Here is a 205346-nt window from a genome sequence, read left to right as displayed (position 1 = left end):
TAGGCTTGTTGATACACCTCCAAAAGAGGATAGCAAAAATAAACGTCAGCAAAAAACAGAGGTACTCACATTCATGATTATATGGATTTGGACAGATGTCAAATTTCTGGGTGAGCAATACACAGTGATTTGTCAACTGAGACTCGGGGATCCATGTCATAAACACCAAGCCATAGCAAGCCCAGTTACAACACCATCCTGTGGTCCTCGGTGATAAATGTTTCTGCTATCAGGTTTGTTTCAGTGTGGAAAATAAGTCACCAAATGGTGCTCTTCCTGCTGCTAAGCAATGAAATCACTAGAAATTGAGCAACTGTCTAAAACTTTGTGCCTACTGAAACATGAATGGGTGATGGGTGTTGCATTTTAGATACCATTTATATTTTGTGAGGGAATACCTGACGATAATGTATAAAAAGCCAGTGGAAATGGGCATGGTAGAGGCTAGTTCAAGTGACTCATGGTGTTCTGGTCAAGCTTAAGAACAAGTTTCATCCTTTTCCATTTGACATAACCACAACACATCTTTCTCTCCTCCATATTTCAGTACCTGATTATGACAAGGAATGGGAAATTTATCAAATTCGTACCTCTCTATTCAATTCTTAACAAAGATCAGCTAATTGCATCATTTCTTCTCCCTGCCAAAGGGAGACTATCATTTTATTTGGCCCAATCCAACTTGTTTTCTGTAAGTCGCGATATTTCTGGATGTTTCTGTCTCATTTGAGAAAATAAACTTTGAAAAAACAGCATAAAATTTCCACAAACAGAAGCTCATTTGAACCTTTAAAATGCTGTGTTCAGATGAGGACATTTCTCTTCTCAATTATTACTCAGTGTTTACCAGTAGCATAAGAAAACAGATTCAAATTCTGCCTAAATCACCTCAGATTCTATTAAAAATGGACTTCAGTGTAGCATTTCAAATCCTCAGTGAAGAAACTGAGCAAAGCAAATAATGTTTGCTGATTCGGGATGTTTTACTTTGCAGTTGATGCTATCACTGTCATATGTTAGAACAGAACATCCGAACACTTCTCAAACTATACAGTGTTTAGTTCCTCTACATAAAGTACACAGGAAATATTTCGTGTTATCACTACTACTTTTATGCTTCCAACTAGAATAAAGTTGTTTTCTTTTATGCATCTCAAGTTTTTTGGAGCAATCAAGATTTCTCTAGAAGATCATTTGGTTTTAGAGGTTGTGTTTGCCCTGTATACAGCCATATAGAAATATTCTACCTTCCTTGGATCCCTTCTTGCAGCTTTTTGGAGGCTGCAGTGTGGATATACACCGGTTGCTTCATGGGTAATAACACAGCTAATGCAATATAATTATTTCTCACCAGACTTTCAAGTCTCAGTGCACATTTGTATTTGATGAGTATTTATTCTGGGAGGCTTTCCCACGTCTGAAGCCTTCTGCAGCTTCTATGTGGAAAGGCAAGACACAAAATGGTGGCTGTACCTCCCCTGCAAGGCGCCAAGCTTCTTTATTCAATTACACACAACTACTTTGAATAATGTGGTCTTGCTTTTTCCTTCGGGAAAGTCTGCTCTGCCCATATCCAAACAGGAACTCTTTGATGCTCATGGGCTGCAATGACATTGAGGCTGCCAAAGCCAACTGTCAAAGTGCAAACAAGAATAGACTCATTTGTCCCACCACAGTACACTGTTTGCAGACACTGCCCTCAAAGACATTTTCCTTGGGTTCTTCTCTTCCATCAGTTACACAGCCTGGAAGAGAAGCTGGGTTACTCACACTGTGGCTAGGTGGCAGAGGATGGCATCCTCTCCCTCTGCTACTATAGAGCCAGCAGCAGACCAACACAAGTCCCTTTGTAATAACATGGGCAGCTGCTGAGATAATGGTAGCAGGCCATACATACATCAGCGAATATTTCTGATAGTTGCTCCTACCATCTCTCACAAGTACTCTCCTCAGCAACAACCATTTGCCATCACGAAAAACAATTGCTGTACAGTCACAGCTTGAACTTTGCATGGCTTGCTTAGAAGAAATAATAATACAGCTTGCCCAAACTTTCATGTTTTCTGGAAAGATCTTGATTTTCAAACTGGTTGAGTATCTTCAAACAAACAAACAAAAATGCTTGACAAAGAAGAGCTGCTTTTTGAAAGCACCACTGTTTCATATTTCAAAGAGAGAACAGAGAACACTTATGAAGGGTGTAGCTATTTACTAGGCAAGAGTGTTCTTATAAACAAAATAATATAAAACATATCCTCTTTGCTGGTTTGTTGGTGCTTTTTTTTAATATCTTCCAGTGTATGACCATACAGGGAGCAGAACAGAAGAGAAAATAGAGTTCCAAGAACTCTACTCCAAGAAGCATGACATTAGATAAAGAAGCATTGGGTAAAGGAAAAAGTGTATCTTAATTTTATACTCATGACACTAGTCATTGGTTTCAGTATCAGTCTCAAGACTTCCATGTGCAATCCAGCTGGGCATGCCGAAAGAAACATGAAGGCCAAGATAGGAGTTGAGTCCATTCAATGGACAAATGCACACAAGAAATCAACTCCAAGGAGTCTGTACCAATTTACACCACTGCTCATACAGATAAAGAGGGTTTACTGCGCCTTGAAAAACTAAGTGCCCTATTCAAACACTAAACAAGTCATTTACATTTTTCAGTCTCACAGCTTATGGGCAAGAACACAGTGCTGAAAAACCCAAAGCAGAATACCAGTTTTCTTTCATGAAGTTTTTGGGTTTTTTTCAACTGAAACTGTCCTTTAAGATTCTCAGTAATTTGTCAAAGAAGTTGAACCAAGATTCCAACTGTATTTCCGAGACACCAAAGCTCCCTGATGACTTGTACTTCTCTGCCTAATGTACTACAAGCTTTCCTATCCATTGACCAAAAATCCAGCCTTCTGTCCCAGCCAAAGTGGAGCAAAATACTGACTAAAGATATAAGTGAGTGCAGCCAACTGTCATAGCCACTGCACTCATATCCTGTCCTGTGTAGGCCTCGATTGCATATTTGGATTATTAAATGCATTTCCAAACCCTATACCTCTTATTCCTGCCATAAAACACTAAAAGCCCATGCTTTGTGATGGGGTTGAAGCACAAGGCATGACAACACCCCATTACCCTCTGACTCACTTGCATGGGGGTTGGCATCTAAGCCACTGCACTGTCAGCTAAAAGGAGTGACTGCATTCAGGCAGAGGTACTTCCATGCCCTGAGGGTACCATCTGTTCAAGACACTCCATTCAGAGACCAAATGACTCAGTGCCCCAACCTTGCTCCACAGCAGCCCACCAACACTCTGCAGTTATATTAACAATAAGTCTAAAGCAGAAAGCAATAAAATAAATGAGGAAATGATTAGCAAGACAGTTTCAGTTTACTAAGAGGATGTTGTAAAATTGTGCATCATGTCTACGTGAATCAGGGGCTGTGCAATTTTCAGACCAGTACTTCCTATGGCACCTGATGATCTTTCTCTTTACATGCAATATCCCATAACAAATTATGAGGACCACTCATGAACCTTTAATTAGGGAACCTTACGATGAGCCCATGGAACAGATCCCTCTCCACAGCTCTGCAGATACCCATAGGAGACACTGCTCATACCTTTTGCTCAGTGCCGTCTTTAACTGCACAACCACCATATGCATGAGATTTGATGTCATTTTCCGTCCTGCTTTGTCTATAGTAGGCAGCATTTGTCCTGTAAAGAAATCCTCATCAGGGTGACACTGCTCCAGGAATTCTGCATTTTCCTAGAAAGAAAAAAATCAAGGCTTGACTTACAGGGCTGCTAATTCAGATCATGAATGCAAGACTGAATGCAAGGTTGCATGCAAGACTGCAATTTGCTCAGCCTTGTTGCATTTACTTTTTTGGCTGCAGAGAGAAATAATAATAATAATAACATTTTGTGCCTGTGTTTCCCCACAACCACTTATCACCACTGGGTTCACATGCCAGAGATGAGCAACTAAACCTGGGCAGAAACGTAATAACTTGCCCAGACTCTGACTTAATTGTCTCATAAATGATATCCTGACAGTATTTTGTGAGTCCTTCTTTTCTTTGTACTCTGTACAGTGCTGGCTTCCTTTCCCAATCAAAATAGGTGTGGAAATCTGCATTAATTTTCAGTAGACTCATTAAAAGGAAATTGGTGATTCATTTTTACTTCCCGTTCTTGCAGTTTTCCTCCCACCTTGCTCTCCACAAATATATTTCTCCAACTGTTAACATGGTGCACCCCCAGAGCACAGCTTGTGCCTGAAAACTGGTAAACCTGATCTGCCTGCCCCTCTCTGCCACCTTGGGGAGCCAAAAAGAGGGAGGACTGCCAAATGAAGGAGCATATGCAAGACCCAAGGGTATGCAGTAGGGGCAGAGGACTGTTTGCTCATCAGCAATCAAGAATAAAACTAAGGAAACTGCCACTGAAATAACAGCAGAAACTGGGTTATTGTCCAGACCTGTAATCCATGGCAGTTTTCCAGGTTGTTCATGTCTCGGTGCTATTTGATCAGCTGAGCTGTTCCACTTCATTTTCTCTGAGGAAGGCCCAGCGGGAAGCCCTCAGTATGAAGCAGTAGAAACAATGACTATGTTGATTGCCCACCCGTTGAGCTGGAAAGCTGCGCATTAATTTCCAGAAGCCTAAATGGTCCCTCAGGAAGAGCTGGACTGCTCATGGTTCTTTTTATCTCACGAGATATTCCCCTCACTTTGCAGTTGGTTGAAGCAGAATATTGCTGTCTGGTACCTCACAGAAGATGACAGAACAAATGCTGACACTCTTCCACATGAAGCATAGAATCAAGGAATCATTCAGGTTGGAAAAGACCACCAAGCCCTATCCCAGCTCATCCCCACCATCCCCACTAACCATGTCACTCAGTGTGACATCTACTCTTCTTGAATATCCCCATGGATGATGGACCCCACCAACTCCCTGTGCAGCCTGTGCCAGTGCATCACCACTTTCAGAGAATAATTTTTTCCTAACATCCAATCTGAACCTCCCTTGGTGCAACTTGAGGCCATTTCTCCTCATTCTATTGCCAGTTAACTGGGAGAAAATGCTGTCATGGGAAGGATGAAATGTATTATTTTGCTTACAGTTTCAGCACCAGAAACTCACCTGTGAGATTTTTTCAGTATTAACTGTCTGGAGCAGGTGTGGAAGACACATTTATTTCCTAATCCCCTGGCAGCCCCAGGCTAAAAGGGAAGATAAAACTGTCTCAACGGGTCTTTACTGGCTTCTCAGTGCCAATGCTGCTCTTAGCTCAGTAATGAATAGCTACCATTGAGCAACAATGTGCCCTTTCTCTTCACACAGGAACAAATATAGGCTCAAAAGCAAAATCTGAGGAGGAACCTCCATTCTCCATCCCAGAAAGGGACCTCCACCTGCACTGCCGCATGGGACCAGGAAGCTCTAGCCAAGAGCTGCAGATGGAAGAGCTTATAATGTGTGCACCAACTGCTCAGAGCAAGAAGTTCCCACAGTGAGTCCTCACAAAGCTGGAGGCTGGTTGAAAGAAGCTAAAGAGCAAGAAATAAGATGGGACTGGGGACCACCTAAGCAGCGGCAGGCTCCCTACCGCCATGCTAGGCCAACACTGCTACACCCAGACAATGACTGAGCCTTTCATAACTAGCAGAATAAAATACTTTGCTTCTGGGAGGAAGAGGAAAATGTGTTTGTGGTGGTTCAAAGCAGTGGGATCACCTCACATCCTGATTTCTGCTCACCTCTCTGGTTTTTGGGGACTGGCTTGCATTCAATGTCTGTCGCCAAACTGCCCTCAGCTTTGACAAAAATGAGGTCTTAGACTCCAGTCTAAGCCTACGTCACAGCCCTCCCACTCTGCTCCTCCAAATTTCTTTCTCCTTGACAGCTCTGCTCTGGGATTGCTCAATTTTGACAGAAAAATTGCTCCCTCTACACCCAGACAACACCTCAGACTCCACCATGAGCCAGCAAATGCCAACTACGTACCATGGCTAATTAAAAAAAGAAACATATGAAATTTTCCATCGGTGCTTTTCTGTGCCAATGAACCCTTAAGAATCCACACTTTCAAACACAGGAAAGAAAAAACAAAGTCTGAAAGGGCTGTCATCTATCTGCAATTTGCAAGTATGGAGCCTCACGGTGCTCAGCCATCAAACTGCTTTGCTGACCCAAGGACTCCGGAACCGCTCCAAGGCTGAATCTCAGATGTGAAAGGTTGGCTCACGCAAAGCAATAAATAAATAAGCAAAATAAATAAACAAAAATAAAGAAAAAGAGGAACATTTACCCGGTTCTATAATACCGCATGTAAAAAAGGCCTGTGTCACAGATACCTGCTAATATTTCTATCCCCAGTGTATGAATTATTAATATTTAGTACCTGTGACTCACTAACATTTACTTTAAGGAGTATTTTTGTCAAGTTTGGCCAGTTTTCTCGATATAGGAGCTAATGGAGACTCCTGTTGTTAACAGCCAGGGAGCCCTCCCTGAACAAACTTTGCTGGTTGCTGTTCAAACTGGGCTGCGGGGCTCTTTTACAGCCCTAAACCTCTGACACTGAGTACTGAGGCTGCCAGCATCTCCACCAATGGCTCTGCTGAGATGCAGCTAATTTTAAATCTGGATTCTCAAGGCAAAGGCAAAACCTCTCTTTTACTGGCAAAACAGTCAGTCGAATGCTGTGTTGAGATTACGGGAACACGCTGGAAGAAAGCACACACAATCCCTTTTTTGGGTACTTGGCATTCATTTTATCTGAAGTCACAGATTATATAAGAGGAGAGCAGAGACCTCACACAAGCTCCTTCTCCATCAGCATCAGGGGGAAGCAGGGTTCCCCTTGTGCAGAGGACTCATAGTCAGGCCACACTGTGCAATTGCAACCCCCATCTGTAAAAGGGAACAGAGCATGATCCGGTCTAGCAGTTATCCTGAAGAAAAAGGAGCATATGAGTTTTCTGGAGCTGTATCCTGAGCTGTCCACACTATTAACTAGAGCTGACTTTTAAACGCCTTGTCTTCGTCTAGACCAGAGGTTTGACCTTATAAAAATTCAAGTGCTTTCGTAATTTTATTGCTCTTGCTAAAATGGTTGGCACCCAAACCAAACCAAACCTTGGTTGAGGGTTTGGGATCTCAGAAAAAATCATCTTTTTCTGATAAAGAAGCTGTTCCCCAGAAAATCTCTCGACTAGCAGCAGGCTCCTCAGCTCCGCGTGTCTGCTTTGCTGTAATGATTTAAGGCAGCTTGATTTCATTCGTGTCTTTGGAAAGGCAAACACAGCCTGCTGAGCTGGCCAGCTGCCCTCAGACGCTTGGGATTGTTTCATGACTCTGAAGATGGGAAAATATCCATGTTCTTCATCTTCCCATCAAAACCTTGTCCTCAGATGGTGCTACATGTCTGGGACAGGACAGGATCCCTCCACCATTTTAGCAGTTCATCTTCTTCAACAACCAACATGTGGTTTTATTTGTCCTGTCAGTGACATGCCAGTGACATGCCATAACCCAATGCTTGCCAGCACTTCAAATCGCCTTTCTAGGTTTTTCACCTGCACTTCACTTATGAATTAGCAGGTGGAGGCCCAACAGTCCATCAGGGTATCCATCTTAGGATCCCATCACTCACTTGTCTACCAAAAGATCAATAGGGAAAAAAAAACAAACCTAAATAACAGCAACAAGTGCTTTTTGACATCTCAGAACTTGCTGGCAAGATGCTGTGTCCACCTATCCAGGGCACTTCAGGAAGGTCTCCATCTGTATCCATGACTGTACACCACACTAGTTCAAATATCCCTTTTCATACATTGCCATGACTTGAAATGGTAGAAATCACAAGTGGGAGGGCCATCAAGACATCGTGTGGTCCATATGCTGCTCAAAACAGATTCAGCAGTAGCTATCTCGGTTTTAGGACTTGTTGCCCACACTCTTAGTCCTTCTCAGCACCATGCTATCCAGCCCAGTAGAAATTTAATAACCAATCATCTCTATTATACTACAAAGATTATCAATGAAAACACTGTTCAAAATCAGGCTGAAATTGCACCTGCAGAGGATCACTCTCAATAGTCATGAACAGATTAAATGAAAAAGATTTAAACTCTGAGCCACAAAGAATTACTCTTCAGACATACCATTAGTGATGCACTTTTGGATCTCCCTTGCATTCGCCAGGACCGTATTTTGATTAGAAACATGTCAGGTGAGATGGTTTCCTTCGCCCAGTCGATCTGTGTTAGACATTATCCCTACTGTCCTACTTGCAAGGCTGCTAAGCTGGTTGAAAAGGAAATTAGGCTGCTTTTATGATTTGTTTCTGGCAACAGGCACATCAAACACCTGCCCACAGCTCTGCCATCTGCCCGGCACTCTAGGTTTTTCCCTTTTATAGGCTCATCTCTCATTTCTCAGCCTGAGTCCATCAGTTCACACCATCCTGCAGTGTGTGTTTTCCCCAGTTGCCGAGGAGCAGTGATTGCTGTGCTCAGCACAGAGGCCCATCAGGCTCAAGGATGGCTCCTGGGGAATTCCTGGCAGGCACTCCCAGCTTAAAGAAGTTTCACTTTCAGAATTGCCCCAGAAGGCAGCTTTTAGGGATAAAATAATAATAATAATGAAATAAACAAAAGAAGAAGAAAGAAAAAACCCTGATCCTTTTGCTCATTAGCATGGCTAGAAATGGTGTTTTCTTAGCTCGCTCTGTTTCACATTTGCAGAAGATGGACATGCCTTGAAAGAGCAGCCTCTGAAATAAAAACCCCGAGGTTCTGCCAGGCATTTCTCCATGCTGTGTGCATTGGCATATCCCCTCCTGGGGTCACGGTCACCCACAGCCCTTAAACCAGAGGAGACCTGAGCCTATGAGAAGCAACACTCATATGAATAATGCAATCTTAAGCACTAAATTTATGTTACGAGCTTGTGCTCCCATCATCTCCTTCACTTTTTGGCTCTAATATTCGACCTGAGCCTCCTGACTTTTAGCTCTCTATAAATAGCTTGCATTCAGTTTGACACTTAATAGCATGATGAAGTGCTTGGCTAAGCAGTGGATGAGGGGGGAACTACATATAGCCCTGGCCTGCTCCCATGGCACTGATGGTGAGGAGCAAACACTGCAGAGAAGAGTGCTGCATAAGGGAGACCTTGTCTGTTGATTTAACTCCATAACCTTATTTTAACCACTGTCAACAAGATATAAGGGTGGTTTCTGTTTACACTGAGGCTCCTTTACGTTGCTCTATCCACACCCTCAAGTGGCATAAATGTCTTCTAAGTGCCTTAAAGTAGGTCCTTAGTATAAATGAGAACCAACCCTGTCGTTTGCAAAATGGCTGTGAAAACATTGCCTGCATCCATCCTATAAATGTCTGCGGGTTTTTGGAAGAACACCCATCCCAAGGCATGCCCATGCTATACATAGACTCTGACGAGCTCTGCATCATGAGGGGCAGGCAGAAAGACAGACAGGCAATAAGATCTTTCTCCCAGAGTGGTGAGCAAAGAGAACCTCTGCACCACCTGCATCCAACTGCACTTTGGAATAAACTTTGAGGCAGCATTTAGCCCTAAACCAGAAGTATAAGATGAGAAGCCAGGAGTGCCATGTCTCCTTATTTCATCCTCTACCTTTTCTTGGACCCACATGGTTCTTCTCTCCCTTCTCTACCACTTATGTTCAGCCTTCTGTCTTTTACAACTTCTTCATTAAACCATAGACCCGAACCCTACCACCAACTGAATGAAAACACATGTTTTTCCCTCCTACCTCTTCTGTTCCAAGTGCTCACTTACCTGGTTTGCACACCTGATGTTTGGCATGAAAATACAGCTGTCTGCGCTGTCATTCCCACTCCCAGTCACACTGTTGGGTTGATGAGCATAGGATGAAGCTCAAACAGGAGACAAGAGTTAGCAAAACCAGAAAGAGAATCACAGTGTCAGGAGCCAATACACAATAAATACCATCCTTCAGCCTTAATACGTTGTTTTCCTCCAGAGGACAAAGAGAACCTAAATTCTGACCAAAAAAACCAAAACATTATGGGGTTTCCTGTAGCATTAGCAAATGGGAAATGGAATAACTGTCATCATCAGCAGAACGTTCTCTGCAATCCAAGCATTGTCTTGAGTTTTAATACAGGTTTCTGCCCGCTATTAATCTTCCCCAGCATTTCCAGTAATAAGAGATTTTTGCCACAGAGACAGTGGAGAAAGCAGGCAGAAACTGAGCATGAGCAAGGCCAAATCGGACTTTCCTTCTGCAGAAATCACTGGCCCAGCAGTGCTGACCATGTCGATCACTGGTTCAGCTCTACCTGTAGCTGGCCAGCCCTGGACTAATGCAAACACTGCTGTATTTTATGCTGATTTTATTTCACATGTAACAGAAAGTATTTGCCTTCATGGCCCTCTTGTCAATCAGAACTCCCTCCCGTGGCTCAGCCTGCCTTTGTGGTCAGAAGCCATCTGGTGCTCATTGCTTGGAATCAGAGTTATAAACCTCCCTGTCATCTTACTCTTTTAACCAAGCTGGTATTGAATGGGTATGAAACAACTTGGTTTGATTTGTGGGACTGCGGGCACAGCTGAGCTCAGAGAAAATTTCAAACTATATATTTTTCCCTTAAAAAAACCAAAACACATTTATTAACAGCCTGATCAGAAAGAAGAGAGTTCATCTCGTTCTTATTTTACAGCATGACTTCATTAACAGCTCTTATTCAACACTTTCACCTACTTCAGGTCTTATATTACAGGGACTCAATAGATAGACACGCATTTTCCTTTCCTCCTAGGATGTGAAGGAAGGATATGTCTTATTCCTGATAGAGTAAAGACTGACTTTTAATGTCTTGGCACCAGAAAGGTTTATTTATTTGCCTGCAGAACAACTCAATCCAACGTGGGCTCTCTGGGTATTCTAACACTGGTTCCCAGGAGCAAACCCAAATAGCTCCAGCTCCCTCTTCTCAATACAACCATTGATGACAAGGGTGCCATTCATTTTGGGGGAGGTTTTATTTCACAAATAATTCAGAAATAAAAAGAAAATGGGGGGGGGGGAAGGGAGAGGGAACAGATATTTTACAATTCCGTATTTAGAAAAAAATATATATATAGTTTATAAACAAACACACAGCCCCTCGAAAAACATGCAAAGGCACACCAAAATTTACAAGAAACTTTTATACATAGGAAGTAGTAAAATACATCATTTTTCATAGAAAAAAAAAAAAAAAAGAAAGCAACTCTATGAACTGGCCCTAAATACGTAGACTGCACAACTGACCCAAGTACGCGATTAGAGGCTCTTCAACCATCTGTTGGCTGAATGACTGCTGATGACTTAAAATGAAGAAGTTAATGGAGCTAGCAGACCTGAGTGCACCCTGGCATCTGGGTTAGCTAGAACAACCACACAGCATCAGCTTTGCCATGGGTTTAACCAGATGCTTCAGAACAGCTGCACCCAGGTGCTTCAAGTTGGCATGTGCTTACTAATCTGCTGAGCAAGGGTCTAAGGAGGAACGTGTCTGGAGAAGTAAAGACCTGCTGTGTCTTTAAGCTGCATAGAAATATATTAGGCTAAGAAACATTTTGGTATTAGAAGTAAAATCGGTAAATATTTGGCTAAAAACTGGTACTGTCCCACCTATAGGTGAATAGTTAGCACACGTGATTACGAGTGATATATCATTACTGTCTTGGAGGACCTGATCGCACCTAATTCTGGTGGAGGTATGTTTAAATTAATAGCACCCAGGACCTCAAATAATATTTGCGTAGTAAAGTCACAATTTCTCTTTTGTACAACAAATACAAAAATAAACAGACAGACTTAAATTAAGACCAGTTTCTAAAAACCCAAACCAGTTGGCTGAAGATAAAAATATGCAACTTTAACTTGAATTAAGCATTTTAGGATATTTCTGTTGGAATGATAATTCCTACCTTTCTCCTTTTCCATCAGGTAGATGCATCCCAAGCTATCTGGATTTGTATGTGCTCTACATTAATCCTCTAGGCTTTTCTCCAACAGCCCTCACATTTATTTCCACCATTTTACAGCATACACAATTGTCACGGACAACATATTAGAGGCGGGATCCTATGTTGGTTTTGAGGCATTTTATGTGCTCTTGCAATCTGCATGAAGTCAGTGGGAAGGAGGCCCCTGGACACCTAATGTCATCTCTTACAACTTCCACTTCAGTCAATAGCACAGTGGCTGCCATTTGGCCTTTGCTGGTTGTAGATTCATGCTGCAGCATTTAATGGGCTTGAGCTAGACTGCATACAGCACAATTAGTCACAGTGGGCATGAACAGGGAAGCCTTATCTCACTGCCAAGATCTCAAATGCTTCCAATCAGCAGTTTTTCTATGATATGTTCCAGCTGTTTTTAACACCATTTTACCTACTGAGAAAATACAGGTGTTACTTTTTCCCATCTAAAGCTGTACACCTTGGAAGACAACACCATAGAAACAGAGACGAAACAGTCATTTCTCCGTATCTCCCCAAAGGTAGGTTTGCTGTGCAGCATGTTTGGAGACAACACAAGGCAGTTCCAACTTCATATTTTATGAGAGGTCAGATTTCACAGAGAAAGAAACCCCAACAGAGAGACAAATTGAGTGATAAATGTAATTTCTTTGCCGATTTCACGGCGTTTGCTCAATTTAAGAAGCGCTTAATTTTTGGCCTGTGTTTTGAAACAGCTTGAAGACATGGCTTTTAGATCTTTCTAGATTAAACTGAACACAGCCTGAGCCTAAGAATGACTAGGAGACATCTGCCAAGTAGCGTGAAGTACTTCCCAATTTGTTATGCAATACTACAGTCAAGTTAGCAAGCAGAGAGACTCTCTGTTTACAACCACTGAAGACCTAAAGTTTATGTTGCCTTCTTACGAGCAACGAGTTTACTGGATTTTGTGCATCAAAAGACAACCAGCCTTGTGTTTACTCCAAGCCTAAAATAAATTTCCTATCTGAAGCAAAGAATACTCTCTAGCCTTAAAGATTAGCTCAAGACAGGCTGCTTTCTTGGCTCTGAAATGCATTTGGATGCGTGTTCAGACATCAGTAATAAAACATTAAATAATGTCATGAAAATATCTATGGGTTTTGCAAGACAGCATCATGGATGTTAAATGCTCAAGGGTACAGCATTAACACTGAACGGTGGGATCTATCATTGTCAAAAACAGTGTAAAAAAAACCTCATCCATCCCAACTTCTGTCATACCTTTAAAGTCTCAGAACTGCACACAGAACAACAAAGAGCTTCACAAAGGTAAAGTGAACATGCTTCCTACGGATGCAACCATTCCTAGCAAAAATAATATTAACTTATTATCCCTACTCTACTACTACAGATAAAACAACCAGCACTGCTGTATAAATACGCTGCATTTAACTGAAATTTTATTGTAAATGGCATGTTATATAATATGAGATGTGCCAGCACAGGAGCCCCAGTTCACTGACTTCTCATGGGTTACCAGACTTGCAAAGTACCTGCAAATGTTTGACCAGCAAACATTAAACCTGCTGTTGCAATTATGGGGTGGCCTCATTTACTGCAGCAAGGGTCTCTGCCACCATCTCATGCCCCACTCCAGTGCCCAGAAATCCCCGAAGTCTGGTCGACAGAAACATCCTCTCCCCCTCCATACAACTTGGCCAAGTGCAACACCGCAGCAGCCAACGTGGCGGCACCGATGCATCTCACCTCATTAGGAAAATACCAAATGCTCTCTTCTTCTGCACACGAATCACCAAACATACACAAATCTCAATCTACTCAGTCGCAGCCCAATCTCTCCCCAGAAGATGCAGCTTTTAAGACAGTTTCTCATCTCAGAAGGCCCAGCGCTTGGACAGTCTCTCACTTCTGAGTCCCTATATTATCATGTCCATCAGAGAAGATGCTTCGCACTCCATAAAAGGCATCCAGGGCCAGGTCGAGATCCCTATGGCTGCTGTACATTGAGCCACTGCAGTTCTGTGCAGCACACCTCGCTCTTAAATTGAAAGTAAGAACAGTTTATCATTGCTGAATGCCCCTAGAGGAAAAAAAAAAAACAACGCAAAACAAAAAGATACAACGCTGAATGGTGCGATGAGATGCAAACAGCTGAGTCAGAACCCGGTGTCTATTTCTTTTTTTTTTTTTCTTCCTTTTTCTTTTTTTTTTTTTTTTCCTTTAATTTTCTAATTCCCTGAAAGAGATTGGCAAGGAGGGTATGTTCGGAGCTGATGCCATCAGAGGAGCCTTCCTGTCTCTGGAGATCAGCGGAGCGCTCTCCTGAAGAAACTTGCACCTTCCCTAGGGATCTACTGCTTCACAGCAAAAATTCGGAAAGCATTTCCATCTGCAGGACTCCTCAAGCTGAAAATTAAAATAAAATAAAATGTATAAAATGCAGGCGTGGTAATACAGGACCTGTGGCGCAAAAGACCTGCAGTCACCTCTGAATTTCTTTGTGGTACACTGATTCAGTCCCAGCAGGAGCTGCTGCAGGGACACCCTTCTAGACAAAGGGTGAGAAAGAAGAGGCAGAAATCTATCTGCTCACAACTGCTTCAGGCTTTCAGCAAAAAAAACGACATTCAAATGCCCACACATATATCACATATAGACACATATCTTTACCAAAGCTTATGTCCAACATCCTGAAGTACCAAGTTCTCACCTTGATCTTTGAAATGATTCCAATACCCTGTGGGTTTCACAGCATGGAGGTGCTCCTTACTGCTGACTGGAAATAACACTTTCTATATCTTCATACTCATCCCTACTGCTAGAGCATCTTTGGTTTCCCTCACCTCCCAAATCAGCACCCGGTGCTCACATGATGCGTCACTGCTAGAGGGAGAGTCTATTCTTAGCTTTGCCAGAGCTTTTCATGCAAGCAAGAAGTTCTCTGTTAGTAGAAAAGATAAGCAAAAGAAGAACAAAGGTAGAAAAAGACTCGTCATAACAGTAGGTTTTGTGATGTAAATGCAAGCTGAAAGCAAATCTGCCAGACTGCAGATCTGATGATCAAAACGCTGATCCTGGTAGCTAAACTCTTATTTCATGTCTAACACTTTCCTGTCTTTGCTTTTCCGTTTTGTTCTTTCCTGAGATGCTCCATAGCATTTGAAGATATTCATTGCTGGAATAAAAATATCAAACTTGTTTGGATTACTTATGGTTAATAAAAGAGGAACCACACAGAGCAGACAGAGTGACCAAAACCCACAGCAGTAATGGTCATGCTTACAAAGACAGGGAAATCACACCAATATGTGAAAAAGTACATCACAAACTGAGCCAGAAACAGGAAACTATAAAGGACTGAAAGAGTTAAAGTGGCATCGCTGTGATCTCTCTGGAGGTGCAGTTTTAGAGGCACTGATCTGCCATTTTTCACCCAAACACTAGAATAAGCCATGAAAAATTACAAGGGTGGAAAATCCATCTTCTAAACCTGCCTGATCATCTTTGTAGAGGTTAATTTACTCATTGTTCTCATGGTGATAATTAAGGAAAATAATTAACAAGTAGAAACACATCCCATAAACCAGAGTTTAATGGAAATCTTAGTCAGTCTTAAAGCATTACCCAGACTGCAGAAACACCTGTGTTTATCTTTAAGATAAACAAGTTTGGGTACTTTCTTCTTTAGAATTTACCTCCTACGCATTGTCCAATACTAACTGCTGGACTAATTACAAGAGCGAATCTTAATGATATACACATACAACAAGATGCATTAACAGTGTTTCACCCCTAAATAAATTGCTTATTGTATATAATTTTGCAGTATTTCACACCCTTCACACTGATCTGAGAGCAGTCTTTCACTTGTGGAAGGTGAGAGCAGGACAACACGCTCTATTTGCTTGAAATATCTTGATATTCACAGTGATGCTGTTAAGTCGTGTTTCCACCCCGCCAGCCTTGCTAGCCATTACCTGCTGACTTTGACATAAAATTGAACGTACAATCAAATACACAATTGAGACTAAGGGAAAAGAGCAAAGAAAAATGTCCCACCTCTCCGACTGGACTCCATTCTTGAAGGAGCCGACGTAACTTTTCTTCTTTTCTACAGGCATCACGTCCACAAAACCACCTTCTTCATCTGCAATGACTCCAGCGTGCACCGCACTTTTGCAGATACTGGAGCTCTGAAAAACATGCCAGCATTTTCACTTACAAAACATCCTTGTTTTACATCTGGAGTTACACCTTCCTCATCAGCATCACGAATAAGAGGAGAACAAAAAAGAGTGGAGCCAAAAAGCCATGAAACGATTCTGTCATTCTTAGGGATGGTCATGGACCAGATGTTGTGGGCACATTGTAAGCCCAGGTCTCAAACGCAGAAGTAAAATGGCTGCAAGAAAATCCAGCACTGCTGCAGAGGACAAACAGCTGTTCCTGCAGCAGAGCTGTGCCTGGGACACTGTCCAGGGCCAAAGCTGACTCAAGGGCAGATTTCCAGCCAGTGACTTTTTTTGTCTGCATCAGAGAAACCACAGTGGTGAGACCTCTTTGCTATTGACCAGCTACCTTGGCAGAGCTTATTCACCAGGTCTCTTGAAAAGCAGACACTCATCCTTCAATAAGCTAAATGACCTCAAATTATCCAAGAGAGTTCATATCCTTCTTTCTAGGAAAGACAGAATGGCTGTACCTACAGAGTGGTGTAGGCCCTGGGTAGCTGGATAGCCCCATTAGTTGAGTAGCCCATTGCCCCACAAGGCTACACTGAGCTCAGGGGGATGTTAATACTTCTGAAAAGATTAAGATTTCCCCATTGCTCTGTTCTCCTCAATGTGCAGAGTCAGAAGAGTAGGAGGAACACCAAACATGAAAAAAAGATGACTAAGTTCCCAAAGCATCCAGGAAACAGAGCAAAAGCAGAGGAGGTTTAGGCATAGTTTAAACTTGGCCATCAGCTCTCTAAAGGATTTACATACAGCAAGCTGGAGACACAACAAACAAAAATCAGCTTTGCAAAGGGAACTGCAACAGGTGAAAATCCCAACCCCATAAACTCCCTGATGGCTAAAAACCAAACTACCACAAAACCAGTGCCAAGGAGAAACGTTCCCATCACTTACGTACAATACAGATCGTTCCTTCTTGCAGCCATATATGGCAGGTTTGCCTTGTCCCCTATATATTTATCACTTTGGATCGCCTATCTCCTGGCTGCTCCCCGAGTTTTGAGTGCCAATTTGGTATTTTACTTCTATAAATGGGCAAGGGAGCAAGAGAACACTCTGTTTAGAAGATATGCTGCAAATTCGCCCAAGTATGCAGTGGGAAATCTGCAAATCTAAAATTGGCTCATAAAATTAAGCTGTCCTGAATCAATTTGCAACACTGTCCACTGGGAGACATCCTAAACGATGTACTTCTGTTTTTTTCCAGGACTTGCTGTTCTGCTGCTTGCTCAAAGCTTTGACCAGAAGGGCTTTTTACTGCCTTCCCAAATCCTCCTCTTATCACTCTGTTGGATCACTGCCCTTTTCCATCCCTGTCCAAGCTTTGCTTTGATGCACTGCACACAGAGCTTTTGGAAGATGAGTCATTACGAGGATAAAGGCCTTTCCTCTCAAACCAGAAGTACGACAACGCACAGACAACGCAATGACTTTCCATGGTGTGGCCCCTTTACGTCTGCACCAGCACCGTGCAGGTCCCTTGGGATGCTCTGAGAGCTTTTCCTGCTGAAGTGGACTCTGAAGCATACACCATAAAATGACAATACTTCTTTATAGTGGGTCATGAGACTGAGCCTGGGACTTCACTCATAATTTCCTCATTAGTGGGACAGGTTTAATCATTAAGTTCCTATCTCTAGAGGGTTGAGCCTCCCAACTTGGTTTGTATGGATGATAAATGTCTCCCTTTGTTATGTAAGTGATCGATTCTCCAGCTAATTGCCACAGAGTTGTGGATAAAGGGCCTTATCACAAGAGCAGAGAGATGTTTTCCCTCCCAGATCCATAAGGCTCCTGGGTAGAGACTGAGGAGATGCTGCACTCCAGAGTCAGGTGGAATGACAAGTGACAGTGTCTTCCAGAAAGTGAAAGCTCTTATACAGCCCTGATAAAGCTCCCACCCAGCTCACCATCTGCTTTAATTACATCTCAGTCAGGGCTGGGGTTAATTCACAGCATCCCCTCCTGAAGAGCATCCTGCACTGTCTGTGCTCAGTGGCAAAAGGCCTTGCCCAAATTCTTTCTCTAGACAGCTTTCCATCCTGAGCATTTATCAGCATCCATCCCTCCCCCTTTTTGCAATATACCTTTCAAACCACTCTCAAATTCCTCTCCTTTCTCCTATTTCTCCTACACCCACAACACACTACGAGCACAGGAGCCCAGAAAAAGGTTAACCTTAAAGGAGTGACCAAATAGTTTTTCTTTTCCTTTTTTTCTTTTTAATCCTTTCCCAAATCATGGTCCATGACCCAGTTTATGAATCCCCAAGGGGATGGTAGGAAATGGAGCTTGGGCTTCATTGAAGGCCTCTAATCCTTTTGCGTCAGTACAGATCAGGATGAAATGCCTGGATGCTGGTCCTCACCTAAAACCCTGTCATTGTGGGCCCTGTTCAGGGGTAATCTGAGGTAGTGAAAGAAAGAGAAAACTATTTCCCATTTCCTGCAGGCCAAAGCACGTAAGGAGGGGTAGGGGCAGCAGCTGTACAATGGATTTCCATGTGAGCAAAACAGGTTGTGCAGCTTGAGTAAAATTTAAAAAACACATGTAAAAATCACCTTCTCAACAGATTTCCCCTAATTTACTGTATGATTTCCATAGGAAATACTTCTCAGGAGTGTGCACAGCTCCACGCTGGCCCCACATAAGGAGTGTAGGAGCTCATTGGGACCCCAAAGCACAAACTCCAAAGGCCAGACACCAGCCTGGGAGAGCTGGCGTTTCCAAAGGCAATCTTCAACAGGAAAAAAAAAGGAGGCACCCGCAGATGGAAAAATGTTGAAACCCAGTTTTTAGAGGCCTAATATTAAGAGATTTCAAGAAAATGACTCTCTGCCTCGTTTTAGCATCAAGTCTCTGCTCATCCCCATGATCAGAGTTTAGAAAAACAAACCAATAAAACCAACTTGCATGCTTTCTTTCCACTGTTCCGTGCTGCGTTCTGACTACTCAAAAACACTGTTCAGCTCCCAGAAAGAGGACAGGAGGGGGAAGATGGGCTATTTTTGCCAACAACACAGCGTGGCTGTGTATGTAGGGTATATAATACAAGCCCTATGGTATTTATCTGTAGGTCTCTAAACACTTCAATAAGACAAGACAAACACTACCACCAATTCACATCCATCACTCCCCAGTGGTTAAATGACTCATCAAATCCCAGAACAAGTCATCGACAAACATTGGAAGGGATCCCCAAGCTTTTCTGGTGCCATTTCATCCTTCATGCACATTGACCTTATGCCCACACCGTGATAACCACCATGACAAGTTTCATTGCAGAGCGACCCCTCCTCAGACATCGCATTACACAGGGCCATCAAGGAAAGAAGCATACTCACATCTGCATAAATGTTTGTGCCAAACACCGGTGCCCAGTAGGATGGCTCGTCTTTACAGTGGGCTGGACAATAAATCCTAGAAAACAATTTATTCAGATTTATTCCCCACGTCAAGGCTCAACAGGAAAGAAAGCTGCATTCTTAGGAGATTTCAAGTGCCTGCATCTGGTCTGCAGGTGGCAACAGTGAATCTAATTATTGGCTCCCCTCAGATGACTTCTGGTAGATAGTGCATAGCTTCAAATAGAAGCAGTGAAAGAGGGATTCATCTTCCATGGCATTTTATTATAGCTCGCAGACCCTTCCCGACTCATCTGGCCAGAAAACCTCTATTGCTGTTGGGTCTCAGATTGGGGATCTCAGCAGCCCTGCTCCCCCAACCACCAATCCTTCTCCCAAGCAGGGTGGGTTGCAATGGAACACAGACTTGCTCACAGCACACACTTACCTCGGGCAATGGGTAGTAGGCTTTTTGAACTGGCACAGCTCGGCTACTGTGGTGTAGCAATCCAATGTCTGTGCTGTGGGAATAAAAACAGAGAGGTAAAATCACTAGGCCTAGTAGCTGAATCAAAATTATGATTCTTTAAAGGAGGAAGATTTGCTCAAAAAAGCAACAAACTTGACAAACTTCATACTTACTTGTGACTTTGGAAACCATGAATGCATTGGAAGGTTTATTTTTCCTGCAAAACAAGCAGGGAAAAGAAAAGAAAGCGTATTTAGAAATACACAAAATAAATTTACTTAAATCACTGTGAATATAAACAAGTAACAAAGACAACTGAATATTTGCTCGTATTGAAAGCAAATACAAAAACTTGTTCCCAAAGTTGATACCTGAAAGACTCCACACCGTTCCTGGTAGACTTCACAAAGGCTGGCGTCCTCCCTTTCCTTGTAATATCAACCAGTCCTCCCTTGTTGTCCAGGATGCCATAGTGAATTGCAGCCCGACATATGCTTGATGACTGAGAGGAACACAGCAAATAAGATATGAAATAAATCTCATTCACAGAGCAGCACTGATGAACCACTGTGCAAAACATGAAGAAACAAAACCACCAAAGAGCCAAATGGAAAATAACCTGATACAACACTTTGGAATCTGGTTGTTAAATCTTACTCTCCTGACACAACCTTATTCTTTTCTTATTATTACTATTATTTAAGCACAGTTTGGTTGAATGACAAAACATTTTTAAGTAAAAAAAAAACATACACTGAGATATAATTTAGAAGAAAAGCATCACTGGAAATTCTCTACCAGCACGAAATCTTTCCAGTTCTCAACAGAACATTCAAACTCAAGATATTTCTGCTAAAACCAATTGCAGGAGGAGGATATCTGCAATCACAGAAGCTTCAGGGCAAAAATATATCATGTAGTCATACACCAATGGCAAGAATGGGGAAAGCAACCATGCTATGCACAAATAGCTTTATCTGCAACCTTCCTTCACTCCAAAAGTAGTTTTGATGGGAAGGAAGTGCTAGCTCACGATCCAGATCATCCCAATGTATTTCATTGTTTTGGTGTTTGTAGTGTGAAGATTCTGTTCAGACTGACCATACTAAAGAGGAGACCCTTGTAAGAGCTGCCTACTGATCCCTATCCATCACTTCCCATGGGTTTTATTGTACATTGAGGGCATTTATGACAGAATCAAGATGGGAATCACTTCGCCTTTCCATGCTGCTTCTTTTTTTCCATCACTAAGATGAGGAAAATGCAGATAGTCTTTATTAACACCCAATTATAGCACCACAACTGGAGAGTACGAAAAGCCAAATTACACTAAAATCATTGGCGTTTCACATGTCTGTTATTACCACCGACTTCCCACAAATTACATCTATAATCTTTTAAAAAGTACTTACACTCTCATAATAAAATGTTCCAAAGACCTTTCCCTTACTGTACAAGCAGCCAGCTGGGCACAGATACCTAGTGAAGATATATATCTTTGAGGATGGCGAGAAAACAATTCAAGAAAAACAGACTTTGACTCTACTTCATTTAATAGTCATTCCATTCATTTCACGTAACTCTTCCATTTAAAAAACAAGATTGCAAAATAACTACTTTTTAGAACAGTTTTCTCCACCCTCCTTAAAAAACCCGACCAATATTTAGATTCTGTGGATTTGGTTTTTCTCCAAGTGATAAACTGTCCCGTTCTTTGCAGAAACCTTAACCAGAAGTTCTTGACTGCCTGGGAGGGGACGAGCCATGAATTATTGGTCTGGCTTGGACAGCAGCGGAGCGCACAAGAAAGGTTTAGAAGTGACTCTGCCAACATTTATTAAGTGATTTTGGACACCTGGAACTGTGTGGGTCGTGATGGCTGCATAAAAAACTGAGTCACTTTGCAGCTAGGCTTGGCTGAGGGCTTTATATTAATGAAAAATAAAGGCTTTTTTCAAAGAGATGTATTTAGTTACAAGGATAAACACAGTATAGACTGTGTCTTTTTTGCAAGGACCTCAACATTTTTAGCCCATTTTTTCCTGCGCTGCTCCAAAAGGTATCAGTAAAAACACTACCTGTTGCACGTTGAACCTCTGCATTTGTCTCTCATCTTGGTCTCACAGGTAATGACTTGTGCTGAGGAAGAAAAAAAAAAAACAAAAATTCAAATTAAAAACAAATAACAACAACAAAAACCCCCACAAACACAGTACAAATTACAAATAGCGTGTTGTAAGAGGAAAGAGACCACCACATCCCTGCTTTGGGCACCAGGCACCTTTCCCAAAGGTCTTTGGTGCAGTGAGGTTAAATCTTAGTGCAGACCAAGCAGCCTGGAGCTGTTGGTGCCTCTTGATCTATTCGCTCCAGACAAGTGTTTTGGGGAGTATTAACAGCAAAGAAACATTTGACAGCCAAAGGCTCTGATTTACAGCCTGAAGTCTGCAGACAGTACTTCTCCATTTAATTACAGGCTCATGAGATGCTGATGGGTAAACTTGAAAAGGAAGCATTTGCTTGCCTCACCTTGTTTTCTAAGTACTAAGTACTACCAACAGCACATATCACTGCAGAAATCATAGAATGGCTTGGGTTAAAAGGCACCTCAAAGATCATCTGGTTCCAACCCCTGCCACAAAAGGTCTTTACATGCAAGAAATAGAAAGGAACCAAACTAAAATCCCCCAGAAAACTGCAAAAAGGGTAAATGCTGAATATAAATAATTTTAAATGGAGAATGATATCAGTGCCTCCTATATTGACTGCTGATACGAAGACTTTTGCTTCATCGATACTTGCTTTAGATGCTCCATCCCTGAAGGTGTGCAGGGCTGGGTTGGATGGGGTTATGTGCAATCTGAGGTGTCTGATTTAGTGGTTGGCAATCCAGCCCATGTCAGGGATCAGAGCTGGATGGTCTCTGAGGTCCCTTAGAACCCAATCATTCTGTGGTTCAGGGATCCTTCAAGAACAGATGGGTATTGCACATAGATGTGCAGGTGGCTTTACAAAGTTTTGCTGCCTACTCCTGAAAGAACAAAAGCAAGAAGCCGCCTTACTCATGTAGGAGTTGGAGGTGGTTTTCTTGGGCTTGATGGTTTTGCTGGGCTCATTCTCTGGAGGATGGAGCCACACAGGCTTGTGCTCTGAGAGCTGTGGGGTCTCCACTTCGTTGGTCTCATCTGTCTCGGTGATGTAGGGGTCTTCATAACGATAATCTTGTAAGAAAGGAGAAAATATTAAAAATCATTGCAGTGTTCACATCAAGTGGGAAATCAGATTTCTCTATCAAAATGGTGCTTCAGCCAGTTCTCCAGTGAAGCATAGCTCCTGCTCCTGTGTGGCTCTTGTCAAGTCCCAGTTCAGTTGTCCATGGTGCCTCTATCGCTCTGAGCCCCCATCCCCCATAGTGTCCCCATCCTTCACAGCCTCCCACTGCATAACCAACCACCAGTTGCTGCAGCCCAGCAGAAGGATTTGAGAAATAAAGCCAGAAGAATTCATTTCGCTTGGCCACTCCTCTGCAAAACTTTATACTGTTTTCATCCTCATTTTCATCCAATGAGGAAGAGGACGATGCAAAGGAATGGATGACGAGAAGCTCCCAACACAGCACTGACACGACCCATTGCAGTTCCCATCTGAACCCCAAGGACTTCCCTCATCCCCAGGTAGAAAGAGATCAATGCAGTAAAATAACTCTCTGCTTTGGGTAAGCCTCCAGGGAGCTGCCAGCTTCTAAAATCCCAGCTCCTTGTGAAGCAAAACACATGGCAAGGGAAAAAAAAAAAAGCCCTTGATGCATGACCCCAGAAAATCCCGTATGCTCTGAGAGCAGCGCTGCTTAACTGGAGATTTCCCAGCAGCAATAATATTTGTCACTCCGTGTCTATCGACCACTATTCCGACAGAGCTCCTCCTCTCCTCCCAGAGACACGAATTGCTGTGTTTGATTTGCAGCCGTGAAAACCAAAGTGAGGAAAAAAAAAAAGTAGAAAAAAGAAAGAAGGAGGAATCGCTCGTCCCTGGCCAGGATCTGCCCACCCACATCGCCTCCAGTAAGCGCTGGAGGAACATTCCCTTCCCAAACAAACCCTGTGAGGATGGGAGCGCTTCTACCCACAGCCTGCCAGCCCCAAGCCCTGCCCCAGCTCCCAGCCAAACCCACGCAGCTCCTCCATGCTGCGATCACTCACATTTTCACATTGAGTCTGGACAAATCAGAGCCTTTCAGCTGGTAATTTACCACTACACCATGATGCCTTGTTATTGAGGGGGGGTAATTAAAAGCCATGACTGCTCCTAATGAAATGCTTCCAGGTGAAAGCTGGCTCCTGCACAGCACCCCGACCCCCAGCCCCACATACCTTTGTAACAGAGGTTGTTCTGGCAGCTGCCCCCATAGCTGGGGGGGCACTCAGAGCAGGGGCGGCCGTTCTTGTACGGGGCTTCTCCAATCCAGTTGCCTCTGCAAGCAAAGGAGCAATGCATGTCCATCAGATAAGCCCCCCAAGCCCCACATTCCTCAGCCACTGGCACTAAGGTTGTGGGGAAAATGGATGTTTCTGTTCTTCACGCACAGGTAAGTGTGGAAAAGACAGATTGTCCTCTTTTCCATCCAACACTTGCTTTCAGCAATCCTGTCCATCCAAGATCCCAATCTCCCATCATCATCTGCAGCCCCCATGCAGCAGCACAGGCCAGGTAGGTGCACAGCTCCTGCCACTGAGGAGCAGTCTTCCTCATTTCACCTTCAAGACGATGATTTTAGGGGTTTCCTTAAATGAGCAGTGTGAAATATCACCTTTACATTAAACTTCACTGTGAATACTGTGATTCAGTAAGCAGATGCAGCTCAGTGGATTACTGCATTTTCTCAAGGAAGAACCCAATAACTGAAGCCCTCCTTGGCCCTCTCTGTTGCAAGCATTATGGGGTTGAGGAGGTTAATGGAGCCAGAGCTCAGCCCGTGGCTCCGAACCCTTTGGTTATTGCTCTTTCAGTCGTCTCCACCTATAAGGCTAGACGAGGACAATGAACACAGATGCCAGAGAGAAGAGATTAAGCAGAAACGGCAGAAAGAGAGTATTTTTCCATCCAGCAGGATGGTGTGCAGAGGAGCCCAGCTTGCAATGGGAATTCTGCAGGAGACAGTGGGATTCCATGTGAGGAGCAGGTTGCTAGATCCCACCAAACTGCCCAGCAGCGTCAGTAGCCAACCTGGGGAGGGGGTTTCAGCAGCACACCCACAGGCACTGCTTGGCTTGTGCTGCGAGCTCTGGCTGCCAGCCCTATACTCACACACCTTTTATCTCAGCATCATTCTGCCCTATGACTTCCTGTGGCTCTGAGCCACACAAAGCAATTTCCCTATTTCTTTTTCTTTCTTTTATTTTTTGCTGAGTTTTAAACTGTAAGCAATCCTACTGTTCCTTCTGTAGCTGGGGCACAGAGGCTGCTGCTGGAAGGGCGGGCAGCAGCATTAATCAGCCCCATCCCTTCCAGCTGCTGAGCCTCGCCTGGCAGCACGCTCCACTCCAACCTCGCCATCTCCTGCTCTCCTTGCCATGGCAGCAACATCAAAGCTCCAGCCTGGCCCCGGCCCCTCCTTCACTTTTCCAGGCATCGCTCAGCAGTGTTGAACCAGCTCCGTGCTGCAGTCTAAAGTAAAAATTTAAAGCCACAACCACCAGTCTAGACTGCCTGAAATCTCTTCCCCAGATCCTGGGCTAGTTAAGTAACCTGCCAGCACAGGGTCTGGGAAAGCAGCAGAGCCCAGCCCATCCGCCTTACTTGGGTGAGTAGTTGCAGACCAGGTAGACGGCATTCTCCCAGATCTCTCCCCAGACATTCATCTGCTTGCAGACGTTCACGGCACAGCCAATCTTGTTTGTGGTAGCCCAGACTATCTGCAAGGACAACGTGCTTACTGAGAATGAGCAAGCCATGGGCACGTGTTGCAGTGATACAGGATGCAGAGGGGATGCGGGGTATGGATACAAACACGTCTCTTTTACCTGGGTGTAATGCGTGCACATGGGGCCTGTGCATTTATCTGGGCACCACGGGTTGCACTCATGTGGGTACGGGTATGAGTAATCCTTGACTTCATCATACCAGGATTGGACATGGAAAGCAGGAGAGCGATACCTGGAGGAGCAAAACACAGGCATGGCTGAGAACACCCACCCCTCAAGTTATCACCAACCCCTCTGTCATCCAACAGCATTTGTGCGCTCCTGGCTTATTGCAGTGCAGCTTCTCAGTTTTTAACACAAGCTTTCTTAAGGCAAGTTTGTCTCAGTTAGAAGGTGTTGCTTAAAAAACTCCGTAACATGGCCGAAGGGTCAGAAAAAAAATCTCACTGAAAACGTTAAAGATGATTTCTTCCCCAAAATTCACAGCTCGGTCTGACTTTCTGTATTATTTATAGGCTTGACATGTCCCTCAAACACCGCTGACCTGAGATGTCCCCCTGCCTTTTCCACCCAACTACATAAAACTTCTCGTTTGGCAGAAATCTGTGTTTTGAAAGTAAACAGAAGGGAAGGTTTGCCAAACAGCTTCACCCATACCCACCATGTACCTACTTCACCACCAGGCCACTTGCTAAATCTGGATGTCCATTAGCAGTCCCTACTGTAAGACCTTTGACAGGAAGCAAGCTTTTCCTACTCCCATCACACCAAGGGGTAGTGCAATGCACCTGGGGCTCCCCACCTTATTGCAGCTATTTCTCTATGCAGCAAACTCCTGTAAGTGCTGCACGTACTCGGTGCAAACTCTGCACAAAGCTTTGCAATCTGAGGCAGCGCTGGAGTCGCTTGTGCTGCTCAGGAGAACGTGAATGGTGTTAAAACTATCTGGAGAAATGCGTTGGCATTTTGCATGCTATGTACACAATGAGCAAGCAGAGCAATCTGCAAATTCTGTCTCAAAGGAGAAGAGCATTTCAAACACTTTTTATTGCTTTCATCAGCTCACACGAAGCAGCAGGCGGCCAGCAATACAAATGATATCATTACCAACTGTAGTTTGCTCTTCCAGCCAACTCTTCATTAAAAATCATTCATTAGAAGTATTTTAAAAACATGAACCTCGTGATGTCATTCAGCGAATACTTTCCGAATTCTATTTTACAGAAGAGGAAATCGAGGCAATCAAGTTATGGCCCGTTCCTGAAAGCACTGAGATAAATCTGATTTCTTTTTCCTCACAGTGATTGCAGTGGGAGCAAGATTGGATCTACCACCATCAATAACCCATGGCCATCTCGAGTGTTTGTAGGACAGCCAAGAACAGCCTGATCTTTTGATTTTGTTTCCAGTGGATTAACCACTCAACTTTCCAATCATTATTTAATTCTGCCAACACAAACGAGCCTGATTTTTTTTTGTATCAGGCCTATTTCACACCAGCAAATTTCCATTACTTTCAATCAAGTTGTACCTGATCTACAATAGCATAACCTGTTGATCCAGTAAAGTTTCCATGCACATATGAGATGTTTGCTTTACAAAGTAGGCTTAGCTTATAAAGACTTAATGACAGGGGCATAACAATAAGCAAATTTCACAATAGGATGAAGAAGCAAATCCCTTTGGAAGTCTTAACTTCATCTTTCCCAGCTGGATTAGCGAGTCTAGATTGAAAACCTTCCACAGGAAGATGAAAAAAAAAAATAAAGGTGCAAAGTGGTTTCAATAAGGACAAATTAAGAGCTGAGCAAATATTTATGGGAAATATGGCACGAGAAAAAAGATTTAGATGAGTTCTCAAGCAGCAGCAGTGGCTACTAGTGGGGAGCTTCTCAGCTCTTACCTGCCCCAGTGAACTGCCAGGTTCTGTCCAATGGATCTGATGAGGGCACTGGGCCCATGGTCCCAGATGCACTGCTGAGCCCAGGCATGGGCTGATCTTTCTAGCTCATCGTCCCAGGTCTACAGGAAGAGGGGAAGGAAAAGAACAGGTCAGTTCATCCTCTTAAGCTCTTTAGATTGAGAGAGTCAACCAGCAGCAATGAGTGGAGAAAGCGAGACTGAAGTACAGCTCATCCCTGGTGCACAGCCTTGTGATGTCAGGACGTTTCAATGATGTACTCATACCTAAGAACACGTTTCTAAAGACATCTCCCTGCCACAGAAGCAGGGGGCTCTACAGGACCTGTTACTTTTCCTGCTCGATGACATGCTCCTTAGGAAGTACTCTGCATAAGTCAACGTAACAAATAGCTCTGTCAAGACCTCAAGAACTCATCTAGACAATCCACCCTAAAATACAGCAAGACATTCTTGGCGCATTGTTTTCTAGCCCAGTCAAAAAATATAGAAATAAATAACCAGACATTATAGTGTTTTCCTTGTGGCACTTATATTTGACATCGGCAAGACTTACAACACAAGGAAGTGCCTCAGTGTATGATTTTTTCACCTGTTGTCCATAACATCAGGACATTTCCTTACTCTCTCACCCCCTGGGACTCCAAACAGTGAATGTGTTCCTGCTCCCCGCTACGGACACACCTCTAAGCAAAGGATAAGCACATAACTGCTGTGCAAGCACAGGGCTGAGCCTCTTGCTTCTATCTCCTCCTCCCCAAGTAACTGCTGAGCCAACTGATGGACACAGCCAAACTCAGAGGTGGCAAAATCCCAACACTTCTAAGCCAGGATTACCCTCATTAAAACCAGCATCAGGTTTGAAGTGACTCAGACGTCACAGAGTATCACCCAGTTACATGCCAAATGAGAGCTCAGATGCTATCCAACAGCAAACACGAAAGCAGACTTCACTATCCAGGAGTGCATTTGTTTTAAAGGCCAGACTTGATGGATCCAGTAGACAATGCTCTGAATTCATTGTGTGATCTCTGACAGCTGCTCTATTCAAAGCGGTCCTAGGAGGATAATTTGTCGGGATTAAAACATTATTGCACATTCCTACAAATAAAACCAAAATGAAGAGAGACCATTCAGCTCCAGGGCCAGATTGCAGCCCCTTCAGATGCTGCAACCAGCTGATCCTTCCCAGTTCTACCTTCTGCATGAGAAAAGCAACTTCTTATCACAGCCATATTAAGGGAGATAACAGAAACCACTTGGAAGGCATTTAGACTAACATTTGAAGAATATTGAGTGTTTATATCAAGCAAGTATTGAACATAGTCTTGAGCAGCTCCAGCTGGGATGGGGAGTGATAGGAAACTGCATGTCATCTGGAGCTTGGTGTGTCTACACCAACTGCAGAAGGTAAAGATGAGCTCAGTGAACCAAGCTAACAGCCCACACCTCTGAGAAGAGCTTATCTTTAAGCCTCCTCAGCAAACTGAATTCCAGCAACATCCAGAGCTGCTCTGAGCTCAGCAGCTTGGCTTTGAACTGAGCAGCGGCCAAGCAAATTCTGCAAAACCCCATATGGACGTAGCTCCAACAGCAGGAATGAAACCATTTTCCATCTCAGCCCTCCAACTCCTTGAAGGTGTATGGGATCTGACCCACCGCATCCACATTTCCAAGCCTCTGTTCAGAGCAGACTATTGCAATTGTGCCCAGACACACAGCCTTTTGTGGTCTCCCACTTTGTGCAACAGGCAATGGCCGGCCACAGTCCGCCTTCCCATCCAACACACAAGCCACAGAAACTCTCCCAAGACGTTACGCGCTGCTGGGACTTCAGACTTTCTAGCAGAGCACTGTTCCCTGCAGCCTCAAAGGCAGAGGCATTCCAAGTCTCCTAATTTAATGCAGAGACGTTATGAGCAATAGACTATTAAATGGAAATTGATGTGAACACATGTTACATCTTCCTTTGATGCCTATGGATGGAATAAACGAGGTTGGACAAAAGACACTCAACAGGCAATCGGGAGCAAGCTACGTTTTTGCATGGCTTTGTGCTTGGTGAGTAGAGAAGCTCATTTCTGCAGGCGTCAGATTACAAAGCCATCCCATTTAAATTAGAGCTGTTATTTGCCTATTTCTTCTCAGACGTGAATGCGGTCAGAAGTCTGGAATAATTTCAGAGCAATAAACATTAAAAAAAAAGAAGAGGGAGATTTCAGACTTTCCCAGCTACTCTTGCAAGAATTCTTTATGCTGATATTCAAAGCAGTATCTGTAAGACTGCATTCAAATTCTCCCCTTTTCTGTTGAGGCTTTTTGCTATTAGACCACTCAGATCACAAGCAGCTCCCTTGTTTGGAAGACGCCCACCCAGCCCATTGCGCTGACTTCTCAAGCAGGGGTTTCCAAGAGCCTGTTGGTACACAAGATTCCGAGTGATTTAGCACATGGACTCTCCTACTTACTCCTGCAGATCTGAAGCTGACTTCAACATCTGGTATGCACTCTACATGTAAAAATATATATACACTGCATTCACATCTTATAATGCAATAATCCTGTAATGCAATTAAAAGCCTCTACCCTACTGTTAAGAGGAAGAATGGATACCTTATACACAAAGAACTCCTTTTCTTTCAGCAGTCTGTACTGAGAACAATTTTGTTTTAACCATCGGTCTTTGGGCATCCACAAGAGGAAAGATTTCTGCCTTTCATCACTGCTAAAAGCCATCTGAAAAGGTCAGGGTGTCTTAGGAACTGTTGTGTTCTTTCTACTCTGGGTTCATTAACAAGGAGTTTGCTGCGGTCCTGGCTCCTGCTCACCACTCTTACATGCTCCAAAGCCACAATGGAAGTGTTGCTCATAGAGCTGCTGTAGGGTTTGAGCAACTACACTGGGAAGATAAACACTGCTCACGCCTGGCCTATGACAAAGTCTGTATTTCAGTTTCCACCAATGCTGAATGTATGTGTTGGCTTCTAATTAATTATACAAACCCAGCAGCAAAACTGTTTCTTTCTCCACTCCTTCCCTCCACTTTACCTTTATCCCATATGCATATGCAGTAACTCTTTTGATCCTTGGGTAAGTCACGGGACTTATACTGTACACTGCTTTCTTACTAACAGCCTCCTCTGACTGAAGCTCGCACAGTAGCAGATAAATATGTCTTGTTCCTGGCTTATATTAGCTCCCTTTGTCACTTAAATGCATCAGATACAGAACTGGGATGTTCACAAAGCAGTGTTTGAAGGCTGACAGCCAGGAACACGTTCTACTTCGTTATCCACAAATTAGCACAGCATGTTGCCTGTGATGCTCCACGCCGGCTCCAAAGGGTAAGAGAAAAGTTTATATACAGTGCTAAAGACAGACCATCCTCTTAAACAAGTCCAAATGAGAAATGTCCTATGCAGAACAAAGGATTAAAGTGAAATTCACGTTCAGAATGCGCGCTGCATTTCCAAGTAACGTTGGGTAAACACGACAACATGAAAGACTGATTATAGCCTTTCCAAGGAGCACCGTCGTATACTCAGCTTCTTTCTTCGCAGCATATAGGGCCCTTTCATTTGCCCTCAATCGGCCATAAAGCCACTAGAAAAGCACACTGAGCAAAGACAAACATAAAAGCGCGACCGCGCTGTGAGCGTAAATAGCAGTCGGCCAGTGGGCTGTCCGCAACTGCAAACCTCTCAGATCCTCCGAGCCAACCAAAACACGCTTGGCTTTCTCATGCCTCGTGTTTACTCTCTGGAAATTAATCAAATCACCTCTTCTCTGGCAGCATCCTTCAAGGCTGCCTGCTGGAGGATGGGCGCCCGCTGAGGAGGAGAGGCACAAGGCAGCGGTTCTTAGAAAGACATGTGATTTCTGACATGGGATGGAGCACCAGCGGTGCGACCACTCAGGGGAAGCCACTGAAGAACAATCATCCTTCCCTACTGCCCTCTGCTCGCTCTTCTCTTCTCCTTCCCCCTACAGTCACTGCAGGGAGAATTTTCCATTTGCAGTATTCATTTCAGCACAGCTGGCAAGCGACTTCACATTACGAGTGCTATTCCTTCTACCCTTTTAAACGCGGTCTTAACAAATCATTACTCATCCAATCTGTCAGCAGGAGCACATGGCTGAAGTCAGGCTAGCTTCGGTCATAACTATATTTGCACAAAAAAAATTATTTGCCTACATCATTTTCTGGCCCCACAACATTTGGAGGGCTTGTCTAAAATAGCTCAAAGTAGGGTCCCTGGCATCAGGTGAGAACAAACTATTCATCTGAATTGTTGACGGTAAAGGCATGTTTCATACCAATTACTTCTAAGTTCTCCCTCTGAAGTGGGAGAATCCACTGACCAAACTTTTATTTTGGTTTCTTGAGCTACAGAAAGCCAATAGTGCTGACCCATCCACCTCTGAGCTCCCTAGAACCATGCCAAGCAACTTCCAGGGACCGAGCTCTGCAGATGGAGCCACATAGGAATCACAGAAAGGAACAATCAGAGGGATTGGGTTGGAAGGGACCTCTAAGATCATATCCCTTCAGCACTGCTGGCCCAAGGGCTGAGCAAATCCCCAGCAGTGTCATGGACATGCCATCCCAGAACACCAGTCACAACGATATGAAAGCTTTAACAGGGAAAACACGGGTTAAATAGTAGGGAAAAATTCATGCTTTTATGACATTAAGGTAATGGAAGAACCTGCTGAGGCAAGCTGTGGAATTGCCATCACTGGAGATGTGTCCAGGGCTGGGCCAGACGTTAGTTTATGAATAATGGAACCAGTCCTGAAACTATGCAGTGGATGGACAAGATGACCCTATTGCTGCCTGTTCCAAGCAAAACAACCCAATGATCTAAAGCATCACTCACTCTGGAATGAAGCAGCTCCAGGAAACCTCTTGAGAAAAGCTAACTTCAGAGGAAATCCTGCACCTCTTGCACTAAGACCAAAATAAGGCTAGGCATGAGAAGCTGTACTCACCATGTATTCCATATTGGATGCTGATGGATACACTTGACCTCTTAATTTATTGTGGAGCATCAATATCTCCTGTCGGTCTGAAAACAAAATGGCTCTCTTGGATCTGGAATGAGCTTCCCCATCCTGATATTTGCTCAAAATGCTCTCCAGGTGACTCGAGTTGGGCAAGATAAAGCAGTGGGCTGCATTTGCCAGGAGCAGAACACATCCAAGAGGCAGGATCCAAGGCAGGGCAGGATCCATGGTTCCTTTACAGCAGGCAAGATTAGAATGAAGGCAGCAGAAGAGTTTTCTTTCAGGGTCTCCAGTGGCTCAGCACAGATCTGGATGTAGGGGAGAAACAGGCAGTGAGAACAGAAGATCTTGGTACGATCCCCAATGAGGAAAGCCACGCAACACTGTTGTTTGAAGAAGATGCATAAAGTGTTACTGCTCTGCTCAAGGGCCAGTAGAACTGAGCACCACCACAAGTGATGGGAATTCAGTTTATTTCCCCAACGATGCTGGGTTGGTAGCATTGCTTGGGAAGCATGTGGGCACAGTGCTGGGTGCTTATCCATCAAAGGCACTCGGGTACACCCAGCAAAGCCCAGAACAACCCCATCTGTGACCCTCTGCAGATGCAAAAAGGAGATGACTGAAGCTATTTCCCCCGAGAGCAGTTGTTAGAGAGGAGAACAGATCTGAATAAAAGGGAAAGCATAATTCCCAGCGAGGCAGATCGCCGAGGTCAGAGAGCAGCGGGAGCTATTTGGAGGCCCCGCTCTGCCAAGAGACCGCAGCCAAGCAGCTGCCAGACTCCATGCAAGTGGCTGTTTATGTGAAATGTCATCGTAACGCCGAATGCTCACAGTTCCTGCTAGCAAATGACGCACCGGGGTGCTCGCTGATGCTGCCACAGTGTATTACGGCAGGTGGGAGCATGGCCAGTGGGTGAGTTTATGATGAGGAGGAAAGCAGATGGAGCACCCAGCCTCTCCTGAGCAGGAGATTAGGCATTTCTAGGGCTGACCTGCACAGTTGGAAGGCTGTGTTTCATTCCCATCACCTTCTGGCAAGATGCTGGATCTGTGAGCCTCCACCTGCTATTTCCCAAGAATTCCTCCCTTCCTTTCCCTCCCCAAACTCTGTCTAATGAACCTTGCGCAGCTCGGCTGGCTTTATTCAGATCACAGGCAGTTCAGGGAAGGGAACATAGGCTACTGTATGGCTCTGCGGCCTCCTTAGGAGGGGATGTAGGAGCCTCCAGAATAGAGTTAGAATCATGAAATCATTAGGCTGGAAAAGACCTCTAAGATCATGTAATCCAACCCCAACCCACCCCCACCATGCCCATTAACCATGTCTTTCAGTGCCACATCTCCACACTGAATGCCTCCCGGGGTGATGATGCACCACTTCTCTAGGCAGCCTATGCCAATCCTCACCGCTCTGAGAATAAACTTCTCCAAATATCCAAACCTTATTGCCTCTTATGGACAGTAAGTACCTGTGCAGACAGTGAGAGCACAGTGTCCCTCTCCTTTAGCCTAAACTTTAGAAGAAAGCTTCTCCATCTCCACCCTTTACATCAGGATTTGGCTTTGATAGCACTGTTACAAGCAAGTTGAGAGCGTACCCAGATAATCAGGAGCAATCGGAAAAGCTTCAGTCTGGTGCCACAGGGTTGAACACAGTTCCAAATCCCCTCTTCCTCAGAACCTACAGCATCCACAAAGCAGAACAGCCAACACAACGGTGCTTTGCTCAGGTGGAAAAACTCTATAGCCATCGAGAAGACTTGAAAATATGCAGGACAACTACACAAAAGAGCAGAAGTCCCTGTTCAGGGCTTTTGACTGTAATAAGGCAGAATGAAAACCAGCTGCTGTCAGCTTGCCTGCAGGCAGAGCATTAAGCCCTTGCCACGGTAGAACAACATAGGAATACATTTACTAAGTTTAGGTAACAGCTGCTCACTGTTTCCTGCAGAGCGAGCCCAACACACGCTCCTTGTCCCCAGGCACATTTAAAGGCTGGGATGTTCGGTGGCCTGGGGGCAACCCCAGCTTTAAACTCATTTCTATCCCAGCCTTGAGTGCTCCTTCCCCTGACTTTCTAACAGCGGGGCAGAGGAGCCGTCGCTTTGCTAGACTGTCTGACCCAAATCCCAGCAACAGTTCCTACTTTGAGGCACTTCCCTAAGAGTTTAAAAATAGACGCTCTGTCACCACCGTTTACAATGCAGCCATTTAGGACCGAAGGTTTTCCCTTCAGCCTGCCCTGTAGGTAGAGCAGGAGGGAACAGACAGCCAACATAGGCTGCCGTCATACCCCTTCATTTGGCCAAGTGCCCTCAGCTAAACAGGAGCCCAAACCCACCACCCATCTAAGGTGAACACTGAACTTACAGAAAGGGCAGCCTGGAAAACCAGCTGCTGCCCCATTGCAGAGCCCCAGGGCCAAGCCAATGCGGCTGGGATTGACTGGAGCTCTGCAATAAATGGTGCATTATTCCTGGTGATGTCCTTCCCTGTATCTTGCTTTGCATCTCCCTAAAATTGGGTCATTTGAGCAGTGTTATTCACATTGGGTGTTGAAGCCAATTCCCATGCTTTGGCTGCAGGTGAAGAGCAGGGGACATCCAAGGGAAGGGTGAGGTGATGGAAGCAAAGAGAATCACGGGATAATAAAGGTTTTAAAAGACCCCTGAGATCCTCCAAGTCCAATCCTAACCCTCACCACCATGCCCACTGACCACATCCCTCGTTGCCACAACTCCATGGTTCTGAAACACCCCAGAGATGGTGATCCACCACTCCCTGGGCAGCGAGTGCCAATGCCCAACCATTCTTTTGGATCAGAAATTTTTCCCAATATCCAACCTGAAAGAGCCCCCACGGCAAAGGTTAACTGAAAGCAGCAGAGAGATGCTCACATTTCAGCTCTTATTGAGTTCAGATGTTCATCTGCTCAACCCCTCCCCAACAGCTTTATGTCCAGGTGCAACCAAACACTGGTCCATGTGTCAGAGCTCAGCCAGCCCAGTGCTGGGGCACAGCCTCCAGTCTGCGCTAGGAACTCCTCATTAGGGAAGATGGAAAGCATGTTGCCTTTGGGATGAGATTTGACATTTTTCAGGGAGAACGTTCAGCTGACAGTCAGCTGAGCGAGGCTTTGCTGTTATTTTCAAGGTTTTTGGGAGCAGCGTTATGCAGCCTCCCTTTAAATGCACCAGGCTCCTGATGCTGGTGCCAGGTACACATCTGGGAGTGCTCAGAAACGGGTGAGTCGGCAGAAAGCAGCTCCCAACTACTTTGCAAGGCATGTCTGAGCTGGGACAGCAGGAGCTTCTGCTGGGCTCCGAGGAAGCGAAAAAGCAGCACCGGACTTTGGAAAAGAGTATTTATAGAAAGCTATTTCCCCAGCTCAGGGCTGGAGCTGCATGTCACAGGGAGCAGAGGAGCTGGGGGTTGGCAGCAGCGTTGCCTTCTGCCTTTCATTACGTCCTTGCTTCACCCTCGCACAGCTATTGATCTTCAGCTGCCTCCTGGGGAGCACACAAGCAGGCTCTGCTCCTCCATATGGGAAACATCTGCAGCCAAAGCATCCCGAGAGCTGGGAGCGATGTGTGCAACAGGCTGATGCTGCAGGGAAACACACGTGCTAGCACCAAAAGCAGCAAAGCAATGGGGAGCCCACCCAGGGTCAAACTGATGGCTGTGCAAAGAACTTAAGTGAGAAAGCCACAGTGGCATCAGAATAACCCAGCTAGGAAGGGTCCCATAAGGGTCACTGAGTCCAACTCCTAACACGCTTCATGCAGGAACTGCGATGCACATATTTAATGCTTTACAGAACAGCCCTGGCTTCAAAAGAAGAGGGGGATGACAAGTTCTTTGGATTCAGCATCCTCAAGGCCACATGGAAACATCTGGCGCTGCCGTTGCAGTCCACTCCCACAGAACCCAAGTGGGTGAGATTCTATGCAAAACCACATGAAAAACCCACTAGGAACAGACACACCATGTGACAACACCGTGCAATTCCTTCTAGATGGGACTTCAGAGCCACACAAAACTCCAGCTCCCGAGAGAAGAATGGATGTGCCTATGAGCAGATAATTATTACAGCATCCCTTATGCCGGTCAGTTTTCCCCTCCACACGAGCCCTCCCCATTCATTAGGGATTCATGCACATCAGTCCTTCATCACCCTTTGCTAATCACACGCTTCATTGGCTTTGTGGAGAAGTTACTCTGTGCCAACCTGGCTGCACTCCTCGCACCCCACTCACTCACCCCAAAGCACAGTTCAGAAGCTCGCACTCACCTCGCTGAGTTCTCGGGAAGCAGTTGCTCCTCCAATCCTGCTGGTGGGAAACGAGTTATATAGCTGTAATCTTTCAGCCAGGAGGGGGAAAGGACGCAGGCAGCTCGGGGAGGTGCGGGGATGTGAGGTCTCAGCTCAGCAGCAAGCACCAACTGCGGTCTCGCAGAGCTCCCCAGTGGTATTTATGCTCTCCAGGCAAAGAGAACAACTCCGGATCATCCCGTTTGGCAACCAGCCTGTAAAACAGAAAGGGAGAAAAAAAAACTGGAGGGGTAAGGAGTGGAGGAGTGTCGCTCAGCGTCGCACCGCGGTTGGAAGACACTCATTGGGGCGAGGAAAATTAGGACCGTCCTCCCAAAGGCTGTAACACAACACCCAGCAAGAAGAGGAGGAGGAGGCAGCAGTGGTGCAGCAGCCCCATATAAACCGGGTTACCCTCATTCTCTCTGCATGCAGTTTGCAGGGCTGCTACCCAGCTCTCTGCCACGGGTGTTTGGTGGTGATGAGTTTGGAGAAGAAAAAAGCACCCAAATTAGTTGGGTTTTTTTTTTGCATGGGACAGAAGCCAGCTACGTCCTCCTGCTGCTGGCTCAGCAATTCCCAGCGCTCCATGTGAAAAGCCCAGCGATGCCCCAGCCAGGCTACATCACTCCTTTTCTTCCCTAGTCAAGCATCTGCTGGGCAAAGGCAGATTTATAACCCTTTGAGGTCCATTCCCAAAGCTCACCCAGCACTGATGTTCCCTGCACACAAACACAGCAGGAACAGCAGGAACAAGTAAAGCATCTTGCAAGCTCACCTCTGCTGCAGGATGCCCCAAGAGCCCAGCACGATCCTTCCCTGCGGTGTCAGCCCCAAAAGCACTGTTGAAACGTGGTTTTATATCCTGTGAAAGGAAATGACTGAGCAAGAGATCTTATTTTCTTTTTTTTCTTCTTTTTTTTTTCTTTCCTTTTAATCAAACAGGAAAACAAAATGGTACCGTGAGTAACTGCACGAGTGCATCACAGCAGCATCACAGCCACCACAGCACCCAGTCCTTCCTGCATGGTCCTTGAGGGTAGAGATTAAAGTGACACTTGGGCTGCTCGCTCTCTCAAAGGTTGAGATGCTGTCCCAACTGTGGGCCATTCTAAGGTTAAAATGGGGCTTTGCTTTGATACCTCTGCATCCTCCTGCTGCTCACTCTTGCTGCTCCAGCAATGCTGACTCATGGCCTCTGGAGGTGCTTCTCACCATGCTTGCCAGAAAGCTGAGCTGCTCATTTAACCTCTCACGTAGCAGCACACAAATTATTTCCAGCTCTCTCAGGAACGTGGCATTTTGTCATCTCCACAAACGTTCCTATTGGAAATTAGTCATAGAATCGTGAAGGCTGGAAAAGACCTCTGCTATCACCAAATCCAGCCCAACCCACCCCACCATGCCCACATCTCTCTGGCACCATAGACAGTGACCCCATCACTCCCTGGGCAGCTGTGCCACTGAATCACTGCTCATCCAGAGAAAGAAATTGTTCTTAATATCCAACATGGACCTCTCCCTCCCCAATTTGAGGCCTTCCCAGTTCTCAACCATCCTATGTCAATTCTCCATCAGTCCCATTGCCATGCAAATATCTGGTGTTTGATGTATTTTCTACCATACACCCATGCATTTTCCCCATGCCCAGCGGCGTTCATGGATGAGCAGAGCTCCAAATGAGGCTTTCATTCATCCCATTTTGTTGCGAGTCAGCACTTTCAGGTCCTACGTTCAACCAAAGCCAAAACAATCAGAAGTTGCTTTTAATCACTCGGCGTTATTACGGCCTTGATTATAACGTCTCGGTTTCATGTGTGGTAAAAGCCACATAAAGCAGGCTGTATATGTAAGTACATATTAGGAGAGGGCGCTTTTAATGTAATATCCAATGAATAGGGAGAAACACAGATTTTGCTGTTCACCCCTAATTGAACACGCAGACAGCACGTCTTGGTTTTCAACCTAAATTCCCCATTCTTTCTTATTTCAATATGGGCTCAGCAATACCAGGACTGTAGCAAAGTGAAGAATGGGGAACAGACCCAAAGCCACGGTACAGACCTGCAATATCTGGCTCCAACACTGAGGGGTGCAATGGGATAACACAGCTGGAGAGAAACTATAGGAGAAAACATCTGGAGACTTAAACCTTCATACTCTATGCCATACAGACAATGGTCAAGCTAAAATGTCGGTCAGCAAGATGAAGAAATTAGAAGAAAAGCCACAGAAATGTCAAGAAGTCAATTGCTGAATGTGAGGGGCCAACTTTCCTTCCCCCCTTTTCCCTCTTCCCATTTTCTTTCCTATACTTTCCATTTTTTCAATCCTTTTTTTCCTCCTTTCCCCCCCTCCATCTTTCCTCCTTTTCTTTCCTATTTATCCCCTTCGCCCCCCTCTTTTTATTTCCATTTTTCCTCCTTTTTACTCCTCCTTTCAAAAGGAAACAACCAGTTGAGGTCTTCAGATCCAACCAGCTCAGAAACATAAACCAGACCCTCATCTTCAGAGATCCTACACCCCAGAACTGCAACCACAACCACCAAGCCCCCTCTGTGCATTTGCTAAAGCTCTCCCCATATCCCTAGGGCCATAAAAGCCAAGGGTTGTAACACAGGAACCCCTGAACACCCTTGGAACACTCACAGTGTGCCATAGGAGCTACATTCAGATGCTTGGAGTCATTCACACATGGAACCATCCGAGTGTGCCACCACTGCCCTCTGCAGTGGTCTGCATACATGTACATGTGGGGGAGCCCTATGAGAAGGGACCTGCTTAGCAATAAGTGAAAAAGAAGCAGTTTCTTTAATTATTAAAAGCTACAATCTCTTAGATAACTGCAAAACGAAAGGCACAACTTCTCTTGTTCCCAAAGAGCTCCAGGTATCAGGAGCTTTTCTCCCCCAGCCCATCAAACTGTTCCCAATTCATGCTCTGAGATTCTTCTAACAGCATCTCAGCCAATGCTTTTCATCCGGGGGAGTTTGGCGCAGTTTTCCTTCTTTTACATAACTGCCAACACAGCAAATAATCAGAGGGCTGCAAAGTTTGGAAGGGCGGAAGGATTTAATAAGGAAAAGAAACTGTGGTGGTGTGTGTTTATCAGACTTTGCCCCATGGCTCAGGCTGCTTTTTCCCCTTTTGAGTAACACTCTGCAGAAAGACAGATTTCAGCAACAAGTGCATTCGTAACACCCTTACCGAAAACCAAAGAAATTAATACCAGCTGAACAACCTCCATTCCCCACTGAGGATTTCAGTGCTTGCCTTTACACTTGGCCATTACTCATTCATAATTAACAACACCTGCAACCTGTCTGTAACAACCAAATGCACAGAGATGGAGCAAACTGCACTTCTCTAGCTCTCTCTGAAGATGAAAACTCTCTTTTCTTACAGCATTTTCTGTTCCTTCAGTATTTTCCAACTGCATTCATTTATTTAACACCTAAGGGGAGCTTCAGTTCCTTAGTTTAGAGACAATATATAGACAACAGGCCTACGTGGGCCTTTTCTGAACAGAAAAGCTTTAGGTTATCTAGCATTCTACCCATAAGCTCAAACTTTTGGGGGACATTGGTCAAAACCACCCTTTGTTGCAAGGACCCACAACCTGCCCTTTCAGTTGGAACATATGGATGGGTGAGATGCTCATTTCAAATGATGCTGTGGCACTGCAAGGTGAAGTGTTGTAGGAAGGTGCTGCCATTGTGTCTCTGAAGTGGTCACTGCAATGGTAAGAGGAGCACAGCAAGTCTGTTGTTACCAGAAATGACCATTTCACAACCTGCTGGAGATGCAAATGAACACCAGATTAATGCACTCCATCTTCTGGCAGCACAAAAATAGGAGTTCTGCAGTTCAACTGAGCAGCAGTCATTCCTACAAGAGAACAGCATAGAAAAGTCTTGTACACATCAGCTGGGCTTGCCCTGCCCCAGCAGCTCATTGGTTCCTATTGTAGGAGCTATGCACGCACCAGCACAGCCCTGCATGGTAAATGCATCTGGACTCACCATCACTTTACTTTTCGCAGGAAGCAGCCATGAATAAGCTTCCTGTCTTTTGTAAGGTGACTAATTCTTGCTTTGTTTGGGCAGAAAACACAAGAGGGAAGCCCACGTCAACAGACAAGTGTTGCAACCTAAGGCACTTACAGAGCTGCTTCCTTTCTCTTGAAAAACCTAACATCACCTTCTGCAGAACCATTAAGGCTGGCATCCCTGCATCCCTGCCAGCCTTTCACGTAGGACACAGGGAGGATTCACTCCCCGTGGGCTGCAGCCTCTCCTTTGGGGTTGGTTACATCTCAGTGCCAAATAGGAACACTTCTGAAGTTCCAATGAGCTGTTAAAGACAAAAAGCATCTGCACTTCATTTGAGCACCACCACCTGCACCCTGTCAAAAGAGCAACAAGGCAATGTTTAGGAGTTTTCAAGGCTAGAAGTTACTCTGGAAGAAAAACAAAACCCACACAAACACACACCACCTTAAACCAACTTTGTGACTTTTATTGATGGGCGACAACTTTATACTTCTAGATATCACTAAACTGTGTACAATTAGGAACTCAACATTATAGGAGAGCAGACAGCAAAATTAAACAAAGCAGACTTAAAGAAATATCAACCTTAATTATTTTGCCCATTTTTTTTTTCTTAAATTTCATGTACACAGAAGCATAAATGCAGTTTGAAATTTCATAATAGCAATAAAGTTACGATCACCCATCTATATAGACTAACATCTTAACTCCAAATAGTTGATCTGCAATGTGTACTTAAGCAGTTTCTCATCACACAATTATTAAAACGTGTCTTCCTATTAGGAACCAGCAACTCTGCATTTGGTACGTCTGTCCGTTTTCGAAGCACGCAGGACCACCTCCATCTCATACACATTGGCTCATATTTTACTCACTTATCAAAAACTATTGGGGGGGGAGAGCAGAGAGCGCTTTTCGTTTTTTTTTTTTCTTATTTTTTTTTCTTATTTTTTTATTTTAATTAAGTAAAGATAAAACATTTTCACAGAAATCTACAAGTTCTGTTGCTGGTGCAGGGTTTTTTTTCTACTACGCAATTAGAAAGTGGGAATCAAATGCAAATCCCTTGTTTATTATCTTAGGATTCAGCATTAATTCAGTATCTTTTTTTTTTTTAAACTATTCTTTTTAATTTTTTTCTTTTTTTTTGTAATTTTTGTGATTCACGAGACTCGAGTCTTTCAACCCAGCGACTCCATTCTGCTAAGTCAACGTCAACGCAAACTACGTTGTGCACAAACCCAGGGTAGTTTCCTTTCTCACTCTATCCCATAGTTGCAAGGGAAAAAGAAAGATAAGAAAAGAAAAAAAAAAAAAAAAGAGATTCACTCAGAAGAGCATTTACAGGAGAAGGAAAAAAAAAGTTAAGTGATAGTTGGCGTTCTACAAAGCAGGTATCTTGCACACACAGCGTAAGAAGGAGAAGTTTCACAGCAGGTCAACTCGGCGGTAGTACAGGAGGTAGGCTGTGCGTTCTGCAGACGGCTTCACCACCTGGTACTGGTTGATCACCTTCACTGCCTGGTCATCGATGCGTAACCAGCCGTTGAGCCCGATTTGGAAGACGTCCGTAGTGTAATGGCCACCAGTTGCGCTGTTGCCATGATGATAAACAACTGTGAAAAGAGAAATTTGTGATGCGTGTGTACGCTACACATTAAATGGTTTTAAACTGAGATGGGAGTTTCAGGTTGGATATTTGGAGGAATTTTTTCACCCACAGGGTGGTGATACATTGGAACAGGTTGCCCAAGGAGGCTGTGGATGCCCCATCCCTGCAGGCATTCAAGGCCAGGCTGGATGTGGCTCTGGGCAGCCTGGTCTAGTGGCTGGTGACCCTGCACACAGCAGGGGGTTAGAACAGGATGGTCACTGTGGTCCTTTTCAACCCAGGCCATTCTGTGATTCTATGAATACCCACTGCCACATAAAAGCACAGAATAAAAGTCACATTCTGCTTTCTTCATAACATACCCATGATTCAACCAGGCAGTACTACGTAATGTCTCTCCGACATACCAAATCTAATGATTCTGAAGGACACTGAAGTAAATTAACAATGAAAAGTGCCATAAAGCATTAAGCAATTCACTGAAAAAAGAATAAATCTGAACAATCTACACAACAGTCTATTAAAGAAAACTATAAAGTCTCTTCTCACTGGTGGCAGGACAAGGAGAAATGGCCTCAAGTTGCACCAGGGTAAGTTTAGGTAGGATATCAGGGAAAACCTCTTTAGAGAAAGGGTTGTTAAGCACTGGAATGGGCTCCCCAGGGAGGTGGTTGAGTCACCATTACTGGACGTGTTTAAAAACTGTTTGGATTTGGTGCTCAGGGACACAACCTAGTAGAGGGTTGTCAGTTAGGGCAGGATGGTTGGGCTGTGGTTGGACTCAATCTACCTATCTATCAATTTCCCATCTATTTGCTTTTTTAATGTGGATCTACTGAAGAACTTTTTGTGTGAGTTTCAAGCTGGAAGAGTCAGCATATAAATACAGATGCAGCATTACAGGGGTATATGAGCATGAAAAAAAAAATAAAATATATCACTAAATAAGAGAATCTGACACCCATAAACTATTTTAACTTTAAAATAATTTTGTAATAAATAAGAAAATATTATGCAATCCAGGTTTCTAGAACTCTACGTGTAGAATTGGTATTTGCACTACAGGGACATGAGGAATATAGATAAAGTACCTGCAAAGAGCCGGTAGGTTCTTTGGCCTTTAAAAATCTTACTTTTCACACCAGGAGACAGTAGCTCTGGAGAAGGAAAAAGAGTCATGAAGGCAACAGTCAGTAAATTCAGAAATTCAGTTTTAACAGAGATTTCTAACAGAAATCAACGTTAGTATAAACAGAGAAATCTCATCTAAAATGTATACAACTATCAATTTTAGGTTGAAATTGACACAAAAACACACAGCACTGTTTGGCAACAGCCCTAAGTATGGACACGTCCTTCATTCAGGGGTCATTCCTAGTATTTGTCCTCATCAGCCTACCACATTACTCCATACGTCTGCAGGAAGCTCTCACGTGGCCAACTCAATGTCTAGGATGTGACAAAGGTTATAAGATCATTCACCATAAAGTTCTTTGCCTGATATAAGAAATACACAATATTCTTATTTCAAGCTGATATACAGGCAATGTCAGATTTGTCAAGGCTCAATCTCCAGATTCCTAAACATACTCTTTTTGTGCTTTTTTTCCCTTCAGAAAAGATATTCAGCAAAACTACTACATTTCTAGGTGGCAATACCCTCCATGGAGAAGAAATCTTGTGCACAAAGCTGGAAGCAAAGAAGAGAACTGAAACACACAGGTACAACAAGCTAAGGAGTTAACATTACCCCTTCCCAAAACCGGGGAAACTTCTGTTAAAGAAGACATCTTTACCTTTACTAATTTCCAGATCAACAGGATACTCAATATTCTTGATAAGCTTCTGACATCCGCCCGTCTTCTCATAAACAAACCTCTTGAGGTGTAAAACAAGGACAGGGGGGAGTTCTTCTAGTGTCACTCTTCGACTGATCTCCACCTAAAAATACAGAAAAAGACGAATTAAAAATGATTTCTGTTGACTGCTCAGAATTGCTACTTAAAAAGAAGAAGTATTTGATTTTAGAGACACTCGCACAAAGAAAAAAGTCTGCACAGCGTAAGGCAGTTTATAACACAGCTTATGATATCTGACAGTAAGATACTAGTAATGTAACAGTTTAAAAACAATTTAAAATCAACGAGGTACTTGATGTTCAAGAATTCCCTTGAAAAACAAAGTGAGCTGTTAAATAAGCTATCTAAAAACGAGTGTCACGATGGTCAGGAGTTATGGAGGGTTTCGGTAATGAATGATGTTTCTTTTGTTAAAAGGTATACCAGGTTCTGTAAAGATCCTGAAGGAAATACAGAGAAAAAACTATGAGTTAAAGCCACATTTATTTACTAAATACTGACTTCTATATAGTTACATCCAAGTAGCCCAAAAAGTTACTGTCTGGAAATGTAAAACTGGGCTCCAAACTGCAGAACAAAAATGCTTCCTCTTCCTAGAAATTCTGAACTAAAACCAAAAATTCTCCAAGTAACTGATTTAGGCTTCTCTAAGTTTCCAGATTAGGAAAAAAAAAAAAATCACCTGTATCCTCTTTATGGTAAATCATCAGCATACTGTATTCCAACAGAGGATCTGCTTCTGCTACTGAGCATGGAATAGAAAATCCTGAGGAAAAACTCTTCTAAGCTTGAATACTAAAATTTATTGCTCTCATGATACTGAAGCAAGCAGGTTTTGTAGGGTACACGATTTCCTCAAGGATTTGAGCTGATACTTTTTACAAGAAATAATTTAACATGTGAAACAGAAATAGTCTCTACTAACTGTAAAACTTCACCTACATCTTAAGGGTTCAAAATATGCCTTTCTGCATCCAAAAACCATCTAACCACTGGGCAACAGTGGCAGCTTCTCTGAGCCTCAAGAGAGGGGTTTTGTGTGCTTTTTGTTGTTTTTTTAAACCTGCAGGCCAAACAGGGCCCTGTTCTTTTCCACTCAATAAGTGCCTGCTGGCACCCACCCATCCATCTTCCAGGAATAACACGCAGAAAAAAGAAGCTCTAAGGCAGACTCTGAAAGAGAAGATGCGACAAGAGGTGCACACAATTCTCCTATGAACATAGGAGAGTTTGCATACTGCATGTGTTCTAGCATGGAACAGCGGCTGTTTTCATGGAGCAAATCTGGAAAGGCTTTATATAAATGAAACTACTCTTGATTCAGACAATTATCACTATTTGAATATTTTCCTGGAATTGAGTCTTCTCAATCTAAAATCTGAATTCAATTTTGTGAGGAACCAACAAACCAACCCCAAATGCTTCACAGGTCCAAGCCCAGACCAAGATAGGAAGACACAGAAGAATACCAATGCAGTGGTTCAAGCAGCTGCTGTTCTCCTCTCTCAATCATTGAGCTAGTGTTTGGGAACATGCATCTGCAACTCAGCTGTGCCTCACCAAGAATCTCAGCTTAGATCGCAGATCACAGCAGCGCTGTGCTCTGGTGCCAGGCTGTGGACCCAGCACACAACCTGCTACCCTGACCACCAGGGGACCTGGTTTCTGGTAGCAACATCACCAGCAAGAAGTGCTCCAAACATTTGCTTAGCGAACACTGAGCAGAGTCCCAAGAAAATATTTGTGTAAGCCTCAAGAAGCAGTCTGAGAACTACAGAGAATGTGAAGACTCCTAAGGAGTTTGTGGAAGGTAAGCAGGAAAAGTAAATGAGGAAAGGCTAGCTTCTTACTCAAGTCTTCACTACTGCTACAAAATGCGAACAGGTCTGCAAATAAGAAAAAGGCCACTTCTAGTTAAAAATTAAGCTTTTATATGTATTTGGTGTTGAAACATTCAAGACTTAAACAGATCTGCAAGACCAAAAAAGAATGAGAATGGCCTACAGAATGTCATTCCTCTTCAAACACCTGCATAAAACACCTATTTATTTTCAAACACTGCATGAGAGTCTGATTATTTCCTACTTACATTAACACAAAAATCTTATGATTAGAAAAATAAACTAAGAAATCGTTCATGCATTTGGAAGATTATTGTTGTAACTACGGCTTATGCCCACAACTTGATAATAATACAATTCAGATCTAAAAAAGTCAGAATAAAAACAAGAGTAATTAAATAAGACTTTTTTTTTTTTTTTTTAGCTTCAACAGTTTCTGAGTTCCCCATAAAGAAAATGAAGATGAAATGCTTCTTCACAACAGATTTTGGCTTTCAGGATGTTGTACATAGTAATTTTCATTGTGTTCAGTGTTTTCACTATAATTTGTAACATAAGAACAGCTCTTTTGACAACTTCTTAAGAAAAGAAAGACCTAATGCTTGCATTTCTATGCAGCCTCTAAAACATAAACCAGATTTTATGTTTAAGAGTCCTGGCAATCCTCAGGAATGAGTATGTTAAGACAAGCTAAAGCCATTTTACTTATAATAGTACATATTATTATCACAGTTTACCCTGTTAATTTAATATGTTCAAGTAAAATCTTCAGAAAACATTCTAATTTACAAGCACAGTTTTGTTTAAGAGCTGGTTCTCTTCCTTGAATGCCTTTCACTGTATGTATTCAAATGTATTATGTTCTACTGCTGCAACACACCAAGAAGGTTAGCACCTTTTTTATTAACACCAGGAGTACGAGTTCAAGAAACTATTTGTAAAACAAGAGCTGAGTAAAAACCCTTGAAAGAACTTCTAATATTTGACTGTAAAAACAAGTCAACAGAACACACCTCTTGCTTGGTTTTTGTGGTATAACCCTGGACAGACTCTCTTGCCACCAAACTTTCCAATGCATCCTGGACGGTGCGTATCTTGTCAGACTGGATATCCAGCTGCAGGGTGAAGAAAGGTTGCAGCGTAGCAGATTCTTTAGAACTCTGTTGGTAAACAACAGATCTACGGAAAGAGCAAAAATTGAATGTAAAAAAGGAAAGTAATTTTCAACAATACAAAAATCTTCAATTAAGAAGAAATCAGCGTCCACCTTGCAGATAGTTAAACCTGAACAAAACATACAAATACTAGCTTCAATAGCAAGTATCCACTTTAATGCAAGTAAAATCAGTTTCATAACTCCTCAGAGCACACCGAACGGAATTATATTTCAATTATTTTGTTTATGCAAGTATTTAAACAATTCTGGATAAGCATCAGTCACTTAAAGAACCTGAAGCAAAGAAGTGCTTGGCCATGCCTTTAAAGGTCTGCAACTTGGGACACATTAAAACATATTGCGATCAACTAAACTTCTATTCTGAAATGAAAAAAAACACAAAACACTTCTGTGTTTCATGGCAAAGCGCAGCCAAAGTTGATTTATGAAGCTTTACCTAACTGCGTTCCTACCCTGGCTTCTATCTTTTGTTAATATACTGCTAACCACAAAAATACCTCTGCTCTAGGAAACATACATATGTCTGGAAAGTATGTTAGGAAGCCAGCTCTTTTTGCAGGGAGACTTTAAAATCATCTCTGTTCACATCAGATTCCTGAAATTATGCTTCAATAAACAAGTGATCAGAAACTCAAAGTACTGATCCATCTCCAATTTATGTTTTGCTGTAAAAAATAACAACCAAGTCCAGATTATGAAATTAAACACGTGACTATTTCAGTCACTTCACCATGTCCAGTCTCATGGTCACTTTAAATTGTTTGGTTAGAACTGGCCATAGGAAATCCAAACTATCCTCCGTTGAGGATCAGCGTTTCCTTTTCCTTCCAACATTTCCCATATCCAGACTATGTCCATGCACTCCTCTGTAGAGAAATATGGGAGACTTTAGGAAGAACTGAAGTGGTAAAACATGGGGCATGAGGTATTTTTTGTAGGGCGTTCAGCTGCAGCCTTTCAGTAATGTGGCTTCAACTTCAGCTGCATCACTGCACTAAGTGTACTCTTCCTGTTTTCCCTGAAAACTATCAAACATGGCTCAAGAATTTACTTTCTTTTGAAAGCAGTACTTGCATTAAAAAGTCCCAGCTGTTAAAAAAAAAGTGATTTTATGCAGCTGAAGAAATAAATTGCTTATTATATTCTTAAGCTCATTACAGTGTCCCACAAAGCTTGAAAGCGATGAGATAATTAACACAGCCGTAATTCCTGCAGGCAGGCTGAAATTTCTCTCAATAGCGTATGAAATGTTAACATAAAGGTGCGATTACTGCCAACTCCTATCAAAAGAGCTCCTGCAATTCTGGCAATACCCCAAAGCAGCAACATGCAGTCGATGCATCTTTAGACTGGCACATATATATCCTTCAGAGGAAAGACAGCATATGAAAAACAGTACCATGTTTATTTCACTTAACGCTTCCTCCTTGGCTATATTTAAGGACAAAACCTTCAACACATGGCAAGAGCAGTGTTTCAATAAACAAACCCTGCACTGTTTAAGTCTTGCTGCTTTTGGATACATTTCCCAGCCCCTTTTAGAGCTAACCATTATTTAGTGCAATGATCACTAGAAAACTGCTACCAAGGCCATGTATTAAAGATTAAATTACTAATACAGAAGATATTCTGAAATGATAGCATTAATGAAAAGCTCTTTTTTCTTTTAGTTACTATGGCAAAAGTTTCTTCAAAAAGTAATACAGGAATGGATTTGACAGCAAAACCTTTGCAGGTCTTTGGTTTTCCACAGATTAATTGTGGATACCCCATCCCTGGAGGCATTCAAGGCCAGGCTGAATGTGGCTCTGGGCAGCCTGGTCTGCTGGTTGGTGACCCTGCACATGGCAGGGGGGTTGAACCGAGATGAGCATTGTGGTCCTTTCTATGATTCTACGATTAATTACTTAATAGAATAATCAGAAATTTCTATTGGTCACTGGAAAATGCATTGCTGTCAATCTCACATACTGTAAGAGCTCTGCAGTGAGCAGACCCAAGGAGCACTTAAAGTCACCCAGGCCAGAAGGTGCCAATCCATACCATGTTTTTTATTCCAGGCTTTTTCCATTTCATTACTTCCAATTTCTGATGCTTTCATTTGGTAGATTTGTACCGACATTTCTGCATTCAACCCTTTCTATCTCCACCCTCAGCCTCAGAAGAGGAAGCTTTCCAGCATCACAACAGGAGATACTGTTTCTGCGGTAAATGGTGTGACCTAGTTTGGAGGCTAAATAAAATGGGTGTGGTGGAAGCAGACAACAGATGTGACCGTGTGGTTCTGTTGCTCATTGCAAGTTTTTGCCTTATTCAATATTACCTCCACATTATTTTCTCTGGATTTCTGCAGAAGACAGTATATTAAATTCAGAATATGTAGAGAATGCTAACAAAACCATACATAGACCTAGATTCCAATCGTGATAAAAATTACTATGAGTGTTAACAATACGTTGGGTATATGAAGATACCATCAACGTGGAATTGCAATAGGTAAAATGCTTGCCTGCCAACTTTTACGGAAAGTATCGTTATATTTGCCAGCTGTCTGACTCAAATCCCTAAGGAATAATTTCAGCACATTTCATAGGCAGAAGGTACGAGCCCACATTATTCACACCTCTCGACTGAATATCTGGCAACACATGGAGTCAAACACCAGCAATTAAGTGTCTGCCTCCAATTTAAAAATAATTCTTCAAGTCTAGCATTTTTGTTTTGGAATATGCTTTTAGTTACGTGTTTACATTGCTTTCGTTTTAAATTATACATCCCTCCAAACAAGTAATGAGGAAAAGCTTTCAAAAACATATTCCTTCACTATCTACTTTCTGCCTTCCTCTGGCATCAGACCTGAATATAAGTTATGTCCCACATTCTTTTCATTCCTGTACCATCTTGTAGCCATTTACATTTTTCCAAGCTTCTTTCGTCTTTAACGTTTGATTTATTAACTATTATGTGTAACTGCTGTGCCTCCGGGAAGCACATGTGTTTAAACAACCAGAGGTTAACAATTCTTTTTATTCTTTCAATTCTTTTACAGACTGGGTTTAACTCTTAGCTGAACTCACTATGCATGGAGTGAGGCCACAAGAATTGGATAGGCGTGCACTTGTTTTCTGGAACTCTTTAAATACAACACATAAAGCATGCATTTCAAACTCTACCTCTGTAAACAATTCAGGACTTTTGTTCACTAAAATGATTCAGACTCTACAACAATTCACAGAATATTTTGGATCAGTTTCTTTTCTATTATTCTAACCTAACTCTGCTTCACTTGCTAACAAGTGCTTCATGGAAGAAATGTTCATCTTTCAAGACTGAAAAAAAATTGTTTTCTGTGTGAAAAACATAACAATAAAAGCAGAGGTAGAAATTATTAATGAGGGCAAAGCAAGCTACAGTCACAACAGCTTTTTAATATGAGCCTACCTTATGTGACCACCAAAAATATCAGTTATTGGAGTCTGAACAAAGTCAGCCTGTCGAGTGACAGAGGATTTGTTGCGAGGTCCCACTTGTTCCCATTCATCCTCACTGCCTTCTCCTTGCTCATCTTGCTCCTCTTCCTCATGAACAGTCTGAACCTCAGGGCCATTGGAAACAGAGAGCTCTTAAAGTGAAGAAAAATAGGTTTGTGCTTGTTTTTTTTCAAATAAAACATGCAAACAGACACAGAACTTAAAAGGAAAAAAGATATTAATTATTTTCAGAAGATAAAATGCTTTCAGAGATTACCCAGATTTCATAGAGCACAGATTTGAAAACATGAATGAGAATGAATATATTATTCCTGGTCCTCTCGCACCTCGGCATATCCATGTATGAACAGAATGCAGCTCACTAATGACTGTATGTAAATAGATGCAGTTTTCTAATAAAGCTTCATATATTTTTAGTTATAAAGTTTATAGAGTAGAAAAATAGAAAGCGAAGTGTTACTCTGGAAGCATAATTATGGCATTATTAAATACAACTCCTTTTCTGCGCAGATATTTTACAGAGAACCCAAGGCTTCGCAAATATTTTCTTTTCAAGTGCCAAAGTCAGGAGGCTAAAGAAGGCTTAGCACACAGTCAGAGAACAAAATACTGAATGATCATTTTATATCATAAAAAATTTCTACTCTGTGAAAGAGAAATTGGTAACTGGTGACCTGAACTCTACACTTGGCTAAGGTTAACTGTGTTTTGTTTCATTTTTAAAGGGGGAAACAAACGTAAAGCCACTGTAAAATAAGATGGTATTTTAGACTACATGCAAGTCCTAACACTTCCTTCAAAGAAAACTTTCCTCCATCTTCATCAATAAGACTTTTGAAATCATTTACTGTGTTGTTTTGAATTAGTCTAGAAGTCTCTACTTCCAAAAAGAGATCATCTCCAACAGTGGCAAAATGCACTTCTATTTTCAGTCTACCATGGAGAAAGCCAAATCCCCAGTAAACAATTTTAATGTAGAAATGAATCCTTGATAATATGGCATTCCATCCCTGTCTCAATGTCTACTCCAAAAACTTCTCTATATTACATAATTAACATAAAAAGAGAAGAAAAATTTTTACAGACAAATACTTGAATGAATTAAAGTTTGCAACAAAGAAAACTAACTTTCATTATGTGGAGAGAGAAGTTTCTTTAGGGTCAGCATTTCTTCATGTAGTCCATTGAGAATAAAGCCCAAGTATTCTTCAGCATCCTCTTGTCTGCCCTGAATAAAATGTTTCTTCAGTAATCGAAAACATGACAATGCCATATAGAACAGAAGCATATATAACAGATTCAACTTCTGGCTTTCCTATTAATTTCGCAAATTTATAAGCTACTTCGGATATGGTGTTTTATGAAAGTCAAAGAATATTTAAGCTTTACTGTGATACATGTTGATTCCTATTTCAAAAAGAACCAGCATGACTTAGTAATCTACCAGGACAGCAAATACTTAATAAATGTAATACGCAAGTTCATATTTGTGCAACTTCCTTTGGAATTAACACCAACAGTTGCAATCAAGCCCAAACCAAAAGACGGTTTGAGTCATTATCTGTCATTAAAATTGAAACTAAACCTGAAGTAGGATAAGTCTCAGCAGACTTCCAACAATTCCATGCTGAAATCCAAGCAGAAATAAACAACTGCACATTTCTAATATGAAAGTCAATGTTAACTCCTCTATAAAAATATAGAGGTCATCCTGTTCTATTTCTATTTCTCTCACAATTCTGACACCAAACTGTGAAACTTATCTGATAAACACCTTCATACAATATAAGTCCATTGAGAATCCAGTATAACTACTACGAACAGTTGATTTTAGAGATACTTAGGCACGGAAATTGATGTATGTCTTTTACATTGTTCTAACAATAGCGACTGTCTTGTGATGCAACTACAGAAGTCAAAGATTTTTAAGTCACACCTTCTCTGACAGACTTGACTTGATAACCGTCAGAAGTCTATAAATATACGTAGGTTCAAAGGCAGCTCCCGGTCGGATGTCCCTCACAATTTTATCACCTAAAGCTGCAAGACAAAGAGAAATACATATAAGTACCAGCACACAGAAGCTTTTCTACATTCTACCAGTGATGTGTGAAATAAATGCTACAGATTTTGGAACTTGAAATCATCTTTCATAAACAGTTTTATTATAGTTTCAGCTGTGTAACCCGAGTTCAGGATCCCTAAGGTACAATTCTTATCCACAACACATTTTAGAAAGCAGCATTCTGCACCGACTTCCTTATGATCTGGAAAACTCAAAACTCGCTTTTTATATTCAACTATGAAGATCACAAGAATATCTATAACATCACACACACAAAGAATTCTCCTTCCATGTATGTTTTTCCTATTTAATTTTTTCTGCTTTAAAGAACTGTTTGTAATTCTAATGATCACTTTTCCTTCTTGCAAGAAAAAAAAAAAGGAATAAAAAAAAACCAACCAAGAGACAGTATGACCCATTTGATATAAAAGTTCAACCTAATGGCAATACAAGGCATCAGAAAATATACTTGAAAACGAAAAACACAACTTAAATGACCTAGAAGTAAAATAAGTTGCATAAGACAGTAAGATTTGTTTTACAGAAACAAAACTTTAAAACAACAAACCACAGAAATGTCTGAACTGTTTGGAAATCACTGGAGCAACCAAGTCCTCGTGGTATTTTCTTATAATGTTACATAAACACATTCCTGAAACTGATTTTTATTTCTATAAGTTTGTAATATAACAGATTTGGTTCACAGACAGAATAACGAAACCTATAACAACGTACTTGCATTGAAAAATACTCTATTCCTCACCACATAACTGTCATTGACCTTAAACATATATTATTGAGAACAATATACTAAGTTTTCACATTGCTACAGGACACACATAGGATGCAGAAGAATTAAAAGCCATTGACTGCAGGCACTCCCTAACTGCTTAAGAGATTTACTATGGTCCTTCCTTGTTCTGAAGTCATGTGTGTGCTGAATAGTTAAGAAAACAATTGAGCAAGCTGTTAAACAAAACAGCTGGAAATGCATACAGAAGGAAATGGAATAAATACAGTGAATACCAAACAATTTTGTTAGGAAGGGCGTGTTCTCAGAAGACGTACTGATTAAACAAACCCTTAAAATAAAGGCCTATTCTTACTGTGCTTGTACATTTGGTCTATCAAACACAAAGCCCAACACATTTCTTCATATGAAACACCAATAAAGATGAACAAGAGGCTGATAGGAAACTAAATGCAAACTGAAAGATATCAAGAAAACTGAAAGGCTGAAGACCCAGAGGGATCAAGCATCAGTATTTAAAAGGTCTGAATTACACCAAGCAATATGGATCCCTACCCCAAAGCTTTCTGATTGTGCTTTTAAGACTTTTCCCCCTCCTCCCACTCACCTTGTTTTGCTTTAGGAGGTACAGGCATATTAGTGAACTCATTCATTAAACGAACACTGAAACAGAACGGAAGGAACAACTACACATGAGCAGCATGTTAAGACTTAAAGGGAAAAAAAAATAAGATTAGGTCATTTTTATTACTGACAGCCAAAAATCCTAGGCTACCAATACAGAAGTCCAAATGAAACTTAACCAGACCATTGCTAACGTGCTGAGATGGGAAGTCAGTTCTCACAGCTCACTTTTGCACACAGAACACTAATTAAAAACTATACTAATGCAATAGGAAATACTTGCCTTCACAACTCAAGTATTAAATACTAAGTTCATTATGGAAGCCAAGTATCATTAAAAAAGGCAGTCTGTATGTATCTATATAATAGCATTCATTAATTAAGAAAACAATCATTTCTTAGATACTTCTTAATAAGCTTAATCAGATAACAGATTGATTTTTATTTTTATTTTTTTTTAAAAAGGAGCTACTTACAAACTGTCTATCATTGGTGTCGACGTACACGGCCGCTGTGATTTTGAATACATTGGAATGGACTTCATTAAATGATACATTGGAGGGCAAGCAACCAAGGCTTGCAGGGTCTAAGCAGTAGCATTAAGGAAACATTCAGAAAGCAACCTGCATATTAACCAAATATTCAATTATATTAAAGATTATAAGCAAACCTAATTCTTAATCCACGGACTCCAGTGGATGGGCTTTTCTCACAACATTAGCTGCTAATGCACAGAAATCCTACTAAAAATGCCAGCAATTTGTAACACATAACATTTTCAATGACATCTAAATTCCAAGTGAAAGCCAGTCATCCATTCCACTGCAAAGGGCTCATTTTAAATCACTTCATTCACAAGGACGATACACTAATAGCCAATAGATTATCACGGTATTATACAGTGACTGTCCTAGACCAACAGAAGTCTAAATTAATCTACCAAATTGACTAAACAAAGTCAGTGAGGAAGAATACCTCCTTTAAGTACAAAAGAACCACTTCAGTCAACGTACAAAGAGTAAAAGTAACAAGAATTCACAAGCTGATCACGAGACAATTACAGTTCTGAACTATTTATACAGATTTAACACAATGTGAAGATGACAGCAACCAGCTGCAGGGGACCCTGGATGCTGGGTTCAGTGATCCATCAAGCCCTTGGATTTTGTAGATGCTGACATTAAACACCTGAACAAGAGCAGCACAGTATGTGAAGCCAAAGGTTTTTCTAGAAAACTTACCAAATCAAACCAGGAAAACATGGAGAGAAATTAAGCACATTTTTATGCATTAATTTTCCCAAGGTAAGGATACAGCATTGATGTAGCACCAGTTTCCTTTGTTGATCAGCCCTCGAGGTTGCAAAGACACTGGCTTATGTACTAGCTTTACATTTTCCAGTAATTCTGCAGAACAAGAAATGGTACATTTAGCATCAATTAAATGCACATGCTAGTGATCAAAACTATCTGCTGAGGCATTACAAAATAATACACATCTATGAACAAGACTCCCAGAAACTTTAGCAAATAAAGCTGATACGATAACATCAGTTTACAGATTTCAGTGGACGCTATCTTACAGCACGAATATCTTAGTGTAAACAGGATAGACAGATATTAGCATACGTTTCTAAGCAGTGTTTTCTTTACTGCTTCTAAAACCTACAGGAGTATATGATAATGTAATTCTTACTGTCACAGTTTTGAATAGATCAACAATGGCACAAGTTTAAAAATGAGAAACCACAGCACCTAAGTTGAAGCCTGTCAGAATTATGAAATAGAGAGCAACCAGGGGAGCGCTTCCTAGAAGTCTGACCCATTGTTTGGGTACTTAAATAAAACCTGTTCAAGGATTTGGCACATTTAAAGTTTGGGAAAGATGGATAAACAGCATGCAAAGCTGCACAAAAAAAAGGAAAGGAAAAAAAAAAAATCACATAATCATAGTAATTGCCTGCTGGGAGGATTATTTGGTTTTATAATAAACACAAGGGCTTCTAAAGTTTTTCACACAGAGGGTGGTGATGCACTGGAACAGGTTGCCCAAGGAGGCTGTGGATGCCCCATCCCTGGAGGCATTCAAGGCCAGGCTGGATGCGGCTCTGAGCAGCCTGGTCTGCTGGTTGGTGATCCTGCACTAGATAAAGCATAAAGCAATAAACAAACAAAATAGGTAGCAGAATCACAAAGCCCACGTCTTTCTGCTTCCGCTTCCTAAGACCATGGTCCCTGCTAACGGTGGTAGTCCTGATTAAAACCACAAGACAGATATCTCAGTGCTTGGCTACAGAAGGAACCCGGCACCTGAAAGGGTACAGATGAAAACTCTTCCACGTTGAAACACACTTGCCATGAAATTATTAACATTCAAGAACTTCAGAATACATTACTAATGGAACAAAGTTTAAATGGGTTGCCCACACCATTCAATCTTCTTAATATAATTAACTGCTGTTGAAAATTAGGACAAAGACAATGAGAATAACTCTTAATTAATGTCAACCAATAACTTTTCAGGTTAAATGTATTTTTCCTCATCTCCTGTCACACTGAATAAAAGTATTACTATGACTTTAGCATCCTCTTGTGGTCATAAAACTGCCTTCTAAATAATGTCTAAAGGAACTGCAGTGAGTTTTCTTTCAACACAAAGATTTTTTGCTTTACATGATTACATCCGTACCACGTTTTCATACCAAATCTAAAATTAGGCAGTAATATTTACAAGAGCATCATAAGGCAAAATACACTTACAATCATGAGGAAAGTTTCTTAAGAGTGTCAGAACTGACTATAAAGCACACATCACTAACCAGAAGGAACTCACATCCCTTTTGTTGGTATGTAATTATGGAACATGGCTCTGGTTTGAAAACAAACCCAAAACATTTCCATGTTTGCTGTGACATTGAACCTTTGTGACAAACGAAGTAATTTTTGCCTTGCTACTGTCTTCAGAAAGCAACGAATCACTGTAGTCTTCATGCATTTCTTTCAGATATTTGATGTTAGAGCCATTGTCGTGCTCCTACAGACTCTTCTGAAACAAATAAATCCAAACTTCCATGCTTGCTGAAACAACGTGGCTTCTGAATGTTTCTTCTCTCTGCCTGTTACATCTCCCTACAGAACTAAAGCCTGAGGATGAGCCAACTTCTTCATCAAGTCCCCATTACTAACAACAGAGTTCTAAGAGCCATCTTCAATCTTTTCTACATAAACTGGTATTAACACAAACTGGAAATATAATTTAGCCTTCAACTTTATTAGGGATATGCATAAACTCCCTAGAATTAACATATCCTCTTATTCCCTACTACTATTATCAACCATTTTCCCTTCATACTGTCCGCATGCACTTACTTCTGACACACCTTTCCACACTTATCTGTATTGGATTTTACCTCCCTTTTAATTTAAAAGCACTCCAGATTGATTCACGTTTTCAATGTTTGTGTTCTTTATGTGAAATTTTGCCTGTGGCAAAACAAACTTTATACGCACTGTTAATTCCATCACCTACACAACAGAAACAGTGCAAGGAAACAGGATTCAGAATATCTTATTAGATTCCCTCACTGAATTTATTCCTACTCACCAAAGCACACAGTTAAGTGACCACCCCTTGACTCCTTGCCAGATGCTCACAGCACATCTCAGCCGCTTACTAAAACTGTTCAGTAATTCTTCCCCAACAAAGAGTGACATGAAATCTATTCAAGTGTTTTATCTTCTAGCCCTGATTCTCACCTCTTTATCCCGTGAGCTTTCATTCACATTTGAGGATTAAGAAGCCACAGACTTCTGCAGGCTGAATCAAATAGCAGCAAATTCATTTCAAGGTGCCTGTGAACCATTAATCCCCCTGTAATCACTGGCAAAATTCAACTGTCTGTGGGAAAGACATTTGTGTTCTCGTGTCTCGAGCACCCTCCTCAAATGAAAGCTGCACACTTTCACTGTCAGAAGACCTGTTAATTTTGCTTGTTGAACTCAATTTATGCCTGATCTTTATGCATAAGCAAAGCACTTGATGGACTTCTTTCCAAGCAAGACTAACATCAAAAAAGAAAAAGAAGAAAATGAAGAAATTCCCTCTTTCCTCAGAGCAAGGCACTGTGTATTATAGTGAAACCAGGTGCATGTCATCTAGAGTATGATTCCCACCTAAATTAACCAGAATAAGATGGATTCCTTTCCACTGGAGAAGGATTGATAAACAACCTACTCCTCCTCAACAGCGAAGATACAAAAGAAGACTGCGAAGGAATATTGCTATTTCAATATACTAGAGACAAAAGAAAAGGCGCTGCTCCCACCTGGTGGCAAAAAACTGTACAGAAACACCCCATGTCTACAAAGCTAAAGCTGCAGCAACCCAGACAAGCCTACAGCTTTGGTAAGAAGTTCTACTGTAACAGTTGCCACAAAACAGTTTTAAGACTCATTGCCACCTGACAGCTTAAGTTTCTGAAAGCATGAAGTACGCTGCATGCACAGGTTCTTACAAACCACCACCTGTATGTACAAACACTTTGCCACAGTCAACTGTGTTTGTGACGCCCAAGTGAAAGAGACACAGAATTAGCTTTACTCTCAATAGACAGTTGTAGGCTGTGAAACCATTGAGCGAGCAAGTGGATGAGAGGCAGGTACACGCTGCAGGTTGCTCTGAAATCTCCACATCAGCTTCCAGTTATAGCAGAAGAATGAGCTTTGTCTTGATGTCGCCACACGTGAGCTGCTGCTGTGCTTATAAATTAACTTCTGGTATAAATCAGTGGGATTTCACACAATGTTTTCCACCACTTGGACTATTTCACGATTTAAAAATAATTATTTTTGTGTAGTGACACAAAATATAACTAACAGGCTATTTTTCTTCATGTAGTTTCAGTTGGAAAGCAATCACATTCATGTTCTGGTACTGCTCATTACAACCACAGACAATACCAACATATCACATTATATCACATCATCTTTCTGAATGTACCCTTTGGACAGTTTCTTACGATCACCCTTTTGAACAGGCAATGAATAGCACTGTTAATCTGAATAAAATAACATACTTTCAAATGGTTAAAGATCATTCTTCAGTATTTGCAAGACGTACCATTCCAGCAGTACGTCAATAAATCCAATTACTGTCTGCTGAATTGGAACTTTTGAAGCAGAACCTGTTTATCCATCACATTTATGCTACTGTAAGTGATCAGGAATTTCATCTACTTTGGTATAAATACATTAACACTCTTTGCTGCAAGGCATTATACACAATCGTAAGTACTGGATGAGACACAAGCTTTTCTATCAGGCCCTCCCTGTTACAGTATCACATGGCTGAATACAACTAGTCCATTATTTTTAGGAATCACAGATCATTTAAGCACATTGTTTGAAAAGCAGCAGTATTTTTCCTGCACCTGGCTCAAATGATAACATCTTGCAATATTTACTCAGGTAAGCAGCTTAAATTACCCCTTCCGTACCTGTGTCCTAACATTCACCCTTAGAACATTAGGAAAGGAGCCTTCTCTATCAATACTGCACACTCCTGTTTACAAGCAAAGTTAATAACACTCTTCTAACTGTAATATCCACTCATGTGTAATAACTATACCTGCAATCTTTATGGCTACAGGATCTTCTGAAACTGGAACAGGTCCCTCTTTGACTTCAACCTGTTTTTCAGGGACAAGAGTAGATGTGGCAGGAGGGGTATACTTAGTCTCAACATACACCACAGATGTGGAAGCAGAGGGCTTGGAATTGTGAAAAAGACTAGCCCACGATTTCGCAGGCTGATTAACAGGGATTGATCCTGCAACCGTAGCTGTTGCCTCAGTAGTAGGTGAAGCTTCCTCAGGCTTAGCTTGGTCTGAGTCAGTGCTTTCCACAGTGTGCAATTCTACCCCATTGGCAGCTGTGTCCTCACCAGAGGATTCAAGTGTTTGTCCATTAGTAACGCCAAGACTTTCAGTAGTATCAGTACCAGCATAAGGCTGTACAACAGCTGTCCTTAAAGGGCTATCTCTGCCAGTCTCTGAGGGGATGCAAAACTGTTCAGAATTAGTAACCCTGCATACCTCAGGCTGCCCTGCAGTCCTGGTATTGTCTAGTGCGCTAGAAACAGAATCATCAGAAACAGCTTCATGAACGAAGTCCACAGAATTGTCCGGGCTGTTGCAAGTCCTTGGTGTGGCCAGAGAAGGGATTTCCCCTGTCAGTTCTGTATCCTCCGGGCCGACACTGTTAAGTCCCGATGAATTTGCATGGCCATTTACAAGAGCTTCTGTGGGGGCCATGCCATCACTGACATCTTCCAAATAACTGTAGTATCCAGGGGGTCTTTTTTTCTTCTTTTTACGCTCCCTCTGTCCAAGGCCTCCAGACAAGCCGTCATTTTCAGCATTAGAACCACTATCGAGAGTGAGGGTAGGGTCAGAGAACTGGCAGTCGACTGAGTTGTAGTTTGTTTCACCAAGGCTGACATCAGGGGTTTTCTGAGCAGGTGCACAACTGAGAATGAATTCTGGAGCCTGAGGATTCAGAGTGCTTGAAATACTGTAGTCGGTGTTATTTAGTACAGAAGACTCCGTCTCAATAACTTCATTAACACCAAATTCAATTCTCTGATACTCCTCCCCTGCAGAAAAAAAAGTAAAGCTGAGTTACTAAATGACATCAAGCAAAAAAACATGAAAAAAATATATATATTATATATATTTTCCTGCAACTCAGAAAACAAGCGACCCTCCCTCAAACAACCACCATTCTTACTCTTTGTATCAAGCCTAAAGACTGTTTCTAAAACATCATTTTCCTGAAACCCATGGAGCCTTTTTTAAGCTGAGTCTGCAATTTTCAAAGCTGCTGCACTGTTTGTGCAAGGAGCACCTGTTAAACTGGCCCACTAAGAGCAACTGAAACCCAATGACGTTAGCAATATTCTGAATTAAATTAATTACTGAGCAAGTGCATACAAATTATGGTGCAATATTTAACCCCGTGCTTCTTCCTAAGCCAGCTTATTCCACAGAAAATTAGAAAGCACAAGCCTTTAAAAATCTATCTCACACTTTTCCACGGCATGTAAAGATTTTTACAACAACCACTAAGTGAATAATATTTTCAATTGCATGGAAACAATGTGATTGCAGCTTTTGGAACTCTCTGCTCATCGATAGCTTAGCAAGTTTTATAACAGCCAAATCTATGACTATGTACAGCGTGATGCATTTCTCATCTTGAAATCAGTCTAATGGAACAGATAAACCCCAATCTAAGCCCGCATTCAAATCATACTACAATCAGTGCTGAAAAATTGGTGGGTTATGTTTTATAAATTCAACCTGACATCATTAAAGAAATGAGACAAATACTCATAGGAAGCTGCAATATCACTATATATTACCAGCTGCAAAGCATTGCAACTTCATGGAACTTAGTTTTATAATGCATGTGCTGCAACTATTGACCATCTTGGATGTAACTACTTCCACGAAGAGATGAAACTAATGAACGTTTGGCATCTCAGAAGCATTAAAGGTGAATCCACGTCATAGTGCTTACTGGTCATTTAGTTTAGCAGGTCTTTCTATGATACAGATGTCACTGTTTCAAGGATAGTTTTACATCCTGTGTTCCCTCAAAAGATGGGGAGCTAAAAAGCACACCTCAAACATCTAAGACTTATCTAAGACTGTTATCTGTTATCTTCCTATGAAAGGACAGAGTCTGGAGAATATTTTGTTCCAAATCCTTTCAATTGCAACCTACAGAAGCCAGCTGGGAAAAACACTAACTGAAAATAATGATGATGAAATGTACAGGTTTATATAATATCAAATGAAGCGTAACACATATTCAGTGTGTGCTGAGGTCTGATACATGCAATAACAAAATACTACAAATTATCAAGCAAAAAAAAAAATCAAGTAATAATATATCATATTTTACACCATGAATACCTCACACCATTTCCAAATATAATTTCATGCCAATATAAAAACAAGTAAATACAGATGTTAACTGCTTTTCCCTCAATGCTTTATTATTTATTATTATTATCTAAATGTGAAGTAAACACATCTGATGTCTCAATCTTGCTGCCAGTTAGACTGAAGGAAACATGAAGAGAGGAAAAAAGTCTCCCAATAATAATTTGACTTCCCTAAACAGTGCTAACAAGAGCCTGAACTTCAGACCTTCTTAGCCCTCCCCACACACCTGGGTGAATGCATTTTCCAACACCATGCCTGTCAAGTCACCTTTCACCAACTAATTCTGCAATCGCTGCCTGACGCCACGCAGAAGAGAGGGCTTAATTCTTTCTAGAATCAGCAGCCCAGAGGCAGGGAGGTGGAGAGATGACATCCAACTAAGAGGGAAGGGACGTCACCTCACTCTGCACTAACCGGCTCACCAGGGCTACGCACAGGCTGACTCACCAGGACACAGGGCTCACAACCAGTCACTGTTCTGCTTGCAAATGCAGCGCATGGGTTTTAAGAGACACCAATCCAAACCGTAGCTATTGCTGATTAGTTCATCTGCTTCTGTAGTTACTTGTTAGTTCACACACAAACCAAGAGCTGGTTCTCTACCACTGGTGACGTGTGATATTGTCAACCACAGTAAGAAGGAATGACTGTGCACATTTCAGATTCCTACCAATTGCAAACACTCTGGACATCTGTTTCTTCTTCAAAATCTCAGTTTAAAAAAAAAATAACTATAATTGCATTAAAACAAAGATAGGGGTTTCCTTTTATGAGTTAAGTCTACCACAGCCAAAAGTGAGAGGTCTCAGGTGCACCCTCCTCAACAGCTCCTCCTGTAAGCTTCCAATACATGTGCTGCCCAAAGCTAACCTGGCAAAAAATAGTCCAAGAGAGTATTTTCTTCTGTTCTGGTGGACTAATCAGCTTACCATGGACTAGACAATCACAAGAGCCAACCCAGGGCAAGAAGAAAGCAGAAAACAGAACACTGCAACAGCAGGTTAATTTAGCTGAAGGCACAACATGACTCCATTGGACAAAATCTAACCAAGAGCCTAAGTGATATTCTGGCATTAAATACAAATTAGGAGATCGCAAGCAAGGAATTGAACTTCACACCTTGCAGCAGAAATTAAATGATAAGCAGCAGCATCTACTCTATAGTTAGTCTATGGGCTGCCCAGCAGGAGCTCATTTGCCATAAGATCATATAAAGCTCCTCCGAAAAACAAGAGGTAATTTTTTTCCTATTTGTTTTCATTTTCCACTTGGCTTCTGGGCAAGTTTGTTTCAATCTAGTTCACAGTACAATTGGTGAACGGCCTGAAACAGATGCATCTGTCAGGAACAACATGACAGCATACTGAAACAAGCAGCAACAAACGCTCCCAGGACAAAGTCTATGTACAATAACCAAAGCTGTGAACATTTAGTACTAATTAGTCTGAATATTAGAGCTTCAGCTGTGATTTGATTATTCCTGGTAAGTATTAACAAGTCTTCTAATTATGTAATAAAATTAAATACTCAGAGTAGAAAAAATTAGGCTACAAGGTGACAATGTGGTCAGTACGTGTCATCTCAATTTAATTACAAATACTCTGCATAAGCACAGCATTCCATTTTAGTTTCCACAGTTCCTTATGCAGCCACCACAGCGATAATACGCATGCACAGTACAGTGCAAGCCTGTTAAAGACACTTGTCAGGCAAAACCTAATTCGCTGTCATTACCTAATCTCAGGGTAGGGAGGGATTCTCTCACGATCTAGGAATGATCTGAAAAACATTTGTACAAACCAACTTTCTGTACAGCTTGTTAACATCAAAATCTACATCTTAAAGAACACAGCTTAAATCCGTAGTTAGACAAAGCAGCGTATGACTGGGCACCCATCACCAGTAACAGTTTGTACCACCATACAGCCCTTTAAATGAACTTCTCAAACTCCTACTTAAAATTACTTGGGATCCTAAAACTAGTCTTACACTACACATAAAAGCCGCCTGATTTTCAATAGTGCTGTTAACCCGCTTTCATGCAAGGCCTCTCATCCCTTTTATAACTACCTTATTTACTTTTAAATGCAAGGCCAAAGTTGCTAAACATAATAACTCAAGAGTTTGTAAACACGTGTATTTGGACCTTCACAAGTACTTCTGAGAAACAGCCAGTCAAATATCTGGATTAACTAGAAGAGGGTCTAGATGACATTTGTATCATTCTCATATCTGTCTGGGTTTAACTCAGCTTTCTTTCTCTTCCCTAAGGTTCACAATAGAAACTCCACTAGATTCTCCTGTACAAGTTCACCAGCAAGCTAAAGTCCTTCATACATCTACAGTTACATTCTACACTATTTGAGCAGGATGTCAAGATTGTGTGGCAGCACGACTGAGAAGTATGTCCATGCTGATCAGCTGATGTTTAATACAACATCTTCAAATAGTACAATGCAACGTATGGGCTTTAAAAAGCAACATGACGATATACCTGCTGAGTTCTAAAGAAAAAATTTAAAGAGAGCCCGTAGTAGTTGTAGGGAAAGTTCCAAAACTAAGTTTTCCTGAGTGGATGTTGAATTCCCACCATGATGAAACACTTACCTGTGGACTTTATGCCGCATGAGACTGTTTCATTATAAGGGGGAAGCTGTATTAAAAAACAAAAAGGAAATGAAATAAATTCTGATTAATAACAATTTCATTTGAAACATCTGAATACTTTAAGAATAACCCCACTGTTAAGGTCTAATTTTCTGAGAGTGTCTTGAACTCATGGTTCTATATTTATCAAATCCCGTACTGTAGCTTCAAGTGTCCTTGCAGATTACCACCACCACTGAAAGATAAAGATTATCTTGGTTACACATCATAGGCTCATCAACTTCTCAACCACTTCACCTCGCAGTATCAAGATCCTCCTTCATCAGCAAACTCATCACGATTTTAAAAACAAGAAACAAATCTTCTTTACAAGTAAAAGCTGAAGCAAAGATAGACCATATTACCTGAGAAAGGATATAAACAGAGCTTTATGCAGAAGATATTCTCACCTAAACCTTTTGACTCTCAACCTGGTTCAGCTACTAGCTGAAACACTTCAAGAGCAACATTCTACGTAATGCTGAAGTAATTACATTTAAAACAAGTTTTTCTGATGATCGATCTAAGCAGGAAATAATCCCAGCACACAGAAACCATCTGGACTGTAAATACTGGTATCATTTTATGGACTCAAAGATTGACAGAACCTTTTCTATCGTATAATCTGAGATGGGAATTTTCTAAAGCCTCCATGGCCTCCCCCTAGATTTCCCCAGCAGCTGAATACCTCTTCTCTTGTGCCTGCCATGAACTGGTTGCCAATGCTACGTAGCAGCCCCACAGCTGCCTCAAGAAGAGCTGAACTCTTTCTCCAGTGGGACACATCAGCCAGTTTGATGGGGCTATAATACTGATATAACAGCAAAACAAGTTTCAAAAGCATCCTGTGAAGTCTTCAATGCCATAGAAGTGAAAATCCTTACATTCTACCTATTTAAAGCACTGTGGACAACAGTGTGTCAGTGGTAGCTAGAAAATACTTCTACAGTAAAGTTATTAAGCACATACATTGTATAATCAACAGTTTACAATGAAACTTGTAATTCATTCCTTTTTTCTGATTCCAACAGCTTACCAAAATAGCAAGTGAAAAAAAAGACTTAAATACAACAGCCCATTTGCTGGGAACTATATACATCTGGTTATTCACCACCATGTGTACAGAAGAGATTTCTAAGTTTCATGCAACTGGGTCATCTGAATAAACTCAGCCAACTGATATCTGATAAAACATATGTTCAAAAAGTCACTTTAGAAGAGAATTTTAGACAACTTTCAGCTTTAATTAGTCTCTTCCCTCTGACAATAGTAAGTAAGGGACTTGAGAAGGACACCAGCACCAATAAGTGCTGGGACTCCCAGGGCTGGCACTGTCTCCAAACAGAATGTATGTCAAACACCACTTCAGTTTCATAATCTATCTCTTCTTTTCCATCATCCAGATAATTAAAACATTGAACTGAACCAGATCAAGGACAAATTTAAGGAACATCATTCATCAGTTTTGGTTTTTGACAGCTAACCAGCACTCCTGAGACAGGTATTTGAAGCAGTCCTGCTTCATTTGATACTGAAGATTCATGCTTCCTTAACATACTTTGTCAGAGCTTTAAGGAAGCCAAGATCCGACGTTTTCTTGTTAGGATACCTGCTATAGGACACAAAGATCACACTGCTGTTACTGTATTTAGTGGTGGGGAAACAGTAACGAAAACCAGAAGCAACATTTTACCTGAAGATCTATTATACACCTCTTTCCACCTCCCAGAGAAGACACAAAACTAGCCCTAAAGGCAAGTAGAAGATATACTTCAATTTCTGACCCATCACCCACAGCCTCTAAGCACTTTTATTGCTGCTACAGGTGTACTACATTAGTAACACATCCTCATTTCTCAGACCTCATGCACAGCCCTTTTCTTTTTGTAGAGCAGGTTCGATAATCAGTTTCATTTGAAAATACTTTAAAAAAAACACACAAAAAAGAGCTTCAAAAGGCTCAAAAGAATTAGAATTTCACCTTACAACTAAGAACACTGCTGAAAGTTATCTACATCCACCTCTTTAGAAACAGGAAAGAAAAAGGCAGTCAAATGAAGGTAATGGGGATGAATAACTCATTTTCCACATCTTATCACTATAATATCAGCCATTACAGCTCTGAAAGTTGACAGGAAGAAGGCAGAACAATCCACTTCTTATTTCTAAAAGTTGACTTAACATCCAGATACATGAAAAGACGACTCCTGTTCAATATCTTCAGTTTGTAAGTTAGCAAGCTAAGAGAATGATAATTGTATAGTTCTACTTTAAATATGTGCCAAGTGTGCAGCTTTAAGATNCCTGTTCAATATCTTCAGTTTGTAAGTTAGCAAGCTAAGAGAATGATAATTGTATAGTTCTACTTTAAATATGTGCCAAGTGTGCAGCTTTAAGAAAAAGTAGATCTTACCTCAACAGAGCAACGTGGAGTCACAAAGAACTGATTAAACTCATCAGGGCTGAACTCTCCAAAAATATACTAGAAATAAAAAAGAAAGACAGGCTTTTGTTAGGGAAGGACTTACGTTCTGTGCAATTCATATATTCATAGTGAAGTGCCTTGTATTTTAGGATACTGGCAAATAGGATGGTCATGTGTTGAAGGCCAGAAACTTACCTGTTGGCATCCCAGCCCTCACTCTCCCTAAGTCTTTAGCAAACTACTTCAGCCACCAAAACTCTACACAACACATTTTACTTCAGACAAGAGAGGTATACACAGCATGACATCCAGTACAACCCATGATCAATTCTAAACCATGAGACATTGGAGTTGTGTCAGCTCATATATGCCCCAAACCCCATCAGTTCTACCTTCTAGGAAGAGCACAGATAGCTACACTTCACTTCCATGAGCAATACAGTGCATACAAACACTGAACCGAACTGAGAAACGGCGTGTCTTACACTGGCATTTAATAATTAACATTTAAATGAAGTTAGGATATGAAAAATTATTACTGAGAGAAGTTTAGATGAAAAAGTCACATTGAGATGAGATAGGATCTTGCATTCTTGTGTATTACCATGGATACAAAATACATATGGCTATGTGAAAATACTCCCAAAATTACAAGATTATAACAGTGAAAAGCTAAACTTCATTACTCCAACGCCTTCACAAAATTTCGTTTTAAGACAAAAATTAAGCTCACTTCTGAATAAATTAAAGTTTAGCACTTAAATGCATTTTCAGAATGATACACAGGTATCAGCTTGCAGAGCACGCAATCAATGATGTCAACAGCAACTCACAAGGTAGAGCAGGAATAATGCTTAGAGGAGGGTTTGGTCTTCCATGAACACCGGATTGGGAACAATGCTCTGTCATGACATCAGAGTTGTGAAAGTTTCCTATTGTAACGTTGCCCCTAGACCTACATTTAAAGATAGATAATCCCCAAGAAGCTTAATTCAGAGTTAAATCTGATCTACCTTCCAACTACCCTGCAGCCTACGCACGAGCTTTCTGCTCCAGCTCCCAATCCTCTCTCTTTCCAGCTGCATGTATTTTGCATTGCATTTCTCCTGCTGCTCCACAGATTATCTACCTTTAAAGAATAACCATCAACTCGGCATTAAGAGCACTCAAGGATCCTTTAAATAACTCGAAAGCCTGGTGAGCTCCATTTCTGCCACAAATGAAGAACAGTGTGAAAATACTCTCAAATTATGAATTTCAACTATCTTCCTCTTATAGCTAATATTAGAAAAGCAGATGGAAAACGACCATCTCTCCTGCAGGGGGCTGAAGAGGAGGAGACTTTGTGAAACTCTTGGGAGAAACAAAACCACCTCTACCACCTTTCCATTTTAGCACCACTGCTTCCAGACCTCTGCCTAGAATGGAAAAGCAAAGCAGGAAACCTGGGGGGTACTGATGGATCTGCCCCATGTTGCAGTTCACAACTGTAACCACATTGAATTGATGAGCCCACTGAAGCTGGCAGGGATTACATCCTTCTCTATTAAGTAAATGGCTCCCGAAGTTCTTTGGACAAACACCTCTTTTATAGCAACATTCCCAGGATTTTTTAAATTGTCATTCGAAACACTAATAAAACAGACAATAAAACTGAAATGCCTTTTTAAGTTCATCCCTATAATTTGATTACAACAGCTTGAAATACATCCGCATTCCAGCAGACTTTATGCAGTTTTGAACAAAGAGTTCTAACAATGACATCACCTTTAAATCCTCAATAACTGCATCTGTTTGTACCACGTTACCCCCTGCCTGGAATGCAATCTCTGCTGCTGTTCCAGTGCAGCCACATGAACCCTCTCCAGAGGAATACACATTACACAGCATTTGTCCTAGAAAAGTGGGTAGAAATAGCACTGCTCATGCATCACCATCTTGGCATCACCTGTGCAACGAGAAAGCTAGGAAAATGAAGTGTCAACTCCTGCTTTCAAGCGGCATTAAAGTAGCTTTCATCTGATAACCAACAGCTTCAGATCTTGCAGTCTATTTAGTTTCAATTGCAAATGCTCCCACTTCAACTGCTTCTCCACAAGAGCAAAAAAATAAATAATAGAGCTTTTACTTGCTGGTGGCAAGAAATAATTCAATGCTATCTAAGGAGAAGGCATAACAAGTAAGAACTAGTTCACATATACATAAACTATTTAATTATTTCACTTGTACCATAAGCTGTACAATGTTGCTCACGGAGATGGCTTTAATACTAAGTTTGCTTCGAGGAAGTCCTCAGCATAAGCTGGAGCAGAGGAAGGAACTGACCCCTACAGACAGTGGTGGCAACAGAAAGTTGTGTGTATGAACACACCTGGGTGTTAACAGTAGACAAAATGCACATAAATGTTTTTAACAGCTGAAAACCCAATGAAATGCAAGCAAACTCAACCCAGCTTTAAAACCTTTATCACTAGCCTGGAGCTTGGAACTAGAACATGAACAAATGCAGGCAGTGCCTAGAGAAAGATCCGAGCTAGGTAAATGTAGGTCAGCACAGACCATGAGTCAGTGCAACTCTGCCTTCCTACCATTTAAGCAATCATAGGCTTAATAAAATAAATAAATAAGAATTCCAACACTGCATGACTGCGCCCTCCCTTTTTTGCCTGTTAGGATCTCTTAGATGTTATTACAGAACTCCCACAGCTGGAGAAAGCATGGCATTTTTCACACATCTCTGACTAGCATGAACACAAGCTGACCAGTTTATTATTAAGACTCTATTTCAAGTATTCACAACAGCAGAGCAGGCTGTGCCCTTCCATTACTACTAGCTTTCATTAACGATGTAACATTTTAAGTAAGAGCAATGCATTGATCAGTAATCATCAAAGTATCTGCCAAAACTCCAACATCTTACACCAAAACTAACTCCGTTAATGTACTCTCCTCTTTCTCTTACCAAAAATAAGGTACTTAGTGGAGCTCTTCCATTTCAAACAAACAGCAGCTGCCACAAGGAGTAACGAGCTCGAAGAAGCTGGTTTACTGTAGCACAACAAGCACTGAAGAGTGAAGCTGGAACATGAAGTTGTTCTAGAACACAGCCAGCCTAACTACTATTTTGTTCTAAGTGAGACAGTCAAAACAACCTCTTACTAATTTTATCTAATGCTTCCCAGCAGAAATATCTCAGTGTTAGCCCTTATTCTCCTCTGCCAGACTGTAATCATTAGGGTTGTAACCTTTGTGTGAAATACCTACAGCAGAACCAAGCTCTGAGAACGCAGTAAAATTGGAAAAACATCTGGAGAATGATGTTGCAGCCACATTAAATAGCAAATTGTCTTTAAGCAGCTCACACAAGCCCACCCAATTCCAGGCATACAATATACATTGGTACTGCCCTGAAATTTACAAAAACTTTATTCAGGATGCAACTGAGATCTTGGAAGGATGATTTCCAACAAGCTTCTTTCCTCTTGTGGAAAAACAAGCAGCATATGTGCTCTCCTTCCTACCAGCTTAAGTTTGTAGCATGGAGGAAACAGCACATTCCAAGCCACGCAAGGCAGGATGCCTGTGGCTACCAGAACAAAGGCAGGCTACCCTGGAAGGGCTGTTAGCCAGGTCAGCCAGTGTCAAAGGTGCTTGATAGCATCCAAGCAGCAGAAAGTTCTTCTGTGCTTATGGTACATGCACTTACCTCACAGGCATCTCTCATCCTTCAAACCTGTGATTTAAGATAAGAACAAACAAGAAAAAAAAGCAACCAAACACTTGATAGCTCTAAACTCGGGCAAGGTTGTCAGGGTTACTAAAGGATTTTAAAAGGAGGTAGAGATACGGGAGGAAAATCTCCAAGAAAGCCCCGAATTTGAAGAAATTAAACATGTTTGAATATAAGCACGTTTTAGAGTGGTTTAAGGAGATTACATTTGCCTTGATGAGGCCAAGGAGGAGGAAACAAGCGTTAAATGGATCACAGGATCAGAAGTCAACAGTAGGGACAGCACAGAAGAAAATGGAAAGAACTCATCCCTGTCTGTCAGACCACTCTCCTCTCCAAATGCTGAACTATCGCCCAAAACTCTGCAGCTACACCAGTCAGAAGTGGCTGTAACCCAAGCACAGCAGCCTGCATCTCAGCTCACGCTCCTTTCTCTTGTGAACTACTCTATGAACTCAAACAGCTGATGCCCTCTACAAAGCAGTTATAGATGCTAACCTTGCAGCCGCTGCCTATGGGACTCCAGTGGCACGCTATTATTTAAGGTAAGGAAATTGCACTAAAAGGTTACGCTTCTCAAATAGAAAACTTAAATGCAAGGCTGCGTAAAAATGAAGACAGCTTGTATCTTGAGTCCCATTCATTTGTGTGTGTTCTGCTCATTTCTACTGTTCACATCTTCTCAAAGGAATAATACTTCATAGTATCGATACAGACACATCCCAAGGGATGTTTTTACACCAGGCACTGCTCTTCCAATTTGTCAAGCAAGCTGAAGAACACACTGGGAAATAAAAGAAATGTGAGAAAAGAATAGATAGCTTCTTCATAACCATAGTGGTGGCAAACTACCATCCAACCTTAACAGCAGCAGAGCTGAACAAGTCACTCACACAACACTTTTCACATGCAATTACTCAAGGTAGGATTTAAGGTGGCTAAGATTAGGTGAGGTAAAAATTAGCTGGCTGGTAACCTGACCAGGAACACAGATTAGCAGCTCAGAAGGCAACTGAGCCCACCCAGCAGGGCTGCTAGGACTCCTCTGAAGGCCTGACATTGCATTCAGTGATGCAGGCTGTGATGCCGACTGCTCACAACTGTGGTTGTGTGAAACTTCATCTGGGAAGTTTAATATGAACCTGCACATCATGCGAAGTCCTATCAAAAGCAAACTGGCCACCAAAAATAAAAGACATTAAGACAATGCAGAAGCTAATGATAATTTGAGCCTACATAGGGGTAACTACCTGACAAGGCACCATGCATTTAACAGTGGCAGTAAGAGAAAGCACTGCCTGGCCATCAAAACCAAGTACCATCTGCTGTACTGTATTTCTCCATAGGAAGAGCTTTAGCTCTCCTCTTCCTCTTGCCATAATCCCAACCCAACCTTTCCTCCTGTGCCAGCCCTAGCACACAGTGAGATGATCCTATTCAGCCAGAGAAAGCCATCCAGGCTGCTTCTTCATGCTGGAGGTGGGGATCAGAGGTGAGATGCCCATACAAAGCAAAAGATCCAAGAGGCTGGGAGCAAGGAGGGAGACTTTGCCCTCTGCAGCTGCAAACTGTAAAAAACAGGTTATAACCTCACAGAGAAACAGCTGAAAATGAAACAGTCATCTGGAGGGAAAAAAAAGATTGGTAAATGACACAAGGGGTTTACTGAAGTAAAGCATGCCTAACCACATTAAAAACATAACCTCCCCAATATTTTTAAGCTCTCTAATTGCTTAAGTTTGACAGTAATTGAGCAGAGGTCCTTACTTGGTTGTCTCTCTGCAGGAGCTCAGGTCCCTTCCATCAGCTCATCAGATGACAAATGTGCTGCTGGCAGATAGAAACTGAAGACACTACCTATTGTTTTGCTTCTCAGTACACATGCAGCCATCCATCTCCTCTCCCGTGCTGACATGTGAGAGGTGGCAGGCAGAAACCTGAGAGAGCACAGCACCGCCCATGGCAGCGACTTCTTGCTATTCTGCAGGGGTACCGAAGTTAAAAGGAAAACTGGGACACAGTGAGTGTGCCACCTCCTCCAGGGACAGTTTAACTGCTTAAGTACTTCCAGCACAATTTTATGTACAAGACGGTTGTTAAAACGAATTCACGGACTGATATAATGCTACAACTAAACCCCAGATGGTAAGGATGCATGTTGAAACCCAACCCTCACACTTCAACCTGCACACTGTGCATTTATCAGGCTTTCTGCTTCCCAACAGCACCAATTTAGGCAGCATTGGAAAGAATGCACTAACGTGAGTGTATGTTGACTTCCCTGGTCTCAAATGCAGTAAAAAAGAATGCTTAGAAACCATAAAAGCATTCAGTAAATACAGTCAGGCACTCACACTATTGTCTGAATGGGCTGTTTTGTAAATACAGACAGAAAATACAAACCAAGTTTCCAATTACTGGTCTGCCATTATCAAACATTGCAATTTGGCTTCTCAGTGAGCAGATCAGTGTGTTGGTTCCTTATACTCGAAGGCAGCCTCCAAAGATAACATAAGAAGCTTTTGTGCGCTAATCACAGGCATTTTTTAAGGGCCGCCATAAAATGAATTTGAAACGCAAACAGTAATAAAAAAAAATTGGCACACAAAGCAAAGTGCTATAAAACACCTCAGCTCTCAGCTAAGCATGAAGATTTTGTGCTACAGAACTCAGAATTCAGGCTAACTGAAGTCATATTACCATGAGAACCCAGCATACAGCTACCAGCTGCTTAGGGCAGCAATGGGATCTCCCAGCCCAGCACAGCCTCCATGCACAGTACCAGCCATTACCAGCAGCAGCACAAAGCAAACTAAAACCATCGTGCACAGCTGCCCTCATCATTCCTGGAGTCACTGCTGATGAAAAGTCGGAGAGATCTCTATTTTAAGGACGCAATTACAGCAAATAATGGCCTTTATATGACAGTCATTAGCTCTAAGTGTAATACACACCCATTACCCTCATCCTCTCTGTTTAAGACAGCATTGAAACACCAGCTCTGCCCTTTGCAGTCCTTCTGACACACAGCAAGAGTGACCACCTCAATCCAGCATAGCGCTGGGACACGGGGAAAACTCAAAAGCCTGAGAAAGCAACTTGTCAACATGGGCAAACCCAAGAGCTTAATTTCTGCTCTGAAAGCTGGTAAATCCTCCTTCACTCTTCTAAAGATTCTGCTGCGCCAACATTCCTTGCCAGTTGCAAATGCAGGATGATAACTTTACGTATCTCAATATTAAAGCACATTAACAGCGCCATCAGGTTTACACTTTCTTCTTGTTTCGTTTTCATTATCTGCAATTCACACAAGTTTAACCTGTGAAGGGAACACAGCCTGCAATCACAGCTCATAGACAAGAAAACGAATATGAAGAGTTGCCTAAAATAAGTCATTGTTGACTTTGTTCTTTCATAACCATTAACTACAGAGTTCCACAGAACCTTCCAAACAGTGGCAGCTTTAGTTTTGTATCCTGAAGGCAGCAAAGGAACAGCAAGTAAAGCTATCCATGTTTTATGGACAGCTACAGCACCGCTTCTTTCTTTAGGAACAACCAGCTATTATTAGAGACCATATGATTCAATGGGTAGACCGAGGTTGACTGAACTCAAGCGAAATAGATTGTTCTTACAATTCAGCCGTTAACTTGTGCTGACCATGACTTTCAGCCTCTCTGCTCTATCTCCCCTCTCCTTTTATCACACCATGATCCAAAAATATTAAGTTTTGCTGCCATTAAGCCATGCAATATTTTCTATTTGCCTCTTCACCCATCCCAATTCCTACAGCAAGAAACAAGGAGATGGTCAGTATCTCATCCCCACCTCCCCTCCACCAGCACTTTCCCTATTCCACTCTGTGAAGAGTTGGCACTGAATTCATTTCCTCCTTTAAAACAAATGTGATCCTGACCAACCAGGGGAGAGGATCCCATGCTTGGCACCACAGCACTGAGCTCTGCCTTAGCACAGAGGTCAGTGCGACTGAAGGGCTCACTCAGTGCCATGTGACAGCGGGGATCCACTCCGCATCTCAGGGCTCTTTGCTGCTAATATCAGCTGGTTTTAAGCCAACCTTAAACACGTGTGTTTTTGCAACAGTCTAAAGAGCAAACTATATAGAGGTCCCCACTGTGATAGCTATGTGCACACGGCAAAGCTACTAAGCACCCACCATGCTGCTGACATTACCCTGACACTGTAAGATCACCATAGGGAAAACGTTGCTACACTACCTACGAAGGAATCCCAGCACCAAGAAGACAAAACATTTTCATGACAAAAGCCTCTGCCTCTTTGCATGAAGGATATACGATTTCTGGGGTTTAAATTACACTTCTAAGTCTGCCAGCCAGCAAATCTGAAGGGGAGAAGTGATGCAGGCAGCCTGTGAATCACTGCAGCAGGATCTGAATGTGCAATACAACATGCCTGCTGCACTGAGGGAATGCAGCTCTTGTAAATATCAGTTTATGCCATGCTAACTTTCGTGACCAGTCTGTAAACTTAAGGATGCTTTTCTTCACTCTGTGTCAACCTTTGTTATGCTCTTCCATAAGGTATACACTGTCAGTGAGTCTCATACAATCACTTGGTCAGCACTGCTGTGATTTAAGCCACCTCCTGCCCAGCTATAGGTGAAAGAACCTGACCTCGAGATGTGTGCTGAGGATTAATAGATCACAGAATCATAGAATGGCCTGGCTTGACAAGGACCACAATGATCATCCAGTTCCAACCCCCTGCTGTGTGCAGAGTCACCAACCAGCAGCCCAGGCTGCCCAGAGCCACATCCAGCCTGGCCTTGAATGCCTGCAGGGATGGGGCATCCACAGCCTCCTTGGGCAACCTGTGAACAGTGCGTCACCACCCTCTGGGTACTTCCTCCTAACATCCAACCTAAAGTTCCCCATCTCAGTTTCAAACCATTCCCCCTTGCCAATCACTGTCCACCCTCACCAACAGCCGTTCCCCCTCCTGTTTATACACTCCCTTCAAGTACTGGTAGACTGCAATGAGGTCTCCCCAGAGCTTTCTCTTTTCCAAGCTAAACAAGCCCAATTCCCTCAATCTTCCTTCACATGAGAGGCGCTCCAGCCTTCTGGCCATCTTAGCAGCCCTCCTCTGAGTTCATTCCAAGAGCTCTGCATCTTTCTTATACTGAGAACCCCAGATCTTATGCTGTCAAACAAGGAGAAAAAGTTCTTAAACGTATTTAAAACATCAAGACCATCTGCGATTACATTAGAGAGTCAAATACAGAATGAGGAGGACTAACGTACTACAAAGTTTTACTGTGAGGGACCTAATGAACGTATCACCATAAGCACTGATCTGGCAAAATCCTTTAAAAGCATATAGGAAATAATGCTTAAAAGGCAGAGTTAAACCTATAAATTATAATGTCATAAATCAAAGTTTATAAACCCAATTTTAAGTTACTAACCTCTTCACTATGGAGTGTTTGTGCAAACATACGTCCACACATACACGTTTTTCCACCACGAAGCACAACTCTTTGTTCCATAATCCCGAGTTGTGTGTTTAATGATCACACATAAACCACCTCCATGGAAAACCGCAGTTCCAGCATGTTTAATTCTTTTCAAATGAACATCTACATTGCTGAAAAGGCATTAGGGTGACAAATGACTATAATCCAGTGGCCCAAGGCCAGCAAGTTCTATGACAACAGCTTCGCCTGTTTTGTACTACGCAGCACGTTGTGCATATAGCACTAAGCAGCAATCGATGTACTTTACCTATAAGCAAAACCCCACTTAACTTCACAGCTATTTTAACAGCTACACAAATGGAGGAAGCAGAGTGTCTGCACAACTGCCAAAAAAAAAATTTATTTATTAATAAGCAAGTAGTAGGTTCTATTCTAGAACGTCTCACTATCAGTGCTAAGAATGTATAGGAGTGATTCACAAAAAGCGTGGATTTCTTTCTATTATTTGCATGCTGCCACACACTTCCAAATTTAAGCTGTATGTCAGGTTTCCCAGAGTTCCTTTTTTAAGCCAAGCAGCCCACACTCACACACTGTGCCGCGGGGATTCACCATTCACATTTCAGATAGACAGATGATACCTCCTGGCTACCTATCTCAGCTCTGCCTGCAGCCTGAGCTCTGCACAGCATGGAAGTCCAGGATGGTTCCATCAGCACCAGCTCTGGCAGCAGGACCTTCCCAACCAGTGCTGTGTCATGGATGAGGGACTCCTAGAACAGAAAAAAGGACCCACCCATCCAGCTTCATCATCATCAGTCCTTCAGAACACCCAAACTCAGGCAATGAAGGCAATGTCCCTCCTTCATCATGCTGTGTTTCAAGTGCTCCCACCCAAACCACAGCTTGCCATCCATTTTAGGAACATGACCAGGATCCATACTGCACTCTCATCCAACGTATCTTTCTGCTTGCAAGGCCACGCGGTGCTAGACACATCTGCACAGATAAAAGGACAACACAAGGAACTCCTCCAGCTACAGAACAGCCTTTTTTTATTGTTGTTTTGGAGATGCTGATTTCCCAATCAACACACTCACAGACTCCCAGCCATACACTGCAGAGATGATACGTGCTTCAGACTTTTTCACCCCACAGCTCTGTGTGAAGACCTGGACACACTCAGGAGACCAGGTTCTAGTTATTCTGGTTATTGCCAGGTTTGGGGTGAGCATGTGAGCTCACAAGCTTGTTTGGCTCCTCCTGAACACAAGCCCTACTGGTTTTTACTGGTGCTGGTTCTGGGGTATTTCAAATGGCATTGAGTTAATCTGACACCACCCGAACGGTGACAGAGCAAAACAAGCATAAATGATTCATTCTGCTACCGTATCCTTTCTGCTTACCTTGTTTTCACAAGATTTGCAAATGAAGTGTCTGCATTAATGCGCTCTATCAACACGATAGGAGAGTGGTTAAAACAACTCTTCGGTTATTACTTATCCAAACAGGGAAACAGTTCGGTTTCTCTCTTACATGTCCTTGATGAGAAATGGTTTCCACTACGCTCAGTGTTACCAGCTCACCCCATGCAGAACCTGTAGTGATACAACTGGTTTGCGTCTCGCTTGCCTCCAGAATTTTTGAATACGCTCTGAATACGCCCAGAAAACCAACAGCAACACTGAAATATCTCATTAAATGATGATGAAATAATGGCGTGGAATACAGAGGTACGAGAGACCAGCACTATCTGAACTGTGTTACCTCACACTGATGTGCCTGCAGACAAGCTGGCTGTCCACGTTTAATCCCTGTATTGAAAATATACTATACGGTCATGCTCCATGAATCATCTGCCAGAACGTGCAAAGCAACCAACAGAGTGTTCCTGCACACTGTTACATGAACCCAGCCATTGGCAGAAACCCTACAGTGCATCTTAACTATTTAGAGAGACTTTTCACTCATGTGGCAAAGCAAATGTCTCAACTATGGTGTGCTCCATATAGAAAAACATAGGAAAACTGGCCCAGAACACTGTATTGTGACACAAACATAGCAACTAAACTATAGAATCACAGAATGGCCTGGGTTGAATAGGACTACAACGATCATCCATTTCCAACCCCCTGCTGTGTGCAGGGTCACCAACCAGCAGCCCAGGCTGCCCAGAGCCACATCCAGCCTGGCCTTGAATGCCTGCAGGGATGGGGCATCCACAACCTCATTGGGCAACATGTTCCAGTGCATCACCACCCTCTGTGTGAAAAGACTGTGTGGTCTTGTGCTTAGAATATATCATATCAGCAAAACTACTCTGCTTTTTTCTACTGATCTTCAATACTACTATCATAAAATAAAAAGGAAACGTGTAAACTTGCTAAACTTATCTTTAGATTCTCCATACCAAAGCCCAGTATGTTACTACCTTCCTTCAGCAGAATAGCAGTGTATTGCTCTAGCATAGATATCCATTTGAACCTGTCTTAAATAAGCTGTTTAAATCAGAGGGGGAAAAAAGTGACACAAAATATTAACTGTAAGATAACTGAGAGATTCACATCCCAAATTACTTCTAAACTGCAACAACAAGACCAAAATCTCTCTCTTCTTACCTAAAAACTGCTTCAATTTTAAATAGAATGCACACAGCAAGTCGCTACTAAAGATGAACGGACCATCTACCTTTAATTATGGCTTTGCAGTGCTTCGCTCTAAACCAAATCAGCTCAGCCCTTCTCTTTCATTTCAAGGTACAGCAACTTAATTAAGTACAGACATAAAAATTTCCTTTATTCTTCTAAATTGAGAAAAACTGCAGCAAAAACGTCAGTCTTATCGAAGCGATTCAGGCACTGCTGAGAGGGAGAGAAGGCAGCGAGCAAAGAGCCTCTGCTTGGGACATTCCATCTTTTTAATATACGCTGCATTCTAATTATCATTAATTAGGGCAGGCGAGGTACAGAACTGTGCTTCCTCCAGGTTGAAAGAAAAGCTAAAGGACAGCAAATGGTGCAATCCAACTCCAGATACACCGCTGCCCTGGGAACAAACACCAGACCCAGGTCCTGCTCCTTTGCTCAAGCATAACAGAAGCTGGACCAGAACTACCAGGACACTTTAAACCAATTACAAACTTCTCTATAGATGAAAAATCAGTCAGTGCTGCTAACACACAACTCCACTATGTGTGTATTGCGGTCACCCTGTGTTAAAGCACACAATACAAGATGATGCATCAATCTGTTTCAATCTCTCCGATTCCAAGGAAGAATTCCCCCAACCAGAGAAGCACGTGGTTTAACAGCAGCATTCATTTGAAACGCCAAGTTCTTTAAACTTTACCATTTGCTACAACCAAACCGGCTGCGGGTTCAGCACAAGCGCATCGCAGCGCCTCTGGTTGTGGAGAGAAGGGAAAAAAAAGGACAAAAAAAACGCGTTATAAAGGCAATAGGAAACGCAGCCGGTCGCTTTGTGCCATGCTGACCGCACACCTCGGGCCTGGCCGAGTGCAGCACCGCTGGGTGGGGGGAGGGAACAGGGAGGCCCCGGGGTAACCCCATAACCCCACCCCCGCTGCAGCCCTTTGCACCCCAAAGCGCTGCGTGTTTGGCCGGGGGGAGGTGGGGGGAGGGGGGAAGGATTAGTTTACAAATCTCCTTATAATGGGAAGGGAATAGAATCGCTTCCACGCTGCCATGCTTCCTTTCCCCATACCGAAAAATACGGAGCCTCCCCCCCCCTTCCCATCGTGGTCGAGATGGGGATCGACACCGACTCTATCCCGCCCATGGTTCCTCCGGGCCGCCTCCCGCTCCCCGCCCCGCTCCTTCCCCCCCCTCCCTGGGGCCGCTGTGTGGGGCAGGGGAAGCTCCGGATCCCGGCCTGCAGCACAGCCCCCCCCCCGCCTCACCCATGAGATTCAATGAAGCTGCACAATCACCCTGGGCCTACTCCAGGCCACCACGCTCCCCCCCCCCCCCCCCCCCCCTCGGCGAGCCTCACCGCGAGGCCTAGCCGCCTTACAGAGCCACCTAGGAGGCCTTGAAGCTCGTAGAGATAGTAATAAAAAGCCAGCCGGTACCTGTGCGCCGTTCACGGCCATGACGGCCCGATTCCGTAGGGAGTTCGGTGTCTCCCGTGCTCCTCACGCTGCTGCCCCCGCCGCCGCCATCTTGTCTCTCACACGCACCAACCGGGCGGGCAGGCGGAGCGCAATGCGCATGCGCACAGCTCCGGAGGGGAGGGGCGGGGAAGGGGGAGGTGCGGTTTGTGCGCATGCGTGTTGGGCGGGCGGGGGGGGGGTGGGTGCTGAGGAAGGGGTGCGGGAGGCGGGAAGATGAGCGGGGTGTTGTGAGGGGGTAGGAGGGGATGGAGCTCTGCCTTCAGCCCTATGGCATCGCTTCAGGGTAGCGATAAACGATAAATGCAGTTAGTAAAGCAGCTTGTTGTGCCCCCGAGGAGTTAATTCTCATGGGGTTCACGTCACATCCCGTTTGGCGTCGGCCCTGAGGTGTGAGGGCAAAAAGCTGCATCCCCTGTTACCACAGGGAACCAGGGCATGAAGTGTGGAAAATAAAGCGAGTGAACCGAGTGACTCAGCTCATGGCGTGATTTTGATAAGGCTGAGTCATCAATCAACCCCCCCAGGCCAGAATCTGTCCAATTTATCACTAATTTACTCCACATTTATTAATTTTTTTAACCCCGGAGTCCTGTGAAAGTCCGCTGAGGTGTAAACAAAAAGCTTAAGGTGGCTGGAAGCTGAAGGGGGTGACTTGGTGCTTGAGAAATACAGAAGAAACATCAACCTCCTCTTTACCCAATAAAGACATTTGTGTCTCATTTTGTGGAGCACTAAGTGTGTCAGGAATGGGAAGGAACCACAGTAAATGATTTTCTATATCGGTTTCTATCCTTTTTTTCTCTTGACAACGCCCTGGTACCGCTCCCTTTCTTTTGTTTCTAGCAAGTGTTGCTCTTCTGTCCTAAGGCGGAGAACCAGCAGTGAAAATGGCTGTTTAATATTAAAAGGGAGACAAACATACAAGGTTTTTGCATGCAGCATTTCAAACATCTGCATCCCCCCCTTTCCCCTCCCCAAGTCTAATTTACAAGGTAAATAATGGAGTGAAAATCTTGGAGGAGCTCATCTGGTTGAAGGCAAAATTCCCTTCTGCCCACAATGGTGCCTGAGGAAACTGATGGGTTTTGCTACGAGCAAAAGAGCCTCCCACCTGGAAACGGCTTATTTCATACACCACTACTGCTAAAAGCCATTGCTGACAGTGAACACTGACATGTGGGCAGAAAGGATGTCACTGCCTGTCAGTTCGGTAGCACCTAAAACACCCTCAGTTTTATCTTAATAGAGGTTCGGGGTGAAGTTTTAAACAGAAAATCAGCTTGCCCAAGGTCAGTATCCAGAGATGACATTGGTGTGGTCTGTGAAGTGGCAGCTGTGACAGTCCTTCCCCAGAATAAGGTCCACAGAGACCTCAATGAACTTTGCCAGAGGTAAATCCGGCTGTTTTCACAGTGGTCATGGGGGCACAAAAGTAATTACATGATATAGTGCTTCGTGAAGAAGGAACAGAAGTCTCTGCCAAACCAGCTCCTTTTTGCTGCTAATGGTGATAATAAAACATTCTGACAGCCCTGATAAAGCTCTTCTTCTGTTGTAGAACTTGCCCAAGTCCTTGTTGTCAGAGCTCTTCTTTTGGACAGCAGTTTGTGCACTGGATGGTGTTGTACAGGGCAGTGGCTCCTGAGGCTTTTCCCAAAGCATCACACTTGAGAATATCACAAGTACTGAAACGTGCCAGCTGAATGATTATGAGATTTGAACTTCCCATGACCTAAATTGAAAAAAAAACACACTAACAAAATGTTGCTTCCGAAATCCATATTTCTAAACTTCTGGAAATACTGCTACAGACGCATTTCATTTGTTAATGGAAGGAACTTAAGCATTAACTGGTTCAATTTAGCCTGAAACAACTTTCAAGCCTGGGCAGGTCTTTGATAGATCATGTGGATGGTTGACTCAATGTATTTGTGTTTCAGTTACCTGTGCAGACCCTTTGGCTGCATTGTGTCTTATCCAGCCTTGTCTTAAATACAAGCTTTCTGCCCTCTCATGTAGAAATCCACTTCATGGCTGCAGTCTCTAAAGAACCCGTGCTTCTCTGTCTTACCTTCCTTTCACATTCTGTTACTTGTCACTGAGCTCATCAAAATAAGAACCAAGATACCTTTACCCCAAAGCTATATGGAGTTCCAGGAAAAGCCCATGAGATGCTAAAGAAGTGTATTTAGCAACCACAAACCTAACATTGGACTGTGTCTCCCTCATCAGGAGTGGAGTTGCTAGAAAGGACAAGGAAACTATATGGAGCAGGAGGTGGTGTATGTACAAACCTGAACTGCACAGAGCATCATCACCTGGACAAGGTGTGTGTCTGCCCTGACTATGAAGACAACCCAAAGCTGTAAGTTCATGAAGCCATAACTGGCTTCTCAGTATTACATCTATAGGAACTGAATTGTTACAAGAAACAAACAAGAAGTAAGATTTGTCTTGCTATTTTTTCCCCTATAGAAAACATCTGAGTGATGAGTTAAGACAAATTAGCAAGCTAAGAATCACAATTAGAATCTACAAAGTTGGGTTTTTATTCCGTAAGGCAGATCATTTCTGTGAAAGGAAAGTGTTACATTCTTTCTCTGCATTCTCTAAACGTGAGACCCTTTTTGCTACCACTCAATAATACTGAATCCCAAACAGCAGGTAAAATACACCAGAACTTGGGGGAAAAAAAAAAGCAGTCTGATCTCTTACAGAGAAAAGACACATTTTTCTCAGCCTGAAAACAGAAATATTTCATGCTTCTCTCTCAAGCTTTCAAAACAACTGCATCTCACACCGTGGTGTAATTTTTCCTCAGGGGATCCCAAGAGATTTTTGTTATCTAACGTTAACATTGTTATCTAACAGGCAGCAGCTCCCTGACACGCTGATGCCAAGATACATGCATGGTATAAGTGTGGGAAGAGAGAAACGGAAGGTTTTGGCAGCTGTTTTGTGTCAGGTAAAATGAGCTTTCATCAGAATTTGGCAGTGGGAGCCTTCTTTAAAATGAGGTAAAGCAGCAGTTTGATCCCCCAGAGCAGGAAGAAAACTCTGCTTCCTGACAAGAAACGCTGTACAAAGCTTATGGGTGAAGGCTGGAAGGCTGGGGAGTGTTCAGGTGCTGGAGCCAGGCTGATCCTGTAAGAGCAGTAGGACACTAACTGTGCTCTGCCCATCCTACATATGCACAGAGGGCTGCTTGGACTATGGGAATCAAAGCAGACGTTCATTCATACGTATCCTCCATTTAATTTCACTTACAGCGACAACAGGTAGGATACACTAGTGACATCCAATAGTATCAGGGACATCACGTCCTCATCTATAGCTTTTATTCATTTTGAAAACAGGATCAATGGATCAAGGGAAAGTAAAGCTTACTTTGATGAGAGCCGAGGTTATATTCTGCCGATGCAATTATGTTTCATGTTATGAAGTCATAAACATGGTGACCTACTCCCCAATAAACGCTACCTTTGAAACAACTAATTTCTGACTGCCTGGTTTGGAGTGTGATGCAGAATAGGTGGATTGGCCAAGCAATCTACATTCCTACATCCAACTGCTATATTCAGCTCCTGCCTACTGAAATGTCTCCATCATCATCAATGCCACTTAAAATAATTACTCAAATATTTATATATTTACTTGTTTCCAGTAAGGAAAACAACAGTTAAATCAATCCACGAGCCAGACAGTTATGAATACAATATTCTAAGCTGGATTTATTTTTTTCCAGGCGTTAATGTATTACACAAACACAATTAAATGGGAAGGAGGGCAGAGGAAATATAGGAACAAGCAAAACCCATTAACAAAAAACAAAGCAACTCCTTGACATTTCTTCTGTACTTACACATGAAAATGCCCCATAAAGTTAAACAGCTCTCAGTCAACACAGCTGGGATTTTAGATAGATGTAAAAAAAAATCCTCGCAACTCATTAATGTTTGTCATAACCAAATTTTAATTAGTTTTAGAATTAAAAAAAAAGATGATTACCTCATGCAGTGTACAAAGGCTTTAGAACAAATTCATTAATGCAAATGAGATTAACTACTTCAGCTTTTTTTTTTCCCCTTAAACAAATAAATGCAAAACCACAAGGAGTTTCCAAAAAGTCATTTAAGCTCATTTTCCTCCATCATTTTTGAGCACCTAAGAAGACTCCGGTCACTTCCTTGCACTCCAGAAGTGCATTCAGAAGTACGTCTTTCAATACAAAGAAGTCCTAAGAGCTCTCTAAATTACAAGAGCTTCAAATGGCATTAAGTGCAAAAATGTTTTCTTAGTGTTTTCCAATTAATGAGGTAAATAGTTGCTAAAAAAAAAAACAAACCCGAAGCCCAACCAAGCAAAAACAACCAACAAAAATCCCATGAGCAGAAACCAGAGTGTAGCAGGAAATGAGCAGGATATCAACTCTGTGCACAACGCATGGAAAGAAAAAGGCAAATCTGAAATACATGGTTATGGTGCACAGGAATGATGTGAAAGGAAGCACTGAAAAACAAGAACAAAACTAGAATCAATACTTCTCCAGCAGAATTTTAAACCGAACCACTCAGCAGATCCCCAATGGCTGAAAATAAAGTGTGTTTATTCGCATGTCTGGTGAGCTGGACTATCAGTGAAGAGGCCGTACAATGGTTACAGTTATAGCTGACTGCCTGACTATGCTGAGAATGTAAATGCTGCTCTGACAGCTGCATCACATCCCAACCAACTACACAAAGACTAAAAGATCCATCCAATTATGAGTTCTCAATGGCAGCTATGGGGCCACAATTACAGAGCAGTAGCTCCTGTACTAATATATTACACGGCAAACAAGACTGAGTTAGCAAAATGCGTTATAAAAAGTACAAAAGTTTTTAAAAAGTCTCTAAAAACTTACTCTTTTTGGGAAGAAGAAATATTAATCTGTGGCCCGGCATTATAAGAATAACTAAAGTGGTTGTATCAGATTGCTGGTGATCAACTCCTTGCAAATCAGAGTGTAAAATGCCCCAGGGTGAATGCCTGACAGCCAGCCAGCCAGTCGGGGAATTTTATTATCTACAGCACAATCAGCTGTGTTTGTAGAGGGTGAACTAACACTTGGGTCAGAAATCTCTTTACTTGGTGTGCAGAGAACAGCGTGAGACAGAGGATCTAACAATGTTCAGTTCAGTCCCACTGTCTGGATCCTATATGCAGTCCTGAGCATGTTTTAGGTTTCTTCCTATGGGACCTGCCTCGCTGGGGAAGGTGTTCTGCTGCAAGCTTGGTGAAACGTGGCTTGGAATCCTGGCAAAACCTATCAGAAAAGGCAATTCTCAGGAAAAGCCAGTTTGAATTTGCAAGACAAGGAAAGCATGAGCTGTTCGCTAAGGTAAAAACATCAAGTTTCTCTTCCTCAGGATTACAAACCCCAGTTTATCACCCTGATCACTCTGCTGTTTGACAGAAGGCAAATCTGGCCCCTGCTCAACACCAGCTATTGGCTGTGACTGCTGTGAGCTCCAAGTCAAATGAAGCAAATCCCAGCTCATACAGCCTGGCAGGGCTGGGGAAGGACTCGTGCTCACCTACAGGATCCTATCATTTCCTCACTCCTTGGAACCCTATTGGAGAGTCCCCAAATTCATGGTGAACTCTTTTAGTTCCAACTGCTTTAAAGCTCAGTGAAAACTCTACAGTTTCCATCCAAATCCTCAACTGTTTTTTCCGCTGCTCTAATAGTTCCTTTTCCTCATTGCAGGGCATGTTTTAAAGCCTAAGAAAAACTCGCTCTCCTATCTAGATAGGGAAAGTGTTGCAACAACGGATGCAAAATTCATATCACCTCCCCCAGATTTCAAAGTCCACAACGCTATCAATCCAAGCCCAGGTCAGCCCTCATCTATTCTCTGGCCACACAACAAGGCCTTCTTAATCTAAAGAGTACAGTGGAGCTACTCGCTCTTCAAGCTGATCTGACCTGCATTCATCTAAGGAAATACTTTCTCTGAATGCCGAAATGTTCCAGAAATCTGATACTTACAACTCAAAAATGTAATGTAAATGGAATCTAATGTTACAAAAAAACAAACCAAACCAAAAAAACCCACTCAAGATTTACAACATTGAAGACCCATTTCATCTTTTTCTTAGCAGTGGCTTCTGAGCTCCTTTAAATTGCTCCTTAGCGTAAAACTCATCACTTTCTACTCTGCCTCTCACCTTTGTCATTATAATCCCAGCCACAGATTCAACCTCATTATACAAATGTCAGCATAATAGGACGTGTGTGAAAATGCCAAGAACCACAGGTGACAAAAGATTAATCCTCAGCTTTCAGGAGATCAGCACAACCTCTCACCACATCACCCCTTATAGGTGAGGAGAGATTTGGGGGATTTTTATTCTTGTTTTTTTACCTTCAAAGTGAGCTTAATCCAAAAATCCACATTCAACTGTATGTCTGTGAGGCTTCAGAAGATACCTTTTTCCCCCCCCATTTAAAAAGAAAAATAGAGAATCGGGGTTAGAAAGAAATGATAAATACAAGGGTCTTTGGGAGTCCACCATTAAAGGGGGCTTATCCAGGAGCAGTCATCTTCCTCGATCTTGGTGCTTTTTTGTTTTTGTCTTTTTCTTTTTGTCCTCTGTTTTGGGTTTCAATGCACAGACGCATGCAGACACGCCAGCAATTGCTTTGGGTAGATCAGTTCCTTTGTACCACTTATTTTTCTCCTTATCATAAACTTGGACTGTTTTGGAGAAGACTGTTTCTTCCCAGCTGTAGCCTCCAAGTATATAAATTTTGCCTTCCCAGACAGCCACCCCTGACTCACTGTTAGCTTGCAGCAGAGGAGCAACTCTGGTCCACTGGTTACATTGAGGGCTGTACGACTCCACGCTCAGAATATCAAAACGAGCCATGGTTTCTATGTTGTCATCACTGCCACCGATAGAATAGATATTGTCCTGTAAGGTACACATGCTGTGCCACCCCCGGGCAGTGATCATCGGTCTCTTCTCCTCCCAGACATCAGTGCGGTAATCGTAACACAGCAGGTTTTTTCTGTACGGGCCAATTTGGTAATCATGGCCACCTGAAATGTACACAAATTCCTTGTAGACCGTTCCAGCATGGCCATAAGTAAACCTAGGACAGGCAAACAGAAACAATCCAACTTCATACTTGCATGCATTACACAAGCATTCAACAAGAACCAGTACTGAAGAGAATAAACAGTAACTAAAGACAGAATTCCTTTTTCCATGAGCACCTGCTGCTCTATCACTTCTGCTAAACAGGTGACAACTTCTTTGGTTGCCCCAAGACAAAGCAACAAGCTTTGATCAATCACAGACCGCCTTTCAAGTAAGACAAAACAAGATGATAGAAACCAACTTCATACACACTGTTTCCTCAGGGCACAGAGAAACCCCCCCTAATCAGCTGTAATAAAGCTGCCTCAAAATCAATTCTTGAGGCTTTTCTTAAGTTCACACTCAGCTATTTCTAACCAAACCCTTTGGAGCTCTTAGAAGAGGAATGCTAAGGTGAGGGACAGCCTTCAACTCCTTGAACATAACCTTCCTTCACATGCTTTTTCCCCCTCTTTTCTTTCCAATAGAATTAGCTGCAGTACCAGCCATGGCAAACTGGAAGATGCATTGATAAAAAGAGCCCAAATAAATTAATACTCACAAGGCTGCAGAACAGCATAAACTTCACGCTGCACTCATGAGCCTCTACTACCATCCTTTGTAGTCATGGTCTCAACAACTCAACCTCTATGGCAGACAAACCTACCTTAGCATTATTTTAGCCTGGAATGCTTTTGAACTGTGCCTCGACACGCTTAAAATTCAATGTGGATAGAACCTGAAGGTGTTTGTATTTTGTAATGTAAGAGTTTGTCTCAGTTGCACAAACTTCTTCCACATGCAAGTGCCAAGTGCTGTTATGCCAGGAGAATAGGTGGAATAGAAAGAAAACCCACATTTACCCTGAAAGCACGATACTCTGGAGAAAAGCTCCAAGACGCTTATTATTCTGTATGCCTACCAAAGCTTCTGATCCCTGACCACTGTCTGAATCAGATATATTAGCAAGCTCCTACTTCAAGAAACAGAACAATCATCGACATACTTGGCCTAAGAATGCTGAGTGGCCAGGACAGATGCTGCAGTTAACAAGGACTGATCACCTTCAGAATGATACCACCCAGGAGAAAAAGGACAGGACTAAGGTGTTATGCAAAAAGACAACTCAGAAACACCACAGCTCACAAGCTGTCTAACTGTGGAAGAATAGCACTCATGCTTGGGATGTCTATTTGACAACTGATTCCCTGAGCACACACATTCCTGCTTTCACACCTGCCAGAAATGCTGTGGCAGGTGTAATGCAGATAGATGCATCTCCACCTTATGTGTGGTCTCTCAGGGACAAAAACTGGGAGCATAAGTCTCCAGTGGCATAGAATCAGGTTGCTGTAGATGCTTCTCTATGTACACAGGGATGGGTCTCCTCAAGCACATGCAGGCAGTCTAGCATAGACAGCTACAAAAAGCACCTCTGCTTTCCTTTTTGCCTCCATCAATGGGCACGTCCAGTGAACTACAATAGCTACAGCAGTCAATTGAAAAAAGCAGTCCTATCTGAAGCATAAAATTGGCCATCAATTTGTTGGTTTCCACTATAGGGAAATGACCTGTTGCAATAGCTTAGAGGTATTTCTTTTAGCCTGACATATGAGAAGACTGTTCAAGGTTGTACATACACAGCTTTGCATTAATAGAAACTGCATGAAACCTAATGCACAAATTGAAAGCAATCGATAAGAATTCTTTCTAAAAGCCATGTGGTTTCAATAGCAGTATTTTTAAGTGTGCAGCACAACAATACCACGAGTCCAGACATTCCCTAACAGAAAGCAGTGAGTATTTTGGCAGCACCATCTATAAGAGTGGCCAGAAAAAGATAAAGGAGGAGAAAGAAGTTGCAATTCAGAACATCTATTAGAGCCAAGTGCCAATTTTGAATCTTTCCCAGATACAATGCTGCAAAAATTACAGCTTCTGTCACAGTAACACCATTTGGTGAGCAATATCTACAATTTATGTTCTTAAGCAAAAGAAACCCCACGCACTTGGCCTAAATTGATACAGCTTTGGGAATCCCCTACTCCAAGCAAAGTCCTGGCCAGCTGTGGTTGCTCAGAATCTCTATGTCCACCTGTTGCAACCATGCAGGATTACTCAGGACACAACCAGTAGAACAGACGCCATCGTTTATTAACCTGTTCCAACACACCTCCTCACACAACTGCTTTCAGTTGTTCTGCCAAACTTTAACCTAGAGCCACTCAATTAATTTCACCCATGTCTACAGCAGATTTTTTCAAAGTCTACTATAACGAGAACACGTTACACAAACCTCTGCTCTGCCAAACTCGTCAGTCACTGCTGATCCCTCATGGGCTAGAAACTATGTCAGCAACTGCTTCCAAAGAGCTTGGGAAAGTGGATAAAAGATAGAGGACCTCTCCTAAGAATGGGAAGGATATCCCACAGCCCAGGACCTTAATGAGATTCAGGCAACATTCACTTGAAACAGACGTAGGTCTCACTTGCAGCAGATTTGGACAAGGTCCATCATTTAGGTAGTGTGGTTAATGCTTTCCAAGTTAAGCATCTGCCCCAAGATGCTGCGCTTCCTGCTCCATAAGACAGCATTACTTCAGTCAAAACAGCTTCACTCCTTCCAAGGACACAGACAGGGAAAACAACATGTTGTTTTGACCATGTCGGCATGGGAAAGGGCTGGGGGGGGAATATGAAGAATAAAAGAGCCTGAAAAGGTCTTCCTTAGAGAAGCACTGCTGTTCCTGCACACAGTAACGTGGACGAAGCATTTGGCAGTGGAGGCCTGTGTACCAAGGATGCAACCTCTGCTGTGGCAAGCAATAACCCTTCCAAGAAGAATAAAAGGAAATAATAATCACAAGAACAAACAAAAAACCTACATTTTATGTATGTTCAAAGTAGAATCTTTGACAAGTATAACTTCTGAGAGTCCAACATCACACAGCTCAAAGCAAGCTACATAAGCCAATACCCTGGAATGATTTAACACGAGCCCTTCACTCCAGCAACTGCCTGGAAGATGATTCCTCTTCTGAGAGCAGACAGAGACAGCACCAGAGCCATGGGCAGGGCGCCTGCTTCTGCTGGCCATGTGCCTAAGAGGACAAAAACCTGCACATGTTCTCTTCAGAGAGAAGATGATGGAAGAACAGAGGAAACAAAAAGGCAGAGACAAGTCTCTCATCCCACCCAATGCTGTCTGCAAACATATCTGAAGCACGTCAGCAAAGGACTGCCCAGAACCCTTCCAGCAGCCCTCCATTACTGCCAGGCACAGCTCTCCTCAAGCTCTGATTTTGCCTTCTGCAACCTGCATGAAGGAACCGGACAGAGCAGGCAGGAGAAAACACAGAACTTCTTTGAGATGCAGCAATAACTTAAAATATTTGCAGTACCGCAGCCTAACTCTGCAGTTTATCAACCAGCAAAGTCAACATAAGCGGGTTCTCTCCCATGAGGGGAACTTTTGCTTAGGCAACCTAATAAAAAAAACAAAACAAAACAAAACAAAACAACCTCCCCAAAGCAAAGTTCACTTTTAAATGCTGCAGCTGCAAAATCCTCAAAGCCAACACAGAGGTACTGGTGGGATCACATAGACAAGACTGCCTCTTTTCAGACAGCTTAAAGCCTACTCGCCTTAAACTAACCATGCAGGCTTCCATGAGACCATCTAAATGCTGGGAAAAAAAACAATGGCTCTGCAACAAGGGGAATATGAGGAGAAAAAATGAACTCGTGTTTGCTCAAATATCACATGCTCATAGGGTTTGCTTCTTATGATAACATGCTGGTCATACTGCCCCTTGCTTCCCTTCTAAGAATAGCCATTCATCATGTAAAGTCATGTAAGCTCCCTCTATTCTTCAAACACAGGACAGCTTTGCAAATATCTCTATTACCTTGGCAAACCTGCAATATAGGACCACGAATCCTTCTGAGGACTATAAGTCTCCACTGAAGAAAGAGCCCCATTTTCATTCCTGCCACCAACAGCTACCAGCATGTCGGTTATAGCTCCCAGGTAGAAATCCACACGACGTTGTCTCATGGAGGCAACCTGCCAAGAAATAACACGTTGACATCTTCAAACACCTAGTAAACAAGCTGACAATGCATATCCCTACCTGAGGCTTCTTCCTTTTTATTTGAGAAGCTACTACTTCTTATCCATTCTATTCATAAAACACTTGTAGTTCTTCCTGCAGGAGCATGTTACATTGCACGTCTTTACGGAGACAACAGGAGGCACCTGAGCTCACTCTGTAGATGTTTCAGTTTTACATGGATGACCTTCCCATACTCTGAGTAATGGTACATTGGAAGCACTCAAAAAAACCCAATTGAACCTCACAGGATGATGGCTTCAAAAAGTAGGAACAATATATTTTACAGATCCTGCAGGGTTTTATGGCAGGACTGTAAGTGAATAAGTCATTCTAAAGCAGCACAGAAACACCTGGCAAATATCAGAGATGTTTTCCTTTTGCATCAGGCCCATCTCTAGTTATAAGATGAACGATGCAATCACCTCTAAGTCTAATTTATCATTGTTCCCAAAGGTTCCCTAAAGATACTGACCAGGAATTGTACTGCTTAGATGCCCAGATCCCAAGTGAAGTTGAAAACATGCATGAAGCTGAAGAGTTCAGGGCAGAATTTAAACCAATTCCCACCAAAGATTCCAGTAGCTGCTTTTCCACTAAAACAACTCATTTTTCTATTTCCAAGCGTTGGTACATTTGCTATTTTAACAGGCCCTTTCCTTCTACCAAAAAGATGAAAACACTCTGAACATTAAGAACTTCATACAGAGAAATAATGCAGCTTAAGCCTCACCTTTATCCACTGGTTACAGCGGGGATCATACCTATAAAGGAGATTTGAAGCTGCATCCCCTCCGTTGTCTCTTGAAAAGCTGCCTCCTGCTATGAAGATGAAGCCTCCCAAGACTGCAACACAGTGGTGACTTCGTCTGGCCGGGAGAGGGGTCTCTGCAACCCACTGCCCCTTTCTGACATCCAAGAAACAAGTATCATCACTCAGTTCTAGGCACCGTTCAGAAACCTCCCCCCCAACAAAGAGGAGCCTTTCCTCACAGGTCCGCAGAGCTGTCCGCTTGTTTTGCAGCACTGGCTGAGCAGTGACGTTGTTATGGTAGTTCACTGCTTCTTCTATGAAGCCCTCACAGTTTGCTTCTTTGGGAAGAAGAGAACACACAGCAGGCTTGACTCGATGGAGGAGATCGCTTTTAGGTATCAAGGGAAAGTGAATGTTATCCAGAACCTGGTAAGCCTCGTTCTCCCTTTCTGGGTACTGGGTAAGCCACTGCAAGGCAGCCTGCAGCAGATCATGCTCACACTCCTGCTGCACGTTGCTGCTGTCCAGGTACTGGCACAACTTCTGCAAGGAAATGTTCTGCAGGAAGTCTGGAGTGAAAGACAGCGTGCCAAAGTTCTGCAGGATGAAAGAGTCAATGTAGGAGTCAAGGCGCTTCAGGTTGTAGATAGAGGCCAGCTCTTGTAAGTACAAATAGTTCTCCTCGCTGACTTCATTCTCAAGATACTCACAACAGAAGTCCACAACCTTCCAGATCTGCAGCAGATGAGCAGTTTCGAGCACGTAATCAATATTGCCTCCGTCCAAGGACAGCTCACTTCCATAAAGGAAGTCCACCACAGCCTTGAGACCAATGTAAGAGGCTCCAAAAAGTTCAACTTCTTTTTGATGAGCTTCTCGCATACCAATGGTGAACATAGAGTTGAAGTAGTCGCTGCAAACAGCCAGGAGGTTGCGATGGGCAGGGACTCTCTGCTCATCCACGACAAGGACAATATCACAGAAGAGGCCTCGGTGCCTCTGTTCATTCAGACTCTGAAGAACCAGACTGGAGTGGTCATCCCATCTGTACACCTGGAATAGAAAACAAGCGTGTAGGATCAGGTGTGTTATCCTCATCACGATAAATTTCAGCATTCACAAAGCATTTTCCCATTTCGCACGCAGGCTCTTACTGCTTCCTACTATCCATTTGAGTTACAATCCACTCCTACTTCCTCCATCCACAGTGCTGCATCCAAACACCCTCCCTGATGATTTACACAGGCGTAATTTTCTGAAGCTCTTCCATTCATTGTATTCAAGATATGCTGCTGACACTTCCTTTCTTTCCTGTCCCCCAGATGACTTCTCACACAGCTCTTCACAACTGAGCTGCTCGCTAAGGAAGACACACATACAGCAGTATGCCATGTTTTCATTCAGCCCATGTATAGTCCTGCCTAACACTTAAAGAAAGAGCTACTCCATTTAATCAAGGGATACCACTTTGGGCTTCCTCCTTCTGAAGGAGTGGAATGCCTTATGGTACAGTCAGTTACCTTGTGATCCCTCTTAATAAAAGCCAGATTACGTTAAAAGCAAATTCACAACTCTAATTACCAAATCCAGAACAGACAGCTGTAGAGCCTGTAAGAACATGTAAAATAAATGAGAGGAGGTAGAAAGGAAGCACGTCTTTCTATTGTACCTACATGAGTTCTGAACAGCACCAGCTGTAAGAATGGATCTTGCCCAGTTCTTCAGCCTGCATTCCTAGAAGGGACACCTTGAAAAGGTGCCTCAGCCTTTATCTACATTGGGAATGGTCAGACATGGCCAGAGGTCTCTTCAAGCCACCCAGGCATTCAGCCTTTCCTTTCTTAGGCTACAGATTCTCACTTTCTGCTCTGGAAATCCTAAATATCCTTGGCATTCCCTGGTTCCTAAGCAGAAATCACATGATTATTTCCATCAGGCTGAGCCATTAACGGGTTGGTTAAATCACAATGGAACAACTTCTTTATCCACCTGAATGAGGAAAGTTCAAGTCCTAAGGCCAAGTTCTTTCCCCTGTACTCAAACCTTACTCCAGATACTCAGTCTGTGTGTGTCATTTGGTAATCATACTTTTATACAAGATAACCACGATTAACATGCACAGCTCACCACTGTCCAGACATGATGGCAGCCAATAGTCCAGAGCTAATGGCAGTTTTGGGAGCCTGACCTCCCACATCTGCCTTTTAGCAGCTGTGGTACAGCAGCAGGCAGGCTGCCATAGATTAAACCCAAACTAATAACCAGATGTGTTGCAATAGAGAAGGTTTAGCCATGCAGCAGCATTTCCAAGCTACACAGCCAGCTTGCTTCCCTGCATCTGTAGCAAAACTGAGCCTGGTCATTTACTTTCCAGTTCAGGTCCTGAATGCCATAGAAGAACAGCCCTCCACATACACAGAGCAGCCTCACCAAGAACCTGCAAGGGACATGGCTGATCCCTGAGAGCTTCAACTTTCTCACCTTGAAGCTGATCCAAACAAACAAACACAGAATTAAACCAACCCAAGTGACGAGGCTTCAATACTTCTAAGTGAGGCCCCAAATCTTCACTTTCCTCATCCTCTTTGCCTCATCGTATTCACTGAACTTAAGACAGTAACTATGGCAGAGACAACAGAGTAACTTCCAGAGAACAGTAACACTGCTACAGAGCTGCACTAGAAAAAAACACACAGGTTTTAGGCTCTAGAAGGTTTTATCTTCATCTTTCTGAAGAATCATGAAGATGCTCAAGCAGAGGTCAGGGAGGAGAGGAGAAGAATAAAGGTAGTAAAGGACAAACGCTTGCAGCAGCTATGGTGAAGGACAGAGGACAAGACAATAAACATCACCCTGTTCTGAGTCTGACTCACAGGATAAAGTTATCGGATTAAACCCAGAACATATTCCCCCCGCTTTGTATGCGACTGATCATTCCTCTAATATTCTCTAACAGCACCACTGTGCACATAACGAGATTACAGCAGGCTGCACGAGTCGCCAGAGATTCCTATTTACTTAACAGACAGCAGCACAGTCCTGAGGACGAACACACATAACAACCCGCACAGATTCAAAGATCTCATTGGTTTCAGAGTCAAAGATCTAATTAACTTCTTGTACCAGGACTCCTCCGGGATGCGGGAGGACATGAGATCTGATTCATTCCAATTTGATCACACAGATCCGGCCAATGGAAGTTGTAGCAGCTGCTGGCAGTGAAAGGTGCAGACAAAGTGAACGCAGTGATCACTGCTGGTGTCAGCATCTTACAAAGCCGAGGTCATCGTTCAGCTCACCTGGAAGGGCCTTCAGCAGATCCCAACCACGGCCAATGGGTTATTCCACACAGGGATCTCGTACACAGAAAATGAGCTTTGCAAACCTAAGGGAACGTCCCAGAGTTCAGCAGAATTTGCTGCTCGTGGGATCAAAGCCCTCATCTCCTACACAACAAAGGTGACACCTGAAAACGGATCCCAGCTTGGTGAGATGGAGCAATACACACACACACACACAGATAAATCTATCTTAATGAGTGAAGCTTTGGTGCAGAGCAAGCACTGCTGTGACGATGTGGGTTTCTTTTTTAGGTTATGAGTCACGATGAGCAGATCCCCATTTGCTGCTGCTGCTTTTTTTAATTCTTTAAACAAAAAAAACCATTAGGGAGCAACTGGTTTCTGAAACCAAAGGTGCGTGCAGGTACAGCTCTGTACAGCTCTGTACTGTAGCTCTGCTATTGAATGTCTTTCTAATGGCTCAGAACATTCACTCTCCATCCAAGCAGTGCATGGGAAGGAGATGCCTTCGCTTATTGGCAAAGGAAACGCAAACCAACCTTGGAGGATTCGCTGATCTTGTGCGGGCGGCAGATCCTGCTCTGCCTGGTGCCCTCCATGGCCGGCCGAGCCGCGGAGCTTCTGGAACAAAGGCAGAAAGAAGCTGTCAGCAGAGCGCACCTCCACGTGCTGCAACAACCCCATACCCCATATCATCCATTCTTCGGCGGATGTTCCCACCTCTCTCTGTCACCACTCGCTGTGCCAACAAGTTGGCTGCGTGCTGTAGGGCATTACCGAAGAGCGGTGCACGAAATACAGATGCCACAGCGCTCACCCGCACCGCCGGTCCCCGGCACAGCTGCTCGGGGTGAGGACGGCTCAGACCGCCCGGCTCCGCACCCCGACGCCCTCAGGGTGGGGGAACAGCCCCAGGCAGACAGGCCGGGGCCGGGGCCGGGCGTGGGGCGGGCAGGAGGCAGAACCTCGGCTGCTCCAGCCCCGGAGCGGGCGGGGAGAACCGAGCTATGAGCAAATGGCGGCGGGATGCTGCAGGGGAGGGATCGGTCCAACCCCGGAGCTCCGGATCGCAACGTCAGCCCCGCTCCGGTACCGGCACAACCGGCGTTACGGGATGCCGGCACGTGTCGGTGTTACGGAGCAGCGAGGAGCCGCTGTGTGCCCAAATCATTAGGGCTGGAAATGACCGCTGGGATATCCAGCCCAACCAACGGCTTCCTTGCCAAGCAGGAAAAGACCCACAGAAGACTCCAAAGTGCTGTATCAGCCAGAAATGAGGGTATTTCCCCCTCCGCGTGGTGAAACTGAACACGGTGTTTATTCCTCCGTGCGTTAAAGGGAAGGAAAATAATCCATGACAATGTGTTGAAGGCAAAGAGTTAAAGGGAAGAGGTTGGTCCTACGAGGAAGCATTGAATACGAGGGGTTGAATAAAACCCGATGGATGCGATTGGAACATTCCAGCTCCTGGGTCAGAGCAGAGCTGACAGAAATGGAGCTTTTCTCCTTCTATGGGAAATGCCATAGAAACACCAGGAAACACGGGGAGCTGAGGAACGGGCATGGAGAGACAAGGACAGCCAATGGAATGTGTATAAACAGCAGTAAGGTGCAGCCAAGGGGTGATGGATGCAGACTAAGAAGAAACACTATTTGTTATGAGCAGCTCATGGCCAGCATGAAGGCCTTGTAAAGAGAGAAAATGTGTTCTGAAAGGAAAGGGAGTGAAATTCAGACCTACTAATGTGTGGTTATGATGTCAGTGCTGCGCAACCAGGTGCCACATCCTGCATCTATGCTGCCTTCCTAAAGGTTCCTCTGTTCCCAATGACATCACCTCCATCACAGCCATGCACTGCAGCAAGGAGCTCGTGTTTGGGGTTACAACAAAGCTCACATCGTTCCGGATCATGGAAGAAACTGCTGTCAGGATTGGGGTTTCCCACTGCACAGCATTCAGTGATATATTCCACACTAAACACGGGTGATCTACCCTGAGGTCTCTAGAATTTAGAGTTATGAGGTTTCTTAACTGTCCAGGCTTTCCATTTACGCTCTATACAGACGATACGTCAGTAAGCAAAATAATCGACATCTCCCCAAACTACAGCTCTGTAGGCATTTGGAAAGAGATGGGATGCTTTTTATCATGGAATGGTTTCTTTTATTATTAATATTGCAAAATCCAGCGACCCGGCGTTGGTGGATTCGCACTGAGATGTGCAGGGAGTTGGGTTTTAAGACTCTGCTCCACAACATCTGGTGAGATCAATTCCAAGCTGGGGAGCGCACAGAGCAGCCGGTCCTCCCCGCTGTGCCTGCAAACCGCGTACTGCTGTCCGGGTGTATTTCCAGCACTGGAAGCGGAGCCCGGCAGGGGGAGATCGCCGCATCCGAATGTGGCTCAGCCTCGCACAGCCGCCCCGCCGCCCGCACCTGGAGCGCTGCGGCCCCGTCCCCCCGCACGGACGGCAGCGTGCACAGCCCGGCTCCCATTGACCGCGGTGCCGAGAGGCTCCGCAGCGCTTTGCCCGGCTCCTGCGGGATCCCGCACATTGCGGCGGTACAGCCGGCATCCCACGGCCCCTGTCCTACCTGCGCACCGCGCTGCTCCGTGCCTCCCGCTGGGCTACCTGCCGTGCGCCCGGCCCGGCTCGGGGCCCCGCCGCTGCTCCATCTTCCTCCTCCTCCTCTTCCTCCTCCCTCCCGCAGGAGCTACACAGACACCGCTGGCCGCCAACACACCATCGGCCGCTCCGCGCATCACCGCTCCGGGCCCGAGCCCCCCTGCCCTCCGCCCGCCCAGCCCCGCATCACCCCCCCCCGGCTCTTGCATCACCCCTGGGCCCCAGGAGGGGCGGGCGAGGGCCGGCTCAACGCAGCCCATTGGCAGCATCGGGGCGGCGTGGGGCGGGCCGGTGTTGGCAGCGGGCTCGGCTCGGCTCGGTTGGGCTCGGCGCTGCGCTGCGCGGTGCGGTGCGGCTGCAGCAGCGGCGGAGGGCCCCATCTCCGCGCCGCTCCGCGGCCGCCAGCCCGTGTCCCCGAACGTCCCCATGGCCACCAAAATCGACAAGGAGGCGTGCAGGGAGGCGTACAACCTCGTCAGGGACGATGCCACCGAGGTGAACTGGTAGGTGCAGCGCGGTGCCGGCATCTCCTAAACGGCCGCCGATGCTTCTCTATTCCCCGAATCCTCTTCCCTCTTTCCCTCCCTTCCTCCTCTTCTGCCTTCCCGAATGCAGACTTTTAAAGACCATCTCCCTTCTCTTTTCCCCTTCCCAAAGGGTGACGTTTAAATACAACGGCTCTACGATCGTCCCCGGAGACCAAGGGGTAGACTATGAAACCTTTAAGAGGAAATGCACAGGTAAGCTCCATCCCGATGCCTTTGGGGATGAAAGGGAGAAAACTTGGGGGAATTGGGATTGCTGCTGCTTCCCCTGTCCTGCACGGTTGGGTTTCCTGCTGCCTCGGAGCGCAACTCCCTGAAGTCCATAGTCCAACCACTCCTTTGTTTCACCCCCAGGCTTAAGGTCCTTGGGGCTTTTTCTGCCCTTCTGTACAATTTCTCGTTGCTTCTCCACCACCACCAAGACAAAAGGTTTCATTAGGAAGAGTCCCATTGTTCAGCAAAGCGTGACCTCTTGCCGACGAGCAATAAAACGTTCCCTTTTGGTGCCTACAAATGCACTCAGACAGCTCATTTTGCAATAAATGCATCCTGCACGTCGCATTCCCGGTGCTAACGCAGCCTGGTGGAGAAGGTTGCTCAGGTTTCTTAAGAAGGTGAAATGTGAGCAGTGGTTCTGCCCCAAACAATGCGCTGGGAGCAGTGGGGCTCTGGGTTTAAACGTGGCAGCTGATTGTTCCGCTGTTGGATGTGGATTATCAATGGGAGAAACAAAGCCCAGGGAAAACCAATGATGAACAGTCAGACATTTAACTTCACCTGAACGCAACTTTCAGCACCTTTTACAAAGAGCAAGCTTTGATTTTTTTTTGCTCCAAATAACTTCTTGGGGGATATATGGGACAGCTTCTCCCCTGTTGTTTAACAACACCGGTATGAAGCGTTTGTAATCAATTGAAGATAATGCTGCTCTACTGCTGGCAAAGCTTCCTCTGTCCTCTAGCTATAAAGGCAAGTATTAGGGCTGCCTGTGTTGTTATGTTAGATATCTGTACTGCAGAGGAGTTGGGTGCTGAACAATCTCCCCCTCCTCCAGGTGTGCAGAGCCCTGTGGCATTGCAGGCAGAGCCCCACATCCATAGACATGACAGTGCTTATTCCATGGGTCTTCCCCGCCCCAGGGCTTGGCTGCATTCACTGGGTCAAAGAGAAGGATTTCCAGTGACTTAAATGAGGGCAGGGTTTGGTCAGTCAAAAAATATCCAAAGAGAAAATACGTTGTAGCCTTTGCATTGATCAGAAGGGTTCAGAACGCTCTGCTCTGCTGTTTGCAGAAGGGTCTCACCAGGATTAATGCTCATTTCCAGCTGTTCTTGGGAGCTCTGCAGGGAAGCTTCTCAAAACCAACAATCATCCTTTAGATGATGTCAGAAGAGCTGATGACGTACGTGGCAAAAACTCCCTCCCACCCAGATCTTAGTGTGCATCACTGGGATCAAAAAGAGCTGCCAGCATGCAGGGAGACCCAGGGCTCTGCTTCTGAAGTTCAGCCCAATGTTATCTCAGTGTTGTTTTCCTGGAAGGTCAACAGCTCCAGCATCAGAGCTGTGTTCTCTGTCTCCTCCTGTGGCCAAGATAACCTCCAATGTCTCAGGACATCTGAGGCTTGCAGAGGAACCTTCCCCATTGATTTCATCTCCTTGTTTCTCAGCAGCTCATATCTTTATTTTGTCTGGATTGATCGTTGATGTTTGGTCTGGAGTGGTCCCCTCTACAGGGAGGTTTCTCATTGTGTCTGTCATAGCATGGGAGTACGTACATGGTGTGGATAAGCAGGAGGAGGGGCTTTGGCAGGGAGCACTTGCTGGCCAGGCTGGGTTGGATGCTTGGAACAACTAATGGAGGCATCCATTACACTTTGGAATATGTCCAGTTTTCTTTTCTTGCCATTGCTTGCATGTGACAAACCTTTAAAAAAACAAGGTATTAAAATGGACAGTCTATGGAAGCTTTGATTTATACCAACAGAGTGGCAGGCTGGCCCCACTGCTGGGGCGTCTTTACAAAAAGGGATTTGCACTTGTTTCAGGCATAGGCATAGTATGGGAAGAGCTAAGCGAAGGGTATCCGTGGGGTAGAGGTGGCCCATTAGCCTTTGATGTGCAGCTCAGCCCCTTCCAGCAGCTGGGTTCCCTTCCTTTCACTCTCTTCTCATGCAGCACCTGGCAGCGCTGCTCCTTGGCAGATGAGAGGCAAGAGGTCATTCCCAAAACCTTCTCTGGAGCACAATAACTGCAGGCCAGGAGAAGCAGGCTCAGGTCCCAGGCTCCTGGCTGAGCACCCAGAAGGAACTTCCTCCACCCACAAATTAAGTGCAGCTCTTGCAGAGGGTGAGACCAGGTTTTGGTGCCTCCATCTGTGCAGCCACCCTTTGTCTGGACCACTAGATTGAGAACAGGGCTCACACCAGCCGTTGTAATTTCCTTCCCATCTGGAAGAAAGGTGCCAAATGTTGCAATGAAGAAGAGCTGGTTGGAATATTTTTACTGGAACAAAGTCACTAAGGAAGAGTAGGAAGGGCTGGGAAGAGCTGCTAGATAGGATTCCCTCCTATTGCTGCATCTCTTCCCTCCTGGTGCTACCTCAGCTCCTTCTATACATAGACATATACATATACATACCTCTCTATAGGGGAGAAGAGCTGCTACTGATACAAACAGCTTCGGAAAACATGATGAAAGGATTAAAAAAAACCAACCCTGACATCAGAATGAACTTCCTTCCTTGTTTCAAATTCCTGTTTTGCCCCCAAAGCCACAAAGCGCTGCAGCTGCCTTGGGTAGAAGCTGAGCATGATTGGGTGGTTGAAGGTGAGAGCGTGAGCTGGAAACGCTCAGCGTGCAAAGTGTCACCAAGTGCTAATGCATGTGGATATGGTGGATTTGGCACTGCTTTAGTCTTCTCTGCCCTCCAATGGCAGCCCAAGAGGTGTGAACACCTCTCCAGCCTTTTCTAAAGGAAAGCCATCAGGCTGGTATAAACCACTGACACAGTCAAGTCCTTATTAGGAGATTAGAGGTGGCTGCTGATGGCACTTCCTCCTGCAGTCCTGTGTAATGACCAGCCTACGTGACTGCACCGGCCTTTGGCTGACCCAGAGAGTCTGGAGACCATAAGTTGAGGGCATTAATTGCGTCAGGGTCATTAAACGCAGTGTAGACACCCCCCTGTGTCTTCTGGCTGAGAGCTGTTTTGGTTGGGTTTAGCAGCACAGATTACCTCGGCACTAAACAAGGACTTAATTCAGGGCTTTCCATCCTTTTTACTTCACCGTTACAGCTTTTGCCTTTGCAGATGGCTTGGGTCCAGGCGTAGCTTTAATTTGGTGTTCAGTAGTACACGGACATGAGACTTAAGCAAAACGCTGAGCCGGTGAATTTGAAGCCAGAAAACCAGATAAGAGTTGAAGGTTATTGTACGGAAGGATGTTGAGGCTCCTGGGTTTTATTGTTTCTTAAGTTTCATCATTGGGCTGGTGTTTTGCTGTTGCTGAGAAGAGCAGGATGACTTACAGCCGAGATACCAACGCAAACCACCGGGCAGAAACATCCGCTTCAACGTTCGGGTGCATCAGTAATAGCTGACTACATGGACAGCTGGGTTCACTTCCCATACCACAAAGCAGCAGAGCATTGCATGGCCTCTGTCTGTAGTTTATTTTAATTTCTTTCTTTTCTTTTTTTTTTTTCATCCTGTCATTATGGAGTAGAGAGATGGGAAGGCTGTTTCCTCCGTGCCACATGTGAGCACTTGTTTCTCAATGCATCTCTGACAAAAGAAATAATGAGCCTTTTCTTTGGAAAGCCCCAGTGCAGATAAATAATTGCAGTGACAGCATGAAATGGGATCGTTATTCATGTGTCTGAAAACATCAGACCAAAAACACTCTGTGCATTCAGCGCGAGGAAGAACTGAAAAGACTTTGGGCTGAAATAAATGCCCTATAAAATTGTTCCTGGTTGACACAGAGAATTAGGAAGAAAATAGAAATGGAACTATCTTCTGGTACAAATGTGAGCTGCTCTGGGCTTATGACAGTTTGCCCAGTAAACCTTGGCTGGTATAATTTAGGAGTTAAGATCTGAGAAAGAGATCACCAAGATCCCATTGGCACCTTAGGTTGGAGGTGTAAAAATGCACAAGGGGTGATGAATTAATGCACCCCTCAGGGAAGGAGGCAAAGCTTAGTGCAAGCCACTGCCAGCATCCTGCCCCCGCATGGCAGCAGCACAGAGAAGGGCTGGCACAGGACCGTGTCCTCAGACAGCAATGGCTTATCCCATGGGATGCTGCTGGCTGCACAGCAGAGGAAGCAGGAGGAGCTTCCTCCCCATGCACGTGTGTCTGGGTGCCCCACTCAGCCCCTGTGGGTGCCCCAGAATGTGCTTATGTGGTGCAAGGTGGCATTGCAACAGATATGCACAGACATCAGTACAGGGACAAAAGCAGCGTGCTGAGAGGTCGGGATGGGTTCTATCTGCACATTGGGCACACAGCTGAAAGGGTGGCCAGAGAGGTGGAAAACTGACCAAAATAAGTCCTTCACACAGCCTGTGGTGCAGTCAGTATCTCACTGTGGGGAGCACAGAGCTCTTCCCATGGGCTGTGTGTTCTGTATCACCCTGATGGAACAGGCAGGTGAAGCCAGGAGTGTTGCCATTCAGCGCTGCAGGAGGCATTCAAGGCCAGGCTGGATGTGGCTCTGGGCAGCCTGGTCTGCTGGTTGGCGACCCTACACATAGCAGAGAGGTTGGAACTGGATGAGCACTGTGGTCCTTTTCAACCCAGGTCATTCTATGATTGTATGATGAAGTGACAGTGGATTTCCTTCTTGCAGCTGATAGCTTTGACTGATGAGTCAGTGCATTCCAACCCAACAGGGAATTTTTGTGTAGAGCTGAAACAAAAGGTTTGAGCGGATGAGAAAGAGGAGAATGCCATCAAGGAAATCTCTGCAGCTCCGCATCAAGCTTTGTTTACAGCCAAGGGCAGTTTAATCAGTGTTTGGGAAATCCTGCCTCGTAAGGGGCTTGGAGAGAAACAATAACTGAAGTTCATTCAGGCTTTTGTTGTACTTCTAATTGTATAGCCCTTCTGTCTTGCTGTGCAACTGCACTTAAGGGAATGGTGATATCAGTAGGAATTAAGGTTAATTTCTGCTGTGTGTAACTTGTGAGAGCTTCTCAAATAAAGCTGCTATTTCCGTTCTACCCAGATCTATTAATAATATCCTTTAATTGCTTCTCTCTGCCCTGAAATTCATGGCTGAGCGATGAGGAAGGTGGTTGTGTAGAGCTGGGCAGGATTTCCTCTTGCAGAGGAAACCTGTCTGTGATTTGTTGGATTCCCTCCACAGTCAGCAAAATCCCACATGGTGGGGAGGAGGAATATTAACGCCTTGAGGTTCTGAGCGGAGCCAGCACTGATGGCACCGATGGCTCCCAGCTGCAGCGAGGTGATCTGGCAGGGCAGAGCCCATTAACTGTGAAAGAGGAAATCTGGGAGCATAAAAGAACTCCTGCTTTGATCCCGTTATCGCTCTGAACAAGCTTCAGACTCATTGTGAAACTCAACTGCTTCTGCTCAGGGATTTTGATCAGAAGGGTCTCATAACCAGGCTGAGCCAGTGCTAAGACAGCCCGCATCTGTCCTTGTTGTCCTGATAGGAAAGGAGACAGGCTGATTGCTGAGGGCTCAGGTTCACTTTCCTTTGTGGCTTCATCTGCATCTGCTGAATTGCTCCTCGACCACTGCAGTCACAGACTGGCGTGCTAAGTTAAAGCATTGTGTGTTGAAAGTCTGTACTGAATAGACTGGAATCCTGCCTCAAGCAGGGCAGTGACTCAGAGCCCACATCTAACCTGCAGCTGCTCATTAAACTTACTGGGCCTTAACACCATGAGGTAGTTGTTCAGACACCTAGTCCAGGTGTTCTGATAACCCACATGGAACTGCTGGGTTTGGCTCTGGGTGCTGCCATTCGTAGAGCTGCTTTAGGACAGGATAAGAAACTGCACTGAGAAGCAAATCCTGCTGCTTCCAGTGATCCCTGGGTTCATACTGACAGACAGATCCCTGATAACATCCTTCCTATGTTACAGTGAGAAAGCACTGCAGGAAAACTTTGGATTCTTCCCATTCATTTGCATTATCTTTATTATAAAGGAGTAGATTACAAAGCAGGCTTCAGACTCTATAACAGCCTTTGGTAGAAGGAGCAGGGATCAAAAACCTCCACACTCAAAGTGGAAAGTGATCAGTCCACAAGAAGAGCTGTGACACAGTTACAGAGATGCAGGGGACAGGACTTGGTGACATTAAAGTGCCTTCCAGCACTTGGTTCCCATAGGAGCCCCAGTACAATTCATAGCAAAGCGTGGCCTCCTTTCCCATCAGATCTGGGAAAACAAAGTCTTTTTTTCCATAGAACTGTTAATAGTAACATTTGGGGATTTACTGCCTCTCTTCACCTTGGGTATTTCCTGGCTGTCGGTTCATTTACGGCTCTGATCAATCTGTCAAGAGGATTTACTGTCAGGAGCAGGAGTCTCACTGTAGGTTTCTTGTACTTGCCCGTAATAGGGTTTCTGAAAGGGAGGTTTTGTTTGCCTGCTCTGTCTGTGCACGTGGCTCTTCTAGTCTGCCAGAAGATCCACCTGAGTAAGATCTCTCTTTTCCTTCATTTCAAATCCAAGATCTTTGAGGAGTTTGTCTGTGAGGCTCCAGCAGGCTCACACAGCCCTACGTACATTTTCCAGCTTTCCCTGGTAGTCCTCTGTCAGTGGCAAAGAACAGGGAGAGAACAAAACAGGAGAGCACAGGTGTTTGGGTCCTTATAGACTTTAAAACTTAACAGCTGGTGTTTAAGAATCTCAGATCTGTCAGCTTTCAGAGAACATTCCTTTTCTTTCCCCATAGCAGCTCATCTGGGGATGAGCAATTCCCAGCTGCTTCTCCCCATTCCCTGAAGCTTCCAGAGCTCTCCTGGCCCTTCCCGGTGCTGACCCAATGGATAGGATTTTGGCATGTGTCACTGCACCTGCAGTCTGTGCTCTCACCTGGCAGTAGTCGAGACAGCGAGTACCTACAAAACACATTGAACAGGTCACGAGTGTAACCAGAATGAGCATGATTCTTCTCAAAGAGCAAGTCTGCTCTTCTATTTTGAGTCATCTCACTTCATTAAAAGGGTCTTGAGTGCCCTGTAACAGATGCAGTAGCTATGATTAGATATATTCCACGATTGCACAACTGTCCATCTGCTCTGCTTCTCTGCACAGTCCTGGGTAAGGATCCAGCATCCTGCGTGCCAATGAGGCTGGGATAGGATGGATGGTGTCACGTGCTTACCAAGTGTCTGTTATCATGCAGGAGTCCAGCAGTCTCAGTGGATGAGCTGCTACACAATGGAAGTACAAACTCCTCCAGACAAAGAGTGTACAAGGTTTTTACACACAGAGCCAGACTAAATAACTCTCACCTGGCCTGATATGGCAGAAACTGGCTGCAAAGCAAAGATCAGAACGTTTTTTAAATCCAAGGCCTTCCTCTACAGGGCTTGGGAAAGAGTAGAAAAGCACATCTGGGGAAGCAGTTCCAGATTTGCTTTAGCTCCTTCTTCTTTCTCCCCTCCTCTTTTTCTTTCAAGCTCGTACTTCAAGTGAGCCAGAAATACCGCTGAAGGGAAAGCAGGAAAAGGATCAGATTCTAACAGTGGCCAATTTCTGGGTGCATTTTATAAAACGTGATCCTAATCTGGCTGTACTCTAAGAGACGGGCTGGGAAATCACTTTCTTCTCTTTTTGACCAGTGACCTATGAATGTTCTGGCTGAATGTATAACTTGGGTCAGCTCTGGGCTGGATGTGTAACCAGGCTGAGCTCTGTGCCCTCAGACTGTTGACTGTATGTTAGCCATTTCCAAACTCATCAGCATGGGCCTTGTTGGCAAAACCAGATTCCCCCCAGTCCTTCTTTGCCAGCAAAGGACACATGAGCAGAGCCCCTGCATTGCCCTGTTAGTCCAGCACGGTGTTATCATAGTGCAGTATCCGTGCTCTGACTCGGTCTTTAATCTGTGAGCAATATGGAGGGGGATGTTTCTGGTTGTAATCACCTTATTTCTGTTCCTTTGTCCCTCCAGATGATGTTCGATTGTTTGGCTTTGTCCGATTCACCACCGGTGATGCCATGAGCAAGAGAGTCAAGTTTGCCCTCATCACTTGGATTGGAGAGGATGTCAGCGGTCTGCAGAGAGCCAAAACCGGGACTGATAAGACTCTGGTCAAAGAAGTAGTACAGGTAACACTTGTCAGCCATTTCTCACTGCTTTTAGCTCTGCCAGCATCAGCAGGAGGTGAGAGAGGGGGAAACTCTGCACAATGAATTCATGGACACAATCAAATGGAGTCTAAGGTCCATAGCAGTATCAATTAACCAACAGCTTTTAATAGCTAACTAGGTTTCTGTTTGGCTGTGGGCATATCAGGGTAGAAGAGAAATGTGCTTGGTGCACACCTCAGAAGGACAAGAAGAAAAGAAACATGAACAACATAACAAAAGCTTCTGAAAGAACAGCCATGCAGAGGGGCCTATTCTGAAATGGAACATGAACGACTCATGTAAGAGTCAATAAGACTGAGATTTTGAGAAGATGTTTAGACAATTTATTCCTGTTGGGTTGAGTAGCGTTCCCAAATTCTGTCCTCAGATCTGTCCCTTTGGGTCTGCTGTGTTATCACTTGCAATTCCACTCCTTTAATGTTTGATTAGTAAATTGCATGAGTTAAGAATCCAGTGCAACATGAACCATCCCTGGCTGCTTGTGAGGAGGCTTCTTTGGACAGCAGATAAAAGCTTCCAGTTCCGTGATCTATGGGAGAGACTGGCTGGGATTACCGAACAACACATCTCCAGTTGGAGAAGTGAAACTCGAAGGGCGTTTGCCATCTTGTAACATTTGCAAAAGCTAACTGTGGCTTTTTATCCACGACCAAAGCACCGCTGTGAGAGGAGCCTGCTTTATATGCTCTGATATGTTGTAGAAGCATTGATGAGCTGCGGCTGGGCTCTGCTCAAAGCTGAACGAAAGCCAGCAAACATTGTTCTTCCACCAAAAGGCTCAAAGGGAAAGAGTCAGCCTGAACACCACCCAGCAAGCAAAACCCACAGCACTGCATCTGTAGGATGAGAAGAGTTCACACATGGTGATTATTAACCCCAGAAGCACCTGCTGGAAGGAAAACCTGAGGGATATTAACTGTTGAAGAGTAAATTAGGGGCTCATGAGCAAAAAGATGCGATGTTACAAAGCAAGGAGAGGAACGGGGTTGCCCTTGCTTTTGTATTCCTCCCCTGGATGGGGGAGCAGGTGTGCTGTCTGTGGAGGATGCTGGTATCCATGCAGATACCACCTGAACAGAAAGACTCTGGGCATAATTTCTGCTTGGCTACAAAGGAGACCATCCAAAGCTGATCTTAAACTCACCTTTTATGTTCCTGGCAGCAAGGATGTCTCTGCCTTTTGCCTTCTTTATGTGCGCAATGCCCATTAAGCATTAGTACAGCAGACTCTGCTCCAAGGGCTGTTTTTATGAGCTCCTTTATCCCAGGGACTTGGGAGACACAGGCAGGTTGGCCTGAGCCCAGAATTCAGGGCTGCTGTGAGCTGCTCAGTGTGGTTATCAACGTCTGCTACCACAAGGTGCAATTGAGCCATAAAAATTCCTGCAAGGTCCAATCTGTGGGTTTAAGTCCAGGAGAGTCAGGCCTCCCAGTAAACAGCCTCATTCGCTCTGGGGAGAGGCAAAGGGATAAGATTGCGGTGCTTTCCTTCGAGTAAATACAAGCCCAGGCCCCGTGGTTGCAGAGCTGGGTTGGGATGGAAAGGCTGAAGAACTGAAAGCAGGACTTTGTTTCTCTGAGTGCTGCTTCCTCTCCACGAACTTGTTTCCCTTCACGTCTGCACTTCCTACCAGCAGATTTTAACCCTTCATTAGGCAGCGTGAAGCTCTTTTTCCTGATGGGACTGACTTCCCCTGCAGAGCTGTTTGAGTAAAGGGGCTGACCAACCTTTGTCAGTTTGCCTTCCATAACTTTTGACTCCTCTCTGTTTTCTCCAGCAATCCAGCCCCCACAAAATCATGTGCTCTATTATTTGCATAAATCACATTCAAAGTAAAACAGTTCCATTTCTGTGAGCAAATATTCATGGCATTTTATTCATTATTATTTTTGGTGAGGAATTTGCCCGACTTTAGTGATGCCAAGTTTGCTGAATTCCTGCTCTGGAGCTCATTGTCAGATCTTTGCTGCCTGTTTCTCTTTCCTCCTGGGCTCTTCACTGCACTGATGCTGCTCCACCATGATGAAGGACCCACTTACAGGGTTCTTTTACACTAAGGGCAGATAGACCATATCTAACTCCATGTATGTGCACTGAGTTTCTCATGTTAGTACAGTGACCTAAACAGAAAATGATTTAATTGTTTTGTTTCGTTTTTTACAATCAGAAAATCAAATTCATATGTGGGAATGCTGGGAAGGCAAACTGAATCATTCTTTTTGACAGTTTTTCCTCTTCTGGTTTATTGTAATGACCACACCAAGTGGAGATGGATGTACAAGAAGTCCTACTCCTGGACTAGAGAAGGTGGTGACTTTATAAGTAACAGAAGTAACTCCTTTAAGCAGCCTCCCATCACCCCACATCTGAAACACAGCCCTCTGACTTCCCCAGTGGGATGCAGAACGAGTACAAAGAATTTGCAGATCAGCTGAAATGCAGTTTCCATTGCTGTGAGATGTGTTTGCCAGAGGTTAGAGCTGGCTTCTCCCCGTGGCTGGAAATGATGTGTGTAAAAGTTGGCAAGGATGTAAAGTAGAAGAGTTTTGCTGATGGCTTGGACTCCTGTATCTGACTGCAGCACCAGGTTGGGTGCAGCCAGAGTGGAGGGCAGTGGAGCTGTACTGCAGTGCATGTAACCTTGTGGCTCTCCTTGCACTTGGAAGAGCCCTGCTAGAACATACCTTATCTGCAGCAATTTCTCGTTTTCTTACATGACCTCAAGTCTAGGACTCACACCATGATGGAAAAGAAACATGGACAATGTCAGCTCCTCTGAAGCAGTACCTTCTGCATGGAAAACAAGACGTCCAATAGGTGGGAGCAGTGACATTAAGCAGAGTGGATCTGAGGGTTTTGAACATCAGCGTAGGCCACAGCGAGGAAGCTGCTTGACTACTTGGCACCATTCCTCACTGCTAAGAACCCCTGTGTCTATAGACGATACAAGGATTTTCCTCCTGGCTGCAGACTTACCCATGCTGGGATTTATAATGGCCTTTGCAGATCTTTTTGGTACAGTATCTGCACCAGGCAGATTTTAGGGCCCCATATGCTAAACATTCAGAGACTGGATTAGGCAGAAAATCTACTCCACCCTTTTGTTTTCCACTTTAAAATTGTCTGGAAGAGAAAGGCTGAACAGACCTTGCTGCACAAATTTCACACCTGCCATGGAGGGATGCAGGCTCTGCTTCTGTGCCCTGGCCTGCATGGTCAGAGCCCTTTCTCTCCACAGTGGCACATGTGGATGTCACAGCAGACTTCATTGCTTAGCTGTAACCCTCTGCTACTCAGGCACAACGGAAAGCAAGTGCTAGGCTGGTATATTGAAGAGCCACATGTAAATCACACTTTTTATGTCACGTTCAATGATTTAAGAGGCAAAGCACAGTGCTGTGGTTACTGGCATGTTGTGCGAGTGATAAATGGTGTCATTGTTTCAGTTATCTGCAGGCTGCTGGTGACTGGTGTGAACACAAAGGCTGGGATTCACTTGCAGGGCTTGCTGTGGCTGTAAAAAGCTTGGGGGGTAGGGGAGGGAGAAAAGGAAGTAGAGGAGGTGAAATGAAGATGCTTGTCAGCAAAAGAAGGGCTCAGGCATCACAGTTATGCACCATGCCTTAGGCAGCTACAAGTACTCCGCAATTCACTTGAGAGGCATTAGATAATGGCATGTGTGAGGGAACAGACACCACGGACTTTCCCCACCCCTAAGAGAAAGAAGCTCTTAAGGGCATAAGGAGTCTGGGTGCAGAGCAGAAAGCTGACTGAAGTCGATGCTGGCATTGCTGCTAGCTACTCAAAGCTTCAATCTTTTCTTGTGCTTTGTCGGAGCCAGTTTGCTGTGATCAGTTATTTATAACTGTGTATGACAGTCACGACAAATAGGGACCATTGCCTGGTTCAGCTAACATCAGACCCAATTAAATCAGATGGGAGTTGTTTTTTATTCTGGCATCTTCAGCAGGGACAAAAAAACAAACAAAAACACACAAACCAGAAGAGTGAACTCTGGTTAAGATTGCCCTTGGCTGGGAAGTGCTGCTGTTCACCTTAAGTGTTTGGTCTCTAATCTGAGAGCCACAGTCACCTTGCCCTAATGGTACAGTAGTCACCAGATGCTTTCAACAGTCTTAGAACATGTACGTGCTTCCCTTCATCTTATGATGTGTGTCCTGAACAAACCTTTACAAAGCTGAGCCTCAGAGAGCTCAGACAGTTCAGAGCAATGAGAGAGGCTGTGGCTGGAGAAAGGTCAAGCATGATCCCAGAATCAGGAGTGCTAGGCAGTATTATGATTGCTAGGCAGTAAACTTACCCCAAGCACCTTCTCCCTTGAGGCCAGGCTTGATGGGACGCTGCGGTTGGGGAGAGCCAGTGTGTGAAGAACCAAAGGAGCCCCTACAGCACCTGCCAATAGAAAGAAATACACTTGTGTTATTTATAGCAGTGACCCAGATTGCTCGGTGAGGGCACAAATCTGGCACAAGAAGTGGCCCCATCAGCTAAGAGGATATTGAAGAGTGGCTGGGAACATAACCCATCTGGCCAACTGCTGGGGGGAAACTGTTCTAACCCGGTGTGGTGTCCTGGTGGCTCTGACATGAAATAGTGGCTGACACCCATAGGGCATCACCCAGGAATCATCTGGGTGTCCAGTTGAGAAGTATCCAGTGTTTGAGTAATCATAATTGCCTATGGTGCCTATAATGTAGCTCCCCTCTGGTCATGCACGAGTGGACTTGTAGCCTCATTTCAGATAGAGCTTAATTCTGCAGACCAGGCATTGAAGGAAACCCTCCCTGCTTTATAATATTTGTTTTTTCATGGAACCCTTCTCAGAAAGGTTATGGGCCTGACTCAGTTGTCACTGCAGCCACGTAGTCCTATACACAATTTTTTTTCCCCCTAAATAAACACTTTATTTCCCATTTCTCCTGAGCTCTGCTAAGACATGGATGAGTGCCTGTGACACCAGAAAAGCCAGAATAGGCTGAAGCAAAGCAGACAAGGCTCCTCCTGGCTGCTCTCAGCCTTTTTTTGTTGTTTTTTTTTTTTTCCTAAGCAACCCTTCAGTAGTGAGGATTTCCTATGGTGTGAAACAGGATCAGTGCAGCATGGGCTCTATTGGGGAGGGAGCTGTTGTGCTCTCCCTTCCATTCTTCCACAGCTTGAAAGAGGTGCTGGGGCTCTTTCAAACAGCACCCCCTTGTTTACCCATCTGCAATCCCAAACAGAGGCCTCAAGATGAGACCAAATAAAGAGCTCTCTTATGGCTGAGAGTCTGAAACCAATTAGAAACTCTCTCTGCTATAGGCACTGTGCAGTCCTGGTCACAGAGATCCATTCTAAGAAAGGTTTTCTCTGTTCCCAGCCTCACGTAGCAGCATGCTGCCTAGGGCTTGCCTGTCTCACATTGTTATAAAGAGCCTTCAAACAGCCAGCGAGCTGCCCTGCGGTACACAGTGCATTAACAGAGCGTGTCCTTAAAGGTCACCTGGGATCATTAGACCACAGAGCACTCCAGAGCCTATTAACAAAGCCTTTCTAGGACAGTATCTTGGTTTTGGTCATGATGTGAATTAGATAGTTCAAAGGAGAGGGCAGTAAATCTACCGAAGTAGACTTATATGCTCCAGGTACCATCTGCACGCTGCTCTGCCTTTAGTCAAAGCATCCTCCCTCCATCTGGGGGTATGGCACAGTGTTAAGTCACAGAATTGTAGAATGGCTTAGATTGGAAGGGACCTCACAGATCATTGAGCTCCAAGCCCTTGCCATGGGCTGGCTGCCCAGGGCCCATGCAGCCCAGCCTCCAACACCTCCAGGCATGGGGCATCTTTATACAAGCCCTTGGACAAGCGTCCTCTATTTAACAGGCTTTTTCTTTACCTCTTGCAGAACTTTGCCAAAGAATTTGTGATCAGCGACCACAAAGAGCTGGATGAGGACTACATCAAGAATGAGCTGAAGAAGGCCGGGGGGGCTAATTATGATGCACAGACTGAGTAACCACAGGAACCTCCTGGCACCAACACCCGGATCTCCAAGGGAGGGGAAAGGCACAGCAAACTAACACAGCTGAGAGATGAGGCAGCTGAGCCCCCAGCTTTCTGTGTGCACACCTCACAACTCCCTTTCTCTGAACACAGCGGACTTCTATTTTCCATTCCATCTCATCAAACATTCCTCTCTGGGGTTCTGTTCCCCCTCCCACCCCCCCTATTTTTTTTAACTCATAACTCTTTCCATGTTCTTGCATCTATTGAATTTAGGTTTTGCTCTGCTTTGGTCCATATTCAGCACTGTGTTTGTAGCAGCTTGCCATCCTGTCCCCCTTCATCTGCACGTGTGTGTGTACGTATTATTTAGTTGGGCTCAACCTCTGAAGGAAGAAAGTTCTGGGGGAGTTGTGATCATTGATTCTTTTCTTTGTCTTTTCTATTTGGTTCTCACTGACACTTTTGGGAGTGATATTTCTGTCTGATCCAGGTTCAGGTCAACACGAGTTGAGTGCACTCCAACTTTGATTAAATTGTCTGAGCTTCAACATCCAGCTCAGGAGTGATCTAACAGCTTAAAAAACCAAGCGAACCAAACAGCAAACCTTCATCTCTTAATAAATGGGAATAAATTTGCCTTAAACGCTGCTTGACAGTTGCTATGCTACGTGCTACATCTCTACCCCTCCCTCTTATAAATAAGATCCAGTGCGATCCGAACGTGGGGGTTTTGTTCTTTTTTGGAAGTATCATGGCACAGTAAATTGGGGGGTGGGGGTCTTAGAAACGTCTGGACATTTGTTCGCTATTTTGTGTACTTTGGTCTCTGGGTTTGTATTGACTTTCCAAACGTTGGGGCTCAGGAGGTGAAACTGAAATGCGTAGATTTTCCTTTTGACTGTCTGCATAAACGGCAGCCGCTGAATCCTCACAGCCTTCTCTGCCCGTGAGCCCATCTTTGCAACTCAACCCAACAGCCTCAGTGATGAGGGGCCGCAGGCAGTGCCCCCTGCACTGGGACCGAGGGATGGAGCACGGAGCTCTGTCCCAGCCGGGCTGTGACACCCAGCAGCGCAGGCTCAGAGGTGACCTGGGCACAGTTTGTTTGGTACCAAACTGTCGGTCTGGGGGTTTCTCTGTATGGCTTTCTTTCTTTTATTCCATCAAAGGTAATGATCCCCGGAATCACGTGTAGGGGAAAACTGTTGTACTGAGGCTTGGAAGTCAGCGCTATAAACCCATTATGGAAATAAATGTTTTTCAAGAACAGTTCTCAGAGGCTCTGTTGTTATTCTACCTTCCCTGCAACAACCCTCTATTTAGGAGCTCCCTTAATCCTTGGTGTAAGGATCTGAGCTCTTGCACTCTCGGTGCTATTGGGAAAATTAAACACTGGCTTAAATGTAAAATGACCCCGGTACCTACAGCCCTTGCCTGCTCTGAAAGCAAAGAGGTGACCACAGTGCATCTGACACTCTGCTGTTCAGCAGCTCTGTAGCCACATTTCCAGCACCAAAATGCCAAGTGGGAATTGTAATTAGGTCAAAGAGAATTTCACACCCATGTAAAATAACCATAAAGAGCTCAGGAGCAGATCTGGGAGCAAGAATGACACTTTTAGAGTGAAGCTGGAAAGTTTCCTGCACAGGGTTTACATGGGGCATTACCATTCTGCTACCAGCCTTATTGAATTTTGCACTGAAAGGAGGGAAATAATGGCTATTTTAACAGGGCCGACAGCAAAGAGAAGCAGAACGAAAGGGTGAGAGATTTGCAGGGAGCCTGAGACACTCAGAGGCTTTGCCTCATTGCTTTAGTGGCCACAACAAACTTTTATATGACAGACTGTGGGGTACATCTGAGAATCTCTATCCATGTTGGGGCCCACACCCAGGGCACTCCTGCATGATAACCATCCCATTTACCTCACTCAGTCAAGTTCACAGATCCCACATTGCTCTTTGGATTGCCTCTAGGGTGTCCTCATGCACACGGTCCCATTGTGACCACAGGAAGATCAAGCTCACAGTGTGAGCTCAGCAATAGGAACACTAGATAGCTCAGAGAAAAATAAGGAAGATAAGGAACAACTCATTTGTGATAGGACACCAGGGCAAATCCCTATGGAAAAAAACAAGCCCATTGAGTGCCACTCAGACAATTAGTGATCTTCTGTTGTTTTCAGCCTCAATTTCATCTTCCTGGGTGGGACCCCAACCACACCATCCTGCTCTGAAGAACAGCAGCACAGGGACAGCCAAGAGAATCATGGCCACACTCATCAAACCTGCAGTCAAATTCTAGATTAGCTGTGTCACAAAGAATGCTGTGGGCTCACACCCAGCCCCAGCCCTATTCAGAGCACGTGAGCATACACCCCGGGTGGCTGCTTTGGAGTCCCCAGAGCTAAATCTCATTCAAGAATCTGCTATTCCCCTCCCTCTCTGTGAGTGATTTCTTTAAGAGTGATCTAAACCACAGAAATTAAATGGCTTTGCTTATAAAATGCTGCTGATACTTTGCCAATACTGAATAATTTTTACTTTCCTCACGAGACTGATTATTGGTGGGAAGTCAAACCTTACCCAAGCCTGCAATGGGAGCAGCTCAGTGAGCACACGGTGATGGGCCTGGGGGACTCACAGCCTCTTCTGCAGGCTGAAACCTACCTCTGGGCTCTGCTACAAAAGCGCCTTCCCCACAGTGCCTGCATGCATCACCCTTCCCTGTTAATAATTAAGAATGCAAGAAAGAATTCACGGCCCTTATCAGAGCTGTGCTGATAACACTGCATCCTGGAAGTTATGAGACGTGGATTTGCCTTTTCATTTTTAAGGTGAAGTGCCCCGCTTTGCCTCCAGTCAGCATTTGCAACCTGTTTTTGCCTTAGCAGCCTCTCCATTGGGTTTTAAAGACCCTCTGCTACACAAAGGCTTTGGGGCCATGTTCCAGGTGCCTGCGGTGCCATATGTGCCGTATGTGCTTGGGGCTGGGGGTGCCTCCAGCAGCAGCTGGGGCTGTGCTTGGAGGGGAGCAGCCTGAGACAGCACAGGCTGCTTTATTTGGCATTGCTAAAGGATCTTCAATTCCTCCCTGTAAGCTTTGGATACCAGGCAGCACCCACTCCCACTTTTAGCAGTGAGCTGAGCATAATATCCTCCAGCATCTCCTTGATGAACACAGAGGTAGATAACTTTATTCCAGCAGTCCCTGCTGGGAGGCTTTTATGCAGTACAGGCAGATAATGGGAGGGGATGGAGGTCAATGTTTGGTCCCCAGAGAGGGTTAGGAGGCCATGGAGGCTACTGGACAGAAATAAAGGGCAAAACTGTGGTTTGATCATGGGGGACAAGCAGGGCTGCTGTCAGTCAGGATGGCTGCAGCACAATGGAGGGCAAATTCTGCCCCTGAAGAGTAGGGGGGTTGGAACAGAAAACAGCAGAATCAGGCAACCCCATGGAAACTGGTCTGTGGAAATGGCTGGCGTGCTCTGCCTGGGTTTTTATAGTGCTGTCCCAAAGAGAGCATAATGCCAGATTACTGGCTGGTGTTAATCAGGCTCTGCTCTACGGCCTCCTGGGGTGAGCTAATCTCTCCAGTTTGAGACCTCATGGTTCCTTAGCATCCCTGGAGGGGCTGCAGAGATGGGTGAAGAGGAGCTGTGAGACATTTGTGTGTTAACAACACACAGCACAGAGGTCCACATTGTGTATTGGCTGTCAGTGCAGTGGTTGTGCTCCAGGTGTGACAAGGTGGCCATGGTTCTGTTTGCTGGTGACACACTGCTGTCCCTGAGCACAGAGCTGGGAGCAGCCAGGAGATCCCCCTGATTTCCCCATGGGCTTGCTGGCATATGATGGGGGCAAGGTGCTAACACAGTCCTAAACAATGGCCAAGTGAGGCAAAACACAAGTAGAGGCATTTTAATTACAGCATGATGAACTCAGTAGGAATAAATGCTATAAAAGACCATTCACAACCCACGGGGGCCTTGGCTAGTGTGATTTGCACCTCTGCTGGCAATCCATATGCTAAAAACAGAACCTTTCCAGTTTACCCCACATATGTTTCTGGTCTGGAGTAGCTCACTTTGCTCACAAGGACCGATGGATTTGTATGAGTTTGTCCATGCTGGGAAACAAAGAGAAACTTTCCCAGATATTTCACTTTTCATCCCTCCACCATCAAAATGTCCAATAAGGTTTTTCATTAACCTTAAGACATCTCTAGAATGAAACCGCGTTACCATGTAAATACAGCTGAAGGGGAACAAACAGCATCTGTTCTGCAAATATTAAATGCGGGCAGTGGATGAATAGACTTATCTCCTTTATCATGATTAGCCACATTTCTGCCTTGTAATTTTGGCTTATCACTCAGCAGAAACTGTAATCAGGATGTGATACATCCTATTGGCAAATTACAGCCAGGCAGCTGTTTGAGGCAGCAGCTGAACCCTTCAGCTATTTCAGCAAGGTTTTATTGCAGCCAGGGCAAGGCTCCAGTCACTATATTAGCACCGTGCTTTAAAAATAATAAGGGTTGGAACTCGTCCCACCAAAGTCAATTCTGACACTGGTTTCCCTGGGAAGATGTATGGCCAAAGTCAGAAATCCAGAAGGTCTCAGGGGTGTCTGCTGTGAAGGCAGAGACTGAGAGAAGCACTGTACTCTTTTGTGCATTGAAAGTGGTTTTGTAATGGAATGGTTTCAGGTTTTTTGAATGATGTGCTATCACTCCATGCAGCACCCCCAAAAGCTGCTGTTTCCGATGTCCTTGTGCCGGGTATAATCAGATATCATATTCTATATGGAACTGTTTTGACTTTTCTACAACATTGTGACATTCTTACAGTCTCGATGGAATCACATGGCTAATAGAAAACATCCCAAATAGTCACAAAAAACACATGAAGGCAGAAGTAAGCACTTCTTTTCAACTCTGTTTAGCAGGAAGCATCTTGCATCTAGCTGTGCCATCTCTCTGAGACACTTAGGCAAACCTAATAGAGAATCCTTACACCTCCGGAATCACATTGCTGCTGGAATAACATTGATGCAAATACAGAGTGATCTGATAGAGAATCTCGATCATGACCTGTGCAGAGTAGTACACCTTACATTCAAAACACAAGAAAATGCATTACCCTCATCTTGCCTTCTTACAAACCACAACCTGTCAGTTGAAACAATAAATCTGCTCTCTGGCCTCTCCTGCCCCAGACCTCTTAAGGCTCCAGTTCGTGTTTGTTTCTGAACGCTCTCTGCCAACATTTCATTTTCCTCTCATACCGATACTTAATGCCTTAAGTGCTTGGAAAGATAAACACTGTCTTTAAGCAGCACAATCTCTTGATCAGTTTATCTGAGGATTATTACACGAGTGCACATAGGAGTGAGTCATACATTGAGCACATTTTTGCCCCAGCTGGTGATTTCTTTGGGACCAGTGAGACCGTGTACTCCAAAAGAACCATGAAAATGGGACATGGAGGAGATTCAACTAACAGTTCTGTTCAGTGAACAAAACCCACTGTGATGGGGCAGCAAACGATGTTAAAGTGTGACCCACGCTTCCTGGTGCTGGGGGTGAAGAGAGAAGATGCTTTCCTGGGATCAGATAAAGATACACAAACCTTTGTTTTTCCCCTTCAGTGCCAGTTTGATAGATAAAGTCGTCTGAAGAAGGGTTTATGACTTTTGCCAAACACTGCTTTCAGAACAGCCAGAAAAGCTGACGTGTCCCAATGGGAAAAGAATATAAGAACCGAAGAGGAATTAACTTAAACCAGAGTTCATCCTCTTAAATCCAAACCAGACAAGAAACAATGAAAGTTTGGTTTTGGTGCATGTTGGACCAAAATGTGAAAGTCTGAATGATGTGCTGGGGAAGAGCTCCAATAGAAACATCAGGGCAGATTAAAACAAGGGATGGGATGCATTGCCAAGAGCTGCCCCAAATCAGCTTGTAAAGCACTGTGAGAAATGACAGTGATTAGAACTTAAAGTTTGAAGAGTCCAGTTAGGGCAATTGCCAATCAACTGATGTTCCACTAATGCAGCTGTCCCTGATATCCTACTGATGCTCAGCTTACAACCTTCCATTCTGCAAGGGTATTTTTCTGGTGAGTTTTAAATTGTGGTGAGTGGATGAAGTTCATGTTCTTCATTCACCAGCTCACAAACACCCCACACAGGTCTAAGTTCTTCCAGAATTTAGCTTAACTGGTCATATAAACCACAACAACACAAACAGCTCTGATTTTGAACTTACTTTCCAAGCTTAACCGGTCCCAAGGTTGCTCCCTGCTGATGCTTCCATGCCAGTCTGCAGCTTCTCTCATATCTGCTCGCAACTTGTAAAACTGATCTGCAGCTGTGATCCAGGACGTTCCCATATGAAGAGTATTGGTACTGGAACTGAGGACAGCTCTGCATTTATAAGAAGGTTGACAAAGTTACTACCCAGTAACGAATCATCTTCTCAGATATTCACAAATATTCTCCAAAATTCACTTTTTACTACATTATTTATACCAACAGATGTTGAGGCAGGAACACACTTTGGTTCTTCCTGAAAACTGGCACTAATTTTAGGTTGGGAATGCATTCTCCTAATGAAAAACATGTCAGAGGCAAGGATGTTTTCAAAGCAACCGATTCTGGCATCTTACACATTGAAACTAAAGCCATTCTGAAAGGATTCCATAAGACTCACACATACTTAGGACAACAAAAGATCTTTTTGTGTGTGTGTGAAAGTTGACCCATCACTGGACCAAGAAACCCAAGCTAACAAACAAATGAGGGTAGATCATTTGGGCACTTCTCTACAATGTAGGTTCTTGGACCATTCATAGCAGTCATGTTTGAAATTCTTTCCTTTTGAAAGGTTCTTTGTGAGGGAAATGTTGTTTAGATTGAATCAGGGATATGGGAGCTGGAATGGGAACAGAGTCCATTTTCTTATTATACAGAGTACTTTGCGTGTTATAAGCATGACAGAGAGCATACATCACAGCCTGAAGTTCAGTATTTGAAGCCACAGCCAGACTTCATGCAGTGTTTCCTATCCCTCTGTCATCTGATGGACGCAAGCTCTAGTTTGATACCCCAGCACTGAGATGGAGCCTTGCTATTCTCTGTGACAGAACATGAAGCTTTTCCACTTCACCAGGATTCCTGATCCAGATAATGTTCCAGCAGTTACAAATGGAGCCCCATCAAAGAAAATGTCTTACAAACAGTGATCAGGTTCTGTGTTACTTCCCACCATTTCAGAGCTAAAGATGATGCTCTTCATTTCAGCAATGAAGTACAGAAGAAACAATAATGACCTTTTGATACAGGTCATCCAGTCTTACTTTCTGTTCCTTTGCATTAAGTGGAAAAGAACAAAACAGGCTCTGAGCTGTGATTTTTTTTTTTCACTGTGCATCCACAGTTTTATGTTAGATTCAATGATATGAATTATTTCTGAGCTGCATCTGTTAAAGAACACTGCCCAGGTAAGATCAGCACCTACCAGCTCCAGCTCAGCTGCAATCCACAAGCTTTTTACCATCAGTATTTATATGATTAAACATGAAAGCTCTCTGTAATGGGTAGGAAGACAGACACAATGTGTCTGTAAATGAAGCCAATGTTTTTCAGCCTCCAGCAAGATCGTGTTCTTAATTAAGTATGAAAAGGAAAGATAATTTGATTCAGAAGTCACATTACCTCTCCTCTACCTGGGCTCGCACCAGAAGGTACATTTGGTTTTGCCATAATAAATCAACCACTCCGTGCATCAAGCATACATTTGTGATGCTCAGTTTCCCTTCTATGCCAGCTGAAAACAAGAGCAGATGAATCTAGAGCATAGGGCCAGGTGTCCTGAACTAGTTTTCAAGCAGAGAGTGTTACAAAGAGATGGTTGGAGGTTAGGCGTCATGCTGGGCCTCTATTAAATTTAAATGGTGTTTCTCAGCAAGATCAGCACGTCAAGATGTTCTACTTGATGAGCTCAGGAAGAAACAATCACTAAAAGGGATGGATTGCCATGCACTGAGTTTGACAGCTTCATTGCTGCCGTGCGGTGCACACTGGCACTTTCCTTGCAGTGCTATGGTTTCACACTGACTCAAGGAGAGGATTAAAGCTGGCAGTGGTCTGTCCCCACTGATATGATTTCCTCAGCAGCTGTAACCAACTCCACTATGCAGCTCTTTGAAAAGTATCCCACATGCATAAGCAGTTTTTTAAGCTAACTTAGGAATATATAAGTGATTAAATGATTATTTTCTTCCTTAGTAGATCTTGCAGTGCCCTTGAGAAAGGCTTTAAAGGAGACCAGTATCATAGAGTCATAGAATGACTTAAGTTGGAAGAGACCTTAAATGCTCCCACAATGACAGGTATTTTCAGTGGAAGGCACAGCAATGCGAGCCAGCCTGACAAAGGAATGACATGTTCATTAAAAATAACTGACCCCAAAAGGCATCACATCACCACAGGTGGTCGGGTAGATGATGGCAGGAAGGTTGGTATCAAAATGTCCAGAAGGCCCTGAGGAACAGATGCACGGAGAGTTTAATACTTAGAGTTACTGAGAAGATTGGTAGTGAGAAAACTAATTCACCAGCCACAATTCTCAGTGTGTCCAACACTCAGGGAAAATTAATATTAACACTTATTAACAGGCATGCATTTTTTTCCCACATTGAAGCTTTTTCTTCTGTTTTCAGCACTCTGTAGCGCTCAGATAACCCAGTTCTGACTGAATCCCAGTAGGAGGCCATTTAATAAGAATCTCTTTAAGATAAAATATCTCTAAAAACATGGAAATAAAGCAATATTCCTTTCCAAAAGAAACAACCTCAGAGAAGTTCAGTGTGGAAAACCTTTTTTGATCATCACAGTCCCTTCCTCATTACTGAAGGAGGTAGAGCTCCAGATGGTCTGCCCGAAACACAACTGACAGAGGTGCAGCTGTGTTGTGTGATATATGACGATGGCAATCACTGAGACACATCTGGGGAGCCTGAGTTTCATTATTCTGTTCCACATCCTTGCCACTGACCCCATCACGTGGGTAGTTTCGACATATTTTGTCTGCGAAAGGGCCACAAGAAGAACTGAGGCTTAAGCTTCAGCCTTTATATCTGCTTTCCTGCATTCCTTGAAGATAACAGAGGAACCTGCTTTGTCTGCATTTGATTAACAAAAAACCCCCTCTGGTCATGTATTCTCTATCAGTCCAAAAATAATTATCCCTTGACTGGGTTTGACTGTAATACAACCTGCCCATCTGATTCAAGAGTTCAGGTTATTCACAGAGTCATAAAGACCATAAAGAGAAGACCACCAAGGTCCAGTCCAACCATCAACCCATCACCACCACGCCCACTAAGCCATGTTCCATGGTGAGGATCCTAAAAAAGTACATCTATAACAAGATGTAACACTTGTGTCTTTCCAGCGACATTTCTACTATTGTTATTTCATCAAGAAATAAACAAGAAATCAAATAAATGCAAACCATTCCACTCATCCTTTGTTCTGTTTTCTTCAATGCTAAGTGGAATTGACACACTGCAGGGTGGTGTGGGATTGGTTTCGTACAATCAGCATGTTCCAGGGAACTTGTATCCCATAGGAAAATTCATCTACTCGCTTTGTGTTCTACTCTCCACTTTGAAAATGCCTCCGTTTCGATCAGTTCAGCTTTCCTATTCTGGATTATGTTTCTCTCCGACAGGAAAAAACATCTGCCAGCATCTGAATACTCTACTTGTAATTGGAAATTTAATCCAACATACAATGTTTTTTTTCTTTTTCTAGCACAATGGAAGAAAAAGGCATTTGGGACGTATTAATGGTACTAAAATGAATGTGTTTCGCATGCTAGGCATTGTTGAATTGCCATGGCAATTATCTCCATGGAGACTTCTAAAATATTGATTCCTGGGTGCAATTGTAAATGTTTTTCCTATTGAACAGAGTCTCGTCTGGAAATGCCCAAATCTGTTGATAATAGTTTATCTGTGTGGCACCGGGTTTCAAAGGAATTAGAACCAACTTGGATGCAGTTCTGATTCTACATTCCCGAGCTGTTGTAGGAACCCTGCACGGTCCATTTTAATTCACTTTCACAGTTTTCACTCACCATTAAAATTACAATTATTCCATTTAATGTAGTTAAAAGACGATGACAAGAAATGGGGTGGCTCAGAATTTCTGCAGCTGTTGGTATTTAGAGTAAATAGCCAACAGTTACTGAAGGCCAAGACTGTATAAAGAGCCCTATAAGACACAGGCTTTCACACCGTAATTTGCAGACAATGAGGATTCCATGGGCTACTTCTAAGGGATTTATGATGCACTAATAAGAAAAGCAACTGTGGGCTTAAATTCACTATTCAGGGGCCATGATTCTAATAGAAAACCCACAGCTCAGAAATGACTGAGAACCTTTGCCATGGGATTGATTTGCAGTTATGCATGTGAGTAGCAGGTCTCACTTTTGCAAGCAATGATTTATTTCACAACAATGAGTCAAGGAGGGAGTCTGATCCCATCACAGCAGTGTGGGAAGAAGCAGGCTCCATTTTTATTCTTGCTTCTTCTGTTCAACTATTGCCTAACCTGGGGCACGCTGCTTTCCCTCTCCTTGCTGCTGTTGCTCCCCATCCTCCTTAAGTCTTGTTTTTTATAATGGAATTTCTCCAGAATAGGAGCTGCATCCCATTATATATTTACCCAAGACTGAGCACAACAGAGCCTCACTTCTGATTAGAACCTTCACCAGCAGAACATTTTATATTGTTGTGGGAAGCCTGGTCTAGTAGCAGGTGACCCTGACCACAGGGTGGGGGGTCTGAAACTGAATGATCTTTGAGGTCCTTGTCAATCCAGGCCATTCTATGATTCTATGAACAGTTCCACCCAATTGTATTGCCTATACACAGCGGTCAATTCCATAACAAAGAAACAAGTCTCGATTGTGATCACTGTACACACCTGAGCATCAATCTTTCTTCTGCCTCCCTTCAGCTTTGCAAACCCCACAAATGCCTGTGTAAGCCCTCCATCTGCAGGAACACTAGAATAAACTGCCCATACAGCCCTGGGCTCCCTCTGAAATTACTTTCCCTGGGAAACCTCTCTCTTGTTTCCAAGTGATTCCACGACAGAGCTGTAAAATCATCCTGGCTATTGCGGATGTGATGTGAGATGCCATGGTTATTGTTATTTCTATCATCATGAGGATTTAGCAGCATGCTCTGGGGCCCACAAAGAAACAGGGACACCTGGTTAGTGAGGCAGCTGTGTCACACAATGAAATTACTCTTTGAGCCACTGCCAACACGACAATGGGCAATAAAACCTACAAAGTTTAAATCATTTCTCAGAGGAAAGCTTACTTGCTCAACTGCTGGAAACAAAAAGCACAGAATGTTTCAGGCCACAAAAATATCCAGAAAAAAATCAAGACAATTTGCAATCAGGTGCACACTCTTGTTCTCATTTGGAAACCAGTTTGGAACAGCTATGTACGTGCTTTACATGGAAGTATAATTTACCTCCTTAAAATCAGATGCTGTTATTCAAAGGAATGAGTTCATTACATCAACCACCTCAATTTGCTAATCTATTTGCTGTGAGAAAGCACTTAAACAATTCCAGCTCCGTCTGCTTCAGACATTTGTGTAGATTTTTATGCTACCAGTAAATGTTGGGATGGGGCCATCTTAGGAAATACCTTCACAGGATGGAGTGAAGATGAATAGTTCTCCATTACAGCTTCTAAGCTGATGGTTCACAGCTGCTTTCTTGTTTGACAGTATCTCCTTAGAGTCCACAATCTTTCCAGAACTTGAAGAAGAATTCTTTACAGGGATTTGCCAGTGCAGCTATACTCAGTTCCCTGCTGAAAGGACCTGGAGAAGTGACTACCAGGACAACCTCCCAGAAAGCCCTGGCTCTTTTCTCAAGTATCTTCCCATGCTTCTGGCCCGACATCCTGCTTCTGTGATTGTTAATACCAAAGCTCTGCACTGCTGATCTGCCAGGATTACACATTTGATGTGGATCAGGCATTGGCACGTGACTGTTATTTCTGTTGAATTAGCTGGAGTGCAGAATGCTACTTTCCCATAGCCTGTAAGGACAGTTTCTGATGGGGTGAAGGAGTTAGAGCAGCAGCGGCAGGAGATGCTTCACCTATAAGTGAGGTTTCTGGTCCAGTGTAAAATTACTTTTTAACACCTCTGAACAGGTGGGCTTGCTTACTTTGCATCAGTGCTGAGTGGCATGACTCTTCTATCTGACACAAGGAGCCCTTAAGCTGGATTTATTGTGCTGCTGAATCCTGACCTCGGGGATTTGCAAGAGAAATGAGCCACAGCCAAGTGCCAAAGATTTAAAGGCAACTTAGAAGTGGAATCTTGGCCATAGTGAAGTCAATATTCTTTCTTGGAAGAAAATACTTGATTGTTGAAACATGATCTCCCTGTAGGAACATGTGGGCTGGGTTCTGTGAAGCTTAAATTTCTGTTCTGAATAGTCAAGGAGAACACTCACTCCTGGAGTGATGAAGAGTCTGTTTCACTCTTCATGTAAGAAGGGGGTGGGAGCAGACTCATGGGAATCCTGGGCATCCTAAACATGTTCCCACCCACCCTCTCCACTGACAGAGCCACTGCAGCATTTATGTCCACCTACTGTAATTTACAGCTCCTGCATTTGCAGTGTTCAGGCATTAGATAGGAAGCACTAATGTTGACCTAGCACGGGTGTCCTTCCAGCCAGCGGAGAAGCAGCCTGAGCTGGACCAAAGCCATTCCTACCTGTCTCACCTTCACATTCTTTTTCTATATAGACTGAAAGTCCCAAGATCCATTCTGCTGTGGGAAGAAAATATTTTGGAAGAGAGAATATAATGTAGCTTATAACTACTACTTACGTATGTAACTGCTATATATAACTACTGCATAACTACAGGAAATGCAAAGCACCCCCCTGAGATGCAGTCAAGCCTTTCATTTGGTTTACATACCAATTTCTGCTTTTAAATGCCCACAGGTAACATCCTGGACCTGAAGCCCTGTGCAGTGTTTTGTGGTTGGGGCCCATCTGCAGAAGTGGAACTTTCCACACATTCCATCCTGATTTATTCTAGTAGGGCTTCTTTTCTACTTTGTGCTGCAGATTCAAGGAAGTATGATTTTCACTTTGAATTTCAAGCAAGTTCAGATTATAAGAAAACGAGTGTTGCCATTCTTAGCAAATTCTCCATTGCCAAATGTTGTGAACCACTGAACCAGCTGTGTTACTTCTTAATGTTACTTGATTACAACTGAGTTTTCTTTCAAACAATAAATGATCTTAGCTAGGAAATGACTTGCATTAGTAGGGTGCACTGGTTGATTCAGAGACAAATAAATTACAGAATATACAGAAAATCTTTGCCTGCACTGAGGCTGCTACAAGGAGAAAAGGAATAGGTGTTATCTCTTTTTAAACTCAACTGCCTGTTACAGAGGTTGGTTCTTTACTCAGCAGAAGACAGACTTTAAATGAAACGAGGAAGGAAAAGACGAAACAAGACTGAGAAGGAATTGGGAGAAACAGAAGAAAAAATGTATTGAACGAGTCTAAAGGGGAAAGGGTATTTTTTTCTGTAGCGTTCCAAAGACTCCAGGGGAGGCTGTGGTAACAGCAACAGATGCAAGAAGGGAGGACAGAACTGAACTGTGCTCTGGCCAGTGCTCTGCTGGCTTAAGGGAACTTCTGCCATGGGTGCAGTCATTAAGGCAGAGCAGGGCTCTAAGTTATGCCAAGAAGAGGAAGTTCTGAATCAAAACAATTTCTGTGCAGCTACCACAGACGGTCTTGTAATTGTGTTTGGGAGCAAAGGGAAATAAAAGCCACAGCCTGAGCAGAGCAGGCTGAGCCTTGCTTTCAACTCTGAATATCTACGTGCACAATGTATGATTGCCAAAAATAGCTTTAAACACTAGGTGGATAAAATTCTGCCTTTTGTTGACCCCTTCCAGATTACATATGTGGATATTAATTATGGAAGTAAATTTATCATGGGTACAATTAATTACATCAATTGCATGTGCTTATTGGTATAAAAGTGTGTAATGCCAAAGGTGAAGGAGAGGCCCCGGTGAAATTCTCAGTGCAAGCTCCAGGTCCTGTAATGCTCACCTCTAAGAGAACCACTGAAAACTGATTTCTTTATGGATGCAAAAGATTCATCTATAGTCCCATAATTTAAGCAATGGACAAGATCTGATGATGCATTTTCCCAGTTAAGCTTCAGAAGCCAGGAATGTCTCCATAATTAATTCACTGAAAACAATAAAATAGATTGAAAGACGTCATTAAAGGTGCACTTTAACCTAATGAGCCATCATTTCAACATAAAACATACCTTGGCTCAGAAATTATTGCCAGTTTGCATCTGAGTCTAGACCTCCCTTACATCTGTATTGGCAAGGTGATAAATGGGTACAGGCTTGAGGCAACGTGTGGAGATTTCTCTGATGAAGGATAGGCCCACTCTGTGTGAAACTGCTCCTAAAAGGATCCTGATGTGTCCCAGAAGGATAGAAAGAGCTTTTAGACAGATAAACCTCAAGGAGCAATGGAAGAAAAAAATATTTTTCTTCTCAAGATACAGTTAATTGCAAAGGAGTTTTGAGCAAGAGCAAAATACCCGGCATATATGGGCCCTAGATTAAAGCAGGTTTGTCAGCTGAACAGTGCCCTGACCTACTAAAACTTTACCAAGGGATGGAAAACTTTGTCCAAGAAATTAATCTCAGTTTGGAAACTGGGTTTTCAAAGCCACTCTGGTACATGGCTTGGGTGCCCAATCCTGTCAGATATAAAGCCATCCGTGCTGTAACTGGTGCCAGTGTTGACATCTCTATGTGGGATACTGCAGCAAATATAATGCTGACCATGTTTATGTACACTTGTCATTGCTTTAACGCTGCCAAATGAATGGTGTACAGAATGCCTTTGGGACATTCTTCTGTCCAAGCAGCACCATAGAAAGGGTAAGTCTTGTATAGGATCAAAGCTGGAGTAGAGCTGAGGAAGGAGGAGAAAAAACATCCCTGTGAAAGGAGACCATGAGGAGTGTATTTAATCCCTAACCTGCCAGCAGTAAATCAGTATTCAGCAGACTGAAGGAGAGCGGTTCTTATGCTGAACCACTTCAAATCAGTTCTTGAGAAAGTGTTTCTAAGCATGCAGAGAATGGCTGAAGATCCTGAAAGAAAGGACTGCATTCACACCAGCTCTTGGCTCTCGCAAAGATTTTAGCTTTCTATGACCTCATGTCCTCCTACTCTTCTATTACTACCATCCAAAAAGAAATATTTTCATCCAACTGGCATCCCATGTAACAAAACAAGCCAAGATCTTTGTGAGGGGTACTGTGTTAACTGGTAAACTGGGCATTTTTCTGGGTTTCAAATGCTCCCAGCTCTGATTTATTCCCTCATGTGACGTTTATTCCCAGCATAGCAGCACTAGCAGTCACAAAGGGCCGCACCAGGGAAGGCTGGGTGGTTACCAGGGAGAGCAGAATCCTGGCGAGGTAAGACCAGGGCAGAACATCCAGAGCTCCCCAGTCCCATGGAAGGCCTTGCATGGTGACTGTCAGAGGCTTTGGGGAGGATGGTTTTCCTGCACCAGCAATTACAACCCCATCACCTTGCTGGCAATGAAAGGTGAGCTCTGTTTCCCATGATCTCAGTTCAGCAATCGGTGCAGTTTCTTCCCTTTTACCTGGCAAAAGCATTCCGGACCATATATGAAGAGTGGCACAATTCATTTTGCCCACTAAAAACCTCGGGTATATTCAGAACCCAGCTTATTTCCCTCACTCTGATTTAGCTCACCACAGGTCAGATGTCACAGTTGGGGAGGGGATACTGAAGGTGTGAAAATGGTGCACCAAAATAGCACTTGTTTATCTACTTTCATCTTGTGGACATAATCCAGTTTGGGGAAGGAATATACTATGAGACAGGAGTCTTACCTTCACTATGAAGCCACTGAGGGCTCCTGGGACTGAACCTGAACTACACTCACTTGTTTGCTCCTTGGAGGTCTCCCTTTTGGCTCTTAGGAGGAAAGTGCTAACTGCTCTGTAACCAGCCCTGCAAAGACTTAATTAAGAGCCATGTCTGGCAGCTAGGAATGGGTCACTGCTCTGCCCGGATCTGCAGACCCTGAGGATGGGTCTCATGATTGTGACTAAATTTAGTAAAAATGTTGTAACTTGGGTCCTGTTTTCTCTCTTCCTGCAGAACATCCTGAGTCACTTCTGTGACACTTGTCCTTTTGGAAAGATTTCAGTCAAACCAATCAGAAGAGCAGAATAGCCTCAATTAGAATTGTTTTTCATTGCTTATATGTTTCGCTGACCTTTTACTGAATCCATTAACACCGGTCACTGTGACACTTCAATCTCCCCAAGCAGCAAGAAACCAGCAAGCCAAGGTCCTCAGCTGCAGTTCTGTGCACTAAGTGGGCTGTGCATTACTGAGTGCATGCTGCCTCCCCAAACCACACTGTGACAGCACCCACAGTGCGTTGCTTCACCTCTGAACTCAGCTTAACAACATGATTTTCAGTTGTCCTTTTCTAAACTCCAGAGGAGCTCAGCAAAGGGGCAGCAATATATGCAGAAGTTTGATTCAGGTGCCTCACATCTTCTTTATAAAGAGCTTTTCCAGAGTATTAACTTCCTCTGGAGCACTCCATGCTTCTCTGACACACAACCAGGTCTGCTCAACCAATGCTTTTATAATCCTAAGAACCTTTTGATCGGATTATTTTTTGTCCATTTGAAATTAGCTTTTGAAACCTCTTACAAATGAGCCATCTGAACTGATAAGAATGAAAAATTAGCTCAAGTGCTTATCAGAGAAATACCCAGACAGCCGGCTGCTGCCATGCAAGGAACACTGAGCCTGGAACAAGAAACACCACCATCTCTTCAGTCCCCTTCCTGCATCTATACAGGAAATTGTGTGAGCACAATACAAAGAACGTATGGCAGAGCTTTGAGATCTGAGACCTGAACTCTGCTCAACCCCAGAAGCACAGGGCTGAGCACATGTTCCTGTTTTTCAGCAGGTTGGGGGAATATGTACAAAATAGATTGTTTGTAGCTCTGAATGTAAGGATAGGAACAGAAATTCAGCTCCTTCCTTGTGCAACATTAAAAGAAGGAACCAGTAAGAGTAGAAACGGTGTTGGTGTAAAGTCTAGAACAGTGGTAAGGAATAAGGAACACTGTTATTTCAATTTCCTGCCTCTGGGTAACTGTGACAGGGCACTGCACTGCACTGCTCACTGCTGTAGGCATCACACATACCTTCTACATGAACTCTGACATACACTGAGTTTACTGTGCAATCACACAAAAGCCAAGAAAGCGTGGAAGAAATGGAAAGAAATGTTGTAATTTCAGGTGTCAGTTTTGGAGCTAAACAGACCAAAAGAAAAAGCATCTGTTTTCACTGACAATTTTTTTATCAGTGGGAAATCAATGAGTGGGAGGAAAATACTCCCTTCAGTGACAGAGGAGCTCTCCTGGCCTTTTGTTCTGTGCCAGAGCTGCGCCTACTCTCTTTTACCTGTACCAATTCTGTTTCATGCATGGATACAAGAAAAAGGTATAGATTTTGTTTCTCTAAAAACTGACTTATTCCTGGCAGTGCTGCGTGCCTTTTGCTGGATCTGTTGTGCACGGTCACACCATGAAGCAAAGCATCCAGGCAGCGGATGGGATGGCCTTGGAAGGCATATTCCTCTTGGAGCTGTCACTGGATTTTGGTCATGGGACTCATCTTGAATTCCACATGTGACCCTAAGGGAGAAGTTTTAATGTACAGATACGCATCAGCTCTTCAGCTCATTTTCCTGATACAGATGTGGGATTTTGCATCATTTCAGCGACAGAGATAGAAGGAAAAGATGGGAATGAAATCAAACTAGATGAAAGCAGTGTTACAGATGGACACGCCTACAAGGATGAAAGGAAGGAAATGGCTCAAGATTATGAGAGCCTCTTTGGTTGTGTCTAACCTATGGGGATAAAGTGTATGGCCTGGGATAGCTCCAGAACAGCCTCTTCAGTCTAAAATTCTGATGTTTCCTTGCTCTATAAATGTGAGAAAATTGGCTGAGGCCGCTCCAGTGTAAGTAAAGTCTCACCAGATAAAAATGGTATTTTAAATGGTTTGGGTGTTTTTCCCTCCAGAATGATGCTGTGAATCCAGGTAAGTACTGAATGATTCCAGTTCCATCAACCTCACACCCTACACTGCTATTTACTCCAAGGCAGCGTGATAATTTTAACACCAAACGTGCATGTGACATGATTTCACTCATTAAAGATAAAGGGTTGGAGAAAGACAACATCACTATGGTTATCATCATCAACTGTTTAATGATGATGCGGTTCTGATAATGGCACTATAACACTTCCCTCCTGTTCAACACTCAACAGTGGCAGCAACACTGCAGGCTTTTAATTGTGTTTGATTATATGCATTTCCCATTGAAGAAAACCTTCTTGCAGTGTTTCTTCTTTCTCAGTCCCTCCCAGAAAATATGGATGTGTTATTTTAAGTCAGTGCTTACACAAAGAAAGGGCTTTCCTTAACATTTGGCCCTGGGAGACCAAAGGTCTTCGATAGCTCCTCAGTTTCTCAAGGCTGAAGCATGAACTGAGCACACTGAAACAAAAGCTAAAAGGAGCAAAAATGATAATGCCAAGAACAGGCAGAGTTCAAGGCAGATTAATTTGCAAGGGGGTTTTCCACTTTCCTATCCACTGAAGTGTAGAGGAAATAAAAAACAATTAACCTACTTAGATTACTCATGACTTGAAACCAGTAACAAAGGCATTCTGGAAGCCAACTGAAAGTGACTGCACAACCTCTTACTTCTCATAACCACAAGTGTCTCTGGAAAACACCACAGTGGGCTCTGCTTGGGGTGGGACAGATGTTCAGATGAGTCCTTCTCAGAATCATGGGAGTGCTTTATTCAAGATATTAAACCTTAGACTACAATGATTCTCGTACAGCTTTCAAGTAGTTTTAAATATCTTACGTTCTTATTCCAAGGAACTGATGACTTTAGTTGGCATTCATAACTCACACTTTTGCTAGCAATAAAGAAAAAGATGTATGATTTTAAAAGACGTTGGGTCAAGTTGTCCACAACCAAAGCATCAGGGAATGAGCTGTCCCATTTTGTGCATCATCTGCTACATTTTTTGCCTGCAACAGCTTTTCCTCTCCAGCCACTTCCCATCCCATCCTTCAAATCATGATTTTTGACATCCATTTCCTTTCTGACCCTTTCCCACATCCATTTCTTTGTTTCCTGTACTTATCCCTGGAATGTTGGTTCCACCTTGCCCTTTTCCTGTGCCTGCCTGCCTGATGCAAGGAGCCTGCCAGGAGCACAGGTCATAGAATGAGCCAGCAGCGTGTGAAAAGGGGCAGGTAAGTACCAGGTGAAGGATGAGATTTAGTAGAAAAAATGGATAACACAGCAGTGCAAGTAAGTACCTACATCACACTCAGAACAGACATCAAGATGTGGAAGGAAGCCTGGTTAATTTAGCTAATGTTTGATTCAGCTGATAACCCCAGGCTGATCCACCAGATCTGCTTCATCCCTCTGCAATCTCCTCAGGCCTCTGCTTCATCTGGGGATCTTCATAAAAAAACCAAGCAGGGTTAATCTCACATTTTGCTTCGTGCTGGGTGTGCTGATCTGTCTGTGCTGAGTCCTCCTGGAGGACACACAGTTCCAGGACCCACTGGTGTGCTGCAGGTACTGGTTGACCAGCTGGAAGTGTTCATTACTGAGTATTTGGCAGAACTACCAGCACTCTCCAAAGTCAGTGGTGAATGCCAAGAAATGCTCATGTGCTGTGACCACATCACGGAGTATACATCTATGTTAAGTAGCAGATTTTATCTAATACATATATGATACATGTCAACCAAAAATAATGTAAGTAGATTTTGTAAAATGTCAGCTAGATTTACTAGTTTCCCCCACACATACTTTATCCCTATGGGGGTTGGACTTGATCTCAGGAGGTCCCTTCCAACCCCTATGGTTCTGTGAAAGTGATTGTTAAGGTTATAAACATGCTACAACATACCCAAGATATGCTGCATCTCCAGTGACAGCAAACATAGATGAAATGCAAAGTCTTGAAGAGCGCACATAGCAGCAATTGCTCCTTTAGGATATCAGACCAAGAATAGCATCCATTTGAAACAACAGGAAGAAATTAGGTCAGGAGAACATCATTAGCCATGCTGGAGTTTGTCCAGGTTACCTGGATTACTGCTGCTAAAGAAAGCAGGAAGGGACCATCAGTGAGCAGAAGTGATTAGAATCTGTGTTTAGAAAAAGCTTTTAAAAATAGTAATGTGAATTAAGCATCCCATTGCAACCAACTTTTGGTACAAGTTGGGCATCTGTCTCATTAAAATCTCCATTTTAGGCTGTAGCATTCAGCTGCAGCTTTCTGGTTACAGCAGTAAATGTAATTCAGTTTTTTCTTAAGGTTTAAATGCAAAAAAGTACATATCATAGAGATCCTCCTTAGTAAAGAAAAATGCTATTAAATGCTAAACAACTGTCAGCTAGACATTTCTTTTTGCCTTTTGTTTTTGAGCCCTCTGTGGTTTCAGACTGAACAGGATTAAGAGCCCTCATTCTTATGAGCTCTAAATTGGTATCTCCAGCTGTAAACCTATTAGAAAGTCAACCAGTTCCCTCAAACCCACTGCAATACGCATCTGTAAAATACAATTCCAAATGTAGGTGAAAAGGGTAAGTGGGTGATTTGGTAGAATATCCCAGTGCATAGTTATCTGCATTCCAGCCTGCTTGGTCAGCCTGACGTGCTCTATTACAATCTGTCACAAACCAACACTTCTCTTTGTCTCCTACACAGTTAGCTTTCAAAGAAATTAAAACTAGTGGACCTCTCATTCCCAGAACAATATTTATAGCTAAAGGAAACTGAAACAGACTCGGGCACACTCAGTGCTGAATTATCCCTGTCAATTTCCCTCTCTGTGCTGCCTGTCCCTTGTAGATCTATCTGCTACGTTTGCTGACTCACAAATCTTTCCACGTAGTAGACTTAAAAGAGTTTATTATAAATACACCAATAATCTGAGCTGCTGCTGCTGCTATCTGCTAAGCTCCTGCATGGGGTTCTGTAATAATGAGCTCTTATATTCCTTTATTTTCCATGAGGTAGATCTAAACTGAATGGATTTCTTTATTTATTAATTTATTATCAGCCATCTACCCTGTAGGATTCTACAGCTATTTAATCCCACTTTCTGGGGAAGAGATGGATTGCCTTGCTCACACCTGTAGGAAGAAAAAAGGCGGTATGAGCAGGACAATACAGTTACCTTGATTCCTGGTGAGACCATGCCTTCAGCTTAGGGAGGAGGCAGTGACTGGAGCTTAAGCACAAACAGGGGAAAAGTAAGTCATGCCAAGCCTCTGGCTAGCAAAAGTTCGTTACCAACTGTTCTATCTGCAAGGCTTCACTGCCCACCCTCCAACCCAGCACAGTATCCTCCCCCCTCCACTACCAATTCATACTTTTATTCAGCGATGCTAATCAAGAAAGTTAATTATATGTAAGCCAGGGTTCACAGAGGCAGGAATCACAAAATTAGAAACAACTCCCACCCCCTCACATTTTGCTTCTGCTCAGCCCCAGAGCATTACTAATCCCCAAACACCTATTCAGTTTAATTGAGCCCTTACAGTCATGGCAAACATGCAAATTAGACTTTTGCCCCCTGATTTGCACATGCTCCTGGGCCTTGAACATTAAAAGCCTTTACAGATCCTTGGGGAAAACATGTCAAAATTCAGTGCCGATTTGTGATGCCAACTGCAAAGGACAGTTAGTGCAAAACCTGCACTTTCCTTGGGAACACATTGATTTTCATGTGTTAGTGTGTGAAAGAGCCACCAGAACATGAAACACTTGGATGTGATTAAAACATTCTACCTTGGGTTTATGCCCAGAAAATGCAGACATTTCTGTACATGTAGCTCCTTGTGCATTTTAATGCAAAAGACGGATACCAGATTTTTTGCAGGACTGTTACCTGCAAACACATTCCAGGTTCTGTGCTTGAGGTGGGAGGACCTTCATTCATACTCTGCAATGTTCGTTGCCAGAAATATGATGTGAGATCTGCTCAAACCCCCACAAAAGGCCTTCCCACAGCAGGCACTGAGGGCACTGCTGAACCAACCTCTTTATTTAACGCATATATTTACAAAAGGCAATCATCCGAAGGCATGACTAAATACTGCACATTCTGTTCTTTAAAGCTCAATCGGGCAATAACAATGTAAAACCTCACACCATCTTAATTTTCTTGCTGTTAGTAATTCCTCAGATTGTCCCCATTTGCTTTTGGCTTGAACTGCTTACTTCTATTCAAAAATAAAAGGAAAGAATTGAAATCTCTTTCCATCTGATCCAACAAGTACAAGATAATCAAAGCCAGATATGCCTGGAAGCTCACCCAAGCATGTGAATTGAAGAAGGCCCCTTGGCTGAACTGTGCCTATTTCCTGTTCGAGCTGCTGTGATGCAGGAAATCCCCCCACCCATACAGCTGGCCCTACTTTCAGCCAAAGGATGCAAGTGCAAGTGTGTTGTTTCATTAAACATGCACACCACACCCATTTATGTAAAGCACTGGACAGACTTAAAGGGATTTGTTGCAATAAACAGACAAAATCAACCGAGATTGAAAAATCAGGAGTGTAGCAATAAAGAAAGCTCCACTTCTGGTGGGTTGATAATCTCATGGTAAATTCTGGTAGCAGAAAGGTGAACTGAGCAGCCACAGAGCCACTGATAGCACCGAGTTTGACTTAGAGCAAATACAAGAGATATTCTTCCTCGTGGCACAGAAAATGTCCTCCTGCAGACTGTGTTAAGATGTGTGCATGGAGCCAGTGAGTTGCTGTTTCTGCAGTCAGGTCAGTAACCTCTGGGAGCAGGCTGTGAGGAACATGAAATGGCTTGGGTTGCAATAGACATCCAAGATCATCAAGTTCCAACTCTCTGCTGTGGGCAGGGTTGCCAACCACTAAATCAGGCATCAGATCAGGTTGCCCAGACTCCCATCCAACCCAGCTCTAAACACCTCCAAGGATGGAGCATCCACAACTACTCTGAGCAATATAGGTGAGACAGAGCTGTCTTAAATCACTCCCTCCTGCAGGATTTAACAGAGTTTATCCCTCAGAGCCCTAGGATTTTGCCACGGAGATTTCTTGCTGCAGTGAGAGTGTCTTTCCAAGCAGGGTAAGGCAAGACCAGCAGCCATAGACTTGAGCCCAGCAAGACATACTGGAAGTAAGCAGAGCCATCCGGCTGGGTGATTCCATTGTAAGGATCCTGCTGATTTAAGTAATTGGAAAGCAAACACCTGATATTCCCACCAACTCCAGGAGCAGCTGCGTTTGCTCAGCCTTGTGAAGCCAAGGAACAAAGGGCTCCGAGCGCACAAAGAGGCCGTGATAACACTGCTATAGGCCCATCTGCTCTGAAGTGATTTCTGTGATGGGGAAAATGGGAAAGAAGAGGAAGAGAGAAGAGCCCTTAAAGCTTGAACCTTTTTGGGATTCAGTATGAACCCTTCACAGTTTGTGACTGGAGTTGCCATAGCAATCCCGAGCCTTTTTGAATAAAGGCAGATCTGAAGCAACACAGAAGTGCCTTTTACACACAAATTCCTCTTTTGAAGCCTCTTCTCCCTGTGCTTGCTAAGCCACCTTCTTTGGAAAGGAGTAGGGAGAATACAAGCAGAGGTTGCTCAGCACCCAGCAAAGCTGTCCTTTAGAGCAGGTTTTCAAGGTCTCTCTGTGGTCTTGCTGGGGCAAAGCAAACCTGAAATCCAGAGCCACGCATGGTGAATTCATTGGGAATTTAAGTTATCTTCAAGCAAGACTAAATCCTGGATCGAGGTAAAAAAGAAAGCAGAGTCCTTCACCAGTAAAAGTGCCAAGATTTGTTCGGCAAGGTGCTTCCAACAACCAGCAGTGGCTGGATTGCTGGAACACATGTAAAAAAAAGACACAAACAAATAGTTTATAGGCTAAGCAGTTCCCAGTTTAGGTCACTGGATGGTCAACCAGGGAGTTGCATGTGCTAGCACTGCTGTTAGGAGAAAAACACATGCTGAACTTCCTCTGTGGCCTTTGGGTGGCTACTGAATCTTTGACCCACTACAAGTGATGACAGGCTTCATAGAGAGTGAAACCCACAGCCCTCATTCAGGCTTTGGCGCTGAATCTACAGAGAAGGAAGAGGATCTACTCCTGGAACGTACCTGGAAGAGGCAAATTATGAATCCTGGAGGAATTTTTACCGTAAGTAGAAATGGATTTTGCCCCTTTGTTCATAAAGCTGCTGAGGAAGTAACATTGTCAGTGAAAATATCAGACCTCGGAAGGGGAAAGAGTTCTCCATTAGCCAAAAACTGCATTTGCCTCACTTGAGAAGTCAGCACAATGTGGCTTTTCAAGGGCTGGAGTGAGGCTGAGTACTCTCTGTAGCACTCGAGACATATATTTATGTTATATATGCCATTTATAGTGATGCAGACCATTGTTTCCTACAGATTTATACGCACTTTTTATTCTGTTACTATTGATTTTGACTCCAAAGCCAAACAGCCTTTGTTTCTTAACACCCAGCCACAAGAAACACAGCTTTTTAAATGAAGCCCCTGTTAACCCAAGATGGCAGCTCTCTAATAACCCCCTGGACTCAGCATGCTTTGTGTTGCTGCAGTCTGCAAGGGCAGTTATTACGGTGGATATTGCATTAAACATCTGCTGTGTGAAATCAGCAAGCCCTCCAGCTGAGAAAATTGCTGGGTGGTGTTGGGTCTGTGTTTGGCCCTGTGGTCATTCACTTGACTTAAAAATAAAAGAAAAACTCTACCACACATGCAAGCCTTAACAAGGGACTCCGCTGCATGCCAGCTGTCAGGATGAGAAAAGCACTGTGATTGGAGTGATTAAAAGCTCACAATGGCAACATACATGCTTCTTCACTTAAGGTGGAGTGAAACTGTCTTTTAGGAGCGTTATTGCTGCTCCATACAGCTTGCTAAATGGTCTCAGTCATCTTTACCTCAGTGCTCTAAATTCTGATAAACGAAGCCCAGCAGCTTGGCACCTCCACAAGCACCTCCAATTACTATTGGGGATCCAAAGCACAAAGGGTTGTGATAAACTCCAAGTTGTACTAAGGGTCTGTGTATTAAGAAGCACATACACTTCAATATTTTACTAAAACAGTGTGAATTCTGGTACTTCACCCCTCAGGTGACCGTGGGAGGGCTCACATTTAACATTACAAACAGTGCAGGAGCAGTGGTCTGGGAAGGGGAAGTTTCCACATGGCTGATAGAACTCTGTAAGATCTCAGACCACACCAGTGGGCTTCTGCAAGTGAATCAGCCTCTGTCACTCCTAGAGCTGACTCAGGCAGCGTGGATGTGCAGGATATCTGCATCTTCTCTGAGTTCATTTGGAAAATACCATTTCACTTCTCTGAAGCATGAAGGAGACCTTGAGGAGAAACAAACAGTGCTGTCCTATCTCCCAATGCTTTTTCTCCCTATGCACATTTCATGCTGGATAAAAATAGCTTTAAACCTTGGGTTAAGTAAGCTTCTTATAGTCAAGAAACCTGTTTCAAGCAGACACGGAGAGGCACAACTAAAGCACTATAAAAAGCCTTAGGTTTCAGTGGCTGTAAATGGAAATATCATCCTGGTGTCACTGCTGGTGCCCAAGAGGGAACTTAGTGATGCTGAAACACCGACTGCAAAGAGCAGAGTAAGCATGAATGTGGAGATGTTTGGGAACATCTCAGTTCTCCTTTCCATGCTCAAGATCAGACTAAGCGCCTTTTTAAGACTAACTGGAAGCTTTGCAAAATAAAGAAAATGACTGACATGCACAATAGATTTAGATGTTCATCTTTTCCCTATCTCAGGGATACATCAGCAAAGTGAGTAAACTTACAAGTCGGTCAAGATCTTGGCTACAGAAGTACTGTCTGTGATCAGACTACTCCTGCATTTGTAGTATTTGTTAGAGAGTTTCAAAATGAAACTCACTTCAGTTGTAATTATTTCTGAGTTACAGTTCAAAAGAAAAGTAAGGAAAGAACAGAAATGAGAGCGCTGGCTGCATTCTTAAACCATTCATGAAGCATTACAGGTCTGCAAATTACTTAGGAGTGTCAAAAGGCAGCAGGGGAAGCCAGACCATAGTCTTACTAAACATAGTAATCAAGAGTGCACAAACAAAAGAGGGTTGATGGATTTAAGAAAAAAATACTCAGAGAGCTGATTCTACCACACTATTCTATTAGCCTGGATTTTAGGTGAGCTTGTTTGCTTCAGTTTGCTTCAGTTTCCCCTCAAACAAACAAAAATAACCACAGTGAAATAGTTCAAAGAGAGTCCCTTGTCAAAGTCAAACCAGAAGCCAAGGACAATAAAGTCATACAATCCTTCCAAAAAGAGATGCTCCCAGATCCCACTCCCAGCATCGCGTGTGCAAATTGTTACAAATAGGGTCATAAGACCAAAAGAGCAGGAAAACAGAAGATAATAAGGTGGGTGGGCAGATTCTGCATGTACTGATTTCTCATGTACTCTCTTTACAAAACAGAAATTACTTGTCCTGATTGGGCTGCACCTTCCTACCAAACAGCCCTTCTTAGATAGGTCTCAGTGCTGTGCCTGCTTTTGTGAGCTCTTGGAAGAGTTACAGTAGTTTTTTTCCTGTTCATTACAGTGAACCCAGCCAACATCACAAACACGTCCCTCAGACTACAGTAATGCGGTTAAAGACTTCATGTACTGTCACCAGCTCACTGTAATATCACTCATCTCTTCCTTGTAGATTCCCACAGCGTGAACCTGTCAGGAGACTGATGTATGTGGCTTTAACATCAGGTCATTTTTAAGCTGGATCAGTTCCCTGATCCACTTTGCAGTACAACCAATTTCCTTTGACAAAACCAAAAGGGGAGAACAAAAGTAAGAACAAGAAAAAAAGGAAGGGAAAATAAAAGGGGCAGGTACACAGTAATCCAGCATCGTCACTGAGTAAAGTCATTCTGGTCATTTCATTACAGAAATCACGTTACTGTGCCCTAGACAGAATTAGATATTAATACTGCTGACAGAGAGTTGTGGAAAGCTGCTTGCACCCTTGGCCTCAGAAGACTTCTGCTTGAGAAATCCTCACTTGAGAGCTACTGAGCAGCCTTCCTTTCTCAGCATGACAGTAGTTAAATGTATTAATAAATAAGCAATGTCGTATGAGCTCTATACAACACAGGCATGACTGCCATTAACAACAAAAACCATCTAATTAGGAAGACTAGAAAGATTAAGGGACACCCATGTTAAGAGGGAATTTATAATGCCGGCATGATTTTGGGGCTCAGTGCAAAAACTACTGAAACTCTGTGGCCTGCACCGTGCAACTTAGAGCACTGTAATCAGTTTACTCACTTCAGGAATTAACATGCACACAAGGAAACAGACTTCTGAAGAAAGACCAGCAGCAAACAGATTTATCAGAACGACAATGTTCAAGGTAAAGCAAACAGGTGATGCAGGCTGTGCCTCCACACTGTGCTGGTGGCTTCCTAAAGGCAGGACTGCAAGTTCTCTGCCTCAGACTAAACAGTGCACAAGGTCATTTCTGAATGTGATCTGCCTATTGCCCCACTAGAAAGATTAAGCTGGTGAATGCACTTTATGCCACCTGCAACTCCTGAAGTAGATTCAACACACAATAAAATATGTACTGATGTAATACTGTATCATGTATTTTTACTTCTAGTGTAACAACAACAAAAGGAATCCTTAAAAATTTAAAGGCCAATTACAACAAAACGTCTCTAAAATCTCTTTTAAAGAGCTTGTCAGGCTCTGGTTTGCTTTCAGAGGGTTCCTCTTAGCAGCTCTACCCCAGGGCCCATTCAAAGCCAATCAATCACTCTGTACCCTCATCTTCACTGCTTCCTCTTGAGCAATAGCTGGAAATAGCCCCATCTGCTCTAAAAATCAAAGAGCAGCAGCTGGCGATCAGTCCTCTCTCCCAGCCCATGAGACTTAAGGATATTGTCCTGAGCAACTCAGTCAAAATTAATTACAACCTAGAAGGAATTAATTAGAGGCTATCTTTATTTCATCTCTATTGTCATGCAGACAATTGTTTAGCTATTCCTCACATGACTTGGTAATTACAGTAAGATGAAACCGTTTGAGATGAGATATCCTGAACTGTGATTTAGGATTACTAAAGTTGTGGAGGTGGGGGAAAATACCCATTGTTAAAACTAGAGCAGAGCTACGCATGCAAAAAGATTTGTCAGTCTCTGTTATCACTCTCTTATAGCATCAGAAAAGTTACTTCACAACAACACGTCTCAGTGAACTCACATGAGAAATACGAACCAGCTGGAAGAATACAGGCCTTAAATCAAAGAAACCTCCTGAAATGTAGGAACTGGTATTTGTATCTTGACTTCTCTCTATAAATACAGAAAAGCTGAATTCTGCTCAAATAAGCATCTCTTCCCTATGGCTCTGTGGTAGGCTAAACAGAAGATGACACTCCCAATAGACACAACTGCTTCATGCTTCCACGGATAATAAATGAAATATCCACTGTCGTAACTGGCAAATGCAGGCTTGGCACTCCTGGGAATTAAGCAAAGCTGAGCCTATAGTACAAAAGTGAAGGTGGAGCTGAATGCTTAATTTACATGGTGCCTGCTACCAGGAAGATCCAGAGGCCCTGGGTCACAAAGAGCCTATTTTTAGAGAATGAATTCCTATGAAATTATCATGAGTTTCAGATGTATAATACATGAGGGGCAAGAAGGTCTGGGCTCAATCTGGCTTTTCTTTCAGCGAGAGCTTCCTGGCAGAGATTTTACATCACCAGTCATGTGGCAACCTCAAGCGAAGGAAGGAAACAACAAGCAGAATTGGTTCTTCTGGGGAGTGCCAGACTTTCTCACTTAAACACAGGAGCAACATGCTTGGAAATCAGAAATCAGCTTGTTTTCTGGATACGTTACCAGAGCTCAGCCGTGCCAGTGGTAGCCTTCCAAAGTATTCCAAGTTAAACTCAATTCTCTGCACCAATGCAGCTCTCTTTGCTGCTACACTATTGATTTTGCCATGCTATCAATTATGTTATGTTCAACAGAACAGGAAAAACTTGATTAAGTAAAAAAACAAACCCAAACATATGTGTTTGTTTTTTTTTTTAACACATATGTGTTTCTTATTTTCCCCAATCATAACTGGTTTAATGACTAGCAATTTTAGTCTAAATTCAAGCTGGCCACAAAATTTCTCCATAAATTAGCAAAAAAAATATATTTAAGCGTGCATCCAAAACCCTCAGTATTTCACACACTGCTGTTCAAAGGTATATTTCTCATTTTAATCTAAATAACCTAAGACATACCATTAACAGTTCCTGCTGTATGAGAAGGGGATTTCTATACTATGTGTCCCAACCAGCCACGTGATAAGAAAATGTCTCTTGTGTTTAATTAGAAAATAGATGAGATCTGTTTCTTTAAAAGGGCACTCAAAGTAAGCAATTAAGTGCTTCACTAAATAGGAGCGTGTGCTGTAGATCTGCCCTTTCATTGCATGTGCAGTTTCTAGCTTTCTAGTACCAGACAGGAGCTTGCAGGCATTGCTTTAATAAAAATATACTATTGCAGAATATTGTGATGTATTTCTGCTGCCTCTGGGGGACTTAGGCTAATGCAGCCTATTATTTGGCCTTATTACATAGAACTAAGTGTGCAATTAATTGCCAATCTGTAGTGGATTATGGGAACATTCCAGATGGATGGGGATTTATCACAGTATTTCTCAGCAGCAGCTACTGCCATTTCCTACATCTCAGACACTGCACTTACAGGAATATGTTTCTTTCTCAGGTTCATCTTGTGAGCAAGAATTTCCATTTCCTTTTGACATCAGAGACAACAGCTCAAGATGTATCACAAAGCACCGGCGAGATAACACAATATTGCTACAGCACACGTTTCTTTGTGATCAGACGCACAATAGGACGTGTGGGCTGAACACTCCCTCAAGAAATGAAAATGCAATCAATTGACTCAGTTAATATTTTGCTCTGTGGAAAAACTCCATCAGACAATCTGGAATTTCATTAATCTGCTGCACTGCACGAGCTGTTGCAGCCCAGGCACAGGAAAGCTGCTTTGTGCTTTATTCACCCTGTGCCAACACTCCTTAGCAATTTGGGAGCTGGGGGTGATGTTAACCTCAGCAGCCTTCCCCTCCAGTGCTGCTGGGGCTAGAATAAAGCTGGGCTGACATACCTGGAGCTGTATTACAGGTGGCTGTAGTCCTATGGGAGGGAAGCTCTCCTGGATGCTGAACCCAGCCAACAACCCTTGGCAGCACATCACCAACTGGAGCAGGGGTTTTCAGCACACCGCTCTCTCAGATACTGTTCTGTAACACAATCAAATAGGATGTTATTGTTCACAAACGAGTTTACGTGGTTCTCTTTCTACTGTAGGTGTAAGTATCTTTGTTCCTTAGACCACCTAGGTTGGGGTGAATAAAAGATCTGCTATATACTATGTTCTCAAGACTTCCATCTTCTCCACTCGCTATAAATACACAAGTAGGCTATTAGAACATAAAGACAAGAGCTGCATTCTTGTTGTTGATCTAGGTATACGGTTCCCTAACAGTGAATAGCTTTCTGCTTTTTCCACATGCTCAGCAAGTATCAGAATTCTTGTAAAGGCTTATAAATGCATATTTGGATAGACCACAGCTTAGCTCAGTAACCTAATACTCATGTGAACTGCATGCTGTGCTGTAAGAATTCTCAGTTTAACACAATTTAAGATCTGCATCTGACCAAAAGCAAAACATTTTATTCCTACAGCTACACCTCAACCTTCTGCTAACTTCCCTCCTTTCAGAGCTTACCACTCATTTGTTTTCAGATGGGGAGCCATGTCCCATTCCCCACCCCCTCCTTACACTTCCATCAACGGACCCACATGTACTCGCTGATCTCCAAATTGCTTTTGCCATGTGTTAGCATTAATAATTAATGAAACCAGCTGATGGTTCCAAGTGACCTATTCTCCTGTGAGGGCAGAGTTGAGCCAGAGAGAAGAGGATTCATTTCTGAACCTCCAATTTCAGTATGGAAGTTCAAAATCTAAACACCATCAGCAATATAAATCTATTTCTCTCAAGAGATCAGTTTGTTCTGAGGTGGCCAGAACTGCTTCTTGGCCTGAAAAGCAGATATTGCCACACTTGGGGCTTCTTACACAGAAAATATCACATTTTCCTTCAATGTGTGACGTTTCTCAGGACTTTCTTGACATTTAAGTACCATTCAGACATTTAATAATAACCAGGAAGAGAAACAGAATGGGAAAGAGAAACAGAATGAAGGATTAAAGGAAATGAATATGTATAGGACATAAAAAAGAATGAGATGCTGGTACACAATGGGAAACCACGGAGCCACAGAGCAGAGTGGGAGGGCTTGTGTTCATTAAGTGTTGATACAATGGATTTAAACAAAATTGAATAAAATCCAATTTAAATGCTAGAATAAAAAGCCTTGAATGATCAGCTGGGGAATAGCATGGCTTTGTGCCTTTCAGAGGTCAGATCGCTGGTTGACCAACAACAGCTGCAGATGGTCTGACAGCAGACGCCTGCAGGAATTAAAATATGACAGGGTTAGAGCAAATCTGCTGCTTCTTTTTAACCCCCTTCTTTGCTTCCATTCCTCTTTTTCTAGCAAAAGAACTATTTGATAGTACACACACAAAAATACACCTATCACAGCTGTGATGTCAGAGCTGCTATCCTATTTTTATCATGTTTCAGATTATGTTTGCTTCTAACTCTAAGAGAACACTAAGAGTGTTCTATACAGTTTTAAAGGAATAATTGATCCTTCGGCAACCCATCAGCAAATGCTCCCACTGAGAAAAAGCAAATAAAAAGATACACTACAGCTGATCATTTTCTTCCAAGTCATAAGAAAAGCTCTCCCAGAGATAGCACTGCAAAGCCTATTAGCAGCCTCCTGTTAATGCACACTCCGTGCTTAAAGATTATTTAGGGATGGCTGGCTCATGTTACATTTACGTCCTCTAAACTCAGCCTGGGCTATGTGAAGAGCAGAATTGTTTGGGGAACCTTCATACAGTGCCACAAACAAAATCCAGAGGCTCAACAATTTCAGTGCGGCCACACCATGTCATATGCAGCTGTGGCACATGACGACAAACCCAAACATGCAAGAGTCCTGTCTCCTGTAATGCCCTGGGATGTGAAAAGCATGAAGTGCCCGATGCGTGATAAACACATAAGAAAAGTTGGTGCTTGGAAAGATAAATGTGGTACATTTTGTTTTCTTTCAGTTGTCTCTGCTTTCTGTGTCCTTACTTTAGTCAAAGCAAAAACGTGCCGTTCCCTACTCTCCAAGTCAGCCTTTACAGCCTGTGAGAGCATTCTTAGGAGTCATCCAAGTGCCACAGAATCAGTACATTTTCCAGCAAATGACTCAGTGTTTTAATCCCCCGTGTATAGCTGTAGGGCACAGAAAACACGTGCATTTATATTGTTTCTGGTTGGCCGTGCAGCTAGAAATTGTACTGCTGTGACTTCATCCTCACCAAGGGACTTGCTGTTACAGGCTGAGCATCATGTTTTAGTCATGACAAAAGGGAAAACCCGTGCGTGGCTACTTAGGGCAATCACTGAACCACTTTTGGTATTGTGTCATGATATTGATTTGCTATTAACAGCGCCTGGCTTTCAATATAATGCTTATGGCACTCTCATCCGACCATGAGACACATGAAGTATTTCATAGGCAGGCCCTGAGTGTGCTTTATTTAGGGTTGTTTGCTTAGGAACTGTATTGTAAGCAAAAGATCAACATTTCACCTGCAATCTCAGCAGGCTGCACACTTGGAGGTGTCTACCACCCACTGCCCAGAGCTGGAGGTATCCGTGTGCTTCTTCTTTGTAGATTTGCCTTCCAGCCCCCCATTTTGCTTGCCCATCACATTGTTACTGGAAGGGGACAGCAACTCTTTCCCATCCGAGATGAAGGAAAGGAAAGGAATAGCCTCTAAAATCAGACTTGTTGTCATAGAAACCAGAAGAAGGATTTTGGAGGCCAAACTGGATGCATTTATAAATCAGAGATGAAGAAAATCCCACCCATTTATAACAATACCTTCAATGGGAAATGCCTTTAATTATGGGAAGTCAGGTCAACAACGAACAACAAAAGCTGCGGTGTAAAGAAGCATGTAATTATATTCTCTAAATCAACACGATGGCATCAGAACCACTGGTCCCCATGTTTGACAGAGAGGCGGAGACAGCAGTAGCCATAGAAACAGCTTGCTCTTCCTAAGTGGCATAAGGCATCATGGAACTTGGTTCTGGTGTTGGTCTCACAATTGCCAACTGTGTGGCTGTGATAGCCACCCATTAGTGGCTCCCAAACACATACAGTAATTCCCCTTCTTGCCTATCCCCATCCTCCTGAATCTCCTCTTGCCCACATCAGAAGCCTGGCAAAGCTTGTTGGTTTGTGCTCTGAACTGTGACAAACCTCTTGTTTGAGCATTGGAAATCACCTCTTTAAACTGCAATTTGAGCCCCGTCAAGGGACACGCACACTGCGAGCCAGTTCCAGCAGGCAGGTGACTTACACAGCAGCCTTCAAAGCTATCACAGCTCTCTGTTGTGATCTTGATCTTTTGATACGGTGTCTTACTCAGTATAAGTGCATGTTATCATCCCGACTGTGTAAGGCATTATAAGGCTCAAGCTGTGAAAGTCAATGTGATCTTCAAGACTGCTTATTGTACTGTGGAGAATGGCAGGATTTATGGTTTAAGTCAATTTATTGGTAATAACAGTTTCACCCTAATGGAGCAGGGCAGTACAACTGGAAAACAGAACATAGAGACAGCTGGTAAATTCTGGAAAGCATCTGTGAGAGACAGATCTGCCACATTCGTTTTGTGGGGTTACTGAATTAACCACACAGGGAATACAGACAAGAAGATGAAGCAACTTACTGCCCTACATCCCTCCCAGAACCTGTGGCTCTCGTAGCCAGGACAGCTGGACCACAGTGGAAGCTGAACCAGCAAGAGCTGCTTTGGCAAGGATTGCACTGGGCAACAATCATCCATCCCATCAATGGTACTTCTTTACTTAGGGCAAAGTAAGCCAAGGACATGGAACTCCCAGCCACACTCCACATAACCTGGACAGAAATAGAAAGCAATCAGGAAGTTCACCTGCATCAGAAAGTAAACTACGCTGCGCAAAAAGGAAAATAATAAGTTAAATTCAGCCCATCTGGTAGGGATGAAGCTCGTGATGTATGAAAAGAAGTGACATGTAATAATTAAAGCAGTGAGATACGAGCTGGACAAACACCCTAAAGCTGCAAGTTTATTCAATTAGTTCATAGCTTTTAAAACCAGACGAGCCCTGATCATGTCTGCATCACTTCTTCTCAAAACCTCCGAGTTCACCATACAGCAGATGACAAAACACTGGTTTCTGGTTACATGGTGGGTGTAAATACTGCACAGTGCCAAGAAACACAGCTGTCCTGCTGAACAAGACTTCCTTCACCAGTAACTACAAAACTAAGATGTTTGTAAGGATTTTTCTCCCACTGTTTGGAGAAAAAGAGTCTGTGTGTGTTACAGAGGTGAACAAGGGTGAGAATGGGTTCAGGAATGCTGCAGAGATTTTCCCAGCTCCTACTTGTTTCCCAAATACAATGCTCTACATTTGTTTGATTTCTTCACTGCATTTCCACCTTATTGTCCCTGCTGGTGTTAATGCTTCCAGGCTTTTGGTCCAGCAGACCAAACAGTCTGAGCACAAGAACACAATGGTGGCAGCACGCTGTGAGACCATCCATATTCATACACAGCTCCAGAAATCTGGGCCACGGTGCTACTGCTATGAATAGCATTGCCCACACTCCAAATGAAATAGCTGACACGCAGACTGTGCTCTGAGGAGCTGAGACCCTCTGCTTTACATCCTGCAGAGTTCAGGACAGCTGCTCAGCTTGTTTTCTCACTGCAGATGGACCCAGGAAACGTGAAGGCATTTGCTTTTGTGTTTAAGGCAAAGGAGGCTACATACAATCACCTCTACTGCTATTTACATTTTATATTATATCTAATTAGTGCAAAACACAGGAAGTGTTGTCTATTGATACGAGTTAGATTTACCCCAGGACAGTGAAAAACAATCTCATATGATAGAAGTGTGACAGAAACTTCCAACCCCTCTCATAAATAAAAGGAAAAGAACCAAAACAACTATAAGATTCCAACCGTGAAATAGAAAAGCATCCATGCTCAATATATGGGAAACACGTTTCAAAGGGAGCTCCTCTCCACAGCCAACATTCATCATTTTTCCTCACTTTCCCCTCAACTAGAATGTAAAACTGTTTGCAATAAGCATTTCCTTCTCACAACAGTGGAAAAGAATAACATGATGCTGAACAGCAGAGAATGGCTGGAGTCAGCACAGGGCTGAAGTCAGAACAAGGCTGGAGCACTGCAGCTTTCCTGTGGTCACAGAGGATGGTGCTTGGTGACTACAGTTAATAAGCTGTGGGGGAAGCTTATATCCCACCTGTAGTAACAGGTTCTAGGATGCTGTGCATTATTATCTTTACTCATGATCAGATCAAGCTCTTCACTGCATCATTTCTGTTTGGTTTTGCCTTTTACAGAAGGCAGTTGGTGAGCGCAGGCAGAGGTTTTGTAAAGGGAAGTAGGAAGACTTGCAAAACACAGAACTTCCTTTGTGACTATCTAAGAGTGCGGCTCTGACTAGTCAGGCTCTTTCTTTTAGCCATATATGGCAATCTCATTAAAAACAGAAGACAAACCAGGTAAGCAACTGCAAGGCAGGGGCTGTGACAGGAGCCAATTAAATGTAGAGCTGAATAATATATGTGTAAAAGGGCATCAGTGTGTAGGCTTAAAGACGATACCTTTTAAAGTCAGATCTGTGCTATAGGATGACCAGTAGGGCTAAGCCTACAATCAGTTTGATCAAGTAGCAACGTTTCTGCAGGATTTCACATACAGTTACTGTATGTAGTCTGCAAAAAGAGAACAAACAAGTTTGCAATCAAAACAATCAACACAGAGTCTAATAGAGTTTAAAAGTACAATTCTTTCTGTGTTCAGTAGACCCTAAAACACGAGCAAGGCTTTTGCAGTCTAACTTCACTATTAATTCAGCTCGTCGCCAAAAGGCTCTGCAATATACGGTACCTAAAATGATGAGGGATAATTGGAAAGTTCAATGAATGGAACTTTTTCCTTCATGCTACTTAAAAAGGAGTTAGAATAGAGGGACTGGGAAAGAGTTTTGAAACCCAGTGTTTTTTAGGGAGAGAAAGTCAATATTTGTTTGCATTTCAGGTTGTGATCTCGAAGTGTTTTCCTTAAACAACAAGTGGGATTGTTAGAATTGCTGGAGATTGAGGCTATTTAGGTTTCCCACAGTCTTGGCAATCAAGTAAAAGCAAAACAACTCAATTTCACAGCAGCCTAAAGGAAACGCTTTTACAAATTATTAAACCTAAGAGTTTGGGACTTTGAGAGTGGGCTTTTTGCATTCTACAGCCAAATTCACACCAGCTGCTGGCTCACAAACATGCTGCAGGGATTTACAGAGCTCTGTTTTGTCTCCTTTCCTCTACTTTTCAACACAGTTAATTCCTGAATGTCCTTAAAAGGCCTCTTGGTGTATTCTCTCTTTCTTACTGGTGGAAAGAAAGTGACTTCCAAGAGTTCAGCATCTAAAAACACACTTGAGGAAGTGATTAGTCATTTACAGAGCGTTGCAAACGATTGTGCTCGTGAACCAGGTTTCTAGCTCGATTTTATACACTCTTGGTGCAAAAAGGTGGTGAAAAGGTGTTATTCTGTGACCTGCGAGCTCTCCCACAATAGGAGCACAATGCGTGTGATTTACTGGTAGTATCTTGTGGCTTTAAGAATACATGTGCACTGTAGATGAGCTCAAGCAAGTGACCAAACACCATCCAGTACCTGCAGGAAGCTCTTTGCTGACAGGCAGGGCAAATAAACTGAGTCACCTGTATTACACATGGGCAAAACCTGAATAAAAAGGGCAAAACATCGCACATGGTTACAGAAAGCAGCTGCTTGGAGGTGAGGAAGGCCAGATATCCTTCAGGAGCCACAAGAGAGCTGGGGAAATCACTATGTTTGTGCAAACAACACTGGGACTGATCAGCAGCTTTAGTCCTGTATCTCCAGACTGAGGCAATACCTTATAGAGACCTACAGTACAAAGTGCAACCTGAAGAACGAGAAACAACACAATTACATCTGAAATTACATTCACAAGAATACTGTTGCTTTAGGCATCATTAACACCGATACAAACTAAAGCACCACTGCAGACCCAGAGTGAGAGACGTACCTCGAACGAGGAGGAAGGGGAAAGAGATTAAGACCATTTTATGACTAGAGCTTTTGTTTCTACGTACCTACGGGTATCTTTAGCACATATCGCCACCGTGTGGCTGCGGGGACATAGAAGGGCTGAGCTTGGGGAGGAGCCGCCATTGCCGGTCGCTGAGCGGGGCTGTGTGGAAGGTGCGGGGCGCGGCGGGAAGGGGCGGCTGAGGGGGCGGTCTATGAGGGGACGGTGCGGGGCTGCTGTGGGTAGCGCTGTTTAGGCTTATAAATTAACGAGATGAGTGTGGAATTAGTAGTCCTGAACCGAAAGCGAAGTGCCGGAAGTGGTGTGGAAATGGAAACCAGAGCACAAAAAGGCCGGATGGGGCAGTTTTGTGTTCTGTGTACGACCCAGGCGAACCCCCACACGTTCTGTGTAATGCAGCTGAACCCTGAGACACTGAGAGAGACCCATGTACTGAATCCACATGAAGCTGTGTGGTGGTGTTGTGTCTCCAGCCTTACTCTGAGCATTCCCCTTCTTTCCTAGCGGCTTTTTGGGATGATTTCTGAGTTAACCCACGAGGAAAACCTCTCCCGTGGTCTCACAGTGATGGTGATGTAGTGCTGTGTGCTGCTGGTAGACACAGCTTCGGTCTGTTAATGCATTGGAAAGATGCAGCATCATCTGACATAAGCAATCCATAATGAGGCTGTTACCTTTGCATTACTGCTGTATTCCAGCCGATGACTTTGTGTGAGCTAATTTAATCATTAAATCCCTACTAGTTTTTCCATTTGATAAGACCTGAGTGACGTTTGGGTTGGTTGATGGGGTGGTCTGAGCCGAGCTGACTGCCCTTTCCTAAGTCACAGTTACTGCTATACAGTTAACAGCAGTTTCTCATCAGACTCTTTAATCTTCTCTTCTTGTAAAACACTGGTATGTCAGGCTGTTCTGTGAGTCTCTTGGGACTGCTGTGATTCCTTTCTGTGTTACGTTTCCTTACCTTTCCCTTTGCTTCAGGTTGAAGAGATGGGAAATTCAGAAAGCAATGCCTATCGGAACCACGTTTCCAGGTTTCTTCCTGAGGAGCAGTGTGATGTTGATGGCGTATTTGATACCTTATCGGGATCGAGCAGCTCAGCAGCAGCCAGAAATGGAAAAGCTACAAAGAAAATTGTGACTTTGGAAGCATTGAAGGCAAGAAAATAAACTATTCTCGATATATCTGGAGCAGTGCATTGAATGCAGTTCTAGAAAGGAATTAAAGACATGGCGATCGTTATTTTTAAGGGTATTTGTCTTAATGTAATAATTAATTTTTCATGTTCTCACTTGTATTGGGAGATAATTCAGTTTTGCTTGATTGAGCTGTAGCTCCCTATTTTATCTAATTAGCATATGTTATGCTCCCTAATTAACTTTGCATTCATTTGCTAATCAAGGAAGAGGTGGAAAATGATTCGCTGTAATATTTCATAACTTCAGTTAGATAGGAATCAAATGGCCAAATGAATGTAGTATTAAAGTGCATTGGTACGTATGTTACACAATTAATGGAGTCACTTTAGAGCTACATGAAAGAGACGGGATATTTTAAGGTATTTTACAGTGCATCTGCATACAGACCAGCTTCAGCTTCCTTCCACCCTGGCTGCTTATCAGCTCTCACCAGTTTGGAAGCAGTGTTGCTGCTGCCCAGTCTTTCAGTTCTGATACCTCCTTCCATGAACCCAGTCCATGGTGACCTGGAGGAAGTTCTCTTTCTAGTTTTGCCCTTCTCTCATTGGGATTGTTGATGAACCTTTGCCTATTCCCTTCCCTTTCCCTATTGTTTACCAGCTTAAATCTTTGGAGACGCTGCCTGTAGATGCCTAATTCCTCAGTACAGGGGTGATTGCAGTGGTGTGCCTGCATTGTAGGCTCCTGAGCTTGACTGATACATGGCATATTTAATATAGCAAGTCTGATGACATTGGCTGGGCCCTGCTTACAAACTCAGGTGAATACATGCATAAGGTTTACTAGAAAGAAGCTGTGTGGCTCCTGGACCAGAGCAGGCCATACTGCATAGCTGGAAGGCAGAAAGAGCAGGCATCTCTAGATAATTACTTGTAGCCCTTCACAAGAGGAATTCTAAGATGGCAGAGATGTGTTTGTGAGATGTTTTCTAAAGCTTCCCTTTTTACCATTCTACTTTTCTCCACCTGCCCTGTTCCCCTTGAGTCTGCTCTTGGAATAACTGCAAGCATAACAAAATAGTGCAGATAAGTGGTGGGTGGAAAGGGATATGGAGTAGGTGGGTAATACTGCAGTGTGAAGTAAAAAAGCCCTTGAGTGTCGTGTTTTTAATGTTGTTCCCTGCTGCTTGTGTCACTTCACGCTCATGCAGTGCTTTTAGAAAGCCTCTGGAAAGCAGCTGTACCCCCTGTCACTGTCCCTCCCTCTACACGAAGCTTTCTAATGTGTGTGACTGTGGCTTTACTAATTCTGCTTCTGCTGAAATCAATGGGAGTTGTACCACTGACGTCAGCAGGAGGAGGGTAGAGCTCAGCACATTAGATCTCACCCTATAGGCACAGCAACAGCCATTAACATCAAATAGGAACATCCCTGGTGGCTTTGATGGGGGTGGTATCGAGCCAGCAATAGATGGGTAATAAAAGCTCCACTGAATTGATCAGGAGTGCTTTTACGGAGGTGGGGCTCTGTTGATTTCAGTGTAGTTCCCCACTGGGCTGTGCCGCAGGTCATGTGTTCAGCATGTTCTGCACACTGCTTCACACAGTGAAGACAATGTCATGATATCCTACCATGCAGATGTATTTAGATGACTTATTTATAAACCCTGCCATTAACTTGAACAGCGTTAAGTATTTCTTGAACGCGCATTCAGATCTTGTCATGGTGTTGTAATGTGTGCACATGAATTGAAGTCTGACTTCAATTCAGTGGGTCAGTCACACAACTTAGGTCAACAATCCCTGAGTTCAACTTTGCTCTTTTCCTCCTTGCAGGCATATATGAGGGAAGCATTGCCAGAGCAAATGACTGTTCGGTTGTACAACGGGATGAGAAGTATTGACCCGACTGGGAAGTCGTCTGCACTGAGTGGCCACATTGCTAAGGAACAGTTTGTCATTTTTATGTCCAACCTCTTGAAAGGAAATGCAGATGAGAAGATTACCATAATAATGAGAATGATCTCCACCATAGAAGGGGCAGTGAAGGGCAAGGAGATCCAAGAGGTACACCAAAAAGTTAAACTTGTGTTTTGGGGGACAGTAAGAGAGCACAGACTTTGGTAGGTAATCGTGTCTTAGGACACGAGATGATTCAGAGCAGGGTTCATGGCTGTTTTTCACTCTGCTGCTGACTTGCTGATACTAGACAATGCTGGTTAGAGTCAGCAAAGACTGAGGTGTGGCTGGGGCTTCTGGGAACTGAGCTAAATAGCATTGGCCACAGGACAGATCAAGTAAATACCTTTTACAGAGTAGAATTCATCAGCGGCTCCAACCCCTGCAAACTTTCAACCCCTACCTGTCTTTTGTATCCTATTTCACAGGGATGATTTGGGAAGTGATATTTAAAAATATGCTTTTCAAGCCTTATGACACTGATAAAGTAATTACGGAATCACTGAACTGTAGAGGTTGGAAAGGACCTCTGGGGATTAAGTCCAACCCCTCTGCTAAAGCAGGTTTCCTAGGGTAGGTTATTTCTGACTTCATGAGAGGAGATGCTTCTGTCATTGGGATTACAGCATCAGTACTGCTCGCCTTTGCCCTTAGAAAGTCTTTGGAGCACTGTGCAGTGTTATTTAAGGAATGACGACATGGTGATGTTTTAACCTTTTAAGTTCACAGATGATCTGATCAAGTCTGTAGTCCATGTACTGAGCTACAGGAAGGAACTGAAAGGTTGGAATTTGGAGAATACCAGGGATTCTGCAGGTGGAATAAAGGCTCTGTCTTCCCAGCTTCTATCAGAACTGAAACTTGCAGGTAAGCAGCACCGATGTAGTACATCCCAGAACATCACAGAGCTTCATAATCACCGATCTCAACAGAAATTTGCTCTGTGCCACATTTCTGTGAATTTAAATGATGAGACCAGTTTTTAAGCCTAGTGCTTTGAGAATAACGAGGGAACTTGGATTATTCTGGCTTTCCCCAAAAATTCAGGACTGAAGTCACAGTTTAAGCAGACATGCAAAACTATTTGTCATAGAACAGACCTGTTTTACACCTACCTGACCTGCAGGTGACATTGTGATGCATCTGCTAATGTTTTCTGATTGCATGTCAATCTACAGTGCCCAGATGTACCTTTGCACTGCTGTAGTAATAGATTTTGCTGTTTTCCAAAGAACATCTCACTTGTTGTTACACTACGAGTCATGTATTTTAATTATCACAACCCAGCCCATGTCACAGGCTGGTGTCTCCCAGTTCTGTGCATGCATCTGCTTGATGTAGTTGGTAGTTTACTGTCTCTTGACTTTTTTTGCACATGATTTTATGTCTAAATAAATGAATATCTGTCTTACACTTAAAAATGAACCGATTGTTTTTGTAAAGGAAAGGACAGTGCAGCTTACTGCTGTTTCCATATGTCTTATTATTTAGATGGGACAAAAGCTGCGATTCCTCAGCTGATGGAGATGAACTTTGATAGAAGTCTCATTGAGGACTGGGTGTACAGAGTCCCACAGATCTCAGCTTTCCTCAGCGTTGTTATCAGGCAAGGCTTCCACGTTCTGCATTCTCTCCCAGACCAAACCAAAGACATAGTCAACTTGGTTCCAGGCTGCAAAGGCATCAAAGGAAGAATTGTCAGCCTCTTTGACATCCCGTCCATCATATACATCAACTCCCATTTGCCTGCGGAGCTGCAGCATAAGTGGCGGCTTTTATTTTCTTCTAAACTTCATGGAGAAAGCTTCTCCCAGCTGTGTGCACACATAGTGAACAAAGGGCCCTGCATTGTGATCCTGAAGGATGTAGATGGCTTTATCTTTGGTGGCTTTGCGTCTCAATCCTGGGAGGTGAAACCACAATTTCAAGGTAAAACTCACTTTTTTCCTCTTAATATCTCACGGTTTGGGAAAACATTGCTTATCCTATACAGATACAAGAGTCCAGTCTGCTTAATGGATACTGTCATTTTGTTTTTATAACTGATAGCATTTGCAATAGTTCAAGTGTATTTTCCTGTGGCAAAAATAACATTCATTCTGGAAGCACGTAAACTACATACCAAGTTATTCTGCTCTCGTGCTTGGCCAGGCATGTTGCTGATGAATGGGTATCATTTGTCTGTCATTTGATAAGACTTTTAACATCAAGGGGCATATTGATCATGGTCTCCTTGTCTGTGAAGCCTCTCAGCTCCTGTAGCTCCATAGGTGAGAGTGAATGCAGCCCAGCATAAATGTTGACATAGCGTTTAAATAACGCGTCCAGCAGGTGGCGTTCTTTCATTTCAGAGCTGCTGAGCAAAATATGGTGCTAAGTTTCCTATTGTCTTTGTTACCCCTTAAAAATTGAGCAGCAAAAGATTCTGTTGGATGAGCTCAACATTTTGTACCCTTAAAAACACTGGAGAGAGAGGTGGGATTGTTTTGTAACTCTTCAATAAGTGACAAAGAAAAGATGGATTGGGGATGATCTGATCTGTCTTGCTGTCTCCCTTCTGATACACTAACAAACATAGGTATTAGCTTTCTGAGATTGCAGCTGCTTTCCTTCAGTTATTCAGCTGCACTTCTTCAATATCTTTTTCCCGTCCTACCTGTAGGCAAGTTGCTGTTGGCCCGGTGCTCTGACCTCAGGTGTTTTTCTCTTTGCAGGTGACAATAGATGCTTTCTGTTCTCTGTTTTTCCCTCTCTTGCTGTGTACACATACACGGGATATAATGACCACTACATGTATTTGAACCACGGCCAACAGACAATGCCAAATGGACTTGTAAGTACTGAGAAATAACAGTATGGAAATTGCATTCATGGCTGAGGTTTGGAAGCGTTTTATTTTGTTTGCTTCTGTTACTTTGAGCTGATTTGTTTCACTTCCTTTTTCTCTGAGGATGTTTCCATTCTTTCTCTACGCTATTTGTCTCACAGTTACTAGGAGGATTGTTATTATTTGCTGCCTGAAAACATCAATGTAAGGCACGAACTGTAGATACCAGTGAAGAACTGCCTACAGTACTAATAGATTTTACTTCTCTTAATAGTCGGCATATATACTGAAGTACGGCATCAGTGAGGATAGGCTTTGTTCATGTCTGGCCGAAGCAGGTGGGCTTTATGCAGGTTAGGGTAACTTTGGGAACTGCAGCAGACCGAGATAAGTTTGCAACATCAGATGACTTTATCCATTTCTGTGTTTACTTTTCTGGATGGAAGAGACGCACTTAAACCCAACGCTTCCAATCTGCTTAAAATGGAACTGTCAATCAATAAATAAAAGCCAGTGAGCTGCTTTTCTGGCACAAGGCAGAACTGAAGTCCTTGCAGATCCTGATATTCTGTCCAGCATACAGGGAGGGCAGCATCACGTGGGTCAATTCTTATTTGTCTTCAAGAAAGCTGGATCCGTGTACAGATCAGGTTCACTTAGAACATCTCTTCCCTCCTACCCACTGAGTGCGGCATCAATACTGAACTTGGCAGCGTACAGTCTTGGTTTCATAACTTGTCTGCTCTGTTTTACACATGTAACAAATGCTCAACGTGCTGCTTTGGTTTACAGGGCATGGGTGGTCAGCATGATTACTTCGGACTCTGGGTAGACAGTGATTACGGGAAGGGACACAGTAAAGCAAAACCTCGATGTACCACCTACAACAGTCCTCAGCTGTCAGCTAAGGAGAACTTCACACTGGATGCCTTGGAAGTCTGGGCTGTGGGAGACATGCCTGAAAGTGCAGAGGTTGGTGAATAGGGCTGAGCGCTGTGAAATACTGTCATAAGTGGAATGGGAGACGATGTGTGAATGAAAAACTTGCAGTTTCAGTTTTCTCATTAACACTGGTTCTCTACCGTAATTAATGTTTTCTTTAACTCAGCATTTGGTGCCTTGCATTTTGTTCCAAGAAAACTGCAAAACAGTGACACTAGTGGGAGCTCTAGTAAGAAAGAATCAGGAGCTGTGAGGTGACAGAACAATACTTGATGCTGAATTTCTAGAGGCCTTTCTGATACTGAGGAATGGCCTCAAGGAGGAACCTTCTTGGAGGGGTTGAGTAAAACCCAGTGTTTCTAAAACAGACACAAAGCCCTAGAAATGCAAAAATCTCATCTGTAGCTTGGGAAGAGAACTGAGAGAAGCAAAATGTTTCTTTATCAGTAAGTTGCAATTTATTGTTGTTTTGCAGATTAGCTGTTTATAATCCTTGCAGCTCCAATCCCAGCACTTCCTTATCTAACAGACTAATAAAAAAGCAGCAGGAGCTGCATTTAAACAGCTGATACTCTGTATAGAGCAGTGGTACTTGAAGTGCCTAGGAAACCTGCTTTCAGCAGGGATACAAAGACAGAGCTTTATTGCTTAAGTAGTTTGTGATTGGATTTATGTCAGCCGTTCTGCACCTGGCTTATCCCTGGCAACGAGTATCAAACCTCTTTCCTGTCTCCTCTATCCCTGCAGTTCATTCTCTTATTAAACTGTCTGTTGTGCACAGTTGCTCGGGGGGTTTTTTTTTGGTTGTTTTTGTTTTAATTTTGTATTTCTTCTAATACTAAATTCACGTATCCCGTCTGTTCACTGGACACACAGCTCTGAATAGAAATGGAACAAATTGTTTATAACAACTGTGCAAATGTACTTCAATCTCTTCCTTAAAAAAGAGTTCACATCTGCACTGGAAACCGAGGCTCATAACTGAATGAACTTGAAATGGTCCCCTATCAGACATTTTGTTCTTACTCTTTTAGCCATAGGAATCAGTTCTTTGATGTATCCCAGTGAATCGTAGATGCTTTACTTGGAAAGAATGCTTGCTTCATCATGACAAACTTGCAAACCACATTTCTTGTGGACTTTTGAGTATGTCTCTTTCTTGGAGCTGAATACTGATTAACTCAGAGTGACGCTGTAAATTGACTTCATTTTATTTTGCTTTACAGACTAAAGGTAAAAAGAGTATCCTGGATGTAGACCCTGAAGCTCAGGCCTTACTAGAAATGACTGGAAAAAGTCGGCACAGCGAAGGTTTACGAGAACCCATTGAAGATGAAGATGATGATAACTGAAAGGATCTGCTCCTCCACGTTAACGTTCCTCTTTCTTTCCCCCTTACACTTCCCTAATTATCCAGGGCTGCCTTTAAGCCTCACACTTATGTATTTAGGGTGCAATATTCTGCCTAAAGGGTTTTACTTGGGGATGACAGAAAAATTAACTACATACTTCAGATGTACCTAATAATTAAGCTCCAGCTGAATACGAATAGCATTCCTAGTAGATCCTGCCTGCACACTGAATCTAAAAACAAAACAAGAAGTTACTGACAGCGCTGCGTACTGACCTGAGGAACTGAAGTGTAGTTACATGAAAAAGTGATTAAGCACTTATACCTCAACTAGAAGTATTTATTTCTATGCAATGAAATTAGTGCAGATTTTGATTATACCTGATGTTGGTAACCACAGAATATCCCTCATGATTCCATATGAAGAATGTTAGTAATTTACTTTGCTTCAGTTAAATCGAGCGACTCTATGGGCTGTGAGGGGCAGAACCCACATGCGTAGAGTCCAGTTTGATGGTAATACACTACACTTCAATGAATGTCACTAAATGTGTTTCTGCAGAAATGTACCTATTGTTTTTTAAACGTAGTAAAGTGAAGCCAATGGAGTCAGTTATTTATCCTAGGAATGAGCAAACCCTGTTGTGCTCCTGGAACAAACATACCTCCAGCAGAAACTCCCTAGGGAAGGTGCCTTCTTTAGTGGCCTCAAGTGGTACAAAAGATGAAACTAAATGGATTAAGCAAGAAATATCCACAGGTAATGGTGACAAATAGCTGCACAGAGCTGTAAATAAATCAATGGATGAATGCCAGCCTTGTGCCTTTAATTTGTGTAAAGAAGACTTCCACATATTTTATTTCCACATACTTAATCAGCCTTGCTGTATCACAAGAAAGATAACAGAAGTGTGAAACTCCATTTGCAGGTTGGGATCGTGATCACGTGGTGTTCATTCATTTTCTTGTATGGGGTCTTTTCCTCCCTCTGATGCTTCTCATAGAGATCCAGATTTGAAATTCCAGGTAATCTGCAATTGCGTCTTAATGTAGATCCCACTTGTTTTAAATAGGGTATATCGGAATTTGGCCTTGAGAGGACAGCACAAGAAATCACTCCAGCCATACATACTGCAATTCAGCTGTGCATTTAGTGTGCCTCTTAAATGGTGTATGGTAGGAAATGCTGTGCAGACAGCAGCTCATTGCATGCTGCATTCTCTAAGTGTGGTGCTGCTGACTTCAGTTTTAACACATCACTGTCAAACTCCCACCAAATGCCTCACGGGTGTTATTTGCTCAGGCCTCATCAGCACTTACTAAATACTGCCAAAGCAGGGAGCGTACCAGAAAATGGTTCTCAGCAGCAGGTTTGATCTTAACATCTCTCACTTTTATGCAGCTGTTGATCCAACTCCAAAGCTCAACATCACACGTGAGTGAGTCCCTTCCCCATTAAATCCATCCACCACTGCACACCAGCTCAGCCAACCACTTTGCTCCTCCTGGCTGCATAGGGACAAATAAACCACTGCAGTGTTCAGCGGAGGCTGACTGAGTTCTGCACTTCAGCTCTCAACTCTTGGTTTGAAAACTCAGCCCAGATTCCTTTAGAGTCCTGTTGGATCAAAGCTGAGGGATCACAGAATCTGGAAGCACTACAGATTGCTGACAGAAGGGCTCACAAAGGCACTTCTTCTCTGTCCAGCTAATTAAAAAGATGGGTCTAACTCAAGATATCTCATTCAGATACTTCTGTGCATCATTTTAAAACATAGAATTTTATTAATAAAAACCACAGTGATTTAAATAAATAAAACTTCAATTTATGCACAGCAGATTTTCCTGTACAGGTGTGAAGCTGCGTTACTCCGTTTGGGGGCTACCAGCATTCTCAGCGCAGAGATCAACGTTATAAACATACACCTGATCTTGGTTTAAAACAGCAGCCATTCCAGAGGTGTCTGTAGAGCTTACATAGCTTACGTACAGGAAGGAACAGACCGGAGTGGGAAGAACTGTTGGTAGAGATTCACTGGGGTATCTTCAGAAAAGATGCTTTCCTTAGAGACCGGTGCTTTGAGTTACCTCATGTCACAGCTCCACTCCGGGCACCTTTTGCATCAGTTCCTGTATTCCTTGCTGTGCTTCTGGTGGCAGCAGCGTTTTTCACAGAGTTTGACCAACTCGGACACAATGAAAACTGAGGAAGCCAGTCCAGTAAGAAAGAGCAAGTCTGTTGAGAGGAAACAGAGCGTGGGACAACACAGTGGGCAGCTGGATTTGTGTTGGGCTGAGGGCCATCCTGCAGTAGAGACCTGTTCTGATGCATCAGTACAGAGGTACAGCCTAGCAACGCTCATGGAAGCTGCTGGTGTGGAATAGACTTGTCTACTGTCTCTCATCTATTCTTGTCCACAATAGACAAGAAAGATGCAGTCAGCTGGTACAGCCCACGTGATGGCTGGACATCATTTGGAATCACTGAACCCTGCTTCTACCAATGTGCCCTAAGGTAAATAGGATATAATGCAACACAGAGTTTGCTCAGACTGATTCAGATGCTAAAATACGCACTGCATTTCAGCTCAGCAACATTTACTGAGCTTTCTGCAAAATGAAGCGACTCCATAATGATCCTGGATAGATTGATTTAACGAAAAATCATCAGAGCTCATGGAAGAACCTCAATCTGCCTGCATTTATGTACAGTGAATCAAAACTGAAAACCTACCCTGGAATATCGTTAACTACAAGCGTTTCTGTGTAACTGCTTCTATGTATTCAGGTATGTGTGCTGCTGCCTGATTTCTCCTAGCAGCAATCTCAGAGGAGCTATCACGTAGCGACTGGGCAATTCCATCTGCTTTTTAAAGTAGCTTAGAAGATATATATGTATTTTGTAACTTACCCAGCACTCCTAAGTTCTCTGTCTGGAAGATCTTTTGTAATGGAGGGACGTAAATCACAGCCAGCTGTCCCAGAAATGACCCAAGCACAGAATATAAGAACATGCGGTTCCGAAAGAAGCCTATTTCCAGTATCAGCTTTGTCTAGAGAAGGGGAAAAAAAGAAACAGCATTTCCAAACCATGTATTTGAATGTCAGGCTGTTTCTTTGCACATAAACTCTACTACTATTGGGATTATTGCAGTTATATGAATGCAGATCTGGGTAGCCAAAGCATTACATTTGAACAACGATGGATAGCAAAGATGATAAACATCACACAGCTTTAAAGGACTGTTAAAAAAAAATAAGCCTTCCCATGCAAAATGTTTGTGTTCTATGGGGTTTTTTTTAGAGCAGAAATTATTGCTGACACGATGATCTCACCTGAGAGCGGCACGTCAGAGCATTGAAGAGGTCAAAAAACACAAAGCACGTAAAAGTCATGGTTGTGGTCCGGGGGGTTATACCACCTGTAGGGTTCTGAATGCACACACAGAGTTCCAGGGGTTATTTAAGCCTTTCCATGCAATAAATAAACTAAATATTCCCTGTAATGATTCAGGCAGTTCAAAGTACAGTCGAACACAAGAACAAATCTACTTCTAGATGGTATAGGTAGGCAGCATTGATTTCTTCCTGCTAATTGCTGGGTTTACGATCTTATCAACCCTATTTTTAACCAACATAGATTTTGTATGAAGCATATTCTAAAGTGAATTATCTGCACTGTTACAGCACTAATAATTTCAACTAACCAATATCTGCAGTATTTATGTGCTTGATATTCTTTACGGCTGTGGAACTCCAGAGGCTTCATTTCAAGTCACAAGTTTTTCTCATTCTAGATAGGAAAGGCCCAATAAGAGGCAAGACAGGAAGGCAGAAACACAGCAAGGACTTTGGCTTCCTAACACCGTGCCCTTACTAATCCTTCCCCACTGCATGGACTTCAGGAAGTTAACATGTACTGCCTTCAGAAATTGCCCTTCACTTCATTCTTCATCCACCCTGATGAAAACAAGACACCACTGCAGATTTTCCTCACCTCCTTCCAGAAGACAAAGAGGGTTCCACTGATGATAATTAGAGCTGACATGAAGATTTTCAGGATCAGTGATTTGCTGAGTATAGTGTCCGTAATACATCGGGGTGGCTGTTTGATTGTATCCCTATCAACAGGTTCAACTCCCAAGCTGCCTCAAATAGAAGAGGAATGCTGCATTTAGTTAACACAGGTTGTCCTGAAATGATACTGCTGGTAAGAGAAGATGGATCTGGAAGATTAAATTCTTTTAAATAAAGCATGAGAGATGCCAGCATTCTGGCAATGTGACATAAGGCTGCATTATCTGTGAGAGCAAGATAAAAGCTCTCTTTTGTTTTGCAAAACAAACTGCTGCAATGAAATAATATTAAACTATCATAGCGCATCGTACCCATATGTCATCAGAGAGGGAACGCTAGGGGTGAGATTTTGGCCAACACCCCTTCCATAATGAAGATGCTGTAATTAGCAGTTCAATGATGTTCTTGTATCTTGTGATTTTGGTTCCACCCCAAAACAGGAAGATGCCAAACCTCAAGTACAGAAGTAGTAAATATCTTTAGGAGGGACCAGAAGGGAACATAAGTACATTTTGTCTTATTTAACCATCAAGTGATTGGCACACCGATAAGAAATCATAACAGCCTGTGCTCCTAAGCCAACACAAGCTGTTATGTTGCTCATTTGTCTCTTTTATACCTTTGAGCTGGAGGCCCATCCATAATAATATTGATCCATAAGATCTGCATAGCATTGAGTGGATTTGGTAGGTTGAGCACTGTTGACAGAGTAATTAGGCTCAAAGCTGAAATGCTCCTGCAAAGCACAAAAGAAGGTTTAGTCTGCACAGCTTTGCTTCCACGGCACTTAAAGCAAACAAGAACTTACGTGCTCAGCTGGAACCGGACAAAGTTTTTTATGTTGTAAAATATTCCTTTTCCCTCTTCTATTGCATTCCTGGAAGAGAGGGGAGAATTTATTAAATAACTAACATTAACAGTGTTTCACACTGAGATCTCTCTATGACACCTTGAAGATGAGTTACCTTCGCTAGCACTTAGCTGAAATAAAGGCCTCAGCTTAGAAAGAGGAGAACAATGCATCTTCTCAGTTAGAATGATTTTATCAGGACTAATCAATCTGAAAACTGTGGTTCATGTGGCCAGGCCTTGGTTCATAAAGCAGACATGTGACCTATTATATCCTCACTCTACTCTGCCTTCCATGCCTGTTGTTAGAAACCAGCAGAGTGTTGCAAATTATGCATCTTTCCCCTGAGCTTCTTGCACAAGGCAGAGGGAACAAGTCAAGATTACCCAGACTTGCAGGCACTTTTAAAGCTCCAGGTAGCTACAGGAGCTGAGGAATCTCTATAGCTACAGCAACAAGAAGCCAGGGCTTTCAGGTGAAAGCCAGCTTTGTCACCACCACCTGAAACAAAAAAGTTATTGCAGTACACGCAACTGAAAGCGAGCCAGGCCCTGCTGAGGAATTCATCTCCACTTACACATCCTGAATCTTGTGATTTTTCCAAGGCTGGTCACATAACAGCCTCATTGCAATGGATAACCAGAAAGCATCTGAAGTTAGAAAGGGTCAGATATTAGGGAAGTCTCTGAACCTACATTACTGTTGAGAAGTCATCGTCCACAAGGATCATGTTGGCAGCTTCTTTGCTGACATCTGTACCCGCCTGCCCCATTGCAATCCCAATATCGGCAGATTTCAGAGCCACGGCATCGTTAACACCATCTCCTGTCATTGACACAATGGCACCAGCTCTCTGCAAAGCCTGTGGGGAAGAAGAGAGGAAGGAGACTCTGAAGCCAGGAGAAGTCCCGTTGGCAATCACAGGATGGGCACAGCACAGAACTGCTGCACAGCTCTGAATGCAGATTGCTTGTTAATACCAAGCGTAATATTACTTGCATCTCTCAAACGACCCAGGAGAGGCATGCAGCAGGAACACTAACAGTATTGTCGTTAAGTAGTGCCAACCAAACCATCTTTGGTTTTCTGGTCATTTAGTTTAAGCTGAGCTTGCCCTGGGAGATCAGGTCATGGACAGAACTCCTGAGACCCACCCTGTGCCTTATTTTTGCAAGGTTTACGATGGATGTGAGAAGCTTTTAGTACCTTTATGATTTTTAGCTTGTGCTTTGGACTTGTTCTAAAGAAAATGGAAATCTGAAAAACAAAAACACATGATGGTGTGAGATGGATGCTTGTGGTGATTAAACAAGGCCTTGATACCATGTGCAAAACCATTACATTTTTGACAGTGGATGAGAGTTCTGACTCTTCCACTTGATCCAGCTCTTCCCCAGACATGGCTTTCAGTTTCCCATTGCAAAGACCAATATTCTGCCCTGCAAAGAAAAGCCCAGAATAAGATCCGCTCATCAGCTCTGGAAAAAGGCAACTATTTTTCCTGACTTGAGCAGGGGCAGCAATTTAAGAGCTGGTGAAGGCAGTCACTATGGCAGTGTGGAAGCAATGCAATACTCAGGGCTGGAGCTGGTACTATGTCCAGCCTTCTCCTCTCTGCTGCTTGCACTGTGTACTTGTAAAGGCAAAAATGGGAAGCACAGAGATGCTCACACTTGGAACATCAGAGTCCATAATCCCAGCAAGGCCATTTATCTCATTTAAGGGCACTACACTGAGATTTTGCCTTTCTTGCTTTAAAACAGCACAATTTACAGGAATTTGGCCCATAGCGCAGAGGTCTTTTATTACTGTGTTTAGTATTTGCTTCAATGGAAAAGGCAGGAAGTCAGTGATATTTAGAGCCTCTATTACACAAACAAAAAGAACAATAAAGATGGTCATTGATAGGTAACATAACACAACACTGGACTGATTTGACAGAGTACTGGCCCACAGGAAGGAAACCAGGTTCATTACCTATAGCCACAGCAGTTTCCAGGGCATCTCCAGTTATCATCTTTACTGAGACACCGGACTCAACAAGGACTTGCACAGCTTCTTTCACTCCAGCCCTGGGGGGATCAATTATTCCAACCAGACCCAAAAAGGTTAGTTTGCCAAGTTCTGAACCTGAAGCCAAAGCGAGTACTGGAAACAGAGGAGGGGGGAAAAAAAGACAACAAAGCAAAATTACTTACAATTCACTTCCGTACATTAAAATGGACATTTAGGGGAGATCTTAGCTTTCCAGTTTTCCAACTGAAAAAGTCATTCGAGCCAGATATTCAGATCTTATTCTATAGGAGGCTGAAAAAAATCACTCAGCTCAAATAATACAGGTTTATCAGAATCAGAGCATTTCTGTTTCCTAGATTTCCCTTATGATTTATTTCTAATTTAAATATCTACCAATTCTTCCCTAAAAGCAAATGAATTGAGACAGTCTGGCATTAGACCAGATACTGTTGAAGCATTATGTAAAACAACAGTGACCCCGTGAAAACATAAGTGTTTTTTTTTGTATTTTAATCTATAATTTGAGAAATAAATCCAGTTCAACTAGTGCAACTTCCATCACGTGAAGAAAGGCTTTGAGCACATTGTTTCTGTTCTCATTGCCTAACCATATTGTCCAATTGGTCCTGAATAACTCCAGGCCATTATGCCAGGTGTTCAGGGCAGCATCGCTCTGATGACTGAATCACAAACCCACAGCAGCCGCCTCAGCTAATTGCTTTTCTTCTGGAAGGTGATTTGCCATTCACAAACCAGATTTAGATACAGCCAAGCAAGCTCCAGACACCAGTAACCACATGACATGGGACTGGAGAACACATACATTAACTACATCTTCCAGACCTCGCTGCCAAGACATGTTCTCATTTACTTACATCCCTGGACCATGCATAGGAGATGATACACCTTTATTACTGTGTGAAAGTCTAAGATGTTACTGATGTGATGTCACGGGTTACCTAACATTACAAAACCATGACATGTGATTTCTCAGCAATGATGGAAACACCACATTTATAATAATTTTTCCAGTTCATGCACTGACACAAAGTCAGGATCAAAAGGAGATTGTTACGTTTGGTCGTAATAAAGAACTGAACTAAACATCAAATGAAAATATCAGTGCTCGAATCCATGCTCTGACCCCCCTTTGCAGTTGCTTTTTGTTGCTCTTGAAACAGCTCTTTAAAGCAAAACTTGGCAGAGCATTGACTAGATCAGGCGAAGCTTTTCAATGCAACTTTCAGACTGTAACACAGATGATCACAACATTTCAGGGAAAAGAAACACTCACTGGTACCAGTGCTTATTTTCAGCTCCTTTCATGCTCACTAATTTAAATACAGAAGGAAAAAGAAGGGAAAAAAGGGAGAAAAGATTAATGGTAAGCAACACCCAGTGGACTAAAACCCTTGCTAGAGTCTGACACGTACCATGAAGAGATCATGCAAGTGATGCTAAGGGTTAAACCTCTGCCCATCCTAACCAGAACAAAGCAGGAAGGCATTGGGGCATAAGAAGGGACACAGACAGCAAGGACTGACCCCGGAGACCTGAGGAGCCCATTCTTTTCTCTTCCTGCTGGTAGGAGGCTTTCTGTTGAGGTGTGAGCATTAATGAGATGCCACTGCTGTTATACATAGTGCAATATCGAATCACTTCTTCAAATGCTCCTTTCATGAAGTAAATATCTTCCTGATCCTTTAAAGCAAGAACATAATGTATTTTATTGGGGGGCAGGGAGGGGGAAGAAATGGCATGAGAATGATCTCAGTTAAGTCAAGCTCCTTATTAAGCAGGGAGGGAAGAATGGCCAATGTTTTCTTCTAAGCATCACATCTCCCTTCCCCTGCCAGTTTTCACCAACAGCTTTTGTTTGCCTGATCAAACCACTACACAGAAAGAATTCTCCAATTCGAGCACAGAACAACCAACTAAAATTACACCCAAGTCAGGAATTCTGAGGTTTGCTCAGTTTTTCCTCCTGATACAGTTAATTTCTGAAAGCACTGTTTGCTGAAGAGATACCATTTCATGCCCATTGTTGAGGTGCACAATTAGAAACACGAAACCAGCCCACAGCACTGTTTGCTTTACCTGATTTTTCAGCGTGCATTTCACAGCCATCCACTTCTGTTCGGAGCTAAATGGAATTTCCTTCTTCCGTGCATAAATATCTCTTATGTCAGCTAATTCCATCTGAAGTACAGTAAAATAAGAGAAGCACTGTAATGCTGCACAATGCCAAAGCGCAGCATATGTCAAGAACTGAACAGGTACTTCAAAGGCAGTTGTATACCACAGAGCTCAAGAGAAAGCATGGGGAAGAGTAGAACCTCTGTTTCAATAAGACCTTTTCCCTTTGGTGCCTGATATGGGGTAAACTACCCCGTAGTTTGAAGCTTTTGTTCAGGCCCTCAGTGAGGCTTTGGATCAGCTTTGTTAGACTTACAGGCTTTAACATTAGGAGATAAAACAGATGTTTGTATTGCTTCATCAGCCACCCGCATGCTGTAACTTACAGCCTACCTGAGCTCAGAGGGTCACAATTTGTATAGGGCTGGTCTGATGATTCCTTGAGGTGCTTATGGCCTTCTGAATATGAGTACAATATTCATTCAAAATTCTTGTCTTATATAATCATGATCAGAAAGATGTAAACAGCTACCAGATGTTCCAAACCCAGGGTGGCCCTATGCTATGCTTTCTGGCATGGCCAGTTCTTGCTTGTTTTTCACACTCATCTTCCTCCTGAACTCTTAACTGGAATCCAGAGGAAACGTAAACAGACATTTTGGTTTGAGCTCAGAATAACTGCACTAATTAACCAAGCAAAACAATTACTGCTGTTAGCACAGAAGCTCAGGGAAGGTGTTTGTCCACAACAAGAGACTTAAATGGGAGAGGTGTACATCTACAACCCTGGGGAGAAGAGAGTAGGAAAGAAAGGATAAAAGCAGTCTGCGGACTTCAAAGAAATGTGATCACTGCTGTCAGACTTACCAGGTCCAGCTTTTCCTTTTTTTGTTATTATTTTTTAGTACTGGAATGTTTTATATCTCAACAATCTCACCTTCATTGCAAGTGCAAGGAGAGCTCCTTCCGTGGGCTGTCCTATCACACTGTTTTTCCTGATAACAGCATTATTGACCACACAGCCAGCCTAGAAAAAGGGCAGAAATGAACCACGTGAGTATTTCTACAAGTAAATTAATAGCTTTTTCCATCTCTTTAATTGAAATAGAGAGAGATTGGAAAACAAAAGCAACCACATCCCAAAAGATGTACTACTCCCTACAACCGCATCTCCTGAGATCAGTTCTTGTGCTTTCTAAACCTGCTTAATCCACAGAACGTGCCCCTTTTTTGGGGTAAATTTTACATTTTGGATAAATGAACCTGAAGCAAAATACGGTATGTATCAAACCAACTTCATAAGTCATGAAAACTCAGACCTTCCTGTTATTGCTGCTAATGTGCTAATCTGTACTAATCAAACTGAATGCAAACAGGACAAGCTGATTCATAACTTATACTTACCTCCACTAGTTTTCCAACTGAGACGTTGGAAAATTCTTTAAGAATTTCCTTTGATGGCAGAAGATAAACATTTCCTTCTCCATTGTAGCCCACCCCACTGACCTGAGGAGAGGAGGGAGAGAAAACAACTTTCTCAGTGCCACACAAGACACATGGGGACACCAGGTCTCCATACAGCGAGGTGCACTCGAGTTCTGATTTTGAAGGGATGCTGGGATTTTTCTTTCTAGCTCAAGGCAACGCTGCTGGTAGTGAATGTATATTAAGAAAATATAAGGCCAAAAGGATCAGCTTGTTTTCTGAACTCAAGGTCTGTAGAAGTGCTGTGCAGCTCAGTCAAGAAATCTTGTTCTTTGGTCACAGTGGGTTTTAGCTGGTATTGCTAAAGCCCTGATCGTGCCTGCATTTATCAGCTCTGCAAGCAGGTAAATGAGCCAAGTATTAACGTACTCGTAATAAATATTCCTATAATAGATAGACTTCCAGGCTCTACAACAGATTTCAGTGTTTACAGTTGCAGAGAACAGCAGATGAAGTCAGTTTGTTTATGGCTTTTGTACAGACAGAGCTGGGGCTGCACGTCTCTCCAGCACTGTGAAAGTCCCTTCTCCTTGACCAAAGCAGTGATATACAGTGACGTGCTTTTCTGGAGACTGACTCAACGCTCCATATTTGGGCTTTATAGAACTAAAAGCAAGTCAGCCCCACTGAGCTTAAATAGGAAGGTCCACATCACATCACCACCTCCATACCTCTGCCTGGAAGCCATCTGAGGTCACGAGCCGAGTCACTGTCATCTCATTGGCAGTCAGAGTGCCCGTCTTGTCTGAGCAGATGACATTGCAGCAGCCTGATGCAGGGAAGTTTATAAATCAGAACTCATTAAGTTGTAAGGAAAGGATGAGAGGAAAGGAATTGGATTATGCTTCATGGCATTGTGCAAGTGATTTAATTGTGAGATGCAGTAGGAGACATTTGAAGATGTCTACATTGTCTTGTGCATCAGGTCACAAGCAGCCAAAGAAGACCATGATCTCCAGGAGGTGGCCAGCATATCCAGGCACGGCACAACAACAGAAAAGCTATTACTATGTTCCAAGAAGAAGTATCAGATTCTCACTCTGCCACAAGCTGCCTCAGATGGACTGTTTAACAAACCCTTGCAGTTTTGACTTGACTGGCTTTTCTGTGCTATCGCCTCTAATGTTTCATTTTCAATTACTTTCAGTTACAGAACCAGGTAAAGCTGGAGGATCACGGCCTCAAGTTGCACTAGGGGACATTCAGGTTGGACATGAGGGAAAAATTATTCTCTGAAAGAGTGGACAGGCACTGGAATGCCTGGGAGGCCCAGGGAGTGGTGGAACCACCACTGAAGGTGCTCAAGGAACATTTAGATGCTGTATTGACGGATGTGGTTTAGCAGGGAAATATTGGTGGTAGGTGGATGGTTGGACTGGATGATCTTGGAGGTCTTTTCCAACCTTGGTGATTCTCTAATTATTTTTCTCCCTTTTAGAACCTTACTGTACAATTTATGTACAGAAAGTACAGCTTTTTTCACTTCTAGGTCATCTGGCAGAGTACCTGGACATCTGGCAGTTATGCCTATTTGGGTGCAGCCCTTCCAGAACAAAATTCTTAATGAGATAAGGCAGTCTCAGATGTCTTGGGTCAGGGCAGGTACAATAAAATCAGGGTGATAAGATTCCTTAACTGCAGAACAAACAAGGACAGTTTAAACAATAGCAGCATTTCAAAGTCAGACAAATCTTAGCTGCAGATCCGGCTGCACAGCAGATATCTTGAACTACCTGGGCCCAGCTTGGCATCTGGTGCACATTTTAATGAGTAATCCTAAATGCACAATGCATCTTCCCCTTCATATAATTGCCATACTGACCAAGGTCAGAATAGCAAAGCCTGGAACACAGCGACCTGGGGATGAGAGCCAGTTTGAAGATAGGAGGAGGTGAAGGAATACTTTCATAAGAGTTTATTCTGCCCCATGCTGTGAGAGTGGGCTGGATGCCTTCTCAACATCCTCTCTTATCCCTTCTTCCCACAGCTCTTTGGACATGAGGGAGATGGCTACATAGACTGCAGGAAAGCAGATAGTTTTGTCAATAGCACCATGCTCAGCTTGAGGGGCTGCAGGGCTTTGTAGTCAGGCAGTGAAGTTGATGGCAGGGACCTGCAAGATGGTCCCATGAAACAGGGGAAACCCAGACTTTTAACCCAAACAGTGCAGGCATGGCTGCAGAGGAGCATTGCTCCCCATGGGCCACTGTCATGGGTTGGGTTGCAGCAGGAGGAAGATGCCACAGTTGATTTCTCTCTGCATCACTCATAGTGGATGACAGCACCTGATCACGTTACTGTCACTAAAATAAGGGAAAAAGGTGAGGAACATGGAGTAGCATTAAAGTCTGAGTGGGTGCCCAGTAAGCATATTCCAAGATAATATAAAATAATAAATAAGTAACAAAGCAATTAAATAAAGTAATACAATGAAATGATATGATAGAATAAAAATCAAACGGAAGCTCAACTGAATTTGAATGAATGACCAAAATCTGTGGCTCCTTTGCAAACTCACCTAGTGTTTCTACAATGGGCAGCTTCTTCACAATCACTCTTTTCTTGGCCATGCGAAGAACACCCAGCACCAGCGTCACAGTGACCACGATGGGAAGGCCCTCTGGGATGGCAGCCACCGCCAGGCTGGGGACAACAGAGAGAAAATAGTTCCAATATACACGTCAGACTGAAAGTGCTGACCAACCTTTCCAAAGGGACATCACATCTCATGTGGCAGCTACTGAATCCCATCCACACACAGCCCCACATCTCCTACATGTGGTTGCAAACTACATCAGGAGCTGCACAGCATCTCTATGCTGCGCACACCGAATGCAGCCAACATTAAAGCCCACAACGGCTGGCATGCATAGAAAACTCAGATGCTGGCCACATCTGTCCTTTAATTATTTCCTTGAGTAATTGAGCACTTCCACATATAAATCCAAAGCGTAACCAAGGAGGACTTTCAAAGCCATGGGCTGCTCCCAACGTTCACACCCAGCTGCTTTTCTTTGCCACCTCATTGCCTGTTGCTCTGTTGTCTCCTCACCTGCAGTTTTGTTTTTATTTTTATTTTCATTTCCATGGAAAGCTTTTTCTGAAGGACACATTTGAGAGTCAACACAACATCAAACAATAGATTTTATGGGCGCTACTAAAAACACATGGTTTATTATGTTTGATTAAGGGCTTGTACATGCATTTCATGCCCATAAAATGCACATTCCTGTCACTATGTGTAAATCTAGAAAGAACAGCAAAGGCTAATATTTGCTGTTGTTCACTCCCACTAAATTCATAGTACAGACAGGAAAGGACATTCGCGGCAGGATGAACTGGGAAGTGTCAGTGAAGACTTTCTGAATACTTTGTTCGGAGAAAATAAGGAGAAATATATTTGAATGTAATTGATTTCCAAAGACATCCATGCTTCTTTTTCTGCTAAACTCAATCGTAAAGCCAACATTAATCACACTTGTGCAAGATCAGTATGTGCAAGCTCTGTTTTGTGAGGTGTCCACTGTTTTGAACAGGAAACTCCCTGGGACATATTTCAGTACAAATCAAAGAGAAAGGAGCTTTCAAGTCCTCACCTAACTCCAATGGTGAACATGCTGAGAAGATGCTTCCCTTGTAACCAGCCAATGAGCATTATTAAACCTAGCGTGGGGAAAACATCTGATTAAAAACCATTAAGAAAATTATACCTCTCCAATCTGCTTTAGCTGTTGTTGGAAAAGGAATTATACAGTGCAGCAGATCTCTCCTTCCCAGGAATCTCTTACACCTCCCCAAATCCCATTCATCCCCATCAAGTACTTTCGAAAGCAGCAGCCCTGGAGCACTGAGGGCTCTCCCAGCCCCACACACAGCTGTAAGCATTGTGTTCAACTTACCAATTATACCAAAGGAGAAAAGGGTGAGTTGCTTCCCCAGCCTGTCCATGCTTTTTTGGAGAGGCGTTTTGGGAGTCTGGAAACATGAGAAAACAGCTGTTTTTCCTTTGTGCATTATGAAAGATGGGAAGATAAAGGCAAGGTAGAATGATGGCCCTCACAACTGCCCAATACTGCTCAGCGCTTACCCACTCCAAACCTAAGATCAAGAGCTGATTAGTTTCTAACACCTCATCTGCATTTGGTTCAGAGCTGCAGCCAGTGAAAGCACGGCACGTATAGAACTAAGAATGTATACAGCTAGAGGAAGTGGAGGAAAATAAATAAAGAGAACCAACCAAACAAGAAGCCATATGGCTCAGGCATCTCTCAGTCATGTAGGCATTCAATAGCAGAGACCTAAAAAGCAGAGATCTAATGCATTAACCCCCCGCAGTGCTTCCTCACATGATTTTCACCCAGCACATGCACCATTTCCAGAGACTTCTTTACCTCTTCAGCTTGCATCATTTTGAACACCTCTCCAAACTGTGAGTTTTCACCTGTCCCGATAACTACACCCTGAAAAGAGGGGGAAGAGGGAAAGGAGAAAAGTAAATGAAGAATCTTATTTCAAAGATTCTGTGATTACCATCAGGGAAAAGACTGGGGGTGAGAGGACTCACTTTTCCCTTCCCATATCGCACCAGGGTCCCCATGAAAACAACATTGCTCAGTGTGGTTATGTCTCCAGCTTCCAGTAACACACCATCGGTCTTGTTGCAAGGCTCAGCTTCTCCTGTAAAACTGGATTCATCCACCAGCAGATCTGTAACCTAAATAAAAACATGCTTTTTCTTGCATTGCTAAGACACCCTATCAAAGCTGGCCCTTGTCCATGGAGCTGCATTTACCTCTATCAGCCTGAGGTCTGCGGGGACCCTATCACCAACAGAAAGATATATGATATCTCCAGGCACAAGCTCTCGTGCTAGAAGATGCTGCAGTTTTCCTTCCCTCAAGCTGGATTAGACAAATAGAAAAAGAAGAAAAGAAAGCAGGCTGTGAGCTCATTATTCTTTCTGCAGGCTCAGGAATGACAGGGAGGAAAGCAAGAGCCCTGCCCCAAGGACCGCGCAGTGTAAATAACAAAATCTGCACTACCCATAGAATCATAGAATGGTTTGTGTCAGAAGAGACCTCAGAAATCATCTTGTTCCAACCCCTTGCTATGGGCAAGGCCACCTCCCATTAGACCATGAGAAAAGAGAATTCCTTCCCTCTTGCTCTCATTTTAAATTCTTAAACAGATGGGCACAGTATAGGTTATTTACATGCTACCAATAAATGACATGAACAGCATTTATATGGTTAAAGCCTTACAGACCCACAGTTCCAGCCCCCTGTCACTGGTATGGACACCTCCCACTAGAGCAGGTTGCTTAAAGCTACATCCAGTGCAGCCCATAACCCACAGGACTCACACCCCACCAGCCAGCTGTGCCTCACCAGTTGCACTCAGGGGGAACCAATTTGTTCAGCTCTTCCAGAGACTTTTCAGAGCGATATTCCTTTTAAATCAGAAAGGAAAAGAAAGCCAAGTCAGATGAGTGACCTGCTGGGGGCTGTAGGGCTGAGCCCTGCTGCACGTACCTGGATGAAGGCCACGGTGACCACGATGAGCACAGCCTGAGGACAGAGAGGTGTTACAGGCACATTGGCTTTAGGAAGTAAAGGGTCAGGGTTCAGAAGATGTGAACCTACCATGGTGATGCTTGCAGCATCCTCGTATTCCTTAGTGATGACGCTTACCAAAGCGGAAGCCAGCAGCAAGAGAATGAGGGGATTTTTAAACTGAAAAAAGAAACGAAATCAATCAGAACATAAACATGGTCTGAGCTGGTCTCAGAGCTGTTCAGAAAGGCAAGGATTTCACGTAGGGCAGGGCAAGCTCTGAAATCGCCTTAGAGGCACAACAGGTGCAGACAAAAACCTTTTATTGTCTTTTAGAATTTGATACTAGAAATCCTCTCTCTCCCTTTTTCTTCCCCCTTTTCTCCTCATCAATCTGCCAAACTCTGCCCTGGCCACAGGAGCCAGCACTGTCAGGTGTTACAAACCTCCCCCCACCCAAAAATGGAAACCATCACCAAAATCAGAATGGGGAAGCCACACTGTGGGGGAGTTTCTCACTTTTCCCTTCACTTTTAGGCATGGATTTTAAGGGCCCTGCTCACATGTGCAAAAATCACTATTCCATTTAGCTAGAATGGGAACTGGTGGCACTGAATAGTTCGTTTCATGTCCTCGTAGGAGAAATGATTTAAGATAGTCAAGGAGGAGTCAAAAAAAAAAAACACCCCAAAAAGCCAACAATGAAACCAAACAACTCAGCACCTCACTAATCATTGAATCATGTAAGAGATTTAGTGATGCTTACACCAAAGCAATAAAAGCGTATGGGTGACACAGGAAAAAAATGATAATCCATGAAATAAAAAGAAAGCCTTCCAAAGCAAGGAAAATCTTTCTTACCCAGCTAAAATAACACCAAAGGGAGCAAAGTAATAATAATAAAAATTAAGAAAATAGCCAAAGAGTCAACTTGCTGGCTGAAAACAAACAAAGAAGCAAATAAAACCACACTTCTTATTTGGTTACATACTGAAAGAATCACAGAAGCTCCAATCATCAAGGTTGGAAAAGACCTCCAAGATCATCCAGCCCAACCATCCATCTACTGCCAACATCTCCCCAATACACCATGTCCCTCAGTATCACATCTAAACCTTCCTTGACCACCTCCAGGGACGGTGACTCCACCATTCCCTGGGCAGAGGAGGTGGCCTTCCAGAGATAAAAGGTTCTCCTAGGAGAGGTGAAAGATGCTTTCAATACATATGAGAGCATTTAAGAAAACTCTGTCAGGTTTGCCCGACTCCTGGGTACAGTTGGCTTTCCCAAACCTTCCCTGATTTTATCACTTGCCTTAAAGAGAACAGATGCGCTCCAGAAACCAGTTCACTGAGCTATAACTTTTGATTCGTGGGCTGCATGGAGATAAAAAAGGTTTATTTTCATTTTAAGATGTTATCTCCAGGTTAAATGAACCCGCATCTGCACCTCACAATGGCTTTACTGTGGGAACAGCTTCTGGATCTCAGGCACGTCCTGTCCCAGGGCTGAATCCATGGAATATTTCAATATAGAGACTTGTTTGAGCCACCCCAGCTAGGGGCTGTCAGCAGGAACCAAGAATCCATGCCAAAAACACTTACCTGGTCCAGGTATTTCTTCCATATAGGCTCTGAGGCGTCCACTGAAAATTCATTCCAACCATGTTTCATCCTGCGCTGTAGCACAGAAAACTCGGAGAGCCCAGTTTGTAAATCAACCTAGCAGGACATCAATGTAAAACAACGTTACACGGATACTCACAGAAAACTGCTACAAATCCAGGTCTAAACATCAGATTCTCACTTTGCCCAGGAACAAAGCAACTCTCTAGGAAACCCCCTCCCATGCCTCAGCATCCCTCCATCCATCTTGCTGGCCACGTGCAGCAGCCACAATGCCAGGCATTGCACACAGCTGGGGACCAGCAATTCACTCAGCAGCAGCAGTGCTGTGGGTGGGGGACAGGGCAGAGCTGGGGTGTGGGGATCAGGCTGTCAAGTTAGATCTGGAATTAAACCTGCTCTAAAAAGCAGGGAAAATATGTTGTGTGCACTCTCATGACAATGATTTCTAAGGAGTTGCTGATGATTTGGGTCAACAGCTGCACAGTCTGCAGCATTATGTTCATGAATGTAGCTAAAACCCCTTACATTTAAGGCTTTGGCCAAGTCTTCTTTATGGTATTTACATGCATCTTTTGGCAGCAGAACTGTCACCTCCTTCTCCTGCTCAATGACTTTCAGCTCACACTCCTGGCTCTGCAGAGAGGAGATAAAGCACTTGTTAGATGAGGGTCCCATCAGCAGAAAGCCATTTAGCATTTCTCTATCCCTCCCTCAACACCATTCTCTTATCCTATCGGCCCTGTGGCTCCATAGGTCATAAAACTATTTCCCATCACAGCTCTTTAAAATACTCCCTAATTAATCCTCAGCCCCAAAGTCAAGTGCAACTCATTGCCCTACAGTCCCAGTGTTCACCCCAAGGCAGATGGAATGCTCTGTGCTTGCAGGCAGGAGACCCTTCCTGTAGGCAGTGGGAGAGCAGGACATCTGTTTGCAGTCAGAACGACCAACATTATTACACTCTGTTCTGTTGGGTTATTAGGCTAAATGGTCAGTTTATCTCCATTGCAATCCCCTCTGGCTGCGTGGCAGAGATGGGCAGGCCAGGACTAGAACCAGCTGAGTGGTTTTCTATCAAAGCCTCACAATGGGTGAGGTGCTGCCTCGGTTAAAAGGCCACCTGAACCTTCTTATCAGCTGGCAGAATGTGACACGATTAGGAGCTGGATTGCCAAAAGACAAACATGCAGCAGTTCTGTGGAAAAGAAAGCATGAGGGGCCCTGTTGTTTGTAGGGATCCTGCCCAAGATAAGCATTTTATCATGCCAGCGTTGCCAGTGTTTTACTGTGTGTTCTATGCTCAGAGCAAGGAAAGCCCGGTTTTACTTGTTAAAGACAAAACCAACCTGTCAGAGGGAAAAAAGAATGGTAATGGTGAACTGGGATGATCTCTGCCCCAACAGGAGGAGGCAGACCCCACCTCCACTGCCTCCAAGAGGGGAGAAACCAGCCTCATCTTATGGAGCTCATGGGTTAATGAAAGGTGTTGGAGGATGGGAAGCAGCACAGGCAGGAGGCAAAGTGCCTGCAGTCCTACAGAGCTGGTGGGAGCAGCCAGGTCTGCCAGCTCCTGCTCTATCACCAGTATTTACCTTTGGGAAGGTGTGGAGGAGAGGAATGATGGCAGCACATGCGTGGATGTATGAGCACCACGGCTGCTGTGAATGAGTGCTTTCATTGCTGTGAGCTAATCCATAGTGATCAACCTGTGCCTGGCCAGGACTGCTCACCAGCATGGCATGGTTTCTATTTCTAGGACAGCTCCAGCTCCCACTGCTTTGCAAGCTCAGGGGATGCTGGGGAACAGCAGAGCTCTGTGGCAGAGCTGTGCAGCTGTCTGCCCCATCACCTCCATCCTTGGCCACAAAACAACCCATCAATTGTTATGCAGCAAGGGGAAAAGCTTGGGGCTCCTGGACCACTTAGTGTGTTGTAAATCCAGTTGAAAGTAGGCTAAGTTATTTAGAGGTCCTTTAAAGCTTTCAGCAGAAGACTTCTTGTGTATTCTCCATGCTTACTGAATGAAATAAGCCCACCTCAGCCCTGAATGGAGGACAGGGCTGGGTAGTGTCTGTGCTCCAGGCTCTGGCTCCTGAGACTTGAGTGGATTCAATGCAGTGAGGGAAAGGACAAAAAGGGTTTTGCTGATGCGAAGTGCCTGAGGTGTCAGGGAGATGTGAGTCATTTACCAGGCTAAATCACAGCCTGGGAATATGCTCCTGATACATCAAGTTGTTCAAGCCATGGCAGTTACTGGGATGCATACAAGATACAAATAATTGTTGGGTGAACTTAAATAGCACAGCTTGGAAATTTTCTTTTTGGGGTGAAATAACTGTGCTATTCATTACTCCACCCAACAGACCAGCAGTGACCCCACAGACCTTGAAAGGGTTTCTACTTGTGACAGCATTGTTAGAAGGTTTTCTGGTGTGCCCCTAAGTAACAGGAACATCACGAAGGCTTGGAATGAGACCCCTCCTGACATCCTCCATCCCCTGCAGAGCTGTGCTGCAATGGATGCCTTGTGTTCTACCTGCTATGGGTCCTCCAAGGACCCACCTGAAGCCGCAATGCTTTCCCATCTCTGCCTACTCACTGTGCCCATAGCAGAAACTCTGGTCACTCCTGCAATGCTACGAGCACGTCACACTCTGCAGGACCAGAGCTATAATTCAAGCAGGGCGTATGTCCTGCAGTAAATATGTATCACTGTTTACTTTGGCACAGGCACAGAACGAGTTGGCCTAATTGCTGGAAACAACCTGACTGCACAGTGTTAGAAACCTCAGCCTCCCATTGAAACAAGACTGCAGACATTTACAGTCTCAGCAGCATCGCCCTCTCCTTGGGGCCAGGAGTTGTGCTCGAGGAGCACGGAGCAGCACCACCCACTGTGCTGCTATGGGGAAGAGCTCAATGCCTTGCTTTCTTCTCTCTGTTACACTGATCAGCCCCTCTGCTGGAAAGACAAGGCTCTGAAAGGCTCAGAGGATTAGCAGGAGTGATATCTGAGAACAGGCTTCAATCAGATGATTGCAGGAAAGAACCTGAGGATCTGGAAGCGCATGGATGGTTTTGTAGGGACAGGACTAAGGGCGAACCCTGCAGGCTGAGGATCGGGTTCATGTGGGAGGGCACCGCATTGCTCTGATGTGTGGGAGAAAAGTGTGTCTTAAGCAATGGAAATCCCTGTGCTGAGCAAACGTGGCAACAAAAGAATCCCGGACTGCAAGTTTTAGCGGAGAAAAACCAACAGTAGCAACAAATGTCACACCTGAACTACCGTGCTTTGACCCCTTGGTGATGGCAGCGATAAGAGGTAGTAAAACCCAGCATTCATACATCAGCATCTTACATGAAAACCGAGCATTCAGGAGCCTCTGTGCAAAGCCCAGGAGCAGCACAGGGAACCCACAGGGTGGGTGCTCTGCCCTACAACCTGCAGGCCCTGAGCTGTGTGCAGTGCATGCATCCCATAGAAACAAGCCCCCTCCTCACCCTGCTGCCTGGCAGACATCGTTACCCCCATTGCATCTCACAGAGCACAGCTACATCGCACTCCCACGGCACAGAGCAGACTGGCAGGCAGAGGCGACAGACTCAACCTCAGGCACACAAAGTATTTCAGCAGGTCCCAGCCAAGGCTTTGGGAAATCCTCACCTCCTCTTCCGGCTCGATGCTCCCGAGGGGCTGATATTTCTGTGTGAGACGAGCAGATGGACGCTTGGGGAGCAGTTTGGAGATCACTCCTTCTACCATCTTTGCCGGGGCAGTGGGAGCACCCGGTGCCACGGGCACTGCTCAGATTGCCCTGCAAGTGCAGGGCTGTGGTTACAGGCAGGGAGAGGCAGTGTCACCTGCTGCCAAGTCACGCCTTCAGCTGCAGGTGCTGGAGGGAGGCTGCGCACCCTTCCCCATAAGGCCAGAGAAAAACTATGTGTGTTTAAGAGTGGCTGTGGTGATATGAGAACACGGTGTGTGCGTGTGCACAGCACCTGGAGATCACACTGAGGGCTTACCAGCTTGGGTTTTCTTTTGCTTGCTGCAAAGCTGCAGGGCACCGATGCATAGCGTGTGTGTAAGGTGAGCTCCAACCCTGCTCAGGGTGAACCCACCTGTGGTGTTGATTTATTAACCAGCACAGTTGTTCATGTGCCAGAGGGGAGTGTTTTCTTAGTGGATCTCAACATATGGATGAGGTTAACCAGCTGCATCCTTTGGGAGATTCATAGCTGCCTGTCAGGGAGCATCATGCTGAGGTCTGCACCAGGAAACCTACATGCTCCCCCAGGCAGTGTGACTGCAGGGCTCCCTGAGGCTTAAACCGTCCCTCCGGGGTAGGCTAACTGTGGGATTAAACCCTACCTCACCAGGGAAAGCTGTGGTTAGGGAACAAAGGTCATTCCCAGTCAAAGAAAAAAACCAACTGTGCCACTATCTGCAGAAGAACAGTTTTCTCCCAGGACCTCTTGTTCCCAACATGCCATGCCCTGCTGGATTGAGGATTCCTTTCCAAAGGCTGAGGGAAAAGCAAAATGGTTGGGAAATGCTCTGCAAACAGCCGACCTCTCGTAAAACAAGGCTGGGACTTCCTACCTCTCTCAGCTCCCGATTGAGAAATGCTTTCTTAATGACCCGAAACAGACGCGTCAGGCAGATGAAGGAAGTTCCTGCATCACTGCAACAATGCTCCTTCCTATGGGAAAACAGCTGGGATGTTCACATCCAGGTCTTCAGAGCCTTAGTGGGGGCTTAAAGGCAGCCCGGGCTCCCAGAGGCATTGGGAAGGTTCAAAACTTACCAAAGTCTAAGGGAATAAGGTGGCAAATTATCCCGGCATTCAACATGCATTTGATTACTTTATGTCCTTCTGTAGCTTTTGCAAAGAGCAGAAGTGCAGCCAGCTGGCTTTGCTGTGGTCCTGATAAATAAAGCAGGTAGCGCCAGGCAAGGAAATGCATCCTGTTGGTCATCTGAGCATGTTTGTCATGGGGTCTTGTTGAATCATCCCTCATGTCCTGATAGAAAAACACTGAAAAACATTTCCTCCCTGTCTGTGCTCGTAGGAAAGATTTGCCTGAGCTTGTCCTTGCTTTTCTGACCCCCAAACCTCTCCCACTATCCACACAGCCAGCACATGGTAGAAGAGCAACCAATAGGTAAGACCTCAACCCCTCCTGAGGCCAGCTTTGTGCAATGTGTGTGGGTTGTACAACCCCAAGCGTGGCTCTCGTTAGCCAAGCGCTGCTGACAACGCAGCTAATTGAGCAACAGGCTCTTGTTGCTGGTTTCCTCCTATAACTTCCTCCTCTTGGCACAGAGCTGCTGCTTGTGGAGACACACGTAGCTCAGTATTGAATAAACAACCTAGAGAAGAACAAAATCCTGAGTCTATGTAAGGTACAGAGGCTGACCTGCCCCAGCCCCAGTGATTCTAAGTGCAAGCTCAAAAGGTTACATCTGGATGCTGCTTTCTGTCCAAAACTGAGCATTTCGGGCTCTGGCTTGTGTGAAGCAAGCACAGTCCCCTTGGGAATAGATCTCATCCCAGTCCTGGCAGCACAAAAGTTTGATCCAGAGGAAGATTTGCCAGCAAAGCAGCCTAGGCAGAAAGCTGTCTATGTATCACAGAGGGCTGTTTCCATCCCAGAGGCCCCACGATGGGTGCAAGACCCCTGGCTCAGTCTCTTTCACCTGCTTCCCTCTCCATAAGCAGGACTGCTCACACTTCTGCTCCTCTCCTGCCACCTTGAGGGAAAGAAACTCTTCTGCATGGGACTGATGGTGTTTGCTGCTGCTCAGGTGTCTAAACATTCTGCTTTCAGGTCAGGCTTTTCCCCTGAGCAGAACAACCACTGCTGCCTGTGGGAACACTGACCTGCCCACATGGGTCAGGTCCCTTCTTGGCGCATCCTTCAAATGAAAAATCTCTTTTGATGAGAAAAAGAGAGCGCTGTGTTGTGCAGCACAGTGTGTACAGCGAGGGGTGGCAGAGAAGAGGGGTTTTTGCTTTTAGATGTTCTGCTGGCACTTCAGCGTCATTCACAGATGATTTTCTAAATGAAGTTTTCCATGAAGACAGCCAGTTGAGTCAGCAAAATGTATTTGCTTGCATTAATGTAGGAAGAAGTTGAAATTAAGACAAAATTACAACCTTGAAAGCCAAGGTATTTAGCCCACCACACACTTCACAGCAGGAAGCATGAGGCACATACACACATCTGTAATCTGCCCACCCAAGTAGGCCAGATGACCATTACAAGTTCAAGAGATCCTAAGGATTGCCACCAGACTGAAAAGCTACCGTGACACTTTTTGATAGTTGGTCAAAAGCCACAGCAAGCCTATTTTAAGCAATGAAAGCCAAGCACCTGTCAAGAACACACAACCAAAACTAGGCAGAGCTGGAAAAGATCCTGGTTACGTTTTTATTGAGCACCAAAGTGGCAGAACCTGCCCCCATCAAGCATAGGATGTATGGATGGGGAAGGGTCCATCCAACTCTGCTGCTGGTCCTCAGCTCCCACGGGGCAGAGCAGCTCCAGCAATGTCAGTGGTGATGTGTGAGGATCCAACAGGCTGCAGGCCGTGCCAGCACACAGTGATACTCGTGAAGTTGATCGTAGCACCAAACATGCTTCAAGGTGTACATGGGGACAAGGAAAACAACCTACATTTGCTATTTGCACTTCAGGAAACTGTTGCTAAGCCATTTGTCTTTGGAGAGATGAAGACAACCCATTCGGTGTGTGCTTCCTTTCCAACACGCTATGGACAGAGCTGTTGAAAACACAGCATTTCTACAAGCTGCTTCTGGAGCTTCTGTTGCCATGTCTGACAACTGATAACTTGGAAAGAATCAACTTGAAGAAGCAAACACAATAGCACCAGGAGGGAGGATGATGTCTTTGATAACATCCAGTAAACAGAAGTTCATTAGGAAAGCTTTGCAATTGGAAAAAGTATCTTTACCAACTCATCCAGTGACGTGGTCAGGTACGTGCTTTTTCCTGCTAAAGAATAGCAACCGTTGCAGTGAATGCATCCACTATAATTAGGTACATTCTTGGATAAAATTATAGAAATAGATCTGTCTGACTGTGGTGTTGCATTTAATAGCTACATCTTGGAGCAAAGGAATGGAAGGCAATTTGAGAAATGAAGAGATTTAGGAAAGCGTGGAGCCTTTCATCTGTTCTTTTGCTCCATAAAGCACCGAGGAACGTGTCTGTTTACAAAAGGAAACGAAGAGCAGTTTGGAAACTTTCAACTCTCCAGCTGCAAATGTCATATGCAAAGTATCAAGTGTTTTATAAGCATCTGAGCTTCGGCTCAAACTATTCTGTGAATGGAAAAAATCTCACAGTTTGTGGGAGGAAGCAAGCACTTGTATTTGTGAATTGGGGATTTATAAACACCGTTACTATCCTGCATATCCAAATGCTAATTTTATGCATGCAGATGGGGACACATACTAAGCTAGGGAGCCAAAATACCTTCCTTTGCCTACCAATTTTGACTGATTTGTCAGAATTAAATGCTATGATCCCTTTAGGAGCATCCGTAGAAATGGAAAACATTCACAGAAAATGTGTTTTCCATTTCATAGTGCTAAACAGCTACACAAAGCTGTAAGGCCAAAACACAAACAATATGACCCTAAGGACTTATGGATTTGACATAAAGGTACAGGACTTGCAGAGAGCAGCAGCCCATCTGCCAGACAATCCTTTTGAACACACGGATGTATCCTGACTTTGCTTTACTGAGATGTGCACAAATAATCCAGACTACTGCCCCACTGCTGAGGTTTTGAGGATACAAAAGGACGGATACATTATTTGGGAGTATTAACTCAGATGGCTAAAAACTACAACTTTAAAAGGTTGGCATGTGTGTCTCTAACAGCTTAGATATTGCTGTAAGAAATCTATCCATTAGCTCACAGCCTACAATTCACCAGACTGAGAAGCTTAAGGAAAGTAACTTGAAAAAATATTAAATAACAACAGTTTTTTTCCTGCCTCCCCACATCCTTAACATTTCAGCTATAAATAGGAAAAGAGGAAACCTGCAGGTTTCTTGATGCTCATGAGAAGACTGATGTATAGTAGATGCGCAGGGATTGGACTTGATGCAGAGAGCTCCTTTAGTCTTTGTCTTGATTATTGTCATGCTACTTAATATTTTTATACTAATAAGTTGTGTTGGTAGTGAAACCTGAATTGGTGACCTAAGACACACGTAGAGAGCAGGCTGTGTGCCAGCAGCCTGAGAAGGGCATTGTGGTTTGCAGGTGTTCTGTGTTCTCTTCTTGATATTTACATTTCTTCAGTGGAAAGGCAGTTCATAAACAGTGTGGTTTCTTTCAGGGATCACATTCCTTCCCATGCTGACAGGCTTAAAATCTAGATTCATCCTGTTTCTTGAAAATCAATGTCATTGATGGGCAGGGATCAGGGTAATGCTGGAGATGGCCTCATGGAGATTTGGGACTAGAATTCTTCCAAAACATAACTGTTGAGTAAATCATTCCTTGAAAACAAAAAAGGAATTAAAATATTTATCCTTATGAGGATGTTTGTATAGAACTTGTCCTTTTGTAGCCAAAGAATCTTAATAGTCATCCTGACGTAGGCACAAGAAAGACACAATTAGCTGCTTTGTTCTCATAACTGCCCATTAAACTCAACTTAGTTTTAAAGCGAAGTTAACAGTGTTAAGAATACTGACTTGGAACAGAATCATTGGTATAATAAATATTTTCAGTCTTGCCCAATTCAAAGGCTGATAAAAGTAATGGAGCACTTTCAGCTGGCTTCGGTCTGTCCAGACACGAGTTCATTTGTCTGAATTGGTCACACTGTTGAGGACAACTGTTCATGCACATAAAGTTACTTCATTAAGACATCCACATACGTAAGTATTTGCAAGACTGACCCTTACTACACTCCACCTGGAATAAAGCTTTTACTGGGTCTTGCAGCATCAGTCATACCTATATTACGTGAAGCCCCTAAAGAAAAAGTTTGAGGTCTTAAACCTCACAAGTTTTTGCAGCACTTTTCACCCTAAAGATCACCCCATCCTCTAAATGCCTTGAAAGCCAGGGGTTTCTCAAAAAAATAATGTACATCTTGTGGAATCAGAAGAAAAAATGAGAGTAGAAGTTGGGAAAGACATTAACTTCTCCATGATCATTTTGCAGAGCTCTCTCCACAACGCCTCAGGTTCTCAGGTCAATTCAACAGCACCATCTGTTTGTCTGCAGAAGTGTTTGAGCTCTATTCTTAGAGCCTGAGGTATAAGGTATGCGTCTGTGCAAAGGATGAAGGTGCTTTCCTTACATTGGTCTTGTGATGAGAGGCAATTTCAGCCTCAAGCAACGTTTTCTTTAAATAAGTGCTTACCAAGAACCAACTATTTCCACCCAGCTCTCCCTTTTCTCACAGCACACTTACCCAGGCACACTTTTGATTAACCCAAATGCTTCTGCTGGTTTTTCACATAGCCGACCACATTGTTGGAATTGCTGCCTGTAAAACAAAACTCAGGAAGGTCAGATTGCAGATTAGTCTGAAGCAAAAAATAAAGATTAAAAAAAAAACAAAACAAAAGCTAACTTTCTTGGAAAAAAGACTGTTTTTGACTGAGTTCTGTATCCAACTGCAATGAATCCAGAGCCATGAGCAAAGCTCCAAAGATGTACTTTCAGATAACAAAAGGTTGCAGGATTGGGTGTTTCTCACCCCTTGGGTGGGAACACCTGGCAGAAGGCTGTGTCATTCAATAGTGTGTCACAGCTGGCAATACTGGTTCCCAAGAGTCCCACAGTCAAGGCAATGCAGATCTGAAGACAAAACCTTTTAGACCAAGGTACGGGACCTTGAGATTAAAGAATATCTTTTTGCTATTTGCAGGCCTTCATTTCATAAGCAGCAAATTCACTGTAAACAATGCAATATCTATAAGGCTTAACAACAGCAAACGTTTCATGCCAATTGCTTACCTAAATACTCCTTGTAATATTTATGCCTCAGGTTGCGTCCATCTGAAAAAGAAGGTACATAATGACAACGTATCAGCCAGCCCTTGTCCTAGAACTAGTCAGTGTTTAAGAACCATACATCTATACATTATATTAGGGAGGTTAATAAAGAAAAAAGATATGAAATAATAAAACCAAAGCCCAACGCCCCTATCTTACTGGTGTCTGCTTGACAGAAGAAAGGAATGAAGGTTTCCAGTCAACTGACCTGGATTTCCACGGAGCTTGATGCACTGGCCCCTGTTAGGGATTCCTTCAGCTGTGTTGCCAGGGTTGATGATATGGCACTCATACCCTGTGGGGCAATGCAGAGGCTCATCTCCATCCTCAGTGGTGCTGCAGGCCTCAGCTGCAAAAGAAGCCTGAAGGTCATAAACTGTGGCTTTATCACAAAAACAAAATGGGACAGCACAGCCGCTTTCTTCTGTGCCTTCTCACAGGCAGGATGCTTCCCAAGAGTGCTTCAGACTACTTCCCAAGGAAGGCTATAAAGGAGCTAACACCTCCAAGGACGTCTGACACGGTGGAAGATCAAGTTCACACCTTACACAAAACCTGATGTGTCCAACTTGACATGGGAGGTGCAGACCAGCCCAACTATTGGTATGACCACCCTACCCACAGTGTGTTGTGTGGAGTCTGTGCTGGACAGCAGTGAAAATAAACCACCATTGATGGTCTATTGTGGGTGGTCTCACCTTGCTGCTCTTGCCTCCTAGCAGCCATTCCTCTGTTCCAGTGTTTCAGGCTGGGTGAGGAATATGGGGAAACACGAGCAGGAAGCTGGCAGTTTGCTGCTTTGTGTTTTGCTCACACCTAGTACGGTACTGATGAATCTGAACCTCAGATGTGCCTCATTGTAGAGTAAGGCAGCACCACCAACAGATGCTTCAAACACCTTGACCCTGGATATCCAGCAAGTGTGAAGCAGAATAAGAAAGTAAAGCAGGCCTCACAGGCTGTGTCTGCATACATCAAGTGTACAAGTTATGCCAGGACATTCCACCCTCTCATCTGCCAGAGTTTTAGTTTTAAGAACCTCTGATGTAATTCCCATGCCATGACTGATGGGTCTTACTTCACTAATTACTCCCTCGAGCTGGGATAAGGTGATAAAATAAGAACAAATAATACAAGCGTGATGAGGATGGCTGAGGAGAGACCTTTTTTATCTTATTTCCAGCAGTGCAACTCCAACAAGCTGGAGGCATAATTTTCTCTTGAAGAACTGGGTGTTTCCATAATGGATGAAAATCAAGGTTTGGTGAGTCTGATACCATCTGTGTAGGAGCAAAGAGGGTAATTTACTGGCACTATCTGAGTCTGACTAAAGCTGATCAAAAGCCAGAACAGCCTTTCCATCATGAAACTGAGAACTTCAGGCATCCATACATTTCAAGATGCCTCATAGAAGAAAACTTCCTGTCTCCCTACTGTCTCATTGCTTCATTTTGAAATATGTTTCATATTTGAAAAGGGTAATTAAAAGAAGTCCTTCCTCTGTGGCACTAACTGAGAAGCCCAATCTCATTAGCAGTCCCCGTGCTTTGATGCTCCCAGCAACATCAGCCTCACTCAGCTCTGCAGCACTTTGCCAAGGCTCTTCTTTAATGCATTCCCTTGACACAAGAGCTGGGGTTGAGCCCCCATCCTAGGGCAGCAGTGTGAGGAGGCCACTGCAGGCTATGGCATCTCCTAACCCATTTCTGCCCACAGTTCATCGGGAAGCTGGTGGAAAAATCTGTGTATGCCAACAGATTTCTCCTCCCCCCATAAAAAGTTACATATTTTTTTCTATTTATTTCAGCAATGGATAAAAATCCCATTCCAAGGAATACTCCTAGTGCTCTGCTGCCTCCGAGGTCTCCCCTGTGTGCTGCACTTGGTTTTGGAAGGGCAGATCTGATCAGGCTCTGCTAGCACAGGATTTTCGGCCAAACCCATAAAAAGCAACTGATTTACTGCACCAAAAAGTATTTCCCTGCACAACACAGTGCTATTTAAACAGAAACCCTAGACAAATACCAGCAGCCCCAGCATGTCAACAGCACTGGCAAACTCTGTGACAAATATATTATTTACTGCCTTTTGCATAATCACTCGTCTCATGGAGAAGACAGTGAAATGCTCTGTACCTTGTAAGACTTCCTCTGGGCCATCCAAAAGCCACCCGTTTCCTCCCAGCCAGCGGGGTTTGGGCTGAACCAACCAGTCCAAAACTGTAAAAGAAACAAGAAAACAAAGAGTCAAGGCAGGCACACTGCTATGGAAAATATCACAGCTATTCTGATATTTGTGATGAGGCTGCTGGGATCCTAAAGGACACATCTGAATGGATCCTCCATTCCCACTGCATGGAACAGACGAGCCTGGCTTCTATGTGCACTAATTCAGATTGAGATTATATTTTAAAAATCTTTTGAATATATCATCCCAGGAAAAGAACTGGATTCATTTGCACTGGTGGACATTGTGCAGCACCAGCTGGTTGATCTTAGCTCATTTTTAATTCAACAGTCATCCCTAATTCATCTCCAAGGAATCAGAAGTGTGGAACCAAAGGTTTATCCTTGACTCCCACACAAAGCACACTTCAAACTGGCAGCCTGTGATGCTTGGGGATGCCCACCAGAATTTGTACACGTTCCTTTCTGCCACACTTGACTGGCAGTACCTGGTGGTGGCTGCACAGACTCCAGGCAGGCGTAGATGCAGCCATTGTAGCAGCAGCGCTTGTGCCTCTCACACTCGGAGTCGGAGCGGCAACTGGGCACCTCGCAGGCTCTGTCTGGCAGGGTCTGGGGTGGCGGTGGGCAGCGGTCGTTCTTCTGGTAGTGGGCACTGTGAGAATGAAGAGGGTACTCATAATCCTTGCAAAGAAAAGAAAAGGAAACAAAGGTTTGGCATAAGGCGGATACCAAACATCCCATCAGTTGAAACAGAAGAAGGATTTTCAGTGTGGGTCTCAGGTACTTTCTAGGCAGGAAAAGTAACTGTTCTATTATGACCAAATCAGCATATTTCTTTGGAAACACCAAACCATCAGACTGCTGTGTGGAGTTCATTAGTAATTAAGCTGACTGCAATGGCAGTGAGGATGTAAAAACCCTTAAAAGTGGGCATCACCATGACAAGCATCCCAAAATGCTGCTCTGGTAAAGCAGTTGAAATGATGACATTGCTTTGTTATGAGATTACATCCCCAAAGGAACCTGGAGCTAATGTCCAGGTAGTGCTTGGCTCCCAGATAGGCTCCTTCTCCCCTTGTCCCATCCTTCTGGACCAGAACACAGAAGAAAGAGGTTCAAAGTCTTTCAGGCCTGTCCTCTGTGGGGTCTCAAGTTGTTAAATTGGAAACCATGCTTAAAACCAGAGGTGATGTGGCTGGGATCTGTGGGGGTGATGGCAGTTCATCACAAAGCAAATGAGGCTGTGCTGAGCTACAGCAGGGAGGAGCCCTACTGCTCACTGCACACAGAAGGGACAGGGAGATGTAAAGAGGATTAACAGGCAGAGGATTTTACCAGGAACATTTGTAAGAGGCAGCATTCAGATATTATCTGTGCTGATGGCAGTTAGCAAGAAGCCAGCTCCCCCTGTCAGAAGTGAATCAGCCAAGCCCATTCTTTTCTCACCCTTGGTTAAACCGCTGAGCTTGAGCTTAGCTCTCCAGAGCATCACACAGTGCTCATAAAGGGCAAAAATCAGATCTATTAACGCACACTAATAAGCTCAAATCAAATCAGAAGACAAGTTCTGGATTTGCCCTTTTAACAGAGACCAAGGTCTAGCAAAAGGAAGAACAGAGAGCTGCCACCCGCTCACCCAGTTTAAGAGCTCTGTTTGCACTGGTCCCCATCACCCTTGTGTTTTGAAATCAGTGATGAACCATTGGGGCTGTTATTCCAAGAAACAATGTGGTGCAACTGTCCTCGAGGGAGTCCCCTGAAAATTTCACCACCAGGCAGTGGAGAAATCTGGGGTGAGACTAATACCTTCCTTTAGCTATTCTGCATTCCAACTGCTGAAAGCTCTGAATGGCTTCTGTGGAGCATGCGTGCTTCTGCAAAACAGCATGTCATCACATGTACTGCCCAAAAATATGTCCAGGAGGGAGCCTGCACTCATCCCACATCCACACTCCCTTGGTAGGCTGAATACATCCGGTATGATGTAGAGCTCGGAGGAATAAACATCGACTGTCACTCGCATCTCATTGGATTGACTTCAAAACTTCTGCATTCCTTGATGCATCTCTAAAGGGACCCGCTGCCCCAGGGACTGACTGCAGCCCCACAGCTCTGTGCTCAGCACCAACAGAAAGAACGATGCATATTATTTCTGCTAACAGTGTGAGAAGTTTTACTTGTGTGCTCTGCTATGTATTGCATGTAGGGTATAACTTTATCGCTAAGGTGGCTGCTTTACCATCGGAGCTGATCTCATTTCTTTGGGTGATAGCTAGGGGGAAACGGAGAGCAGCACATTTCTCAGCTGCCTGCTTTGCAGTGATTGAGTCAGGAAACGCACAAGTACAGAGCAGAGTCGGGATGAATAGAAGTTTTAATTTATGGAAGCAGGTGTACAGAAGGAAAATCCATATCCTGGTTACATCTATACCTGGTTAGATAATGTGTGTGAGTCTGCATGTGAGAGACAGAGAACTGCTAATGTTTCCATAAATCATGGACTCCTTCCCTGTGCCCGCTGTCAGCCAGCTCCCGCTGCCAATACATGTTTTTCCTTCTGTTTTTGCCTTTATTGCTTACACACAGTGAGTAAGAAATTGCCCCCCAGAGGATATAAGAGAGCATTTAACAGTAAAGCTCTGCAGTTCCAAACATTTCATAGGTCTCCCCATCTGAGGGTGCATGCATCCCAAAAGGTCACAGCTTACCATTCTATTACTGAAATGTCGGCTGCAGGCTCAGATGCAGCGATCAAAATAATACTGGCAAATAATGGGTACATGGAAGAAAAAAAACCACAGTGGCTTTACAAATGATTCAGAAACCAAGAAGCCAAAATCACAATGAATAGTCAGCTTAATGAATGAGATTTCCACAGGGGAACAATGAGAAAGTTTCAGCCAAATTCCTTTGTACTTATGACCCTGCTGCCCATTTCCCCTGATGTGCTACTGCTCTTAATCCCTCCCTTTCTAAACCTCGTGGCCAATAAATTATTTTCATGGACTTGGTCTAATGAAACTATTGCCATCGGTTTGTGCCTGCTAAACTCTCAGTGGGAAACAGGATTCCCTCATTCACAAAACACCCGGCTGCAGACGGCTCCAGGTAGGGCTGCAGGGTCTCTTTAAAAGCTCTCCTAAGCCCCCAAGTTTGGCTTGCAGCACAGCTTGGATTTATCATTTTTACAGATTGTGACAACTGTCAAAATTTCTCCTTTAAGGAACAGTTTTCCATTCAGGAGGCAAATTGTTTCCTATGGTGTTTCCCATTAATGCTTCCCATTAAATCTTCTTTATGGGAAGATCTGCGTTAGAGCTGTACAGACAGAAGGTAAGGAGAAAAGTTCAGGGTTCAGCTAAGAATACTGGAAGTCAGCACAGATGATCAGGAAAAATCTGAATGCAACCACTCACTTTCAACCTGTATCTTCAATAGTGCCTGTGAGATGCAGCCTGTCTCCAAAAAATCCCACATCTCTTCTGTTATGTGCACCTGAAACTGGACCCTGGGCTCCTAGGCACAGGATAAGTATGCTAAGCTGGTAGACAAAGAGCCTATCTCCATGCAGATGTGTGATGGCTAGCTGGAGGGTAAGCAAATTGTTGGAGGAACATTATAGCAGCTGCAAGGAATCTCTCATTAATGGAAATCCTTACAAGATTACAAGCTGGATTTTTTCCTATGATGTTTGATGTAGCTGACACTGGAATAAATTCAAGACTGCCCCAGGTTTTCCCAGTAGGTATGTGGGTGTCTTGGTAACAAAGTAAAGCACATTCCCAGTTAGCTCCCTTCTGCCTTCCAAGAGCATTCCCCAGAGTTTGGCGATAGAACCCCAAATCACTGTGCTTAGTGAGGCCCCTCTGGGTATAAAATAGATAGGTTTGCTAGAAGTTGGAAGCCCAACTCCTCCATCTCATTCTGACTACCATTTTTCCTTCCTATTGCATTCCCTCTCCTCTATCCCCTGTCTCCATCCCCACCTAACTCCTTGTCTCCAAGTAAACCCTTCCTCAGGGCCCATAATGAACAACTCCAAGCCAGTTACTGACCACAACACCAGCTCGTTGTTCTGCATCCATTGGTTCAGTGAACACACTCCTCCTGCTGAGGACTTGGATGTTTTCATGGAATCAGAATGATTAAGGTTGGAAAAGACAACTAAGATCAAGTTCAACCACTGACCCATCACCACCATGCCCATTAAACCACATGGATTCAAGCACCGCTTCCTCTCACCTCCTCCTTCCTCTCCTTCAGCCCTTGCCCATGTCCCCCTGAGTGTCTCCATCTATTACCCCCCTACAGTCACTCACAATCAGCTGTTCCACCCGCAGCCTCTGCTGTCCTAACTATAGGGAACACGGAGCATTTGGTAGAAAAGAAAGGATCTCTCAGATGCACCAGGGCTGCCAAAAGAGGCTCTTAGTGGAGAGAAGGATGGAGGGAAGACAGCCTTCCTCCTTAAAAGGAGAAGGAAGCAGAAAGGCATTTGCTGTTTTCCCTAGATAAAACGTTTCTGTCAATATGAGCCATTCTAGCAAGCTTGCCAGATCAGTAGCACCTGGATACATGGCTGCCAGAAAAAACAGCCCTTTGAAGAAGCAAGGATTGAAAGAGGAGGATATATCCTCAGGGAAGCAGGCTCTGAGCCTCTACACAGCACGTTATCTGAAGATCAACATGTAAATACATGTTCTGTTCCTGTCCCGTTTCTCTGGGTCACTGACACTGTGATCCTACTGAATTTGAGCTTCACGTTGAAACACGACAGAGGGACATACGAATAAATATGATTTCCTATGAGCAGTTTGGGATGAAACACAGCTTTTTGCTTCATCATTTTCTGGTTAAACTGCAGACCAGACACTCCATCCCGAGGGAAGCTGCAGTGAATCTAAGTTCTGGCTGGAAAATAATGGGGTACCTTTAAAATGTTAGCACAATTTTCCCCTAAAATTTTGAGGAAAGTGCTGTATTTCATTTCACCCAACGTGGGCAGATGATGCACATCTCACTTCTGAGCCAGCAGTCACACGGACTAAAGGTACTTATTCCCAGACATCGCTCCAGATTTAATGGGCCAAAAAACATCCACTCTAAACACACAGCTGCTGTGTGTGGCTATAGAAGGCAGGTGGAGGAGCCTCCTGTGATATAAGGAGTCATTAATGCACCCGCAATGGCTGTAAAACACCATTAAGTGTGAGCATGAGAACACAGACAGACTGGGACATGTCCCCATGCCATTCGAGTGGCAGAAGCCTTGAGTCAGCATTGGCTTCCAAGGGATTAAGTCAGGTTTTCAAGTTATTTTTTCTTTTCTTTTTGTTTCTTTTTAAGCAGCAGGTCCTGAAGGTCAGATAGCAAATCAGCTTATTGGTTTTTTCCTTTCTGCCACAGCCACCTCTTGCAGTTGTTTGGCTCACACACAGCACAATTAGACTCAGCACACTTATTTCATCTATTCACAGTAACCTGTTGCTGCTCCAGTTTCAATTCCAGCACTACCACTCCATGGCAGATTTGGAAGAGGTGGTGGTTGTGCTCAGTCCCCCATTGGTGAGTCACACAAAGCTTGTGTTCCCCTCTGACACACTGGGCAAGCACTGAGGTGCTCCAGTTGGAGATATTTCCCCACAGTTACCCCAAAAGGCAGCTGAAGAACCTTTCTGAACCCAATGATGTTATCCGCTTCGCACTAAACCTGTTCCCAAGCACGTCAATTTTGCATTCTCCATTCCACCCCTTGCTGCCCTATGATGTTTCTAGGAAAAGCAGTGCTGACCACAGCACCGATGTGTTTCCAGCACGCTGCACAAGTTTCCTATCACAGCAGCTAGGTGGCAAAAGTTTCGTACAGCTTGGGAAACTTCATGCAGCCCTTTTATAAAGAGATGGGGTGTGGATTCAAATGCTCCTTATTCTAAAACACACACGTAAAGAAAACTTCCATCTCATGGTGAGGACACCCAGCCCCCCCAGACCGCCCCACCGCAGCCTACTCACATCGTATTTCTCTGTCATTTTCAGATGCAGAGCCCGTTTCCAGAGATTCCTTGCACAGCCCGAGTCTGCCAGCAGAACTAAGACACACAAAGCAGCAACGAAGATCTTCTTACAGAAATGCAGGTCTGACAGCATCCTGGAATCCATTTTCCCAATGAGAGATCAAGTAGGGAGCCCGGCTTCCCAGGATCCGGCGATTCAGAGCACTGGCAAGGAGAGAGGGAGAGGAGAGGGAGGGAGCGTGAGGGCTGCTTGCTGGATTGCTCTGTGCTGCACAGCTTCTGGGAAGGGAAAGGGGGGGGTGAAATAAAAAGGAGCCCGCAAGCAGAAGCCAGGAGCTGCTGTTGAACTTCTTTCCGCAAAGTTAGATCAGGTTCTCAGCTCACATGTTCACACAAAGCATATGCTCTTCTTGAATGATAGATGGGAAGATTACTTGGAAAGATTATTTTTAGACCTTTGTTCCCAACATCTGGCATCCTCAGAGAGCCCCATTCAAAGCCAAAGCGTGGGATCAGATGACAGCTGCCGCAGGGGGAAATAAAGGTCTTGGAGGGGTGGGCTCACAGCAAACAGCTCACCCAAACTTCCCCACTACTCAGCTCTCCCTTTGTGCGTTTCCCACTGTGCCCCGAGCTGTGGTTTTGGATCGTGTTTTGACAAAGTGAGAACTTCGTATAAAGGCTGCTTGAAGGAAATGACTTAAAGACATGATAAACATGCAGAGGCTTTAATTAAACCAAGTTGACGTTAGCTTTCCACAAATGATTTTGAAGAAGAGGAAGATGCGGTCAATGGGTAAAAATAAATCCATGTGCATGGGTGGGGAAGAGGGAAGGAAGGCGCTTTAGAAATGACCACATGGAAAGTGAGGAAGGGGCCATGAGTCAGCCCATGCCTGACCATGGGAAGGACAGCCAGCCTGGTCGTGGGGTGTGAGACACATATATGGACATTGAGGTGCCTGAGTGTCCAAAGGACAGAGACAACCCTATGGAATCAGGCTGAAAGCATCATGCCTGGGGCAGGGACAAAAGCAGGTGCCAAAGAGCAGAACAGGGTACCTGGTCCGTAGATACAAGTACACACGTAAATGTCAGCTGAGATCAGGAGCTCCCACCAGCTACTGAAAGGCGTGCTCAGTACATCCACAGAGGAATATATCGGTACCATCAGTCTTCTATTTGTGGCTTTATTTGTTATCGCTCAGAGGGCTTTGTCTCATGCAACAGGATGCCTCCAATTCTTCTTAAAAACAAATCTCCCTTGTTCCTTGCAACGTTAATATCTGCAGCTTGATGAAGCACCTTTCGAGCACAACCAGGAGCTCCCACCAGCATTATGACTGCCGTGTTGTAAAGTGACAAATGACACAGCTAGGTCAGAAGAATAAACAAGGCTTTTTCTTACAGTATTGCTACTTAATTTTAGTCTTTGTGCTATTTCACTTGTCTGATCTCTTGCTGAAACCTAAACCAGCGTGAAATAACTGCTCACAATAAATCTCCCTAATTTCATTTTTGTTGTTCATTTCATAGACTTGCAATCTGGACTTGGAACAACTAATTCTAAAGATTAATAGCTACTACAGACAACATTTACTGGCCCTTTTTTAGGCTGATATGAAGCTTTGCCATTTATGCAGGAGAAAGTAGGGCCTGTGAATTACAGTTTTGGATTGTATGCTGAAGAAGTATGGATTCACCTTGAAAGAACACATCCCAGCAGATAGAAATGATCTGCATATAAAAATCAAAGCTAGCATTGTGGTATGTATGTCTCCCACACATCACACTTTTCATCTTTACCTCCCAAAGTACCACACACAATGCCTGGATTGGATTATTCCAAATACCAGCTGGGGAAACTGAGGCTGAAAATTGGCTGAAAATAAACTTCCTATCTTCATGGACAGAATCCTAAGGGTTACAGACAGCGTAGGCTGAGCTGGAGCCTTTTGATTCAATGCTTTACCCTCACATACAACAGAGAATTCTTCCCACCACCCATTTCCACTCCTCACATACTTCTACTCCCATCTTGTCTTGGAAACTGGGCAAGGGATTCAATTTTTTATAGCATTAAGAAAAACTGCTTTAGCTGGAAAAGTTGGAAATAATCTGTTTTTTGGCTTTTCTGGATGGTTTTCTCCCTGGTGGTCCCTGGCAAGGCTATCTTCCCAAGTCCTGACAGCTGGAATAAAAGACATAAGTATAAAGGTGTATAGGGTAGTATGTTAGTGCTGAGCCATTAGCCCAGCGAAGGCATTAAAATGAAAACCTGTGCTCCCAACCAGCCTGACTGACCAGGTGCAAACTTGGGTGTAAGCCCAGCAGTGAGCACATTTTGTGCTAGTGGAAGTTGTCAGCGCTCAGCTGTGCCATTTATCATAAAACTGTTTATTCTATATACCTGTCCAGGGAACACACATATATTGCCAAGTTATCTCTGCTTCAAGATTTGTGGTGTAGTTCCTCACACAAAATTCCCACTGTCTTCAAGGATGTTAAATGAGATAGCTTCATACATCAGTGCTAAGAAAAGGGTCATCTTCCACGTACGGATCTGTGCAAATCTCCATTCCACAAAAGGCTTCAATGGGGAAGATTCTGCAGTCAGAAGAACCGCAGTCAGATGATGATGTGGGAATGTGGCTGAGACTCGAGTGTCTCCCCAGGACCTGAGAAACCTTCAGCATTGTATGTTACAGCAAGGAGGAGCTGAGGGAGATGTATGTGTGTTGAAGGGCTGGTTTTATCCAGTCTGGAGAATAAAGGCACTTCTGGAATCACTTCTGCTGCCTGATTGGGATGAATTAATAATGGTTTTTAAAAATGTTCTCTGGGAGGTTCTGAGTGAAAGTCACGGGGTGTTTGTGCAGCCAGGAAAAATGCCTTTGTCCAGCCAAAAAGCAAAGCAGGTCAGTCCAAGCCAAGACTTCCCCTTTCCCAGAAGAAAGATCTGACTTTTAAGGAACAATTATGTCAAAGAGAGTTTCCTCAAAGCACACAGCTCTGGCAGCACAGGGTGACTCATTTCAGCATGACACAATCACCACACCTTCATGCCAGGGGCTGCTGCAGCTCCTTATCTGTGGAGCTTACAGGCCTGCTGCTTCCTCACCATCCTTGCACTGGTCCTGCTGCCAAAAGCCCAGGGCAATGCCCTCCTAAGGGTTAGTCAGGCTCAAGACTGTTGACATTACCTGGTCCTGTGCAAAGGGAAGCTCAGCATACTCTGTCTTTCCCCGTGCCCTTCAAACCCAGACTGCAAACCCCTGCAGGTGCACACCAGGTGTTTAGATGGGCTTAACAGTGAGAATAATACAATATCCCTGAGAGATAACACTGGAGACGCTGCTGCCCCTCACCCAGAGGGTTATTTTAAGGCCAGCTTGGTGGGAAAACACCAAATCTGGGCTTTCAGTGCGGGTTTACTCCTTCTGTGAGCAGGAAGAGCTGGCCATTGTGTCTGTGCCAGATGTGTGCTACCAGTGAGGTCCCACAGGAATTCACAGGATGAAATACAAGATCAAAAGCATTACAGAACACAGGCAGGTGATTCTCCTTAAGCATCTGGCCCCAAGTCCTCACAAAAAGGTCAATGTTATGTGGCCCCAGTCCATTTGGAAAGGCCTATAAGGAACAATAAAAAGTGTTTCTACTTTTAACTTGTTTTATTGCATATCAGATATAAATTAAGCAGATGAATGTTATTAGAGAAGCATTCTCCTGAATGCTACATCCCACTAACTAAATTAGCAGGAAGTCTTAAAACGTATAATCCAAATATTGAATTCATTATGAAGGGGAAAGGTACCTTGCTGGGAGGAGGCCAGGGGAAAGCTCTGCTGAGTCTGAAGAGTTCCTCTGGGTGGGACTCTGAGCCATAGTTCTGATCCACAGCAGCTGAATCACGGACTGGAAATCTCAGCAAAATGCCCCAGGAATACAGACTGCATCCTGAAATGAAAGATGTGGAGCATTAATGTCTCTCTGAGGGTTCGCAGGGATTTGACAATAAATTCAGAGTGTTCTGCTGTGCCTTGTGTATCAGCCAGGCTGGGGTCCCCAGGGGAAGAAACACTGAACCCTGTCTGCTTAAAACATCAGGGCTGTACTCTAGGGATTCAAATCAGGAACAGCATGGGACACATAGTATCTTGCACATATAAGGCACAAGTCAGAGTCAGGGACCATGCAATCGTGTGAGCACGTATAAATCAGTCCAGCTAAGAGACATGCACCATTAGGAAAATAGGGATCTTACATGAGACACTGAAGCGGGGGTTATTTGATGGCTGGAGGTGTCTGATTCCCTGCCCTGACCCCTGATGGTTGCTCAGGGCCTGGCAGTTCGGTTTGGGGGCTGCATCTCTGCAAGTCTGAAATTTGCCTGCCTGTAACCCTGAGACAGATAGCTTCCCATTACAAAAGTGTCCTGCATACATCCAGAAATAGCAACTTAATACACAATATGCTTGTCGGTGGCACCTGCAAACACTGAATCAGGCAGATGTCATATATACATTATCATATACCACAATCTCTGTGCTCAGGGAGCATCACCACAGCTCTACAACCATACAGGGACACTAAGACTTGAAGCTGGTTACATTGCTTTCACATTTCTTACTTGACATCCAAGGATTTTGGTGTCTGAGAGTCACATTTGATGTATTATCCCATTGCTCTTAAGGAGTTTGCTATGAGAAGGCAGACAGTTTTTCTTCTCTTCCAAGGAAAAGGGTTAAATAAGTTATAGAAAATCCCTCTTGCCTTTGACCTCCTGATAAAGGCCTTATCAAAAGCTGGCTGAAGATGAACAACTGTGTTTTGAACCACTGCAGACTAAACTTATCTGGGAGTGTTCCCTTTTATGTCCTTCAGCAGATCGTCTGGAATGCAGCACATGTGTTTCCATCATCCACCTGGTCTGAGGGCACTTGTAGGCTTTCTCCTGTCCAACAGCTGTGCTAAGTGGGTTGGATCTCATTCACTACCAGCTCCTGGTGCCTGGACAGAGATCAGACTCTGCACTGCATCCCTGCACTCTCCCCAGGCAATGTTTTGAATCCTCTCTTGGCTTGGGCTGCAAATATATTTAGGTGCCACTCCAAAATCAGAAATCAAGTGATGAAAAACAAGCACTGCGAAGCAAAACCTCCCTGTGAGAAAGTTCCATTAACTGCTCCCTGCCACCCAAATGTGCCCCCAAATGTCTGGGTATCAGCCCCCTCCAAAAGCCTTCTGGGCAGTCAGGAAGCTCCTACAAGCTTTGGTGTGGCAGGAAAACCCAGGAAACATCAGGGAGTGTCCTTTTATTTCTTATCTACATGCCTCTAACTAAGAGGAGGTATCTCATAGCTTGCATATCATTTCCTTGCAAAGCAAGGCTCTTTTTTATCAGTCAGACAGCTTAATTTTTTGAAGGTGCTGGAAGAAGTATAATAGAAAGGGTTTCTTCCCCTCTGGTCTCTGTGTGAGGTCTCTGCATGATGAACCTGAACAGAAAGGTTTAGTATTCCAGCTGAATTCCTTCCGAATAGCTCAGCAGACGGGGAGAGATACAAGGAGATTTTCCATCTTTTATCTCAGCACAGAACTTTTCATCTGAATAGAGTCTCTTTAATGAGAAGGTTATTATCCTCCGGTGAGCCGCTCATTTTTAGGATGGCAGCAACTTGCGTTTTCCACAGATGTTGCTTATTATGATGTTTCCCATTCCTGACATAAAGGGGAAACACGAAGGTACTCTGGACACACTGTGCCTCAGCTGCAGTCAGTCGGTGCCGTGCATTCACTGTCACACTCACTGTGCTTCCAGGCTCTGCTCTTGTGCAGCTGCAGTAAACTATTTGGGCAGGGCAGAGACAGAGAGTGGAGAAGGATGGGTGGTGTTTATATTAAGGAGAACAGCAGCAAGAGAAATGGTGACATCTTGCTTACAAAGTCAATGTTTTGAATATTGAATGGGGACTTTGGCAATGGGTGTCTCTATTTCTGTAGCAAAACAATCTGGAAATTGTTAGCTAAGCACAAAGCAAAAAAAACTCTCTAAACACCCAATTAGCACCAGGCAGAGAATAGAAGCAGTGCTAAAAACCTGACTGTAGTAGGGACCTGGGTTCTGTCATTACTTGGAGCTGCATGAAGATGGCCACCTCTCTAACTCCCATGAGAGCTCACTCCCAGTTCTACATGAGACAGCTGCTTTAGCCATCCACCATGTGAATTCAATATGGTTTGTTCAGTTTTCATTCAGTGTTCTAGTGAAATGTTATATAATTACACATGTTACATAATAATGGAATTATAAATAAACTTAAAAATAGAATTTAATCTCCATCATGTTTCTGTTTTGTTCATAACTCCCCTCCTGCCCCACTCCACTCCCACAGAGTAATGCAGCAACATCATCACATCTATTTACCTACAGCCTCTTGGTACATGATGGGCTGCTTCATAGTTGCCAGAATTTGAGCTTAGATTTATGCTCATGTTTTGCCCTCTCGGCAAAGTTTTGGCTTCGTCAGGGTTCATTTTTCAGAGATTTCCAATGTGCAGCAGTTCTGGACATGTTCCAATGGAAATAATTTCTAATGAGCAAGTCGTCATAATTTTATCCAGCCCAGTTCCAGACATGGCAGCTTAAGCCCTCTGTGAATACGTATCTAATTAGGAGGAGAAGAAAAATGTGCTCAAAGTATCTCAGAGACCATTAAGCACATTAGTCCTATTAGGCTTTGGTGGACTTTGTGCTTTGGTGACTTTGTGACTTTGGTGGATTTTGTCCGTGGAATCACAAATGTTTTACCAGTCTACAGTGAACGGTGTGACGCAGGTGTCAAGGTGAGGGGCTGCCCCTGCATTAGGCTGTGAGACTTGTCTTCACTTGGGGTCACCAGAGCCCCAGCACCATTCAGGCATTATAAAGGTCAAGGTCTCTCTTTTTAGCTGAAGTTCCCAGTGTCGGGCTTTGAAATAGGAAGCAAGGGAAAATGCTGTACCTTAGGCAAAAGAGCGGAAAAGACAAATTATTACCAGGACAACTCAAGAAGGGCACAAACCAAACAAGAACAGCTGGTTTATCTGCACTATTCTTTTAGCACATTCCCACAGCATGGGACAAACATTTGCAGTTGATTGGAGATGAGCTCCAGATCCCCTTCCAAGTCTACCTCTCTTCCAAAGCCATTAAGCTGTTCTCGAGTGTAACCAGCCCCATTAAATCACTTTTTGTTTTGCTCAGTCTTCTCAATGAAGCTGAATTATTTTATCATTTGCATTTTCTTCAGCCTGAGAGCATTAAGGAGACTGGAGGAAGCAAACAGTTAAAAAATTCAGGAACTTCTTCATATCTCTCTGAAGACTTTTATTTTTTCCCAGCTTACATCCAACCAATTCTTTGGCATGAACAAGTTCAGATGAGGCTTGACTCTTTAATTACATTACTGGCAGACTGTGGCATTCCTTTGTTACTTTCTTGATATAAATCCCTCAGAGAGCTGAGAAAAGGAGAATGCTGGATTAATTTAATCATCACTTCTAGCATGGTTAAATACCAACCCCTTTATTGTCCACATACATTCTGGTGCTCTGAACTTCATCTTTCCTACCTAGAGCAAAAACCTCTTCCACTCTACTACTTTTCCTCCTTCATGCCAAAAGGAGTGATGCAAACTGAAGCTTATGAGTTGAGAGTAGATGGAGGCTCAGTAGCTTGGAGAAGAAAATTCAAAGCTTTCCTTATTCCATGAAGTCCTTCAGAGTCTTCAGCTGAGGCTGAAGGCCACCTTCCTATTGATACTTTGCAAGGAGGATGCACAGAACTGTCAAAAGTCAGTGCTGGAGCAATGGGTTGCCCTGAGATTTTGGGGGGCAATGAATCTTGCAAGCTCCATATTCAAATTTTACTGAGTATGTACATAAATGTAGAGCAAAGATCCTTCCCGTGACAGGTAATGAAGATAAATGCTGTAAAGTGTGTTTCACCTGGGGCCTCCGTTCAGCAGAACCTACAGTTATTACAAACTTTCTGTCTCAATTAACTCAGCGCTTCTGCCAAAGAAAGCCAGGACACGCTGTGTGCAGCAGGGCAGATTTACTGTTCTGTGCAGACTTAACCAGCTGTTTCAGACTGTGACTGAAAAGTTATGGCATTTACAGCTGAACTTTTCCAGACTCTTTACTGAAATGTAATCACGGAACTGTTGGTTGTGTCTCTTCATCTCCGGATACATCTTCCTCAAATTTGAAGCCTCCTTTCTTTGTCTCAAGGGATGAAATTGCAGTTAACACATTAGCTCTGTAAAAATCCTCTCTAGCTCCATCTATGTTCCCATTCCTTTAGCTTTTTTCCTGGCTGGGGTCAGAGACCAAGGTAGCCTTTGCAAATTGAAGCATTTGAACATAAGGCTCCAAGGGTGGAGTATATGGGATTGACCCAAGGATCTTCTTGAGTCCATTCCAATTTGGGATATTCTATTATTCTATGAAGCAATTTGCATCCTCTGTATGGTTCTTTATTGGACAGTTACCAGCCGGATGAGTGATTGCTCCTACTCCACCAAAGGTCTCCGACTCTCTAAAATATAGAATCACATGATGGTTTGGGTCGGAAGGGACCTTAAATACCATCTTCCCTTCTCTGCAGTCATCTCTTTGTCAACACTGACAAAGCAAACTCTAAAATGTGCCTGGAGATGGATATTCCCAACTAGCAGCCCAGGATTTGTTGCTTGAGAGCAGGTCTCATTTGGAGCTGTGGTCTTGAATTTCCTTACAGGCAGTTTTTCACACTGCTGTTATTAACCTAAATATCTCAATAACCGGCTCATATACAATAACTGTGAATTATTACAAAGCACTCACCATTTTCAAAGGTCTATTAGCGAAAAAAGATTTAAACTTTGAATCAATAGAAGGAAGTTATTCAAATTAAGAGAGAGTGAAGACTAATAATCCACTCCTGCAGTCTATGCTATAGAATGGCACCATTATACTTATGAGAAAGCATTGGAATTTGGGTCAGAAATGCCGTAACTTGCACACAGGTCACACATGACCTGGCACAGCAGCCAAGCTCCTGCAGTCTTCCCCTCTCTGTTGGAAAGAAAACATGCTGCTCCCCCTCCTCTATACATAGGTTTATGGTTACTTGTAACACATTATTATCCTGATTGATCTGAAAGTGATTATTTCCTAAGAGATTACAACAGATACTAACTGGGAATACAAACAACTTCCTTCAAGTGAATTTTTGCAAGACTGGTAAGAGTCTCAGCCAGCAATTTCCAAACTGGCTGCTGGGACAAATGCAAAGTCTCAGGAATGCATAAGCAAACGTATTAGGCACAATGCATCCATTGGAGCAATGATTCATTAAACAAAGCAGCCTCTGGAAACATGGAGAACGCACGTTCAACACAGGAA

The 205346-nt window shown here is 43.7% G+C and overlaps 7 protein-coding genes and 3 long non-coding RNA genes across 21 annotated transcripts; 4 read left to right on the top strand and 6 right to left on the bottom strand.

Moving 5' to 3' along the window:
* Positions 1-11045: 11045 nt before the first annotated feature.
* CRISPLD2 (cysteine rich secretory protein LCCL domain containing 2) lies at positions 11046-38624 on the bottom strand. Its single transcript, XM_015874107.2, has 17 exons — positions 38400-38624; positions 38036-38122; positions 37237-37472; positions 32926-33248; positions 27917-28035; positions 26113-26245; positions 25889-26004; positions 24463-24563; positions 23155-23313; positions 22171-22231; positions 21505-21571; positions 20464-20594; positions 20266-20309; positions 20072-20144; positions 19624-19699; positions 16101-16234; positions 11046-14447 (listed from the first exon to the last, which is right to left on the bottom strand). The coding sequence occupies exons 4-17, from the start codon at positions 33166-33168 to the stop codon at positions 14393-14395; spliced, it is 1512 nt and encodes a 503-aa protein (XP_015729593.1). The 5' UTR covers positions 33169-33248; positions 37237-37472; positions 38036-38122; positions 38400-38624; the 3' UTR covers positions 11046-14392.
* Positions 38625-42465: 3841 nt separating this feature from the next.
* USP10 (ubiquitin specific peptidase 10) lies at positions 42466-81226 on the bottom strand. The gene is made up of 14 exons (XM_015874099.1): positions 81087-81226; positions 67797-67865; positions 65345-65390; positions 60355-61380; positions 56044-56135; positions 55206-55315; positions 54713-54768; positions 53226-53329; positions 52418-52517; positions 51240-51420; positions 47635-47800; positions 44718-44862; positions 44013-44078; positions 42466-42925 (listed from the first exon to the last, which is right to left on the bottom strand). Exons 1-14 carry the CDS (start codon positions 81105-81107, stop codon positions 42738-42740), a joined length of 2370 nt encoding a protein of 789 aa, XP_015729585.1. The 5' UTR covers positions 81108-81226; the 3' UTR covers positions 42466-42737.
* A 3609-nt stretch (positions 81227-84835) lies between these two features.
* Positions 84836-120360, bottom strand: KLHL36 (kelch like family member 36). Of its 5 annotated transcripts, none has more exons than XM_032447037.1 (6): positions 120233-120360; positions 112276-112367; positions 96961-97042; positions 93099-94172; positions 92162-92319; positions 84836-88266 (listed from the first exon to the last, which is right to left on the bottom strand). In XM_032447037.1, exons 3-6 carry the CDS (start codon positions 97018-97020, stop codon positions 87711-87713), a joined length of 1848 nt encoding a protein of 615 aa, XP_032302928.1. In that variant the 5' UTR covers positions 97021-97042; positions 112276-112367; positions 120233-120360; the 3' UTR covers positions 84836-87710. The 5 variants fall into 5 exon arrangements, with proteins under 5 accessions (XP_032302928.1, XP_032302927.1, XP_032302929.1 ...); XM_032447036.1 differs by lacking the exons at positions 112276-112367; positions 120233-120360 and adding exons at positions 97142-98778; positions 99017-99246; XM_032447038.1 differs by lacking the exons at positions 112276-112367; positions 120233-120360 and adding exons at positions 97199-98778; positions 99017-99246.
* Positions 99350-115231, top strand: COTL1 (coactosin like F-actin binding protein 1). The gene is made up of 4 exons (XM_015874116.2): positions 99350-99551; positions 99706-99788; positions 107754-107911; positions 113859-115231. Exons 1-4 carry the CDS (start codon positions 99475-99477, stop codon positions 113967-113969), a joined length of 429 nt encoding a protein of 142 aa, XP_015729602.1. The 5' UTR covers positions 99350-99474; the 3' UTR covers positions 113970-115231.
* A 9170-nt stretch (positions 120361-129530) lies between the features above and the next one.
* LOC107319370 lies at positions 129531-130383 on the top strand. Its single transcript, XR_001557761.2, has 2 exons — positions 129531-129695; positions 130278-130383. It is a non-coding gene; the product is annotated as an uncharacterized LOC107319370 (long non-coding RNA).
* A 7368-nt stretch (positions 130384-137751) lies between these two features.
* LOC116653963 lies at positions 137752-144745 on the top strand. The gene is made up of 2 exons (XR_004308646.1): positions 137752-138438; positions 144074-144745. It is a non-coding gene; the product is annotated as an uncharacterized LOC116653963 (long non-coding RNA).
* LOC107319371 lies at positions 144509-151833 on the bottom strand. Its single transcript, XR_004308647.1, has 4 exons — positions 151741-151833; positions 150208-150318; positions 148250-148440; positions 144509-144617 (listed from the first exon to the last, which is right to left on the bottom strand). It is a non-coding gene; the product is annotated as an uncharacterized LOC107319371 (long non-coding RNA).
* On the top strand, positions 151738-160731 carry MEAK7 (MTOR associated protein, eak-7 homolog). 3 transcript variants are annotated; one of them, XM_015874108.1, is made up of 8 exons: positions 151738-151849; positions 152679-152855; positions 154673-154903; positions 155518-155662; positions 156287-156724; positions 157510-157628; positions 158415-158594; positions 159791-160730. In XM_015874108.1, exons 2-8 carry the CDS (start codon positions 152688-152690, stop codon positions 159914-159916), a joined length of 1407 nt encoding a protein of 468 aa, XP_015729594.1. In that variant the 5' UTR covers positions 151738-151849; positions 152679-152687; the 3' UTR covers positions 159917-160730. The 3 variants fall into 3 exon arrangements, with proteins under 3 accessions (XP_015729594.1, XP_015729595.1, XP_015729596.1); XM_015874109.2 differs by lacking the exon at positions 151738-151849 and adding an exon at positions 152176-152291; XM_015874110.2 differs by lacking the exon at positions 151738-151849 and adding an exon at positions 152388-152408 and having other exon boundaries at positions 159791-160731.
* A 946-nt stretch (positions 160732-161677) lies between these two features.
* ATP2C2 (ATPase secretory pathway Ca2+ transporting 2) lies at positions 161678-183945 on the bottom strand. Of its 2 annotated transcripts, XM_015874101.2 has the most exons (27): positions 181324-183945; positions 178185-178292; positions 177636-177752; positions 176122-176211; positions 176011-176046; positions 175867-175928; positions 175272-175380; positions 175044-175193; positions 174871-174939; positions 174379-174454; positions 174076-174142; positions 172998-173122; positions 171151-171248; positions 170399-170500; positions 169932-170021; positions 168956-169057; positions 168403-168559; positions 166820-166990; positions 166184-166281; positions 166049-166099; positions 165538-165704; positions 164801-164869; positions 164612-164728; positions 163913-164060; positions 163252-163347; positions 162827-162968; positions 161678-162151 (listed from the first exon to the last, which is right to left on the bottom strand). In XM_015874101.2, the coding sequence occupies exons 1-27, from the start codon at positions 181420-181422 to the stop codon at positions 162039-162041; spliced, it is 2829 nt and encodes a 942-aa protein (XP_015729587.1). In that variant the 5' UTR covers positions 181423-183945; the 3' UTR covers positions 161678-162038. The 2 variants fall into 2 exon arrangements, with proteins under 2 accessions (XP_015729587.1, XP_015729586.1); XM_015874100.2 differs by lacking the exons at positions 161678-162151; positions 162827-162968; positions 163252-163347; positions 163913-164060 and having other exon boundaries at positions 164321-164728; positions 181324-182359; positions 182465-183945.
* Positions 183946-184068: 123 nt separating this feature from the next.
* WFDC1 (WAP four-disulfide core domain 1) lies at positions 184069-197286 on the bottom strand. Of its 5 annotated transcripts, none has more exons than XM_032447040.1 (8): positions 196977-197286; positions 195913-196118; positions 190386-190581; positions 189847-189930; positions 187920-188060; positions 187673-187714; positions 187125-187199; positions 184069-186198 (listed from the first exon to the last, which is right to left on the bottom strand). In XM_032447040.1, exons 2-7 carry the CDS (start codon positions 196057-196059, stop codon positions 187141-187143), a joined length of 669 nt encoding a protein of 222 aa, XP_032302931.1. In that variant the 5' UTR covers positions 196060-196118; positions 196977-197286; the 3' UTR covers positions 184069-186198; positions 187125-187140. The 5 variants fall into 5 exon arrangements, with proteins under 5 accessions (XP_032302931.1, XP_015729599.1, XP_015729600.1 ...); XM_015874113.2 differs by lacking the exon at positions 196977-197286 and adding an exon at positions 196494-196664; XM_015874114.2 differs by lacking the exon at positions 196977-197286 and adding an exon at positions 196370-196473.
* Positions 197287-205346: the final 8060 nt, after the last annotated feature.

The sequence above is a fragment of the Coturnix japonica genome, chromosome 11 (genome assembly GCF_001577835.2).
Source record: "Coturnix japonica isolate 7356 chromosome 11, Coturnix japonica 2.1, whole genome shotgun sequence".
Lineage (NCBI taxonomy): Eukaryota > Metazoa > Chordata > Aves > Galliformes > Phasianidae > Coturnix > Coturnix japonica.
This window is presented reverse-complemented; position numbering and strand designations above follow the sequence as displayed.

What these genes read in the sequence shown, in the direction of transcription:
- USP10 (XM_015874099.1), bottom strand. Translation starts at nt 81,107, where the DNA reads ATGGCCGTGAACGGCGCACAG. An exon ending in ACCTCCTAAAGCAAAACAAG is followed by an intron (nt 53,330 to 54,712) that starts GTGAGTGGGAGG and finishes TTTGTCTTGCAG; the next exon opens with CTTTAGGTGATAAAATTGTG. An exon ending in AACCTACCGGCTCTTTGCAG is followed by an intron (nt 42,926 to 44,012) that starts GTACTTTATCTA and finishes CTCTTTTCACAG; the next exon opens with TTGTTTATCATCATGGCAAC.
- KLHL36 (XM_032447037.1), bottom strand. Translation starts at nt 97,020, where the DNA reads ATGGAGGGCACCAGGCAGAGCAGGATCTGCCGCCCGCACAAGATCAGC. An exon ending in AGATCAGCGAATCCTCCAAG is followed by an intron (nt 94,173 to 96,960) that starts GTTGGTTTGCGT and finishes TTTCTATTCCAG; the next exon opens with GTGTACAGATGGGATGACCA. An exon ending in TATATTGCAGGTTTGCCAAG is followed by an intron (nt 88,267 to 92,161) that starts GTAATAGAGATA and finishes TGCCTGTCCTAG; the next exon opens with GTTTACTTATGGCCATGCTG.
- WFDC1 (XM_032447040.1), bottom strand. Translation starts at nt 196,059, where the DNA reads ATGGATTCCAGGATGCTGTCAGACCTGCATTTCTGTAAGAAGATCTTC. An exon ending in AAATGACAGAGAAATACGAT is followed by an intron (nt 190,582 to 195,912) that starts GTGAGTAGGCTG and finishes TTTCTTTGCAAG; the next exon opens with GATTATGAGTACCCTCTTCA. An exon ending in GTCTGTGCAGCCACCACCAG is followed by an intron (nt 189,931 to 190,385) that starts GTACTGCCAGTC and finishes TTTCTTTTACAG; the next exon opens with TTTTGGACTGGTTGGTTCAG.
- CRISPLD2 (XM_015874107.2), bottom strand. Translation starts at nt 33,168, where the DNA reads ATGGATCCTGCCCTGCCTTGGATCCTGCCTCTTGGATGTGTTCTGCTC. An exon ending in GAACAACCTCTGTTACAAAG is followed by an intron (nt 23,314 to 24,462) that starts GTATGTGGGGCT and finishes CTTTCTTACAAG; the next exon opens with ATTATCGTTATGAAGACCCC. An exon ending in CCTACTACCCATTGCCCGAG is followed by an intron (nt 19,700 to 20,071) that starts GTAAGTGTGTGC and finishes ATTGTTTTCTAG; the next exon opens with GATTTATTGTCCAGCCCACT.
- MEAK7 (XM_015874110.2), top strand. Translation starts at nt 152,688, where the DNA reads ATGGGAAATTCAGAAAGCAATGCCTATCGGAACCACGTTTCCAGGTTT. An exon ending in TGACTTTGGAAGCATTGAAG is followed by an intron (nt 152,856 to 154,672) that starts GCAAGAAAATAA and finishes TCCTCCTTGCAG; the next exon opens with GCATATATGAGGGAAGCATT. An exon ending in AGGGCAAGGAGATCCAAGAG is followed by an intron (nt 154,904 to 155,517) that starts GTACACCAAAAA and finishes TAACCTTTTAAG; the next exon opens with TTCACAGATGATCTGATCAA.
- COTL1 (XM_015874116.2), top strand. Translation starts at nt 99,475, where the DNA reads ATGGCCACCAAAATCGACAAGGAGGCGTGCAGGGAGGCGTACAACCTC. An exon ending in GATGCCACCGAGGTGAACTG is followed by an intron (nt 99,552 to 99,705) that starts GTAGGTGCAGCG and finishes CCCTTCCCAAAG; the next exon opens with GGTGACGTTTAAATACAACG. An exon ending in CTTTAAGAGGAAATGCACAG is followed by an intron (nt 99,789 to 107,753) that starts GTAAGCTCCATC and finishes TTGTCCCTCCAG; the next exon opens with ATGATGTTCGATTGTTTGGC.
- ATP2C2 (XM_015874101.2), bottom strand. Translation starts at nt 181,422, where the DNA reads ATGGTAGAAGGAGTGATCTCCAAACTGCTCCCCAAGCGTCCATCTGCT. An exon ending in GGGCTCCTCAGGTCTCCGGG is followed by an intron (nt 166,991 to 168,402) that starts GTCAGTCCTTGC and finishes CTCTGTTTCCAG; the next exon opens with TACTCGCTTTGGCTTCAGGT. An exon ending in ACAAGCTAAAAATCATAAAG is followed by an intron (nt 165,705 to 166,048) that starts GTACTAAAAGCT and finishes TCTTCCCCACAG; the next exon opens with GCTTTGCAGAGAGCTGGTGC.